At 39.4% G+C, this 280,841-nt stretch overlaps 26 protein-coding genes, 5 long non-coding RNA genes, 3 other non-coding genes and 1 pseudogene across 116 annotated transcripts; 19 read left to right on the forward strand and 16 right to left on the reverse strand.

Annotated features, from left to right (window-relative positions):
• Positions 1–24,227: 24,227 nt before the first annotated feature.
• Positions 24,228–29,036, forward strand: LOC112163930 (protein PLASTID TRANSCRIPTIONALLY ACTIVE 14). The gene is made up of 10 exons (XM_040505946.1): positions 24,228–24,395; positions 24,569–24,736; positions 25,073–25,210; positions 25,394–25,519; positions 25,663–25,791; positions 26,555–26,608; positions 27,109–27,565; positions 28,033–28,081; positions 28,352–28,438; positions 28,828–29,036. The coding sequence occupies exons 1-7, from the start codon at positions 24,228–24,230 to the stop codon at positions 27,226–27,228; spliced, it is 903 nt and encodes a 300-aa protein (XP_040361880.1). The 3' UTR covers positions 27,229–27,565; positions 28,033–28,081; positions 28,352–28,438; positions 28,828–29,036.
• A 3,255-nt stretch (positions 29,037–32,291) lies between these two features.
• Positions 32,292–35,080, forward strand: LOC121049436 (ATPase family AAA domain-containing protein FIGL1-like). Of its 4 annotated transcripts, none has more exons than XM_040506820.1 (9): positions 32,292–32,392; positions 32,944–33,146; positions 33,231–33,351; positions 33,444–33,568; positions 33,641–33,768; positions 33,844–33,936; positions 34,106–34,198; positions 34,750–34,952; positions 35,037–35,080. In XM_040506820.1, exons 2-8 carry the CDS (start codon positions 33,137–33,139, stop codon positions 34,783–34,785), a joined length of 606 nt encoding a protein of 201 aa, XP_040362754.1. In that variant the 5' UTR covers positions 32,292–32,392; positions 32,944–33,136; the 3' UTR covers positions 34,786–34,952; positions 35,037–35,080. The 4 variants fall into 4 exon arrangements, with proteins under 4 accessions (XP_040362754.1, XP_040362752.1, XP_040362755.1 ...); XM_040506818.1 differs by having other exon boundaries at positions 34,773–34,952; XM_040506821.1 differs by having other exon boundaries at positions 33,231–33,271; positions 34,773–34,952.
• A 39-nt stretch (positions 35,081–35,119) lies between these two features.
• Positions 35,120–36,885, forward strand: LOC121049439 (ATPase family AAA domain-containing protein FIGL1-like). 2 transcript variants are annotated; one of them, XM_040506829.1, is made up of 7 exons: positions 35,120–35,156; positions 35,249–35,373; positions 35,446–35,573; positions 35,649–35,741; positions 35,911–36,003; positions 36,555–36,757; positions 36,842–36,885. In XM_040506829.1, the coding sequence occupies exons 1-6, from the start codon at positions 35,143–35,145 to the stop codon at positions 36,588–36,590; spliced, it is 489 nt and encodes a 162-aa protein (XP_040362763.1). In that variant the 5' UTR covers positions 35,120–35,142; the 3' UTR covers positions 36,591–36,757; positions 36,842–36,885. The 2 variants fall into 2 exon arrangements, with proteins under 2 accessions (XP_040362763.1, XP_040362762.1); XM_040506828.1 differs by having other exon boundaries at positions 36,578–36,757.
• Positions 36,886–36,924: 39 nt separating this feature from the next.
• LOC121049438 (ATPase family AAA domain-containing protein FIGL1-like) lies at positions 36,925–38,923 on the forward strand. Of its 3 annotated transcripts, none has more exons than XM_040506826.1 (8): positions 36,925–36,961; positions 37,054–37,178; positions 37,251–37,378; positions 37,454–37,546; positions 37,716–37,808; positions 38,382–38,561; positions 38,646–38,686; positions 38,859–38,923. In XM_040506826.1, exons 1-6 carry the CDS (start codon positions 36,948–36,950, stop codon positions 38,421–38,423), a joined length of 495 nt encoding a protein of 164 aa, XP_040362760.1. In that variant the 5' UTR covers positions 36,925–36,947; the 3' UTR covers positions 38,424–38,561; positions 38,646–38,686; positions 38,859–38,923. The 3 variants fall into 3 exon arrangements, with proteins under 3 accessions (XP_040362760.1, XP_040362761.1, XP_040362759.1); XM_040506827.1 differs by having other exon boundaries at positions 38,359–38,561; positions 38,646–38,766; positions 38,859–38,913; XM_040506825.1 differs by having other exon boundaries at positions 38,646–38,766; positions 38,859–38,913.
• LOC121049437 (ATPase family AAA domain-containing protein FIGL1-like) lies at positions 38,920–45,633 on the forward strand. 3 transcript variants are annotated; one of them, XM_040506823.1, is made up of 10 exons: positions 38,920–38,982; positions 39,055–39,182; positions 39,258–39,350; positions 39,520–39,612; positions 40,162–40,364; positions 40,449–40,569; positions 40,662–40,786; positions 40,859–40,986; positions 41,062–41,154; positions 45,201–45,633. In XM_040506823.1, the coding sequence occupies exons 5-10, from the start codon at positions 40,355–40,357 to the stop codon at positions 45,276–45,278; spliced, it is 555 nt and encodes a 184-aa protein (XP_040362757.1). In that variant the 5' UTR covers positions 38,920–38,982; positions 39,055–39,182; positions 39,258–39,350; positions 39,520–39,612; positions 40,162–40,354; the 3' UTR covers positions 45,279–45,633. The 3 variants fall into 3 exon arrangements, with proteins under 3 accessions (XP_040362757.1, XP_040362756.1, XP_040362758.1); XM_040506822.1 differs by having other exon boundaries at positions 40,185–40,364; XM_040506824.1 differs by having other exon boundaries at positions 40,185–40,364; positions 40,449–40,489.
• Positions 42,401–44,725, reverse strand: LOC121049443. Its single transcript, XR_005800235.1, has 3 exons — positions 44,650–44,725; positions 42,666–42,789; positions 42,401–42,517 (listed from the first exon to the last, which is right to left on the reverse strand). It is a non-coding gene; the product is annotated as an uncharacterized LOC121049443 (long non-coding RNA).
• A 5,812-nt stretch (positions 45,634–51,445) lies between the features above and the next one.
• Positions 51,446–53,081, forward strand: LOC121049440 (ATPase family AAA domain-containing protein FIGL1-like). The gene is made up of 5 exons (XM_040506831.1): positions 51,446–51,618; positions 51,719–51,811; positions 51,894–51,996; positions 52,749–52,928; positions 53,013–53,081. Exons 1-4 carry the CDS (start codon positions 51,553–51,555, stop codon positions 52,874–52,876), a joined length of 390 nt encoding a protein of 129 aa, XP_040362765.1. The 5' UTR covers positions 51,446–51,552; the 3' UTR covers positions 52,877–52,928; positions 53,013–53,081.
• A 14,254-nt stretch (positions 53,082–67,335) lies between these two features.
• Positions 67,336–69,132, forward strand: LOC121049442. The gene is made up of 3 exons (XR_005800234.1): positions 67,336–67,435; positions 68,155–68,274; positions 68,768–69,132. It is a non-coding gene; the product is annotated as an uncharacterized LOC121049442 (long non-coding RNA).
• A 2,191-nt stretch (positions 69,133–71,323) lies between these two features.
• LOC112167065 lies at positions 71,324–99,625 on the reverse strand. 6 transcript variants are annotated; one of them, XM_040506815.1, is made up of 13 exons: positions 99,075–99,624; positions 98,576–98,681; positions 97,560–97,756; positions 96,509–96,591; positions 95,917–95,962; positions 95,772–95,828; positions 95,602–95,656; positions 95,423–95,523; positions 95,226–95,289; positions 94,990–95,123; positions 94,848–94,895; positions 72,012–72,037; positions 71,346–71,456 (listed from the first exon to the last, which is right to left on the reverse strand). In XM_040506815.1, exons 1-12 carry the CDS (start codon positions 99,153–99,155, stop codon positions 72,023–72,025), a joined length of 987 nt encoding a protein of 328 aa, XP_040362749.1. In that variant the 5' UTR covers positions 99,156–99,624; the 3' UTR covers positions 71,346–71,456; positions 72,012–72,022. The 6 variants fall into 6 exon arrangements, with proteins under 6 accessions (XP_040362750.1, XP_040362749.1, XP_040362751.1 ...); XM_040506816.1 differs by lacking the exons at positions 72,012–72,037; positions 94,848–94,895 and having other exon boundaries at positions 71,324–71,456; positions 99,075–99,620; XM_040506817.1 differs by lacking the exons at positions 71,346–71,456; positions 72,012–72,037; positions 94,848–94,895 and adding an exon at positions 87,936–88,502 and having other exon boundaries at positions 99,075–99,620.
• On the reverse strand, positions 72,492–73,221 carry LOC112167068 (annotated as a pseudogene).
• On the reverse strand, positions 72,535–72,626 carry LOC112168535. Its single transcript, XR_002924296.1, has one exon. It is a non-coding gene; the product is annotated as a small nucleolar RNA R24 (small nucleolar RNA).
• Positions 75,264–75,965, forward strand: LOC112167067 (histone H2B.3). Its single transcript, XM_024304030.2, has one exon. It carries the CDS (start codon positions 75,360–75,362, stop codon positions 75,798–75,800), a length of 441 nt encoding a protein of 146 aa, XP_024159798.1. The 5' UTR covers positions 75,264–75,359; the 3' UTR covers positions 75,801–75,965.
• LOC112167069 lies at positions 78,862–79,914 on the forward strand. The gene has a single exon (XM_024304031.2). It carries the CDS (start codon positions 79,062–79,064, stop codon positions 79,425–79,427), a length of 366 nt encoding a protein of 121 aa, XP_024159799.1. The 5' UTR covers positions 78,862–79,061; the 3' UTR covers positions 79,428–79,914.
• Positions 79,809–79,880, forward strand: TRNAC-GCA. Its single transcript has one exon. It is a non-coding gene; the product is annotated as a tRNA-Cys (tRNA).
• TRNAV-AAC lies at positions 81,195–81,268 on the reverse strand. The gene has a single exon. It is a non-coding gene; the product is annotated as a tRNA-Val (tRNA).
• Positions 81,362–84,394, forward strand: LOC112167066 (THO complex subunit 4A). Its single transcript, XM_024304029.2, has 5 exons — positions 81,362–81,699; positions 81,800–81,946; positions 82,478–82,546; positions 82,634–82,830; positions 83,901–84,394. The coding sequence occupies exons 1-5, from the start codon at positions 81,532–81,534 to the stop codon at positions 84,079–84,081; spliced, it is 762 nt and encodes a 253-aa protein (XP_024159797.1). The 5' UTR covers positions 81,362–81,531; the 3' UTR covers positions 84,082–84,394.
• Positions 99,626–103,238: 3,613 nt separating the features above from the next.
• On the reverse strand, positions 103,239–104,324 carry LOC121049441. Its single transcript, XR_005800233.1, has 2 exons — positions 103,940–104,324; positions 103,239–103,527 (listed from the first exon to the last, which is right to left on the reverse strand). It is a non-coding gene; the product is annotated as an uncharacterized LOC121049441 (long non-coding RNA).
• An 826-nt stretch (positions 104,325–105,150) lies between these two features.
• On the forward strand, positions 105,151–116,152 carry LOC112165748. 12 transcript variants are annotated; one of them, XR_005799669.1, is made up of 11 exons: positions 105,151–105,165; positions 106,042–106,191; positions 106,472–106,537; positions 106,687–106,815; positions 107,818–107,980; positions 108,100–108,224; positions 109,030–109,146; positions 109,289–109,377; positions 109,467–109,554; positions 110,551–110,678; positions 115,571–116,152. It is a non-coding gene; the product is annotated as an uncharacterized LOC112165748 (long non-coding RNA). The 12 variants fall into 12 exon arrangements; XR_005799672.1 differs by lacking the exon at positions 105,151–105,165 and having other exon boundaries at positions 105,324–106,191; positions 107,818–107,862; positions 107,937–107,980; XR_005799664.1 differs by lacking the exon at positions 105,151–105,165 and adding an exon at positions 106,270–106,315 and having other exon boundaries at positions 105,327–106,191.
• On the reverse strand, positions 111,981–115,754 carry LOC112165747 (ACT domain-containing protein ACR9). The gene is made up of 6 exons (XM_024302387.2): positions 115,568–115,754; positions 114,751–114,969; positions 114,541–114,646; positions 113,741–114,092; positions 112,513–112,797; positions 111,981–112,295 (listed from the first exon to the last, which is right to left on the reverse strand). The coding sequence occupies exons 1-6, from the start codon at positions 115,719–115,721 to the stop codon at positions 112,149–112,151; spliced, it is 1,263 nt and encodes a 420-aa protein (XP_024158155.1). The 5' UTR covers positions 115,722–115,754; the 3' UTR covers positions 111,981–112,148.
• A 957-nt stretch (positions 116,153–117,109) lies between the features above and the next one.
• On the reverse strand, positions 117,110–117,696 carry LOC112165253 (histone H4). Its single transcript, XM_024301724.2, has one exon. The coding sequence runs from the start codon at positions 117,595–117,597 to the stop codon at positions 117,286–117,288; it is 312 nt and encodes a 103-aa protein (XP_024157492.1). The 5' UTR covers positions 117,598–117,696; the 3' UTR covers positions 117,110–117,285.
• A 2,693-nt stretch (positions 117,697–120,389) lies between these two features.
• LOC112163931 lies at positions 120,390–122,918 on the forward strand. The gene has a single exon (XM_024300190.1). The coding sequence runs from the start codon at positions 120,390–120,392 to the stop codon at positions 122,916–122,918; it is 2,529 nt and encodes an 842-aa protein (XP_024155958.1).
• A 6,584-nt stretch (positions 122,919–129,502) lies between these two features.
• LOC112165254 (histone H4) lies at positions 129,503–130,010 on the reverse strand. Its single transcript, XM_024301725.2, has one exon. The coding sequence runs from the start codon at positions 129,927–129,929 to the stop codon at positions 129,618–129,620; it is 312 nt and encodes a 103-aa protein (XP_024157493.1). The 5' UTR covers positions 129,930–130,010; the 3' UTR covers positions 129,503–129,617.
• Positions 130,011–131,108: 1,098 nt separating this feature from the next.
• Positions 131,109–155,686, reverse strand: LOC112165249. Of its 33 annotated transcripts, none has more exons than XR_005799815.1 (21): positions 155,202–155,235; positions 154,212–154,311; positions 153,649–154,010; positions 152,726–152,889; positions 152,307–152,407; positions 151,960–152,037; positions 151,789–151,857; positions 151,574–151,652; positions 151,367–151,466; positions 151,172–151,275; positions 150,387–150,640; positions 149,836–149,958; positions 149,044–149,243; positions 148,804–148,901; positions 148,553–148,657; positions 147,071–147,361; positions 146,655–146,812; positions 146,270–146,480; positions 145,952–146,020; positions 145,794–145,839; positions 145,657–145,688 (listed from the first exon to the last, which is right to left on the reverse strand). XR_005799815.1 is itself a non-coding variant. In XM_024301715.2 (3 exons), the coding sequence occupies exons 1-3, from the start codon at positions 155,464–155,466 to the stop codon at positions 131,146–131,148; spliced, it is 438 nt and encodes a 145-aa protein (XP_024157483.1). In that variant the 5' UTR covers positions 155,467–155,686; the 3' UTR covers positions 131,109–131,145. The 33 variants fall into 33 exon arrangements, 1 of the variants encoding a protein (XP_024157483.1); XR_005799810.1 differs by having other exon boundaries at positions 147,071–148,001; XR_005799812.1 differs by adding an exon at positions 147,879–147,934 and having other exon boundaries at positions 148,553–148,901.
• On the forward strand, positions 131,820–142,160 carry LOC112165251. Of its 19 annotated transcripts, none has more exons than XR_002922740.2 (15): positions 131,821–132,523; positions 133,361–133,494; positions 133,686–133,769; positions 134,007–134,072; positions 134,394–134,461; positions 134,757–134,802; positions 135,794–135,891; positions 135,985–136,069; positions 136,140–139,539; positions 139,645–140,098; positions 140,317–140,412; positions 140,938–141,017; positions 141,436–141,640; positions 141,736–141,813; positions 141,896–142,160. XR_002922740.2 is itself a non-coding variant. In XM_040506380.1 (7 exons), exons 1-5 carry the CDS (start codon positions 132,436–132,438, stop codon positions 134,424–134,426), a joined length of 405 nt encoding a protein of 134 aa, XP_040362314.1. In that variant the 5' UTR covers positions 131,831–132,435; the 3' UTR covers positions 134,427–134,461; positions 134,757–134,802; positions 135,794–136,957. The 19 variants fall into 19 exon arrangements, 1 of the variants encoding a protein (XP_040362314.1); XR_005799839.1 differs by having other exon boundaries at positions 135,994–136,069; XR_005799835.1 differs by having other exon boundaries at positions 135,794–136,770; positions 136,804–139,539.
• Positions 155,687–155,892: 206 nt separating the features above from the next.
• LOC112165252 (histone H4) lies at positions 155,893–156,422 on the reverse strand. Its single transcript, XM_024301723.2, has one exon. The coding sequence runs from the start codon at positions 156,336–156,338 to the stop codon at positions 156,027–156,029; it is 312 nt and encodes a 103-aa protein (XP_024157491.1). The 5' UTR covers positions 156,339–156,422; the 3' UTR covers positions 155,893–156,026.
• Positions 156,423–164,343: 7,921 nt separating this feature from the next.
• Positions 164,344–164,859, forward strand: LOC112202120. The gene is made up of 3 exons (XR_002937124.2): positions 164,344–164,394; positions 164,493–164,593; positions 164,718–164,859. It is a non-coding gene; the product is annotated as an uncharacterized LOC112202120 (long non-coding RNA).
• A 6,890-nt stretch (positions 164,860–171,749) lies between these two features.
• LOC112201898 lies at positions 171,750–173,486 on the forward strand. Its single transcript, XM_024342822.2, has 3 exons — positions 171,750–171,932; positions 172,023–172,065; positions 173,232–173,486. Exons 1-3 carry the CDS (start codon positions 171,812–171,814, stop codon positions 173,233–173,235), a joined length of 168 nt encoding a protein of 55 aa, XP_024198590.1. The 5' UTR covers positions 171,750–171,811; the 3' UTR covers positions 173,236–173,486.
• A 393-nt stretch (positions 173,487–173,879) lies between these two features.
• LOC112165421 (UDP-glucuronic acid decarboxylase 5) lies at positions 173,880–179,222 on the reverse strand. Of its 8 annotated transcripts, XM_024301912.2 has the most exons (14): positions 179,069–179,188; positions 178,936–178,997; positions 178,247–178,366; positions 177,435–177,521; positions 177,094–177,181; positions 176,877–176,968; positions 176,402–176,466; positions 176,242–176,330; positions 175,681–175,758; positions 175,461–175,554; positions 175,013–175,079; positions 174,867–174,930; positions 174,720–174,760; positions 173,880–174,395 (listed from the first exon to the last, which is right to left on the reverse strand). In XM_024301912.2, the coding sequence occupies exons 3-14, from the start codon at positions 178,334–178,336 to the stop codon at positions 174,210–174,212; spliced, it is 1,041 nt and encodes a 346-aa protein (XP_024157680.1). In that variant the 5' UTR covers positions 178,337–178,366; positions 178,936–178,997; positions 179,069–179,188; the 3' UTR covers positions 173,880–174,209. The 8 variants fall into 8 exon arrangements, with proteins under 8 accessions (XP_024157680.1, XP_024157679.1, XP_024157678.1 ...); XM_024301911.2 differs by lacking the exon at positions 178,936–178,997 and having other exon boundaries at positions 179,069–179,222; XM_024301910.2 differs by having other exon boundaries at positions 178,936–179,069.
• Positions 179,223–189,775: 10,553 nt separating this feature from the next.
• Positions 189,776–193,161, reverse strand: LOC112167248. The gene is made up of 3 exons (XM_024304251.2): positions 192,331–193,161; positions 191,957–192,124; positions 189,776–191,612 (listed from the first exon to the last, which is right to left on the reverse strand). The coding sequence occupies exons 1-3, from the start codon at positions 192,877–192,879 to the stop codon at positions 189,897–189,899; spliced, it is 2,433 nt and encodes an 810-aa protein (XP_024160019.1). The 5' UTR covers positions 192,880–193,161; the 3' UTR covers positions 189,776–189,896.
• Positions 193,162–198,386: 5,225 nt separating this feature from the next.
• LOC112168072 lies at positions 198,387–202,395 on the reverse strand. The gene is made up of 7 exons (XM_024305193.2): positions 202,173–202,395; positions 201,677–202,081; positions 201,352–201,506; positions 200,918–201,013; positions 199,861–200,117; positions 199,196–199,416; positions 198,387–198,981 (listed from the first exon to the last, which is right to left on the reverse strand). Exons 2-7 carry the CDS (start codon positions 202,001–202,003, stop codon positions 198,607–198,609), a joined length of 1,431 nt encoding a protein of 476 aa, XP_024160961.1. The 5' UTR covers positions 202,004–202,081; positions 202,173–202,395; the 3' UTR covers positions 198,387–198,606.
• Positions 202,396–220,376: 17,981 nt separating this feature from the next.
• Positions 220,377–221,428, forward strand: LOC121049030. Its single transcript, XM_040505439.1, has 3 exons — positions 220,377–220,644; positions 220,727–220,855; positions 221,141–221,428. Exons 1-3 carry the CDS (start codon positions 220,403–220,405, stop codon positions 221,358–221,360), a joined length of 591 nt encoding a protein of 196 aa, XP_040361373.1. The 5' UTR covers positions 220,377–220,402; the 3' UTR covers positions 221,361–221,428.
• Positions 221,429–224,505: 3,077 nt separating this feature from the next.
• LOC112202352 (uncharacterized protein YraH) lies at positions 224,506–225,293 on the forward strand. Its single transcript, XM_024343339.2, has 3 exons — positions 224,506–224,701; positions 224,778–224,940; positions 225,028–225,293. Exons 1-3 carry the CDS (start codon positions 224,577–224,579, stop codon positions 225,163–225,165), a joined length of 426 nt encoding a protein of 141 aa, XP_024199107.1. The 5' UTR covers positions 224,506–224,576; the 3' UTR covers positions 225,166–225,293.
• A 4,852-nt stretch (positions 225,294–230,145) lies between these two features.
• Positions 230,146–231,189, forward strand: LOC112163932. The gene has a single exon (XM_024300191.1). The coding sequence runs from the start codon at positions 230,146–230,148 to the stop codon at positions 231,187–231,189; it is 1,044 nt and encodes a 347-aa protein (XP_024155959.1).
• Positions 231,190–239,992: 8,803 nt separating this feature from the next.
• Positions 239,993–248,395, reverse strand: LOC112167142 (TMV resistance protein N). Its single transcript, XM_040505526.1, has 8 exons — positions 246,556–248,395; positions 246,366–246,432; positions 244,916–245,980; positions 243,729–244,827; positions 243,359–243,634; positions 242,165–243,256; positions 241,353–242,087; positions 239,993–240,495 (listed from the first exon to the last, which is right to left on the reverse strand). The coding sequence occupies exons 3-7, from the start codon at positions 245,449–245,451 to the stop codon at positions 241,398–241,400; spliced, it is 3,693 nt and encodes a 1,230-aa protein (XP_040361460.1). The 5' UTR covers positions 245,452–245,980; positions 246,366–246,432; positions 246,556–248,395; the 3' UTR covers positions 239,993–240,495; positions 241,353–241,397.
• A 222-nt stretch (positions 248,396–248,617) lies between these two features.
• Positions 248,618–252,482, reverse strand: LOC112167725 (ubiquitin-conjugating enzyme E2 7). Of its 2 annotated transcripts, XM_024304774.2 has the most exons (6): positions 252,317–252,482; positions 252,078–252,180; positions 251,357–251,454; positions 251,153–251,253; positions 250,170–250,247; positions 248,619–248,934 (listed from the first exon to the last, which is right to left on the reverse strand). In XM_024304774.2, exons 1-6 carry the CDS (start codon positions 252,360–252,362, stop codon positions 248,857–248,859), a joined length of 504 nt encoding a protein of 167 aa, XP_024160542.1. In that variant the 5' UTR covers positions 252,363–252,482; the 3' UTR covers positions 248,619–248,856. The 2 variants fall into 2 exon arrangements, with proteins under 2 accessions (XP_040361461.1, XP_024160542.1); XM_040505527.1 differs by lacking the exons at positions 252,078–252,180; positions 252,317–252,482 and adding an exon at positions 251,636–251,653 and having other exon boundaries at positions 248,618–248,934; positions 251,357–251,498.
• Between the last annotated feature and the right edge of the window lie 28,359 nt (positions 252,483–280,841).

Raw genomic sequence — 280,841 nt, forward strand, 5'->3', positions numbered from 1 at the left:
AATTTGTATGGGGCACAGATATAACAATAGCCTTGTGAAGTAATGTTAAATCACATCTTAGCATTTTACTATCAGTGCGCTTAAAAGTCCTACTGAATTTGGACTCATAAATCAAAAACATGTAAGCATAGTTTACTGACTAGGTATATGGAAAGCAGAGTCATCAATTCCTTTCCTTAATGCTTCATCACTTCATGATGGTGGATGTTTTCGGATATAATGTTGATAGATGGTATTGGGGATCTGCTCTAATAATCAATTTTGAAAAGTAGCATCATTTGTTAGAATTGTAACAGTTTGATATGTAACAAACCATCAATTCAATGATGTACACAAGCATGGCATGGTTCTTGTTCTTGCACTGAGCTCATGCCAATTGTTTGGTTTCTTGTATGGTGTTTTACAATTTGCCTCTTTTATGTTATTTGCCAAGCCAGAAAGTAGTGTTAAGCGGTCCATTTCCTTCCATGGCATTGGGTAGCATTCTTGAACTGTAGTGGTTGGTTTCAATGGCTGCAAAATTAGAGACACTAGGTGACTAGGATAACTGTTGCAAACTAAACCTTGTATGGTAGTGTGTTTTTCCCAGCACAAGCTTTAGTTATGTCAAATTTTCAAAATTCTTATTTATGTTACTTTAGTTGAATTCTGTGACAGACTGACAGCTTAATGACATCTATTTGTACCTGAGTTCTATAATCAGTCATCTAGTAACTAGTAACTGAATTGCTTTTTCAGGACGTAGCAGCTGCTGCTCTTTGGTCCTGTTTTCTGTGAAATACCAATGTGACTTGGCCTCTCCATACTTTAATTCCATACTTTTACAGGACATTTCTGACAGAACACCAGAAACAAACCAAAGAGAGAGATGCAGAAGAACATCGAATATGAAAGTCCATTCGCCATTTCAGAATTGTCCCAATAAAACAGGGGTTGTATTCTATATATCAATGAAAACCTTCAACATGTACAAATTTTTTTTGGAATGACCGAAAGTTATTGCATGGTGAAGTAACAATTTGCTATCGCTTAACGTTCTTCGATCATTGTTGTGGTATCTTCATTTGCAGAGCAAGTATTTACACACTGCGGTCGAGTATCAGAGTGGCTTTGAAAAGTAAAGAGAAAGTTTCCAGTGTCTAAACGAAGTGCAGAAGCTGAAGTAGTGTTAGATGATGACCCCCGGCCCATATTGGTTGATCAGACAGAGTGAAAAGCCCCAGATTCCCATGGTTCTGGGCCAAAGAGTTAAACATCAGTCCCGATAAATGATAGGCATTATATTTTCTTTTCGCTTCTTTATCAGCAGTTCAACACTGGAACCCGGGAGCTTAGCAAATCTAAACGCATCTCAGTCCTGCCCAGAAACGTATGCTGAAGTAGGAAATTTCCTGTACTGATTTATGTAGGTCAGTACATAGTACTGATCCCTAAGAATCCTAACTGATATCCATCAAAACCCAACTTGAGAACCAAGCAAAAAATTGATCAAACCCTAACTTCATATTCAAGCGACAAATAGAAAAGAAAAAATATAATAATTTATTTCCATATATAGCTGAAATACTATAAGAAAATAAATAATACCAATGCAAAGTAGGAAAGGTATAGTCAAGCAAAATCTGGAAATATATATATATATATATATATATATGCATATATACAGTAATACTTTCCATATCTAAAGTCCTACTTTTATAAAATAGGTTATAAAATTCATATTTTACGTCAAGTCACTACTGCTTTATAACCTCATTACTCTCGAGGGCGTCCTCAACACAAGTCAATAATGGCCAAGGGTTTGGGTACTCAGACTATCGTTCCTCCAACACCACCATTACCACCACAAGAAGGAAAAAACAACATCCTGGTTCCAATTTTTATTGGAGTTTGTGGCTTTGTATTCGTGATACTAGTATGCTATTTAGTGTACAGCTTTATTAGAGAAGCGCGAAAAACAGAAAAGGTCTCAAATGAAGAATCAAACGAATGAACTCGAAGCACAAACATAAAGCCAGATTCTATTGACCATGAATCCATGATGATACTCATGATAGCCATACGTTCACCACCTCTAAGAGCTTGGATAGTCTTCACTTTATGTTTTTTTTTTTTGCCCTTAATTGTCTCAATAATTAAGACTTATGCTTGGTTTCTTTTGAAGCTATATTTAGTAGTGCAAGGAAACAAATATGTGTTTGTTTTTGTTAATTTGTTTACTGCTTTCTGGAGAACTAGCTAGTTTTTAAGAGGTTTTATTTATTTATTTATTTATTTTGAACGCGAGGGGTGTCAGTCCATTATAGTAAAATAAGAAACATTACAAGATATGACTCACCCGGACTCCGGGCGACATATAAGAGTCATCAATGAGAAATCTGAAATCTAAGACAAAACCTAGACTAATCAAAAGTAATGAAACCATAGGATGTAGCTCAAGTGTTGTAGAAAACTTTTCGACACTACTAGGAAGATCTCCGATCGATGACAATCAAGAGGTCATCCGAATTTTATTCATGTTCCCATAGTACAGGTTCCCTACCATAAGACGTGCTCCTCCCCAACATTAGGGGGTACTGGTGCTGCATCCATGCCCGAGCTACTTTTTCTAGAGGACGAGAGGTGTTCCACTACTTTAAAGCTCATCTTCCTCCGAGGTTTGGGACCCTTGGAGATCAGTTTCTTGGGTTTCAACCCTGATGGTTTCTGGTTGTTCTTACGACCAGGTGGACGTCTCAGCTTTGCCTTCTTAGCCGGAGAAACCAGAATTACCCCATTGTCAAATATATATAGCTTGAGCCACAGATATTGGCCAGGTTTTCTTCGAGACGCCCTTTTTGGGGAAAAATGTTTTATTACTCTTTAAACCAAGATCGGGTTCAAAGTCTAGGGTAACAGCCTCCACTGAGGTGCAATCTCGGTTGCCTACTTACGCTTGGTATACTGCATTAGAACATTTCAGGCTGTTCTCTTCTTCCCACTAAGAGATGGGACATTTGTAGGAACTTCAAAGTTAAATATGTCCGGCGAGGTCACAAAAGCTACTGTTACCAACAAAAGCTACATTCTCCAAAACCAAATGCTACTATCCCCACCAACAAAAGCTACTCTCACCAACACTAAAAGTTACTCTCACCAACAACAAACGCTACTGTCACCAACACTAGAAAACTATTTTCACCAGTAACAAAAGCTACTTTCACAATCACTAGAATTTACTCTCATCAACCCCAAAGAAATAACCAAGTAGAACAAAAACTACTACCAAACAGAACAAAAGGTATTCCTAGAGACTAAAAAGCTATTCTTAGAGACTAACAAAGTTATGGAAATGTGAAGGATATAACCAAAATAAAAATGCTACTGCAATCGAGAAAAGAAAACATATTCAATTACACAAAAAATATGTAGAGTTCAATAATGATATAACTATGTAAAAAGTTACTCCCATAGTTGTAAAAAGCTATTTCTACAGCTGTAAAAGTCTTTACAATAGTTGTAGAAAACTGCTATTAATGTTGTAATGCTATTGTCATTTTTCAAGTGGCCACTGTTGAAGTTTCTTGTTGTCAAGCTCTATCACACTACACTAACCATAGGCATTAGTTTACCACCTTCAACACTAGACTTCATTTAACATTTCTTGGTTGGCCGGATGATCTCTTGGTCAATAGAGGCTTCAGTACTGATCAAATTCACATGATTTTTGGAATCTACTACTGCAAATGCAAAGGGGAAGAATTTTGCAAGAAGATACAACAAAATATTAATATTTGAACTGTAAACCAAAAAGAGTAGCGTGCCGCTACACAACAAAAGTGGCACTCTTTATCAACCATATAATAAAAAACAAGCAATCTAAAAATCTATTTACTGACATAGATACAGAAAGCTACTATGACACATGTACAAAACTACTGGACCAGTAATAAAAGGCTACTGACTTAGATACTTATTGCACAAAACCAGTTAATTATTCATGTTGATAGTGTAACACAAATCCCAAACAAAAAATGCCACAGATATGAAATCACAACAAAAAGAAAATTGAATTTCATTCAGAACCATGCTTTTCCAATTTGATAAGTTGTTGAAAAAATAAAAAACACTTGAAATCAATCAAATTGAAAAAAGCTACTGACATTAGATTAAAAATATACTAACATAGAGATAGAAAGCTACTATCATTGTGTTGAAAAGCCACTATAACAGTTATAGAGAGCTACTGATCATTGTGTTGAAAAGCCACTATAACAGTTATAGAGAGCTACAGATATGAAAGCAATCAAAATGAAAAAAAAAAAAAAAAACCACTAACATCAGCTTGAAAATGTACTAACATAGGGATAGAAAGCACTATCACTGTGATGAAAAGCCAGCGATACAATTGGCACAAAATCACCCAAACAGAGCTCCAGTTGGGCAAGTGACCAATGCTGCAAGTGACTCCCAACTCTAAAATACTAAAGAAAAAAAATCTCTTATCCCTATTGCTTCATATTCATAAAACCATATCTTCCAGTTATCTTAACATTGCAAAAATGTTCATCAAATTCTTAATCAGTCAAAACATGCCTAATGTGTGTAGTGAAATTTCAATTGTTAAACATAACAAACGAACATGTGGACATTGTTTAGATGGTTATGGAGGTAATAATCAAATCAAACATAAACGAGAATCAATAATTGAACTATATCACTTATACAAATCCAATAAAGAAAAGAAAACTCACATAATACCTGAGCAGCCGGATCTGGATTTTGATAAGAATGCTCTAGGTTCACAATTCTGAACTAAACTATAGTCATAGACACAAATTTCAAGCAAATACCTCTTCTGTTTCAGTCCTCTACCACACACAACTGAAAAATGAACCTAATTTTAAAAACTTTTTGTTGTTGCTCTCAAACCAAAAGCTTCCATTCAAAACTTAATCCGTTCAAAACTTTAGCGGATCACTTCATACAAAATAGGCCTAATTTTTTCCGCCTAAAAATTACGGAACGCACAAATAAGTTTATGATTTGTGATTTGTGGTGTATTAAAAAAATGGAATACATTCTATCAAAAAAAAAAAGGATACATGTGGTACCAAAAAGGTGATTTTATAATAAGTTTATGATTTGTGATTTGTGGTGTATTAAAAAATGGAATACATTCTTTCAAAAAAAAAAAAAGGATACATGTGGTACCCAAAAGGTGATTTATCTAGCAATATTTGAAATGACTAGAAGAAATTGAACCATTGCTTAAAAAAAATAAAATGAATGGAAGTAAAATAAAAAAGTCATTATAATTTTGTCGGTGTAGGTAAAATTAGACAGTATTTGATCCTTGTTATCCTAATTGAGATCAATGAACACCTAACTTAAGAATCAAGCAAAGAATTAATCAATGGAAGTCAACGAACCCTGTATATGTGATATATATACTTTCACTACTACTACTGGCGCCTAATTGTATTTTCAAAAAGTACGAAGGGTAATATACCAAACAAAATAGGAAATAGTACCAAAAGTGAAGTAGGAATGGTATAATCAAGCAAAATTTAGAAAGAAAAGATACAGAATAATACTTTCCATGTTTAGAAGTCTTGCTTCCTCTTGTAAAACAATACAACTAAGACGGTACTCAATTAGAATCCAGGAAAACTCGAAAACTCATTGATGACAATCATGACATTACTTAGATCCCTAGGATTCCTAACTGAGATCAATGAATCAAAACCTAACTTAAGAACCAAAGCGAAATTTATTCATACCCTAACTTCGTCGAGCTAGCAAAAAATTAATTTCATTGATGTGGAAAGAAATATAGAGTAATATTTTTCATATTTAACTTTCCATACAAGTCTTGTTTTCTTCAATAAAAGACGGTATCAAATTCAAAGTCTAGAATTTGTATGTACTGCTTTTTACTTTTTCATAACTCTCGAGTGCTCTCTCTCATACACACGCTGAAAATGGTCGAGGGTTTGGGTAATCAAACTATCGTTCCTCCATCACCACTACAACAACCGTCATCCTCTCTACCAGAAGAGTCAGACAAATTCTACATACTGGTGATCTTATTTGGAATAATAATCGGATTATGTTTCGTTGCAGCTGTGGTTATTTTTTGCGGAGTTGGACGAATAGCTCGACGAAGAGATAAAGTCTTTGATTCTTCAAACGGGTGAACTCAAAGCACAAATTACACAAAAGCCATTTGAAGGTGATTTTATTGACTATATATATGATGATAATTAAACATATATACATGCAGTTGATCATCTCTAACTCGATCTCTAAGTGCCTTCCGTTCGTGATTCCTGCAACAATTTGTCTTCTAATTTTTTTCGTCTCGACAATTAAGATTCATGTATATTTTCTCTTGAAGTATTCAATTGAAGTTTTTCTACCTTTTGCAATTTTAATTCGATAATCCTACGTATCATTTATTTTTTTTGAGTTCACGTGAATTCCATTGGTAGAACGGCACGTACCATTTATTTTTTTCTCTATTAATTACTTACGAATTAAAAAAAAATCCATATTAATTGTCAAAATTTGCATCAAACAACCACAATTAGAAATTATCAAAGCTTCGACACTACACACTTTTAAATAAAGGTTTGCCAAAAAAGGTTGTAGTTAATTTGTCCAATAAAAAAGAATTCCATTTTTTTTTAGGAGAAACAAGACAACTTTTACTAAACCATAATAATTAGGTACAACTAGTAACTAGAACCCCAATTAAAATGTCCACCCTACAACCTGATAAGTCGGCCCAGTGCCTTTGTGTCGAACATGTTTGAAGAGACAACCTGAAAGTTGAGGAACAAGAATAGCTACATCTTAAAACACCAACCTAGGAGACGCGCTAGCTGGTGCAGAAGAGAGTGATGACACTGCTTGAACCAACTGAAGTGAATACAATCAAAGCGAACCAGAGATAAACCTTCATCGATCTAAAGCAAGAGTAAAAGCTGCAATACCTGCATATGCGCGCCTCCATATATAAGAACTGGGGAATGGACATTGATGAAGTCGATAGCTAAGCTTAACAGAAAATCCCCACTATGATCTCGTACTACGACACCGGCACTACGGCGACTACATTAAGAGAATTAAAAGCTCCATCAAAACTAACACTACACCAACCATGAGGTTGTTTAAGTGCCACCATATTAGCTTTCTTATAGCTCTCAAACCAGGTTTGCCCAATAAGTCGTACCACTTGCAGTTGACATTAAACTCCTTGCCAGAGCTCGTCATGAATTTATGAGTTTTCATAATAACCAAATTAAGAAGAATATGAAAATATTTCACTAATAATATTTATCCCCCATTAAGAATAAGTTGGATGGAGCTGGAGCTAATTGATGTGGTAATCCTTGATGGACAGCAACTTAATTCGATACAACAATTGCATTCTTAGGCTGAATATTGTTTTTTGTTAAGGATGGTTGTGGCTACATGAATTTTTATGTGTTTTTCTCATTTTTAGGTACAATCACCAGAGTTACCGCTTCAAATCAAAACTGAATTGTACTAGCTTGAGTGAGTAGCTCTGTACTTCATGAGGAGCGATAACTCATAACTGTGGTGATTGTATTTTTCTGGCAGTGACCTAGTAACTTCGTATTGAATATATATTTATTCCTCTAGAAAAAAATGAACAAAAAGGAATTATTAATATTTTTTCATGTTCTCCTTTGGTTTATCCAAGCACTAATATTTTATGATTGCAATCCACACCACACCACCCCCCCCCCCCCCCCCCCCCCCAACCCAAAAAAAAAAAAAAGGCTCATTGACCGTAAGCATCAAAATAAGCAAAAATCATTTCACTTACTTCACCAACAGATTTTTATTCTCACTTACCCGATTTAATGTAAAATGACAACTTTGCCCTCGACCTAATTAATGAATTACATTCATGCCATCAATCTGTCTCTCTCTCATCCCGATCTGGCGATCTCTCTCTCTCTCTGATCTTCGATCTCCACCTCCGGCGTGGCAATGGCATTCACGCCTGAAGACGACACCACCAAGACGGCAACGTCACCCCCGCCGATTTTCAACGAGTAGCGACTCAGGCAGTTTCTAGCATTGTTACCTGGAGCAAAGTACCGGTGCTTGTCGGCGGCTCCAACTCGTTCATCCACGGGCTCGTAGTCGACCAGTTCGAGCCGAATTGTGATGTGGTAAAGATAACGGTCTCATCGGAGCTCAGGTACGAGTGCTGCTTTCTCTAGGTCAACATGTTGTCACCGATGTTGACAGTGTATTTGTCGCAGCGAGTGGAAGAAATGCATGACACAGGGATGTTTCTCGAGCTTGCCGAGTTCTACGAGGAAAACTTAGCGGGTCGAACTAGTTTTGGGAAAGGCAATCGGAGTGGCGGAGTTCGGTAGGTATTTTAAAGAGTACACACTGCCGGTGGCGGAGGAGGACGATGATCCGGTGCCCAGAGCATTTATGGGTGCCCAAATCAATTTTTTTTTTTTTTGGGCAGAAGGCCCAGAAGGAAAGATATATATATATATATATATATATATATATAAAGTTTTATTGGGAGGATGATAAAGGTCTATTGGGGAGCAGTAAAGGTTTATTAGGGGGCAATAAATGTTTTGAATTGATGTAATCTCCTCGTTTTTTTTCTTTAATCAAAGTTTTATTTATCTAATTTTAGGGACATTAGTTCTCATTTCAGCGACCGAAAAATTTATTGGGGGCCAATAATGCTCTATTGAGGGGCAATAAACCACTCCGGCTCCCTATAAGATCTCCAACAACTTCTTTAAGGATCTCCGACTACACATCATAACCTTTATTGACCCCCAATGAAGGTCTACTGGGGGACAATAAAGGTATTTTTTTTTTTTTTTGGGTGGGGGCAATAAACATCTCCGGTGACCTATGAGATCTCTGATGACCTCTTTGGTGACCTCCGACTGGGTTTTCAAAGAAGTTCGGTGGGCAGCGGCCGATGATCGGAATCCTGCAACCACCGACCGGAGTCCCGCGGCCAATGACTAGACTCCGGTGAAGTCTCCTATGACCTCTCTCTCTTCCTCTCTCTCTCTCTCTCTCTCTCTCTCTCTATGTAACAAAGGGCTGTCAATATTAAAAAAAAAAAAAAACTTTTTCTTTTTAGGGGAACGGAATCAGGTTCCATTAATATAATGACCTCACTTAGTCAAGCTAGAGGAATTCGAAAATTTCTGATATTACAATTCAATGCACAAGTCGGACTGCAAAAGGCAGAGCTATCAAACAAAACCAAACTAAAAAGACAAAGTAAAAAAATAAAATTGTAAACTCCTACACCTATCCAACCCTAGATCAAATCCACTGAAAGACAAGCGTTGATGCCTAAAACTTTCTTGGTGTACATCGCCACTCATCAACCAGCAAACAGCTACAACCTTGAAGATCATGGTGAGGGTGTTTATTGGAAGCAGGAAAAAAACATAGTTACCTCCCAACGGTCCATTCCAGGCCCAATCCAAGAGGGGAGAAAGTATGACAAGTTAGTCCAACAGGCCCCAGGCCCATTAACCCACTACTCCAGCCCTGTCTAAACCCAAAGGTTTCCAGGCGAGAAACCCGGAAAGCAAGCCCGACTGAAAAACGATGCCGCCTTAGAATCTCGAGCAGTCTGACGACGTCACCAACCCAGGCCATCTTGGAAGCCTTTTCCGATCGAAACACACCCATCAATCTACCCTCCACCTCCGGATCGATCGAAAACGGACTACTGGCACGGCAGCTCTCTTCACCGGTCAGCAGGCCGGCCTCGGTCCTCCACCATCTTTGAAAAAACTAGGGTGAAGCCTTGAGCCCCGACCTAAAAATCAAAAGCACAAACCCCTCCCCTTAAAATCACCACTGATCTTATTCGAAACCAAGGCCAGAGTAAAAAGCTTGGAATCAAAACCCGTCGCCGAGCAAAACCACTGCAGAGATTGAATCAAGCCCAGCAACTGCGGTGATAGGATCCCCAGACCAGGATCGACGCTGAGAAACCTCCCCACGTCGACCACGATAGACAATGCTCTAGCCACCACCACGATCGATGCAGAGAACCTTCCCCACGTCGCCGTCGTACCTTGCCGCTTCACGATCGCCGCCTTGCCTAAGGAAAAGCGCCACCGCCAATCGAAACCTAGGTTTTGAACCCGAGGTTGCTCCGAGAAGCTCGGAAAAAAAAAAAAAAAAAAAAAAAAAAACTTAATTGGGTATTAAGGAAAACCTTATTAGAGTATTTATGGGTAAGTGGGGAAAATCAGTGGGCGGTGTAAGGGGGAAAAATATCCCTAGTATTAGGGTAAATGGTCAAAATCCGTAAAGACTTTGCAATTTTCTTCTTCTTCTTCATCCACCAATGCATATGTTGAGTAATGCTAGCAACCTTCCCCATCTACCTTCCCTTTCAATCCTATGCATTTAATGTTGTGGAAATTAATTTTTATTTCTTCCCAATTTGCCCATATTTACTGCAATAACTTATTATTCTTTATTTCCTTTCTTTTCTCTAGCTGCACTCCTTTGGCTATTTTCGTTGTTTTTATTTTTATTTTTTTCCCTTTCCTTTTGGTTCAATACAAACCCAGAAATGATGATAATGAGACCCAGAAATACTAATATCATCATATCAAACTACAATTAAAGAAAAGGATTGATGAATAATATTTCAAAACCTGATTATTATCTAATTTGATCAAAACCCAAAATCCCCAAACTTCGCATTAAAATCTGCATCTAGCATTATGTTACGAGTTTTAACATCTGCCCCATTATTGCAAACTCAGTAGTAAGGACTACGGGAAACAATCAACCCTCTCAAACCTTTTGGCTGCCACTTCTCCATTAGATAACAGAGACCCTTTGTAAACCTTAGCTGTTGCTCCTTCCCAAACAGTTCATACAACAAATCACTAAAACCCAGGAATATATATATATATATATATATATATATATATATATATATATATAGAGAGAGAGAGAGAGAGAGAGAGGTAATTAATGGTGGAGGCTATAGGTTATGCTGATCGGGGAAGGGATTGAGCTAAGGGAGTGAATTAGAAGGAAGGGAAGATAGATGACGGTGGATGCAAGAGCTAATGAAAAATTTTCAGCTAATAGGTTAAGGGCGAAATACTGTTGTACCCTGTGGTATAGGTCCAATATCGATTCAGTCCCTCGACTTTCAATTTCATCAAAAACACCCCCGCAATATCATCTTCTCATCCAATAGGTCCCTCCGTCGGGATTCCGTCAATTTCAGACGTTAACTCGCAGACGTGGCTAAATACTCAGCAAAAATGGGGCCCACATAGAAGTCAAATTCCCAAAATGACCCTGGCCAACCAGATATGGAAAAATCTAACATAAACTTCCGACTTTGAGGTTGGGGAGACTCAAACCCACCCCAACACATATGAAAATGAAATCCCCAACCACCAGACTACTTGTATGGTATTGTTATGTTGCAAACAAAAATAATATATATATATATATATATATATATCTGTATAATAGTTTAAAAACACTTCATCGTCCTTCTCGTGTTTTGTTCTCTGGCTTGTGTTTGCAGGTTCTCTAAAGACTCAATCTTTTTTCACTTTTTCTCTCTCTATAATCTCTGCCATATCCAATGGCTTCCTCACCATCACCTTCTCTTCTTCTTCTTCTTCCACCAAACCCTACCAAAACCTCTCTTAATTATTGACCCATCATAATCTCTCCCTCTGTTTCTCTCTCTATCTCTCTGTAAATTCAAAATGGCGCTGCCGCATCAATCACAGAGACCAAGCCGTACCAAACCTACCAATCAGTCCCTCAAATCTCAGCACCAGACCCGTCAGAGCAACCAATGGACCACCCACCACTTCTCTCTCTCAAAGCCTCTACCTTTACCCCCGCAACAGCCGCGCACGGAGCCCGAACCCGCCGCCGCTCCCAATCCAACCTCCTTTTCCTCTCTCTGCCCTCCGCCCAAGTCAGACCTCGTCACCGCCTTCTCGGGCCGCCGCTCGACGCGGTTTGTGTCCAAAGTGCAGATTGCAAAACCGGAGCGCAGTCGCTGCACATCTTCAATGCTTTGCAGTTGTCCAATTTCTCTAGCAGCCATGATTGTTCCACACACGCTATCCTTTAACAAGAGAGAGTGAGAGACGTGGGTCTGAGGCGGAGAAGTGGGGTCCGATTACCAATCTGAGTTGGAGTCGTTTGGGAAATTGGGAGGGCGAGGTCAGAGTCGGCGTTTAGGGATTTGAGGATCGGAAGCAGAGAAGACGAGGATGATTTGGGTGGCTTGGCAGACGAGGTCGTGCCAGACTGTCGGTGGGGAGCGGTGGAGGTGGGATGAGCGGCTGTCTCAAAGCCTGAGCAGAAACGAAGAAGAAGAGAAGAAAACTCAAGCAGTTAAGGTGCTTTCAAAATTAAGCTTCCATTTGCATAAGAATATAAGCAGAAGGAAGTCTGTACTTGTGAAGGTTTCTCAGAGAATAAGAAGGCAAACACAAATGAGAGAAGGCTGAAAAAGACTTGTTTACCGCCAAATGATCAACTACCAGTAAAACCGAGCCACTGTTGCTAGCAGATAAAGTACCCCTTCCAGTTCTGAAAACTACAACAAAACAAATAGAAATGCTGATAAGAATCGGGCAACATAATGACCAACATCCACAATCACAAAAAGAAGATGTGTCTATTAATGAATCAAAATTAAATAAAAAATAAGAAAATAAAAAACATAAATGCAAGTAATAAACAATAGAAACCATAACTAAAAAACCCTTTAATCTAACAGTAAAAATATGTAATAAATTTCAAATGCACTTAATTTATCCAAAGCTGAACAATATAAGAGAACCCTCAAACCTACACAAAACTCTAACGATAATTATCTGTCTATGAATCGTGTTCCTGATGAAGTCACAAAAAGGGAATTAAATTGGACTTATTTAAACTGACCAAACTCAACAAAATCCAAAATATAAAACACATCAAACGTATACTCCGATTTCAATTCAACACAAATTTCAATTCATTCCAAACATACATTGAAAGTAGAAGATGCTAGATTTATATGATACCGAAATTGAAATTTCACCTTCGCGGTATCGACGAAGACAAAGCTGACGGGCTATCAAAGAGTCACGATCAGAGTTGCAGACTCAACATATCTCTTTCCCTTAACAAAAAACCAGCAAAATCAGTAGAGAGAATTCAATTTCAAATAGAAGACTATTACTCTAACACTGTAGACCAGTTCCAGATCTACCTGTTTCTGCATAGCAAAGAAATGAAGACGCTAACTCCAGCACAAATAATATACCCCTAAAACATCAAAACCCATATCCATTCAAAACCAACCATAACAAAAAACCCCATCTCATTGCAGAATTGAGTAAAGCAAGAAGAACATAACCTTGTTGGTGAATAGAATGAGAATTCGACGCATCGGTTGACCTTAGAAGGACATCAAGCTCGATAGGTGTATGGTAATTGATCATTACACGTGGAAGCTTGGACAAACTGATCAATACATGTACAAAGTAATGGCAGCCTGAGATTGTGGGTGAAAGGCAAGGGCAAAAACGTCCTTTCGACACCCAATAACAGGTGTGAACAGTTAGTTTGTCTTTCGTATATTTAGAATAATTTGTAATAGCTTTCTGTTCACATTATCACACCATTTCCATAATTACCATCGTAAAAATTACGCAATGAAAAGTCCGTGATTGAATTATTGGCTGGGACCTAATACCAAGTGGGTGCACCCAATAATTTCTACCACCCGTTACACCTAATCCCCAATGTCCTAGGAAATGGAATCGATATGTTATTAATATTATATTTTTATCCAACTGGAAAGAAACGTTTAATTTAATAAACGTTTATATTTTTATCCAAGTCTCAAACGTCTCTGGTATTAGAGCCAAAAGGCCAAGATGGAAGTTAGTGAGAGAGAAACCCAAACCTTAGGAGGTTGTCCACTGAGGAAATAGCAACTTGTGTTCCCGGTAGTAAGTCGCAGAGAGGCGCAGTGAAACCGTTGGTAAGCTTGGGTGCCCCGTCAGAGACCTCAACCTAAGAATTAAGTCAATCCCCCTCTAAAATTTCTCAAATCCCGATGACTTCTTAATCGAGTAGTATTTCAGATACTATGCTAAATTGTGAGGATTGGTCTTCTCATAGCTTAATTGAAATTGTAGGAAACTGGAAATCACCCAAGAAAAGCTACAATGAAATTTACAAAATAGGAACCTTTGACTTCAAAACTTTATATTCAATTAAGACTCAAGAACAAACCATTGAAGTAGGTTATGACCACCAAATTATTCAACTGTTCACTCCAAAAACTTTAGCAGAACACAAAAAGAAAGACTACAAGTATTTGCATATAGGTACAGTGCAAGTAGGAATTCAACCCTTGACCAGAAATGGTCTCAAAGCCTCAATTTTTGTTGCTCTACGTGATTATAGACACATAAACTTTGAAGACTCAATTTTAGGACTAGTTGAATCAAGTCTTTGCAATGGACCTATTCACTCTGAATGTTTTCCAAACTTTCCTGTGTCACTTAATGATCCAGGAATTTTAAAAGCTTTAACCTTAAATGTCAAAACACATGGTTATGACATGTCTCCAGGTGAACAACCCTTGGTTGTCATATACCGAATTCACTACAGAGTAATGAATACTCTGTTGAGTGCAAAAGCAAAATCAACAGATCCCAAATGTCAAACTCTTTTATTAGAAACAGACATGAGAAAGTCAAATAATGTCATACACAAAATGATAAAATGGACTGACATCGAGTTACCCTCTGAGTGGAAACTTGATGAGGCAATTCCTCCAAAACCCATAGAAAGCCACCAAGTAGATTATATTTCCCAAAATTCTGATGGAAGCGTAAACATACGTTTTGCATCAAGCAGTACAGGAAACAATCTGCTTTGCAGACAATTTTCAAGCTCAAATAGATCTACCCGATCAATCCCAATCTCACATGAAAATGAAAGAAATCTCAGAAACCTTAATTTAAGAAATTTAGATGAATCATCTACAATACCAAGACCTTTTTATACCGTAGAAGAACAAGAGACTAGACAAGATTCGCCAACTCAATCCTCAATGGCTACAGAAGAAATAAGAGATCCTCAAATCTTTACAATAGTAAAACCCTTTGAAATAGACAAAGAATACCTGAGGAAAGACTTTTATTCTGACCAAAATAGTTTCAAACGTAGAGCCTTCTTCATAATGTTTGACAAACAAGAAAGAGACCAAATTCAAGAAGAATACTATGCCTTTTTAAATTAACACAAATTAAATATTTATTTCTTTGATTGGTACTTTGACTTGTCTAAAACTGAACATGATTCTAACAAGAAAATTAATGTAACAAATAAAGTCACAAAAACTTGGACCCTAGCAGATAGAAAATAGAAGCCAAGAGACCACCCATGGAAGAAATAAAAATTCCAGTAAGAAAAGAAATAATTATTGCTTCCCCTTACAAAATGCAAAATGCTGTAGATAGACAAAAAGAATCAACAAAAGATGATATTCAAAAAATTATGGAACAAAACAATTTTACAAACCAGTATTTAGATACGGTAGGAACCCAATTGGATCGTATAGAAACCTTAGTTAGGTCTGAACCTAAACCGGACTCAAAAGGAAAAAATAAAGAAATAAATGAGCCTATACTCAAACCCTTTCAACCAGATGAAAACCTTTCTTTAAAAAATGATAGTCAATTACTTGAAGAAATTGAACAACATTTAAAAAGACTAAACTTAAGTGAACCTACTAGTTCAAATCCTTCAAACTCTTTAAGAATCAATACCCTTTCTGACCTTAGAGAAGATTCAGATAGTGACTCTGACATCAGCCAAATTGAAGAAAATTTCAAAATAGAAAAACTAAAATTTCCCCCTACTAGAAATTATTATCCAAGACCGACTCCAATAGATTTACAATTTGAAGAAGCAAAACTTGAAAAACATGCTGGATATTCTGCTGGTACTTTGTATGAGTGGAATATAGATGGCATGAGTGAATACAGAATCATACAACACATCAATGAAATGTTGATGGTTAGCAATGTTTACAAAAATACAAAAACAGATTGAGAAATCGGTAATATCCTCGTTGCAGGATTTACTGGACAATTGAAAGGATGGTGGGATAATTATCTCACACCTGATCAACGCAGTCAAATTTTAAGCAGTGTCAAAATAGAACAAACAACTGGTGCAATGATTGTTGACCAGCAAAATCTGCCGGTAACCGATGTAGTAGCAACCCTTTGTTACTCCATCATGACTCACTTCATAGGTGATCACAAAGCAATCAAAGATAGAATGGCCGAAACCCTTACAAATCCAAGATGTAAGAAACTTCAAGATTTTCGGTGGTACAAAGATGTTTTCCTCTCAAAAGTCATGTTTAGAACTGACTCAAACCAACCTGTATGGAAAGAAAAATTCATATCAGGATTACCAAATCTTTTTGCAGAAAAAATTAGACAAAAGTTAAAACAAACTTATGGCAATGAAATTCCTTATGGAGATTTAACCTATGGACAATTAATTAGTACGATTAACACCACAGGTTTAGAACTCTGTAATGATATTAGGTTAAAAGCCCAAATGAAAAAGAATCAAATCACAACAAAGAAAGAACTAGGATCTTTTTGTGAACAATTTGGATACCAATCTCTCAAATCTCCTTCTAGGAAAAAGCCCAAGCATCATAAAAAAATATTCAAAATATTACAAAAAACATAAATCAAACCCAGAAAGAAAAGTCACATCTAAACCCTTTACAAGCTCCAAACCTTGTAGAAAATACAAAAGAAATTTTGTTAGGAAAGACTCAGGTCAAAACCCAAAACTCCCTATTTGCTACAAATGTGGCAAAGCAAGACATTACAAAAAAGATTGTCGTGTCAAACAAAAGATTAATGCTTTAAATCTTGATGAAGAAACAAAAAATAAGCTTCTCAAAATTATGCTTGATTCAGAATCAGATAGCTCAGACTATGAGAAGACTATTCCTCACAGTTTAGCATAGTATCTGAAATACTACTCGATTAAGAAGTCATCGGGATTTGAGAGATTTTAGAAGGGGATTGACTTAATTCTTAGGTTGAGGTCTCTGACGGGGCACCCAAGCTTACCAACGGTTTCACTGCGCCTCTCTGCGACTTACTACCGGGAACACAAGTTGCTATTTCCTCAGTGGACAACCTCCTAAGGTTTGGTCTCTCTCTCACTAACTTCCCTCTTGGCCTTTTGGCTCTGATACCAGAGACGTATCCCAGGGTATAGGTGCTAAGCTGGATTTGGGGCTTAGGCTAAGCTAAACTGGAATTGAGGGGCTGAATTATGTTTGAAATGGCTTCACAGTGTTTGAAAGTGACTTGACAATATTTGGAGTTCTAATAAGCAAACCGTGAAAGTTCTTTTGAATAGTGTTTGATTATTAAATTGAGTTGGTAAATCTCCAGTCATAGTCGACTATGGGTACAAAGTATAAATCAAAATGATCAAATTCAAAATTGACAGGAGGAAGGACAACAGGGTATTTGGCTTCTACAAATCTTAATTGTAATTTGTTTGATCAAGTTGTTTTTGGTACCTAGCGATTTCTCTTTTAAGTTTGTTTATCTTAAACATTTAACAGGTTAGCTTTGAAAATTCTTTATAATAATTTAATAAACCTTGAATCATTGAAATTCTCCATTCAAAATTCATAGAAGAAATATAATATAAATTGTAGCAATCATATTCATAACTATTTGGTGGACAAGGAAGAAGTACAACGGGATATATTCCTTGAACAAATTTTTGTTGTAATTCTAATCTTCTGAGATAAAATTGATATTCAGCAATTTTGTTTCCTAAATGTGATAATAGAAACATGATAATGAAATAAAGATACCTTGAAATAGTTGAAACTTTGATTGATGAAAGTATTTGAATACAAGATCTTGTTGAGAGCAAGTATGCAGGTTATGATGCGCTCAAAGTAGCACGCAATTTAACCCTGTAAAATGTCATCGTTAGCATATGGTAAATAGGGATCGTTCTATCCGGGGATTGAGGGTACACTTGTAATTGTGAAACAAATAAAGAAAAGTGACACGCTCAAAGTAAGCGCGCAATTTAACCCTGTAAAATGTCATCGTTAGTATATGGTAAACAGGGATCGTTCTAACCGGGGATTGAGGGTACACCTGTAATTGTGAAACAAATAAAGAAAAGTATTATTTACAAAAATAAAATAAAGAATATAAATATATACAATTGTGTAAACAAATAAAGAATTAAAATAATACAATATTATTTACAAAAATAAAATAAAGAATATAAATATATACAAGTTAACATAAATAAAGGGGTTTTATAATTATAGAATCCAAATTAAAATTAAATGAAATAAAGAAAATGTAAAAACATATATACAAGGGTGGAACGCAAAGAATAAAGATCAAAACCACATCCATATGAATGAAATCCAATTACAATTCTTATAGTTGATTATCTAATGTCATGAGAAACAAATTGACCATGTGAAACGTTAGTAAGCAAACGATTTTCCATATTTTACTTTCCTTGAATAATTGATCTAAGTGAAAGCACCTAAATCAATCCTATTGAATATGCAATCATTGTCTAGAAAGCTAGCTAATCAAGAACACATTCAATGCATGAAGAATAAAGAAAGGATGTCAACCAAAGTGCACAACCTAGTATGAAAAAGTTCATCTATTTGACTTTTGTCCAAAGCCTTTACTACTTATGAAATAGGTTCACAAAACTATTAGGTGAATTGTTTACCTAAATCTAGCTTCAATTACATGCATATATCCCAAGTTGGCCACCAAAGAACACATACATATAAAAGTTTTCTATAATCCAAAATCAATTAAGCAATCTCACATAAGCAACATATAAATCAACAAATAGAAATCACAACTTTATTCCAAAACATATAAACGGGCTTTAAACTTTGCCCTTAACGTTATTTGTTAACTATAATTCATAGTTCTACAAATCCAAACAAAGAAAACCAAAAGAAGTTATAAGGAAAAAGATTGAATTACATGATAGGAGCATTTTAATGTTATATTTTAGTAGTTAATTCCTCATATTTTGCTTAGTTAATTCCTTAACCGAATCGTTTTTTAACTGAATTTCTATTTTTAGGTACATTGGAGTAGATGAAGAAGAAATGAGTGTTACGTCCATAATTACCTAGAAATGATGGAGAAAAATGGAAATGTACTAAAAAGTCAATTTTACACATTTTCCTACTCCGGCTAGGAGAATCGGAGCCAAGCAAGGAAGGAGCGGTCGCCTAACCAAATGAACTCAAAATGAGCTGGAACTCTGCAGATACATTCTAGACATCCTAAGAAACATTTCTTATGAAGAGTACAAGATCCAGATAGAAGTGGAAGGCCTTCAAAATATCAGTCCAATTTTCTGCATAAGCAAAACTGGAAAACTGGACCTGTAAGGAGTCCAACAGCATTTCCTGACCAACCACTATACCAAAATCTCTGAAATTTGACCACGATTATCTACACTCATAGTGAAACATTTGTTATGAAGAAGTCACGGTCAAAATATGAAGTATTGGTGGAGAATTAATTGAATGAAAAATGAGCAGAAAATGGCTCAAACCTAACAAAATCCATTAGTGTTTAAGTGCTTAAACCTAACAATTCCATTAGTGTTTAAGTGCTCAAACCTAACCCATCATGATTCGTTTAAGGCCAAACATTATGGCTTGATAGCCTATAATTAGAGGCTACAAAGAAGTAACAACACATTCCTTCATCCATCTCATCTTCTTTGTCTCTCCATCTCCTCTCCATTCTCTAGTTCTTAGTAGAAGATTGCTTGCTTTCAAGGATCTTCAAGTTCTTCATCTCAAGGGTTTATCATTCATCTTTCAAGGTGTATTATATCCTTTTTTTTGTTTTCTTTATTTGATTTTGTAAGACTATGAATTATAGTTAATAAATAAAGTTTTTGAATTCCATAATTGTGATTCTAAGTTACTTATGTGAGTTTGTTCGATTGAATTTGCTTGATAGAAAACTTTTATATGTTTATCTTATTTGGGTTGACACTTATAGGATTTGCATGTAATTGGTGCTAGATTTAGGTAAGCGATTTACCTAATAGTTTTGTGAACCTAAATCACAAGTAGTAAAAGCTTTGGACTAAGGTCGAATTCAATTGAAGAGGATTGCAAATAGGTGAACATATTCATAACTAGGTTGTGCACTTAAGTTGATAACTTTTCTCTATGCTTCTTGCATTGAACATGTTTTGATTAGCTAGCTTTCTAGACTATGATTGCATGTTTAATAGGATTGATCTATGTGCTTTCACTTAGGTTAATTAGTAAAGGAAAGTAAAATATGGGAAATCATTTGCTTCAAATGTTTCACATGATCGACTTCTTTCTCATGACTTAGATGATCAATTATAGGATTTGAATTTAGTTTAATCATATAGAATTGGTTTTGATCTTTGTTTCTTACGTTTCATTCTTGTACATGTGTTTTTATATTTTCTTTGTTTTGTTTATTTTAATTTTCGAAGCCCTAATTCTTAAACCCCCCCCCCTTTTATTTCGTTATTTGTATATATTCTTTTTGTAAATTTTTACTTTGTACTTTATTATTTTAATTCTTTATTTGTTTACACAATTGTATATATTTTTATTCTTTATTTTATTTTTGTAAATAATACTTTATTATTTTAATTCTTTATTTGTTTCACAATTACAGGTGTATCCTCAATCCCCGGTTAGAACGATCCCTACTTATTCTATACTAACGATGACATTTTACAGGGTTAAATAACGCGCTTATTTTGAGCGTGTCAATTTTTGACGCCGTTGCCGGGGATTGACACTCATTTTTAGCTGTCATTACACCGTGAAGGGAATGGATGATGAAGAGCTTGAGAAGTTGGTCTTGAATCTTGAAAGCAAGGCTTCACTATCATCGGCACAAGGTGGAACGATGGCGGCTTAGATTGCTCACGGCTTCTTCTTCTTATCTTTACTTGAAAATGCAAAACTAAGAACTAGAGAATGGAAAAGAAATGAAACTAAGAACTAGTGAATGGAGAGGAAATGGAGAGACAAAGAAGAGGAAATGGATGAAGGAATGTCACTAAGAACTAAGGAAAATGGAAAGAAAATGGAGAGACAAAGAAGATGAGATGGATGAAGGAATGTATCTAAGAACTAAGGAAAATGGAGAGGCAAAGAAGATGAGATGGATGAAGGAATGTATCTAAGAACTACGGAAAATGGAGAGGAAATGGAGAGACAAAGAAGATGAGATGGATGAAGGGCCGGAAATGCTGTTGGACTCCTTACAGGTCCAGTTTTCCAGTTTTGATTCTGCAGAAAATTGGACTGATCTTTTGAAGGCCTTCCACTTCTATATGGATCTTGCACTCTTCATAAGAAATGTTTCTTAGGATGTCTAAGAGTTTATCTTCCTTGATTTGCGTTACCAATAAAAAGGATTTATTTAAAAAAAAAAGTTAAAAAAAAAGAAGTCATTTAATACTATTTTTTCTTTTTTGAGAAAGGATGTCATTTAATACTAAAAAATATTAGTTCATGATTTGCGAAAAATGTGCCGTCACCAACGCGCCGTTCCACGTGAACCGTAGGCCCGCATTGTTCCGTTCCTCGTGAACCGTGGGCGCGCACTCAGTAAAACCTCCTTAAAAATATCTTCACCATAAAGGAATGCTAGACTCGTATGGGATAAGTAAATATATAATTTTAGCCTTTTTAACGCCCCCGTATCCCCCATAAATAAATTCTTCTAGAAAACAAAAAAAAGTACTCCCCCCCCGGGCGGTAAATAACACTTCCACGCATGAGCAAAATACCTTTAGGTTAAAGGTTCCAAAACACCCTCATGGATAAACATCCAAACGCTAGCCCTTCTTCTCTCGTCTCTGCTTATTCTCTCCGGGGGAAGCATCCTCGAACACAAATCCAAACTCAAACACCCAAATCCCTTCCTCTCTCCCCTAATTCTCTCTTAGGTGGGAGAAGTTTGTTTATCCTCAAGCCGACGTGAAGATGTTCTATCCTCACACACGATACGAACACAAACCCAAACCCAAACATGGACGAGCCCTTCCACTCTCCGCTTATTCTCATATCAAGGGAAAGATGTTCTTTCCTCAAAACATCATACAAATACAAAACCCAAGTACCAACGATCTGTTCCTCTTCCTGTCTGCTCATTCTCTTCTGTGGAAGATAGGGCAAATTTTTCTACATATCCTTCAGGGACAGATTGTGGACGATTTTCGTTCGAGAATGCTCAGGATGGTTGCCAGACGCGGAGCTTGTACTGCCATATCCGATGGTATAATCTCCAAGCCAGCAGGGCTCATGTTGTCAGGGCCTAACTGGCCCATGTTACAACAGCCTACCAGGACGGTTGTTAGACGCAGAGCCTATACTGCCCTAGCCGAGTGTATGATCTCTAAGCTAACTGGGCTCATGTCATAGCCTAACGGGCCCATAACAACACCCCACCAGGCCCATGTTTTTGCAGTTCGTTGGGCCAGTGTTCCCGAAATCTAACCCAATATCTCAAAACCAGGACTGTTGCTAGACGCGGAGCCTGTACTGCCCTAGCTGAGGGTATGATCTCCAAGCCAGCCAGGCTCATGTCAGAGCCTAACAGGTCATATTGTAACAGCCTACCAGGCCCATGTTTTTGCAGCCCTTGGGGCCAGTGTTCCCAAAATCTAACCCAATGTCTCAAAACCTAATACATTCATTTTCATCGAACCCCTATATAAGAGCTACAGTCTAAACCCTAGGAAACCTTTTCTCACTTGAGAGCATGACAGCTATGAGTATTCTGAAGAGAGCCCCCTCGGTAATCTTCTTAGCCTCGTTAAATTTTTGTTTTCTAATCTTTCTATTTTTTTCCATTCGTTTTTAAACCAACGGTTTTGTTCATTATGTCTCTAGGCATTATTGTGTCGTGAAAGTCTATTGCAGTTCTGTTTTCTGAGGACCAATGTTTCTTCGTTTTCTAGTCCTTTAGCAAGTCCGACACCCCCTCCAAGCCCTCTATCAGGCGGCGTTTTTGGTCTTTTGATCAAAGTTGATACCTTGTTTCAATTTTTCACTTTTTGGGTTTTTATTTTTCGTTCTATCAATATTTATTTTTTTTCTTCAGGTGATCTCTATTCTCCGTATCTGTCAGCGCCCGAAACTGGTATATTTTCACTAGGCCAAAAAATCAATTAGACAACACATATCAGACGACAGCAAACATTTTAACTGTCGTCTGAAATAATCAGACGACAGCAAGAATTTTTCTGTCGTCTGAATTTTTGAATCAGACAACAGTTGTTACATTGCTGTTGTGCAATTGTAATTCAGACAATGGTTATTTTTTTGATGTTGTCTGAATCAATCAATTTAGACAACAGTTATTACATTGGTATTGTCCAAGATTGATTAACACAATGGTTGAGAAAAGATGTTGTCTGATTGTTTTAATCACACAACAGTTATTACTTCTCTGTTGTGCAATTACTATTAACACAATGCCTGAAATAGATGTCATCTGATTGTTAATTCAGACAATGGTTGAAATAGATGTCGTCTGATTCTTAATTCACACAACAGTTTTTAGTTGTCTGTTGTGCCATTCTCCATCAGACAATGTACTTGAATTGATATTGTCTAAATTTTAGGATTCAATATATATATATATATATATATATATATATATATATATGCTGGCGCCCTTCTTAATTGACTTTAACACTTCGGCCAAATTTTCAATTTTTCACTTCCCACCATTCGACCAAAACCCGAGCTCGCGCTTCCCTCTCTCAAAATCACCCTTCATCTCCCCGAGCTCACCAGCCATCTATCTCTCCCACTCTCCCTGTCAGCTTTCTCTCTCTTCCACTCAACAAAACTACCTCTCTCTTCTCACAGCGCCCATCTCTCTCGCCCTTACCCGAAACCCTATCCCTCTCCTCCTCTCTCTCTCTCTCTCTCCATCTCCCCCCCCCCTGCGTCCCAATAGAACCGGAACCAAAAACCCTAGAAAACGAATTCGCAGAGATTTCTTTGTGGCTCATCTCGGAGGTGCAGCCTGGTGTTGACTCGTTGGAGGAAGGCGAAGAAGATGGTGGCTACGGTGAGCCCACTCCGGTGGTTGGAGATCGTGACGGAGGAGAGAGAGTCCTCCAGATCCACTTTCTCTCTCCTCCACGAATATGAGTTCTTGTTTCCTTTCTGTTCAGCACCCAACCTCCAGATCGTGACGGAGGCAAGGTTTGAATTGTTGAAATGGGTTTCTACCCATTTAAGTGGCTTTGTCCCTTGAATTTAAGTTTCTTCTCTTCCTCTTCAGCACCCTTCCCACTGCCTCATCTCCAATCCTCAGGTCCCTTCTCTCTCTCATCTTCATTTCTCATTTCCATTTTCTTCTTCTGTCTTATTAATTTTGATGTGTGTATGAATCAGTTGCAGGGCTTCAACTATGGAGGCTCACCAAGACCCAGATTCTCTTTCACCACTAAAGACACAGCCAAAGGCATTCGCATTCAACCCATTAAAGCCAAAGCAGCAACCACCGAGGCCTCTCCGTTTCCTCTGCTTCAGTCTCCCCGAGCTGAAGACTCTCCCTCTGAGGTAAATACCCATTTCTGATTCTCCTTTTATGCTCTGTTTGGTTGCTTAGAGACTTGAAGCAATGTAATTTGGATTTCACAGCCCTTGGGAATTCATCAAAATTTGGTTTTTCGATTAAAGGTTTCAACTTTCTTGCCTCTAGAACTGAAATGAATCAGTATCTTCATAGTGTGTAATGCTAATTAGCCAAACAGTTGCTTAGTTGTTAATGTGAATTGTGTTCATTGGAAACAAGGACAGCATGATGTTATGATTTTGGACTGAAAGGTGTTTACTTTAATGAATTTTTTTTTTCTTTCATTGCTAAAATCTTATCCATGTTCTTAATGTCTATAGTTGGAGCCAGCAGATCCTGATTTCTACAAGATAGGGTTTGTTAGAAGTATGAGAGCTTATGGAATTGAATTTAAAGAAGGCCCAGATGGGTTTGGAGTTTATGCTTCCAAGGATGTTGAACCACTTTGCCGTGCTAGGGTGAGTTGTTTCTCTGGTTTTTTTTTTGGATAATCTATTGCACTTGCTAGAGTGTGTTAACAATACAGTTGCATGAATAATGCAGCCAATGCAATTCAGTGTTTATGATGGATATCATAGTACTAGTTGTTGATTAAGTGTTAAGTTTTCGGTGTTAATGTAGCTTTATGCTCAATTTCACAGGTGATAATGGAAATACCACTAGAACTGATGTTAACTATAAGCCAAAAGCTCCCATGGATGTTTTTCCCAGATATAGTACCGGTGGGTCACCCAATATTTGATATCATCAATTCAACTGATCCAGAGGTATCGTATTATTGTATTTCTATTCGATTCTGAACCATGTCTTCATGCACTTACCAGAAAAACTGTCATTTATTCTCTATTTCTTCAAGTTTGTTTATTTATAATTACATTTTCAATTTTTATTGTCTTCCTCTTGGTGGCAGACAGGTTGGGATCTAAGGTTAGCTTGCCTTCTTTTGTATGCATTTGATTGGGAGGATAACTTTTGGCAGTTGTATAGTGATTTTTTACCCAGTGCAGATGAGTGCCCCAGTCTGCTTTTAGCTAGCGAGGTGAATGAACTAACAGTGCATAAATTTTTCATTGTAAAGAAATGAAGTGCCCTTTTTCTTTTTTCTTTTTCTCTTTTGACTAGATTCAAGATTGAATCAATACACATTACAGATGTATCTAACTGCTTTGGGTTATGCTATAAGACCAAGAGCTTTGACATTCTTTGAGGATTATATCATTAAATTTTGAGGCGCTCTTTGACAAAACTGTAGAAAATTTTCAGAAGGCCAACTTTAAAGCTTACCCTTCTTGTAAATAAGATTTGCACCTATGGCCTTGAGTTTGCCTAGTGTGGCAGGCATATCTCATAGCTATGATGTGGCTTTCTAGAATGCATCCCCATTATTGTTTAGGTCATTCCTTTTGATAGTCTTTCTTTAAATCATGTGGTGTCATATTGGATGCTACTGTCAGCTCCTCTTTTTGATGGTTGGTTGGAGGAGGAGAAGAAATTACATGCACATGCATATCTATCACTTTTTCAAAACTTCTTCATTTTCACCCTGTATCTCTCTCACCCTCTCCGTCTTCTTCTCCTTATCTTCTTCTCCTTTGTATTTGAATATTCCATTTTTTTTGAAGTTTCTGATCTTCACTTCTTCATCAGTTCTTCGGCGGTATCTATCTAATTACATTATTACCCCCATTCCCTGCAAATCAACTCCTTCATCGCTCAGATCTATCGTCTGCATTTGCATTTCCTCTCTTTTCGTTTTCAATTTTTGATTATTTTTTTGTTTGTTTGTGTGTGTGATTCAACAGAGGTTTTATGGCTTCGCCATCTACTTGGCTTCTGGATTGACTTGTACACTCCTGGTAATTTTAAGCATCCAATAGTTTTCTCTTTGTGCTTGGTTTCTTCTTAGATTGTTGTGCTTTTGTGCTTAGCTTTATCATTGAAAGCTATTTTTTGCTATTAGATTCTTGGACTTCTGTTAGCGCTTATCGAAACTCTTGTGTTGGAGGCTTGAAACCAACAATCTGTGCCCTTTGTAGGAGTTTTAACTTACTGTCTACAACTCGGCATCAGTAATTAGGATCTCTAATTAGGCAACAATTCTCACTTGTATAGTAATTAGTATCTGTGTACTTTTAGTGAGGAAGTTATTCGAGCAAAGTAGAATAGAGTATTATTCCAGTATGTGCTGTTTTAACTTGTTTCTGGATCTTGACAAATTTGAATTTCAGGGTCAGTTAAACTGCCCTGGTGATGCTAGTTTGTGTAACTATATAGAACAGATGAAAGGCTACTTGAATAGATATTGGCGGCCTTCTTTGGTACTGATATGTGGGCTTCTTTTCTTTTCTTGTGACAGTCGATGCTTGTTTTCTTCCATCCAATCAAGTTTGCAATACATTTACACTTGCGAATCTGCTTTCACTTGGCAGGTTTGTGTATATCTGCTTCTCATGAGATCTATGATGTTGTTGGCTAAAAACAGCAGTTTCACATTTTTTGTTTAGCTGGACTTTTGAAAGCAATTTTTCGAGTTTGTGTTTCTTTTCACTATCTTATTTTTGCTAATTGTGTCTGTTCATCTTCTTCATCTCTGAGCCTCCAGGTATCTCTCTCACCCTCCCCGTCTTCTCCTCCTCATCTTCTTCTCTTCTTCTTCTTCTCCTTTATATTTGAATATTCCTTTTTTTTTTTGAAGTTTCTGATCTTCACTTCTTCATCAGTTCTTCGGCGGCTCGGCCCTTGAGGCTTGATCGGTTGCTGCCTTGCTGGGTTATTCACTCCAGTCACTCCACCGAATCTAGGATGTTAAAGAGGTATTCTAAGACAACCCAATTCATCTCCAAATTGATAAAACCCAAATTGAAATTGTTAAAACTAATGAAATTGTTAATTCTGATAAATCCCAATTCTTGGGTGGGTTGGATTTGCTGAATTTGTGCGTGTAATTTTCTAGCTAGTCATTCATTTAATTCAAATACCAATTTTGACATCATTGCTTGGAATTTGGAATGATATCGAAGTCCATCGTTTGATGTGGTATAAGGAGTGTGAGGCAAATTTTCCTCACTGTAAAATCCTGTGTTACTGATTAAACTGAAGAGACCTATACCAAAACGAAAAATTTGATCGAAGAGAGGAGCTGCTAGCCTACTACATACCTATATAGATATCTAGCTTTATCTAATTTGCAGTCTAATGAATTTGTGGGTTGCTGAATTAGGCTAATACATCTGAGTGGAGATGCTTGAATATTGATTTCTTTTATTCATCCTCTGTGCAGGAATTGTGTGAATCAGAGGGCCACAAATGAAAGCTTGAAGAGAATAAAGGTAATTAAATATGTTCAAGTTTCCATCAACGTTATAGTATAGTTTGAAACCTCATAACTAACTCACTTTGGTATACAAATATGGTACTCATATATATGGAGATGATGTATTAGGGTGATTGGAACACTGTATTGTATTCTAAGCGAATCAAAAGTGAAACGAAACTGAAAAGCATTGGAGTTTCAAGTTCTTTTAAGATGTTTAATTTTTCCATGGATTCATTCCTTCAAGCAATGAAGTTATTTTTCACTGGATTCTGTACTTCTGCAGTTTGTAATTGTCTCTTTGACTGGATGGGGTGCACTTATCTTTAGTGGATACAAGTTTTTCACCGGAGGCAAAGGCAAGAAGGAAGAGGTATGTCATGTTCTCCGGATCCATGGAATTTGAACCATTAATCACTTATTTTTTGTTGGGGTTATAGGCTGTCCATTTGTTGTATATATGTTGATTCATGACTTGGTAATTACTCAAGAAGTGTGATAACTGGGGTAAGGTGAACATATATATAATCAGGAAGCTTAAAAAATTACATTTCTGGGTGGGGATTAGGGTAAATTGCATTGCTTCCTGTAATTCTTTTGCATTCTGTAAATGTGAACTGGCTGTGATTTGTGGGGGAGTTGTTTTGGTGGGATGTGGTTTTGAGAAAATGGTATGATATCTTCTGAGGCTATTAAACCTTTCTGAATAATAATAGTAGAGATTTTTTATCAAATAACTGAGGTTGATGCTTTTTGATGCAGGGCTTTCAGAGGGTAAACAAAAGGATGTACTTAAAGCTGCTGGTGCATTGTTTTCATTTGTAAGGTTTAGGCAGGGTTAATGTGCATCACATTTATGTACAAGTATAAGTTTATGGTTAGGGTTAATGTTGGGATAGAATGACTGTTGGATATAAGGATGAATGTATCAAATCTTTACATAAATGAATGTGTTTTTGGATGTGTTGTCATTTGGATTCCATATGTGCAGAATGTAGGTCTTTTGAATGTCTGTTGACCATTCCATTCCATCTAAAAACTATTGTCCCATAATTGATTATAACAAAATGCCTAACAAAAACTGTTGTATGAGTCATCTAACTATAATACTATAAGGACTAAAAGAACGAGAAAGCTATTGTCCAGCAAAACAACAAACAACATATTTTTGAAGAAACCTATAGTATCAATAATGGATACATAATGGGATTTGCAGCTACATGTTGTCTGACCCAGCCTTCAGACAACAGAATGCATATAAGCCCCTATTGTCTGACCCAGCCTTCAGACAATAGCATGCATATAAGCCCCTATTGTCTGATCCAGCCTTCAGACAACAGCATGCATATAATCCCCTATTGTCTGATCCAGCCTTCAGACAACAGCATGCATATAAGCCCCTATTGTCTAATCTAGCCTTCAGACAACAGCATGCATATAAGACCCTATTGTCTGACCAAACATTCAGACAACAGCAAGCATATAAGCCACTGTTGTTCTTTTTGGTGTTCAGACGACAGCCACGTTAGTCGCTGCTCTTGTGCAAAACAATCTCAGACGACAGTTTCGTGGTATTGTCTGATTAAGTATCAGACGGCATTGAGATAGACAACAGCAGCCCCCCTATTCAGACGACAGTGAAAAACTGTCGTCTGATTGAATTATTGGCCTAGTGTTTGTTTAATATTAATGAACAAAATGATGTTGCGTAAAAAGATGCTGCGTAATTTTGATTTTTGATTTTTAATCTCTTTGGATGGCCAAGAAGCTATATTCTCTGAACTTTATTTTTTTATTCCGCCTTGCAAAACAATGATCTAGAAAAGGCAAGGTGTTTTGAAAATGAATGTAAACAACAGTATGGAAATTTTTCTTCTGATAACAACGAAATGGGAACTACTTCAATTGGATCTGGTGCTTTTATTTATAAAATTGATTTGAATATTACTAGATGAATTTTGGGAAGTCAAATTCATTGCTCTAAATGGACAAAACTAATTTAATGCGGAAGTTGGTTTCTGCTTTTTGTTCAAAAGATTGTTGTTTTGGTTAGTATGCTGGTTGTTGTTGTGCATTTGGTTGTTAAATTTAGTGGGATTTGGTTTTCTGCTTTTTGTTCAAAATATTGTTGTTGTGCTCAATGTGCCGTTTTTTATTGGGTAATTTGTAGTTTATTATGGAAGTTGGTTTTCTGCTTTTTGTTCAAAATACTGTTGTTTCGCTTATTGTGCTTCTTTTTATTGTGTACTTTATTGTTGAATTTGTGTAGAGTGGAAACTTGATATTGTTGATTGTGTCTAGAACATTAAGTTTGCTCCCTAAACCCTAAACCCTAATAAATGTTGTGTGACATGCTTAAGGTATATCGAATGAAACATGACCTTATCGTGGGTAGCTGTTCTGTAGTCCCATTGCACAACAAGATCCTCTGTTCCAGTACCTAAGTATGTAAATGGAAAAGTAACTTAGAGAGTTGAGGAAAGACATAGTTTTGATTTTTATTCTTTGTGGATTGCCTTAATGTTCTGAACTATAAATTCATAAAGGACAATTGTTGATTTTGTCTTGAGCAATAAGTTTGCTTTTTTAAGCCCATAGTCTAATCTCGTTTGCAACTAAAAAGATGCCGTCTAATGTTGATTTTTGATTTTTAATCTCTCTGGATGGCGGAGAAGTTTTATCCTCTGAACTTTAATTTTTTTATTCTGTCTTGCCAAGCAATGTTCTAGAAGAGGTAAGGTGTTTTGAAAATGAATGTAAGCAACAGTATGGAAAATTTTCTTCTGATAGCAATGAAATGGGAACCGCTTCAATTGGATCTGGTGCTTTTATTTATAAAATTGATTTGAATTTTACTAAATGAATTTTGGGAAGTCACATTCATTGCTTCAAGTGGACAAACTAATTTAATGCGGAAGTTGGTTTCTGCTTTTTGTCAAAAGATTGTTGTTTTGGGTCAGTATGCTGGTTGTTGTTGTTGTGTATTTGGTTGTTAAATGTGGTGGGATTTGGTTTTCAACTTTTTCTTCAAAATATTGTTGTTGTGCTCAATGCGCCGTTTTTTATTGGGTAATTTGTAGTTTATTATAGAAGTTGGTTGTCTGCTTTTTGTTCAAAATACTGTTGTTTCGCTTGGTGTGCTTCTTTTTATTGTGTACTTTGTTGTTGAATTTGTGTAGAGTGGAAACCTGATATTGTTGATTGTGTCTAGAACATTAGTTATGTGACATGCTTAAGGAATATCGGATGAAACATGACCTTGTCGAGGGTAGCTGTTCTGTAGTCCCATTGCACAACAAGGTCCTCTATTCCAGTACCTAAGTAGGTAAATGTAAAAGTAACTTAGAGAGTTTAGGAAAGACATAGTTTTGATTTTTATTCTTTGTAGAACGCCGTAATGTTCTGAACTGTAAATTCATATAGGACTATTGTTGATTTTGTCTTGAGCAATAAGTTTGCTTTTTTAAGCCCATAGTCTAATCTCATTTGCAACTAAAAAGATGCCGTCAAATGTTGATTTTTGATTTTTAATCTCTCTGGATGGCCGAGAAGTTTTTTCCTCTGAACTATATTTTTTTTATTCTGTCTTGCAAACCAATGTTCTAGAAGAGGTAAGGTGTTTTGAAAATGAATGTAAGCAACAGTATGGAAATTTTTCTTTTGATAGCAATGAAATGGGAACCAATTCAATTGGATATGGTGCTTTTAATTATAAAATTGATCTGAATATTACTAAATGAATTTTGGGAAGTCAAATTCATTGCTCTAAGTGGACAAACTAATTTAATACGGAAGTCGGTTTCTACTTTTTTTTTTTCAAAATATTGTTGTTTCGGTCAGTATGCTGGTTGTTGTTGTGTATATGGTGGGATTTGGTTTTCAGCTTTTTCTTCAAAATATTGTAGTTCTGCTCAATGCGCCGTTTTTTATTGGGTAATTTGTAGTTTATTACGGAAGTTGGTTTTCTGCTTTTGTTCAAAATACTGTTGTTTTGCTTATTGTGCTTCTTTTTATTGTGTACTTTGTTGTTGACTTTGTGTAAAGTATTGTTGATTGTGTCTAGAACATTACATTTTCTCCCTAAACCCTAAGAATTGTTGTGTGACATGCTTAAGGTATATCGGATGAAACATGACCTTACCGAGGGTAGCTGTTCAGTAATGCTTAGGTGAATGCTTTTCTGGTCTTCAGTCTTCAAATGTATGATTGCCGGCTTTTCTGGTTATCTTTGTAGGGTGAGAATGCGGTGATTGCCCTTTTTGGGGTGGCGAAATGCAAGCAGCCATCTGTTATCTTCGTCGAAAATATTGACTGTATTTTATCAGCGGTATTGTTTTCTCTCTCACACTCTTTACTCTCTTTGTTTTTCACACGCTGATCGTATGTGTTGTGTAGTGTGAAAGTGAAGGTCGGGATGATAAATTTATGCGGACCAGAAATAGATTTATGAAGGAGAAACAGTTGGTTGAATGGGAGGGTGGAGAGATTCTTGTGATTGTTAATTGCTTTATTTTTTTTCTGTTTACTTTTTATTTATTAGTGGTATGAATATTACTAAATGTATTTTGGAAGGACAAACTTCGTTACTCTAATTGGACAAACTTTAATATGGAATATGGTTTTCTATTTTTGTTCAAAATGCTGTTGTTTTGCTCAATGTGCTGCTTTATATTATGTATTTTGTTGTTAAATACAAGATTGTTGTTTCCTGCTCTTAGTCTAATGTCGTTACCGAGAAGAAAGTTTCTACATAATTTTGATTTTTATTCTTTGTGGATTTGGTGCTTTTGTTTATAATATTGATTTGAATATTGCTAAATGAATTTTGCGAGGGTGGACGGATTCTTAGTGGTATGCATATTTTTTGTCACTGTTTAGGTATTGTCTTTCTTGTCGCGTAGGTTCAAGTACTAGACCGGAAGTGCTTTCCCAAGAAGTGTTAAACGTGTTTCGGAATAGGTTATATCTACCCTTGCCCTCGTTCAAAGCTAGGTGGTCCATTATCGAGGGATTTTTGGAGAGAGAAGGACTGTTTCGCCTGTCATGGTCTGACTTGCATGATATTTGCCACATGACTGCAGGTATTTTGTGGTCTGCATTTTCATGGTACATTTGAGTTTAATCTTTCATTTTCATGTCTCAATTGTTGTTTTATTTTTGGGTAGGTTACTCTGCTACGGAATTAGAGGCGGTAGTCAAGCATGCGGTATCTCTCGGTCCATTTTTTATTATCTTGATACATTTTTTTTATTTTTTATGGCAGAGTGGTGCAATGAAAGTGAGATGGTTAGTGATCTTTGTCTTAATGTTTTGAGTCATTCTTGTGCCGTTCTTTCTTGTGATGTGTCTTAATGTGTCGTTTGTTTTATTTTTTGCAGTGTTGACATCCTTCGTGATATCAAGGGGAATCATCCTGGCATGTTGAAGAATGTGGACCCATTTTTTATTCTGTTTATTTGTTACCGCATGAACAAGTATCCCGTTGCGAGATGGCATGAGATAGGTAATCTGTTCTGCCGAACTGTTTTGTTTGTGATGTGATTGCTTTGCTGCTGATGGTCTTGTGTTTTATTAGTGGATCTTCGTGGACAGAAAGATGCCGTGGGGCGTATGTCCCTGTGGCATCTTTTGCAACCAACACTCTTTTTTGTTTCTCCAAGTTGCTGGTGCCCCCAGGCAAATTTGTTGCTGTTTGGTCCGGAGGTAAGTATTGGTAGTATTCATGTATGCACATAATGCGGTTTTAGATGTGGTGTCTAACTTCCATTCCTTTATAAGGGATTCGGTAAAATGTTGTTCGCCCAAGGAATTGCGGGGGAAGCGAAAGCCACGTTTTTCCATTATAATGCTGCTTTGTCGGATACTGAAAATGTAAGTTTCTTGTTGAGATGTGATATATTTGCAAGATTGTTGATTTACCAATGCAATATCTTTGGTGAGGTGCTTTTCTGGTTTTCATTTTCTTAATGCTTAGGTGAATGCTTTTCCGGTCTTCAGTCTTCAAATGTATGATTGCCGGCTTTTCTGGTTGTCTTTGTAGGGTGAGAATGCGGTGATTGCCCTTTTTGGGGTGGCGAAATGCAAGCAGCCATCTGTTATCTTCGTCGAAAATATTGACTGTATTTTATCAGCGGTATTGTTTTCTCTCTCACACTCTTTACTCTCTTTGTTTTTCACACGCTGATCGTATGTGTTGTGTAGTGTGAAAGTGAAGGTCGGGATGATAAATTTATGCGGACCAGAAATAGATTTATGAAGGAGAAACAGTTGGTTGAATGGGAGGGTGGAGAGATTCTTGTGATTGTTAATTGCTTTATTTTTTTTCTGTTTACTTTTTATTTATTAGTGGTATGAATATTACTAAATGTATTTTGGAAGGACAAACTTCGTTACTCTAATTGGACAAACTTTAATATGGAATATGGTTTTCTATTTTTGTTCAAAATGCTGTTGTTTTGCTCAATGTGCTGCTTTATATTATGTATTTTGTTGTTAAATACAAGATTGTTGTTTCCTGCTCTTAGTCTAATGTCGTTACCGAGAAGAAAGTTTCTACATAATTTTGATTTTTATTCTTTGTGGATTTGGTGCTTTTGTTTATAATATTGATTTGAATATTGCTAAATGCATTTTGCGAGGGTGGACGGATTCTTAGTGGTATGCATATTTTTTGTCACTGTTTAGGTATTGTCTTTCTTGTCGCGTAGGTTCAAGTACTAGACCGGAAGTGCTTTCCCAAGAAGTGTTAAACGTGTTTCGGAATAGGTTATATCTACCCTTGCCCTCGTTCAAAGCTAGGTGGTCCATTATCGAGGGATTTTTGGAGAGAGAAGGACTGTTTCGCCTGTCATGGTCTGACTTGCATGATATTTGCCACATGACTGCAGGTATTTTGTGGTCTGCATTTTCATGGTACATTTGAGTTTAATCTTTCATTTTCATGTCTCAATTGTTGTTTTATTTTTGGGTAGGTTACTCTGCTACGGAATTAGAGGCGGTAGTCAAGCATGCGGTATCTCTCGGTCCATTTTTTATTATCTTGATACATTTTTTTATTTTTTATGGCAGAGTGGTGCAATGAAAGTGAGATGGTTAGTGATCTTTGTCTTAATGTTTTGAGTCATTCTTGTGCCGTTCTTTCTTGTGATGTGTCTTAATGTGTCGTTTGTTTTATTTTTTGCAGTGTTGACATCCTTCGTGATATCAAGGGGAATCATCCTGGCATGTTGAAGAATGTGGACCCATTTTTTATTCTGTTTATTTGTTACCGCATGAACAAGTATCCCGTTGCGAGATGGCATGAGATAGGTAATCTGTTCTGCCGAACTGTTTTGTTTGTGATGTGATTGCTTTGCTGCTGATGGTCTTGTGTTTTATTAGTGGATCTTCGTGGACAGAAAGATGCCGTGGGGCGTATGTCCCTGTGGCATCTTTTGCAACCAACACTCTTTTTTGTTTCTCCAAGTTGCTGGTGCCCCCAGGCAAATTTGTTGCTGTTTGGTCCGGAGGTAAGTATTGGTAGTATTCATGTATGCACATAATGCGGTTTTAGATGTGGTGTCTAACTTCCATTCCTTTATAAGGGATTCGGTAAAATGTTGTTCGCCCAAGGAATTGCGGGGGAAGCGAAAGCCACGTTTTTCCATTATAATGCTGCTTTGTCGGATACTGAAAATGTAAGTTTCTTGTTGAGATGTGATATATTTGCAAGATTGTTGATTTACCAATGCAATATCTTTGGTGAGGTGCTTTTCTGGTTTTCATTTTCTTAATGCTTAGGTGAATGCTTTTCCGGTCTTCAGTCTTCAAATGTATGATTGCCGGCTTTTCTGGTTGTCTTTGTAGGGTGAGAATGCGGTGATTGCCCTTTTTGGGGTGGCGAAATGCAAGCAGCCATCTGTTATCTTCGTCGAAAATATTGACTGTATTTTATCAGCGGTATTGTTTTCTCTCTCACACTCTTTACTCTCTTTGTTTTTCACACGCTGATCGTATGTGTTGTGTAGTGTGAAAGTGAAGGTCGGGATGATAAATTTATGCGGACCAGAAATAGATTTATGAAGGAGAAACAGTTGGTTGAATGGGAGGGTGGAGAGATTCTTGTGATTGTTAATTGCTTTATTTTTTTTCTGTTTACTTTTTATTTATTAGTGGTATGAATATTACTAAATGTATTTTGGAAGGACAAACTTCGTTACTCTAATTGGACAAACTTTAATATGGAATATGGTTTTCTATTTTTGTTCAAAATGCTGTTGTTTTGCTCAATGTGCTGCTTTATATTATGTATTTTGTTGTTAAATACAAGATTGTTGTTTCCTGCTCTTAGTCTAATGTCGTTACCGAGAAGAAAGTTTCTACATAATTTTGATTTTTATTCTTTGTGGATTTGGTGCTTTTGTTTATAATATTGATTTGAATATTGCTAAATGAATTTTGCGAGGGTGGACGGATTCTTAGTGGTATGCATATTTTTTGTCACTGTTTAGGTATTGTCTTTCTTGTCGCGTAGGTTCAAGTACTAGACCGGAAGTGCTTTCCCAAGAAGTGTTAAACGTGTTTCGGAATAGGTTATATCTACCCTTGCCCTCGTTCAAAGCTAGGTGGTCCATTATCGAGGGATTTTTGGAGAGAGAAGGACTGTTTCGCCTGTCATGGTCTGACTTGCATGATATTTGCCACATGACTGCAGGTATTTTGTGGTCTGCATTTTCATGGTACATTTGAGTTTAATCTTTCATTTTCATGTCTCAATTGTTGTTTTATTTTTGGGTAGGTTACTCTGCTACGGAATTAGAGGCGGTAGTCAAGCATGCGGTATCTCTCGGTCCATTTTTTATTATCTTGATACATTTTTTTATTTTTTATGGCAGAGTGGTGCAATGAAAGTGAGATGGTTAGTGATCTTTGTCTTAATGTTTTGAGTCATTCTTGTGCCGTTCTTTCTTGTGATGTGTCTTAATGTGTCGTTTGTTTTATTTTTTGCAGTGTTGACATCCTTCGTGATATCAAGGGGAATCATCCTGGCATGTTGAAGAATGTGGACCCATTTTTTATTCTGTTTATTTGTTACCGCATGAACAAGTATCCCGTTGCGAGATGGCATGAGATAGGTAATCTGTTCTGCCGAACTGTTTTGTTTGTGATGTGATTGCTTTGCTGCTGATGGTCTTGTGTTTTATTAGTGGATCTTCGTGGACAGAAAGATGCCGTGGGGCGTATGTCCCTGTGGCATCTTTTGCAACCAACACTCTTTTTTGTTTCTCCAAGTTGCTGGTGCCCCCAGGCAAATTTGTTGCTGTTTGGTCCGGAGGTAAGTATTGGTAGTATTCATGTATGCACATAATGCGGTTTTAGATGTGGTGTCTAACTTCCATTCCTTTATAAGGGATTCGGTAAAATGTTGTTCGCCCAAGGAATTGCGGGGGAAGCGAAAGCCACGTTTTTCCATTATAATGCTGCTTTGTCGGATACTGAAAATGTAAGTTTCTTGTTGAGATGTGATATATTTGCAAGATTGTTGATTTACCAATGCAATATCTTTGGTGAGGTGCTTTTCTGGTTTTCATTTTCTTAATGCTTAGGTGAATGCTTTTCCGGTCTTCAGTCTTCAAATGTATGATTGCCGGCTTTTCTGGTTGTCTTTGTAGGGTGAGAATGCGGTGATTGCCCTTTTTGGGGTGGCGAAATGCAAGCAGCCATCTGTTATCTTCGTCGAAAATATTGACTGTATTTTATCAGCGGTATTGTTTTCTCTCTCACACTCTTTACTCTCTTTGTTTTTCACACGCTGATCGTATGTGTTGTGTAGTGTGAAAGTGAAGGTCGGGATGATAAATTTATGCGGACCAGAAATAGATTTATGAAGGAGAAACAGTTGGTTGAATGGGAGGGTGGAGAGATTCTTGTGATTGTTAATTGCTTTATTTTTTTTCTGTTTACTTTTTATTTATTAGTGGTATGAATATTACTAAATGTATTTTGGAAGGACAAACTTCGTTACTCTAATTGGACAAACTTTAATATGGAATATGGTTTTCTATTTTGTTCAAAATGCTGTTGTTTTGCTCAATGTGCTGCTTTATATTATGTATTTTGTTGTTAAATACAAGATTGTTGTTTCCTGCTCTTAGTCTAATGTCGTTACCGAGAAGAAAGTTTCTACATAATTTTGATTTTTATTCTTTGTGGATTTGGTGCTTTTGTTTATAATATTGATTTGAATATTGCTAAATGAATTTTGCGAGGGTGGACGGATTCTTAGTGGTATGCATATTTTTTGTCACTGTTTAGGTATTGTCTTTCTTGTCGCGTAGGTTCAAGTACTAGACCGGAAGTGCTTTCCCAAGAAGTGTTAAACGTGTTTCGGAATAGGTTATATCTACCCTTGCCCTCGTTCAAAGCTAGGTGGTCCATTATCGAGGGATTTTTGGAGAGAGAAGGACTGTTTCGCCTGTCATGGTCTGACTTGCATGATATTTGCCACATGACTGCAGGTATTTTGTGGTCTGCATTTTCATGGTACATTTGAGTTTAATCTTTCATTTTCATGTCTCAATTGTTGTTTTATTTTTGGGTAGGTTACTCTGCTACGGAATTAGAGGCGGTAGTCAAGCATGCGGTATCTCTCGGTCCATTTTTTATTATCTTGATACATTTTTTTTATTTTTTATGGCAGAGTGGTGCAATGAAAGTGAGATGGTTAGTGATCTTTGTCTTAATGTTTTGAGTCATTCTTGTGCCGTTCTTTCTTGTGATGTGTCTTAATGTGTCGTTTGTTTTATTTTTTGCAGTGTTGACATCCTTCGTGATATCAAGGGGAATCATCCTGGCATGTTGAAGAATGTGGACCCATTTTTATTCTGTTTATTTGTTACCGCATGAACAAGTATCCCGTTGCGAGATGGCATGAGATAGGTAATCTGTTCTGCCGAACTGTTTTGTTTGTGATGTGATTGCTTTGCTGCTGATGGTCTTGTGTTTTATTAGTGGATCTTCGTGGACAGAAAGATGCCGTGGGGCGTATGTCCCTGTGGCATCTTTTGCAACCAACACTCTTTTTTGTTTCTCCAAGTTGCTGGTGCCCCCAGGCAAATTTGTTGCTGTTTGGTCCGGAGGTAAGTATTGGTAGTATTCATGTATGCACATAATGCGGTTTTAGATGTGGTGTCTAACTTCCATTCCTTTATAAGGGATTCGGTAAAATGTTGTTCGCCCAAGGAATTGCGGGGGAAGCGAAAGCCACGTTTTTCCATTATAATGCTGCTTTGTCGGATACTGAAAATGTAAGTTTCTTGTTGAGATGTGATATATTTGCAAGATTGTTGATTTACCAATGCAATATCTTTGGTGAGGTGCTTTTCTGGTTTTCATTTTCTTAATGCTTAGGTGAATGCTTTTCCGGTCTTCAGTCTTCAAATGTATGATTGCCGGCTTTTCTGGTTGTCTTTGTAGGGTGAGAATGCGGTGATTGCCCTTTTTGGGGTGGCGAAATGCAAGCAGCCATCTGTTATCTTCGTCGAAAATATTGACTGTATTTTATCAGCGGTATTGTTTTCTCTCTCACACTCTTTACTCTCTTTGTTTTTCACACGCTGATCGTATGTGTTGTGTAGTGTGAAAGTGAAGGTCGGGATGATAAATTTATGCGGACCAGAAATAGATTTATGAAGGAGAAACAGTTGGTTGAATGGGAGGGTGGAGAGATTCTTGTGATTGTTAATTGCTTTATTTTTTTCTGTTTACTTTTTATTTATTAGTGGTATGAATATTACTAAATGTATTTTGGAAGGACAAACTTCGTTACTCTAATTGGACAAACTTTAATATGGAATATGGTTTTCTATTTTTGTTCAAAATGCTGTTGTTTTGCTCAATGTGCTGCTTTATATTATGTATTTTGTTGTTAAATACAAGATTGTTGTTTCCTGCTCTTAGTCTAATGTCGTTACCGAGAAGAAAGTTTCTACATAATTTTGATTTTATTCTTTGTGGATTTGGTGCTTTTGTTTATAATATTGATTTGAATATTGCTAAATGAATTTTGCGAGGGTGGACGGATTCTTAGTGGTATGCATATTTTTTGTCACTGTTTAGGTATTGTCTTTCTTGTCGCGTAGGTTCAAGTACTAGACCGGAAGTGCTTTCCCAAGAAGTGTTAAACGTGTTTCGGAATAGGTTATATCTACCCTTGCCCTCGTTCAAAGCTAGGTGGTCCATTATCGAGGGATTTTTGGAGAGAGAAGGACTGTTTCGCCTGTCATGGTCTGACTTGCATGATATTTGCCACATGACTGCAGGTATTTTGTGGTCTGCATTTTCATGGTACATTTGAGTTTAATCTTTCATTTTCATGTCTCAATTGTTGTTTTATTTTTGGGTAGGTTACTCTGCTACGGAATTAGAGGCGGTAGTCAAGCATGCGGTATCTCTCGGTCCATTTTTTATTATCTTGATACATTTTTTTTATTTTTTATGGCAGAGTGGTGCAATGAAAGTGAGATGGTTAGTGATCTTTGTCTTAATGTTTTGAGTCATTCTTGTGCCGTTCTTTCTTGTGATGTGTCTTAATGTGTCGTTTGTTTTATTTTTTGCAGTGTTGACATCCTTCGTGATATCAAGGGGAATCATCCTGGCATGTTGAAGAATGTGGACCCATTTTTTATTCTGTTTATTTGTTACCGCATGAACAAGTATCCCGTTGCGAGATGGCATGAGATAGGTAATCTGTTCTGCCGAACTGTTTTGTTTGTGATGTGATTGCTTTGCTGCTGATGGTCTTGTGTTTTATTAGTGGATCTTCGTGGACAGAAAGATGTCGTGGGGCGTATGTCCCTGTGGCATCTTTTGCAACCAACACTCTTTTTTGTTTCTCCAAGTTGCTGGTGCCCCCAGGCAAATTTGTTGCTGTTTGGTCCGGAGGTAAGTATTGGTAGTATTCTTGTATGCACATAATGCAGTTTTAGCTGTGGTGTCTAATTTCCATTCCTTTATAAGGGATTTGGTATAATGTTGTTCGCCCAAGGAATTGCGGGGGAAGCGAAAGCCACGTTTTTCCATTATAATGCTGCTTTGTCGGATACTGAAAATGTAAGTTTCTTGTTGAGATGTGATATATTTGCAAGATTGTTGATTTACCAATGTGTTGACACCCAAAAATCCAGCTAACAAGCCCAATTCATGCTTTAAGCCTAATTCATATTTCGAGGCAAATTACACCCGCAAACATCACGCCACGCACGTGAACCCAAGCCACGTTCATGCACTTGGGGCTTACAAGAATGGGTGTGGTGTGGAAGGTTACAGAAAAGTATGATGTCCATCGCGAGTTTTAGGATGCTGATAATTTTGGACTTGGGACCAAAATTCAAGCTAGCAACCCAATTCTCAACATGGGCAAGGTGAAGAAGAGAGATTGCACAATTCAAGCCCAATATCTCATTAATGGGGATAAAGCCAACCAACAAGCTAAGAAACCCAAAGCCCATTGAAACAATCCTCTCACCCAAAGCCCATTGAAACCATCTTAAACTCACCACGTCCAAAATCTTGATCCCAGCAACATAACAAAATCCTAGCACGCAGCAGAAATCCTGGGATTGCAGTCCCAGCAGCAGACTGCAGCAGCAGGAATCCTGGAAAGGTAATCCCAGCAGCAGGATTTCTGGGATTATGATCACAGCTACACACCAAATACAAGGCAGCAATCTTAATGCTGCATCACACATCAACTCTCCTATAAATTAAGAGTTCTTACTATTGTGAAGAGGCATTCAGAAGTAACCCCAAAGAAACCCACATGCAAAGCAAACCCAAGTAATTCCCCAATACTTATCCCAGAAACATGTAGGCTAACATAGAAACAAAACCAAGCAGTTTCCTCCAACACCTATCCTAAAAACCCATTTCCAATCCAAAACTCATCAACCACAATCCGAATCCGAGCTTTCATGGCTGCTGCAAATCTCTCATCTTCACTACAAATCATGCTTTTCTAGCTCCCATGCCATATGCATCTTGCCAAGCCTCTTTTGAAATGATCAATTCGCTGTCGTGCATATACAAGGAGCTGCCGGGAAGAACACAACAACAAGCTTCCTAGGATTCTCAGGTCCTTCGAAGTTTGCTGGGCCTAATCTTCGCTAACTCAGAAAAAGGGGTAAAGTTTTGGGTCCTTACCCATGAATATCCACTGCCGTACAACTCCGATCAAAAGAGCCCCTACATTTTGGCAACTTCATTAGGCTGTGATTCCACCCCAGCTTTCTCAACTACAACATTCTTAATTTGCTTCAAAAAAATTGCCCATGCTCGCTTCAAACCATTCATGCTTTTGCTGCTGAGAATATGTACTACATGCAGTTGGTACTCAAGCGACCTAGACATTCTTATAAATGGTTTCTGTCATGCTATGAGTTGCACATTGACTCCACACCTCTACCATGGACTAGTTCTGTGAAAGAAAGAAAAATAAGAGTGACTTATTCAAGAAATCAAAAAGAAGAACTACTCCAAGCAAGCCCTTTATCATTGTATTCCTCGATCCTTATTTATCCTAAGAAATTCAAGCAATTCAAGTATTCAAGCTGTATATTTCTTACCCTCATTCTTGTAGTCATGCTAATATGCTTGGGGGCTGAATGTCTAATTCAGTTCATGGTAATTGTTCACAATATATCCTGTCCACTACTGGAATTCAAGCATTTTCTTCAAGCGTCTATGATCCTATATGAAGGAACATAAACAATATTGAATCAAAGCCCGACTCGACCATAGCCTTCACATATTGTTAGCCCTGTACTGCTGCCATAGATGCGGATCTATATTCTACCAACTCTAAAAAAACCAAAATCATCACTTGACACCTCATGCAGATCACTCCTACTAAGAATTTTAACCATATCTGTTGCGACCTGCAAGTGTACCATTTCAAACCCAAAATTGACATTCCAAGCATATATAGTCTTAGTCAAGCTTTTACCATCTTTATTTCAAAACTCTAGAATGTCATTCCAAACCCTAACCTTAATAGATGATATCCAACTATACATTTTCTCAAAACCAAGCTACCGATATTATGACATCTACTTTCTCGAATGAAGAAAACAGTATGTTATACTTTAAGCTCAAACCACAGTAAAAGCATATGAAGAATTCACGCTAGATACTTGGAAGAAAACTCACAATAGACGAGACATGCATGTGGTTTTCTCTAATTTATTTCCTCCTACTTTCAAATATTAAATGCATCATCATGGATTTATCAAGTTAGAACAATCTTCAAGAAGGACTAGCGATAATAGATCACTAATAAAGTACCGATGAATCTTAAGTCGGTCAATGTCAAGCAAATTCATGCAAGTCATGGAAGCAGTTAGCATAAAAAATAAAAATAAAATAAAAAATTCAAGCAAAACAAGCAAGAAGGTGACCCTCATAGTTGTTCAGTAATCACTATAGAGTTACATGAAGCCAAGCCAAGCTAATTTAAAGATGTCTTACCCATGCCTAAGATTGAATCAACATATGTACGGATTATGAAAAATGCAAATTCTTTAAAGCCAAAGCCGAGCAAGAAAGAAAGTCAATGATGCAAGCAAGCCCGGAAATATCGAACCATTGTTGCAAGGGTCTTGTTCTTTCTTTTTCCACAAAAAATTTTCAGAATCTAGTTTCTTTCCACTAAAACTCACAAACCTGTTTTCTTCACAACTCCCAAGTACAGCCAAAACAGTAAAGAAAGTTTTCTTTCATTTTACTTTCTTGTGAACCTTTGTCTTACACTAGGAAAAGAAATAGATACATCGGTATACTATATTTCTCTTTTCCAAGCAACATCTAGCTGTCAGTCTATTCAAAAATCAAAACCACATCTTTTCCTCTTTCATATCATAGTTAGACACTATTCTTTAGTGAAACATGCCCTTTCAGTAAAATTCTTGGTGTTACAAGCTTGAACCTTATTACTTGAGGGCTTTTCTTAATAAATTTTTCAAGCATATTATCTATTTCACAAAATCCTCCTATAATACCCTAAGCTCACGTGACTTTTCAACCACTTGGGAGAGGGTTGCAAACAATGACAATGAGCTTTAAGAATTCAAGTGCATATTTTGGAAGACATGCCAGCATGCTAATTATATAGACCACTGAGTCACTCATACACTTCCGGACGCTGACTCGGTTCTAAATCGCTGGAGCAGTCAGCTTCTGGTCACTGTTGAAGTAAATATTTTGGTCCAAGGAAGAAGTCTCAAATGAAAAACATAAACATACAAGCACATACAGAAAGCATATTTCAAAATCCACTAGTCTTCAACAAGCATTCCTAGATATCCAATCATAAACTCCATTGCTACAATACAAGCAAGCACTTACAAAGCGAAATCCAAGCCCTTGAGTGTTATAATTTTAGCTCTTAACACACACGCTCTTGAGACCAAGCTCTAATTTCATTTCCAATACCCCTAAACAGTCCCACTCTCAAAACCAAACTATAAACACCATACTCACAACACTATTGCACACCCAAAACCAGAAAAAAAAAAAAAAAAAAATTGTAAGAAAGAAATTCTCTCTGTTTACCTTCACGCCGCCAACATGCAAAGAGAAGGAATTTACTCAAATCAAGCACCCCTCATAGCTCCACATCTGTGTTGCTAGCAGAAATCCGATGCTAGGAATCTAAATCACAGCATAGAAACAAAAGTCCTTTTTTTTTAGTTTTTACTGCTGGTTCTAACAAAGACAAAGCAAAAGGATTTCTGCCTTAAGGCTTTAAAACCAAAGTGCATGCGCGCAATATTCTGTGTGTTTCGTTCTATCTCTTTCGCTTTCTAATAACTCTAAATCTCTTCTTTGAACTCTCTACACAATTTTGCCCAAAACAACAGTATGCTTACTTTTACTCTATTTTTACACTTCAATGCAAAATTACAAGCCTTTATACTGATTTGGTTCTTTAAGTGATAATTTCAGTGCCACTACTTTATCATTTTGCTCATCCTCTTACTATTTGATTCCAACTTGTTGCTTCATCAATATAGTTTAGTCTCATTTTTCACTCTAAAACATAATGATTGCTGGCATCCCTTAATTTACTGTAACTTATCTTGGTTTATGCATTTCATGCTCAGAAAAAAAAAAATTGCACAAGCCAACAAGCAAAGCCTCATGCCATTGTTAAAGGCGTTGTGTTCCATTCAAGTCAATAGTCATGCTTAAGAATTTTTAAAAGTGCCGTCATTACCAAACCACATATCCAAGGCTGAAGATTCTCAAATTCTCCAAGCTAACAATCATATCATTCTCATGCCAATTCGAATGACTTGATAATGACAAAGCAAGCAACCTTCTTTTGGGGGGATTAATACGAACCGAAGAAAGTTCTGCACTATACATTCTTACCTGAGGGCTGAGTTGCTGGAATTTACTGCCGGAATGAAGCTTTGTTTTCCAGTTTCCAATTATTGATGCTCCTGAAAAAGAAAACCAAAAGAAGTGTGTCATGGTCATTCAATCAACAACTCAGCCGATATAGAAACAAAGTGATTGAGATATGAAATTGAAGGTACTTCTTCAAGGTAAAGCCAAGCCAAGTTAGTTAAGACCCCATGCCAAATATTGGATCAACCTTCATAAGAATCATAAGGGTATGCAAAGAATATTCAATCATGCTGAAACCAAACAAAGAAATGGGTCATCGATAGACAAAAAAAAAGAGTTACGGAGAGCTAATCAAACACCTGAGTCATCTATTCATGCTCTTTCCTAAGAAATACTGTTCAAGCCATGCCTATGCCAAATATCAAGCTAGCTTACAGAAATATGAGCTGCTGTGAACTTTCTTTAAACCCAGAAACGTAGTCAAACACGCAAATCTTAGTAAACCTACTCTAACATCCAATCTCCTAGCCATGTTATTGCACCACCATTCTTTCAAACTTGTAGACTTCATAGCCAAAAGTTGAGCTGCTGTTAACATTCCCTTAGCTTGCTAGTAATTCAGTACTATACACGGCACCAAGATTTTCCATTAAGCCTAGAACCATGTACCAAGAGCTAGCCAATCTATTCATGCTCTTTTAGGAGAGCTCCTCTATCGAACCATTTCTCTGCCAAAAGTGAAACCAGCTTATAGAGTTATTGTGGAATAATCATGTATATAATAAGCAATGAAGCCAAGCAACATGCAAAGCAGTAGCTATCAAATTTTAAGATTTTATTGCCCACATCACAACATACGTTTTCCAACCACCAATTGAGTGCTACAACTATCTTCTTCATTGTTGAAGAACCTAAACCAATTTGAACTTATCCCATTCCTAAGCCTCCCTATTTCAAAATATCATCTCAAATCTTATGCAAAGACACTTGGGGGCTGAGTGATTAAGACCTTGCTCATGGTTACTATAGTTATTGCTGTGATTGAGGTTGTTACATGACGTTTTCTATCTCCTTCATTGCCAAAGTCAAGCTGCTATCAGCAAATGCACATCCGTATTTAGATCAAGGCATGCAATATCATCCAAAAAAAAAATTCTCATAGGAAAGTTCAAAGAATATTTGAAGAAGTCACGATGAAGGCAGGCCTCATTACTCCAAAATACCTTTAAGCCTCACTTCTATACCACAGTGATCAAGGTCCTTATAGGCCAAGCAAAGCTGGCGTTTACAAATGCAATCAAGATATTCAAAAGAAGAAGAAGAAGAAGAGCAATCAAAGACAATACATGCATATACAAATTCAGGAACCGTCACATGCTATGATTTCAATATCAAGCTTATACTTACTCTTAAGTCTTAACTCAAATTCATGCCAACTCCATGCTAATGCCAAGCTTATGCTCATGCCACCCAAACATTATGCCAAGTACATGTTCATGCCAAGCTCATGCTCAAGCCAAGCAGATTCACGACCAAGAGGAATACGCCAAGCCTTTAAACAAGTTCATGCTAGGAAAAAAAACAAAGAAATCAAAACCAAGCAAAGAAAACTTTACATGCCGAGCTACATGCATTGACATGCATTTTAATGAACTTCAAAAACATGCTATGATTTCACCACGGCTTCCTCAAATTCACAGCAGTACGTGATCTATGCTGCACAAAAAAAAAAAAAAATCATGCTCTGTTCCATGACAAGATGATAGTTTGCTTCAATCCATCCATGCTTTTGATGTCACAACACTGCTAGCTGATATAGTCAAGCAGAGAGGCAACATATTAAAAGTGATGCAAGCAGGCTTATTAGTCAAAAAAAGACTTTATTTTGTTCTCACATTTAAAAAACTCGGGTTCAATTTTACGCTCTTTTACCTTTTTATGAACTCTGTTTTACACCAGGAAAGCATATTAGTGAAAGAATGTTTTGTTTTTCTCCTCAAAACCCAAAATTTAGCTATTGAAAAAATAAAGAAATCACATTTTTCCTCTTCTTCTTAGTCTGTACTACCTCTTTCCTAACAATATGTATCTTTTTACCTGAGGACTAGGCTATGGTTCCAGCAGCTAACTTTCTCCCTTGCTGTAACACATATTAAACATATCTCTGTTCTCGATCATTACAATCACTGCTGGGACCGGTTTATTAACACCCCCACAAGCATTACAACTATCAACACTAAATTACAATCTTACTGTTGTTTAGCCACTTTTCAAGAATTTTAAGCCTATTTGAACATACCTTTTCCATGAGCCTTAGCAATCAAACCATGACTAGCATTAACGATCATACCAAATTTATCTAGTAAAACACATCCCCTCAAGCAAAATCAGCATTTCTCTCTATTTTATTATAAGCAACAGTAAGTTTAGATATCTCATCATCACCCAAATCCTTTTACTAAACATCTCTTGATTGTCTTGTGTTATTTGTTTACATCTAGTTATTCTTTCCAATTTTAGCCTAAGCTCTTGTACCCAACACACTTCGGTCTTAATTCGCTGGCTTTTCACAACTTGTTTTCTTTTTTCCCCATTCTCCAAATTAACAACCCTTGATCTACAAGGACTCTTGCACAAGCCTTAGTTACTTATCCATAATTGGTAGGACAAAAACAAGTCAAAATATACCAAAACAAAGCCATGGAAATCAAGCAACATAGTTCAAGCAAAGCTATGACATAGTATTAGCTAAGCAGATAATACCACATGCTTCAGTAATAGTTCCCATATCTTATTTTGTGAAAGCAAAATTTTCGAGCAATCTTTGTGAACTCTTAAGCAATAACTATCAAAATCATCAACTGAAGCCAAGAAAGAAGATCAATGCCAGAATGGTTTAAATACCAGAAGTATCGCTCTACTCCAACTACTACCATGCTAAGATCAAAACTGCTACTTTGTCAAAACAGACGCAAAAACAGATGCATGAGTAATGCAACATACCTCAAGAGAAGAAAGTGATTCCCTAATCTGTTACTCCAAGCAAATAACCAAAATCATAGCAAAAGGTGTATCTCATTCCAATTTTGCTCTCTTTTATTTCAATTTTGTTACACATGCATTATTTTACCTAAGAACTTGCTTCATTATATATAACTCATCTTACTTGCAGATTTATTCGTTCATGCTATTTGATACTCATGGTTTTTCAAAACACACTTTATTTCTTTTTCTTTCTCACTAGTATTACTCCTGTTGCTGTTCCCAGCAGCAAATCATCTCTCTCAATTATCAAATCATATACTTCCTTCCATTCTTTTCGTCACTCTTATTTCATTTTTTTTACACAATGATGCAGGCATCTTATCATTTAAAATCACCATTCTTAACACAAAGTTATGCTTGTTGCACTATTTCATATGCCACACTTCATTTAGTTTTACTTCTGCTAATTATTACATGATTTCCTTACTTTGTTGCACGACTTAGCGAACAATCACAATACTTTCACTCTTCAGCTATAGTAACTAAACATTGATTTCGAATCATCGAGCATCTCATTCCTTTCAAATACCTATTTGTTATTTAGCAAATGTAATTGTGCATACTACAACCACGTGATGCCTATATACATTAAACTAATACACATATATACGCACACATGTCTTTTTAATATCAACACATTAACCTATTTAAATATCCGATCTCTATGTCATTACTCATTTAACTACTCTTTCATACTTTTATCATAAGTTAAGGATCTGATGAACATGCATGAAAGTATTTTCAACACATGGCAGCAAGCTAATAAAAGGCTCAGGGCTCCAATTAAAAAGCACATCATCAGGCCAATGCAAAAAAAAAGGGAGGCCAAGCCATTGAATCACAACACGCTATTCACAAGCAATCAAGTTGAACCAGTGAACTATTACATACCAAGCAAGAAACCGAGCAAAATTAAAACCTTAAAACCAACATGGTCAATCCAAGCTAACAGGCGCAATTTACATGATGAACTAAACTATATGATACCAAGCTACATCATGTTCCATTGCAATCACAGCAGTAAAAAAAAAACTCCACGCATAATGCCAAAAAAAAAAAAATCAAAGCTACTCCACGCTGAACCAATCCATAATCACATGCCAAGCAAGAGACTAAGCTAAAATTGAAATTATTGAATCCACATAGCCCAGCCAAGCTAATAGAAGCAACTCACATGATGAACCAAATAGACTAACAGCAAACTCCATCATGTTTAATTGCAATTACAACAATAAAAAGAAAACTCCACGCATAACACAGAGAATAAATAGTCCAAGCCACTCATGCCGAATCAATCTATTATCACGCATCAAGCAAAGAACTAAACAAAAAAAATTAAGGCCATTGAGCCTGAGCTGAGAAGACGCAGTTTACATAGCCAATAATACCCTGCTGTATCAATCCCATCGCTGTCATGGCAGTAAAAAAAAAAATCGGGATGCATTGTGAATGGGAGGAAATACTTACAGGTTGGGTATCTTCCAAAACACGTGGTAGCAAATCAATGCTGATAGCAAAATTGATCACAGCAGTAGCAGGTCAGTCACAACAACGAACCAGTATGGCTAAGGCGACAAGCAATTATAGCAGCAGAATTGATAACGCTAGAGCAAAGTACGCGACATGCAACAGATTAATCACGGCAGCAAATCGGCAATGTCGCTGACCAATAGCTAATCACGTTAGCAAATTGATATTGCGTGAACCAATATACGGCTACAATATGAGCAAATGCAGAATCAAGAAGAAGAAAGGGAGAATAAAAAGACACAGATAATAGAGGATGGAGATTATCACACCGAGCAGAAGAGGATGCAGTCGGCCAAGCTTACCAAGCACAGAAGGAATCGAAAATCGGCTCTACAATGGGCTCGACACACTCGATTTGTTCTGTAAAAGAGTAAGGGAGTGGAGATGGAGTCTCTCAAGCCAATATATAATCAGGCAATAAGTCTCCGGATTTTTGATTATGCAGCCCGAGACACGGTCACACGACATACATAATCAAAGGGGGCTAATGTTGACACCCAAAAATCCAGCTAACAAGCTCAATTCATGCTTTAAGCCTAATTCATATTTCGAGGCAAATTACACCCGCAAACATCACGCCACGCACGTGGACTCAAGCCACGTTCATGCACTTGGGGCTTACAAGAATGGGTGTGGTGTGGAAGGTTACAGAAAAGTATGATGTCCATTGCGAGTTTTAGGCATGCTGATAATTTTGGACTTGGGACCAAAATTCAAGCTAGCAACCCAATTCTCAACATGGGCAAGGTGAAGAAGAGAGATAGCACAATTCAAGCCCAATATCTCATTAATGGGGATAAAGCCAACCAACAAGCTAAGAAACCCAAAGCCCATTGAAACAATCCTCTCACCCAAAGCCCATTGAAACCATCTTAAACTCACCACGTCCAAAATCTTGATCCCAGCAACATAACAAAATCCTAGCACGCAGCAAAAATCCTGAGATTGCAGTCCCAGCAGCAGACTTCAGCAGCAGGAATCCTGGAAAGGTAATCCCAGCAGCAGGATTTCTGGGATTATGATCACAGCTACACGCCAAATACAAGGCAGCAATCTTAATGCTGCATCACACATCAACTTTCTTATAAATTAAGAGTTCTTACTATTGTGAAGAGGCATTCAGAAGCAACCCCAAAGAAACCCACATGCAAAGCAAACCCAAGTAATTCCCCAATACTTATCCCAGAAACATGTAGGCTAACATAGAAACAAAACCAAGCAGTTTCCTCCAACACCTATCCTAAAAACCCATTTCCAATCCAAAACTCATCAACCACAATCCGAATCCGAGCTTTCATGGCTGCTGCAAATCTCTCATCTTCACTACCAATCATGCTTTTCTAGCTCCCACGCCATATGCATCTTGCCAAGCCTCTTTTGAAATGATCAATTCACTGTTGTGCATATACAAGGAGCTGCCGGGAAGAACACAACAATAAACTTCCTAGGATTCTCAGGTCCTTCGAAGTTTGTTGGGCCTAATCTTCGCTAACTCAGAAAAAGGGGCAAAGTTTTGGGTCCTTACCCATGAATATCCACTGCCGTACAACTCCGATCAAAAGAGCCCCTACACAATGCAATATCTATGATGAGGTGCTTTTCTGGTTTTCATTTTCTTAATGCTTATGTGAATGCTTTTCTGGTCTTCAGTCTTCAAATGTATGATTGCCGGCTTTTCTGGTTATCTTTGTAGGGTAAGAATGCGGTGATTGCCCTTTTTGGGGTGGCAAAATGCAAGCAGCCATCTGTTATCTTTGTCGAAAATATTGACTGTATTTTATCAGCGGTATTGTTTTCTCTCTCACACTCTTTACTCTCTTTACTTTGCTCTCTTTCTTTTTCACACGCTGATCGTATGTGTTGTGTAGTGTGAAAGTGAAGGTCGGGATGATAAATTTATGCGGACCAGAAATAGATTTATGAAGGAGAAACAGTTGGTTGAATGGGAGGGTGGACAGATTCTTGTGATTGGTAATTGCTTTATTTTTTTCTGTTTACTTTTTATTTATTAGTGGTATGAATATTACTAAATGTATTTTGGAAGGACAAACTTCGTTACTCTAATTGGACAAACTTTAATATGGAATATGGTTTTCTATTTTTGTTCAAAATGCTGTTGTTTTGCTCAATGTGCTGCTTTATATTATGTATTTTGTTGTTAAATACAAGATTGTTGTTTCCTGCTCTTAGTCTAATGTGGTTACCGAGAAGAAAGTTTCTACATAATTTTGATTTTTATTCTTTGTGGAAGGCCATAATGTTACATGTTCTGAACTGTAAATTCAAAAAGTGCTATTGTTGATTGTGTCTAGAGCAATAAGTTTGCTTTTTTAAGCCCATATTCTAATCTCATTTATAACTAAAAAGATGCTGCCTAATTTTTATTTTTGAGTTTTGATCTCTTTGGATGGCCAAGAAGTTATATCTTCTGAACTGTTTAATCTCTCTTTGAAATTTTTTATTCTATCCTGCAAAACAATGATCTAGAAAAGGGGAGCTGTTTTGAAAATGAATAAAATTAGCAAATATAATGAATGTAAACAACAATATGGAAATTTATCTTCTGATAGCCAACAAAATGGGAACTAATTCAATTGGATTTGGTGCTTTTGTTTATAATATTGATTTGAATATTACTAAATGAATTTTGCGAGGGTGGACGGATTCTTAGTGGTATGCATATTTTTTGTCACTGTTTATGTATTGTCTTTCTTGTCGCGTAGGTTCAAGTACTAGACCGGAATTGCTTTCCCAAGAAGTGCTAAACGTGTTTCGGAATAGGTTATATCTACCCTTGCCCTCGTTCAAAGCTAGGTGGTCCATTATCGAGGGATTTTTGGAGAGAGAATGACTGTTTCGCCTGTCATGGTCTGACTTGCATGCTATTTGCCACATGACTGCAGGTATTTTGTGGTCTGCATTTTCATGGTACATTTGAGTTTAATCTTTCATTTTCATGTCTCAATTGTTGTTTTATTTTTGGGTAGGTTACTCTGCTACGGAATTAGAGGCGGTAGTCAAGCATGCGGTATCTCTCGGTGCATTGTCGAATTTCGATTCAAAATATCCCGCTCACCATTCGTTGTCTCAGGAAGAGTTGCTTGCGATGCTGCCGCCATTGACTACACAGGTAAAAATCTTTGTTTCACGTGTTTTTGTTGTTTTTTTTTTTGTTAATATTAATTGTTTTTGCTTTCACGTATAGGATTTTCGCCGAGCTACATCTGTTTCGGCAGGTGATGTCTCGGCTTATGAGGTTTGGGATAAGAAAAACGGCTCGGGAACATGGCTGAGGAAGAGGAAGAGCCGAACAAGGCCGAGTATGAGGAGAAATGTTTAGTTTTGGCTCAGTTCGCGTATATATAGAGGGTAGTTTTGGCACAGTTGCTTATGGTACAACTGGTGTGTGTGTGGTTAGACTGTTTTTCGTGTCCATTTTGCTCATGGACATTTTGTTGTGGGTCATGTGACTTCCCCCAGAGTCTATCTAATTCAGCGTAACGGTTATTTAACATGTCAGAGAGGCTACTCAGCAGCAGTTGATTAGGTGGTGTTGTACCATGAACATGTGGAATATATTTTGTCAGGTGTTCCCTCGTATGAATATCGGAATTAACAAGTGGAACACCAATGTGTGAAAATTCGAATCTGGACCTGTGTTGTTGTACCATGAACGTGTGGAATATATTTTTTTGGTGTTCCCTCGTTATGAATTTCCAACTGGAATGGCTTTGAAAATTTGAATCTCGACCTGATCAGCAGATTTTAATTTGCTCTCGATCATGCTGTCGGTGGTGCCAGTTGTTTTAATAGCTTCTTATGCATCTGTTACCATTTCATATCCATTGGGGTGTGAACCGTTGCTGTCACGATGAAGCACATTTGATTCTTGGTTTTACCATCTTTCTCACGAATGCTCATAACAGCAGCAATATTCCTTCTTGCATCTCAAACATCCAACATTTTATCAAGCAGGTGGAGGGCATGACATTTTGACATTCCATTGCTAAGCTGCTCCTTCTTTTCAACTAGACCACCATCGTCTTGCTCCGGCAACCGAAAGCAGTCTTCCACATCAAAGGATTGAGTGGAAGGATTATTATATACTTGATCCGACGACGACAATCCATTACCACTACAGTGAGATGGGTCTATGAATGGAAGATCCGAGTCCCAATTCACTCTGAAATGAGAATGCCCAAGGCATCTCGTCTCTTTCCATTGTCATTTTTGTCCATAATTGTAGTAGCTCATGAACCAATTTTCAACACAAAGAAGGTAATGATTAAACTTGCTTTAGTTCAACTTGATTCAGTCGTGTAAATATATCAGCTTAGCTTCATCATACAATGGTTGTAATAGCAGCTGCATTGGAGATAGCATTGATTGCTGGGGTAAATGAGGAAGGCCGTTTAAAGGGCCATTATATCCTTGTCAATACATTGGCATAGCAACCCACCACCATTTGCATTTGGAGGAGATGGAACTCCCCATGAACCTAAATTCCCTCTAGGTTGACATAAGGGTAAACTACCCTGGAAATTTGAACCAGTTAGTCCAATCTGTTCAATATGGGAATTAACATTTGTCAAAGGCCCACTAGCAGGAGAAGGCAAGTTCGATGTTGACCGAGCCGAGTGGGAATAGTGAGATACGACTGAGGATGTCCGTGAGGAAGAAACTGATGGTGATAATGGTATGAGGAATAAGGAGGCGGTGGCAGAGGATAAGAGCCCAGCGGGGAAAGTAAATGGTCGGCATGATGTGGCAGAAGCATTGGCGCTCAACTGAGTGCGATTTGCTGAAAGATGCAGAAACTGGTAAGGGAAAATGTACCCATTGATGATTGTTTGGGACGGTGGTGGTGGTAGTGGTGGGTAGCTTGGTTGGGATGGAAATTGAGTGAACTCTATGAATTTGGTAGGTACCTTAAAGACGATAACAGTCTGAGCAACTGTAATCCCTGCCGTAGAGTCCAAAATTACTAGGGTCGGGTGGATGCGGCGGTGTGGATGAGTAATGTGGTGGATCCCCAGCGCTCCTCAGCCCCATGATTTGGAGCTCAACTGACCAATTGTTAGGATTCTAACCCTAACAAAGAGAAAGTAGTAGTAATATCAGAAAAACTAACAGAAATGTAAAAACTAACAGAAATGTACTCTAAAAAAAATTAAAATAAGTAAATAAAAAAAAAAACAGAAATGTAAAAACTGATTTTCATTCATTGATTTCCTCACAACTAAAAACGTACATATAAAGATTCTCGTATCGGAAAATGTGATCATTGCAACCTGATCTACCATGAAGGGGATCATTGCCTTTTACTAGGAAGCCATGCAGCACCGGTTACAACTAGAGGGATGGGTGATCCAAGAGTTGAGACCTTCCCTAGGGGTTTGTTACTAATAATTTTGTGGATGGGACTATCAGATTTCAGGGTGTGCAAACACCCATATTGTAGTATGTGTTGCACACCCATATTGCCGTATGTGTGCATATCTTTATTTCAATCCTCTGAGAGCAATAAAGGTCGCAAACCAATCATCCTGCATGAGAAAAATTTGAACTCCAAGAAGGCTAAGGAAGTACCAAATCAAACATTGGCGTTAACTGTGTTTGATGCATCAGCCAAAAATGCTACAGAGCCTGCAAGCCATGATCTAGGTATGCGCATGGAACTTGTGAATGTGAATGAGGATGTGTTTAGTCCAAATAGCAATGCCGAAATAGCTCTTGATGAGCAGACAAGTACGCTTAAGCTGGCTGCAGGAAAAGAAAAAGAAAATAGGGGTGACAAGCGTACTCAACCTCCCTCTCCTGCCAAGTCAAGTCTCCACAGAAACTCAAGATACTGCTGCCTAAACTTTTGAAACCGCTTCTGACTGAGGTGCCTGAAGAAAAAAAAAGCAAAAGCAAATTCTCTGCTAGGTCGTTGGGTATGATTGAAGCTCCAGGGAACATTCTTGTGCCACAAGAGGTGATGCAGCCAAAGTCTGGACCAAAGAAGAAAAGGGGAAGGCCTCTGGGATCCAGGATCAAAAATCCCCCAAAATCAAAGAAGATTGCGGAAGCACAAGAACTATGTTTAGGTTATCTTTCCAAACCTCGTAGCCCAACTGTTAAGGGTGTAGGGGGCACTTTGATTGGGATTGTACAGCAGTGGATATTCATGGGTAAGGACCCAAAATCTTGTCCCCTTTATCTGAGTAAGCGAAGACTAGGCCCAGCAAACTTCGAAGGACTGAGAATCCTAGGAAGCTTGCTGTTGTGTTCTTCCCGGTAGCTCCTTGTATATGCAGGCAGTGAATTGAACATTCCAAGAGAGGCTTCGCAAGATGCATGTGGCGTGGGAGCTAGCAAAGCATGAGTTTGAGAAGAAGAGATTCCAGCAATGGTATGATTTCTGGGTTTTGGTTTAAGGTTGATTGGGGGGAATTTATGACTAGAGATTCAGAGATTGGGCTTGATCTCTTACTTGATGTTTCTGGGTTGTTGTGGCTTCTGTCCTTCTAGTGGGAGAGAGGAAGCTTGGGAGAAGAAGAGTGCTAGAGAGCTTGCTAGCCCACTCCGTTCCCCTCACTTTGGTTAATAGCAGTAGCTATTTATATGCAGTTCCAACAGCTAAAGGATTTTGGTAGAAGGTCTCTACTATTGGGTAAAGAGATGGCTTGGGTTAAATGCATGTATTGAATTTTGTAATGCTTCTTGGTCTGTCAGGTCTTGTCTAAAAAAGAGTATGAAATAGGCTTGGCAGATTTTCTGCCGTGAAATCTGCTGCTGGGATTACAATCCCAAGATTGCTGGGATTATGTGCTGCTTGGATTATGTGCTGTGTTATGCAGCTGGGAACAAGAATCCTATGTTTAGCATTTACTATTTTTTTTTGTTCTAAAGGATTTGGGCTTGGGTTTTTGGGCTCTCTCTCTTCTTCACTTACCCATAGTAAGAGTTAGGCCGTTGGGCATGAATTTTGGTCACAAGTCCAAAATTATCAACGAGCCTAAAACTAATAACGGGCCTCATGCAATTCTGTTACCTTCCATACCACACCCATTCTTGTAAGCCCCAAGTGCGTTAATGTGACTTGGGTCCACGTGCGTGGCGTGATGTTCGCGGGTGTAATTTGCCTCCAAATATGAATTGGGCTTAAAGCATAAATTGGGCTTGTTAGCTGGATTTTTGGGTGTCAACAAAGGGCAAGGAAAAAATTTAGTTTAGTTTTATTTCTGAACTTGCCTAATTGCTATGTGTTACTTTTCATAGTTCTTAGGCTTGCTGAATAAGTGAGCACTGGTTGTCTAATGGGTGGTGCTAGAATACCACATCCTAAACTTGACATTGAGTTTGACAAGGGAAGGTATGTATCCCTGCCATTGTGGCTTGAGATGAATGAATTACTTATTTCAAAAAATGTACATATATAGCCAAGTTCTCGATCCACGAATTGTCCAATAAGCAAGCTGTATCACCCCAAAATCCACTAGTCCAAGTCTAGTGACCTCCCTAGTCAGCCTAAATAGTTGAGTAGTATCAACTGCTTCAACAATAACCTGAAATAGTTGTATTACCCCCTTCAGAAGATTGAACTCCTCCTTAACAGAACCTATGCTTCTATTCATAGCTCCTCCTTCTGAAAATTCATCGCCTAGTGGACTGAAAATTCATAGCGTTACCACACAACCTTCTCAATCTATATTAAGAACTCAATCTCACACAAGGTCAGTATAGCTGTCTCAGAACCACTTTAAACACATATCATATGCTAATTACCAAAAACTCCACTAAGACATTTTGTTACAAAACAAGATATCTAACCCTTGGTATGAACATTCCATCCAAAAACATCTACTTATCCAACTTCAGATGGCGGCGCTAGAGGCAGCGGCGGCGGTCACACTTTGTCCAGGAATCAACTTTTGATTCATGCTTCGTTTCGCTCGAGAGAATGGATGACCGTGTGAAGTCTTTAGTAGATGGATCATCATATCATGACTAGGATGACCTATCCTGTCGTGACAAACCCAATATGTATCTAAATCCAAGAGATCTTCTCTCATAACTTTATTAGATTTAATAGCTCGAATAGTGACATAGAGTCCACTAGAGAGACACATAAACTTCTCTAAGATGCAATCATTAGAGGTGTTGTAAAAGAACTCATTTTTCGTTCTCTACCTGCGTTTTTGCATGGAATCCATTGGCTATTCGTAGGTGTGATTTGCCCTAGGAGCTAGAGAGTTTCTGTGATGGTAATTAAGGTGTCATTTGGCAAGGGGAACTTGGGCTATTCCATGTCCTTGAATTAATACTGATGGCCCAGCCATCGTAGTCACAAAATAATATGCTCAGAATAAAAATGGAGTCATAATGAAAAGAACTCAAAATATTATTCATAAACCAACAGAGTACATCATTGTCTCTTAACCATTAGGAGAATCTAATCCAAATGCTAGCTAATGCAAAACAAAGGTAGTCGTTTGACTTCTTTTGGTAACTCCAAAATAAATATGACCAGGTGAGTAGAGAGATGTCGGTGGAGTAAAGCGCACTTAAGTACCACTTATCTCAAAACCTTCCTAAATAACATATTCATTTTGGATGAGCGTATGTGAAGAAAAACTAAACCAATGGCATTTACTATAAAGTATCTGGTAATTGCCTATTACGTCTCTTGAAAAAATAAAGACTTAAACAGAATTGACTATCTATTGATCCCAGATATCGATGTCTTCAACCCTACACTCTAAATCATTTTATTGATCTTCTTGTTCCACATAGTGAGCTTCTCTTGCTTCACAATATGCTTTGTAGACAGTGACAATATTTCCACGAGCTCTACAAATGTGTGCCTAATGACCGGACACTCCACATCGGGAACATACATCTCTGTGCTTAGACTCTATTGATTGAGGCACTTTGAAAGCGTCAATAGGTTGACTCTTAGTGTTGGTGGCGCCACCAACATGGCCAGAGGCGTTGCCTCTCTCTCTCTCTCTCTCTCTCTCTCTCTCTCTCTCTCTCTCTCTCTCTCTCTCTCTCTCTCTCTCCACGTTGACTTCTTTATTAGAGTGAGAATATGGACCAGAACATCCAGAATTGTCCATAAATTTAGGGTTTCGCTCTTGGCGCCCTCCCTCAGGGGCGCGACTATAATCAGATTCCAGAATATGCTCTGTTCCCATAGATCTCAATTTATAGTTCTTCATAAGGATGTTGTCATGCTTTTCAGCGACATTCATAGCTCCAATGAGCTCATGAAACCTTGTGATCTGTCCTGCAGTGACATCGATTCGATAGTTCTTAGCAACCATCAATGCAGGGACAAGGAAGGTAGAGAGAGTCTTCTGAATCAACATCGCATCTGTGATCTCGTTACCACATAATTCCATTAAGGATATAGTGTGAAGTACTTCTGAGTTGTAGTCAAGAACTGACTTGAAATCATAGAAGCAGAGGCTATACCATCCAACTTCTAGGCCAGGAAGCGGGGAGTGACGGACATTGCCAAATCTTTCTTCGAGTGAGACCCACAGCCATCTGGGTTCTTTTTCATTTGCATACTCGTACTGGAAGGAATCATCCATATGACGAGTTATTAGGATGATGGCTTTCGTCTTATTTGCCTCCAAGGCTATTCTATTTCCTTCCAAAGCTTGAGCTTGCTCAACAGTTAGCACGTCCTGGCTAGGCTAGAGAATCGTATCCAAGATTTTATCGGCCTTGAGATGCTGGTGAATATCACGAACCCACTTGTGATATCCAGAGCCAGTTGTTCCCAACAGAGCGAAGTCCAGTTTGTTCAGGTTACTCATCCTGAAAGAGAACAAGAAATTAGGGTTAGTTTTGGAGCGTAAAAGGCTACCACGAAAACATATAAAATTTCGAGCGTAGTCGCTTCCAAGAAATTGGATTCCAAGAGGTATTGGATTAGATCGAAACAATGATGTTTGTGGTCGATCGTTTCTTCTCAACAAACTCTAAGTTTGGAGGACTCCACAAGCTCCAAGCTTGGAGTGAGCACGAACCCCCACAGTTCGGCTTAATTAGGTCTCCCCTATGATGAAGAAAGGGGGTAGAAAAAGTGAGTTTGCAAGTCCCCGAGAATAAAGAAGAGAAAAATAATAAAAACTTCAAAAACTGGAACTTTTAGTAAAAATTACTTCGAAATAGGTCGCTGGAAAATTTGGCCGGAAAAGTCGCTAGTGGTTGCCGAAAATTCGTTGACCAAATTAACTGGGCTAGTAGGCTGGGCTGGATCGGTAGGCCGGTCCCTTTTTTTATTTTAGGCCCGCTTTCCTTTTTTTCCTTTTTCTTTACTTTTCCTTCTGGGCTTCTAGGCTACCTTTTTGTTTTTTTTCTTTTATTTTCTTCTCCTCTCTGGCGGTTTAAGAGTGCAGCTTCTATTCGTGGCCGTTCAGATCTTTCAATGCCAGTTCAGGGAAAAAAAATTCCGGTTCCCGGATTCTGGGGTTGAGATGCTACTCTGGCAGAAAATGTTTCAAGGTTTTGTATTCGGATTTAGGGTTTTAGCTTTTTGAATCAGGATTCGGCTATTTGTTTCAGGCATAGGGTTTCATGTTGATAACGTGTTTAAGTAAAAGTGAAATTGGGAGAGAATTAAGTCGTACTTTTATTGATAATATGGGTCTCTTTATATAGAGGATTACGAGACATAGAATCAGAATTAGAGATTTTAAAACCTTATTTATAACCTAAATTTTGGGTCAAAAAAAAAAAAAGGTAGCGGCCCAAGCCCTTTGGCGAGAGAACACGGCCAGGTGATGGCTGTTTGGATTTTGGAATATTTAAGGAATTGTCGGAGGGTTGGGGCGAAGAAGGAAATTTGCAAATTGAAATCCCTAGCCCTAAGGTTGTTGAATATTGGGAATCTGGATGGCGGCGCCGATGAGGCTTTGCGTGCGGCGGGGTGTGGCGACGATGGGTGGAATGAAGAGAGAAGGAGCGACTTGGAGTAGCAGGTTTTCAGAAATAATGCGGAGAAACTCTACCACTTTGGCACCACTAGTTCTGGAGAAGCAGGGCTTCCAAAAGGAAACGGCTTCTCGTGGTGGCTCGATGACAGAAGAAGAGAAGCGAAGGGTTCTTCAGGCGGTTTGGGCTTCAGATTTAAAACGGAGGAACAGGAACAACTTTGTGGAGAGGCATGAGTGGTGGATGGTGCTTAAGGTGGAAGGCAGACGCTATCGATTCCGTTTTCGTTCCTATTCTCGTGAAATGTCGGAGGCAAGCGAGGTAACTTTACCATTCATTCCCTGTGAGTCGTTCGAGGTCTCCGACGACTCTGATCACTCAAAGTGGCTACCTCTGGATGTGCCTCCATTTGATCCCCTCATCAGCGCTGGTTACCTACCTGAAATTAAGTTCAGGCATCTAGTAGCTGGCCCCTATATCCTTCTTTGGATTCGAGACGGTGGCCGAGTACTTGCCCGGTTCGACGTCACCCGGCCCGAACAAGGATGGACACAGTTAAACGTTTTAGCTGCAGAGTGTTTAATGGATGTAGCGGATAATACTGTAATGTTGCTAATCAACTTGCAACAACATGGCCATGGTGGTTTCCTAATCTTCTCCTGTAACAGGCCTGACAGGAGATGTTATAGGAGAGGATATAGAGCTTGGGAAAAGCTTGACAACAGTATAGAAGTTCTCCTCATGTCACAGGAATGTGATTCTATGAAACATATGCAACCTCTGCCCCTGCCACCATTGCCTTATGATTTTGGAAGGATAGTTGGTTGGAGTTTTCTCCATCGAGAAGGTCAAATGGTCGAACTTGCTCTCAGTGGCTCTGGAATCGACCAGTGGAATTGTCCCCCCTTGCTTTTTCTCATAACATTTGAATATGGAATATTTACCACCGAGGAGAGCGGTGCCTTGGATGTCAAGTCCAGAGTGCTTACTACTTCTACTTACATCCTAGATTGCCCTGCTTCCCATCCCCACAAGTGGCACTGGGACAAATCAGCTGCCTCAGATACGTGTGAAGTCCATTTCTAATACTACTGTTCGTTTTCTTTTCTCTGATTTGTTTCGCTGTTTATTGATTTATCTAAACATCTTGCGGTTGATTTGCGAAAATGTGATTGAAAAATAGGTCTAACACAAAATTCCTCTACTAGTCTTCATTTTAATGGTTCGGCTCCCTGCTTTCATATTCATCACTTGAATATATGAATAGATCGTGCTCTCTGTTTAGCTGCTCACAAGATATACAACATATATTTTTATGTTTTGGGAAGTAAGTAAGGATTGTGTACTTTGGTCATCCGTATTGGATGATATCATCATTTGCCAAACATCTTAAATAACACTTGAACATGTACTCCATATGCATGCATTAAAATCAGGGGTATCTTAGCTGAATATGAGTGGTATAAAATAGATTCCATTCATTTCAATGTTCATATTCATCTCCTGATTATAGAGCCCAGGTAAGATATCAAAAGTGAAAATACTGTGTTCTACATACTAACTCCTAAAACTTCCCTTGCCAGAATGAGCTGAATAATTCATGTACATTTTTCTTTTGAGATGTTAATCAGCTTCTCATGCTTTTTCCAGAACATTTTTGCGTCAACTTGTTTAGATTTATTTAGATGCTTCCTTCAATCATGAAAGTCAACGTAAAATATATATTTGGAATTACATAACTGTGTTGAAGGGGCAAAGCAAGCAAGCAAGCTCTAGAATTAATGAACTTTCTTTGTTGAATTGGGCTTGTTAACATTGCTGACCAGCTTAAATAGAAATCTAGAATCAATAACATTGTTCTGGATGTCCATATGTATGGATTGGGAGTTGCAAACTGAATAGAACTACTGCATTAAAACATGCAGAATCCCAGCTGTTGATTGCAACGGCTGATCTGTATAGAATTAATGGTTTTAGAACATACGTAGAATCTCATGTGCATTTAGTATTGTCCAATAAAAATACACCACACACACACACACACACAAGAGATTATCCAGCGTCTTAAACTGATACATGATAAACCCAGACTCTATATGTATCTGCAGCAAACAATTTACTTGACTTGTCTTTTTGTTTGTGAGACAGTTTTAGAATTTACCTTCATCTAAAACGAAAGAGTAAATTTTGGTAATTTTGTGGTTTTTATTAGGTACAAATAATGTTCAAAACCATGCTTATTCTTTCACTGGTGTTTGGAGTTTGCTTAGTGTCGTAGGCTAGTAGGCAGGTTCTTAATCAAGTAGTTGCTTGAGGTTTGAAGCTTCTTGGTGGAAGGCAGATCTTTTCTCCCTTTACTTCATTTTCTTGTCAATTGCCAGAATCAATAACTAATAGGAATTTGTGAGATAAATCAGTTTAGATGCCTTGTTTTAAAAGTTTGTAATTGAAACTTTGCTAGAAGTTGCTGGTTGGCACATAATGTACTTGCATGTGAAATTTATCCTTGTTCATTTACTAGTATGAAAATACTCAATTACAGTTTGCCTCTATAGTTTTTCTTTTTCACTTTTACTCCAATTGTTTAAATTTGTCTATTGGTTTTGATTTATTCTATTTGACACGGAGAGGCTGATTCTATCAAGGAGGCTGGTTCTGACGATATCTAGGAAGAAGCTATGTTTTGGAATTTCCAAGGTTGTTCGCAACGGCTAGCTCAGACTTGTTTCTAAGGCCGACCTTCCCTTCAGATGTTTTAGGTGTTGTTTTTCTGTAATTTTAGTGTGCTTTGTGTGCTGTAGGGGTCTCAGCATGTTGCGTCTTGGCTACGTGTCCCCTTATATTTAGTGAGGAATAAGCTTCCAGTACTTTGGGAAATGTATCCTTTAGTGATTAAAGTGTTTGGAGGAATAAGCTTCCAGTTCTTTAGGTAATGTTTATTTGAATTTTATAATAATCTGAGGCACGAACCCCGTCTCCATGTATTTCTACATGTTCCCTTATATTTAGTGAGGAATAAACTTTCAGTACTGCAATGTATCCTTTAGTGATTAAAGCGAATAAGCTTCCAGTTCTTTGGCTAATTTTTATTTGAATGTTATAATCTGAGACATGAACCCCGTCTCCATGTATTTCTATGTGATTGGAGACAGATCTCGATGTAGAAAGAAACCCTGGTGCTCGCACGTTTTGCATCATCGTGAGTGACATTCATCCAAAAACCTCATCAAATTATCAGATATCAGATGGCGGAAAACTTTGCCCTTCTATTTATCCATGCCCCTAGTTGTTTCTGCTAACAAAGTGAATTTCAACCTCAAATTAAACGTGTCCAGCCTGGAAACGAGGAGACCCATAGGAAACTTTAAAACAAAATCGAGGAAAGCTTCAGATTGATGAAATTAAGAGATCCAAGACCAAGACAGAAGACAGTAAAAACTACATGAACAAGAGCAGTAAGGCACGCTCCCAGAATTAAGAGATTAATGGTAGTGGTGCAACTCCCTGTAATAAAACAAAGAAATTATTAAATCAAGAGGAAAGGCCATTACTGCGAAGAAAATTTTAGTAAAGTCACGACTCGTTGATTCCTTATTATTATCCAAGTGACAATCCTCTTGATTGAGAATGCTAGCTCAAAAGCGTAATGCTACTATATGACCTTGTCATGGATCTTCAAAGAAGATATTTGATTGCGTGTAAGTCATCAAAACAGTAACTTACACGGTGTATGGCCAAAATCGAAAATATTGCTTCAACAGCCCCAGCTGCACCAAGGAGATGACCAACAGCTCCCTGAAAGTAAATAACAAACGAAAACGAACAAAACAGAGTGTAGACAATGTTTAATCTGGAAGTAGAAAATTCTGCTGCTACCAATTTTACATTAGGAACAGTAACTATTTCTTCGCCAGAAAGATACTTGCACAGCAGACTTTCAGTAACTACTTGAAATCTAAAGTGTAGTCTGAAGCTAGAAACTATCAGAAAATACATGTATTATGCAAAGACTCCTATGGAAAAATACTAGAAAATAAGGATGTATCCTGAGTTAAAATCACCAAGACACATAGATTTATCTGAATACATTCCTTAACCTCAATTTGGAATAATGGACTTACCGGGGGTTTCAAGAGAGCCTGATACACCAATTCGACAAATCACACCGCATTCATATTCTACTAATATTATAGGACTTCCCTTACTTTTGACTCGATGAATTGCTCATCTGCCACCCACCAACCCACAGAATATACGAAAACGATGAAACATGTATGCATAGGTTAGAGGTTTATATTTGCATGCTTAGGTTGACATTGATAGCTCATAAATTTCTCTGCTTTCAACCAACATACTTGAAAAAGCATGTCTAATTATATGATTATATCCTTTGACATGTTTAGAGTTCGTTGTAGTTAAATCAAGCATTTTGGCTCCGAAAATGCTTGGTTGGCATAAAAGTGCTTGAAGCCTCATACTGTTGCTTAATTCAGACTTCCACATTTCATTTTTCAAGATGTTTGAAAATGTTGGAATGGCCATATTCTGTGTATCCTTGAGCGACTATGATCAGTTTTCTATGGATGGCAATGGGTCCTTTTCAAACAAGATGCTGCAGACCAAAAGTTTGTTTGAAAGCATCATTGCTCATCCAACATTTGAACAGATGGACTTCCTTTTAATTCTAAACAAGTTTGATGTGTTAAGAGGAAAAGGTATAACGGGTCCCACTTACTCAGTGCGACTGGTTTGATGATATCCATCCAGTCATTAGCCGTCATTGGTCCAACAGCAATAACATTAATTAAGGGGAGTGTATTGTATATAGAATTAGTGGAATATTTTAAGAAATTTATAGAATTTAAAAGTCTAGGTGTATTCAATATAGACTTTCAGCAGTCCATAAAAGTCTTGGGGGTATTCAATTAGGATTTTTAAAGACTTTATAAGTTCCACCAAAATCTAGGGGTATTCATTTATGACTTTTAAAAATGAATAAAAATTCAGAGGTATTCAAAATTTCATTCATACTTATGGAATTAGAAAATCAAGAATAATCATGGACTTTGTAGTGTTAACTATATATACCAAATTCCAATAATTATAGCCATCGTACCAAAAATTTGTAAAAGTCTATCAAAGATTTTTTTTTTTTTTTAATTTTATCAAAGTTTTCACTTTGCGCACAAAGAGGTTGGTTATCTATCATCTCTCTTTCTTGTTTCTTCCCATCTTTTCTCTAATCTTTCATGATATCAATATTTTTTGATACCCAACATGTTCATTGTAGAATGTGACTTTTTTTTTTTTGGTTCAATTGTGATACTTGGAACCCTAATAGAAATAAAAAATTATTTATGAAACCCTAAGACCTAAATATTGTGGTCTACCCCTAAAACCTTGAATAGTGTTGCTATGAAATACTAAGTTTTGTCTTATTAATTATTCTCATCGATTTGAATTTATATCATGGTTCAAGAAAAGCTTGAACAATTGAATTTCTATTGATTGATTATAGATCAAGACATTGATCAATATTTTTATGATATATGTTAATAAGTGAAAACAAAATTGATGAGAATAATTAATCATAAACATCAAGTGATCTATATTGTATCTTTAAGTTGATTGGGAGATTAGAAATAAGAACAAACTAGCTAGACAGAGTAATAATCATTCATTTGAGTCAAGTTATACTAGAAGATGCTTGACTATTGAAGAGGCAGTGGGTTATTATCTTGCTTTGCATTTTGACACGCTCAAAATGAGTGTCAATCCCCGGCAACGGCGCCAAAAATTGACACGCTCGAAATGAGAGCGTAATTTAACCCTGTAAAATGTTATCGTTAGTATATGGTAAATAGGGATCGTTCTATCCGGGGATTGAGGGTACACCTGTAATTGTAAAACAAATAAAGAAAAGTATTATTTACAAAAATAAATAAAGAATATAAATATATGCAATTGTATAAACAAATAAAGAATTAAAATAATAAAGTATTATTTACAAACAAAAAAATAAAGAATAAAAATATATACAATTGTGTAAACAAATAAAGAATTAAAATAAAAGGAAATGATGGAAAAGGTCACATTAGAGAGTGAAATTATAAAAATGACATCTAGTTTCCCACTTGATAAAAAGGTCCATAATGAATTGTTAATAATATTAATTTAGTTCTGATGAATAATGAGGTGATGTTAAAAGAGGTTAGTTTATGATTTTTCTGATTCCCATTCTAGCCTTAAAGCCTAATGCACGTTTATAACTTTAGTGTCCCTAACGGAGATGTCGTCCAAAACCTACGCCTCTGATGTCCTCCAAGTCTCCTTAATCGAACAGTTGCCGATCACCGCCGCTCTCTCTAAGTTCTTCTTCTACATCCTCTCTCAGAGCCTCGTAGTCGATGTCGCGGACTTCGAGACTCCAAAACGGCGCAGTTTAGATTCCAGAAGCAGTGCGGTTTGGGTTTTGAAGGTAATTTGCTGTATCAGAGTAGAGATTTGGCTTATCGAATTAGAAATTGGGCGATTGTTCATAGCGACTTTGATTTTGGAATTGAGTTTTGGATGAAACGATTATAGGATTGTTTAAGTTATTTTCGTTAATTCTGGATTTGATCCAAAACCGGAATTATCAAACTCGTGATTTCGATCTAGAACTATCATGATTTCTCAAGTCTAAATTGTAGGTTTATCTATCCACGGTTTTGATTTGTGTTTAATTTTGATGGTGAATTTGATAGAAGTTTAGGAATTATGAAACAGGTTAGTTTTTCTTTTCTTCAATTGATGTGCTTTCATAGAAATTGTTGTTATTCTTTTGATTGATATAAATTCTGTTGAAATTAGACGATAGATATAGTTCCTTGATTATTTTGATTTAGTTGCTACTGGACGTTGGAAAAGAATTGATCTGAGATACAATCAAAACAATAATGGAATGTAGAAAGTAGGGAGAACTGAATTTGAGGAGAGATGCAATAGGTATTGTAATCCTTTGTTTTTCATTTTTGTTAAGCTAGTTGTGAAATGAGCCTAAGGGCCTTCTCAGGTATCAGGTATTGCAGGGGAACAAGGCAATTGTAGTCAATGAACCATTGGTTAATAGGGATCGTTTGTATGGTAGATCCTTTGGGGGACTTTGAATTTATGGTGGTCGATATTGGTGGTGTTCTTACAATTTCAAATTCACAGGCCCACGTCATGGAAGAAATGGTCATTTCAACGACCATTGGTATGGATGGAATTTCACTTGCCTCCAAAGAGGCAATTGTTAAAGAGTCATCTGTCATTATTTTTCTTGTTGATGGCCAGGTACAGTTTTTGATAAATACTTGTTGGACCAGGTGCAATTAATGTGCTTCTTGTCTCTGCAACATGCTTATACAATATTGGTTGGATGAAATTTTTCCTTAGTAAAATTGGTCTTCACACTGTAGGTATATGTGCTTTCATTCTTCAGATATGATGAGTCACATTTAAGTATAAGTTCTTTGACCCAAAGTGATTAAAAGACTACTCGAAGAATCAAAAATATCATGCAAGCTACAAAGTTGTATATACAGTTCATGAGAAACTAATAGGCTAAGTAACACCATGTCAGTTCCTAGATTTGGGTCTAAGAAGTTAGTAGTGGTTGAGTAACTAACGTGTTTAGCAAAGTAAGGAATGACTTTTTTTCTTTTGTTGTTTTGTTGTCTTGATGTTGCTTATGTAGTTGGTAAGGCATGCACAAGTGTTTTCTAATTAATCAAACAACTCATATTTACTTTTAGTAAATATACCGTTTCTTTTTATTTTTGTGTAGGGTGAGATCATAATTTTGATTGAAGAATTAGGAAAGAATTGTTGGCATAAATTTTGTGTTGATACGTCACCACGGCGATTATGGAACAAATGACAATTGCATTCCAGATGTCTTCCTTGATTTGTAATTTGTTTGCAACAACGGTAGATTTTCAAACTTGGAATGTTCTTTCACAAGGCAAGAGGTTCCAAGCTATCATTAGAGATGGGAACAGAGAAAGACTTGCAGCTCGATGCTTAAAGCAATGTGATGGTAGCTATAGAGTTATTTATGATCTTTGTGGTAGATGATACTGGGAATTAAATTCCACTTTTAAACTGATATCAAAAGTACCTTATGTTATATGATATTCTTCATTTATACTTTTTTTTCTTTACCGACCTTAATCTTATTTGTTTTATGTTTATGAAAAGTGACTTGATATAAATGGTAATTAATATTTGTGGCCGGAAAAAGATTACAATGTAAATGAGAGCTTCTTGGCTACACACCACTTTTACATTTTTGGGTTTCTATCCTAGCTTCTTGGCTACACACCACTTTTACATTTTTGACCAGTGACATAACATGTGACTTGGCAACTGATGTGATTGACAGTGACTTGATAGTGACTTTGACAGTTGCATAATCAGTTATTTACTCATGCATGTGACATGACAAGTAACTTGGCTAGTGACATAGCTAGTGACTTGTGGTTAATAATGACCATGTCACTAACCAAGTAACCTGACCATGTCATTAACCAAGTAACTGACCATGTCACTAACCGAGTAACTGTCAGTAGCCAAGTCACAAGTTAATAGCCAAGTCACTATTAATCACATGTCACTAACCAAGTAACTGACCATGTCACTAACCAAGTAACTGTTAGTAGCCAAGTGACTGTTAATCACATGTCACTAACCAAGTGACTGACCATGTCATTAACCAAGTAACTGTCAGTAGCCAAGTCACTGTTAATCAAATGTCACTAACTAAGTAACTGACTATGTCACTAACTAAGTAACTGTCAGTAGCCAAGTCACAAGTTAATAGCCAAGTCACTGTTAATCACATGTCACTAACCAAGTAACTGACCATGTCACTAACCAAGTAACTGTCAGTAGCCAAGTCACAAGTTAATAGCCAAGTCACTGTTAATCACATGTCACTAACCAAGTAACTGTCAGTAGCCAAGTCACAAGTTAATAGCCAAGTCACTGTTAATCACATGTCACTAACCAAGTAATTAACCATGTCACTAACCAACTTTCTCCTTAACATTATGTGATGTGGCTCATCTTTGTCGGTGATTTGATCTTAACTATGACTTGATCAAGGATTTACAGCGACATGGTCAGTGACTTGAGACAGTTACATGGTCAGTGACTTGAGACAGTTACATGGTCAATGACTTGAGACAGTTACATGGTCAGTGACTTGACCAGTGACTTGAGGTTAACAGTGACTTGTTCATAACTATGACATGGCCCCCAACTCCCTCCTTAACATTATGTGATGTGGCTGATCTTTGTCGGTGATTTGATCTTAACTGTGACTTGACCATTGATTTACAGCGACATGGTCAGTGACATGACCAGTGACTTGAGACAGTTACATGGTTAGTGACTTGACCAGTGACTTGAGGTTAACAGTGACTTGTTCATAACTGTGACATGGCCCACAACTTCCTCCTTAACATTATGTGATGTGGCTCATCTTTGTCGGTGATTTGATCTTAACTGTGACTTGGCCAATGATTTACAGCGATATGGTCAGTGACATGACCAGTGACTTGAGACAGTTACATGGTCAGTGACTTGACCAGTGACTTGAGGTTAACAGTGACTTGTTTATAACTGTGACATGGCCCCCAACTTCCTCCTTAACATTATGTGATGTGGCTCATCTTTGTCGGTGATTTGATCTTAACTGTGACTTGACCAAGGATTTACAGCGACATGGTCAATGACTTTGCCGTTGACTTGAGATTAACAGTAACTTGGTCAGGGATTGAAAGTGACGTGGTCAGTGACTTTGCCAATGACTTGAGGTTAACAGTGACTTAGGCAAGAATTGACAATGACATGGATAGTGACATGGCTATTGACTTGTGGTTATTAGTGACTTGGGTAGTGACTTTGTCAATGACTTGAGATTAACAATGACTTGACCAGGAATTAACAATGACATGGTCATTGACATGTTCATAATTGTGACATGGCCAATGACTTTAGGCTGGTTCGGTATGCCAAGTGGACCCACAAACCTCTTTTCTTCTTTTTCAATTTTTTTTTTGAATGAAACTAAGAATCAAGTTTATTAATCGAACAAAATACACATACCAAGCTCAGCAAAACCCATATATCATTACTGAACATCACACAAAGATCAACTAGCTAGGTAGACATCAGTAACAAATCAATTACCATACTAAGTGAAAAGAATTAACAAAGTCGTCTAACAAAAGTATTATCTCTCATACTAGATACAAGAACAACAGCAAGGGCTAGTTGGACCACAAGAAAGTTCCCATAGCAAATTCCTCTTGTGCTGGCCATTCGCCTCTTGTGGCCTAGACAACACCGCTTCCATGCCACCTCCACTCATTCTGATTTTCTTGTTGATCTAGCGCTCCTTTGCTTCTCTACTTCTCTCTGTAACTCTACAACCCACAAAACTTTCAAGCTACTCAACAGCTTGAAATCACCTGCCAAATTTATCAAATGTAGCAATTAACAATGGAATAATTTAGTTTGTTGACAAGTACACAATGTCAGGTGACATTAACAAATAGGAATAAAAGAAAAGTTTCATTACAGACAACTAGGCAAGTAAACCTACATTTAAGAGAGACAATAGCACTACTACCTCAACCAAGTCTGTTATAGAAAAGGCAATGTTGCTTATTCAAATTTTATTGACTCGTATTATTCAGGTACCTGAATTCGTCATATGTTAAGAACATGATAATTCCCATAGAAGCATTCAAGCACAATCTAAAGTCTTATTACCTAGCATACTCAAAGAATAAAAGACATTTTAAATATTTTATTTACAGAAAACAAGATATGAATCGGGAAAGAAAAGATATATAGAGGAGTTTTGTCACAACGTATTGTGATTGTGATTTTTCGTGGTCAGCAGTGAAAACTGCAAAAGGAGCTAAATTGCATCACCAGGCCAAGGAATACATCACCAAAAACAATTCCAATAATCTGATAGTTCATGTAGATAAACACTTTCTGAATCATAGTCATCTTACATTTTGATAGTTCATGCTCCTGACAACCACTTTCTGTTTTAGTCTTCACATATCCTATCACTTCATTCCTATATTATTGATACATATAAGTTACTCCACCTAGGGAGATAAAATGGTGACCTTGAGAAAAATCAAATTCCATTCTGAACAAACTCCATTGTTAAGGACAAAATGCAAACAAACTACTGTTTGACCAAAACATGCATCGAAACCAAACGACTGCCAAATTCTATCAGAATCCAACAAAAAATTGAACCTAGAGGGAGACAACTTTACATTGATAGCTAATTCATGCACAATCCTAATAACAAACTAAGCACCTCAGTTTGTTCATTCTGCAGCAATAGGACAAATAAGTAGAACTCAACCAAAATTGCTTTAGTCATTCAGCAAAAGAACCAAAAATAGTTAAATTAGCTGAACCCTATAGCAACAAGATATGATTTTTTTTTTCCAACTCCAAATTCCCTAACGCTTCCCTTAATTATATCATCCCTTGCATCATAATCATTATACCTAAATGTCTGCTCAGAAGCCAAGCGTAACAAATAAATTTCATTGAAGACCTCCCACAAAGTGAGATCTTCTTATATGTTAGCTGCTCATCACTACTAGTAAGGTGCAAAACAGTCGGAACTACCAAATGGTCAACACACTCAAGGCAACCGGAGTACCACACCAAATTTACATTAGAAAACTAAACGCATCACATACATCATTGTTATTATCATTCATTTCATTCCACAGAACAGTGAATGGAGTATTCGGTACCTGGTTGGTGACAGCCTTAGCCGTGAGATGAAAATCCTTCCTCATCACATACTTGTGAACCAAACTGGTTGGCTTGTTCTGCTTCCTGGTCTTGGTGGTGGCGAGCACCACAGACTGGTCTTTGCCTACAGCCTGAATACTCAACAGTCTTCTTGTTTGCCAAACCTGCTCACCAAACAATCCAAATCGAATCACAACAAAATCACATATTTGTAGTGTTTATTATTAGATGAATTAGAACAAATCAATCCTAGGGTTTGTTATTTTATGAGGCGGAGTAAAATTACCGGAATGCTTTTAGGAGTGGAGGTTGTAGAGGTTGTTAGGCTCCTTGTTGAAACGGACCGACGGACGCTGGCTTGGCTCCAGCCGAACTGCTTGACCAAGGAGTTGTTTTCTTGACAATCTCCCAGATCAACTGTCCTAGAACGATGGCCATTGGAACCAAGCAAAAGCTGTAGGAACCGATACAAATGGATTATTAGATAAATACAAGACTAGAATCCCTAGCTACAAAAATCACAAAGAAGGAATAACTCTCGTAAAGCTCAAGAACGAAATCGGACCTCCTGAGGATCTCCGAAGCAATTCCCGAAAATCGGCACCGCCTCTACCAGATCTCTCCATCTCTACAGGGCCGATTCGAAGCTCCTGCTCCGGTGAATAAGCCCAGAAACGACGGCGTAGGGAGACCCGGCGTACTGGACGCTATTAGAGAGAGAGAGAGAGAGAGAGAGAGAGAGAGAGAGATGAATGAGTTTGAATGGATAAGGGTTCACTGAACCCGGGCTTGGGTAAAGGGAGGAAGAGAGAGATGTCCATGGCAGTTTTTGTAATTATTGTTACTTTTAGTGGCAGGTTGTAAGGAGGTGACCTTAATTATCATAAGGACATTTGTGTGTTCTGAATTATAAAAAGACATTTCAAAATGACCTCTTTTATCATGGGTGGTTCTATTTGAACCCAGCAAATATCTAAGTGCACCCAGCACTTAAAAAATTATCCAATAGTTCCTACTTTACCCTTATATATACCCAACAATATAATACAAACCCAGCAAACGTTCACAATGCAAACCCTAATCTCTTGACGAATTCATCACATCTGAAGATACTATCAACCTGAAATCAATCTTGAAGAGGAAGAATGATTAGCAGTTAGGTTTGACCTAGAGTAAAGATGATTGCGATGAAGAGCATGATGGATCTAAAGATATACTTGTGAAAAGCCTTTAAGGTGGAGATCATGTGTCTGCAGTTCCAAATTACATTGGGAATCCATCAAGATATACACATTATACATATAATGAATTGACATGGATGAGGAAGCTAACATACAATCTTATATGGATTTCTGTAATCTTTTGGGAAAGTCAAATACTATGGAAGTAGAACCACCTAGGGATTTTTCAAAACCAGTCATATTCACACCAAACAAAGAAATCAACGGTTGCGACAATGCTAGAAATTGATAGGTAGGAGAAACCAGTAGGGATCACGATTCATGAAGACAGTGATGTGCAGTGGGCAAAGATGAACCGGAGACAGAAAGCAGTGGAAGAACAAGTTTATAGAGGATTGGCCGCCAGTTTCACACAAGAACTAGTTAAAGTTGGATGAGTGATTGTTAAAATCTCTTTTTGAAGCTGATCTTGTATTTGTTGAAAAAGCTATTTGCATGCATGTCATGTTGCTGCTCCCCACTTAAATCCCTCTATCTCATTCGTATGTAGATTGCAATGCCTTTTGATCAAGGATGCATTTGAATCTGGTGCACATGTTTGCTCCTCTGTCTCAAAATGAAACCCTCTTTACATGATGAATTACTCTGGTCAATTGCTCTCACATAATCATCCCTTAATCGCACTCAAGATTAAGTAGGCAAAATCACTATCGTAGAAATAAGATGGAAGAAAATGGTGATGACAGAAAAAGATGATCGTCGATGAAAGGATATCAAATGTAATGTTTCGAAATATAAAAAAACCAATCCTCTTTTGCCTGATCTCAATTTTGATGATGAGGAAAACGTTTGTGAGCTTGGTGTGCATTGTTGATGGGTATAACCAAACAAGGGTACAATTGTAAATATACAGGACAATTTTTTTAGTGCTGGGTGCAGTTAGATATTTGCTGGGTATATTTAGAAAGACCCTTTATCATTGGCCCAAAGAGAAATTTCTCCTTAAATTAATGCGAAAATTCCTTAAATCAAATTTGACTATTTTAAGTTTCCACAAATAAAAACAGAAAAATCAATTTTATTTCTTTTCCAAAAGTGGATCCGCTCTCTGTCCAGCTCAGCGATCCGCACCTCTTTTATTAAACGAACCTGTAGTCCCCACGTGGAATCATCAGTTCTTTGATATAAACCGTTGATCTCGCATTTTGCTCGTTGAAATCCAACGGAGCACGTCTCCGATCCGCACCTTTCAGTCTCCTCCAATAGAAAACCATCCAACGACCTATATAAAATCCTGTCCAACTTATTCATCCCCACACAAATTTCAACTCCTCATTTTCGCTTCTGTCTAAAAGTTTCAGTTTCGTTCCCAAAAAGAAACAGAGAGAATTTCCGATGGCGCCAAAGGCCGAAAAGAAGCCCGCCGAGAAGAAGCCGGCCGAGAAGGCTCCCGCCGCAGAGAAGGCCCCCGCGGAGAAGAAGCCCAAGGCCGGGAAGAAGCTCCCTAAGGAGGCCGGAGCCGCCGCCGGAGACAAGAAGAAGAAGAGAAACAAGAAGAGCGTAGAGACCTACAAGATCTACATCTTCAAGGTCCTCAAGCAGGTCCACCCTGACATCGGAATCTCCAGCAAGGCCATGGGCATCATGAACAGCTTTATCAACGACATCTTTGAGAAGCTTGCTCAGGAGTCGTCTAGGCTTGCGAGGTACAACAAGAAGCCGACGATTACTTCTCGGGAGATTCAGACTGCAGTGAGGCTTGTGCTTCCTGGTGAATTGGCCAAGCACGCCGTCTCTGAGGGGACTAAGGCGGTGACCAAGTTCACTAGCTCTTGAGGGGTTGGGCTTTAACTGTGATTTGGGGGAGAAATTAGGGTTAGGGTCAGGGGTTTCTGAAATTTTAAGTTTTACTTTATGGATTAGTTGCTTTTATCGATGTAAGTATTGGTCCTGTTCTAGTGGTTTGATGAAATGAAATTATGTTTATCTAGTTTATCCATATTTCTTCAATTCAATCCCCTGGTTGGTTTTTTGGTTTAATTTCTTGAATTTGCTGTTGAGTGTGAACTATTTGAATCTTTCTAACGTCAACTATGTATGTAACAATGGAGTTCGATTGATTTTTTAATTATGATTCATTATAGGAATCCCCTGATTTGACAATTCCCCAAATTGTCTTTTGTTGATACGAACTGCTTATCTCATATCTCAGTGTGCTTATATTTGCAATGGCATTACGGACTTTTGATTTTTGCAATTGTGTACTGATAAACGCTGCAAATCTGCACTGATTAGTCTAGTATGTCTGGGGTGTTCATTTCTGGCAAGATCTGGACGGTTTTGGAGACTTGACTTTGTAACGACTGGAGAGAAGTAGCAGTAGCATAAGTACCCTTATGCATAAAAGCATGTCATCCTTCATCCTTGTTATCTTTTAATTGGTCACATGAATGATTTTAATCATTTGCCTCTATTATATACTTTGGCCAAAGCCTGAAAAAAGATGACTTCTAAGGCAAGGGATAGCTGTGAAACGATGTGAGGAATCTGAGCAAAAAAATTAGAAGGAAACCTCACAACTTGACAATGGTTACCAGTTTTTTGTATTTCAAGCAGTGGACTAAGCAAATGTTTTTGCACTCGTCCTGGTTTTGAAAGTTGTGTTCTTTTACTTGTCAATTTGCTATGTATGTTACTTAACAGTGCACAGTATCGTAGTGGTGGATGATGTATCATGATTGACTCTGCACACAGCAACTGGAGGGGATGATAGAAATGAGTGATATCCCAAAGTTGCAACTTTTGTAGAGGTTAACTTTCTGCCTGGTAAATGTTCATGTATTTGAAACTTCTTTGTACTATATTTTGAGATTGTTGCAACAACATACAAGTATCCTTGTTTTTAACAAATAACCTGTTCCTTGGTCACTTACTGTTTCGCAGGTCATTGCTGCTGCTCATGGTGATCTACATGCATATTCAGTCCTGCAAAGGCAATTTGTACCCAGTCATATATCTGAGATACGATGATGCTTTAAATTGTGACAGGATTATGAAGTCCTGCTTCTTGTTTATAACCATTTGTTCATTTATACATATATAATAATCATGACTCTTTTAATTATGACAGGAGTGCAGGAGGAATGTTGTTTTGCACTTGATCTTAATTTATTGGAAGTACTCAGTTGGACTTGGGGAAACTTGCGTATCTTCAGAAGGTTCCAGGGCCTTTATTCGGATGGGACTATTTAGAACAATGTCAACAATGGTTCTCCAGCTTCACACGGACAAAGCTGAAGTAAATTTCAATTCTTATGATACGAGGGTTCTGCTTGTTGACTTAGAAGTTGGTACTAGAATTCATAGTGGAGTCAAATAATGTTGGGATCATATCTGCAATTGTAATAGTCAAAAGGTGGGATCGAGTTATAATTGAAAACGATGGCAGGACTTTAGATTCAGCTGTGGCTAGAAGTTTCACAGGCCACAGCAACTCTAATCTGCAGGATGGTGTTTGGGAGTGATTGAAATACTTCTGAAAGACAGCTATCGTATTTAGGCCATGGTACAATGCGCACCCTTGGGGTTCCTTCTTGTGAAGGTACACTTATCCTTGCATTCGTATTTTATTAGTTGAAAGTTGAAAGTTGAAACCTCTCTTCAACTCAGAAAAATGTAGGAAAACTTGGCATTATGAACCTTGAACTTCTGACTTGAATCTGTCAAACCCAATGGTCTATTGACTTGATTTGGCTTTTTAAAATATAACAACTGATATTTGGTTGGAGTATAAGCAGGTTTGAATTATATTAGGCAGTGGACATTTACAATGTCTTGATGCCTTTTTAGATACAGAATCACCACTGGCCACCTCCCCCTCCCTACGTCTACTAGTAACCAGCAGTTCCGTTACCTTCACCTCCTTAGTTGTGCCTATAAGTCTCAAACGAAGTAGCACTACTTCGTCTTCTGATGTTCTGTACCATTTTCTTAGCTTTCCGTCTGTTCGCAAGCAACTAGTCAGGTCTGTGAATAAAAAGTTTCTTCACAGCCTCTATTGTGTATTTTTCCATCTGTTGTAAGTAGTCCTTGTATTAGCACTCATTTTAATTTACCAGTAGCTCATGTACTCATGTTTATTTGAATTTCTGTCAAATGGGTTTGGTACTTTGGTTGGAGTTGGTTTTGTTGGCGGTGGACCTGGTGGTCCAGCTCCTTCTATTCCCTGCATTGCTGCAACTGGGAAGATGTATCATGTATGTGACCCATCATTTTCTTTATACTAGTGGTCTTGGGCTCTTCGCTAGTTTGCTTTTCCCAATTTGAGGACTTGTGTATTTGTCTCTCCTTTGTAAATTAGTTTGCCCAAGGTTTTCTATTTTTAATTTATACTGCAGTGCATCTACAGAGTCTTGAATAAACCCAAACATAGAGGTCAGGAACGCAGGACCAAACATATATAGATGGTCAAAGTTGAAATGCAAAGGATATACAATAACAGGAGTCCAGACTTTGTCCACATTTTGAACATGACCAAGGCTTGTAAATGCATCCGAAACAAAATTCGCTTCACGTCAAATGTGAGTTATAACATCAGACTCCTGCAATCAGCAAGTATATTCGGGTCTTCTTCCACTAGCATTTTAGAATAGCCTGCACCATACGGCTTAACCCGTTTCTTAATCCCGGACCTTATACAAATGAAGTACTGAACAGCCCAACTTCCTACTTTCTTAGCACCGGGCAGCAACTAGATAGGATTATCATTATCTAGCCTCATCTATCTAGTTTGATTAATTGATAATCATTATCTAAAACCTTAATTATGTCTGCCCCAAACGCGTTGTGAAACGTGTTGTGCTCCCTAAGCATATCATACGAGAAAATCGTGAGAGCCTGTAAGGCGTGAACGATGCATCTGAATAAATTGACAAGCGGCAGTTTCGTAATGAAGAATCAAATACACACTAGATGGATAGCTCAAACTCAACGCGCTTCCACCCCCTTCAGTTTCGTCCCCATAAATGTTGCAACAGCCAACCTATTGATCCATACTAACCCCTTAAACCCACAGTTTCCTCCACGATCGATCTTCACATGCCTCACCTCCCATTCTTTCACTCAATCCTCCGAGCCGTGGCGTCCAGGTGGCCGCTGGTTCTCTACGCGGCCACTTGGACGCTGCTCCTCACGATGACCGTGGCCGTGGCGGCCTTCTCTCCCGAGATGGCTTTTGTCACGGCCATATCTCCGTCATCGGCATTCTCCAAGTCCTGCGCGGGGGAGGGGTTTGTTAGGATACCGTTGGAGTACCCGAGAGAGGCAATGTGTTTTCCGGCTCACATGGTCCGGCGGTCCGGCTTGGATTTCTTCGTCCCCACGGTGTTTGCCGCTCTGGTCGTGGCGGGTTCTGCGTTGGTCGTCAGATCGTTGGCCTTGGGGGTGGGTGGTGGAGGTGGGTGATGCACAGACCAGGTTGATCATCGTCATGACTTGATGGTGTTGTAGAAACATTTCATGTAATTCATTTCACATCTCTAGCTTTATGGTTAACAAAGTGGCCATGGGTTATTTTCTTGAATTACAAACATTTGATTGTTAGAGGTTATTGAACTTTTTATGATGGATTTTAGTGAAAACTAAAGAACTATGGCGGCTTCTTCTTTAGTTACTGTTCTGTTTTGGCTATGTTGAAGGCTTCTGCTGCCTTCCTTTGACTGTAGCACTTCGGTACTCACCAGGCACCAGTTAGGTGATGATGCATCCGCGGGTTTCGGCTTTACACCGAATAATCTCTATATAATTTGGGTAAAAATAATAGTTAGACAAAATCATTAATGTAATGGGTCCATAGCTCAGTGGTAGAGCATTTGACTGCAGATCAAGAGGTCACCGGTTCGAACCCGGTTGGGCCCTTAACTGATGAGTTTTATATATTTTTTATTTTGGCTATCTGAATTTTATTAAATGCAAATAATTCTGAACAAAGATAACTAAATAGTCATATTTGCTATTATCTTCTTCTTCTTTTTTTATAGAATGAATCATGTTTTCTATTCTTTTCTGAGCTAGCATATGTTTGTCATCCTCAGCAATATAGTTTTGAGTTTGTGTCAAGTATTAATCAAGTTTGTGTTCATTTCTAAATAATGTTTGTTCCCCCGCTAATCAAATTTTTATTTAACAAAAATTGAAATATTCATAATCAATAGTCACGGCGTAGAGTCTTACATAAACTTAAATTGGATAATAGATACGAATATTCAGAATCTTATTTAAGCAAATGCTTCATGAAAATATCTAGTGAGCTTGTTTTGTGAGCGAACGTACAAACAAACTTTGTGTCTTATATCAAAAAACTCATAGACCAAGCCTATGTTCGCCTGTACACAATGATGGTACAAATTGAATGTCACTTCTTAACAAACTAATAGGAGTAACTCCTTATCTATAAGCCGCTGGAAATGCAACAGTTAAAACTTGAGATATATACCAATTTCGATAAAATCATGACCCGAACTTGGATAACCTGACACTTGAGGGCCACAGATCGACCCAAACCGCCCAAGTAGGCCAATTCTTGAGCGAAGTCGACCATAATCGCTAAGTAACATGCGAGGGTGGCAAGAAACCCTATTTCAAAGCCAATAGCCCAAAGCTCCCACAATTTTAATGATTAGATTGACCAAAACATCTTGTGTCAAATGACTAATATTTTGTTCAAATATGCCCGGACTGCTTTAATAATGTCTATCGTATATGCATCAATAATTATAATATTGCCGTGCTCGATTCAATATGCGACATTGAGATAAGACACGAAATAGAATGAGAAAGAAAGAGAAAAGGAGAGAAGAAAATGGAGTATAGTGTTGATGTTAGGTGCTAAGCCACAATGCCACCAGATGAACTTTCTTAAGCAATAAATCGTTTTCATTATATATAGGGCTGGATTTCTAAAAAGCATTTAAGGGTTTGCTACTTAAAGAGACAACACACTCTCTCTTTTTTTTGGAGTCAAAGACTCAAAAGCAAAAGGAATCTAATTCATGAAAATTGAAATCGGTTGGGCGAGGTAATTGATTTACAACAAGCACTGACTTGCACGTTGCAACACAAATTAAAAAAAAGAAAAAGAAAAAAGAAATAGCCACCTTAAGGAATTTAGACTCAAGTCACTGATGACTCAACAACCCCATTGCAGTGAAGGTATTGAAAAAAAAAAAATAATGGCTTCGCCCGGGTTCGAACCGGAGACCTTCAGTGTGTTAGACTGACGTGATAACCAACTACACCACGAAACCACTTGCTATTTGTTTTCCTTTTTAAAATAAATAAAGATCTCTTCTTTTCTTGTTAGGTTTGACAATCCCAATATAAGTAGACGCTGCTTGAAGTCTTGAACCCGGTTCTTGCCCGACTCGATTTCTCTCTCTTCCTATCGCCTTAGGTTTCTCTCATTCCATACTCTCTCTCTTCTTTTCGACCTCTCCCTCTTTCTCTTCCTCCTCTCGAAAACCCTAACCCCCTCTTTCTCTCTCCTAGGGTTTCTGCTCTATCCAAAACGATGGATCATCTAAACATGTCCCTCGACGACATCATCAAGACCTCCAAGAAACCCGGATCCGGCAACAGCCGCGGCCGCGCCCGGGCTGCCTCCGGTCCCGGACCCACCCGCCGCTTGCCCAATCGCGCCGGAAATCGTGCGACTCCCTATGGCGCCGGCGCCGCCAAGGTAAAGCAGTAGATCTCTTGCTTCCCGCTCCGATTTTGCCTTGTTCGAATTAAAACAAAAACAACAAGAATGAATATTCATGAATGATTTGGGGATTCAGGCGCCGGATTCCACGTGGCAGCACGACATGTTCTCGGATCAGGGAGCGGCCTATGCAGCTTCGGCTGGCAGAGCTTCCGCCATCGAAACTGGAACCAAGCTCTACATCTCTAATCTTGACTATGGCGTTTCCAACGAGGACATCAAGGTAATTTTCCCCTTCCAGAATTGGATCTCATGTATCTGTGGCCATGTGATTCTGCTGTTGCTTTGATTTCATGACTCCAAACACTAGGCAGAGTTAGCAACCAAATCGATTTGATTTTGATTCAGCGTAATTTTTCATTGGAAATTAGGGAGTTCTTATCATTGATTGTGTCATGAATATAAATTTAAGATTCAAACACGCATGTCAAAAATCGACATGTAATTATAGAGCATCTCCTTTCCAACTCATAATCGAAACGCCAGATTGCAGCCTTAGTTCTGTAGTATGAAGTATTTTGCTGCTTTCTTAATTCTTGATTGGTAGTGTTGTATTACTGTAGACCTGTAGTGATTTCCTTTTAGTTCTTTGTTTTTTTTTTTTTTTGAGTTTGAATTTGATTGTGAACGAAAATCTTTGATTCATTTGATTGGCGTGTATGCTTCTTAAGGCATTGAACTTTTTGGGAAACAGGTACTAGTTTAGAAGCATTACATTATTTGGATTTTCTTAAATCAGTTTAATTATGTGCAGGAGCTGTTTGTTGAGGTTGGTGACCTGAAACGTTATGGAGTGCATTATGATAGAAGTGGCAGATCAAAGGTATCTTTTGAACTTTTGCATAAATTGGTCCTGGAGAATTCTATTTGTCATGCAGTTGTTTAGAAGAAAAAACTCTTTTTTGTTTAGGGAACAGCAGATGTAGTCTTTTCACGAAGACAGGATGCTGTGGCGGCTGTTAAAAGATACAACAATGTAATGCTTGATGGGAAACCGATGAAGATAGAGATCGTAGGAACAAACATTGCAACACCTGGTGCACCTTCCGCTATGCCACCCGCTGCAAATGGCGCTTTCAGAAATTCAAATGGTGGAGCTCCCCGAGGGTATGTCTTATGTCCCACTGTTAACTTGAGGTTTTGATTTGTTGCTATGGTCTGTGTGCTCATCCATGTTTTATTTTCTTGTCTGTATAGTTCAAATATGAATTTGCTGTGGAATGTGGTAAAAAAAAAACATAATTGTATACAGCCCGGAATGATTTTATGGCATAGAGTTTGCCATAATATCTTGAGTGTGAATTAATTATAGTGAAGAATAATTGTCTAAGCGCTTACCTGACAAAGAATTTTTTCTAACTTCTAGAAAGGAACAAAGAGTAATTTTATTGATATGCGACATTAATGGGCTTAGTGAACACATAATATATATGTCCATCTAAGAACCAAGTCCAAAATCTTGATTTGGCATATGCTGAACCCCCCTAATCATTGTTCGGTGGGATGGTGGAGTGTTGTTTTTTGGGCCATGCTGCATCCTAGTGTGTGTAATTAATGGTCTTTTACATCTTCTCTTGGCCTTTAAATTATCCCAGAAGCTTAAACTTGTCAATAGGCCTGTGTGATGAAGTTCAGCCCTAGGTGTAGTGCTGAAGTTCTAGGAGATACCTGAAATCCTACCTTCTTCTCTTTGATTGTGATCGCTCCTCTTTTCTTTACCTATTGTTCTTTGCTTCTCAAAAGTTTTTAGCAACCTCAGATCCATAGTTACTCAATCTGTTGCATTGCTATATGTAATCTCCCTAGGCCACATGAGCATTAATGCACATATATTGCTGCATGTGTCCATTTTTTTGGGGGGACTTTGGTGCATGTAACAGTGTTCAATGTTATTTTTAGAAGGAAAAGTCTACGTTGATTCTCTTTTATATAAGTAGTTCGCAGCCTAATGAATAGTATTGCCTTGTAATGTTGTACATATTTACATGTGGAATGAAAGAAAATGTGGCATCATACATCTGGATTAGGTTTGCATTATTGTATTTCATGGTGTTGCCTTGAACATAGCATATGAGGCAAGAAATGTGGCTTGTTGGATAGATCATGACGTCAAACATTTGTGCTACAGATCAATTAATATAGTTACTGACTCTGTAGTTGTTGTGTATGTTGAGCAGTGGACAGGGTAGAGGTGGCGCATTTGGACGCCCTCGTGGTGGGGGTGGGGGTGGCCGTGGTCCTAGAAGGGGCCGTGGTGGACGTGGAAGAGGAGGGCGTAGTGGTGAAAAGGTTTCTGCTGAAGATCTTGATGCTGAGCTGGAGAAGTACCATGCAACTGCAGAAACAATGCAAGAGTAGACTGCAAGTAATTCTGTTTTATTTAGCCATATTACATCTTCTGTGGCCATTAGGTGCTTGGTGATTTGACAGCCCTCATCTATGTTGTGTATTTCTATCAAAGTCCTACTTTCTATTGAGAGAGAGAAACTAAGAGTAGGAAGAACTTTTAGAATCTTGCTTATGGAGTTTGGGCTCTTATTATGTTTGTTTAAACATGGGTATGAAATATGTGGGTTAATGGACAGTGGCAGTACTTTATCTGAACTCCCACTTTTGGACTCATTAGCTTCTTCAGTCCTCTTTTATACATTCATCAAGTTGGGGTATGGAATTGGGAAGCTTGTCTCTATCTCCACGCACAGACAAATCTTGCTGCAAGGTGTGAAAGGGTTGAGCCTTAAAGAAATCACACACTGCTGCGATGCGTTTGGTTCTACTGCATGTTAAGTGCCGTACTTCACATGAGGTAGATATCTCTGTTTCACCTGCCTTTGGCGTCTTGTTAATTATTCAAGTTTTGTCATATGTGTTTGGTCCAGTAGATATAGCTGGATGGGATTCCAGCTATTTTATGCTAGCCATATCTGATATACTGCCTTAGATAATGATTGGAATTCATGTATATTTGACATGGATCATGACTTCCTGTGCTTTAGTGATATTTGTTGGACTAAGTAATGATAAAATCAGGTAACATAATGTCCCTTCAGGCTTCCTTTGCCTTGAGGAGGGTGTTTCAGTTTTTCCTGATTTTTGACTTCCTGTTTGCTCTGTCTGGGTAAGAGTTGATTATGTTGCTTGATTGTGAATGTTTTTCATAAACCTGTTGCCCAGATTGAATGTTATGGGAGGTTAATTTTTCTCAACCCCTTTTCAGTGATCATTGGAGCATAATTCAGGTTCTTTGATTCCTATTCTTTTACCGTGATGTCCCCATTTGAGCGGCTTATGGATTTGAATCTTTAAAATTGACTTGCTGGTTCGAGTCTCATGAAAATCATATCAGCCGTACACGGACGGTTAGAGCAGTAGAAATATTGAATCTTTATAGTTTTGCCTTCAGCTTCATCTGAAATTATAGTGCACTAGTTGATGCATCTTCTTGGAGGAGGAGTGGTGCTGGTTACCTTATATGTTGCTAACTAACCCATAATAGCTTTTGCTACTTGGACGATTCTGCTTATTGAGTTTGTGATTAATTGCTATGGAATCGGGAGATGTTGGAATTAGTGATATTTGAGCTTTTGAATTTTAGGTTTTAGTATTTTGAAAAGGATGTCTTAAAAGATTATACTTGGTTAAAAGGATTTGTTGTAAAGTTAATGAATTCAAAAGTAGCTCACTGCATATCTTTTGAATTTATATATTTTGTCAAAGAGATTTTTATCTTGCTTTCCTTGATCATTCCCAGCAAGCTCATATAAATTTTGTTAGTAGAATTGTTCAGATAAGACGCTAGTTTAAATTAAACGCAGAGATTTCTGGCTCACAACAATTGAAGGGCCGTAAACTCACATTACGGTCAGTCATATGGAAGCTCTTAAACTCCACCGTCTGAAACCACTCCTGGGTTCATGGTACTGATACTGTTGTTCGCCACTTACATTGGAATTGATGCTCTGTGTTGGCCAGTAGATAGTACTTCTGTAAACCCTCTATGTTGTCATTCATGTGCCTCCGCATCCTGGTCAGACGTCAACGGGTGGTGGTGGTGGTGGTGGTGCTACACATTAGGACGACTGCTAGGATTCTTTTTGTGTTAATTGGGCCGCCCATAGGCCTAACTGGTGTTTTTTTTTTGTCAACTCTAACTGACTATTTTAGCCCAAACAGTTTTAATCTTTTTAAATATTTTTCTCTTATCATTCCAAAGTCGTGTTCTTTCTATTATTCCTATTGTAATTTGAAAGGAGAGCTTCTAATCAGAACCATTAAAATGAGAATTTCATGAAGATTTCTTAATTTACAGTTGTGAGATTCATTTTTTTTTATCACATTTCCGTAAATCAACCGTTGGATGTTAAGATATTCATGAATAGATCATTAATGCACATTTTGAACTAAATTGATAATTGTTAAGGCATTTAATTGTGGTAATTTATGAATATGAGAGGTTCAGGTTTGAAAGATTTGTTCGTCCATTGGTTTGATTTAGTGCAGTACCTTAACGATTAGCAACTTGAAAAAAAAAAATAAAAAATTTAGAAGTGATTTACTCATGCATAAGAGCGGCTTCTGTCCACTTGTATAAGTTTACTGGAGTCAAATCGGCATGTGAGCAACACACCAACCAGAGTGGTTAGGTGACCTTAGTTAGAAAATGTTAGCCGTCCTCTTTGTTTTTCATGAACAACCCGGATGAACCAGTTTTGCCGACCCGGAAGTTCGTGGATTAATCCAGTTCTTTCTTCTCCGTCCGCCGACGTCTAGACGTGGGACCGGCGTGGTTGACTTCGTCTTGGCAACGCGAAGCAGGGCCAAATGTTATTTGGTTCAAACGACAAAACATGACTGCAATTCGAAGCCCGAAAACTTCTCGGATTCTCCAATTTCAGCCACTTATTAGAGACGAACGGGTAGCAACAACTTTGTCTCGACACCGCTGACTTATCCATGGTGTTTGTTTGTCCAGATAACAAGCCAACAGAGATAATCAAATGAGAGAAGCTCTTCGGGGTTTTTGGCAACATTCTCTGTTTTTTGGCAACTTCGACCACTATCAACGGCGAGTAAAGTAACAAAATTCATCCCCTCTTCGTGGTCTACATGTTTATACCCTTGGTTTTCATTTAACTGTTAAGATTGAAGGAGTTGGAATTTTGAGGTTTCTGTTCTTTTCGGGTCCACTGTTCTGTGTGGTGGTTTGAGTTTTGTTAGCTTATAGCCATTTTGATCTTAACAAAAGCTTTAGAACAGAATAGTTGTTTGTTATACTTGAATTCCAAAAAGAAAACTGAGGACTTGGGAGTGGTGGTTAGCCTGAAAAATTGTTGGTACGAGAGATGTTGAACAATGACTGAAACATAAGACATTAGTTGAACATTAACGCTAACCAAACCCAAATACGGCCACCGTTGGATCACACGAAAGGCTGTGATATGTATATGGTCTTCAATTATATGACACGCCAAATTTAGCTCAAGTAAACCTTTACAAACAAAAGCAAACATACATAAACATGTAATGGTTCATTTGCAATAATGTAACAAAAAGTGCGTCTCACGACCATTTATGAGAAAGTCATCATAAAGCCCTCATTTTAATAAATCCTCATTAGAATTTGTTATTATTTAAGTAATGACACTGTTGCGTTAATAAACAATTCCATTGTGAACCACGAATGTTGTTGCTGTTGCGAAACTACTGTACCACATCTAACAACACGATCGCTGAAATAGTTTTATTTTTTTAAAATTTTTTTCTTTCTCAATTACAAATATCACGCCCGTTATTATTTATTATAGAGATCCCAAGCCTCAGAACACAAATTACAAACATCCTTATAAAGAGCACATCAGTCTCCCGTGAGGCCCTAACCAAATATCATCGCATACCAAATTAAGCCAAATGAGCTAAACAATCAGCTATATTATTTACTTCTATATAAATATGTCGAACATGGATAAACTGAAAAAGCAGACATGTAAGCTTTACAATCTTCCAAAGCCCGAGCCACTTCTGAGAAATCCTCCACACCTCTACTAAGGGCTGCAATTGAAAGTGGTAACTTTCAACTTCAGACCATCCTTGATGAATACCAGGTAAAACCCCGCTCCACAAACCTCAACCTCCATATTCAATGCGGAGTGAGCATGTACAAATGAGCACCAATACAATTCGAATCTAATTTAGGACAACAAACAGGTCCAACATATGATGAACTCAAAAGGCTGATGGCAACTACGAACAGCAAAAGCACATGTACAGTACAGATCATCCAAATTGACATTAGCCTTCCTAGCGGTTTTCAGTTTTTGACTAATACAGGAGGCTACACTTTTTGGAATTCCGAGAACTCAAAACTTTGGCTTTTTCAGCTTCTCTAAACTTGAATAGATTAATCCCAACAGAGAATACAATACCGCCTTTATGCAATCCATCACAAAATTCCAACAAGACGAGGGCCAGTACCACGGATACAACAACCGGAAGAACATGCTTATAAGATGTCGAGGGTATTGCCCGACCTGCAATCAGAAATCAAAGTTATGCTCCCAGACTTGGTAAACAAAAGTAATAAAACTTCTGAAGTTCTGCTTTTCTATTTCTTTTTAAGCATGAGTCTGGGAACAACAACGGTAAGTCCTTTCATTTGATATCTACAATCCATCTTAAGCCACAACAAAGAGGGATAGTCTCTCAAAGCATCATGTACTTGTAAGGTCACGTGTCTTTGATCTATTTAAACTTGTAGTCACCAAGTAATCTCACGATTTTACCTACAATGGTTCATGTATATGATAAGAGGGATAGTCTCTTATCATGTCACATCCAAGACAGAATAAAAAAAATTAAAGTTCAGAGGATAAAACTTCTCCGCCATCCTAAGAGATTAAAAATCAAAAATTAACATTAGACGGATCTTTTTAGTTGCAAACGAGATTAGACTATGGGCTTAAAAAAGAAAACTTATTGCTCAAGACAAAATCAACAATTGTCCTTTATGAATTTATAGTTCAGAACATTACGGCGATCCACAAAGAATAAAAATCAAAACTATGTCTTTCCTCAACTCTCCAAGTTACTTTTCCATTTACATACTTAGGTACTGGAACAGAGGACCTTGTTGTCCAATGGGACTACTGAACAGCTACCCTCGGTAAGGTCATGTTTCATCTGATATACCTTAAGCATGTCACACAATAATTCTTTGGGTTCAGGGAGCAAACGTAATGTTCTAGACACAATCAACAATATCAGGTTTCCACTCTACACAAATTCAACAACAAAGTACACAATAAAAAGAAGCACAATAAGCGAAACAACAGTATTTTGAACAAAAAGCAGAAAACCAACTTCCATAATAAACTACAAATTACCCGATAAAAAACGGCACATTGAGCACAACAACAATATTTTGAACAAAAAGCAGAAAACCAAATCCCACTAAATTTAACAACCAAATACACAACAACAACCAGCATACTGACCAAAACAACAATCTTTTGACGTTCCACAAAGAATAAAAATCAAAACTATGTCTTTCCTTAACTCTCTAAGTTACTTTTACATTTACATACTCAGGTACTGGAACAGAGGACCTTGTTGTGCAATGGGACTACAGAACGGCTACCCTCGACAAGGTCATGTTTCATCCGATATACCTTAAGCATGTCACACAACATTTCTTAAGGTTTAGGGTTTAGGGACTAAAGTTAATGTTCTAGACACAATCAACAATATTAGGTTTCCACTCTACACAAATTCGACAACAAAGTACACAATAAAAAGAAGCACACCAAGCGAAACAACAGTATTTTGAACAAAAATAGACAACCAACTTCCATAATAAACTACAAATTACCAATAAAAAACGGCGCATTGAGCAGAACAACAATATTTTGAAGAAAAAGCCGAAAACCAAATCCCACCATATTTAACAACCAAATACACAACAACAACTAGCATACTGACCCAAAACAACAATCTTTTGACAAAAAGCAGAAACCAACTTCCGCATTAAATTAGTTTGTCCACTTGGAGCAATGAATGTGACTTCCCAAAATTCATTTAGTAAAATTCAAATCAATTTTATAAATAAAAGCACCAGATCCAATTGAAGCGGTTCCCATTTCATTGCTATCAGAAGAAAATTTTCCATACTGTTGCTTACATTCATTTTCAAAACACCTTACCTCTTCTAGAACATTGCTTGGCAAGACAGAATAAAAAAATTAAAGTTCAGAGGATAAAACTTCTCCGCCATCCTAAGAGATTAAAAATCAAAAATCAACATTAGACGGCATCTTTTTAGTTGCAAACGAGATTAGACTATGGGCTTAAAAAAGAAAACTTATTGCTCAAGACAAAATCAACAATTGTCCTTTATGAATTTATAGTTCAGAACATTACGGCGATCCACAAAGAATAAAAATCAAAACTATGTCTTTCCTCAACTCTCTAAGTTACTTTTCTATTTACATACTTAGGTACTGGAACAGAGGACCTTGTTGTGCAATGGGACTACAGAACAGCTACCCACGATAAGGTCATGTTTCATCCGATATACCTTAAGCATGCCACACAACATTGATTAGGGTTTAGGGTTTAGGGAGCAAACTTAATGTTCTAGACACAATCAACAATATCAAGTTTCCACTCTACACAAATTCAACAACAAAGAACACAATAAAAAGAAGCACAATAAGTGAAACAACAGTATTTTGAACAAAAAACAGAAAACCAACTTCCATAATAAACTACAAATTACCCGATAAAAAACGGCACATTGAGCACAACAACAATATTTTGAACAAAAAGCAGAAAACCAAATCCCACTAAATTTAACAACCAAATACACAACAACAACCAGCATACTGACCAAAACAACAATCTTTTGAACAAAAATAAAGTTCAGAGAATATAGCTTCTTGGCCATCCAAAGAGATTAAAAATTAAAAATCAAAATTACACAGCATCATTTTGTTCATTAATATTAAACAAAATATACCAGTTTCGGGCGCTGACAGATATGGAGAATAAAGACCACCTGAAGAAAAAAAAATATTGATAGAACGAAAAATAAAAACCCAAAAAGTGAAAAATTGAAACAAGGTATCACCTTTGATCAAAAGACCAAAAACGCCGCCTGATAGAGGGTTTGGAGGTGGTGTCGGACTTGCTAAAGGACTCGAAAATGAAGAAACATTGGTCCTCAGAAAACAGAACTGCAATAGACTTTCACGACGCAATAATGCCTAGAGACATAATGAACAAAACCGTTGGTTTAAAAACGAATGGAAAAAAATAGAAATATTAGAAAACAAAAATTTAACGAGGCTAAGAAGATTATCGAGGGGGCTCTCTTCAGAATACTCATAGCCGTCTTGCTCTCAAGTGAGAAATGGTTTCCTAGGGTTTAGACTGTAGCTCTTATATAGGGGTTCGACGAAAATGAATGTATTAGGTTTTGAGACATTGGGTTAGATTTTGGGAACACTGGCCCCAAGGGCTGCAAAAACATGGGCCTGGTAGGCTGTTACAATATGACCCGTTAGGCTCTGACATGAGCCTGGCTGGCTTGGAGATCATACCCTCGGCTAGGGCAGTACAGGCTCCGCATCTAGCAACAGTCCTGGTTTTGAGACATTGGGTTAGATTTCGGGAACACTGCCCCAACGAACTGCAAAAACATGGGCCTGGTGGGGTGTTGTTATGTGCCTGTTAGGCTATGACATGAGCCCAGTTGGCTTAGAGATCATACACTCGGCTAGGGCAGTACAGGTTCCGCGTCTAGCAACCGTCCTGGTAGGCTATTGTAACATGGGCCAGTTAGGCCCTGACAACATGAGCCCGACTGGCTTGGAGATTATACCCTCGAATATGGCAGTACAGGCTCCACGTCTGGCAACCATCCCGAGCATTCTTGAACGAAAATCGTCCACAATCTGTCCCTGAAGGATATGTAGAAAAATTTGCCCCATCTTCCGCAGAAGAGAATGAGCAGACAGGAAGAGGAACGGATCGTTGGTACTTGGGTTTTGTGTTTGTATGATGTTTTGAGGAAAGAACATTTTTCCCTTGATATGAGAATAAGCAGAGAGTGGAAGGGCTTGTCCATGTTTAGGTTTGTGTTTGTATCGTGTGTGAGAATAGAATATCTTCACGTCGGCTTGAGGATAAAAAAACTTCTCCCATCTAAGAGAGAATTAGGGGAGAGAGGAAGGGATTTGGCTGTTTGAGTTTGGATTTGTGTTCGAGGATGCTTCCCTCGGAGAGAATAAGCAGAGACGAGAGAAGAAGGGCTAGCGTTTGGATGATGTTAGCCGTCCTCTTTGTTTTTCATGAACAACCCGGATGAACCAGTTTTGCCGACCCGGAAGTTCGTGGATTAATCCGGTTCTTTCTTCTCCATCCGTCGACATCTAGACGTGGGACCGGCGTGGTTGACTTCGTCTTGGCAACGCGAAGCCCTAAACCTGAACCTTTAACCTAAAGGTATTTTGCTCATGCATGGAAGTGTTGTTCGTCCATTGGTTTGAAAGATTTGTTCGTCCATTGGTTTGATTTAGTGTAGTACCTTAATGATTAGCAATTTGAAAAAAAAAAAAAAAAAATTTAGAAGTGATCTACTCATGCATAAGAGCGGCTTCTGTCCACTTGTATAAGTTTACTAGAGTCAAATCGGCATGTGAGCAACACACCAACCAGAGTGGTTAGGTGACCTTAGTTAGAAAATGTTAGCCGTCCTCTTTGTTTTTCATGAACAACCCGGATGAACCAGTTTTGCCGACCCGGAAGTTCGTGGATTAATCCGCTTCTTTCTTCTCCATCCGCCGACGTCTAGACGTGGGACCGGCGTGGTTGACTTCGTCTTGGCAACGCGAAGCAGGGCCCAATGTTATTTGGTTCAAACGACAAAACTTGAATGCAATTCGAAGCCCGAAAACTTCTCGGATTCTCCAATTTCAGTCACTTATTAGCGACGGATGGGTAGCAACAACTTTGTCTCGACACCGCTAACTTATCCATGGTGTTTGTTTGTCCAGATAACAAGCCAACAGAGATAATCAAATGAGAGAAGCTCTTCGGGGTTTTTGGCAACGTTCTCTGTTTTTTGGCAACTTCGACCACTATCAACGGCGAGTAAAGTAACAAAATTCATCCCCTCTTCGTGGTCTACATGTTTATACCCTTGGTTTTCATTTAACTGTTAAGATTGAAGGAGTTGGAATTTTGAGGTTTCTGTTCTTTTCGGGTTCACTGTTCTGTGTGGTGGTTTTGAGTTTTGTTAGCTTATAGCCATTTTGATCTTAACAAAAGCTTTAGAACAGAATAGTTATTTGTTATACTTGAATTCCAAAAAGAAAACTGAGGACTTGGAAGTGGTGGTTAGCCTGAAAAACTGTTGGTACGAGAGCTGTTGAACAATGACTGAAACATAAGACGTTAGTTGAACATTAACGCTAACCAAACCCAAATAAGGCCACCGTTGGATCACACGAAAGGCTGTGATATGTGTATGGTCTTCAATTATATGACACGCCAAATTTAGCTCAAGTAAACCTTTACAAACAAAAGCAAACATACATAAACATGTAATGGTTCATTTGCAATAATGTAACAAAAAGTGCGTCTCACGACCATTTATTAGAAAGTCATCATAAAGCCCTCATTTTAATAAATCCTCATTAGAATTTGTTATTATTTAAGTAATGACACTGTTGCGTTAATAAACAATTCCTTTGTGAACCACGAACGTTGCTGCTGTTGCGAAACTACTGTACCACATCAAACAAGTTGTACACGATAGATGAAAATACTATAGTTTTATTTTAAAAAAAAAAAATTTTCTCAATTACAAAAATCACGCCCGTTATTATTTATTATAGAGATCCCAAGCCTCAGAATACAAATTACAAACATCCTTATAAAGAACACATCAGTCTCCCCTGAGGCCCTAACCAAATATCATCGCATACCAAATTAAGCCAGATGAGCTAAACAATCAGCTATATTATTTACTTCTATATAAATATGTCGAACATGGATAAACTGAAAAAGCAGACATGTAAGCTTTACAATCTTCCAAAGCCCGAGCCACTTCTGAGAAATCCTCCACACCTCTACTAAGGGCTGCAATTGATAGTGGTAACTTTCAACTTCAGACCATCCCTGATGAATACCAGGTAAAACCCCGCTCCACAAACCTCAACCTCCATATTCAATGCGGAGTGAGCATGTACAAATGAGCACCAATACAAGTCGAATCTAATTTAGGACAACAAACAGGTCCAACATATGATGAACTCAAAAGGCTGATGGCAACTACGAACAGCAAAAGCACATGTACAGTACAGATCATCCAAATTGACATTAGCCTTCCTAGCGGTTTTCAGTTTTTGACTAATACAGGAGGCTACACTTTTTGGAATTCCGAGAACTCAAAACTTTGGCTTTTTCAGCTTCTCTAAACTTGAATAGATTAATCCCAACAGAGAATACAATACCGCCTTTATGCAATCCATCACGAAATTCCAACAAGACGAGGGCCAGTACCACGGATACAACAACCGGAAGAACAGGCTTATAAGATGTCGAGGGTATTGCCCGACCTGCAATCAGAAATCAAAGTTATGCTCCCAGACTTGGTAAACAAAAGTAATAGAACTTCTGAAGTTCTGCTTTTCTATTTCTTTTTAAGCATGAGTCTGGGAACAACAACGGTAAGTCCTTTCATTTGATATCTACAATCCATCTTGAGCCACAACAAAGAGGGATAGACTCTCAAAGCATCATGTACTTGTAAGGCCCTGTGTCTTTGATCTATTTAAACTTGTAGTCATGTATATGATAAGAGGGATAGTCTCTTATCATGTCACATCCAATAAGGGATAGGAGCATTTGTAACAAGATAATCTACAAAGATAGTAAACCAACAAATAAGAAAATCAACTGCCCTCTAAGATACTGTACAGAAGATTTTTATTTTTCTTCGCAGAAAAAAAAATAAAAAAGGTCAAAAAAATCAACTATACACTGTTCCCAGCCATTCTTGCTTTAACATGTACGGAAGGATCCTAACACATTAATCAAAATCATTTTTAAGCTATTTGAGATAACAAATATGTAACATATTTACAAGTCGCAAACTTCTTGAGCTTATTGCCAATCTAAAATCAAGAGATAACTGAAAAAAGTGAGAACAGAATACCAGCAAAGTTTCTAGTTTTAAAAAATAACTGTGATGGGATCAGATCTACTCACTGGAAAAAGCAAATCTAAAGCATCCCAGGCAGCATGACGAACAACTCTTGTAGGGTACATTGGACCACCAGGAGAAGTGAAGCTATACAAACAAGTCTTTAACCTTGTACTTGTGGCCATTCTCAGCTCCATGCCTATCAAATAACAAAAGTACATTGATCAGAATACTGGCAAATATAATAATATTCATATGAATCTTTGAATCATAAACGATGTAAAATGGTTAAAAATATTACCCTGGAGAACTTTAATGTGTGAAAAGTAATGGAGCAATACCGGTTCCACCTTCAATTTTTGAAGCTGACCAGTAAAGAGAACATCAACTCATTTTAAATGGAAAACTATATTTGTACGAATGCAATATGTTAACAATAGGAAATAACTTGAGGAAAAAAACATGCTCCTGAAGTCCAGAGAATTTTTCAAAATTTACCTGATCTGCAAGTTCAATAACAAAGAAGTCTGCAGGACCACCAACCAGAAAAGCATTCGGGAAAACGGGAAAGTGCCTTAAGAAGCTCTCAAGTTTGTCAACTGCATGAATCAACACATTACAGAAGAATTTGCAATTTATTGTTTCAGGGGTTGAAAATTCTTTACCAGAAAGCCTACCTGAGTTATAAAAGAATATAAACCTTGAAAGTAAAAGATACAGATCTCGCTGGACCTGAGAATTGATGAAGAATCAAGTTAATTTCCTCCTAAAAAGTATATTGGCCGTTTCTTTTCTGTCCCTAAAAATCTCAGTTAAAGTTCCATGTAAAAAGGGTAGAATTCCAGACCTGTACAGGAATTTTATTTAACCGGGTGGGTTCCAAAGCAACATCCTCAAGAAGATACTGAAACACAAGAAATACAAGAAAACAATAAATGTCTCATAAAGTTCCCGATAAAGCAAATTAATTTCATCCTGAAAAGGGCTCTCACAAGAAAGAGGGATTCAAACCGCCTTGTATTTGACTGAATGTCAATCCTGCAAATGTGCAGACAATACAATTGATAAGTTTGTTGGGTAAAAAACATTATTGCAAGGTATCCAGTGGTCAGTATAGTGGGATGGGAAAGCCACAGACAAAATGCTTAATGATGAACCAGAACAGTGGGAATTAAGCAGAGTAGCAAACAGACTATTCAAACTGTCAAGAAAATTGCAATTAAAAGATATTGTTACGACTTTACATGCCATACAAGGTTCATCAAATAAATATATCTGTCTTGCTTCTTTTAAAATTCAAGACATATCAAATTGACTTTCACATAATGATTAGTACCAAACACCAAGCAATGGGGGAACAAAATTTACAAACATATGTAAGTGCCCATATATATAGTTATATATACGCACACATCTATGATAGAAATACCAACTTCAAATAATTAAGGAAGAAAGAACATTCCTATCTTCCTTAGTACAGTACAGGCATTAAGAATTCAAGACAATCTTCGTCTAACTGCAAAGCCACCAACAACCAGTTTCATGTAATCTACCATTTATAACCAACATAAGCTAATATCGTACCAGAAAACATTTGTAGCACCTTGAACAAGAGCAGATGAGAATCGTAGAAGGACTTCAGAGTTGTCAAGTTGAACTTCAAAAAGCTGCCCAAAGAAAACTAGAGGATTGATTGCTACCATCACAATGGCATACCAAAGCAAGAGTAAAGAACCAACAATCAACTATAAGCGCTTATTGCTTTAATCATAATTCTGTTGTTCTACTGCAGTCTGCATCCCATGCATGGATAGCATTTTCCCATGAGTAAACTCTAAAGCAATATGAAATATTACCAGAGCAATATGTAAACCCAAAATTCTTTGATTGAATATCTGATAAACAGCTGTAATATTCATTTTAAATAGTAACTACCATATTAAGAATTTCAAAAACTTTCTGAAGCAAGCTCAATCGGTTTTAAATTTTTTGAAAGCCAATCAATATTTTAGTCATAAATAGAATTTTCTGCCTTCTGAAGCATCCAGTTAATTGATAGCTCCAACAACAAAGATTCTCATAAATGAACAGACAAGAAGTAAACTACTCAGTTTGAAAGTCATAAATATCATCCTGTAGAATAGTGGTCGGGAATACTCATCAGCATGGTATAACACAAAGCAGACAATTGCCTAAATGCTCTGGCAAAGTGAGTGAGCAAAAGTGCTGTCAAGAAAACTACTTAGTTTGAAAGTCATAAATATCATCCTGTAGAATAGTGGTCGGCAATACTCATCAGCATGGTATAACACAAAGCAGACAATTGCCTAAATTCTCTGGCAAAGTAAGTGCGCAAAAGTGCTGTCAAACTCTTGGGTGAGATAACTGCTCTTTTGAGCCTAGTCTAGTGCCTAGACTGAGGCAAAAGACACTTGAGCCAAGGAACTCATTGTTGACAATCAATGAGCAGGCTTCAATGCCAGGATTCTATCAATTTTCCCAAAGGATAAGCAATGAGACACTTGGACAATGTGATTCTCTCTTGAAACAACTCATTAACCAGAAACGTTTTACTGAAACCGCACTTCAATATTTGAATTAGACAAGATGAAGAAAATAGATGCAAGCTGCATACCCATTTGTGAAATAACAAGGCGAAAATGTGAGATGCAAATGACTGGCTCCAGAGTTGGACAATCAGATCAAGGATGCGTTTTCCACTCTCAGGCACCCAAACATAATAGTCAGCAAGTACATCATGAAAGCATAGCTGACCATAATTGCAATCCTCTGCAGGAGAAATTGCATCATCTTCCGGGCTGAGAATTATATCTGACGTGCAATGTCAATACCAACAATGAGATCAGTAATCATAAATGTTGCCTCTGAGATCTAACATTAGTAGTCGAATATGAAATCCTAAAAAATTGTAAGACTCTGGACGTTAGGAGATGAATGCAGCAATCAAATTTCCATAATCAACAACTAGACCACACTAATGACTGAATAGTCAATATGCCTCCAAGGCACTTATAGTCGCAAAGGGATGTAGAATTTATGCAGTTTGCCCCTTTAAGCAGTTACTTTAATGTTACTGATATTACAATAAAATCTGTGCAGTGCCGATGTGTGAGGATATATAATTTTTTTTTAGTTATCTATATAAGAATTTCTAATTAACCGTTCTTGTTATGGGCAAGTGGTGAATCAATGGCCTATGAACAGGGCCAAACAAATATTCACTACAAGGGTTGAATTATTATGGTGGTTACAAGCACCATAATTGATATTCTTAGGACCTAGGGATGGGGCAGACCCATGTGACAGCTATTCCCTAGGTGCACAGCCATGTTCTTTTAGTATCTCATAATTTATGCGGCAAACAAAATGTTCTACCAAATAATTAGTTTCCAGCCAATTTCAAATCTGATCATCCACACCAAACAATTAGTTGGAAACCCTGAGCACCTAAATTTCTCTTAAGATACTCCAAACTTTTAACAAGTCCAATCATACTCGAAACAATGTCAAATCGAGATGCAGAAAAGTTCAAATCAAACAAACTTTGGTGTAAAGTCGACACACAGTTTCTCCCAGAGTATCAATTTAGTCTTCCCAATCCATCAAAAGCAATATTAAGTGTTAGCTGACCTTTGGCCCGCTCATCAATCTCTAAGGCAATGTCAGTAAACAACTCCTGCAACAAGTTGCGGCGCAGTGAGGGAGAAGCTAGGGCCTGCAACAAATGAATCTCTCTCTACCAAGTTAGGTCAGCATTTCTGAGGCGCTTTTCTTGTGAAAGCAATCAAATAAACAATCTCTTAAATCCTGACAACTAAACGCAATCCAGTTATTTTCACAATGCCAAATCAAGCAATTCCATAACTACAACAAATTCTCCGTTTGCTTCCTTTACAGAAAAATAATTTAAAAAAAAAAAAAATTGGATTACGTATTCTAGTATCCAATATTAAAAACTGTATATTAACTTCACCAGATAACTTTCGAGATAAAAAAAAAAAAAAAAAAAAAATCTTACTATAGTTCGGTTACTCGATTCTTCCCTACATTTTCAGTAACTAAACCAAACAAAAAGAATCGAAGAGTTAAAATCTCAGTTAAAAAAGAAAAAGAAAAATAACAAACGAACCCGCTGGAGTTTCTTCTCGATTTCTTGGGTGAGAGCATCGAGATAGGCAGAGCTTCGAGGCGTGAAAGAAGCTTGCGGCATTCTGATGATTACGATACAGACCTCCTCCTCCTCCTCCTCGTCGAGATCATCAACTTAAGCGCATTAGAATCCAAAAGTCGCTGAAGCTCGATCCAAACGCGGCCTTTCGCGGCTCCGGTCTTCTTCTTCTGGTGGTGGAATGAATTATTGAAATGCGAGGAGCGAGAGAGAGAGAGTGGGGCGTTGCTTTGGTGCCTTTGGTTTGGTCTTTACCAAAACGAAAATTAGTAATAAACTAATCGGTGATTTGATAAATAAATAATTGAGATTGGTGATGTGGCGTGGAAGGGAAGCAATGAGCTGACGGGTGGAGCCTGTGAAGAAATGTGGCTTCTTCAAATGGAGGACTGCACGGTTACACTACACGTTTTCTCTCACTCCTTTTTCTATTTTCCTTTTTCTTTTGGATTGATTTGCGGATAATCTTAGGGAGATTTGGATTTAAATCAGATCCCCTCCTATGCAAAGTGTGTCTTGCGGGTGAGTTCCACGTGTCCAAAAAGGTTACCGCATGCCCGATTCTAGTTGTCGGCTCTTGCATCCAAAATAATTACTTAAATAGACACTTCTTGAAAAAAAAAATTACTTAAATAGACGAGTAAAAAGAATAAAAAATATATCTTATATAATATCTTATATAATTAAGCTAATTCTTGAGGAAATTGTTAAATTTTTGAAGTATCATATATGCCCTCACATAATATAAATACTAATAAATAAATTATTTTTATATGAGGATATGATAGTCAATAGACTATATCGTATTTGAAAAAATTGCAATACCTCCCATGAAAATAGGAGAAGCTTCTCCAAAATCAGGAACAGAAATTGCTATAACTTTTTTAATTTAAAAAAAAAAATTTAAAATAAAAATCAATTGACATGTGCAGAACACATGTTAAGGGACTAGTAGATAGAAAATGAATTCGGCGATCGATTATTTTAAGCATTTATTTTGCAACTTTTGATAAAACCTAGATACTCAAGTTAACTACTTGGTGTGATAAGATCGTTCGAGCGGCCTAGCATAGACTCTTATGTCTAGTGTTTGAATTCTAACTCCGACCAGTTTGTGGCAAGCATATTTAAAAGATTTCAGATGCGTGCATCTACGTTGGGAGATTAAGCTTGCTTACATAGTAAATGTGATGTCCCGAACCCGAATTCACCGGTTTACTAGTCATTTGGACGATAAACAACTTTTACTTTCACTTTTACTGTCGTTTCAATGCTTTTAGGGGGCCCTAAAAGTTGACTTTTTGTTCGGGTCAAAATTTGAGAAAGTTTCCTTCATGAAAGTTGTAGAGGACGTTACACCGAGCGCGTGCATATGTGGTACGTAAAAATCGGAGCTCGTATGTGGAAGTTATAAGGGAAAATGTAAAAGTTACTGTTCACAATAAGTAGTATATATTTGAAATTTTTACTGTTGGGTCAGGTAACTTTCTTTTCTCCTTCTCTCTCCTCCCGCACGCTCTCTCTTTCTCCTCTGCGCATTTTCTCTCTCTCCTCTGCAACTCCGGTTGCTTTCTCTTTCCGTCCACCAAAAAGTGTCAAATCGGTGGCTACGGACTCGTCTTGACCTCCTCTTGGCCCCTACGGTGGTGCCTCACGGCGGCTTGGCCGGAAAACGACGTATCGGGTCCTTGAAGTTTACTGTAGCAGGTGACCGTTGACCTAAATTCCGGCCACCTCTGGCGACAAAGTCAGGCTTTTTAGAAGCGTCATGAGGCGTACTTGAAGCTCCCCAAATATCTTGAAGCGATTTGCAGCGTGGAGGAAGAAAGCATAATTAGAAAATTTTATTTTACTTCGGTTTGCTTAATTGTTCGGCCACTTAGAGGTATTTTCTGACTTGGCCACAGTTATGAAAGATTCTTAGAATATTGAGTTGTTGATGCTGGTAAAATTTGGTAGCCAGATATGGTGGTTGACCGGCGGCTCGTGGGCCAGGCGCAGTTGCCTGTGGCGGCGCGTGAGGGCGCGTCCGGCCTATCCTGGTGAGTTGTTTTGGTCTATTGACTAGTATATATTGTTATGAATTTATGGATATGTGTTTGGTGGAAATTGGAGGAGGTTTGGATATTAATCAGAATTTCTGAAGTTCAATAGTTTGGTTATTGGTTTATGAGAAATTCCACTATCGGATTTCTCTCAGTTTTGCCATAGAAACCTTCAATTAATGAATTGGTACTAATGGTGAAGTTTGGGTTAAATTGGAGTAGAAATGAAAATGTTGATTTATGAGGATTTGATGGGGGAATTGTATTTAATTTCCGGATTGTTATTCGCGAATTCTAATTGTGTACAGGGCGACGTACCGAGCTATTGCTCGACGAAGGAACTGGTATGCATGGTCGCCTAAATAGTACTGTGAGTGGACATTTATTTTAAATTAATTGTGCATGCAGCATATTAGTATTTTCCGATTGAGATTTAATTTATAATTTGAATTATTGAGTTTTATGGTTTTATGAGATTTAGTTTATCGAGATTTATTTATGAATTACGAGATTAGTATTGAAATTCCTTCCCGAGGGCTTTTAGTAGATTTTTGAGATAGTCATTCATGAGTTATTGAGTTGAGGAATGATTTTCGGGAAGTGACTGATTCAGAAAATATTATGAGAATTTTGGATTTCGAATATCGGTTTTTATGAGGATTCACGAGTACGAATGTTTCATCGAATGTTTGAGCATGATTGATTTATCGAGATTTATTGAGCTTTGAGCTCCGTACTTATTAGCTTTGAAGTTAGATTGAGTTTTCTTTCCAAAAGCATTTATTGATTTACAGAGTATTTGATTTTATGCTTTCGAGGATTTATTGAGATTTTGAGGTTATTTTCAGTTTCTTGAGGAGGCTATTCAGTTTATTAAGGAGGCCAGTTTTGGCGCATGCGTATCTCACCTAGTTGGCAGTCCCTTCTAGGTAATAGCCCGGTTGGCAGTCCCTTCCAGACTACAGCCCGGTTGGCAGTCCCATCCGATGCGTCACCTGGTTGGCAGTCCCTTCCAGATGACATGAGGTTGTTAGTCGGCAGTCCCGTCTACTACCTGTGGTTAGTCGGCAGTCCCGTCTACTGCTTGTGGCTAGTTGGCAGTCCCTTCTATCCACCGCCTCCTATTCCGGTTGGCAGTCCCTTCCGATGGGTCATCTGGGTGGCAGTCCCTCCTAGATGGCATGAGATGACTATACAGCAGTCCTTTCTAGTCATCAAACGAGCCTCATAAAAAGGATGTTTTTATAAGGATTGGGGATGAGATTTTAAGAGTGTTTTCAAGATTGTTACTGCATGCGAGATTTTAGAGAATAACTTGGGAAAGCATTAAGTTTTACTTATACATTTGAAAGTACTTATTTTTCGTCCACTCACTCTAACGGATTTTAAATGTTTTCCCCTGGGCCCTTCGGTTTTAACTGCCCAGTTTGCAGGCAAGTTTAGCTTGGGGTCGAGCGTACTTGGGGTTGAGCCATAGCTGTCATAGCTTCCGCATTATAAAAGCATCGGTCATTTATCTTGCTTTCTATTCTCTTGTTCGCCTGTACATTAGATTGCTCTGATAACCTATGAGATTAATATTCTTAAATTCAGAATTGTTTATGAAATGAGAGATGTGAGATGTTGTGATATAGGGAGCAGGGTGGCTCCAGGAGAATAAGGATTGATGATTTAGAAGTGTGGATGTTTTTCTACAGGTTTTGGGTTGTCCATTTTTAGGGGAAGTTCTGTCAAATTTTTGGTAGAATTTCTTCTAAAGTGGGCCCCGCAGGGCCTCTTCAGATTTCAGGGTGAAATCCGGGGCGGGTCCTGTCAGTAAATACTAAAACGCACTTTTATGAACAGGGCCTATGAACAGGGCCAAACAAATATTCACTACAAGGGTTGAATTATTATGGTGGTTACAAGCACCATAATTGATATTCTTAGGACCTAGGGATGGGGCAGACCCATGTGACAGCTATTCCCTAGGTGCACAGCCATGTTCTTTTAGTATCTCATAATTTATGCGGCAAACAAAATGTTCTACCAAATAATTAGTTTCCAGCCAATTTCAAATCTGATCATCCACACCAAACAATTAGTTGGAAACCCTGAGCACCTAAATTTCTCTTAAGATACTCCAAACTTTTAACAAGTCCAATCATACTCGAAACAATGTCAAATCGAGATGCAGAAAAGTTCAAATCAAACAAACTTTGGTGTAAAGTCGACACACAGTTTCTCCCAGAGTATCAATTTAGTCTTCCCAATCCATCAAAAGCAATATTAAGTGTTAGCTGACCTTTGGCCCGCTCATCAATCTCTAAGGCAATGTCAGTAAACAACTCCTGCAACAAGTTGCGGCGCAGTGAGGGAGAAGCTAGGGCCTGCAACAAATGAATCTCTCTCTACCAAGTTAGGTCAGCATTTCTGAGGCGCTTTTCTTGTGAAAGCAATCAAATAAACAATCTCTTAAATCCTGACAACTAAACGCAATCCAGTTATTTTCACAATGCCAAATCAAGCAATTCCATAACTACAACAAATTCTCCGTTTGCTTCCTTTACAGAAAAATAATTTAAAAAAAAAAAAAATTGGATTACGTATTCTAGTATCCAATATTAAAAACTGTATATTAACTTCACCAGATAACTTTCGAGATAAAAAAAAAAAAAAAAAAAAATCTTACTATAGTTCGGTTACTCGATTCTTCCCAACATTTTCAGTAACTAAACCAAACAAAAAGAATCGAAGAGTTAAAATCTCAGTTAAAAAGAAAAAGAAAAATAACAAACGAACCCGCTGGAGTTTCTTCTCGATTTCTTGGGTGAGAGCATCGAGATAGGCAGAGCTTCGAGGCGTGAAAGAAGCTTGCGGCATTCTGATGATTACGATACAGACCTCCTCCTCCTCCTCCTCGTCGAGATCATCAACTTAAGCGCATTAGAATCCAAAAGTCGCTGAAGCTCGATCCAAACGCGGCCTTTCGCGGCTCCGGTCTTCTTCTTCTGGTGGTGGAATGAATTATTGAAATGCGAGGAGCGAGAGAGAGAGAGTGGGGCGTTGCTTTGGTGCCTTTGGTTTGGTCTTTACCAAAACGAAAATTAGTAATAAACTAATCGGTGATTTGATAAATAAATAATTGAGATTGGTGATGTGGCGTGGGAGGGAAGCAATGAGATGACGGGTGGAGCCTGTGAAGAAATGTGGCTTCTTCAAATGGAGGACTGCACGGTTACACTACACGTTTTCTCTCACTCCTATTTCTATTTTCCTTTTTCTTTTGTTCTTTTGGATTGATTTGCGGATAATCTTAGGGAGATTTGGATTTAAATCAGATACCCTCCTATGCAAAGTGTGTCTTGCGGGTGAGCTCCACGTGTCCAAAAAGGTTACCGCATGCCCGATTCTAGTTGTCGGCTCTTGCATCCAAAATAATTACTTAAATAGACTCTTCTTAAAAAAAAAAATTACTTAAATAGACGAGTAAAAAGAATAAAAAATATATCTTATATAATATCTTATATAATTAAGCCAATTCTTGATGAAATAGTTAAATTTTTGAAGTATCATATATACCCTCACATAATATAAATACTAATAAACAAATTATTTTTATATGAGGATATGATAGTCAATAGACTATATCGTATTTGAAAAAATTGCAATACCTCCCATGAAAATAGGAGAAGCTTCTCCAAAATCAGGAACAGAAATTGCTATAACTTTTTTAATTTAAAAAAAAAATTAAAATAAAAGCCAATTGACATGTGCAGAGCACATGTTAAGGGACTAGTAGATAGAAAATGAATTCGGCGATCGATTATTTTAAGCATTTATTTTGCAACTTTTGATAAAACCTAGATACTCAAGTTAACTACTTGGTGTGATAAGATCGTTCGAGCGGCCTAGCATAGACTCTTATGTCTAGTGTTTGAATTCTAACTCCGACCAGTTTGTGGCAAGCATATTTAAAAGATTTCAGATGCGTGCATCTACGTTGGGAGATTAAGCTTGCTTACATAGTAAATACTAAAACGCACTTTTATAAACCTTTTTCTTAGAAAGTATGCTCTAACAATATTTCTAATTTTTTATTTTTTATTTGTTTTTGTTTACATAATAAAATTAATTTATTAAAATGTATTCTATAAATTGTGTAGGACACATCAGTGTTATTTTTCCTTTTATGGCAATTAGCTTCTTTTATGAACCAAACCTCATGCAAACATGTTGTTGCTAAGAATGAGATTGTAGATAGAGTTAGAAGAACACTGATGGGATGGTGAGTAGAATTATCATCTTTCTAACCCTATCAACAATCTGATTCTTTTATGACACATCTGAGACCTGCCAAGAAATTCCCAGTATGCACAAGCACCCTCATCTGATCTTTAAGACCAGTCATCAAATCATCATCTTCCTGACCCATAGTCGTCAAGGAATCAAGGATAGTGAATATTACACGTATGACATAACCAACCCGCTGTCGATGACCTCCCTACTTTGGGTGTAAGACGAGGACTTTTCAGGAGGTCACTAACCGTTATCTGGTGCATTATTCTTCCCATGGTCGGCAGAAAGAACTCCTTTAATTGGCCAAGAGATAATTACTGGAGACTACTGACAAGATTTTCTTCAATATGAGATTATGAATGACATGAGAAGATTCTTTGACCGTGTCCTTTGCATAACAAATTAGTTTTTTTTTTTTTTTTTTGAACCTTGATTTTGTTGATTCAATTTTGAATTGTTCTCTCATTCTGATGTGAGATATGTATTGGATTTGAATTGGAAAGTTTTGATTTGGGGGTTTATACGCATATTACTTTGTTGTGTTTGCCTTGATATTTAGAACAACCAGACAAACAATTTCTGAACATCATCTTCAAATTTTACAGGTATGACAAATCTGCTCTGGCTTTTCTTCAAGAAAGGTCTGCCCATAAAGATTTACTTCGTTCTTTTCTTAAAGCCTTAGTCTTTTTCATGTTGGTCATTGCGATTTTGACTTCTATACATCAATTTGGAACAACTGCTTACCAAGAAAGGTAATCCTTCTAATTCTTGGTTTGAATTCAATTCGTTACTGGGTTTAATTAAAACTAAAGTGGAAATCTGATATTAAGGAAGAATTGTCGTTCTTGCTTCACAAAGGATTTATGCAATGGCCAGGTGAGCTAGAATCCACCATCATATATTAATTATGATGATTCTGTAAAAGTGGGGAAACTGTGCTCCTCTTTTTCTCTTTTACCAATTTGTATTTTCGGTTTATTATTTTGGTGCTTTGTCCTTTATTATTTGGTTGCCTTTATTTTCTGGGTACAGGGTTGGACGAACTTCACTTGCGGGAAGCTCAACTTCAAGTTCAGCACTTGGATGTAATGTAAATGGGTAAGAGCTTTTCTTTATTATGTAACCTTTCTGCTGACGATGGTGATTAGCCTTAAATGGTTTCCATCCTTCAATGTTCTTCTTTTTTATTCAATTGTTCATAAGTTGAATCCATTTTTTTATGTTTGTTGTTTGTTTTTAATTTGCAGATTATACATGTTGAAGGAGCCAACATCTCCACTGTTTTTCTACTCCGAGAAGCCTCTCCATCAACATCAGCCTTTCCTCTTGGCCGACATCAAAACCGCCCATCAACATCACGATCACTCAAAAGCTTGGTAAGATTTTACGTTGATAGAATTAGCATAACATCATAACCATTGATCTCATCATGAAACACTTATGATTTATCTCCACCTAAAATTCTACTCTATTTCTAACCATTGGAAACTGTCTGATTCAAATTCTTTGATTCAAGCTTTTGATTCTTTTTTTGCTGGATTCGTGGATTATTCAGTTGGTTTCGCTACATCATTAATTCATGCTTTTAGTCTGTTTCGCAACAATGAAGATTCCAGTTTTGGAAGTTTTTGTCTTCTATTGTTTTTGTTACTTCTTATATGCTTTGGTTTTTGCTTGGTTTTTTTGTTGTTATTGATTTTCAATTGATATGGATTTTTATGTTTTAGCAATTTTGTTTATCTTCCACTTTGGAATTTGGCTGATTAATTGGAAACATGTCAAGCTATGTTTCTAATGTTTAACAATTTGAAGCTCACTTTGATTCTCCTGTGATTTTATTTTATGGGTGTTGTTTGATATTTTTTTTTGTTTTCTTTGGAGTTTTGTTGTGGGTGTGGGTTTGATTCTTTGATTGATTTGGTATTGATTTTGAGCCCTTTACTGGGATTGTCTACTGTTTTGTGTTGAATCAGCTTATTTATCTTCTGGTATAAGTGTGAGGTTTGTTTTTGAATGGTGGATGGGTCTTTGATTTACTCAAGGATTAGTGTTTTAGTTGTTTGCTGTCGATATAGAGCCATAAAAGTAAATGTCTGGATCAAAGTTTTGACATTTGTTCGTAACGGTTTGTTTGTTTTGTTTAGAGTGTGCATGATGATTTGAACTGTTTGCGTGTTACTGAATTAGTCTACTCTATTTATAACTTGAGGACTGAAAATTTAGTTGACAAGATGTTGATGGTAGTGGTGAGATTAAGTGGTGGCTTATGCTTTACTAGAGCCTTGAATGTGAAAACTGTAGATAAAATTGGTTTGCTTCAATTTTTGAAGAAGTTTCTGCTGTGCCTTTTGTTAATTGAATTATGTGTACTCATGCAGAGGTTCAGAAATTTGGTGAGATCGCAAAACAACCTATGTCGGAAGGTGATAATTCCGCAAAGTCTGTTGACCGCAAATTATCATATCGATTGTTTTACCTCAATGCAATTTTTTCGTAGACTGAGTTCAACTGAATGATATCATTAATGACATATCAGACAAGGTATGTTGCTGCATTCCCTTAGTCATCGGATTTCTTGATAAATATTAATGCTTACTGTAGCATTTTTCATTTACCTGAATAAATACTTTCAATGTATTTGGTGTACGATGATATCACAGAGCTCAACTCATATATATCATATGAGCAATTGAAGAGTGAACGAGGAAGCCATGGATTGGAGAGTGATTACTATTTACTGGCATTGAACTTTTCCCTCAACGAATGAGCCTTTCCTCTGTAAAGGGTCTGATTCTCAATTTCTAATCTCTATTTATGGCGTCATTGTTATTGTTAATAATGGAATATGCAATAGTTTATATGAATAATATATGAAGCTGTAGTGCTTTTTTTTTTTTTTTTCCAGATGACTGCATTAATCTTAGTCGTATCATGACTGCATACATTCTATGATTTCGATCTTCTATATATTAGTTTCAAGAAATTTATGATAGCACCTGAAATTAGGGTAGTGCTTTTTTTCGATGTGTTTATTCGGTTTTGTTTATTATGTCTGTGTCTTGTGTCCGTTAAGTGTGTAACAATTAGAGACTGCATGTAAGTAAGCTTACATCTTACTGATCAGTATAATATATGCTTATCTTCTTATAAATTTTCATTATCTGCTGTAAGGTTTATTTGCATTTGGAGTCTCAAGTTAGGCAAAAGATAGTGTGATCAGAATACTGTGTGATGGGCATGATCAAACATTCTTATAAATTTTCATTATCTGCTGTAAGGTTTATTTGCATTTGGAGTCTCAAGTTGGGCAAAAGATAGTGTGATCAGAATACTGTGTGATGGGCATGATCAAACACTAGATATTAGGATATTAGGAGAGAATAACTATAAGCCTGAGTGATGATATTAAATTTAAAAAATAGGAGCAGGCAAGTGGAGGGAGGAAAGAGGGAAAGAATCCAACATTTTCAAATAAGAAGAGTTACTTTAACCATTTTTTATTGAACATTAAAGGAGAAGATAAGCAAATTTTATAAAAGATTTGGAGTATTTCTTCTCCTTTATGTTCAAATTTTTTTGTTTTTGCACAGGCAGAAGCAATAATCAAAAACGAATATACATCACTACTTGGAGATGAGGCAAAGGGTTGGTTGGATACCACATATCTGTCCCAATCTGGCAATTTTCGTATCTCAAGAAGAAATAAGGTGATAGTGACTTGAATATCTAGCACGCTCTATATTCTAACTGTTAACTGCTTTATTTTATCCGACCATGTAGTGATGTATAGTTACTTAAAACTAAAATTCAGTTGCTCCTAGCTAAAAATATCGACAAATAACTTTGTAGTGCAGGGAACAACATTTGTTCTGCAAGAGAGAGCTGAACTTAGGCAAAGACTATTGTCAATCATGTCCACTGGTACAAGAGTTAAAGAGGTAATATTTGTGAATCCAAATGTGTACTTTGTATGTCAAAACAACTTTTCTTGCTGATATGGTTTCTGGCTACCATATTAATACTGCAGGTAATCAAGGAGTTTATTTCCTTATATCAAAGTATAGGTGAATTGGAACTCCAAGAAGGGGAATGGGAAATGGTTTGGAGTTTGACAGGTAATAAGAGTCATGTTCAAGTGAAGATTTACATAAATGTGATTACAAAAAGGTTATTTGTTTGTACTGGATTATTTAAAATCCTAAATGAAATGAAATAAAATAAAATAAAGAATGATGAAATATGTAAAATAGGTTGGTTTATAACTGCTTATAATTGATCTCAGCCCTAAGAGTTATGAGGAAAAGTTCATGCAGGCATGATGTCCTATCTGAGTTTAAGTCTAATATGATTTGAGTAATCGGAGTATTAACTGAGAGACTAGACAAAGTAGAGAAGTAGGGAGTTTGAAAAAGTAATCGGAGTATTGACAAAGAAGTTTGGCAATGCTTATTCCTGCCTCAAAGAAAGTTAAGCTTCAAATTTTTTTTTTTTTTTTTGGGGTCAGTTTTGCTAAGGTGGAAGCTGTCGTTTTTGTCAATGCTTTTGTTAGTTCATTTACGATTGATCAATAATTCATTTATGGTGTAGAAAACATATCTTACTTTCATTGGGTATCTGGCTATAGAAAGTTACGTAGTAACTCCCAAAGCATTCTGATGTCTGAAAATTAGAAGCCTTGCCTCAGGTGGATGAAGTAATTGTATTAAATTTGTAGAACTAAGCCTCACCTTGGTTAGATTAAGCTGCTTTTTGTTCTCATCAGTTGAATGGGATATTAGGCAGTATTTGCTTTATCGTTTACTTCTCCGTTCATTTGGCTAAGCAGATAAGATACAATTGGTAGTAGATATCAGCATAACTATATGTGTCTTTCTACCTCTCTGGGTCATTGTTTCTAAATTTTTGTTTTTGTCGTTAAAGTGGTTCCCAGACAGAAGTATTGTGAATCCGTACACAAAACTGTCAAAAGAAAGACAAAAGACAATGATGGTTGTCTGACGTAGTTTCTTTCACAAACATGCCTTCTTTTCACTTAGGATGATTCTACTATTGCTTTTGCATAACCATGCCATTTTCTTTTACAAACATTGATTCTTTGTGTTCATGCTAAGGTTATGTTTCTTTCCAAACAATAAGTTCGGTTCGGTTCAGTCTTGGTCTTTGCTGTGGTTCTTCGTGTCGCTTAGATTGATAGTGAGGGAGGTTGTTGATCGGCATAGACAGTTTGGCGGCATAAAAGGTAACTTCTTTATGTAAATTTTTCGGTCACTTTTGTTGGGTACGGTCCTTCGTGTGTTTTTCATTCTTTCTTTTGTTAAAGGATCACCAAATTTCATATATACAGATCTGTATCTATGAATCCGTCGGTCAATAGTATTGGTGTGTTTTTCAATCATCAAATTAGATATTTGCTGATTCAGATCATGTTCTTCATGCCTTGGGAATCTTATTTCTTCACCATAAAATGAGATAGAATGTTCATGTAATAATTTACAGATTAGGTCAGATTTGCACATGACATATATAATCATCGATCATTTGTTTATCTATTTATTTGTTCTCTTTGTTTTTTCTGGGTAGATTAATTTTTCATCTTTGATTTCTTTTCCTTCATGATATTAATTGTTGGTTGATGGTATATGTCAAGAAGGATGATATAACTATTTGACTTCTGGTGTTTTTTTAATTTCTATGATCATCAATATGATCATGTTTGAGAACTTCAAAACTTTGAACCAAATGAAAGATTGTCCTTTAAATCTATTTTCATCCACCTTATGTTGGAAAAAAAAAATTCATAGGAACTGCGGGTAGCCCAAATGAACCAGCACCTGACACTCCCCATTGACACATTTCATATTTGTTGGAGCTATCCTCTCCTTTTGAAAATGGTTTGTAGTCATCTGTAATGTAATGTGCATGCTAGCATTGGGGTCTAGGTTTTGATCAGGTACTAGACAATAACTTTATAGGATTGTGGTGCTTTTTTGTAACAATATCTCTTTATTTGAAGCTATGATGAAATGCTTATGATATAGAGGGGCTCAATTTTATAGCGTGATCTAAGTTTTGAGAATTTGTATTTGACTTGATTCTTGGTATTAACCAGTTTACACTAGAATTTCACAAAGCTTGAATTCATGAAGTTTCATGAATTTCATTAACATTTTTCCTCATGTGTCTTTCCACCTTTCTTTACTCTTCTATAATTTATTTTGACAGCTTCTAACACATAACAATCTCTTAATGAACGTTCCTTTCACTCGCAAACAATCAACAATCAGTTCCCGCGGCAACGCGCGGGCCTAACTTCCTAGTTTATTACTAATACAGCAGTTCCCTAATAATCAAATATTCTGCATAAAAGGACTGGTGGGTAGACACCAAAGAGGACTTCACGTGTTTCACTTGGCTTCCCCTTTAGGGGCAAGAAATTGATCAAACAATTAGGTCAAAAATTCTTCAAATTAATCAACAAGGACTAGAAATTTGCTTTCCCCCTCCCCCTTTAAAAAAAAAAAAAAGCAATGCTCTGTACATATGAAACAGGAATCTGCATGCTTGCGGCCAGGACCGAAACACAATGTTCATTTCAAGAGAATTCAACATAGGTCATTCATCAGAGATTTTAAGCCTCAACCCCACCAGGAGGGTAGCTACAGAGAGCTCATAGATACATTAAGACTCGGTAGAAAGATGATAATTCTACTCACCATCCCATCAGTGTTCTTCTAACTCTATCTACAATCTGATTCTTAGCAACCATGTTTGATAATTGAAATTTGGAATTCTCCTCCAACAGAAAACTATACACCTCCCATTCACGACCTGATGCTGAGATCCTTCCAATTTCAGCCTGAAAGACAAGACCACAAGCCATTCAAACTGTTCAGTAGTCACTTCTAACTTAGCCAAATTGTGCAGTGTGACTTAGAGTTACCAATTCACTATAGAACATGTGTTTTCAGTGTTTAATCTACGAATGAGACTGGATTGCATTACATCCTATCTTATTCTACTATAATGTTCATGAATTTATGAATCACTTTTAGTATAATGATGCCTATTCATACCGAGAAAATGCAGATCCTCAGTGCTTTTAGAGCCAAAGTAACATCATAGAAAACTAGTGGTCGCCCCTTTCCAGATAGTTCAACTGGATTAGCAACCAACAATTCTGTATCAGGCCCTCGGTTTGCAATGATAACACGCAGTGGGTGAAGCATCTCCACCTTCAAACTCAAACACAATGCACTCTGCGCCTCCGGATCCTGAATCTTTTTCCCATCCTTTTGCTGAATAAAAAGGTCTAAATCCCGATACCCTTTTGTAGTTGGAGAAAATCGACCATAAGCTATCTGAACCAAAAAAAAAAAGATAAGCATTTTGCATCAGAAAATTGCAAAACCTTACTAATCTGGCAAGTGTAATGTACATCTTTAGATGAATTCATGGAAGAAAATGAAGGATAAGACCGGTCATAATGTTCCTGGCTAACAAAAATTAATTTTATGGCGTCATCAAGCATGGCCAAAGAATAATGGCATGACACACTTGTTTTTCTCCATGTGGTGTTACGACAGAACAAAATAAGAGGCATGGGGAAAGCCACTACAAAGAAATTCCAGGGATTAGTAAAGCAAACATCGAGTTCCTATTGGTCAAGCGTTGACAACAGAGATTGAACTCTATGACGTCAGAAGAAATGAGTATAGAGAGATATATAGGCGTACAAAAGGAGCTTGATATATTAACCATTATTTACGTACAAGACCCTTTGGAATGGATTGGGTTTCCAGCTTTCTGCAAATTAAACAATATCAGAGTAAATTCTATAGTTTCAAGCACCATAGTTTCTTACTTTGTTTCACTTTAGGATTTACGCATACTTTGTGTAAGGAAGACACTTTGTGTAAGGAAGACAGAGCTGCAAGGGAATATGCAAAAACAAAAGTGAAGATTTCGGTCCTAACACCAAATTATCGCGCAGAGCAACCTAATTTTCCATAAAGTAGAAGTTCCAACCAACTCACATTCTTTCCACACACACACAAATGCATATATAACCCTTCTATCACCCTTGTTGGGGTTGAGGTCGGAATTCAACCTCATTCCCATCTAGGGAAACCTGTGTCAACTAGGACCTTGGAAACCAGCTAACCATACTCATCTTATTAGGTGGCCAGCAATTTTACCATTCCAGGACAGGCATGTGCTGACCAAACTAACACAATAAAATAGCCTAGTTACTAAAATATGATCTGATGTTGTCTGGAAAAAAGATGATATAAGAATCTTTACCTTGATGTTGCTGTCTTTCAAAGTTCTCATAATGTCATACAAGAGACCCTTGTGATCAGCACAGTGGATCTGAAGTAATGTATGTGCTGGGCTCAATGAGTTGTCTATTGTTACATTAGCGTTCTTCAATTTCGTCATATCAGGACTAAGTGCTTGAGAACGGATTTCTTTATCCAACAGCTCACACCTAAATAGCTCTTCAGCTACTACAGGAGACAGAGAAGGAATGCCATGGTGGGGATCATACTCGGGACCTACCAACTGAAGTTCGCAACTGGTACACGACTCACCCAATACGGCTTGCAACTGTTTCAATGTCTTATCTTGCCGCTCCTTTGTGTGCAGAAGATCCCTGAAATGAGAATTTAGCCCATATGAATCTTTATATGCAATAGCATCAAGATTTTACATTAACTGACTTATTACACTACCAAGAATATCAAATCAAAGACAATAACTTTTGACTAGATCCCAGTTATATTCCTGGTCTCTGAGGATAATGATATTTTATCCTTCAGCAATTGGTCAGGAAAAAATTTAGTCAGTGGAGAAAAGTGGAAAGTTACAAGTTAGGAATCAATATCAGCTCAGACAGAAAGAGGAAAGCAGGTAAAATTAGAAACCATGTCCCATATTGTTACATATAGACAAGCTAAGTATCTAAGCGACTAACCTATGATGTCTAGCCAATTTGCCATCTAGAAACCATGTAAATGTGAGAAACCAAGCAAATTATCATACAGAATTTATGAAAACTTTCAGATATAAAAACAGAAAACGAATACCAAAGCAAAACTCACATGTTATCTGTTATGAAGAACAGGTCCAAGACCCTGTCATCTGGTGTTGTTGTCACTTTCACCCTTTGAATCGAAAGCTCAAGATCAGACAGAATTTCAGTGACATCTAAGACAAAGGAGTTGAGACAACATGAGACTAGAGCCACAGGGAGACAAATGAACAAAAATATTATTCGTTCCTGAAGAGGAAGTGGGAAATATTTCCCTTACCATGCAATAATCCATTACGGTCAGAGCAAAGAAACTTCAATAGATAAACTGCAGGGGGCGAGGAACATGTAGTCTGGGGGTAGAAGTGATACGGAACAGAACATGACGGGCACACGGATAGGAGCTGGTTCTCCAAATTCGACCATTTCACTGTTGTTGAGTTAGAATGAGGAACCACCCATAATACAACGTAGCACCATATCCCATCAGTTGAAAAATCTATAGCGAGAATTCATCAAAGGGAAAGAATATATATCAGGTCAGTAAAGGCATAAACCTGAACAATAGAAGATTCTCTAACTAAAGCAGACATCGGACCATTTGATTTCCAAGCTACAAAGACAATTACCTACAACACTAGAGTCACCAAATATTTCCCAAATTTTAGAAACCACCTAATCTTGCAGATGACATGGAATTTATGCATAAACGGGATTCATGATAAGATGAAATATGAATCAGCTACTAGATTAATCAACAATACGGACCTGCATACCAAAACCATTGAAAAAAAAATAAAAAAAAGGTTCCCTATCTTGCTATTTGGTTCCTGCATCAATAGTGATCAAGAAACCCAAAAAGTACTTAAAAACCCATCTCAACCCAAAAAAAAAACCCACAAAACATCTTCTTAGCTTTCTCCTTTTCCCCTCAGATCTTAGCAAATAATCATAGAATGAGCTTTCTTCTACTCTACGTTTCAAACAACTGGTGCATGATTGTTATGTGTTAGAGAAACATACAAATTTGTCAAAGATAAAAAGGGTCAAATGTGAAGCCCCAAAACTATCACAAGCAACTGAACATTTTGCTTTACCAGCTTTTCTGATGCAGAGCCCAAAATCGAGGATGATCCTGCAAATATCACATCCCAGGCCGGTCTTATCCGGACAATTAACGGTGATGACGGAAGCCTCGCCAGGACGTTTAGCTTTCTGGAATACAACGACGTCGTCGCTCGGGATTCCCATATTCCGATCAAAATGAAAGTCTGCGGTGAATTGAAAGGTGAGAGAGGAAATGATGAATGAGAGGAGAGGAGAGGAGGGTATAGGCTAAGGCGGGCACTTGATTTGACGTTGAGCGAGAGTTGGAGAGTCTGCTACCATAGGAAGATACACCTCAGCATTTTACACGTGGTGGATGGCTGCGGTAGCGGAGCTCCCCGGCCTTGGGATTCAGCTAGAAAGCTCGGCTACCATTTTCTACATGATTATTACTCGAAACTTCCTGTATATACGGCCGGTCTCTACGTAGAGACGACAAAATTATAAGGACTCTCCCCTGCTGGACTTCGACGTGTCCGTGATCTGCGACACGTTGATTTAATTTGGTTTATTTATGTGATTCTATTTTCTTCAAGATGATTTATATTACTATTCTGAAATTTGATTGGTCAAAATGCTGTGGAGCGCACTCATCTCGTAAGCCTAAAACATTTTCCCTCTATGAGCATGGTCATTCAAAGTCGGAAATAATTCATCATTTGATTGTGTTAAAAAAAAAATTGAGTATTTTATAAACGTGACATTTTACAAGAATGTGTTGTAGAAAGACAATTTTATCAAGTCGAGTCAGAAACTCATAACAACTCCACACAACTCATGTCATATCCTAGCTATACAAGAGTTCTGTCCAAGATAGTTCGTGATGGTCATTTTAGATGTCTAGAAGATGCACAAACAACTGAAAACAGTCACATACTTCGCGCTCTATTTGATTCGTTTTTCTTCCAACTCTGAAATCTGAATATATTTCAGTTTTTTTTTTTTTTTTTTTTTTTCCGATTGATCTGAATATATTTCAGTTGCTAATATGTCATTTTAATGCAAAATAGATTAAAGTACAAATTTGTATATTGTTATGATACTAATTCTCAGGTAACGTGTCTGGAAGTTGCTCCAAACTGTATTTCTCTCCCAGAAAATACTCTTGTTTGGGGAGAGAGAGAAAAAAAAGAATAATTTGGAAGCTTTTCAATTTATCTAGTAGAGATTAGGCATATTTGCCAGAAAATTAGGAATATGCTAAACGAACCCAACTGCCAACTCACATGAGAGGTTGTAATTCATCAACCGAAATTTGCAGTCAATTCAGGGATAAGGCTGTGTCCATCGCAAAACGTAAGGCCAAAAAACATTTAGGGTCTAAGCGATACCATAAGATCAACTGCTAACATTTTAATATTTTACTCAAATAATATAGTTGCTAAAAGATTCACTCGAACACCCAATAGCTAATTCAATGTTTTGCTAGCGGCCCAGTTCTAGTCAAACAATGAGAAAGAAAACCAATTGAGAATTCAGGGTTTACTCTCAGAATTTTCAAGGAACAGAAGAAAATAGCATAAACCGAAACGAAAAATAACTAGCCAAACGCAAGTTTTATACAGAAATTAAACTTCCATTACTTCAAAATACGGTTGCAAATTACATGAACAGCAAATTCAACAACCCAATACTCATTCCACCCAGATCTAAACATAAAATACCTAGAACCAGTCCTAAACTAAACCCACCAAGTAAAATCCCCAAATTAACCCCCAAACCCGTAGAGGGTCCTTCCTTGCCTCTTGAGAGCATAGACGACATCCATGGCGGTGACGGTCTTCCTCCGGGCGTGCTCGGTGTAGGTAACGGCGTCACGGATGACGTTCTCGAGGAAGATCTTGAGGACACCTCGGGTCTCTTCGTAGATGAGACCGGAGATACGCTTGACGCCGCCTCTGCGAGCCAAACGGCGAATGGCGGGCTTGGTGATGCCCTGGATGTTATCCCTCAGAACCTTCCTGTGACGCTTGGCTCCTCCTTTGCCCAAACCCTTGCCTCCCTTGCCGCGGCCTGACATTTTCACCGGAAAATTTGAAGGAGAGAAAATCTGATTTTGGTTTAGATGTTAGAGTTGGGATGATTTTGTTGTGAAGGAGAGGGAGGGAGAGTGGGCTTTTATATACGAAGGGAATTAGGGATTTGAGATTGGAATTGGGAATTTGAAACGAGGCGGAGTTAATAATGGACGTTGGATGCGGGTGCTTATCGACGGCTTAGGGGCTCGATCCGCGTCATGGGTTGTAGCGCAATCTGAACCGTTTATATTAGCGGTAATGTACGGTAGGAAGTAGAGTTTAAGGTTTGCCACGGATTGTGGTTTTTGTGGCGGCGTTTGGGAAAAACACAAGGACTCGCTTTTTGAAATTTGAAATGAGTTTGTTTCCCAAAACAATCAGAGCGTGGCACGTGCCAGCGTAGTCGAATGACAGAAGCACCCTTTTGGCTGGTAATAAATTTTAAGATTTTATGGATGAGCTCATCTTTGTTTTTTTTTTTTTTTTTTTTTTTTTGCTCTTTTGGGTACAGAGCTCATGTTGTTATTTTGTTCAAGCTAAATGAGCTCTTCATATCAAAAAGAAAAAAAAATTGTAAAAATTGTTAAAAGATTTATTTTATTAACTTTTTGTGATCAGGGTTATTTCAATAATCTTATTTTTGTTAAATTATTTAACTACTTTTGTTATAATTTAATCGTGATTTTCACTTATTCTTTTTATAAAAAGCAATTTTACTATTTTTACTTATGTCATCATTCTACAAGCAAATTGATCGCTGCATTAGCCAAATGCTTGTCGGAGGGATGCACTAGTGCGCACGTGAATGAGTTTATCCTAGTAGCAAATTTCTTTGAGGAGGCACACGTTGCCTATTTCCCTCTCATGAGCCAAAGGCTTGTCCAACCATGTAGTGATGTACTGGTACTCACAACTCCAGTCCTTCGATATGTACCAAAGTCTAGGCGAAAAGAAGGGGAATCTCCTTTTGTGGAGGCAAATGAGCAAGAACGTCCGCGAAAATTAGAGGAGAAGGACGTAGAATTGCTAAAAAAAAACATCAACTATACCGTTGACGAAGTTGAGCAACGCAACTCCCACCAAGCAGTCGCTAAAGGGGTTTGTCAAACCAATTCAAGGCAAGACAGAGCACGGGACACTTCCTAACAAAAGGACAAAGGAAGGATTCGACCCCAACGCTTACAAGCTGCTAGCAAAGGCTGGATATGACTTCGGTTCGTCAAGCAAGGAAGGTGGCCAAGTCATCCCTGGTAAAAAGGTTCATGAGCTTAATGAATCTCAAAGGAGGTTGAGAGAGCAAGGATGCACAGCTGACTCTGCTAAAGCAGGTCTTAGTTTTGTACCAGGCAAACCAATTAAAATTTCAAGGAGAAGAAAAGTTGCAAAGGCAAGCACGCAACACATTAGTGTTGAGGTAGTAGAAGAAGAGGTTCAAGAGTCTGAATCTGCCTCTCGTGTTTCGGCATTTGACCGCATTCATGCTAATTCTCAAGCTGCGATGCCTAAACAAGTTGGTGAGCTGGAACCTCGAGTCTCTGTATTTGATCGTGTCGATACTTCAACAAGCCGAGTCTCGGTTTTCAACCGCATCACCCAAACGACCACTCGAGCTTCCGTGTTCAATAGGTTGTCATCTCCCGATGAAGGAAATAAGAAATCTGAGTCAGTCCCTCGAAAGTCAGCACTTGAGAGGATACAAGCACCCAAACAGCAGCAAAGGCGAAAGAGAAAGGAGATTGACGACCAAGGAAACAACAAAGAGATCCGAAGTCTCATTCCGTCACGCATGAAGCGACGCTCTATGTTAGAGGTGAGCTCAAGCGAACAACTCAAAGTGAAGGAGCACACCATCATACTCACTGGCCAAGTCGGAACTAGTAATGTTGATGGCACTGGCGAAGATGAGATTGTACAGTCTGCCTATCATATCACGGTAGCAGAAGCATAGGCTTTTGAAGAAGATGACCATGATCATTCTGAGGATGAAGTAAATGAAGCTCCTCCAGAACTTGAAGACGGGGAGCAAGCTACTGTCGATGAGCTTAAAGAGCTCAATTTGGGAACTGAGGAAGATCCAAGACCTGTCTTCATGAGTGCTTCGCTAAGTCCCGAAGAAGAAAATAATTACTATGATCTGCTGCTTGAATATAAAGACGTCTTTGCATGGACGTACAAAGAAATGCCTGGTCTTGACCCAAAGGTAGCGGTTCATCGTCTCGCAGTTAAACCTGAGGCTCGACCGATCAAGCAAACACAACGACGCTTTCGGACAGAACTACTTCCTCAAATTGAAGCTGAAGTTGATAAGTTGATTGCTGCGGGTTTCATTAGAGAGGTTCAATATCCTAAATGGATTGCAAACATTGTTCCTGTCAAGAAGAAGAACGGACAACTTCGTGTATGTGTGGACTTCCGCGATTTAAATGACGCGTGTCCGAAAGATGACTTCCCTTTGCCTATCATTGAACTCATGGTGGATGCAACAACAGGGCATGAAGCTTTTTCCTTCATGGATGGGTCATCTGGGTACAATCAAATTAGGATGGCCTTAGAAGATGAAGAGCTTACTGCGTTCCGTACTCCCAAAGGCATTTATTGCTACAAAGTTATGCCATTCGGGTTGAAAAATGCTGGTGCGATATATCAGCGTGCTATGCAGAAAATCTTCGGAGACATGCTTCACAAGTATGTGGAATGTTATGTCGACGATTTAGTAGTCAAGTCAAAAAGGAGGACGGATCACTTCTAAGACCTAAGAAGGGTGTTTGATAGACTACGCAAGTACCAGCTCAAGATGAACCCCCTCAAATGTGGTTTTGGAGTTAGTTCAGGCAAGTTTCTTGGATTCATTGTGAAACATTGTGGCATTGAAGTGGACCAGTCAAAGATTAAGGCCATTCAAGACATGCCTGAGCCAAGAAATCTGCGCGAGTTAAAAAGTCTCCAAGGTCGGCTTGCCTTTATTAGACGGTTTATATCAAACCTCGCAGGCCGGTGTCAGCCATTTAGTCGACTTCTGAAGAAGGATGTGCCTTTTGTATGGGATGAAGCTTGCCATAACGCCTTTGAAAGCATAAAGAAGTACTTGGCAAACCCTCCAGTGTTAGGTGCACCCATCCTTGGGAAGCCACTTATCCTCTACATTGCTGCTCGAGAGCGATCACTCGGGGCACTTCTAGCTCAAGAAAATGAAGCAAAGAAGGAGAGGGCGTTGTATTACTTGAGTCGAACTCTCACAGGACCGGAACTAAACTATCCGCCGATAGAGAAAATCTGTCTCGCGCTTGTCTTCGCCATCCAAAAGTTAAGACATTACATGCAAGCTTACACAGTGCATCTAGTGGCGCGAGCTGACCCAGTCAAGTTCGTTATGTCACAACCCGTCTTGACAGGGCGAATGGCAAAATGGGCATTACTCCTCAATCAGTATGAGATCATCTACATACCGGCCAAAGCAGTTAAAGGACAAGCATTGGCTGACTTCCTAGCGGATCATCCTATTCCTGCAGATTGGGAGATTTCAGATGAGTTGCCAGATGAAGAAGTCTTTAATACAGAGGTCCTCCCTGCTTGGCAAATGTTCTTCGATGGGTCTTCACGAGCAGATGGGGCAGGAGCTGGTGTGGTCTTCATTTCTCCGCAAAGGCAGATATTGCCTTATGCCTTTACTCTTGGTGAGTTATGTTCCAATAATGTTGCTGAGTATCAAGCGCTAATTATGGGACTACAAACCGCAGCTGAAATGAAAATCTCAAATCTAGAGGTGTATGGAGACTCGAAGTTGGTAGTTGACCAATTACTAACTCTCTATGAAGTGAAGAAAGAGGATTTAGTTCCTTATTTTCAGCTCGCCACACAACTCTTAAAGGGTTTTGATGCTGTCACACTAACGCATGTGCCAAGAAAAGAAAATCAAACAGCAGACGCTTTGGCCAACTTAGCAGCAACTCTGGCATTATCAGAGGATGAAATCATACACCTTCCAATCTGCCAACGGTGGGTCGTACCAATAATCTCTAAGCTTTGGCATGAATACTCCAATGTTGTCTCTGTTTACGTGATTGATGTGGATGACTGGAGGTACTGGTTGATTGATTACCTTGAGCGAAATAAGTTGTCAGATGACCGAAAGCAACGCTCGGACATAAGACGAAGAGTATCACGCTTCTTCTACTATAAGGAGACTCTTTATCGACGATCATTCGATGGATTGCTTCTTAGATGTCTGGGGAAAGAGGAAGCTGCCAAGGCTATGGAGGAAGCTCATTCAGGAGTATGCGGAGCTCACCAGTCAGGTCTTAAGCTCCATTTTCAAGTGAAGAGGATGGGTTACTATTGGCCCACTATGGTTAAAGATTTCATGGAGTATGCACAAAGGTGTCAGGCTTGCCAGTTTCATGCAAACTTCATCCAACAACCACCAGAGCCACTGCATCCAACGATTGCTTCCTACCCCTTTGATGTGTGGGGACTTGATGATGTTGGGCCCATAACTCCAAAATCCTCCGCCAGTCACTCATACATTCTAGCGGCTACGGATTCCTTTTCAAAGTGGGCAGAGGCGGTACCGCTTAAAGAAATAAAGAAAGAAAATGTTGTAGACTTCATCAAAGGGAATATCATTCAACGATATGGTGTTCCTCGCTGCATCATCACAAACAATGTCAAGTACTTTTCCAATAGTGCCATGGAGAAACTCTGTGAAAAATATCACTTCAAGTTACACTTTTCTTCTATGTACAACGCCCTGGCAAATGGGTTGGCGGAAGCATTCAACAAGACATTGTGTAACATTTTGAAGAAAGTTGTCAGCAAAACAAAAAGGGATTGGCATGAAAGAATGGGCGAGGCGCTCTGGGCCTACAGAACGACATATCGAACTCCCACGAAAGCTACACCTTATTCCCTTATATATGGTGTTGAAGCTGTCTTACCCTTGGAGAAACAGATTCCATCTCTGAGGATTGCTTTGCAAGAAGGACTGACTAATGAAGAGAATGTCAAGTTACGCCTTCAGGAGTTGGAAGCCTTAGATGAAAAGAGACTTGACGTGCAACAGCACTTGGAATGCTATCAAGCTCGAATGTCACGAGCTTTCAACAAAGGGGTTCGACCCAGATCCTTTCAAGTTGGTGATCTAGTGCTTGCCGTGCGCAGACCTATCATCATGACACACAAGACTGGTCCTAAGTTTCAATCAAAGTGGGATGGACCTTATGTAGTCCGCGAAGTCTACACCAATGGAGCCTACAAAATTGTGGCTGAAGATGGCCTGAGGATTGGCCCCATAAATGGAAAGTTCCTGAAGAGGTACTACGCTTGAAGTAAGTAAGAAGACGCTCCTAGCCTGCACGAGCCTAAACTGCACATGGCACCACCAAAAAAAAAAAAAAATTTCACTTCATCCATAAACCCTTGAACTACGTGATGACTTGATTCCTTCATTGGAAGGATACGTAGGCAGCTTGGGAATAACAATCTCAAGTTCAGTCAAATCAAATTAAAAAAAAAAAGGGTTTGTTTACTATTCATAAAGTAAATAAATAGAATGGTACGTTATTTCTATAATAAGTTATGACTGTCAAAGTATGACTTATTACAAGTGATAAAGGAAAATGAACAAAAAAAATCATCATAAGTTACAAATGGAGAACAGCTCTTCACACCCAAGTCAAACCCTTGAAGCTATTGCGGTGGTTCTCAAAAGTATCTCGCAATGATTTTGTAGTCTCAAGCTCTGCAGTGGTCACCTCGGGGGTCTCATGGATTTGAGTCTTCTCTTTTTCTAGGTCGACAAGCTTCTTCTCCTGTAGTAGAAGTCTCTCATCTAGTAAAGTCACTGTTTGCTCCAATTTTCGCTGCTCCTCCTTTAATTTCTCTAAAGACTTGAGTGCAGATTGACGATGGTCAGAGTCAGCTTGACGAATTGAAGTGACCTTCGCAATTTCTGATTCTGTGTCAGCCAGACGTTGATTACGTGTGCCTGGAGTAGACTTGCTTGAACAAGAAAGTCGTGCCAGGTTGTATTGGTCAGCACTAGTCAACAATCCTTCAACTTTTCCCCTTACGGATGAAGGATCAATCCCATAATGGCTAAGCTCAGCTATCAGCTTGTCAAGTTCCCCCTTGCTGGAAAGAATGGTCTTTGAGGAGTGCTTCATTATCATATCTTCAATTTGTTCACAAACTGCAGTAGCAGCTTGTTGACGAATATCACGAAGTCTTTGGCTGGCATCTATAATAGCAGCTCCACCAAGAGAGGCCTCAGAAAAGGCTATGGTGTTCAGAGGCTTAGGAGGATGCACCATGGTAAGTGGACCTGTACATATATCATTAGTTAAAAAAAAGGGCTTAAAGTGCAATGAAAATACACAAGAGTTAAGAATTGTACCTGTAGGGTCAATTTGCTGTGAGTCATTCTTTGCATTAGATTTTCCTTTCGTGGGTAAAGCGTAAGCCTCAAGTTCTGCTGCAGAAGGAACACGTATAGCGTCTGAAGAGGCGTCATCGTTCCCCCAACGTGAATGACCATCAATCTCTGCACCCTGAAAAGATGGGAAAAGAACAATTCAAGTTCCAAGAAAAAAAAACACAAAAAGAAAAAAATCTCTGACGCAAGTCCAAAAAAAAGTTACCTCATTTCGTTGCAGCATCGGTTGTGAAGAAGTTGAAATGTCACCAAGAAAGTCAGTATTCAGAGTGAACTCAGCATTAGGATCACAATAAATAGGGCCAAGACTGGTGTCAGTTTTCCGATGCTTAAAGTGCACCTCACTATTATTGCTACTACTACTCCCGCTACGCCTTCTTTCTTGGATTGCTGGTCTTTTCAGCTTAAGTGGACCCTACCACACACAAATGTGGAGGAATCCAAGCGTTTAGGACGTCCGCGTTCTTCTCTCCGTGAGCCGCTAAATACGCGAAGCCTAACCGCTTTTGGTGGACCCTACCACGCACAAATGTGGAGGAATCCAAGCGTTTAGGACGTCTGCATTCTTCTCTCCGTGAGCCGCCAAATACGCGAAGCCTGACCACTTTTGGTGGACCCTACCACAAGCAAAGGTGGAGGAATCCAAGCGTTTAGGACGTTCACGTTCTTCTCCTTGACGTCGATAAACACGCAAAGCTTAACTGCTTTTGGCAGACCCTGCCACGCACAAAAGTGGAGGAATCCAAACACTTAGGTCGTCTGCGTTCTTCAATTGTCGCCAAAACCCTACAAAAAGAAGCAATATATATATTGACATACATATGAAACTTTGCGACATTAAAAGGGTGATGCCATGAAAAAAGGGGAAAAAATATATATATATATATATATATATATAATCATGCAAGAAGAAGAAAAGAATATATCATGGAATTATGTTTTGATTGGGTCAAGGCGGGTTGTGATAATAATAAAAAAAGAAACAGAAAGCCATACCTCAGTCTTTATAATTTGCGGATCCCAAAGCAAGAAATTAGCAGCAGCAAGCAGGAAATAAAGAAGGCAGGAATGGGCTCATCAATTGTCACCAAAGCGCTGAAAAAAGAAAGAAAGAAGAAATAACATTTAAAACAATTTTCAGAATGCATGTACTTACTATGCGACATAAAAAAAAAAAAAGTAACAACGCCATGGCATGCGAAGCGAACGATTAGAAGAACATATGAATAAATCATGCTTTTGTTGTGATATAAAAAAAAATCATGCTATGGGCTGCAGTGTTGCACATGCATATAATTATAATTCCATATGTACTATGTCAGAAGGTACACAAGATGTGTGAAAGAAATAATAAATAAAGGTTAAAAAGCAGCTTACCAGGTTACCTTACAGCTACCAAAAGCTTGCGCCAAATCAAGTTTCCAGGAGAACACACTAGTAGCAGCAAGTCTATCTCCAAATCCCTGAAAAAAAAAAAAAAAAAAAAAACGGCGGCATCATGAGAAAATCAAATGTGAGGCCACATGACAAGGTAGTAGGAAAAGGAAATCACGCTTTCTCTTGCAGTCAGACAAAAAAAAAAAAAAAAACCAAAGGAAGTGATGCATCATTGCGTTGAATTCGGATTAAAAAAAAAAGAGACAGAGACGTCAGCAAGACAGAGAGGGCTTGGGGCATGTGTGCAAGTGGATGATTGATTAATCATGCTTTGGCTTCTGCGATGTGAAGAAAAAAAAAATCACTCTATGGTCTGCACATGCATGTTTATATATATATATATATATATATATATATATATATATTGTCAGAGCATGAATCATCATTCATCAGAAAGCTGTACCCTTAGTCATTTGTATATAGCATGATATATATATATATATATATATATATATTGGCAGATTGAGAGCCATACCTTGGTCCCTCTATGTGGTGACGACACACGAAGCCAGAGGCAAGGAACCAAGTAGCAGAAGGCCTGTAAGTAAAAAGAGAAAAAAAAAAAAAAAGGAAGTGCACAGCCACAGTTATCTCAGTTATTCATGAAAAAATGAGTAGAGACAAAGAACCTTAATTGTTTGAATGTTTGATGATCTTCTGCCACACCAAAGACAAAAGGTAATGAAGCAAGCAAGGAGGTTGAGAGGCGGCCGAGTCTAGAGTGAGGAGACCGTCCTTTTGTATTAATAAAAGGCTAGGTTTCTCACTTCATTAACTTCCTATTTGAGACCAGAAATTTCTGCTATATATATGACACCAATATATTGTTGCTGAAATTTTGTGAATAAATATTTTATTCAAAAAAAACTGAGGATTTATTCCATAAATGTTTAACAAAAAAAAATACTTCTATATTATGGGCCTTAGCAGCTATTTGGAGTCCTTCTATATTCGCAAAATTAAATTTTGATTGCAAGAGAATCTCTACAAAAGGGAGAATCTCTACAAAATTAAATCAAGGAATTTCTACAACTGTGGAGTTCTACAAACTAGCTCCGTTAAGGCAAAGCATTGCGACAAGCTAAAATGGAAAAGCCGTCAAAGTCAAGGCGACTGAAAAAAATCAAATTCATACTTCAAATTACACCTCCAACACGTGACAACATGTTTACGACGCACCTTGAAGTGGCGGTATTTGTAGACACCAAAAATTTAATGAAAATAAAATTCATTAAATAATTCGGTCACCACTTGAAATTATGACCGAACAAATTTAGTCGGCATGTGGGTCCCGCAAATTGTCCACGTAGCTTGTGAGTCAGCAAAATCGCGCAGACTCAAAGAATGACACTTGGCGATACATGAAAGGCTCGACGGCAATAAATGAATTTGCTCTGGCTAAATCAATTGATATTAAAGCGGATCAATCAAATTAATTGATTCCGAATAAAATCAAGCATTAAATCTCGTCTGTTGATTAGATATCAATTTATTTAAATTGATAATCAAGATGAAAATCAGCCATCAAATTAATTGTCTCAATTCCTTAATAGTCGTGATTAAATCGATCAATTAAAGCTGATTGATTTGATTATGCTATTAATGAAAATGCAATTAATTACGTGTCATCAAGGCATTTCAAATCAAGAGAGACGCTGACACTATAAATACCCCTTCGCAAATTAAAAGGACTTCGGCCAAAAAATAGAGAAGAAGACACTCTCAAAATTTCTGAAGACTCCCAAGCTCGTGTGAAGAACCATCAAGCTGCCAAATAGCCGGTTCCTCACTAACCTCAAGTTAAAAGCGTTCGTCACGTGTCAACTCTCGTGACCACCGTCCAACTCAAGATCAAGCGTCAAGCCCTTGAGTGAAATTCATCATCGGAGATCGAATCAGAGGATTACCAAAGATTGTAACCCGTACTTAAATTAATAAAATTATTATTTTTTGTACACGTGTCTGCATCTTGTTTGTTTTCAGATTTCCGTGTTTACAGTCTGATCTACGTTATGGTGTCTTCCACTGTTCAACTGTGATATTCCTCGTCTTATAGTTTGGTCAAGATATTGGCGATTGGATTATACTTTAGATGGGATCTTATGATTATGGAATTTGAGACTACACTCTTTGCTTTCACCGTGATTTGCCAGGGCATAAGTGCATGACCCAGTCAAAAATTGATTAGTACACGGTCAAAAATTTTGAGGGAGCTAGTTCTAAAAGGAGTTGTTCAAAGAATGAAACAATGATTATGTTGCTTGTGCCTCGAGTTGAATGTAAAGTGGATGGTCTTGTGATCTTGCCATTCCTTTACAAACCTGTAGTTGATGTAGCAAGTTAGAAGGACCTTGGTGTTACATGTTCAGTGTTCCTACATTTTCTGTCATTCTCAGATTATAGCAACCATAGTGATATTTTTTGCTACGGCATCTTGCTTTGCAGAGCTTGTGAAGGGGGTCTCCACAACACTAGTTCTATCACTTGTATGTGATGAATATGCTACAGGACGTGTTCTTTCTATTCCTAAACAAAAGACTGCTCAAGTGCTTTTGTTTCCTGCTCCCAGAGAAGAGAATCATAAGATGTTGAATACATGTATAATTTTAACTACGCAAACTCACAAGTTGTTGACTCCTTTTGTTATGGAAGGACGGATGGTTGAAGCAGAGTACGGGATGATTAAAGCAATGCAAGAGAGCAGAATGGATCTGCTGAAGTCACATGAGCTCATTCACTGATTGTTACATGTTTAAGGCCTGAGGACATGCTTTCTATTAAGAGGGGAGGTATGTAAAGTAGATTGAGTATCCATCTTGGGCTCTACAATTATATGAATAACTGGACTAGGGTTGGGTCATCCTGTGAATATGTATTTAAGATTGGTTAGCAAATAAAGTAATATAAGACAATCTGCCTCCATTGTAACAACGATCAATGAATATAAATCTTATTTAGCTTATTTCCTTTGATTTACTTGTTTCATTTCCTATTATGGATTCTGATCCCAAGAGTTATCTACAACAAATAGGAAAATAGTACAAGCTCCTATTTGAACAAGGATTAATCTTGTTCTTGGTGGAGTCAGCCTCCAGACACTCTAACATACCATCTTCCAGGTGTACTTGGCCATTTAATTGTAGGGCTACTAGAAAAGAGGTCATATGAGGGCTTTCAACGATTTAAGGGTGTATACTAAATATATGTATGATTAAGAGTTGTTCTGCCTTTCAGTGTTGCGCCATTGTCCATTAATGGTGCCAATATTTATACATTAGTTTCTGATTCTTGGTTTCCGTGGGATTTCTTTCATCTGCAACTTTAGACTTAGATTGTCTAAGGTCTTTCACGGTTGATTCTGCAATTCCATGTAGAGCGCCCAAAGCCTACTTCATCAACTGAACTGCATTGTCCACGACAATCACAGGCATCAGCCTAAGTGAATCGCCGAAACGCCACAGAATATGCCTCCGTGGCTTTTTCAATCGGAGTTTCTTGCAAGTTTGGTGGGAAGTAGAAAACATTTTGGTACTACAGCAGCTGCGCAAATTTAGAGGTACCATTGGCACCAAATCCAAAGGATCATTCATGATCATATCACTCAGCACTGCTGAAAACATTTTATGTTGCCACACTTGAGTCTTGATCTATTTCCAGGTATTAAAATTTAAAATTTCTTTATCTCCAAAGTTCATTTAGCCACACAGGTGAAAGTGAATATAAATTTCTGCCATTACCTTTTGGCCAGACAAACATTTCAAAGATTGCACACATGCTTCAGATATTTTCAGCGTCAGAGAGACGTGACATGAAACAAGTCTAATGCCAGCCCAAATAGGCAAATACCCGCAATTTGTCAATTTAAACACCTAATTTGCAAAGCCAATGCCTATTGGTTCTAGAAATTATTGTATTGCTAGTAATCTAGTTCTAATCCAACAAAGCCATGAAAACCAACCATATGTCAGAAAACACTTCCCAATTGCTCTAAACAATCCACCACAGAGCTAAAAATGCAAACAAAAACAAAACAGCAAGAATTACTAAGAAATCAAACATGTATTACTTGATTATAAGGATGCAAATTACATTAACAGCAGAATTTTCATCACACCCAGATCTGAAACCCAAATCCTAAACAAACCCTAATCTGATTTAACCCCCAAATCCATAGAGGGTCCTTCCCTGCCTCTTCAAAGCATAGACGACATCCATGGCGGTGACGGTCTTCCTCCGAGCGTGCTCAGTGTAAGTGACGGCGTCACGGATGACGTTCTCGAGAAAGATCTTGAGAACACCTCTGGTCTCTTCGTAGATGAGACCGGAGATACGCTTGACGCCGCCTCTGCGAGCCAAACGGCGAATGGCAGGCTTGGTGATGCCCTGGATGTTATCCCTGAGAACCTTCCTGTGACGCTTGGCTCCTCCTTTGCCCAATCCCTTGCCTCCCTTACCACGGCCTGACATTTTCACCGGAAATTTTTTAGAAGAGAGAGTTCGATTTTGATGGAAGATAAGAAATTGGAGTTATTTAAGTCTGGGTATTTATAGAAAGGCCACATGGGGATTTGGGATTTTGAGGTCTTGGGGGGTAAATAATGGTCGTTGGATCTAGGTGCCTATCGACGGCTTATACAATCGATCCGCGCCATGTATTTTAATTGGTTCTGAGAGTGTGGCACGGATTGTGCTTTGTAGCTCCTTGGGAATGCGAGTCATCAGAAGTGGACATGAGCTAGCAACCAAAATAAGCACGATACATCCGGCTTTATTTTTTTTTTTTGGAGAAGGGCCAGTGTGACTGCCCTTAGGTCGTAATTAATGAAACTGTCGAATACAAGGAGGGACATTGAGCCGTAACCCCAAAATACAGTAAGCATGGAGAGAACGTCCCGAAATAATATCAGGAGTTTCCAAAAAAAATCTATGTATTCTAACAAGCACTGACTAACAAAGAGTGCTCTACTGACTACTCCATTTGCTTTGATATTGTAGTGATATAACGGAAAGATAACTCGAAACCGAAGCATCAATACAAATAGTGCAGCTTTCCTAATATGTTGCCGACCGGAATTATGACTGGCGACACTAAGTTTTATCCTACCACTAGGAGGTTGCGACCATCCGGCTTTATTTGATTCTCATAAATTGTGAACAGTGAGTTCCTCGGTAGAAAAATAATAATTTGTATCAATTCCTCAAAATGTGTCTTCTTTATAAAATGTTTCAATCAATCTTAGTACATGTTATCCAAATGTATAACTTGTCTTATTGTTCTCTGGACCCAAAAAAAGGAAAGAAAAAAAAAATAGGGAGAGAGATAAACAAAAACAATAAATTGGACGTGGAGTGAAGCTAAACTTTAAATAAACCAAGAGTCCCGTTGATAAACAAGGGTTAACAAGCTACATATCGCATGCTGTGTCTTTGCTACTGAATTGTGAGTGAATTGGGTATAGAAGACAGTACAAAATTACAAATCAGCTCTGCACGACCAAACTCGCAAACATTATGAAATAAAATACTGAGGTAATCCCTGAAAAGCATATAAAGTTATAAACGCCTGGGTACTTCTGAGGCTAGAAGTAACAAGAAGCACCAAAGATAAACATAAGCTTCTAAACTAGATTTTTGGCTCATTAAGTGATTAAGATCAAAGAAGACTCGGACGGGGTAAGAGATGCTAAGCTGTAATTCTTGCACGACCCTTTGCTATTCTTCGAGCAATTACCCTCCGTCCGCCCTTTGTTGCCTTGCTGTTCATGTGATAAATATGTTAGTCATTCATGCAAAATCTTGGCCGAGCTGAGACGTAAACATAAGGAAGACAAATTGTGCCCAAGAGATAAAAAAAATGTCCTTGTATAACCCACCAAATGACTGAATGAGAGACCATTGAAACAAAAGCTGAATAGGCAGATTAGACTACCAAAATGAAGAGTTTTAATAGGCTGATATGACTGTCAAAGAAGCATTACATTTCAATGATTTCGCAAGTGTTCTAAACAAGGCTAACTTTAAGCATCTACTATCCAGAGAATTGAAATTACAGCTGTAAATATGCTCACTAACGTTAGCATCACAGAAAAACATTGTGAGGCAATGGGTAGCACTTAAGCCAACCACATTCATCTTATTCCTTCATAACTAGCTATTAGCTAAACCTAAAGTTTGCTTGAAAAGACTGCATAACAAAAACCATATTCTAAAAGCGGAAGAGCCTGCAATGAACCAACAAAATTGTAGACCAAATGGGCCCTACTGACGTTAACATCCTCAGAAATTGCTTACTTTTTATTGACCGTGAATTGAACGTTAACTGTAATTATGTTGCCGTCAAGGTGAAACAAGCCGGGTCTAATGGTATTTTCGCTGTGAAAATATCTCCATACCCAGCTTTATTGAAGTCATCTGCCTCATTCAAATCATTTGAATATCTCTTCCCCTTACAACTGATTAAAAGCAGAGAGAGCAAACCAATCCCGGCATCAATCTGGTATTTTGGCATCTGGGATGAGGCTTACAGCTAATAACTTGTATCATTGTATGGGTTGGCATCCCAATCGTCCCGTCGGTTTGATCGATTTTGAGTCCTTGATCTTACTCTGAAGAAGAAGAAGAAGAAGAATCACCCAGATAGACACTGAGAAAGTTTTGAGTTTGCTTTGCTGCCATTTTGTGGATGCATGTCAATGTCATCTTCTTCGAAACCAAGCATCAATTCGATCTGAATTGGATCCTTCTGCTGTAAATTTAGGATCTTTGAATACCTGTTCATGAATTACATTGGATTTTTTTTTTTTTTTTGAGGCCCTTCCTTTATACCTTGATGAAATCTTTCACCGCCGTTTTGCTGTCTGTAACATTTGTTCTAATCTTCAGAGAGGTATGTTGCCTACTCGATTTATCTTGAGATGCAATGGGATATTGGGATTGCGATTGACTTGTGACTTGCCATTCACAAGCTATATATATGCTCAAGATATGTATGGGCTTTCTGTTGGCTTGTTCGCATTCTGATGATCATCTGCTATCCAATCGCCGCCTACCCAATTGGAAAAGTAATGCTCATAGCCTTGCACTAGCTAGACCTCAGTTTCTGCTTTATTAATTGATTTTGGTTATTGGACATTTAAGTCTTGCACCTAGTCACCTACACTCAAATTACTTTTTGTTCTTTTTCATTCTATCCCTCTGAAGAAGGTTCTTTTTTTGGTGTGTTTGTGTGTGTGTGTTTAATGATGAACAAATAAGGGAATGATGAACAAATAAGGGCACCCATCTTAACCATTAGATCAGATATTGACATTTGAGACGCCTTCAGCTTCATCTCTTCCTGGGCGTGTATGCCGGTCATACATATTTTATCTGACAGTTAATGTGCACTTCAGATAATGCAAAGCCTTTGTCAATGGACTCCACGTACATATACGTATGATATCCCTCCATAATGATATGCTCTGTCATACAATGCAGGGCTTTAGTTGATGGATTCCATATGTACATATATGTTATGTTTTAGGTTCTATTGATAGCTTCCACAATCCCTGTTTGTAGTGTTTTAGTCAACTGTCGGTGGTAATCTTATTTACATGTGTGGAATTACCCTCCTTTGTAATGTGAAGTGTGTTGGCCCCCAAAAATGCAGGGGAATTTTCTTAATTTGTGATATTTACTGAGTTTCAAACAGCATTTATAATTTTCTCAGTCCGACTTACTTCCTTAATGTTCTTGGTTATGCTTCTTTAATTAACATCCCCGCTTCCCAACTTTTGAAAAAATTCACTATATAGTTGATGGTCTAAACTCTATTTGGAATGTTGATGTTGGTAAATATATATTCTAGTATTACATCATGTATTTTTCTTTCTTTTCACTTACTATTGGAGTTTGTGCAGGTGGGATACCATTGCCAATATTTTCTGAATGGTGGCTGTTCAATGACAAGTTTTCAGCAATCGATTCATTTGTCCTATCATCATTTCTTGGTGCAATGTTCCAGGGAATGAATGGCTTGAGTGTTAAATATCAGGTAACATTGATCTTGGATTAAGGTTCTTATTTATGCGGTGATAATTCTGTATTTGCACTCATAATTATGTTTCTTTATCACTAAAATGAGTAAGCTATTGTACCCAAAAAAAAAATCAGAGTAAGCAGTGTATTCATCTAGGCTCTAGGGTTTCAGATCATAATACTATTGCTTTAAATTCATGATTTCAGGTTCTTGATCTTGTACTTGGACATGGAGATGATTTGTTCAGGCTAGCACAGTCGAAAGCCCTCGTCTCTATTCACGACCTTGAGGTGAGCAATTTAAATTGACAGTTTGGATGGCATGCCACCACTTGCAATTTCTCATATTTTGTTCATATTTCTAATTTCTTTTGGTGAAGAAAAATGTTTATGTAAATAGTCTACGACTAGTTGTTCGGGTTGAATGTGACTTCTGATTAGTGAGTGGCTGCTGAAAATGCCGGAACAGATATGCTGGTTCTCATGGTTTCCTATTCTTCCTTGACATACTATTTATGTCCATTGTAGGCTGGAAAGGGAGGTGAACTAACACATGACAACGATTACAGTGGAGCGCTAGATTTAACTGAAAAGGTGCCTAATGATTTCAAACAGTGTTCTATACTTGAGTGATTATAAATTCTTTATTGCATCTTCCATATCTAAATTGGGTTGTTCATGCCAGTGGTCCTTAGTATTATACTATCAACCTTTTGGTTCCTTTCATGGTCAAGTGCTTTCATGGTGCACTTTGTTTGTTTCTGATATTGCTTTGAACATATTTTAATGCTAGTTTCCAAGGTACTTTAGTTTTACTTACATGTTTCAGTTATCTTCACAGATTAAAGAGAGTTTATCTCAATGCTTAAAATTGCATGAAGTGTTCCTAATAATAAAGCATCTTTCAATTTACAGACTGCCAAGGAGGCTATGACACCTATTGAATGAAGATTGTGCTTGGATGTTGATTCAAAGTTAGACTGGTACGTCTTTCGTTGGCCTTGTTTGGTTTTAATATATGCTGGAAGTGATCTAGTTTTCTTCCTTCCACTAATAAGGACATTTCTTGATCCTTACTTTTTGCTATATCTGCTTTTTATTGAGCAGAGTATAGTAGAAAGTTAAGAAATGAGAAGGAATTGTTATGTTCATATGGTAGCAGTTTAGATGTGTCTTTCTCTTCTGCTTTATAGGGAAAAGACTTTATAAGAGTATAAATGCATGTGTCTTATTTTTAATCAGGGCTTAAGACATTAAAATAATTTTTTTCTAATGCAGGGTGCAATGGGGAAAATTCTTGCACGTGTTAGAATGTGTTGCTAAGGTCAGTTTGCTTTGAACTGGGATTTCGTTTAATATGGGAAAATATTACTTCTTGTAATTACAATTGTTGCTGCTGTGCTAGCATAGATGCAAATTTCTCAAATTCTAAGCTTGCTCCAATCTGAATTATATATGTAGACAATATCATGCTATTGTCTTAAATGCCTTTCTCATCAAATAATTTAATTGACTTCATAGGAAAGAATGTTAAAATGCAATTAGAAACTCATTTGTTCAGACGACCATACATGTTATTTAGGGGGTTAAGGTCAACAAGTCTTTTAGCTTAATACTTTTTTATCTGGTTTTGATATCATATTATATTGTACTGGAAATCAAGTTGTTAGTTCTTAATTCTTTCAATTGCTTCCAGCAATGCACTTCTGTATTTCATCATGCACTTCTGAACAGTAAGGAATGTGATTACGGAAACTGCTCTCCTATACTCTCCTTTCTCAGGAATATAGAGAAGCAAATGTTAATTAGTTTTTCTGTTTCACCTGAGTTCTGTACCAATTGTTGAACCAATCAAACTAATAGTAATATGGTGTGCAACAGAATTGGTATATGATAGGAAGAGAGAAGACCATTATAGTAGTGCTGATTAATTGAAATAAAAATTGCTAAGCTGTGTCCAATTTTTATGTGTGATACGTTGGTGATCTCTTATTTAGGAGGATTGTTGGGTTGGGTGTCTCTAATTTAGGCTTTATGTGCATTTCTAATTGAAGAGGTTGAGCGGCTCTAGTCTAGCTTACTGATTCTCTGATTTTTGAGTGGATGCCTAGAATTAATCACCTTGATGATCATTAGTACAATTTCTTTCCTGGTAGGACTGGTCATAAGTGAGATTTTGGCTTCGTCCTATCAGACTGAAGGATGCCTACAGTTCTTCTCTTTGTGTGATTAATGAAGGGGGAGATGTTAAAAATTAAATGTGGTTTCCTTTATCTGCCCATAGCTAAAAGCCTGGCATATTTGTAATCTTGCAGCTTGTAGGAAAGGGTGCTTTAGCTGAAGGAGACAAGATCACCTTAGAAACTGCAAAGCTGTTGAGAGAGAATTCTCTCGCGCAGGATGCATTTACTCCGTAAGTTCCTCATTTAATCTTTTCTTTGATGCATATCTACTTTTCACTTTGGTTGGGATTATTAGTCACTAATGATCATTTACCTGTTGTAAGGGTGGACAGATATGAGAAATTCTGCCCTTTCTAGTCTGTTTGGATGATGCAGAATATCATCCATTTCTTTAATTTAGCAAATCAGGTGAACTATTCTGTTCAAATCGTTTCTTATATGACCTACCATTATGTTTGAAGAATTCATGTCTATTTAGGTTGAAGCATTTTAGGGCAAGGAAAACAGATAATATTGTCTTTCCCGGTCTTCTTTCTGGGAACCAATCCCAGAAAGGTGCAACTTCATTAGATGTGACCCAAAGGATTTCTTTGCCATAATACCGAAAAGGTGGCCGTTGTGACACAATTTATCATTCTGAAGACCCAGTGCGGATGAAATCCAAGTCTGAACATTATAGCCTCCAAGAAACACCACTCAACCCTATCATAAGCCTTGGCCATGTCAACTTTATTAGATGTTTAATTAGATAAGTGAAGGTATCATGTTTAATTAGAGAGAGCAGCTGATATGGATGATCAAAAGATCAATTATAGTATAATTGAGCACCGTATAGGAGATCTCTTTTACCGTCTAATGTAAGTGACATCATAATGCTGAACATTTTAATATTTTATGGTAAGCACGTCTTTAATCCCATACTGGTGATACGCTGGTCTAAAAATTTGAGGAACCTGCTGAAGGCGAACTAGCTCTTGTGGCAAAATTTAAGAAGCTACACGATTACTTGACGATTTGAGGATGTAACTCGATGATTGGACTTAGACATTTTCTAGATGGTTCTAGTTGCTGTTATAAATTGCATGGTGATGACAATTGGAGTTACTGTGGTTTTTGTTGTGCATGAAAAAAGGCAGTGTTAGGTTTTTGTGACGCCATTTTTGCTTTACTTATGTGGCGGTTGCTCTAGTTTGGATGTGTAGTTTCAATGATTGTATTCATGTCACTCCCTTCAGGTTTTTACCCAGAATAAGAGACTAGATATATTTAAGCAATACGGCATTCAAGATTTTTTCATTTTTGATGAATCTTTTTTGCCTCTATATCTTCGTCTTCGACAGAAAAATTAACATCGTTAAACTGGGGAAAAACCAAAAAATAAGGAATTTCACAGAACTTGACCTGCATTCCAACAATTGTAGTCAACTTTGAAAACAAGTATACCGTGGGTGTCAAACTGATGTTTGGGTATGGGTTGTTGGATGAGCCATTTGTGAAATTAGGTCAAAATAAAAGAAAAATGCCCAAGTTGCGCTATTTGAGAGTAGGCAGAGCACTCTTAGATTTGACTAGCAAAAGCGCCCACGCTATTGCCGCGGAATTGTTGTTAACATTTTTGTATGTACGGCTCTGGATGAGTTCATACAATCAGTTGAAACAAAACAATAAGTTGAATGTAGTCACTCGTCAAGATCAAGAGACTGGCCATAATGCTAACAAAAGGCATGCAGAAAACTAATGTATGGCACAGATCTAAGGGTATATGCATACAATGATTCTATTCTTGGGAAATGTTGTTCACTGCTTGAAGAAAAAGAACAATCAAATGGTCCATAAAATTGATTTGACAAAAAGTTAACCAATGTGAAATTGAAATCAGCATTACCACTTCAGGATCAAGCATCGTCACAAACTCACAATACAGTCATTTCAAACTTGAGGTGCTTGCGTGTGTTAGATCTGCATAACTTAAGAATTGATGAGCTTAGGCAAGTTGACCCATCTTAGGTACCTTGATGAGCTTAGGCAAGTTGACTCGTATTAATAGGCATATAAGGAATTTGTGCGATCCATATAATCGAATTTAGAAATCGATAAATTTGAGATTTTCCATGTACTTATAGCGTATTATTAGGTACTATGTAAAAAAATTAACTTGATTCGCCGTTATTTCGACATCAAACAAAGCGGTCAACCATATACATACCTAAACATCCCTAATGAGAGCTGAATGACGAGGAGATAAATTTTCCGAAATTTTTACATTAGCTTATGTAGCTCATACCCACAAGGGTGTGAGAGCTGACATATCAAAAAAATAAGTTGTATATGAGTGGTTTTGCGCATATTAGTTTTATATGTATTTAGGGTTCATGGTTGACCTCATAGATCGAGACCCAAACGACAACGAAAATAGTTGAAATTTTGATCGTAACTACTTCTTCTTGTCATGATAACATCCAACAGTCGAATTTGATAAATTCTAATTCCTTCACCTTGTTGGTTATGGAAGATATACTTCTCCATATAACTAACAAATAAGTTAAAGACTATATTAGTAGGCATGTGAGGATTTTGTGCGATCCATATAATCGAACTTAGAAATAGATAAATTTGAGACTTCCGATGTACTTAAAGCGTATTAATAGATACTGTGTAAAAAAGTTAACCCGATCCGCCTTCATTTCGGCATCGAATAAAGCGGTCAACCCTTTATATGCTTATACATCCCTAAGGAGAGCTGAATCACGAGGACATAAATTTTCTAAAATTTTTATATTAGTTTATGTAGCTCATACCTATGAGTGTGTGAGAGCTGACAGATCGAAAAAATAAGTTGTGTATGAGGGGTTACCCGCATATTAGTTTTATATGTATTTAAGGTTTAAGGTTGACCACGTAGATCGAGACCCAAACGACGACGAAAATAGCTTAAATTTTGACCATAACCGTATCTTCTTATTATGATAACATCCAACGGCCAATTTTGATAAATTATATTTCCTTCACCATGTTTCTCTTGGAAGGTATAATTTTGTAACACACCTAATAAACAAATTAGACCACATTACTAGGCATATAAGAATTTTTTGCGATCTAAAACTCTGTAACTGGAAATATGTAAATTTGAGATTACCCATCTATTTATAGCATTTCAATTAGTATTGTGTAAAAAAATTAACCCGATCCGCCGTCAATTCGACATCAAACAAAGCGGTCAACTCTTTATATACTTATACTTCCCTAAGGGGAGCTATACCAGGATGAGATAAGCTTCTAGAAATTTTTACATTAGTTTATATATCACATACCCACGAGAGTGTGAGAGCTGATGGATCGAAAAAATAATTTAGTAATTTGCTGATAATTTATGTGGTATTTAACGAGAGTGTGAGAGCTGATGGATCGAAAAAATAAATTGCTCACCTAATAAACAAGTTATACTACATTACTAAACATATGAGGATTTTGCTGACACCCGAGCTATTTATTACGATTTTTCAAAGTTTCAGAATTTTAAAAATTATTTATGTATAATATTCTCAAAAATATATAAATTATTTATTAGAAAATAATTTTCAAAAGATGTGATCTGGACCGTTAATAGAAATTATATATATGAGGCTGTAAATACCAAGATTACCTTTCAAATTTTATTTGGGCGGTAAGCTCAAATTTTAGTATTTCGCCAAATTTTGCGCGAAAAATTTTGGACAATTGGTACATCTCCACCGTCTCCGTCGAACATGTCCACCTTGTAAATCTTGATCATCGATCAAGGCTGTTTTGTTGCAATTGAAGCCGAAGCCGGCGAATCAGAAGAAGCCCTTGATCTCAGACCAATTTAGACTCGATCCTTCAATGTCCAGTACTTGGCGGTATGTATTTTTCATCTCAGGCTTTTGCTTAATGAAAATCTACATTTTGTTATAAATAGTCAGAGCTGAGTTCTGATGATAGTTGACAATGCGTTTCCTTTGCAGATTACTGTCGCCTCAATATGAATTTCGATTGATTTGGAAATTGGCATCGTTTTGGTTAGCTTTTGCCTGTTGCTTTTTATGGTTGTTTTCTGCAACAAGTATTACTTTTGGTAAATTATGTTGGGATTCAGGTTTTGGTTATGTTTGATTATTATTGGGTTTTGATGCTGTTCTTGAAATCTCATGTTTGGTTGCTGGGAAATTGAAGCAGGACAAGAAGAGAGAAGAAAATGCAGTGAACCTTTTTTGGTTGTTAGTTTGAGTTTATTATGCAAGTCTATTGGTTTTACTGTTATTTCTTATGTTGCTTGAAGATTATTAGTTTGATTATTGAGTTGGTAGTGCTATAGGAATTTTAGATTGCCGTACTGATGAGTTTAGGATTTGACAGGAGAGGAATACCAGTTTGAAGAATTTGTGCAGGCGGATTCCAAACTTCGCTCCCCAGAAGCAGGTTTTCTCTTGCCTTACTTTTTGTTATTCAATTGGAAATATAGATTTTTTTGTATAATTTGGTACAAATTTGGTTATATAAAGAGATGAATGGTTATAATGATTTCTTGAACATTTTGCATTTGATTTTTAATATTTCAATGCTATCACTTATATCAAGCAATCAATGAATTCTCATATCACCGTTTTCTTGTATGTCTATATTTGAGATATTTATAGGAGGTCCAAAACATCACAGTGCACTCCCACTGGTACTGCATTGCTCAGACTTGTTTGGTTTACAATAGCAATCCTAAGCTTGATGTCAACTATTCTGTAAGTAAGCTTTAAATTTGTCAATGACAAATGATTACTGAGAAAAGTGTTGTTAATAAAGAAAGACAAATATATATATATATATATATATAATCACACTTGTCCACCTACACTTGCGCACATAATGAAGCAGAATGTGTAAGTAGATCACATTATCTGCTGGAAGAATTAACATGACCTAAAAATCTGGACTTTAAGTGGGTTATTTTATTCTATTTGATGTGCTACTGCTGGTCTTTGCATATTCTTCTTTCTCTTATTTGCTTATACACAATGGCCCTCGATTCCTGCACGCACGACAAACTTCCTCTTCTTGTGCTCAATTCGATACCGGTAAAAGTTCAAGGATTTTAGGTTTTCAATCTGATTATCAGTTTTTGTTGAACTCGAATTGAATTTGCTTCTTTTTTTTTTTTTTTGGCTGTTTTGTATAATTGGTCTTGTTCAATCTAGGTGGGTGGTTTTAAATTTATAGTTCTTTTTACTAATTTATATTTTATTTCTTTTTCCTTTTTGTGATCTAAGGCCGTGGAAAACTGAAGTTATCTCGAAGAAAGTAGTCATTGCACTTGGCAAGAGTGTAGCTGGAAGTATCAAAGAGTAAGGTTTGAGCTTCTTTTTCTTCTAATAACCTGAAATGGTTTATTTCAGTTGTGACTATGGATTTTGAGGGTCTGATTATGATAGAAGCTATTTGAAGAGTATAGGATTATAGAGGGATTTTATAGTAGGTTGGGAGAAGCCCAATGTGTTTATGAATGTCCCTATTTGACATCCAACTATATTGTTGTTCTGTTGTCAAAGCTCGCTGTTCTTTTTTTTCTTTTTCATGTTGCATACATAAATATGCTCGAAGGTGATCTACTGATCTAGAATGTGATCTTTGGGTTGTCAAAGAATGCATCTAGGTCCTAGGTTTGGCCCAGTCTAATCATTAAGAGCCGAGGACTTTAGGTGGGGGTGCACACAAACATGATAGTTTATAGGCTGTATGCTTATTCTTTTGTACATTTGGAAATGAAGTTCAGAGTATGGCATAGGAATGGAGGTGTCAACAAGTGGTGACATCTATAGCTATGAAATCCTGCTATTTGAGATGCTGATAGGCAAGAGATTGATATATGACATGTTTAAAGACGACCTGAACTTGCATAAATTTGTCAAATAAGGCTTTGGCCTCCTTATCCTATTGGATGGTGATCAGAGCTGAGTCTTCTAGCCATCCCAGGTAATCACTTCATCTTGATTTTCTATCTCCAATAAAATACTATTCGTTCACCCAATTTTTAGGAGTTGTGTGTTTAATTTGTTGTCTTTTCTCAGCCAGCTTTTGAGCAACAGCACTTGGAGCCTATTATTGAAGTGGAGCTTTTGAACGAGCACATGGACACTATTGAAGAGGTTTGACATGTAAAACAAGAAACTTTCAACTATGTCATTTTTTTCTTTTACTGATAATCTGATATTAGTGTGCTTTGTTTAGTGTACGACTGGCTTTGATTATCCAACAAGATGCTACCAGTCTACTTTGTTCTTGGGATTTTATGATCTGTACCTAAAATTATGCCTGACCGGGACGGCTAGAAGACTGGGCTCTGATCAAGATGCTACCAGTAGACTTTGTTTGTGGGATTTTGTGATTTTTACTAATTTTGAATGCTATGGAAACTTCTCTAAGTATATCATGTCTTTATTCATTTGAAATTCAGCTTCACCCAACCATTCAATTACACTGCTCAATCTCATCACCTCCTTGAGCTCCATATTATTTCCCCATGAAAAACTGCATGGCATTGTGGCTGCCAATTACACCACGCATGCACACAAAAGCTCTAGATCACTGTCTTGCCCCACATGAGCTCCTTGAAATGAACAAATACAGTTAGACAGTCACAAACAAGCCTTACACACGATGTATCACAAAACAATGAATAACTATGCCACTATGACCGTGTTTGGTATGGCTGTGCAGATACAATGAGATAATTGTGTTACAGGAAATGTGTAAAGGATGAATATACTCAACTCAATTTTAAGATGAAAGCATAAAAATGAAACAGAACAGATGGCATAGCAGTTACTGTTAATCATCCAAACCTAAACACCCAAAACTATCCAACAGAACAAATGGCCAGTAGCACTTGTTAAAAATATGCAATGACCTAAGTAATTACAAACTCGTACAAGGGTGGAGCATAATTAGACTCTGCTAATCCCATTCCAGATATACTAGTTCTGCTTCTACCAAATGAAAACTTTAAGCAGAAATCTCTTCGGTAGGGCATGGTGAATTGAATTCATCTGATACAACAGCAAACAATTATGCTTCACAGATGATACTAGCAGTCAAATATGTGAATTCCCATCAACATTCTGGGTCAGTAGGGCATCAACCAAAGATCTGAATACTAATGATTCTAACAGAAGATTTCAAATAAAACAGTCTCGTGTTTTCATGTCATGCTAGGAATGTCTTCAGTACTTGCTAGCTTTAAAATTTTCCCCGTCTAGCAGTTGAGTTGGAGGCTCTTCCTCTAATTGGACTTCATCAACGTCTTTGGGGTTCAAGAAGCTTGGTACATGGCTTTCAAGTCCCTTCTCACAAACTCCCCTTAAACCTGGTTTAACTCCACCCAAGCTGGAAGAACAAATCTGGTTGGAGTCCATGCAAACACCCATGGAATTGCCCAAAGATGTCCAATTCCAGTAGAGCTCTTCCTACAGAAAAGAAGATCCTGGTTCGAGTCCATGCAAACACCCATGGAGCACACCTTCATAGTTTAAGATTTTGGCCAATAGTGGTAAACCAAGACTTTCTCTTCCTATCACAAAAGAAGATCATGAGTTGGAAATTTTGCAATTGCAAAACCTCCCAATTAAGTTGAACGCATGCTATGAAGTGAGTTTGAGAGTATAAAACAAATTGTTGACCTTAATCCTAACAGCTTAAATTTTTGGGAATAGTAAACAACTCCATCATCATGCTAGATCAACTTGTGCTTATTTAAAGTTCATTCCCTGTAGGTAAATAATGACTGCCATAATTTCATTTAATTGTTGTAATGAAGAGACACATTAGATATATAGCAAAGAATTCTTGTCAGAAATTTATTTTTTTCTAAAAAAATTCGGGTAGAAGTAACTTATTCTGAACTTTGGAGCATAGTAATCCTAAGTCCTAACACTACTACTTCACCTCCATGCTAGATGGGACTAGCGGTCCTTTTTCCTTTGAGCTCTCTTGTTAGAAATTCCAGTTTCTTTTCTTCATCTCACTCACTGTATGTGCCCATATCCAAATATTTGGTAATTGCATCAAGTGTTTCAGCATGTCTACCAGATTCCTGCCCCAATGCAATCTTCAGTTAAAATGACCAACATTTCAATTCTGGGATAGTGAGAATGACCAACATTGCATTCTGCATGAAGAGGCAAGTTTAAAAGAACTGAGAAACCATGAGTACCATTGGTCATAGAATACACTAGTAATGGTACCCGCGCTTTGCTGCGGGGGTTGTTGCAAACAATTTACAATAAAAGACAGTTTCATGTCACTAAAATTGTTTCGAGTTTACAAAGCACTGAAGATCAGTCATATATAATGCAAGATTTGAGTTTCTCTTTCTGGCTTTTGAGATATCTCAACTGTCCTTCAATTCTGGTTTTTGTATTAACTTCCAGTTTCTCCACAGTGCTTGTTTTGCCTATGATAACACAGATATTATCAAACACATCATACACAATGAAAGACTATCAGCAAGGAAAATGTCATGATCAGGTTGAACAGCAAGAGATTGGACTTTGACTGAATTTGAGTAGGCTGCTACATCATTTGAGCGAAAGAACTGAAGTGAAAATAAAAGAAATGATATGCCAAAACTGTAAGGAATTAAGATTGGTACAATCTTTTCTTTTCTTGTAAACTTTGGTGACCAAGATGAGCAGAAAAACCAAAGAAATGAAAGAAAATGAAGCATAGACAAAATCAAAGAAGATAATTCCAGCAGTGCTGCAGCTCAAAAAACATTTGGAAAATAAAAATTGACAATCAAATTGATTCATTGAACAATGGGATGGTGATTTTTGACAAACTAATATGATTATGATGAAGTCACGTGAAAATTATGTCATTTAAATGTTGATTGAAGGAGTAGTTTGAGCAAATGGGAAATTGCAATAGTAGCAAAGTGTGTAGATACTAAATAGAAGTCAGAAACTGTGCTAAATTATGAAAATAAATAAAACTCTTGCAGGTCAATTAAATAAATTGAAAGTTTGAGCAAATGTTTGGTAGAATTTTTTTCTTGGTACAATAAAATACTGCTAAAAAAGAAGACTCACATGTTAATTTTGTTGATCACTATGAAATGATGCTATCAATGAGAAATTGAAAGTCAAATGCATTTATTGTTGTTGCAAATAATTTTTTCATTCTCCTCAATTGTAATTCATTAATAATCTGATTTTTACCTCAATTATTAACTACCATACTGGTTTAAATAGACACACCAAACCTCAGATCACTATGTAGATATCTCAAAAAAGAATTCAGTATACTCTATTAACGTAAGATATGCAACTGCATGTATGGAACTTACAGAATTGCTTAAGCAAAGGAATGTAGTTTTGTAGCTAACACAATTAATACTTTGCAATGTGGAAGTTGTCAATCAATGTGATGTGGAGATTGACCTGCTTGATAAAGAGATTATTGTTAGAAAAAGAATTTATCGCAGACTTGGTAGGGTAAACAAAGGTAGTAACTAAATTTAATCATAATTACCTCTGAGTTGTATTAGTAATGTGCTTTTAAATTCTGAAACAGACTTGTTTTGTGCACTGTAGTGAACGGCCTAAAAACAAACATATAAGTTACTCATATCACACCACCAAACAAAACACAGTAAACAGATCAATTCAATGCACAGAGACTGGTAGTAAACAAAGGAAATACCTCTGACCCAGAAGCAAAAATGTTTAGTGGGGATAATCGAAAATAATACTGAGAGTTGAAATTACCAGTTATGAGAGTCAAAATTGTTGTTGCGGTTGTCCCCCATCACAAAGATATAGCCTTCTGGAATGAGCTGCAGAATCAAGCAAAACAGGCAACACAGATCTCGTAAGTAATTGAACCTGTTATTACATGCAATCAACTGAATTAAAAAAGAAGCAAGAACAGGATCTTACAATTGGTTCCATTCATAGGTAAAAGGCTCCAATATGTAAATTTCATTTTGAATTTCACCATTGACCAACAATTTCTCATCATGTACCTATTGCACAGAACGACATGAACATTAGAAAATGTAATATAAATTCTACTTCTTTCACATGAATCCAGTTAATGCATGCAATAGCCAAGAATATCAAGATCTTACCTGAACATAAACTGCAGCCTTGGCCACAATTCTTTTTATAAATACACTGCCCGAGCACAGAATACCCAAGGAGAAAGTGTCAACACCACATATCACAAAGTTTTTTAAAACAACAAACAGCAATTCACTGTTAATATATAAAATGTTATCAACATTACCTGCAACATTGAAGATGCCTTGAAAATTACTATATCTGAAACCTCAGGCTTTCTAAAGAGATATGAAACCTGACACCAAAACAGAAGCAGAGATTTCTCAGCTAACATACCAAACATATAATCTGGTTGAGCATATAAAATCGAATTTCAAACAGTAAGCAATATCTCCACTACCAATATGCTCTATGAATCAACTACCAATAATTATTATTCACTTAAGTTCACACCAATACATACGAATTAAAAACCATTATGCAAATTCGAGATTAATGATGAACTGATATGAACATTACTGTCAGCTAAAACACGATCACTCACATCGACAGTCAGGTACACAGAAGTGGAAGGAATAGACCTGGGCTCGGCCAAGGATGACCGGAGCAGAACGCTGACAGTCACAGACTATCTTTTGGAGGAGATTTAGTGTGAAATTCTCTATTCCCACCGCTTCGCACACCTTGAACACAGACATTGATTCGAGTTTCTCTTTTTGGCTTTTGAGATATGTCAAACGTCTTTCAATAAGCTCCTGATCAAAAATATGAAAACCCTTTCAATGACATATCAAAATCAATAAAATCTCAATCTTGATCAAAATCAAAATCAAAATCAATTGTGGTCAAAATTTTGATGCTTTATTGATAAGTTTGAACCAAATACCCAAAATTGACCTAAAAATTTATATAATGAAGTTAGCTGATACCTTTAAAGATTGAAACTTTGAATGTGAAACAGAGATTCCCAAATTAGGAACAGACTGAAATCGACCAAGACATCCCTTCCTCCTCTCTAGACTTTCCCTCAGCAAATCCTCTTCTTCTGATTGGCAGAGAAAAGTCCCCTCCCTATCTGTCTCTCACTCTGTGGAAGTCCAGCAAAAGCTCTTAGAGATTGAATCCAATTACAAAATTCGAATCCAGACCCTATCCCTATCCCTAACAGTTAGGGCCTAACCCAATCAATCTCGGTCTCTCTCAAACTCACACCTAATTTTAAACTATCTATCCAACCAAAGCTATTTCCTCTCCATTTCAATTTTCTACGACCCAAAGTTGCATGCACCGAAATTGAAAACACAATCAATCGTACCCAAACCATTCGATCAAATAAGAAGATTACCTGGAGCTTAATCTCTCATATATCTCTGATTGCTCAATCGGATCCTCCGATCTAATCAAGTGAGCTCAATTTCACAAAATCGAAAGTTTGAAAGTTTCCCAAAATGAATAGTGAAGAAGGCTTTCGAACAATACTTGAGACCGGTCCAATCGACCATCGAGGTCTCAGACTCCGGTGTCTTCTATTGCGTTAAGACGGAGATACCAGCAATCGAACTTCTCGTTAAGCAGCCCGTAATTGAGCAAATAGGTTATTGAAGAAACGCATAGAAGATTATAGAATGATGGCAGCCTGTAATTTTTTTTTTTTAAAAAGGGCTAATGTAAACGATCAGATCATAAGCCATCAGTTTAGCAATTAAGGAATTAATAGCTCCACACACCAAAACACAGAACAATAATTTTGAAACAATATTAATCACTGGTTAAACTGTTCCATTTCAGTTAAGATTTGGTTAGGAAGAAAACTAATGATTCTTTTGGTTGCTGCAATTGTGAAACACATGGTTTATACTTTTTGAATTTCAACATTTCCAATAATCAGAGATGCATAAAATTGATTCAAACAAAACTGAACTACACAAAATTTAATAAAACAATAGCAGAAAAAGGTGAAAATTGAAGTGGAATGGGTAGGGAACAATCTCTACATACATTCATAATATAGAAGAATTTAGAACTGATCTTATCCTAGAATTTTACAGAATTTAACTGTTAAAAAGCAGTCCAAATATACATTTAAATTCAATTTGTAGTATGTAGTTCAATAGTGAAAACATAATGCACTATGATTACACATAGCAACTTACCCAAATTCTAATTCACTCAAACAGCAAAGAAGCTGCTTCCTTTAAGCACAGACACACTAACCTCCAAAATCACAGTTCAAAGCATCAATACGAAGTCGAATTCCACTATAAATTTCTTTGCAACTGAAAATAAAACCATTTGCATTCAATTTTCTGTGAATTTAACTACTTTTACACAAAAGCTTGACCAAAAAACTTTTCTCTTTTGAATCCTAAGAAAGATAAAATATGCAATGATGAAAGTATTTTCCCCTGTATTCATTCCATACAGGATAACGAAAACTAAAATCTTTCAACATTAGTGAAATAACCGTATGATTGATTCTATGATTGGCTGCCCAAATCAGATTAAGAACCAGATCTCTTTCATTTGTTTTACTTTACTCTTTCTGTCTAACAGCGTTAAAAAAACCTGTTGTTCTTGCAATTATTCAAAAGCTAGAACAGAGGCTACACAAAAAAAGGAAATTTCATATATGAACTATGAACTTCGATTAACAAAACAAAGAAACAATAAAAGGTTTTGTCTTGAAAGATTATAAAAGCTGATAAATCAATTACTACAACTGAAAACATGAAAATGAAAAGTGAATTAAAGGTAATCACGTTGGGTATATGAATAAAAGATGAATAACTATGATATTCATCTTGATTTTGCTTAGTTGAAATCTTACCAAGCTTTTACTGTTCTTGATTTTGATCGTTGAGGTTGACTTTGACTAACAGTGAATCGAGATGGTGATAGCGGCTCCCCGAAGATGGAAAGAATCAACTACTTTCTTTATATATCACAATGAATGCCAACATGTAAATTGGCAAAAAATGAGTGCAAGATTGTAATTCTTAAGGTCATTCCTTCAAATACTATTTCTATTCAATTTGAACTATTGCATCTGAACTGAGAGCTATGAAGATCATGAGGTACCTGGACTTGAGATTATACAAATCTCTTCGGCATGATCTAACAAATTTGAGGAGCTGATGTTGCTAAGAATCCTCAGGTGCAGATACCCAATCTTAATTCTTGTCAGAGAAAAACATGGAAATTGTTAGCAAAATCAATATTGTGTTTAATCAATATCTCCAAGCCCAAATCCTAAATCAATCACATATGAAGATTTAAATTGATTTTGAAGATTTTTTTGCGGAAAAATCAATTAGATACCTCTTAAAATGAAGAAGATCGTCATCTCCAGAAAGCTCGAGCTTTGTCTCTCTTCGAGGAAGCTCAATAACCTCGTGCCGAGTGATCAAATGCAGGTTAGAGACGGAATATTGATTTGAGACGGAAATCAATCCCTTTGCCACAGAAATCAATATTCCTTGCCGCGTAATTAGGAATCAAACCCTCCAGTTGCTAAATATCTGCACCACTGTCAAGTTGATAAGGAGAAGCGAGAGAGCGAAAAAACCTGAACCTTCTGGAGTTCTGGCAATCTACTGTCGGCGGGGGTTTATAACGGACTGATAATTTAAGAAAAAATTAAGGGCAAAAGCGTCATTTACTTCAGGCTCGAATGAACAGTGCGTTGTGAATGAATAGTGCAGCGTGAATGAACAGTTGACGCCCTTTAGATAATAGATAATTAGGTGCTGGTAAATAAACACTTCAGGAAGGCTAACAATCAAAGAGAAAAAAAGTAACTGCTAATAGAGATTCTAGGTGGAAAGACAGCTCTAGCTCACTATTGTACAGCTAAATTAAGATTTTATTTATGAAAATTGATTCCCTCCATATTTGAAAAGGAAATAACTACAAGGGCTCATGCGATACACACTGCCTTTTTTGGAACTGATGTCAGTTGTCTTTGTAACATAGTTGAGCAAGTTCTCATTTATGCAATAAGGGATGGCAGCATATGAACATAATATAAAGTAACACAACTTCTGAGATCCTCAATTTTTCTATAATTTTTTTCTTCAAAAAGTAGTTTTAAGAGGATAATCGGATGTTCACCAGTGCAAGAGGGTTGATCAGCTCTAGCTGGAAGTTGTGTTGGAAGTGCTGCAGGTTGTTACTTTACTTGATTCCTATTATAACACTGATGATCCCAACTCTGGTGATCCTCAGATGCAGATTCTGAAGAGCGAATTTCAATTACGTTAACATTATAAATTGATTCACAAGTATATTCATCATCTATTAAAAATAAATTGAAACCTTAAGAAATCAGGAGGGGATGACCAGTGGGTACTTATGCATAGAAGAGTTGGGGTAAGAGAAGTCAAATTCCCATAGGTCCATAAAACACAAAGAATTTTGTAAACTATGACTCCAATTTTTTCACTCAATTACTTTCACAAGTTAGAATCTGCTCTATCCTGCCTGGCAGAACATAAAGTAAGAGTGTTCATCTGTCTTTCAACGTTTTTTATTCTGCATACACAGAAGTGATCTAGAGATTTAAATTGTTATATTAATAAGATCCGAGTCTCAGAACAACATAATCCCCGCCCTCAAAAAAAATATCAAGCAATAAAAAAAAAAATCAGAAACATAGGAGTAACCTGTTAAGGAAATTGTCAAAGAAAAACAATGGAAGCTATGCTTTGGTAGTCTCCACATGATACCAAGCAGCCAATATTAATGACCACTGAAAATAACTGCAATATGTCATACTGTGCTCTAGAATCTCTTGTGCCAGTTTTGACAAGCTATTACTGCACCAATTCATGGATAGTTCAAATTTCAGGCTATCCACTTCTCTAATATAGAGATCAATAGTCATCCACCTAGATAAAAGCGAGACATCTTTTGTGACCTGAAGCAATAGAAAGAGGCAAGTTGATATAATTGTGTAGAAGAGCTAGACAGTCCGACAGCATTATAAATTCTACATAAACAATAATCTTAAGTTTGTAATCTAATCATGAAATCTGGCAGCACACTGGAATCCTTAAAACTAAAACCTCCTCTCTCATACCCCAAAGAAAAGAACAGGGAAGGGATAGCACAAATGAAGGTTAAACTGATGGTCTAAAACTTTACACAACTAGGTCATGCTTATCCATCAATGTCTCCGTACAGTTAAGTAATTGATTCTAAGTACCAGGGCTTGCTTTATTCCCCTCAAAACATGATTTACTGCCCCATGAATTACCAACACGGCAACACCATTACCAATACAGTAAACTAAGTTATGTATAACACAGATCTAATATATGCCAAAGTTATGATTAGTTCATGCTTCAGGTCTTTTGTTGGCATGAAAGGACTCTCCTAGATTTAAGAGAGTGAACAATACCATTAGGAGAAGATTTACGAATAAAATATCAATAAGACCCACGAGTACCTTTGCTGTGACATTGGGATTTCCATCTCGACCACCCCCCATCTAAGAGCCAAACTTGATTGGTGTGCATTTCAATGGAAGTGGTTTTCCAGTTTCCCAGTGTGCTGATAAATAAATTAAGAAAACATTATGACAAGAAGTACAGAAAGACAGAAGGTAGTAGCTACATATAAAGAACTGGAAACAGATCAATACCAGAAACGAATTTGAAGACAAATCTTCTTTAAAGCATTGCTGACATGACATAAATAATGAGGTACAGCTTTCCAAAGGGACTGCTCCACAATGTTCAAACCTGTGGTAAACAATATATACAATTTTATTTTGTCTGTAAGTGATACACACGATTTCAAAGAGCCAAAGCATGTGAATATCAATGAATCTAATGTTGAAGTGGTTTACCTGGCCCAGCTTCATCAACTGGTGTGGGTTTATGGTGCCTAAGCTCATCTGTTTGCCATACAGAAGTTATCTCTCGCACCTATAAAAGCAAGAGTAAAATATAAAACACAAGGAAAATTAGAGAATATCCACGATATCAATGTCATTAAGATGCAATCCCCCTTGCCCCAGCAAAGTGGTTTTGGAAGAAGAGAATAAGGTTGGAAAAACAATACCAGATCTTCAATCACCATATCTCTGTCTTCACTAGTAAGATCAGGTCGGTCTCTTAAATTTAAAAGATGCTGCAAGTAACTTGATATTATTAGTCTAAACAAATTTTCAACATGTCTTTTAATCATAATGTTCAACATCCTAAAAATTGAGCAAAGTCACTAGCCACTCACAGAAAGTCTGATATGTTTGTATTGTAAGGTTCCGCGATTAATTTGTGTAGGATGTGCAGTAAGAACAATCTCGACCTCCTGCAGCAAGAACTTAAGGTTGAGAACAAGATATCTAAATGACTGAACAACAGTAGAAACACACACACACACATCTTATGTTCAACAGTGTGCTGATAGAACGAGGCAACATCAATGAAGCAACAACTTGAGCTCATTAAAACAAGATCATTTAATTGGTTGGGTTTTATCTTTTACAGAAACCTTAACAACATGAGTGATATATTTTCCCCACTATTTTCTGTCTAGGCATACAAATCAAGACAAAGGATAGGAGGAAAAGAACCAACCTGCTTGCAAACAGTATCGTAAAGCTGGTTTGGGGAAACACACGCTGCAGAAGCTGATTAAAAATATCATCACAAGATTTACATTCTTTTGTCTACAAACCCTGCACAAATCAACAACTTTCTCTAAATTCACCAAAATGCTTTAAAATTCACAGCTGAAAGAATTCCAACCAATTTTTGTTTTTTCATGTTACCTTTTCGGAAGCTAGAATGTCATAATTTTAACCGTACAACCAAAGTTAGAAGTCAATCCTTGATAGACACTACTATTTCCTGAAGCTCTGGTGCTTCATATTTCATTTCCAAACAAGTATAAACACACAGGCACATATCTGAAATTTAACCCCTTTTTTTTTTTCAAAAAAAAAAAATTAATATAAAAAAAAAAAAAAAACAGAGAGATCAAGTCGTTGAGTGACCTGTGATGAACTTCAGCAATGCCCATCAAATTGAGGTAATGGCTGAAAACAGGAGCGAGAGTGAGTGCCTCCTCTAAGCTCATCTTCGAAATTACCGACGCTAGCTTCTTCTCCAGCAGCTCCGCCGTGTCCTCCATCCCTGCCAGCCTTATACTACAAGCACTCTGAACACAAAAATGCCCCATTTCAATTTTCCTCATCGGCAACCAAACAAGGTATCGGAAAACAAGATGAAATCAAAAGCAAACGAGAAGGTGCAAAAGCGTGAAAGAAGAAGAAGAAGAGGGAATAGGAACCTATTCTCTTATGCAGAACACTCATTATTGTAAAGCTAAAATGACAACACGAACACCATCTGAACCAACACAATGTGTTGACTGACTGGTAAAATGTGCCCAGAATTTCACTGACAGGGAACTTGATTGAAATGCAGGCTCCTAGAACAGTGTTACATTTGGCTTCTCATTGTAGTCTAATTGGCTTATGCTCCTGAAAAATCTGTGTTCAATGATCAGTTCCTGAAAACTCGATTTGTAGGTGTGTTGGATTTCCTGAAAAGCCTCTTTGTTATTGCTAGATTATAGCATTCAGGGGAAAGTCTAATGGTATGGTGCAAACAAAACAATGGCTGTAATTGGACGTGTTGAAAGGCAAACTATGTAGCATGGGGGATGAATAATAATAATAATATTAAGCCTTGCTTTATGCATCTGAATAAAGGTTAACTAGTCTATATATGCAACTAGAATAAATCCCCGGCATGGAATTCGATAGGGAAACCAGAAAAACCAAATATAATCAATCACCCACAAGCTATGCCGTTTTCTGCAGAATTGAATTCGAAAAGCGAAATATAGAGATGAATGTAAGTCATTGCAATACTTAAAAACGAAAAACAATCGGGTAAAGCTGAGAAAAGAAACCTGCATCCATTTGCCGGTGTGAGGAAGATGATTTGATTAGGGATTTCACCACACTCGACGCCATTCCTGATTCCACCCGAGACCAAAATTGATATCGTTTGCAGATTTCAGTTTTCTTGAAAGGGAATTTTGATGTTTTGAGGACGACGAAGACTACTATTTAGTCTTGGAACCTTATGTCCTCCTCGATGCAGCTGCCAATCTCCCCCTCCCCTAAAACCCCCTCTGGTAACTTGATAGTTTACAGTTTCATCTTCCCTGTCCTATGCGAGTTGACGCGGTCAAATGTAACGGAAAAGCTGACGGCATCTGTTGGTCTACAAATGCGTTGGTTCATTGCAGCCTACTCCTCTAAAAGCTGTCTAAAATCCAACTTTAGATACATTATACAACATGAGAAAAAACTAACTCCAGAAGGAATATTAAGTTTTCTTATATATATATATATATATATATATATATATATATATATATATATATATATATATATATATATATATATCTCATGGAGTGTTTGTGTCTCTGTGTGTGTGTGAGAGACAGAGAGAGAGAGAGAGATATACCGAGCAAAAAATCCATGGTTCCTCTTACGCCTGATGGTACTAGGCTGGAATGTCCGCTTCAGAAATAATATCATTGGCTCATTTGATGAAGACTCATCTCCTGAGGTATAAATTGTATACCGGGTAAGTGGAAACCAAAGAGAAACACAAACTGGGTCCAAATTACTTTTGTGCAATCCCTTATATCTGGTTGGCATGCAGCATACTTGTCTGGCATTGCCTACAAACTAGCAGAGTTCGACTCCCAGCTTACAGTGCCGATCATAACTCTAACAGGGGAAGAAATTAAACAAGTACACAATGCTGATAAAAATGCTATCTAACTTGATACACAAATCCATTTGAACTACACAACTTGACAAAGATATGCAAGTGATGTGAAACTTTTAACGTACTTTAAGAAGTATCTCATTCTCCAAAGCAACTTCACATACAATGTATATCACAATTCACAAAAGAAACTAAACCTGGATATATCAATGTGCCATGCAAGATACATTAAGCCTGAACAACAAATTCCATAAGATGATTAGAAAGCCAAGCTCATGAGACAAAGTATTTCGGTTCAACTTCCCATCAAAACTTATCACACAGAGGTATGAGAAGGTGCCGATGAAGGACATGCTTAGAAGTTAGAAGCTAAACCTTGTTCAACTCATTAGCGACGTTACTATTGAAATGCTACCTTCTGCTTCAAAATCTATGAATTCAGTCAACCAAAATTCTTCAATCCCATTCAACAAAAAAGACTTCTGCGTTCCAAAATTTCTCAACCAAAAAAAAAAAAAACAAATCAAAGTAAACAGCACACTCGCTCTAAATAAAGCTGTCTACTTTGTGCAGTCCTTATAACCCATAACTTAGCAAAATGACTGCTTTTGAATTCTTTCCCAGATTTTCAAATAAACTAAACAGGTCCATTAATTTCTTTACCAAATATAAATAAAAAAGGCATAAATCGATAATGACAGACACAGAGAGAGGGAATACCTTCAGGTAAGATGAGCGGGAGACAAGGGAGGCCGCAAGGGTGCACGAAGCTGTCATTGAAGACGCTTGAAATCGATTCGGTGTCTTTTTGGGGGAAACGGAGGGAGGTGTCCAAGTAGGAGAGAGACGGGAATAGCTTGGGAGTGATTTCGAGGGCGTGGGATACAATCTGGTGATTCGAATTCGGGTTCGGGTGGAGCAATGGTTTTGATAGGAACCGGTTCATCAGAGAAGCTCCGGTTCGAATTAGAGTTTTTGAAGCCATTTTTTTCAAGAAGACGGAGCTGCCACACTGTGAGAGACACAAGAGAGTGCGCGCTGTAGGTGGGGACTTCAAAACTAAAAACAATGCAGCTTGCACGACGTCGTTTAAGGTAACTGGGGTTGTCAAAACCCCCTCAGAGGACCATATAGAACCCCCAAAGGCAATCTATGGGCCTACTTGGGCTGCATTTTCGCAACTGAGTACTAGTGCTTTGGGTGCGGCACCATACACCTAAACTCCGAAGGAGATCATTCATGGTTATATCATATAGTGCAGAAAACATTTTTTTCTTTCAATAATCATAGTTCTAGAATTTGTTGTAATCTCAAGTAACAAAACCATATAGTCAGAATTCAATTTCACCACAATTAAACAGAATTACAAACCTACAGAAAAAGATGCAAGGCATAACAAAACGGTATGCCATATTGGGAAATCAAAGTTCTATTACTTCTAAATACGTCCAAATTACATGAACAGCAAACTTAACCACAGAGTATTCGTTACACCCAGATCTAAATCCAAATTTTGGAACCAACCCTACACTAATACCCAACCATTTAACCCCCAAATCCATAAAGGGTCCTTCCTTGCCTCTTGAGAGCATAGACGACATCCATGGCGGTGACGGTCTTCCTCCGGGCGTGCTCGGTGTAGGTGACGGCGTCACGGATGACGTTCTCGAGGAAGATCTTGAGGACACCTCGGGTCTCTTCGTAGATGAGACCGGAGATACGCTTGACGCCGCCTCTGCGAGCCAAACGGCGAATGGCGGGCTTGGTGATGCCCTGGATGTTATCCCTCAGAACCTTCCTGTGACGCTTGGCTCCTCCTTTGCCCAACCCCTTGCCTCCCTTGCCGCGGCCTGACATTTTCACCGGAAAATTTAAAGGAGAGAAACTCTGTTTTTGATGGAAGATGAGAGAATTGAGATGGTTTGATGTGAAGGAGAGGGAGGGAGAGTGGGTTTTTATAGAGAAAGGAATTAGGGATCTGGAATGTGGAGGTCTTTGTTGGTTGATACTGATCGTTGGATATGGGTGCTTATCGACGGTTTATAGAGTCGATCCGCGCCATGTCTTTTTATTGGTTGAGAGGTATTGTTTTGGCCTGTTGGGTGTGGGCACGGATTGTGCTTTTTAGCTTTCCTTTACGCTGTTTCGAAGGCGAGCCAAAGGAAAAAGGCCAAAAGGAAACGATTTTTTATTATTTTTGTTCAAATTTGAGTTGGGGGAAAGTGGGCGCGCACAACACGTGCGCGATCAGAATTACTGAAACACCCCTGTATTAGTGTATTTCCAATTTATAGAGCAACATACATTTAATTGATTAAATTGAAAACCTCAAAAGAGGAAAAAATATATATAAAATAATAATAATACTAAATTGAAAAGCTTAAGCCTTAAGCAGCAGAACGAGGTTAGTCATTATAACAACTAACAAGGATAAAAACTCCAATTGGTACTTGAATAATTCATTATTGTGAAAGCTATTTTTTGTACTTATCAATTTTTTTACCCCAAATATTACGCCGTTACTGAATATTGTATTTTTGTTAGCTTTCTAGTTAGAGTAGCTTATTAAATATGTTTTGGGTTTGAAGTGTCTATGATCAATTTGCAACAAATGTTCTATATCTTAGGTTTATGATCAATATGTATATGATTAGTATCTATCATATGCGTAGACTTTATCACTTTGAGTATGTGTGTTTGCCATGTCATGATATAATGTTTAGAGATTGATAACTTTTGAATGTTTAAGTATGAAAGCACACTAGGTGTGCATGTAGTGGTTGTGAATTATAATCACTTAGAGATAAGCTTGGTTGGTTTGCATGATTTCTTCATTTCCAAATGTTATGCACTTAGGGTAATGCACTAGATACCTAACTGGATTGAAATGCATGACTTAAGTAGTTAAGTACTACACCCGTGAGGGGTTGCTTGATATCACAAAATGAGCATGTCTTTTATCATACCTGAGTGGAATGCAATGAGATAAATTGGTTGATTAATTTAGCATTATTTATATTGAAATGCATCAATTAATCAACACTTGCAAGGGATGTTAATAGTAGCCAATCCCAATCCTAACTTTCATTTACTAATTCACTAGTTTAGTTTAAAGTAATTTGGTTTACATTTGACTATTTAGTTGTTTTGAGTTCAAAACTATCTTCAAAAACAAAAATCAAATCACTACTCCATCTTTCACATACTTACCATGAGTCTAGGTTTCCTTGTGAATTTAGGTTTGTGATTATACATTTTCATATTCTAGCTCTCCTTAGGTTCATACCCTAGCTAGTGAAGGAATTCAATCCTCATAGGCTTGACAACCTTTCTTAAATATCTATACTATTACTTGAACCTCTTATACTTGAGGGTGGCTATTTAGCTAACAGCAGACCGGCTTGAGTTGAGGAGAAGGTGGTGGTTGGGTTGAGATTGTGTGTCCAAAAATTGAAGAACCAAATGATATGAGAGTGTGGGTTGAGATTTGAAGATGAGGACGATAGGGGATGGTTGGGAGAGGTTGGGGGTTTTGGGGACAAGTGGTAAACAAAAAATAAAAAAGAGAGAAAAATAATAATAATTAAAAAATATAGAGAGAGAGAGAGAGAAAAACTAAATTTTTTTTTTAAAACGTGAGGGTATAATAGATATTTTGGTGCCGAAAGAATGCCACATCAGCAATTTAACGGAGCTTTTGGATGGAGAGTAACGAAATGGACCTATTGGTTCATAATAATTTGAGAGATGAAAGAGTAAACATATCAAATTAAAAGGCGAGGGACTGAAGTGTTTTTTTCAATAAAAGTTTAGGGAGTAGATTGGGTTTAGTCCAGTAGTTAATATTGATGGAGTTGTTCTAAGTATCTTAGGTAGCAAATTGGCCATTGAAAAATTTGATCTATACTATTCTAGTTATGTGTTTTAGTAATCATTTTTCAAACTAGTTTTTTTTTTTTTTTCTTTTTTACAAAAGGTATTGTGCAATTTAGCAAGGAGTGCAATAATGATATGCCCTTAGGGGTCTTCAGAAAAAATGATTACTTAGCGTACACCTATCTACTATACCCCTCCCACAAGTATACTACAAAATGATACCCTTGACCCAAAACACCAAAATGAACAAAACTATTCCATTTACCCCAGCAACAGAATTTATTCTCACTTACCCTGTTTAAAATAAAATGACAGTTTTGCCCTCTCCTTAATTAATTAATTACAACAGAGCCTCTCTCCTCTTTTCCAGATCTGCAGCACCCCTCTCTCTCTCATCCTCCATTATCGGATCTGCACCACCTCTCTCTCTCTCTCTCTCTCTCTGGTGAAGTACTGGGACCGCGACGGCCGAGGCGGGCATAATTCTGATGCTCACTTTAATCCATCGCATGGCAAAGGTGGTAGAGAAGGTTTTAGCGACGGAGAAAGTTCTGGTGTCGTGGCTCCGGTGCCGACTCAAGGCTTTCAAGTCGTCGACCTCTGATCAATTCTAGTTGTCCAGTTTTTGCTTCAATGACACACCGCCTGGCTTGGGCTTTCGCTGCCATTAGGCCTCATCAAAAAGCCCGCGGATCAAGTAGGCTGATGGAGGCCCGCCGGCCCGCAGGGCTTTTGGCCTGGCCCGGCCCGTCAAAAAACCCGCAAAAGCCCGCCTTGGTGGGCCGATGGAGGCCCGCAAAAAAGCCCACAAAAACCCGGCCCGGCCCATAGGCTCGGCCAGCCAAAAGCCCGCTAGGCCCAGCCCGTAAAAGCCCGCTAGGCTCGGCCCGTAAAAGCCCGTAAAATATTATATATATATATGTGTGTGTGTGTGTGTGTGTGTTTATATATATATGTATGTATGTATGTGTGTGTGTGTGTGTGTGTGTTTATAAATATATATATATAGACACATATAGATATATATTTGTGTGTGTGTTTATATAGATATATATATATATATATATATATATATATATATCAATATATCATATATGTGTGTGTGTGTTTATATATATATAGAGATATATATATATATATCAATATATCATATATGTGTGTGTGTGTTTATATATATATACATATATATATAGAGATATATATATATATATATGTGTGTGTGTGTGTGTTTATATATATATATATACATACATATATATATATATATATATATATATATATACAGATCCTATCCAGAGCGGAGCTCCGCTTTGAAAATTAACGTGTGAAGTTCGAGTTTTGGGTCACTTTTCTGTCGCATATCCACATCTCGACCGTTCAGTTTTTAGGTACTAGTGTATAGATCGTCTCTGCAAATTTTCAGCCAAAATGATGATCGTTAAGGCATTGATAACTGCCTTAAAGCTAGTACGGTTCAGGTTGACAGATTCAGTCCGTCCATTGGTTTAAGCGAGTTAGATACCTTAACGATCATCAATTTGGTTGAAAATTTGCAGAGATGATCTATACACTAGTACCTAAAAACTGAACGGTCGAGATGTGAATATGCGACCGAAAAGTGACTCAAAACTCGAACTTCACACGTTAATTCCAAAGCGGAGCTCCGCTCTGGATCGGATCTGTATATATATATATATTAATATATATGTGTGTGTCTATAAAGGGAGATATATATATATATATATATGTGTGTGTGTGTGTGTGTGTGTGTGGAATTTCTTATACTATTATACTTCTATATAAAATATGTGCATATATATATATATATATTCTACATATCGGTTGACCAATCCGATCGGATTCGAAAATATGGTGAAATTGGCTAAATTTTTTACCACACTCATAATTTATTGTAATAAACTCATCCAACGGTCGGTTTTTCCATTTTCTTTGAATTGATAGGGGTTGCTCTTTGGAGTGTATGATATATAAATATAGGTTTATAAGAGTAACTATGTTTGACCTAGTTGATCGAATTCGAAACGAGAACCAAATTCGCTGAATTTTCTACAACCACCATAAAACATTACAATCTCTCCATCGAGCGGTTGGTTTCTCCGAATTCATTTTCTACTTCATGGTTGCTTTAGAATGAACCTAAACAATTTAAATGCAATGTATAAGTCATACAACTATAGGAATAAAATTTGTATAGACCAATGTGTTTGTAATTAAAATTAATTTTTTTTATCTTATATCCACGCACATCCATTGATGGAATATATACAAACGTGATGTGAAAAAATAAGCATGTTTCGCAGTTGTCACGGCATCGGTCAACCAATAAAACATATAAGTGACTACGGTTGACCAATCCGATCGGATTCGAAAATATGGTGAAATTGGTTAAATTTTTTACCACACTCATAATTTATTGTAATAAACTCATCCAACGGTCGGTTTTTCCATTTTCTTTGAATTGATAGGGGTTGCTCTTTGGAGTGTATGATATATAAATGTAGATTTACATGAGTAACTACGTTTGATCTAGTTGATCGAATTCGAAACGATAACCAAATTGGCTGGATTTTCTACAATCACCATAAAACATTACAATCTCTCCATCGAGCGGTTGATTTCTCCGAATTCATTTTCTACTTCATGGTTGCCTTAGAATGAACCTAAACAATTTAAATGCAATGTATAAGTCATACAACTTTAGGAATAAAATTGGTATAGACCAATGTGTTTGTAATTAAATTTTTTTTTTTTTTTATCTTATGTCCACGCACATCCATTGATGGAATATATACAAACGTGATGTGAAAAAATAAGCACGTTTCGCGGTTGTCACGGCATCGGTCAACCAATAAAACATATAAGTGACTACGGTTGAACAATCCGATCGGATTCGAAAATATGGTGAAATTGGCTAAATTTTTTACCACACTCATAATTTATTGTAATAAACTCATCCAATGGTCGGTTTTTCCATTTTCTTTGAATTGATAGGGGTTGCTCTTTGGAGTGTATGATATGTAAATATAGGTTTATAAGTAACTACGTTTGACCTAGTTGATCGAATTCAAAACGTGAACCAAATTGGCTGGATTTTCTACAACCACCATAAAACATTACAATCTCTCCATCAAGTGGTTGGTTTCTCCGAATTCATTTTCCACTTCATGGTTGCTTTAGAATAAACTTAAACAATTTAAATGCAATGTATAAGTCATAAAACTTTAGGAATAAAATTGGTATAGTCCAATGTGTTTGTAATTAAAATTAATTTTTTTTTATCTTATGTCCACGCACATCCATCGATGGAATATATACAAACGTGATGTGAAAAAATAAGCACGTTTCGCGGTTGCCACGCCATCGGTCAACCAATAAAACATATAAGTGACTACGGTTGACCAATCCGATCGGATTCAAAAATATGGTGAAATTGGCTAAATTTTTTACCACATTCATAATTTATTATAATAAACTCATCCAACGGCCGGTTTCTCATTTTCTTTGAATTGCTACATGTACCTCTTTGGAGTGTATGATGTATAAATATAGATTTATAAAAAATTAGTGTCTTTAAAAATTTATTTATCAACAAATTAGTATCTATATATAAATATAGATTTTTTTTGGTACAATATAGTTATATAGATTGTTATCTTTGGTTGTATTTGATCATCATCCATTGAATTTCCAAAGCTTGATTAAAAAAAAAAAAAAACTTGTGTCTTTAAATATTTATTTATAAATAAAGCCCGCAAGGCTAAGCCCGGCCCGGCCCGAAAAAGCCCGCAAGGCCTGCTTTATATGGACTGGCTTGGATCCTTTGATTTTTAATAAAGCCCGGCCCGGCCCGGCCAGCAATTATTTAAAAATATAGCAAGGCCCGGCCCAAGCCCGCTATGAATGGGCCAGGCCGGGCCGTCGACGACCCCTAGCTGCCACTGCAGAGCAGGCAATCGACAACTGGACTCTTGCCGGACATTTATAGGTGGGCCCTTAAAACGTCTAACCGGGTTAAGGAGCCGCCCCAAGTTGACTCGCCAGCGAGAAAGGGCCAGGTCTTCACGTCTCACAGTCGGAGAAGATGTGTGGGTGCCCAAATCAATTTTTTTTTCTTTTTTTCTTTTTTAAGTAATGGGACAGAAGGAAAGAAAAAACAAATTTGAATGTATATTGGGGGGCAATAGACATCTATTGGAGGGCAATAGACATTTTGAATTTATATAATCTCTTCGTTTTTTTTCTTTAATCAAAGTTTTATTTGTCTAATTTTAGGAAGATTAGTTTTCATTCCGGCGATCGAAAATTCTATTGGGGGCAATACTAGGGCTGACAATTTTGGCCGAAGCAACCAAATGGGCCGAAATTCGAAACCGGCCCGAACCGATTTGGGCCGAAAATTTGGCTTGCCGACTTTCGGTTCGGCTGAGCCGTACCGTTTGGCTCCATTCGGCTCGGCTACTGTATGGCATACGGTATACCACATCCTCGAATATAATGTATACATACCGAAAAATATACATATATGTATGAAATTGTGTAAGAGGCAGGGTTCTAACCCACATCCTCTTCCACAGAGACTCGGCTCACAACCACTAGAGCACAAGCTACTCTCGATATATTATACTACAAATGTTATATTTATTTCTCACTTAGTTCTTACTGTCAAAATTAAAACAAATACCGACAAACCCTAATACCCTATCACTTACTCACTCTACCCCAGCCTCATTTCTCACTTCTTCAGTTCTTCGTTTTGCTCAACCTAAACCCGCCTCTATCCCCAAAATCATCGATCCCAGATTTCGGCCCCTAAAATCATCAAAACCATGGACAAATCTCTTGCAATAGGTCATATCCCAAATCCCCAACCTTATTTCTCCACAATTTCGACAGATTCACCTTTGTAGTTTGAAAATCCTCAAACCATCGAAACCCTAATTCTGGAAAAGTGTTGTTTCCTTCACCGAAAGGTAATCTCTACACCTATTCTATGTTGTTGTTCAATTTTTTTTGTCGATTACTAAATTTTGATCAAAAGAAACTCCAAGGTCAAGAAGTTCAAGCTCACCGTCCTCTAGTTCTACAAGGTCGATGACTCCGGCAAAGTGCAGAAGCTGAGGAAAGAGTGAAAGAGAAGGCAGAGGGAGAGCATTTTTCTAGATTAAACCCTGAATTTTTAGGTATGTTAAGTTGGGTCCTCATTCCTTAATCCCATAAGATGATTTTGGCCTTCTTCTTGATTTTTAATTTAGTTTTCTTTACCTGAAAAGGTACTTTTGGAGCTAAAAAGTACTATTGCAGGTGAGAATCACTTATTCTCCTTCAATTGAGTTCATATTTTGTTTCTTGTTTAGCTTTAGGTTAGCTATAACTCGAAGAAACTGGTATATGATTTGTGGTGGCGTTGAGGACTATATAGTTTGAGACAAACTTGTATGTATTTGATAGCTTGTGAACCCCCAAAGACTGAGGCTTTTGTCTATTTTTTTGGTGGCTAATTCAACTCTTACCAAGAATTGTGACTTCCAATTGCAGAAACTTCACAGAGGGCCAGGAATAGAGAAGGAACAACTTGATGATGTTGTTCTTCGCCAATTAACAGAAAGGTTATTGACTTTTTTTTACCCCCTTTTATATTTTTGTTCATTAATAGATTTTTGTTGTGGAAATTGTGGTTTCTAACATTACTTAATTTCTTTGCTAGGCAAGGACAAAGCTGGTTGAAGCTTACGTTTAGGAGCATACGTTGGAGCTTTTATTTAAAAGGTAATAGACTAATAGTACTTGAGCTGCATGTGAATGATGAATGCTATGGGTAGATGAATGCTATGTGAATGATGAATACTATGAACTGCTTGATGTATGGTGGAATGATTAATGGTAATGATTAATGAGTACTAGGTGGAGTGTTTGGTCTGCTCAAATGATTGGTTGAGGGCTACAACACCTAACTTCTACAAGGAACCAACTGTGGCTGAGTTAGAGTAGTATCGCGAGCTAGAAGCAATGGAGAGAGGTATAATTCTGCAAATATTTGATTGAATTTACTCGTTTATGCGATTTCTGCAATTTTCTTGAACTTACTCACTATCAATTTTCTGTTTTAATTTGTAGAAACTGTTGGACTTAGATTGGATGAACCAAGCTCTTCTACGACCACTGCTGCAACATAAAGAAGATGCACAGTTCAGTTTTCTGCCGGTGCAAAGGTTTTGGTATGCAATCAGTCTTGTCACTTATCTCTTCAATTTATTTTCATCATGTTTTCTTTAAGTTCATCAATTCTGGGCTGTTGCATTCTGTTTTAGTCTCTAATATTGACAAACTGAAACTATGCAGCAGCATCCCCATAATGGAGAAGATGAGGTGATGGCTGATCGAAACATTAAAGCAACCTAACTTGTGTTTTTTTTCTTCAGTTTTATGTGTAATGGGACTGCGTATTTTTCAGTTAATTGTTGGTCATGTAATTTCTTTATAATTGCTGTGTTATTCTTTTTTTTTTTTTTTGGACTTTTGGATGAGTTGCAATTTTGTACTTTGTTGTGGACTTGTGCAATGTGCCGTATGATGTACTTTTACACTTTTAGGTTCTATAACTTGTAGTTGTAGCTGAATGATTAATGTGTGGATGATATGATGTAGTGGGCTGCAGCAGCAGTAAATATGGAAACCATAAATAGGCTAAAACTGAAAAACTGGAAAACTGATTCCTCAAAAAGTATTAAAAATTAGGCTGCTAAAAGTAAAAAGCTGGAAAATTGAAATGGGCCTTCTAAAACCCAAAAAATTTAGACAGCCCAATAGTTCGGTGGAAGCCCATTACCGAATCAAACCAACCGAATAATCGGCATACCGAGAATTCAATTTGGGCCTTGCTCGGCCCGGTTTCGGTTACAATTTGGGCTTACCGACCCACTTCGGTTCGGTAGTGGTTCATTTGTGGTATGTTTTGGGCCGAATCCAGCCCTAGGCAATACATGGCTGATAGACGTCTATTGCCCCCCAATAGACATCTATCAGGGGGCAATAGACATCTATTGAGAGGCAATACACGGCTGATAGTCTTCTATTGGGGGGAAATACATGGCTGATAGTCGTCTATTGGGGGGCAATAGACTATCGGGCAATAGACGTCTATTGGTGGGCAATAAAGGTCTATTGGGGGGCAATAAATGTCTATTGGGGGCAAAAAAACATTTCTGGTGAGATTTTAAGATTTTTAGCAAATTCCGACTGGTGACTGGAATCCGGAGAATGTTGGCCGAATTCCGGCGACCGAACTCCGGCGAAGTCTCCTATGGTTTCTCTCTCTTCCATTCTCTCTCTCTCTCTCTCTCTCTCTCTCTCTCTCTAAGTTTCAAAGGGGTGAGGGTAAAATGGTATTAAAAAAAAAATTAAAAAACAAAAAAAAAAATCTTAATGGGGTATTAGGGTAGACCTCTTTAGAGTGTTTTGGGTAAGAGAGAATTAAAAAAACTTAATGGGGTAAGTGGGAAAAAAATCTCTAAAAATGGGGTAAATGGACAAAAACCCTAATTTAAAATAGGACAAAATACTGTTTACTCCCTATACTTATAGGGAGTATACGTTTCAGTCCCTCGCCTTTCAATTTCACCTAAAAAGTCTCTAAACTCTCCAATTTCACCCAATTGGTCCTTGCCGTCAATTTTCCGTCTAAATCTCCGTTAAACTTGTGACGTGGCAATGCTTACACCCTGAAATGTCTATTATACCTTCACTTATTATTTTCTTTTATATTTATTTATTTCTCTCTCTCTCTTTCTCTCTTTTTTTTCTTTTTACCTATTCTTCTTCCAGCTCTCTCTCCCCCTCTGTTTATCTCCCTCGTCTTCTTCCAAAAACAACCAGCTCTCTCTCCATTTTGTCAGTTAACCAATACACCAATTCTCACACATTAATAAATACATATAAGCCCACCAATGTAAACTAAATTGTACAACAAATAGGGATCGAAAACGAACAAAATGTTCCAATTCAGGTGCAAATTTATGCTATTTTAGTTCAGCAGCTGCTCATTAGAAAACCTCATGTGCTGATCAGCCGACGTACCCTGATGAACACAATTCAAAAGAACCACCACCTAATCATATACTAAATCAATTGACGTACCCAGATGAACACAATTCAAAAGAAACACCACCTAATCAGATACCAAATCAATCGAAATTACGAATTTTGGAGAAGATTTGAGTAACAACAGATATTCAATCCAATCAAAAACAAGGAATCAAAAGCAATTCAGAATCATCAAACAAACTAACCCTAAAAAACCCGCCAGACATGATTTAGGATTTGCGATGAAGGCCGAGATTGATTTTGGCAATCAATAAGAAGAAGAAAGTTTGAGACGATTGAGAGAACAGTAAGGCGTGTGGTTTGAGTTTCAGGGCATTGGCTGTAGTTATTGGGTTACTGTGAAGCTTTGAAAAGACTTAAAAGAGGGGTCGAATATGAAATTGTGGCTCAAATCCAGACCTGATTAGTATGAGTATCAGGTACATTGATGCTCCTTGAACATGGCGCTGTTCACCTCCCGGAGCCCCGAATTTGGGTCGGATACAAGCATTTCCGACTGATCTGCTCCGCGAAAACGGTTCTCCTTCTTTCGCTCCTTCTTCTTCTCCTTCTCTTTCTCACTACTCTCACTCTTCTTCTTGAACATGTCCCTCCACCGCTTCGATGCGGCCAGCACCGGAGTTGTAGTTGACACCAGGGCCTCTGGTTCTGGGTCCGGAGCAGAAATCTCTTCCGATTTGGGTCGCAGGTTCGGGTAGGGCAGCTTCTTGTGGGTGAGGACGAGGCGGAGAGGGAGAATGACACAGTCGACGAATAGCTTATCGGCAGAGGTGAGATCAGGTTGTGGGCAAGATGGGTTTTGGAGCCTCCAGAAGTCGAATTCTGGGGAGCTGGAGTCGGTGTTGGTTAATGGAGGGTGATCATGTTGAAGAAAGATAATATGACCTCTCCTCTCCTCTGCTCTCTCTACCCTTTTTGTTTTTTTGAGTTTTGAATCTTTCTCTTCTTTATTGAAGGTCTGGAGATGGAGAGAGAGCTGGTTGTTTTTGGAAGAAGACGAGGGAGATAAACAGAGGGGGAGAGAGAGCTGGAAGAAGAATAGGTAAAAAGAAAAAAGAGAGAGAGAGAGAGAGAGCGAAATAAATAAATATAAAAGAAAATAATAAGTGAGGGTATAATAGACATTTCAGGATGTAAGCATTGCCACGTCAGCAGTTTAACGGAGATTTAGATGGAAAATTGACGGCAAGGACCAATTGGGTGAAATTGGAGAGTTTAGGGACTTTTTAGGTGAAATTGAAAGGCGAGGGACTGAAACGTCTACTCCCTATAAGTATAGGGAGTAAACAGTATTTTGTCCTTTAAAATACTTAAGCCTAAAAACAGGAAAATTTAGTACTCAGAAGACGAGATAGTTTTAACAACAGATTTACAAATTTTCTTATTGATCTTCCCCACTCATTCAGAAGTAGAAGCAAATGACATGTCCTCAATTGTGGTAATCTCAATCCCAACTGAAAGAGGAACCTCCTTTCCAACTAGTTTGGCTAAAGCTGAATAATTAAACAAAAGAATTTAATTTAATTTCTATGCCACTTATACATTTAGGAGTGCAAAATTAGACAATACGGTTAAGGAATACAACTTTATCTTTTCTAAAAAGTTTAATAATTTTTCCTTTCAAAATTTTTTAATCATTTTACATTCTACCTAAAGAAGTTACACAGTAGTATTATTGAATAATAAAACTCCGTCTTTTCGTAAAAGTTCAATAATTTTATATTCTATCTAAAACATATACCAAATGTGTGACATGTTTGGTGAAGAATTTAAATATACAATTATTAGATGGTTTTAACTAATTATAAGTGTGGCGATACCATCAACGCTATCTCTCGACCGTCCCTGGTAACACTTAACCTTTTGTCAAAATAAATTATCTATGAGATTGTTTATTTATGTGTTCTATCATTTACTTTTTCTCTAATATTCTTTTAGTTATCTCCAGTATCTCACTAATACATGTACGGGTATATATCTATTATCAATTTTTTTTTCATTAGAACTACAATGATATGATTTAAAAAGGAAGAGCGGATATAATTTATGTGATATATGTGCACACAAAACTCACTCAAGACGGAGCGTTCAAAAGCACAAGGAGAATGAGGGTTGTAGTTATTTGACCACATGTCTTTTTTCAACCCAAACGAGTAAAATTTATGCAGTGCTCAAAATCCTCAAATGTGATACACATGCAAAAGATCTATATAAAAAAAAGAAAAAAAGAATCTAGTTTAAATAGTAACATTCCTTTAAATTTCACAATACTACTTTGAAGAATATTCTGACTTATCAACTTACGGGATTAGAACGCGCTCCACGCGCCCCTCAAAAACACTAGGTTTTCGTGTGCTTCTCTTTGCTCGTTCGGAGGCTCACCGTGCCAAGGCAGGCTTCTGGCCTCGTCAGAGGATGGTGAGTGCAGCCGGACCAGTTGACTGTTGCTGAGTTGATGGTGTATCGTAGAAGTGGGGACGGGCAACTTGGGTGGCTGTGATGGGATCGATTTGTGCTTCTGTTTCGATCACGATCTCTGAGGGTTGCGATTTGGGATGTTCAACCCAGATCTGGTACGATTTGGTTGCTAGGGTGGTGTGATGGCGAGCGAGACCTTGACTCGATGGTGATTTGCCAACGTAGGTGGCATGATAGAGGTGGCGGCAGCTGCGACGTCGTTATGCAGGGGGCGGCGGGACCTTCTGGCATAGGCGTATTACAAGGAAGATGGATGGCTGTTGGATTTAGGGGTGGGTATATCGATCTCGATCGGTCCCTCCCGGATCTTTGGTGAACGCAAGTGAGGTGCAGCGATGGGGTGATACTGGCAGTCAGTGATCGGTGTCAATGAAGCACAGGAAATCTGGGCAGTAGATTGGGCGTTGTCCTACTGCTTGTTGGGCTGGGTTGTGTTGTTGAGCCCTTGTTGATGGGCTGCTGTTACTAGTGATTTAGGGCTTGATTTTATTTTAATGTTTTTGTTTTTGTTTTTGTTAGTAATAAGACACTATAGGATGTGGCAGAGACAATCTTCTCTTCGACCTTCTAGTGGGGCGTTCCTATCTGGTTTTGGGTCAGCAAAAAAGTCTGGCTGTGCCATAGACGAGCATTATTGGCCTTCTAGTGGGTCGGTCTTGTCTGGTTTTGGGTTTAAGGCGATGGTGATTTGGAGCAGTTGTGAATTGATGGTGTTGACAATAGGGTGGTGATGGTGTTGGGTTTACTTTAGTCTTAAGTCTGAATGTCCGGCAATCCTTTTGGTCGGGTTTAGGGCACAATGAGTGTAGGCTTGGTCAATCAAAAGCTGGTCCGGTGGACTCTGGGTGGCAAGTTAGTTTGACACAAGTGAGTTGTCTAGTTTTAGGATTCGTATTGGCTGGACGAGAGGTGAGATGTCATTGCAATATAGTTGTAGTGCAAGTTTGGAGTCGGGGTTTTTGGTCCCTTAAGTCAGTCATTATAGAGTTTCAGTGTGAAGTTTAGTGGCCATTTTTGTGTATGAGATGTTGCCTAAAACTCGTTGTAAGCAGTTCATTATTAATAAAATTCTTCTTGATAAAAAAAGAAAGAAGAATATGGTTTTATCATATCTCCTCAACACCACCTGAAATGTTGGAAGAGAAAAATGCACCAACAGTGTCTAGATGCTTTGAGGATTGTCAAAATGATACCTGAACTTTAAAATTTATCAATGTGGTACCTGGACTTATATTTTCTTGTCAACGTAGTACTTATGTCAACTTTCTGTCACAGTACCGTTAAATTTACCAAGTGTTAGTGTGAGGTACATAAGGTACAAAATGAAGGTAAAAAGACTGATTTGCCCTATTACTGACATTTTATTACTATTTTTTTTTGGTAAAAATATTTAAAATTTTTTTTAATAAAAATGATCAATTTACCTTTAATTTTTTTTACCCCTCCACCTCTCGTCTTCTTCCTTTCCCCTCAATCAACCACTCTCTAAAAAAAAAATGACTTCGCTCGCCGATTCGTCCCGCAACAACCATTCAGTACTCCTCGATTTCAGGCACATGGCGTCGAAGCAGTTGATCTTGACGAAAGGATAGGTGGCGCACTCCATCGCCGATTTCAGATCTTCAACAAGCGAGGCTTCGAGAAGATTCTGTCCTTCATTTTGGAGGACGAAATTGAAATTGAAATTGAGATTTGGATTTGGATTGGGTTCTCTGTAAACTTCGACGGTACTCAAAGTGGGACTTGAGATCGAGGAAGGAAGAAGACGAAGAGGTTGTCTATATCATTACTTGCTGGTGTTTTTGTTGCAGTTAATAACTTGATATTAATGGATTTTGAGTTTGAGTTCGAGTTTTGGTGGAGGTGTGGGTGTGGGTGGTGACGGAAAATGAAATTCAGGGTTTCTGTAAGGTCTTCTTGGTTCTTCTTGTTCATTACCCATTTCACAACATGTTTGCATTGATGTTGTTGAGGCGATTTCAAAGGAGGAATGAAATTTTGTGTTAATTCGATCTGATATATCTGTGATTGTTTTGCAATCCAAGTCTTTGTGCTTTCTCTGTTGGACTTGGAGGTGTTAAAGAGGCCATCGACCTCGCGGCCGAAGTTGATAAGGTAGTGGGTCTCCTCCTGGATCCAATGCACAGCTTGCTTCTTTGGGGCGCGGACCTCATGGTCCTCGCCGTAGCTGCTTGTGTTGCCACCTGTCGCGGCGGTGGCGGCAGCTAACTCCATGGTGATGTCGCGGTCAGGGGAGGAAGAGGCGTGGGCAGTAGACCTGTTCGTGCATTTTTTCTTTATGTTAATTATAAAATTCATTTTTAAGAATTAATTATGAAATTCATTTAAATTAATTATTTTATTCATAAAAAAGCAATTTGAGGGCATATCAATCATTTACTTTTCTTTTTCGGCCTCACATGTGACACACGTGTCAACTTGATGGTACTGTGACAGAAAGTTGACATAGGTACTACGTTGATAAGAAAATATAAGTCCAGGTATCACATCGATAAGTTTGAAAGCTCAAGTATCATTTTAAAAGTTTTTAAAGTATCTAGACACTGTTCGTACATTTTTCCCATATTGGAATAGTTAAACTATCAGATCTTTTAGACCATCCCCATGTTTGGACAAAATCAGTTTTCCGGAAAAATTTTAAAATGCATAACTGAAGATCATATCCAATGGGCCTTTATGGGCTGCATCATCAAGCGGGCTTAACTACACACGAGCATGAAAGAGCCCAACCCAAAGGTTTCAAGTGGCTACAAATAGCAAATGAGCCACACAACCCACCCACAAACGCAAACACAGAACAGTCTGCGAGAGAGAAGAGCAAAGAGAAAGCAGAAATGAGGAAGTTCGATCCATGGCCGATTTTCTTCAAGCGAGAATGGAACCGGAACTGGCCTTTCCTGGCTGGGTTCGCCATAACCGGAGCCCTCATCACCAAGTTCTCTCTCGGCCTCACTGGTAACCTCTCTCTCTCTCTTCGATCTCTTCTTTTTTCGAATCTCCAAACCAAAACCCTAATTTTTTTTTTTTTGCTTGATTTGTTTACAGAGGAAGATGCCAAGAACTCACCCTTCGTTCAGAGGCACAAGAGGTACCTTTTCATTCTTATCTCAGAATTCAAATATACACTTGTTGTTATTCGATTGCAATATAATGATTCTCTGGTATAGGCAATACGGTAATGCACCTTATTTGAATTGGGCTCTTTGACTCAATGATTAATTGTTTGAGAGGGTGTAGAGTCTAGATCCTGCTGCGTACAATTTTTGTTTGTCGTTGCCAAATGAGACTAGGCATTTGAGAAGTCCAGTTAATTTTGGCGATTAACTTGACTTGGCCAAAATTCGGTTGTTACAAGTTTAACAATTCGGTTGCTGCCAAAATGGCCAATTTTAATGCCTGGAAGTGAATTCTGCCTTCTGAAAACTTCTTGTTCTACATATATTGTTTCAAGTAAGACCCAATGGTTAAGTCTGGATGTACGTGGGGTTTGCTGCTACAGGATGGAGTTGAGATTTTGAATCACAACCTGCCCCTAAATGGGTTGTCTTTAACCTTAGATCTCGACCGGTCATTTACATCATCTCTTTTAAGTTCTTGATGCATGTATTGTTCTTTGGTCTTCGGTTAAACCAATACTTTCTCCATTTCCACTATGAAAACCAATTCTACTACCACATACATCTGCCCTCTCGGTTCTCTATCAGAGGGGCATTCGGTGGTTACAAAAGTTCGTACCATTCCGAGTGTTAATCCTGAGATGTCTTTCTTCGTTTTCACAGTATAGAGATGGTATTGGGTAAAGAGGTTTTGGAAATTATACTGTGATGGTGTATATAGGAACATTTACTTTCCCTACTTGCAGTTAAGAAGGTATGAGTTTTAAAAATATTAATGTGATTACCTACATGAAAATATATGTTTCCCACTTGCATGTAAGGATATATGTTAAGAGGACACTTTTTTATAACGTCACTGCCAATGCTCAAATATTTTGCAATTATGTAATGTCAGTGATTCAATGTTTCAACTTCTCATAGCCTACTTCAACTTTTACATGCAAGTGATGCAATATAGATATATCCAAGTTCTTAGGATGTTAAGTTTTGATTAGTGCTATTTTCCTTTGCTTTTTGTAATTTGGCCATATATTTTGAATAAAGTTTGTGTATTCACCAATAACAAGTCATAGCATTACTAGAGTCTCTCTGAATCAGTAAGTGCAATTCGTTCCTTAATTCTTTCTTTGTTTTGTAGGTGATTTCTGGATGCCGTTGTGACTACCTTTCTTCTCGTGTTGTGAAGGGGAAGATAATAACAAAGAGTGATGTTCAGGATTCTCTGTTTTTGAATTTTCTGTCTTGTTTATGATGGCTTGAATAACATGAGAAGGAATACTTCTATCCATTGGTTTTGAACTTTGTGTATTTGAGCAGACCAATCTTTCAAAGTGAAACTACAAATTGTGCTATGTTCATGTTATTATAGCTGATCTCATTATGCGTTCTTTCATGATTTCCTGCTGAAGCCAGTTTCATGCATCTTCATTCTTCTGATATAAATAATTGCTAAATCAGTTTAGGAGATCTGAAGAATTTTGTAGTGAGTGGAAAGGCGCAGGTTTTACAGTCTCGAGTGGATGAAATTTTGAGTTATATCCATGCTCCGCCATTTAATTGAATGGCGGGTTAAAGATTGTGCTCCAGAATGATTTTGCTTACTTCCAAATACTTCCAAAAAAATGCATCGATTAAGGCGCTTTTTACTCCTCTGTTCTCAGCTTTTTATGCGTCTTTTCTGAGAACAGTTCAAATCAGATTGAAGAGCTTCAGGAAAAGAGATAAACCAGTTAAAACATCTTGCACATAGAATTGTAGGCTTTGTGAAGACCAATAGGAATAAGTATTGAACGGACAAGAAAGTATAATTTCATTTTTTATTATTGCAACAACAAAATTGGGGGTTCCTAGTAGCAGACTCGATTGAGAACAACTTTCAAAATTCAAACTAAAAACAGTGCTGAATCCCACATTTTGAAGCATGAAACAAAAGAAAAAAAGAAGATTACAAGACACTAATTCTTATTTTCTGTTACGGCACAATGAAAGAAAACACACACATAAGCACTATTTGGTGATCGGGAGCTGTTGGAGACGAGCATACTCCAGCAGTCTAATAGTCAAACATCCATTCCACGGTCAAAACCCAATCATCTGTATTTCCAGTAAAAGACAATCAGTTCTTTTTGGCTGCCCCGAGCCTCAGACGGAAATCCTCCTCCATTAGAGGCAGACCTTCCCTCAACTTTATTTTTGGCTCCCATCCCAGCAATTCTTTTGCCTTTGTGATGTCGGGTTTCCTTTGTCTTGGATCATCAGGAGTGTTCTCCACCCTCTTAATCTCTACTTGCGGGTTGATGAGCTGCAAAGTCATATGCAAAATAATTGATTCCAAATCCCTCCCTCAGAAACCACATTAGATAGTTTTCCTTTTTGCATCTGAACCACATTAACTTTCATTGGTGGTATATTCATTTCAACTAAGCACTAATACCTGAAGAATTTTCTAAACTTACTTACCATGATCACATATCTAAAATCTAGCTAATATAGACAAATTACTCAGCAGCTCAATGATTCTTTAAGAACTAAAGAACAGCTTACATTATTTTTGTATTCAGTAAGCATGTTACTTAAGAACTATCTTATAACAGCCTATGAAGGGAAGAGAAACAATAAAACTTACCTCCTTCACTGTCTCTGCGAGTTCAAGCATCGTAAATTCACCTAGTATACAAAAGCGACTAGGTCAGTAACCATATGAATACAACTATAGTACTAATAATTTATCTAGAACAAATGCACATCCCATATCATATTTTCTTAAGTTTACCTGGGTTTCCAATGTTTATGGGTCCAGTGTGCTCTCCTTCCATGAGACGGATGAGGCCATCAACCTAAGACATTTCAAACAAGTAATTATATTCCCAATACATTGTGATACATGGCAGAATGTAAAGTCAATTATGTTTCACATACCATGTCAGAGACGTAACAGAAACTGCGAGTTTGAGTTCCAGGGTTTTGGACCGTCAATGGTTCATCTCTACAATGTTGAAACAAAAAGTAGGAATTAATGGAAAATAAGAGGGATTAAGCTTATCCAGTAATCCACTGATGGAAATCTCATTTCTATGCACAAAATAACAACTAGACAAACATTAGGTGTAGCTAAATCCTCAACATCAAACACATCGACACCATGTCTGACTATGAGGCCAGTGGTCCAGGTATGGGAAGTCATTTTCAAGATACAAGGTAAATAATGAGGTAAAATTTGGTGTTGCCAAAAGCTTGATCATCACTTAGCTTGAAATGATGCCACAGAACATGCTGGTTTGCATCTTTTTAACAGAAATAGGTTGAACCAGTAAGTCTTTGTTTTCTTTTTGCATCATTAGAACCACGAAACATCCTAAGGACTCACCGAAGTGCTTGTGCTATAAAGTTGCTCACTACACGCCCATCATCAATATTCATGCGAGGGCCATATGTGTTGAAGATTCTGGCAATGCGTATTTCTGTCAAAGAGAAAGTCAATTAATCCATCAAGCAATAAAGAGAAAAACATTTACCGACTTCACCATTGAAAAAAAAAACACCAAAAGTAAGTCGGAGGAAATAGGAAAAGAGAAATGAGATTATACCTATCCCATGTTGCCGATGATAGTCAAACATCAAGGTCTCAGCAACTCGCTTGCCCTCATCATAGCAGCTCCTCACTCCTGTTGTCATAAGATGCATTGTTCTCATTGAGATCAGGTTCTCATGGACTTGAATGATTCTTAAACTAGGAAAGCATTTAAAAAATAAAAATAAAATTCTGCCTTCAAATGTTTTACAAAATCATGTTATAAGTCAGCAGATTGGGTATCTCAGTCTCCATAACCATATGCCCAATATGGTAGCAAAATGCTGAAGGTTGGGCTGTAACAACACACTATAGGGCCCTAAAGATCACATTTTCCTATACTTTCAAATGTAAAGCTCATGAACAGCTTGGAATTTCCAGAATCTCCCCCAAGGAAGTCCGCCTCAAATGAGTTGAGAAAATTTAGAGTTATTCACAGAGAATGAAAAAAGTGTAACGGTCATTGTGCTTCTTGCCATATGTATCTCCCCATTAATTATATATTGTACACAACATAATCTTCTTGGATCTGTCAGAATACAGCAAAGTTGAGGAATAACTTGAGATGAGCACTTACCAATTGGGTTAACATTACCCCAATAGCTTTCAGGTTGTGGGTGCACAAGGGGGTCTCCATATACCTCTGAAGTTGATGTCAGTAAAATCCTGCCCAGAAGTATATACTTAACAATTTGGTGGTATTCAACTATAATACAAATGCAAAATTAATTACCCACCTCGCTCCAACTCGCTTGGCAAGTCCAAGCATGTTTAGAGTGCCAATCACATTTGTTTTTATTGTCTGTTGGAAATCATAAGTGCAAATGTTAGATGTCTAGAGATTTACCATAAACTTTCAAATAGTTTTATGTTGGAGGTAAAGAAAGAACTTACATGATTGCACAGGAAAAAGAGAAAAAGGAAAGTAACAATGACATATTTATACATGAAAGCCATATAATAGATTGTGAAATGATCTAACAGCTTTTGCAGGGATAAGGATGGCAAATTTCCAATCACATGACTGACAAAAGCCATGGTTAATTGAATATTACAGCTGATTAAAGGAAAAATGTATCTTACTCATGAAAACGTCAAACTGTAATTGGTATAGGCAATATGAGTCACGTTTGACAGGAAGATGATACATGGCAGGTCTATTTTAAAAGTAAGATCTTGATGTTTAATGATCTAAATCATCTATGTACATACCTTTACAGGATTATATTTGTAGAAAATTGGAGAAGCTGGGCATGCAAGATGGTATATCCGATCAACCTCAACCAACAATGTTTCAGTGACATCTATAACAAGGAAAATAAGCATTCAACATCATGGTTCCAATCAAAGACATGCTTTTGCAAAGACTCTTGACAAGTAAACTAAAACTACTTGAAAGAACATGATGAATAAACCAAAGTGTATGTACCATGACGAATAAGCTCAAATCTGGGATGACCAATCCATTTTTTAAGATTGTCCTTGGAGCCAGTGAAGTAGTTATCAACAACAATAACCTGAGTAGAAATTGGAGACAATGTTATATCATGACTTCAGAAAATTATCCCATGCATGCTTCATACCAAGTGTCAGTTTATTTTTGATTGTTAGAGGGTCTAGCCATTTTAATTTATCTATGTACTTAATGTTATAAGAAGTTTCCCTACTATATATATACATTTGCAAAAAGGTCTTCAACACTATCAGCTGAAAACTAATACTAAGCATTCTAGAAAAAAACAATAAAGAAAAAAAAAACCAAATGCTGACCTCATTCTTTTCATTTTCCATTAATCTGTCAACCAGGTGAGAACCAATGAATCCAGCTCCTCCAGTAACCAAGATTCTCATATTGGACTGTCATCAACAATGAAAGTACACAAAATAGAGCATTAGAATCAACCTATGATAAACAAGACCATACCATTGTAATGATGATACTTATCAGCCATCTAATATTAAACAAAGCTACTTATTGAAATACATGGTAGCATGACTGATACAAAACTCTAACGAATACATCTCTGCTCAAGCAAACAAAGGTAGCAGAGCATTTCACCAAAACTTCAAATGAGCTAGATCTTGCAAGTTGCAATAAGGATGAGCAATATTTCTTTGTGATCTACATACTTACAGACATGAGGACACAAGCAGAGGTTTGACTGTGGGCAATGGGGGTAAAACAGAGAATTGCAAGGAAAGATATCAATACCTAACCTCTACAAACCCATCTGGATGATGTTCTAAAATATGCAACACCTACTCAAAGAATTCTCAGGAGACATCAAAGTTAACAGACTACCAAGCTTTTTGGGGGGCAGCTGAATTTTGAAGATCTAATAGCTCGAACAAATTGTACGGGCAATGCAATTTATAGTAGCAAAGGCAGAAAAAACAAAATCTTGCAATTGCCACAGTTCTAATAATTAAGTTTGCGTTTGCAGTGAGTAAATGCTGACAGAGAAATGCAACAACTTAATAGTGCAAATTCACAGCCACACAATGATATCTACAAATCAAGCTTGTAAAAAGTAATTCATAATAACCCAAAGGATAGATGAGTGATTGAATAGGAAAAGAACCTGAAAAAATTTGGAAAAACGCAGAGGGGATGGCAAAGGAGGCGGCTTTGTTGTAGTCTGGTGATCCCCATTGGAAGAATTGGTTGCCATTTTCTTAGATCCCCTCTAAAATCCAAATACCTATAACAATTCACCCAACAATCAAACTGGTAAACAACATAAATACACTACTGGAACTGTAATCTCAAATTGACAGGTGCCTTAAAATCACACAGAGACTGAAAGATACTTTTTTTTTTTTTTGAAATGAAAACTTTGTAAATTTCAACTCCCAAGCTTTAGAAAAAGATTGGAGCTTGAAGTAGACCCGTAACTGCAAATTAGCCTCAGATGAAGATGACCCAAAACCCTGAACACCCTTTGGATCCACAAAGTCTAGTGATCAGAACCCATATTTATAGTCCCAAAAGAATTCCCAAAAACCGAAACTTCTACCAAACATTGAATTTTAATATAGAAAGCTAAATGAATTAAATAAAGAAAATCAAGAGAGACTTCAAATTCACGGAAAGCTCAGCCTTTATGATAGCTCCTCGATAACAATAATTAAATTTGAAATCACCACCAAACTATATTCCCTTATATATCAATTATATTTGTTATTTTCTCAAGCAAAGAAAACTGAATTTGATAATCAAGCTGTAAATATTTACTTTCTACCAGAAAAAGGTAGTAATTGTATTAATTACCTTCTGAAACTACAGAATCTGTGGGATTAATTGGGTTTCTGGGATTAACTAGTTTAGGAGGCCTAGTAAAGAGGGTGATTGGATAAGCGATTTGAAATTGAAATTAGTAAGTGGAGTGATTACAGAGAGGTACCTAGGGTTCTGATAAGTACTAAATCCCAAGACAGATGCTTTGGTATCTAGAATCAACCATTCCACTTCTGTTCAACTGGTGGTGGTCTCTTCCTGACTGGTTACCGTAGGTTGTCCCTTGCGTTGTTCTGAGGGCTGGAATAGGATGCTCTTTGCATGAGTTTGTCTTTATAGGCTTACGCATCTGCGCTACTGCCACGTTTACAGTACAAGTACACGGGTGGGGTGAAACTTATGTTTTTTATATATTTATTTTGTGGTAGAAAAGAGAGTTTTGGACTTTGGAAGCGGAAATTTAATAATTTACGTCATTGTGTGATAAAATAACCAATCTGTTGTTGACATGCAAAAGAAGATTTTCTTACTTTGCACAGTACGTTGGTTATCAAAGATCAACGTAAACAAGAAATTCTATATACCATTTCAAACCATTTGATCTAATGGAGTGTTCACCAAAAAATAATGACAATTCCTGAATCACTTTCAACAGCTCAAACATAGTGTTTCTTTGGCCCAATGCACTAAATCTAGGGTTCATCCTCGCAGAGAAAGTGAGAGACGATGGAAAACAATTTGGTTGGTGAGAGGAAATGGGTTGGGTTGGTATTGGCGAGGGATACAGCAAAGTAGGAAGGATATGCGCTTAGCTTCTAATTCATTAACCAAAGAAATATAATTAAATCAATAATGTTACGATTGACCGGTTTAGTGACATTAATAACTGGATTTTTTAGAAACTAAACTAGAAATTGATACAAATTTTTAAATCTACTTATTGCGATATTTTCAACCAAACTAAAAAGTCAATCATAATCATTATCATTGCCAATATTTCCTTAATTCCGTTGGCTCAATCGAAATTGCCACAAATTAATCGGATTATAATATGTGTCAGTCTTTGTGCAAACAATTTTGCATGCATAGAGATACATTATTTTTGTATTGGGAATCTTTGTACCCGGCAACGGCCTCCTGCCTCTCAATGGGAAGGCGCTCCTCCAGATAATCTGCCCTCGCCTTCCATGACTTGGCAGATTCTGCAGCTTCCCTCTCGGAGTCCCGGGTACTCCCTAGCTCATCCTTTCCCTTGGCAAGTTCACCCTCAAGATCCGCGATCTTCTTCTTGGCTGCCTCCAGCTTGGGTACTCTCTACCTTCTTCTTCAAGGAGTCCCGCTCTTTCTCCAGTTTTGCTTTCTCCCCATGAAGATACTTCACTTGCCCGGAGAGGTTGCTAACTTCTTCGTTCAAGTGAGTATCTTCCTCACTAGCATCGATCGCGTACACGTTGAATAGTGCCTGTAATACCCCGTTAGTACGTACCAATAGTACAGGCAAAGTTCATCAAACAATAAGAAATTTCAGTACCCGCATCATTGATTCCCGGGCGATACGACGATTTGCCTGGGGAGAGTTGTCCTTCGCTCGTACCTGGTCGAGGTCGATGTCTTTCAGGTCGGCCAGCATCGAACGCACGAATTTCTCGTCAGCAACCCCGTACTCGCTCAACAGCTGCTTGATAGGCTTCTTGGGGACTACTGGTATGCCCGGGGACAGAAGTGCAAGCGATGGCGATGGTTCTGATCCCGGATGACTCTTTTTCAGCCTTTTCAGCCCCGCCCCTTTGACATCCCGGCCAGTGTAAGTGACCACCTTATTATCCCCGCTCCGATGGCGGTGCCTCTGGAACCTTCTCTTCTCACCAGGAAGCAAGACGTCCTCGCTTCCAGCTGACCCGGCAGAACGGGAGAAAAAGGAGCCAGATACCGGCGCCTTATCTCGTCCAGTATCGACAACAGTAACCATCTCCCCTACACCAGGCTGCTCAGCCAGGGTAATGGAAGCTTCAGGATTAGGGTTCCCGTACTCTTCATCACCAATCTCTAGAAGAACTTCGTCAACAGAGCGACCCGTAGCTTTCGACGCCAAGTCAACGTCAATGTGAAGGACGTCTTCTCCTTGGCTCATCAGCATTTCCATCAATTGATTGTCATCCATCCTGTCGTATTCCTTACCTTTCCGGGGTTTCCTCTTCGGCGCTTTCACTGCAAGTAATCTGAAATGTCAGTCATCAAATACAAAATATACACATATAGGTAGTAACTGAAAAATCAGCCTCACCGAGGAGTCTCCCTAGGCCTAGCCTATCTAGTATGGAGTATTGGATGAACCTATAGGAGCTCCTTTCTTCTTCACTCCACACAGCGTATACCCAGGCTATGCGTTTTCTCTCAACCTCGGACAAGGAGTAAGACTGGTCCCCGATGACCTGAAACGTACACGTTAGGTACCATTTCTTATTCCTAATCTGCCAATGTCCTCCGGCAAGAAACATTTTACTCCTCCACCTCTTGCTCTGAGAGGTGGGCAAATCGGTAACTAGGGGTTTGAAGTCCCGGGCGGCGAACGTTACGGTACCTTGATAAGATTGCTTCCTCGAGTATAAGACTCGGTACACGGCTCGAAATTCGTTTATGGTAGGCCACCCTTGCTGGCACAAGTCCCACATGGCCATCATACTCAAAACTTGCCGCCAGACATTCGAAGTCAACTGCCCCGGTGACAGGTTCAGCATCCATAGGAGATACTGTAGGCACCGGGGCAGCGGTAACGATAGCCCTTGGTGGAGCTGGTTCTCGTGCAACGCCACCCATCCCGGAAGAGGATTCGCTGCCAACTCCCCATCCCTGAGAGGCCTAAGTTCTACCTCGTCCGGTATTCCCCACTTCAGCCTCATCGCAATGATCTCCTTCATTGTCATACTTCTTCCGGGATCGTCGCACACGGTCCCGTCTGCTAGGACGTACCTAGGTTTAGGTATAACCTCGAGAATAGCTACAGTAACCAGCTGCATCTCCCCGGCAGCGTCCTCGCTTTCATCTCCATCAATATCCTCGCTACTCTCTGAGAAAACCCCAGTCGAGGATCCGGTATTCTCTGCTAACTCCACATGGGTACTACTACGAGCCAGGTACCGGTCAATATCTGCTTCCGCTTGTCTCGCGGAAGATTGATATAACGATCCCGCATCCCCAGCCTTGGTTTTTGATTTCATCCTAGAGCTATGTCAACCCGGGCCTCAAATTCGCTATCTGGAATCAGAAACGCAAGGGTTAGCCTGAGTCTAGATCTATGACTTAGGTGAAGCGCGGATCACTCCCCACTTCAAACAAAACCCAGAAATCTAAAACAACAACAAAGAAAAACCTAGGAAAACCTAGTTTTTCTCCAGAAACTACCTATGGGCAACCCACACTAATATTATTCCTGTTCTTTTTTACACACGCAAACAACGCACAAAAAAGCAAACGCACAACAAAAAGCATCCATGGCAGAAACAGAAACGACATAACAAACAAAATCATACAAACAAGGCGAGAGAGATCTAACCTTTTCTCCAACAGGCGATCGATCGATCACACTCCGCAAGTATGCACACTACTTCTCCCTTAGCTCTTCTTCCTTTTCCTCGTTGCAAATCTTCAGAGTTTTCTGAGAGAGTTTTCGCAAAAGTGAAGGGAAACAATCAGTTTCCCTCTTAAATTCAATCTCCAAGCATCATAGCTGTTGAAGACGAAAGGCCTTCAACCATAGGATCACTACACGTGTCCCACACATCTTCCCACACCTCGAAACCGTCAGTTGATGGGATGGACAATTACTGCACAGCCCACTCTACCCCACGTGGCTAACATGCACCACCAACCCTTCCAGGTATCAAAGGCCTAAGTCCTCATTCTACCCTTCTGGGTAGCAGAGGGCCAAGTCCTCATTCTACCCCATCGGGTACCAGAGGCCCAAGTCCTCATTCCACCCCATCGGGTACCAGAGGCTTAAGTTCTCATTCTACCCCATCAGGTATCAGAGGCCCAAGTCCTCATTCTAACCCATCGGGTACCAGAGGCCCAAGTCCTCATTCTACCCCATCAGGTACCAGAGGCTCAAGTTCTCATTCTACCCCATCAGGTATTAGAGGCCCAAGTCCTCATTCTAACCCATCGGGTACCAGAGGCCCAAGTCCTCATTCTACCCCATCGGGTACTAGAGGCTCAAGTCCTCATTCTACCCTATTGGGTATCAGAGGTCCAAGTCATCATTCTACCCTTCCGGGTATCAGAGGCCCAAGTCCTCATTCTACCATTCCTGGTATCAGAGGCCCGCGTCCTCATTCTACCATTCTGGGTATCAGAGGCCCAAGTCCTCATTCTACCCTTCTGGGTATCAGAGTCCCAAGTCCTCATTCTACCCTTCTGGGTATCAGAGTCCCAAGTCCTCATTCTACCCCATCAGGTACCAGAGGCTCAAGTTCTCATTCTACCCCATCAGGTATTAGAGGCCCAAGTCCTCATTCTACCCCATCGGGTACCAGAGGCTCAAGTCCTCATTCTACCCTTCCGGGTATCAGAGGCCCAAGTCCTCATTCTACCCCATCGGGTACCAGAAGCCCAAGTCCTCATTCTACCCTTCTGGGTATTAGAGGCCTAAGTCCTCATTCTACCCCATTGGGTACCAGAGGCTCAAGTCCTCATTCTACCCTTCCGGGTATCAGAGGGCCAAGTCCTCATTCTACCTTTCCGGGTATCAGAGGCCCAAGTCCTCATTCTACCCCATTGGGTACTAAAGGCTCAAGTAGGGCTGTCAATGGGTCGTGTCGGGTTAAGGTATTTGTCGTGTCGCAAAATATAAACCCAAACCCAACCCATTTAATAATTGTGTCAAAAATTTAAACCCAAACTCAACCCAACCCATTTATTAAACGGGTTACCGGTTTCCAACCCATTTAACCCATTTAATAAATAGGTCGTGTCTTGTTAGACAAAATGATACATTTAAGCGTTAACAATGAGACCCATTTAAATAAAAAAATGCATAAATTAATTAAATTCACTAAAAACTCTACAAGACGAAGAATATAAATAATTATATATAATTCATAAATAATTAAATCCAATAATTAAAAAGCGAAATATTTCAAATTGTTTAATCTTATGATAAAATACTCTGAACGTCCAAAATTTCAAGAAGAAACATAGCACAATTGGGTTATACGGGTTCACTTCGTATTGGCGGGTTGACCCGTGGCAGACCCATTTATTAAATGGGTCATGGCGGGTTGACCCACCGCCGACCCGCTTTTTAATCGTGCGGGTTCAACCGGCTTTATTTCGTGAGGGTTTCGAGTCGTGTTATCGGGCCGTGTCGGAATTGACAGCCCTAGGCTCAAGTCCACATTCTACCCCATCGGGTACCAGAGGCTCAAGCCCCCAGGAAACCCCACTTGGTACCGGAGGCTCAAGACCTCCAACGGTACCTAGAGGTTTTCTTTAACCTTTATGGGTTAAATTGGGAGCACTGTAGATTAGCTACTTACAGCGTAACCCGCTCAAGACATCTCTTGCACGGGAACTTGGGGGACTCCCTACAGGCACACCAGTGCCAAACCTTGTGACTAAAATATTAAGTCCCCACCCAAGAAACATCTTGAACGGGAACTTGGGGGACTTGTACATATTAGGGAGTCTTCACTAGGTTTGGCACTATCGGCTAGGGCCCATCAGGACTCCCAGGTACTATGCCAGGGGCCGGGTTCACGACCCACCATGGCGGGGCTAATATGGGATGTCACCCCAGCCACCCAGGGCCCGGGGCATGGTTAGCACAGCCCATCTGATTACACAACAGAGGGCTGATGAGGCATCAGGAGAACAGCCTACGTCCCACATCGAAGATAGGGGAAACTCTTTTCCCATGCTAGAGTATTAAAACATCAGTACAACCACTTTTTACTGGTAACAACTCCTTTATCCACTATTTATTTGATCTATATATATATATTAGTTTCTCACTCAGGCATCAGAGAGGTGTAAACCGTCCAGTACTGTTTACCCCTCTAACGCTGTGTTCTTGGTTCAGGATTTAGGAGTTGGATCGGTACCCCAGACGGTATAACATTCTGTGTGAGGTACCTGGAGAAATCCACTAGAAACATCTGTGAAAAACTATCACAGAAGAACAATTGATTGAGAAAACCCTCAATACCTTCCCTGTTAATGCTATGAGGTCCTCTGATTTATTCCAGACTCATGTAAATGCAAGACAGATCACAAATTTCCATAAGCTAATTGGAGCTATGGCATGTGTTGAAAGGCACAGCCATGAACTTTGTGAATGGAAAATATGGTAGGCCTCAAGATGGCTACCATGAGCACCATTCAATGGCTAGAAGATGTCGCCATGGATGATATGATCAACATGCTCATGAAGGTCCTCGCCAAAGTTGGCAAATACATGACCAAAGGAGTGATGACGTTGAGGGTTGGGGGTTGGACACCATGGCGCCACTTTTGACCATGGTAACACTATTCCAATGCCAATGGTCCTAGGGACCATTTATATTGTGCCAATACGCCTCAATCAAGAGAGCATCCTCTACATTATGTTTTATGGAGTGCTTGATCAATGGTGATCAAGATATCGAGTTTAAAAAAACTTTAAATCTGGCGATGAAGACAAAATGCAGTAGATTTTTATTTCGAATAGTCTTTTATTTTTCCAAGAATTATGTAATGGCAATTATGCCTTAATTAATAAATGACAATTTTGTCTTAACTCTTTCTCAAGTGGCGCATCCAATGAAGTATGATGTCTAGGAAAGTGATTGAGATTAGTGGTACTTAAGAGAGCCTCGCTCCACCGACATCTCTCTCTACTTTCCTGGTCATATTTGATTGGAGTTACCAAACGGATTGAGTAACTACGATTTGTCTAAGTTTGATTTTATTTTGGATTAGACTTTGGTTAAGAAACTTTGATGTAATCATTGGCTATTAATAAAGTGTCAATTCTTTTACTTAATGTCTTGGACATACCTTAATTAATTCAAACTTTATTTGAAAGATATAAAAGCCAATGGTTTTCATGTGGAAACACATTGTGAGAATGAACAAGAGTTCCTTTGCATCACCTCTAATGACTACGGACATAAACAAGTATTAGAGAAACTTATGTGTCACTCTAGTGGGTTGTATGCAACCACTATTCGAGTCATTGAATCCAACCATGTCATGAGAGATGACTTATAGGATTCTGACACATATATACTTTGACATGACCGTTTGGGTCACCTAGGTCATGACATGATGATCCGTGATACTAAAGACTTCACACGGACATCTCTTCTTCAGAACGAAGAGAAGTGAGAATCAAAAGTCGATTCAAAGAGAGCATTGCAACGCAGCTGCGCCTTAGGAGCCACCGCCATGCACCACCGGCCGGGCAACGCCGGTGCTGTGATCCCCTTGCGGCAAAATCATGGCTTTGAAGCCATGTATGGAGACTTGGCTCCTCTGTCTACTTCTCAAAGTAAATTGTGACATTGTGTCTCAACCAAAACTTTCATTGGTTGATTATAAGGCCAATCTTTCGTTCTGTAAAGCCTGTTTTTTATTTATTTTTAGGATCAAGACCATCCTATGTAAAGGACACTAAAGAAATAATTCCATTCTTACATAGAATCCAAGGTGATTTTGTGGATCGATTCAACCAACTTGCGGACTGCTTAGATGTTTTATGGTGTTGGTTAATGTGCGGATAAGCTGGTCACGTGTCGCGTTATCATCCACTTGTAATGCTGCTTATGATGAACTCCTAGCCCAGAACAAATGGCTACGGGCTCACTACCCAGACCATCCCATTCAGTCAATTTGACTTGATAATGCTAGAAAGTTTACCCAGACATATTTTCGATGACTATTGCATATCATTGGGTATTGATATCAAGTATCATATTCCCATGAACACACCCAATTGGTCTCACGGAAAAGCCACCATTAAAAGACTACAATGGTAGCCAGGACTTTGGTAATGCGCACCAATATTTTCACTTGGGTTATGCAATATCGCATGTAGCTATGCTAATTCGTCTATGACTCATAGCAGCCAATCAACATTTATTTGCGTTACAGCTAGTGACTGGGTTCGAGTCTAATATCTCGTACTTAAGCATATTTGAGTGTGCGGTTTATGTGCCAATTGCGCCGCCACAACACATCAACATGAGTCATTGCAACGAATGCATATATATATATATATATATATATATTTGTGTTGGACATAAGTCTCCAACCATAAGTCCGCTATGTAAAACCCTTGACATGCGATCTCTTTTTCACTGGATTTGCTAATTGTCACTTTGATGAGACAATCTTCCCGATTAGGGGGAGATTAGAACGTCAATTTTCAACAGGAACGACAAGAATTATCGTGGTCTGTCCCTACTATGTCTCATCTTGATCCCCTAAAAGTGACGAGATCAGATATACCTGCTGCAAACATGTCTGCAAGGATTGATTTCCCCACAAGAGGACATGGTGCCACCCAGAGGAGATGGGTACGGCACCACTACCATGGATGGTAGTATGGTGACGCCATAAAGGTGGCATAATGGCGTCATAGGCCATGGGTTCCGCTAGAGAGCGTAGGAGACCCATAGGTTCGATGGATTTTCGACCTAAGAAGAGAGTGAGTTTGGCACAACTTGATCCATTGATCATTGATACTCAAAATCCGTCTCATGAGAATATTCTGGATTGTGGTTATGTCCAAGAGACATCGTTGGGGGACGCCTCAATGTTAGAACCAATTCCTGAGAATATAGAGATCTCTACGAATTACACTAGTGTACATGAAGACGTGGAATTAATGAGACCAATGACATCGAACCTTACTCCGTTGAAGAATGCCAACGTAGAGAAAATTGGCCTAAATGGAAAGATGCGATCTAGGTTGAATTGGATTCACTAACGAAGAGGAAGGATTTCGGGCCTGAGATGCCAACACCTCCTAACATAAAACCTGTTGACATTAATAGGTCTTTGTTAGATAGCGTGATGAGAAAAAGAGATGATAATCTCGCCTTATGGCGCAAGGCTTCTCACAAAACGCCCTGGAATCGACTACGAGAAGACATATTCTCTCGTAATGGATGTCATTGCACTCCATTACCTTGTCAGTTTGGTAGTTTCCGAATAACTGAACATGCAGCTTACGAATGTGGTCACTACGTATCTTTATGGGGATCTAGATACAAAATATAATGAAGGTTCTTGTGAACTTCATTTACCCAAGTCAAGTGGCTCTAGACCATGGAGCGCGTTTGCAACGAGGTTGAAACGCTCACTAAAGTGACTACTTGATTGGGAAGGGATATGATGAACTATGCCCACACGTTTCCATGACAAGTTCCGGATTTGCAATTGTCGCGGTTTATGTTGGAACCCATGAGAATTAAGGGAAACCGCTGAACACCTGAAATCCGAGTTTGAGAGGAAAGACCTTGGGAAAACACGCTTTTGTCTAGATTCAGAACTTGTATACCATGTTAATAAATGCTTAGGCATTTTTATAAAGTCAAAGATGCACTCCCATGGTCGTCCGTAGTCTTGGCCCTAAGAGGGATCCGTTTCGTCCCAGGCATGATGAGGAAAACGTGTTAATAGCAAAAGTGCTTACCTGAGTACAATATGTATTGTACTTATCACAATACAAGACCGGACACCTTAATTGTTACGAACTTGTTGGCTAGATATAGCCCCGCGCTAACGCATTGTCATTGGACTGGTATAAAGACAAAATTTCGTTACTTAAAATGTACGATAGATATGGGCTTGTTCTATCCCTACAGAGAGAAAAATGACGGAAGAATGAGAACAGATCTCATTAGCCCAAGAGGCGCCGTCCAAGACGCCATGACCGGCAAAGCTGCCACCGCCAAGGGTGGCCGGCGTCATCCTCCTCCCTTACACCAAGACGATGGTGATGTTTGCTGATGCAGGGTATCTCTCTGACCCTTACAAAGGTCGCTCCCAAATGGGTTGTGTCTTTACCATGGGAAGCACCGCGATATCTTGGAGGTCTACAATGTTGCTACTTCCTCGAATCATGCAGAGACTATTGCTCTACATGAAGCTATGTGTAAATGCATATGGCTAAGGTTCGTAATTAGACATATTCAAGGAACTTGTGGTTTGAAGTCTACCACATATGAACCTACATGCATTTATGAGGATACTGCAGCTTGTATTGAGCAAATGAACTTAGGTTTCATCAAGGGCGACAACACCAAGCATATATCACCTAAGATTTTTTACAATCAGCAACAGCAATCACTTCTAAAGATTGAAGTGAATCAAATTCGATCAGAGGATAATGTAGCGGACTTATTCACTAAGTCGTTACCTAAATCCCCATTCGAGAAACATGTGAAGAGCCTCGGATTGAGAAAATTATCCGAACTCCCATGATTGTAGCTATCAGGGAGAGATGTCGACATCAGGGGGAGGAATGATGTCTACATGATCGATCTCAAAGAGTAAAGGACGTGTTGTGCTCTTTTTGTCCTTCGACCAGGGTTATTTTTGTCCCACATGGTTTTTGTTGCCTGACAAGGTTTTTAACGAGACAACGATCAAAACGTCATCACCAAGTTTGAGCGGCACAAGAAGGAGTGTTGAAGGATATCAACATTGAGTGTGCCTCTTCAAACTAGGGTTTAGTTTTAGAGTTGTAATAGGAGAGAAGGTCCTAGATTTCCTAATTATATTCGGATTCTATTTCCTTGTATGACAATATTATGTACTTTGTAAATCCTTATATAAAGGGCTCCTATTATCAATAATAGAACACACACAATTCTCCCATCTATTCTCTCTGCAATTCCATTTTCACTACAACAATTATTGCATTCATTCCGATAATTTCCTCAATTGAAATCGCCACGAACTAATTATGTGTTAGTTCTCTGTGCAAGCAATTTTGCATGCATATTGATACATTATGGTTGTAAAGCATGCATCTTACAAGAGATTTCATACAAATTAACGTGGCTCGAAGGATTCTCCCATTGAACTAGTTCTTTGATTCCCTCTTCTATCTCTCTTGTTGCTCTTATCAAACCACTTATGCAGAACCCTAAAGCACTCAAACATAAAACGGTTTGGCCCTTGAGCTCCTTACTTTGCTGACGATGAATTTTATCAACAACTTCCTTCGAGTGTAGGAGATAAGAACTTACAATCTTATCCATCTCTTCATCCTCTAAACCACAAACCCTAAAAGCATTTAGAATTTGCTGTTTTCCCAACTCCAGATTACAAGATTTGGCACTTTCTTGATCATCAAGCCTTTCTTTCTGAAGAACTGTTACCGACTCGATCAGGGTGATCTCCTTGAAGCAACTTATCAAAGAGCCAACCATCTTCTTGAAAAGTTCAAGATCACATTCCATTGTATGCATGAGGCCTTTCCAAGAGCCCTCAAGTAATTGTGAATTCTGTTCAAGAACTCCAATTGCATGACCACTGAAAACTAGGAGTTCCATCATTTTGGAGATAGAACCGATGAGTTTTCCATAACAATCACTGTGAAAAGGAAAGAACCAGAAATTAGGCTCCACATCGGCTTCTGCAATGAGCCTCCCTAATTCTTCAACATGAATTTTCAGACACTTCTGGTTGTCTTCCAATTGCGCTCTTCCAGATTGAAGACTCACCGAGTCAATACAATCATGCAATGCCCCAAGAGTCCTAGATAGTTGAACTTTTGCAAGAGTGCAAGCTCTTGTGGGTTGCAACAATAGCTCGACAATAATCGATGACGATAACCCTATGAATGTTTCTGTGATTCTTGCTATGGCAAATTCACTTGGAGCCCCAAAGTTTGTTCTGCCCAAAATTAGTACAGCTCCAATTACTGCAGAAATACCGCCAGCTTGGCCATACATTTTGCTTCTCTGAAGAAAACTGGTGAAAATAAACCAAGGAATTAGAGATAAGAGTCTAATGGGTAAGACCCTTTGGAACAGAAAACAACCAAATACTCCATATACAGTGCCCAAAACAGTCCCTTGTGCTTTAACATTTGCAACTTTAAATGTTGCTTCTCTAGCAGCAGCGAAACTGATAGCCACTGGGAGCCCTGACCAATAGCCATTTTCTTTGCTGAATATCAAGCCAAAGAACACAGCTAGACCCAATGAAATTGAGCATTTGAAAGCTGCCATAACCCTTTTGCTACTTACCTTCATGGAGAGGTTACTCCATATCACACTTTGTTTACTTGAAGTAACTGCTTCTTGTTTTTGGTGAATTACCAATTTGTCCTGTGCAGTAGTACCAGAACTTGTGGCTGATAAATTTCCAAGGAGGAGACTTGTACAAAACAAAAAGAAAAATGGGGGTAAATCCTGGTGGGTTTGTGGGATGGTTTGAAGTGTTTGGAGGCACCTAATATCAATTTCTGGTTTTGATTCAGGAACAGTTATTGCATCTTCACAAAGAATGCTTCTATTTAAGCTCAGTTGCTCCTCTATTAGTTTAAGTAGACCACTTTTGAGCTCTCCATCCACTACCCCAACTGGGAATGAAGGAGTACTTCTCAATGCCATTTCCATTCCTTTTAAGGGAATCTCCAAACCTTGCAATCTATCTCCTGGATTGACATTGCTGTCTCTCAAAAATTGTAGTGGAAGTCTCTCCCATTGCATGCTTTCCTGTACACAAGTAAACCATATTTTTGGATCAGCGCTTCTGAAATGAGAGATTGGTTTACGAAAATATTGTCTTGAGTGCGGCTACATATAAATTGTGTACCATATCGATCACACTAATTAAGGTGAGATCTGTTTATATAGATATCCTGTTGTCTATATTAGTGATATGATACACAATGTGGTACGAGCAGGAAGGATAAATTACAGTTTACTCCCTTGTACTTCTATATACTCCAACTGTACTGAAGTGAGTATACAGATTATAAATAGCACATATATGGTATCGTGGATATCTGAAGATTTGTTCTGTAAATAGTGCACATATACGAAATTAAATTACTCACCTGGTGGCGTTTGATGGTTTGGAAAAGCTTGGTTGCTGTGGAAGCCAAGGACTTTGTTTGAGAAATTGAAGCAAGTGCTGATGCGTTATCTTCTGCACAAAAAGCCTTCACAAAGAGCTTGAGCCTCTCCGAAGCATTCTCCACAAGCAGCTTTGAGTTCTGTTTGACCTGAAAAAGTAAAGTACTAATAATTAATGAATTTTCTTGCATTTCACTAGCTAAAAAGTCAATTTGGTTCGCTCCATGTAGGTTTAAGCTTTCTAGATTACAGTCGAAACATGCAACACTTTCTAACATTTCTTTCAGCCTAATATGACAATGGGCCAACACATATTCACAGCATATAGAGATTATTACAAGCTAGCTAGTAGTACCTCTCGACAAGCCAAGCGTGGGAATGGAACTAACAAAGCCAGAACACAAGCCAAGACCCCAACGGCCGTACTCGCTGCCACGTGCACAGGGTGCATGATGGCGTCCGTACTCCCACCCTTTATGAAAGCAATCACGTACACAAGCACAATCTGTCCCAAGGCTATGCGCTTGGACACCAAATGAGTGGCCTCTCCGGGCAGAACCGCCACAAATGCCGCCAGACCAACGGCCAGAGCCGTTGTGCTGCTTGAAAGGCGGGCTGGTCCAATCAGCCAGAGGCTCAAGATAGCCGGCCCGACGCTCTGAATAGTGGCGTAGAGGGCGAGCCAGAATCCACGGATCGTGTCACCTAGAGTTGCATCAGGAGCAATGAGAATAACAGTCACGTAGGAGAATGCCGGCAAGGCTACTTGGTGTCGTAGAGAGGGAGGGCCGTAGAGGGTGGTGATGGCTACTATGGTGCAAGCTAGAGCGGTTCGGAAGGCCGAAGCTAGGCATGTGAGCCACAAGGCTCGGGCACGGTTAGTTTGGTCTTGAGAGGTTGCCATTGCTTCTGAAGGAATAGTCCTTAGGGATGGTGGCCTTAAAGGAATAAGAGTACTTATCTCAGGGTCTGAAGGAGGGAGTTTATATAAGAGAAGAGGAAAGGCAATTGCGGATTCGGTACTACGGAAGGCTATAATGGAGCCTACTATGTGTAGTGAATGGATGATGCACAGATTGCTAGCTAGCTAGTGACGATGATAGTAGTGATTTGTGATGAAGACTTCATTTGTATAAAGAATCAAGGCACACATCACTACCAAGTATAGTGTATTTAGCAATCAGCACCATTACGTACCAGTTTGACACTGCATTTGGATTGTTAGGTTGGACTGTTGGAGTAAGAAGAAAGCATGTAACGAAAGTTATTCACTTTTGATATGTAGCTAGGTTTGTCAAGGAATTTATAGCTGGGCTTATCAACTAGGCTTTCGTTCAGCAACTAGCTCAGCTTAGAGGAACACTTGACTGCTTTTGGAAGAAAAGCCTAACCTTGGAACAACTTGGTGAATCAAGGGGGTTAAATACTGTTTAGTCCCTGTAATTTGCCTCTCTCATCGTTTCAGTCACTGACATTCTAATTTAATCTAAAAACTCTCTGATCTCACAATTTCCCTCTAATAGGTCAATTCCGCGTCAAATTAGGAGTTTGCATTGGGTGAAATGTCCAATATACCCCTATGTTATTCTTTTTCCTTTTTAATTTCTTTTTTTCCTATTTAATTTCTTTTTTTTTCTTTTTTCTTTTTCCTTTTTAATTTCTTTTTTTCTTTTTATTTTTCATTTTTCTTTTTTCCTTTTATTTTCTTTTTTTCCTTTTTTCTTTTTCCTTTTTAATGACCATCATATTCTGGTGCATCAGTAGCGCCACGTCAGCGAACCAATCCAGATCGACCCGAAACCCCAATTATTGTTCTCCATGCCGGCGGCCATTTTTCTTTTCCATCACTATTCTTCTTCACTTCTGGTTTTGGTCAACTTGGCCATCAAAAACCACCATTTCAACCAGACCCAAAATCCAAATCACCATTTTGAGCAAGACCCAAAAACCTCAGAGTCTGAAAAAATAGTAGTTTTCAGTGAAAAGTTTCCAAATTGAGGCCTGATGTGGAGAGCGAAAGTGGGAGAGAGAGAAGTAGGTTGTGAAAACAAGAGGGGAGTGGTTGAGCGGCGAATTTCCGAGCTGATTGGGATCTGCTTATGTTTGAGAGATGGCGTCAGCGACGATGGAGACGAGGGCGGATCCGCTAAGAGACAATGGAGGGAGATGACTTCAGAGAAGGTGAAGAAGTGATCGATAAGCTCCTAGCCTCTTGCTTTTGCTCGATGTCCATCTACACACCGCCAAGCTAGGTCTTTGCTGGGTTTGGTTTCAATTTGGGGAGAGAAACAGATGGGTTGTGGAGTTTGATCAGAATGCGATTGGTGGGTTGAGGAAGGAGAAAGTAGGCAGAACGAAAAAGAAAAAAAAAGGAAAAAAGAAATTAAAAAGGAACAAAAAAAAAAGAAGAAAAAGCAAAAAATAAATTAAAAAGGAAAAAGGAAAAAGAAAAAGAAAAAAAAGAAATTAAAAAGGAAAAAGAAATAATAGAGGGGTATATTGGACATTTCACCCAAGACCAACTTCTCATTTGACGCGGAAGAGACCTATTGGAGGGAAATTGTGAGGTCAGAGAGTTTTTAGATTAAATTAGAATGCCAGGGACTGAAACGATGAGAGAGGCAAAGTACATGGACTAAACAGTATTTAACCCTTGAATTTTTATGATATATTAAAAAAATTTGGGAAATTTTAGAAGTCTAAGGGTATTCAGGATTATTAAAAAAATCTGTAAAAGTCTAGGCGTACTCAATTTTGATTTTTAAAAGCATATTTCAAATCCATGAAATTTTGGAGATTCAATAATGACTTTTATTGACTTTTAGTGAGTGACAAAAGTTTATCAAATTCTATCGGAGTCCATATTTATATTTATCTTTTATCTTAACAAATCCATGTTCATCTTTTAAAATCTATGGAAATCTTAAGATTTTATAAATCTACTACTTTAATTCTATAGAATTTTGGAAATCCATGAATTCCTTTTAAATCTATTACTTAAAAAAATATATAAATCTAAATACAATACACCCCCTTAATCACAACCCGATTAAGAGCTAGTTTGAGATTGCTGTGACTTTTAAAAAAGAACTGCTACTGTTGTGTTGTGAGAATAATCAGTTGTGAGTTAAAATAGTTTCATGTTTGGTAAATAATACTTTAAAAGTGCTATCAGTACATAAAACAACTTCAGAGCGTGTTTTAATTGAAAGCAGTTTCTAAAAGTAACTTTTTGGTTGCTTCTAAAATCTACTGCCATGTAGTGACCTATAATTTTTAATTAAAACTGTTTTTTATGTATTTACCAAACACAATATAATCTAATTTTTTTTTTTTTTTTGAAAAGAATAATCTAAAATTTTAGACATAAGTCGATTTTTTCAAAAGTAAAGCAATTCTAAACGGGGCTGCAGTATCTGGAAGGATTGCAGCTTCTTGCCACTTTAACTAATGAAGTATGCCGGAATTGATAATCAACTATCACATAATGTGATAGTTGATTATCAATTATGTGGTCAACAGAGTGCTTTCCGGAGAGGTGTATGATAACACCATTTCTCTTTATGATACTTGATCTACTAAACTTTTGCTTTTGAGATAACCTAATGACCTGTAAACTGCTGAGGTCAAACTTTTCCTTTTGGTCTTTAATTCAACAAAGGCGCGCGGGATAGCTGCGCGCAGCCTGCAAGAACTCATCAGTCTAATTTTCAGTCAAATTCAGGTGGATAATACATACAAAAGTATGTGTATGAGCATTTGGACTTGAAATTTTGATACACTGGTCCAAGAGCATTGCATGTGATATCTACTCTTGCTAGTAGGATAGAGATATAAACACCATTTAGTATTGATAAAAATTGTCGCTGCTCATCCAAATGTCTAACCAGAGCCAGGTAATTTGCTTCTCAGCTCGAGGAAACTTGCAGCACAAGGATACTTCGGCACAAGGATAATAATAATCGAGCAGATGGAAAATCATAAAATTTAGGAACTCCATCAAATCTTTTAGATGTACAAAGTCTCCTAGCTTGGGCACAAGGTCATCACTCAAGTTTCACCGCAACAATCAGATTCTTCCCACCTCACATCCAAGCACTACGATAACCATTATTATACATCACATTCACACTACCATAATCACAAAAGCAAAATCCAGTGATCGATTACTAAATGCATGAGCTGCTAATCCAAGTCGTGCAAAAATCCAAAGCGACAATCCAGTGAAACAGGAGACTTTATTGACAATTTGAAGGACAAAGCATTCTACTAGCTAGATCGTAAAGCCATAAACAGTGGCGAGTAAAGGCTAAAATAGTGTAAACAAAGTGGGGTTTCCATAGATTTCCACTCAACACTTCAGTCCTTAATGTACCAAACTTGCTCCTTCACAATAGGCAAAGGTCAAATCTGGGATGGGGAGGAGCTATAAATCATCTAGTGCTCTTATCAAATATAATAGTGCCACCATCTGTTGGTTCAAAAGCAAAATTGCAGCTTCCTATATATGCCCGACCTAATTTTGTAAGCATATGCCTTTATCACCTTATGTATAAATCGTACATTAGGAGCACATTTAAAAGAACCTACAAAACCACTCTGTTAGCTGACATCAAAAGAAGATTAAAATAGAAGAAAGCTTTCATGGAAAATGGCAGCCCTAGCCGCACGAGTTGGGAACATATGCAAGACAAAGTGTATATATTTGTCTAATAGACTAATAGTGCCCTAATTGTGCCACTGGGTCTGAGCATACATATATATATATATATATATATATATATATATATATATCTGTCCTCGGCCCATGTACTTTATTATTTGAAGGCTATAATCGCTCCCTGGTGTACTGGGGATAGATAATATACTCATATATTGCCTTATAATGGAAAACTGATACAATTTAGACCACAAAAGAGAACCTAATACAAACAATATATTTATAGATGCAATATTACTATGAAGAAGTTATCTGAGAAAGTCTACCATGACTTTCAGTTGCTTCCCAAAGGACTATTAACATTGATATCTTTCACTGTCAATTTCCTAAAGCAATAATGTAATAGAGAGCATACTTTCATTGCAAATTTATAAAGAGAAATAAGATAACCACTCCAAAGAAAAACTAGCCTTAACCTAATAAGAATATACTCAACTGCCTCTTTAACCATTAGAACAGTCGGGTTATGTGGATAATAAGTTCTGCATAAAGATGTAGATACATCTCTATCCCAACACCAAAAAGGAAGAAAATAGTGCTATCTGTGGAAATTTGATGACATTAACCTAACAATGAACATCAGCCATCCTATCTATTCAGAATTGGAAGGGACACATTTCATAGTATGCTGTATAAAGTAAAAAAAATCAAATTATCAAAGCATGGAAAATGGAAAAGGAAAAGGAGTGATCTCTTATTTTAATGTCACTAACTATAAGATCTTCATTCATTATTCCCAGAGACGTGAAAATTGGTGCTAATACAATCAGCTTAACAATATTCAACACAACTTTGCAGGTTGCAAGTTCGCAATTATCTAATTCCGTCACATGAGGTTGCAACTCATGCCACCCTACTTTCTCCATTATCACGTAATTTCCACCCTCAAATACTTTTAGGCCAACTGCCAATAGTTCTACTATAGCTGCTAACGTATAAGTTCTCTCCCTGTAACAGGTAAAAATCACTTTTCATAGAGTCTGAGCCTTCTATGAGGAAATATAAACAGTAAAGTTTAATTCCATTCAACAACATTTGTAAAGATATACCTATACTAACTTCTATTATTGGAATGTACACACCCACAGGCACTAGAGCTTCTGAAGATACAACCATTATCTTCCTTACCAATAAGGGCCACATCAAATAAAGAACATTATAACATTACTTGGGAGAGCATACTTTATAGCTTTGAGCTTCCCAAATAATAAAATCACACTAGTGTTTCCGTTTAGACGTAACTAAATTCCCCATGTCCATATCAATAACAACTTGAAAATCTCAAAGAGCGACACTATCTCATTCAACACCAGGAATAGGAATTAGGAAGTACAAATGGGAAACAGAATTATGTTCCACTAAAGGAGGAGAGGAACAAACAGGATGTCCCAAGGAACTTCTACTCTTCTATGTGAGGTAATGATACTGGGGATGCAAATTAGGTCACATTTTTTGGTCATAGGTCGCACATTAGTATCTGTATCTATACATCCACCTGCAAGTAAAATTCATGGTATTTCCTCGACAATAGAAATGCAGACTTCCGGCGAAGAAATCAAAAGAACGGATTTATGCTTACCAATGCGATAGCAGACAAATTTTTATTGACAAACAAGTATTGAATACAATTCTAACAATGACACACCAAAATGGAGAAGTATAGGTCAACTGTTAAACATAAAAGTATTTGGTTAGAAGCAAAAAAATGAAAACTTGATGCTTTATTCAATCATTTCATAAATCAAGCTAATAATACAACTTATGCCACCAAATATACTAACTAATATATGACAAGACATCCCGTCCACGGGAAACTTATAAGATACATGGATAGGCTATTTTTTGAAGAAGACACTTCAAGAAATCAGCTAGAGAGGGGAAAAAGAGTTTTCCGGCTCCTGTGATCTTACCTCATGAAGAAGAAAAGGGACTGCTTCCAGGGTCATATAATCCAGCAATAAAAGCTACTAAAATCCAAAACATAAGGATGCTCACTATGGCAGTTCTCAGCAGCTGATCACAGTAATGGTTCGGTTCAACCTCGGTCTCACAAGTTGGACTGGGAGAGCATAAACTCCCATCCTCGCGCGCACACACTTTCAGCTCTCTCTTCATAATATCATTTGTGCGAGGCTGCTGCATATCTTTCGTGTTAATTTCTGAACATATTCTGCACATGCATTTGCCACCAAGACATGAAGGGAGTGTCTCTAGGCACTCAGAGAGAATCTTCCAGTACATCTTCCCTTCAATTCTCAACTTTTCTCTGGTGTAAGGTTTCAAAACCTGACGAAGAAACACAGGTACTTGTTAGTTTATATATATATATATATATATATATATATAATTTAGATTTAAGGAAGTTCCAAATATTCAACTACAGCAAAAGTTCTAAATACAGATATAACTATGAAAGCATAACCAGGCCTTCATACAAAGAAAAACAGCACCTTGAACACGTAAATTCAAACACAGATGGGAATCAAAGTAAGTATCTTACTTGGATGAAAGTTTGGGCAATAACACGAAGCATTGGAGGAAGCCGTACAACAAACAGACAGCCAAGACGGTTGGGAAAGTGATCTTGCAATAGCGAAGAACAGGTTCTCAATACTTGCATGGGAATTTTCAATGGAGTTAGACCTTCACAATCTACTACAACTGTAATTTGAGAATTGTTGGCATCAAGTAAATGAAAGACTCCATGATCAACTTGAGAAACTGCAATCACATCATTGATAGCTTTTAGAATATATCTTGTAAGAGTGAAGCAATGAGTAAAATAAATATAAATGAACTTATGACCAGAAGCATATATTCTTTGAGACTGCGAAGGAAGGAAATCACATAAAGGATTCAACTGAACCATATCAATATTAAAATAATTGGGTTTTGTTAATTAATTTTAAGATGCTTTGTATTTACAAAAATAAGCTTTACAGTAAGTACTTGAATTTACAGGCACTTCCTTAACATTAATCGCAAGGCTTACAGGCCCTTACTTAACGTTAACCTCAGTTGATTATGCACATCAGTGATCTTACACTGACCTTGCAGAAAGAGGGGAATAAGAGCGAATCTGAATAGATTACACTGATAAGAAAGGATGCTATCAGAAATTCAGAACCCAAAAAAAAATTTATTTGAGGGACCAAAGAAACATACTGATTGCTTGAGCAAAGCAAGGTTTATCGTGAGATGGCAAGCTGATGCAAGCTAGTCCAAGCCGTACTATAAGGCAAGGTCGGTGTTTCACATCAAATCCATGCCAGAAAACCATATTTGACCATCTCTCAAGCTCCTGTACTGAAAGAATTCCATACGTCTCTCTCCACCTGATCGTCTTCTTTATTGCAGACAGAAAGCTTGAGAAGTCTCTGTTAGCAGCTGTGTAGAACCTGCGAAGTTCCTCCTCATCAATTCTGCATAAACATTAGCACGTCATGGTCCGCTGCAACAAGAAGCAGATAAGTTTATATGTAGGCGTAGAAAACATTAGGTGAACCCTCAGAACAGTACAGCAAGGTAAGCATTTGAGAAAAATAATAGGAAAGAACATGCAGAAAGATTATAATTTTCTTCAGTAACAACTCATAAATGAAGAAAATGACAATAATACTTCGTTGCATTGAAAGCAACTAATTTTTTATTATTTTTTTTATAAAAACACCTTTAATTTTTGATAAGTTTAGACAATAGAAAGTGGAGATAGATATAAAACATAATGCGTCTCTGCTTCAAAACAGGTTCTGAAGTAAATTTTAAGTTATGTTATGTTATTTATTATTATTATTATTTTTGCTCCTGATAGGCAGTGTAAGGCATGCAATATGATAATTCTGGTGGAAATAATTCTTCTACTAGAGAAAGAAAAAAGAATAATAAAAATAAATAAACAAAATTAAACACATTGAGAATTCCTTACAAACATAGAAATTGATAACCGTATTTTTTTCCCTTCCATTTTTCATTCTGTAATTTGTAACTTAGATCAACCTCAACCACATCCCAATCAGGAATCTAGCTCCAAAGACATAAAAGGATATACAGAACAATATTGTAGATTAAGTGTTGGTCATACAGAAGTAGAATAAAATTCCAGAGACTTATTATGAGAGGGGAAAAAAAAAGACGATAATTTCAAGAATATATCATAGTTATTTGCACTAGGAAATGAAATGCTTTATGCAGAATTTGAGTTTTTGGCACATGGGGATGACACCTTTCTGGCAAGCTAAGGCCTTGTCTTTCGAGCTCGTTATGAAGTTGTATCAACCATCTTTCAGATGCTACATTTTGAGGCACTTCTTCAGAAACACTGCATATTACAGAAAGGCTGTGAACTTATGGTTTTTAAGATAACTCGTAAGAAAAACAAGCCCATGGAAGAAGACTGATAGATGGAGTAAAATTAGTGACTTCAAACGAGCAATAAGGTAAGCAACTGTCATTGCACTACGGATTTTTAAATAACTATTCATATAGCGTATACAATTGCGATTCCACAAATACAACTCACCAAAGTAAGCAGATGCTATTGAATCAACATGTCGTAAGGTAAAGATGACTTCGTAGTACAAGTATTCATCTTATAACATTGTCAATAAAAAAGAATGCATCAAGTGCCAAAATTAGAAGCCTCATTTCTCTGATTACCTTGTATCCAAAGCAGACTCTGCAGAGAATACTTCTGGCTGTACTTCTGGACGCACATCAGAATTGTTGACATCATCTGAAGCTCTAGGACCGAATTCTAATTCATCAGTAAAAGCCGTTGCAATGGAGAGGGCTAGTAATGGCTTCGATACCGTCTGGAAGAATGCAACTATATTGGCCATCAAATGTCCCACATAATGATACAGGTAAATACAAAATTGGGAAATGGAACAATCTCAATATCATGAACTTATGTCAGTTCTGTAAGACCACATATATATTCAGTTTAGCTGTTGGTAAAGCCGAACAGTCTGTACAAACAAACCTGCAAGTTGTCGACCAGAGCCTTGAAGGGAGCGAATCTCCGAAGCCACTTAAACGGTGGATAACACAGAAATTGCAAAGCCTGGAAGCCGCGCCACAGCCAGGGGCACTTGGCCCTGAAGAGCCTCCGCGCTGCCTCCAATGCAGCCACTTTGAGCAGAAACACTGCTGCCTGGCTGACCACACCATTATTACCAATTCCAAGTGCTCCCAAGCTTTGCAAAGAGGCCTTAGAGCGCGAAGCAACTAAGTAATTCGGAGACTGCTTTTTCCCAGACATAACAAGCTTGGCCTCTTTAGGGATCCCATACGAAGACGAGTCTCCCATTGAGATTAGTAAACCACAAGATTAATGATCTTGCGAATTCGAGTATAATCAAAACATGATTCGTACAGATAAAACCACCTGCAATTAGTAATTGATTCAGATCAGTTCAGTAGCAATTGAATTGTTGAAGCTAATCTCATAGAATTAAGAATCGAGCGACAACTCTCACCTGAAACCCGGAGTGATCGGCAGAGTGGAATGATCTGTTCGGAGATTCCAATCTCGGAGAGAAGGAAGTGAAGCTAGGGTTTGAAGTCAGTGGAGCTCTGCAAATTTGTAGGAGGGTTTGGAATTGATATTAACGGTGATAATTTGGCGTGGGTATAAAAGAATGGGAGTGGCATCACATCGGTGACAGACGGAAGACGAAAGGCGAATCAATGAGGGAGGGGGCAGGTAGAGTCAGTCCCACACGTGAGCTGAAAGACACGTGTGCGGTGGGTTTAAAACTGTGGGGGAGATTTGGCGGTCAAAATTGGTGATCCGCGGACTTCACGGCCCTTCTTTCTCTCGGGGAACGAAATTATTATAGTGTAAATATAAGTGTGACTGTAATTGTAGCGACCGTGCTAAATGCCTGCAGTGACAGTGCTAAATGCCTGCAGTGACAGTAGTGACTGTTTGAACCCAAAATGAGCATTTTGGCCTGACAAGGAGTGTCTTGTAGAAAACCTATTTGCTAAATGACAGTAAATCTTGATTAAGTCGCTCTAAATCACGGAAAAGTATCTCCACCATTGGATGGACAATCGAAGAGTCAAACTAAGTGTCAGTAAATCTTGATTAAGTTGCCATAAATCTCAGAAAAGAAAGGATTATTGACGCGTGGGGGACCCGAACGGCTTTCGAGGAGGTAACTGTTCTATTTTCAATATTATCTTCTCACAACCGTTTTCAATAGTAAGTTAATGCGAAGTCCTAGTTAGTGATTTTTCGTATTATACGCGAATAAAACACGTATTTACGTTTTATTCAAATATACTTTTGTACTTCGTATTTTTGAAAGGGACTCCTTAAATTTCCTGTACTTTTGAAACCGAAAGTATTATACAAGTACTATACATGATTTTTACGTTCTTTTCCGTATTTTACACATATTATTGAACAAAAATGAATATAAATTAATATTTCTAATTAAAATATTTAATTATTTAATTAATTAAAAATATTTTGCCTAAATTTTCAAACAATTATTTGATAAAATGTCCGAATAATACACGTATGTATTTTTCGCGTACTATACACGTCCCCTTTTTTATTAACTATGTGCGAAGTTAAGACTCATTAAGAAGATAAAACCAAGAGTTTTGGGTTGGGGCAGCAAGTGAATCCAAAAGATAAATATTAGTTAAGAAATAAAGATGTCGTTGGTACTACGAGAAGAATACATATGTGTGTGTGTGTGTATTTTGGACTACAATTGGGCCTAAGGAAATCACTACTATAAGTCATAAGAGGCCTAAAGTGGCTGGCTCGCAAAATCAAGCTTCACACAAAGCACCTCAACTTGGAGGTTTGCAGTAAGGGCCCCGTTTTCAATCAATAAGGCCCGTTCTTCAGCTTGGGCCAAGCGGCGAGTCAATTCTTCGGAGGCAACCAAGGAAGCGTCTAGTTGGGCTTCGTCCGCGCTGAGCTCGTTGTTCACATGGGCCAAACAAGCTTGGAGATGTCGGACCTGGGCTTCTAAGTCTAACTTCTGGAGCCTAATCTCCCCCATGTGAGTGGCCCGATCATTCAAGGTGCCGCGAAGAGTCTCAATCTGACTAGCGAGGTTATTTCGTACCACGCAGGCCTCACGAGCTCGAGCCTTTGAGGCAGATTGGCTAGTGCAGGCCACATCAAGGTCTTTCAACAACTTCTCTATAGTGTCGAGCTGAGTTGGATTGACCGCACGCTCTCGGCGAAGGAACATAATGGCTTCCCAGATCCTGGGGAGTTCTTCAGGCCCCAGCTGCTGCTGTCCCAAAAGGTTTCGAAGCTCTGGCCTCACTAGTTCAGCGGCGGTAGGAGGAGTTTCCTCAAGGATTCGAGCTAGCTTTTCAAGCCTAGTGGGAGGAGGAGGCGGAGGATTCACAGCACGGTCATAAGTCACCAATGCTAGAGGGTCAATTGGTTCCTCAATTCTTCCATCTTCAGCATAATTTCCCTCAACGACCCCCTAAGCTTGGTTCGACATCTCAGCCGATAGAGACTCTGGAAATTCAATGTGAGGTTCATCAGTAGAGTGTTGGAGACGATCAGCTCCGAGAGCAGAACCTTCAGCCTCAATGCTCGCCTCGTCTACTTCTGAAATCAAGAGACCACCACCACTGCTCGCCTCATTCCCCAAACCTGGGATGTACATCCCGCCGGCCAGATCTTCAGCGTCAAGGACCACCTCCTCGGTACGAATAGAATCTTGGTCAGGTTCAGAAATGTCAGAGAGCGGGTTTGGATCTAAAAGGAAATGGAAAGCATTGGCCAACAGTGGCTTACCTATCGGGTCGATATCTGGTACATGGTCAGCCAGAGGAAGAGACCTCACTTCATTCACCTCTTGGACCTCTAGTGTCGCGAGAATCTCTATCATCATTAGTTCCTCATAAGCGGCAGAAGCCTCAGAGTGGCTTTCCACGCTTTCATGCTCCGGGGAGTCGTCATCAGAAATCGTTATTAGAATGGTAGGACCTTGCGGATGCTCTGTAGATGTGGGAGAGGGAAGAGGCACCACGGGGCTAGTTGGTGCTTGAACTAGCGAGATAGTTGGCTCTTCTACAGCGGCTAAGGATCCAGCCCCACTCAGGTGAGAGGGATCAGTGGTCCTCTAACGGACCTGTCAAAAGATACATAGTGAAGATCCTGCCCAGATTCTAAAATTTAAATAGGATAAGACGGGGCTGGAGTTTACCAATCTCATTCCCAGAGGTTCGTCATCTTCAAAACTCTCTTCGACGAATTGAGATCGATCGCGTTTGCAAGCGAAGACAGCAGTGGCCTGTACAAGAAAAGAATCACAACTCAAAAAGGGGGGAAGCACCAAATATACAAGTTTGGGATCCTTCTTAACCAAATTACCTCAGTGGGATCTTCATCATGAGAAGACTCTCCCTCAGGAGTCTCCTCTACTATTGCCTTTTGTTTCCCAGCCTGAATACAGGTTGTCCTGCTCTGGGTAGTTCGCTGAAAAACACACTCAGGAATAAGAGCGGGAAAATCAAGACAAGGAAAATGAATGGTGAAGAAAGACGAAAACTTACTGTTGCCCCAGGCTCGTGGATTTGTATCCCTGGATGTGATGAGCGAGAAGGTAGAACAGGTCGCGAGAGTTGTGCTGTAGGGTTGGAAAAGCACTTAAGAATCTCGCGGTCCTTTGGACTAGGACTACTCATGCCACAAAAGATCAGGGCGAAGAGTTCGTCATGTGGCAGGTCCCAACAATTCACAGACACTTCTTTCTACCAGTCAGCATAATCATCGTCGACATCGTTGAGGGGGTACATCGCTTTGACCCAATGGGGAATCACTATCAAAGTAAACTGACTCTGAAAGGAGGTAGACCCAGGCGGGGCTAGTCTCCGCCGAGAGGTATAGTAATTGGCAGAATCAACCAGAGGCTAGGGTACCAATTGGGCCAACCCAAATTGGCGAGTAAAGTGGTTAGGAGCATAAAGCTCATAGCTCACGTGGTCGGTGGCAAGACGAATATCCAAGCAGGAGATGGCGCGATGAAAGGCTAGGAGGGCTTTTTCTCTATGATCCAGTCCACTGGGCAGAAAGCCATCATCAAGGGGAGGAGGGAATCGCCTAGAAAGGACTATTTTTGGATCTGGCATCTCTTCTAGCAAGTACAAGTAAATTAAACACTCGGAGTAGGGTGGAGCTCAGAACCTTACGTTGCGGCAAAGCCAATTCCCCAAAAGGGAATCGACTGGAGGATCCTTTGGAATATCACCGCGACGAAAGCGAGGGAAATAAATTTGCAGCCAAAAGGCGAGGATCCAGAAAGGGCCACTAATGTCTGTATCGAAAGGGCGCATTATGGCTTTATAAAGGGAGCGATATAACGCACCCAATACGGGTTGCCCAAGGCCAACGCAAATACCATTGTAGAGACCAGTGGCCAAAGAATTCCAGGTCCCAGTAGGTTTGTTGGAAGAAGTGCAAAAGATAAATTTGCAAAGCCAGAATTCCAAGAATGTGATACCTCCTATGTGGTCGTGCTGGGTGCAGTAATAGTCACGCCAGAATGGGTAGGATTTGTTGTGATGCCCCCGACCAGCCATATCCATTCCAAGATTCTAAAAAACGCTAGGCGCTAGTCGGGCGGTGACCCGGGGACTAGCGCCTAGAGGCCTAGGCGGGGACTAGGCGGTTTTTATTTTTAAAAATTTTAAATTATTTTTATGACCTATAATAATATAAATAAAAATATTTAAAGTCTAAAAATTAATTATAAATATAAAAATAGTCAAAATATAGAATAAATTAGGGTTTAGGGCCGCCTAGTCCCTGTTTAGTCCCCGCCTAGTCCCGCCTAGCACCGCCTAGCCCGCCTAATAGCCCAGCGCCTAAGGGCAACGCCTAGGCCAAAATCCGATCGGTTTCTTACTGCCTAGCGCCTAGGCGGCCGCCTAGACCGATTTTTAGAACATTGATCTATTCTCAAAGGAAATTGAATGCCATCAAACTGACCATGCACATAGGGGTCAAAGTCAATGGGCAACCCCGTGATGCTAAGAACATCTAGCAGAGTTATGCTCATCTGCCCAAACCGGAAATCAAATGTATTGCTGGAGGTGTTCCAGAAGCAAAGAACGGCGGTTAGCGGAGCAGGGCTGGTATTATGGGAAAGACAAAAGCATAGATCAATGGTTTGGGTGATACTCACCGCATCCTAACTGGCCAAATCTCTCACTCGGACCTTCTGATATCAAACATTTTCCTCGGAAGCGATGCTAGGCCAGAAAACCACTCTCCTCCTTGGTCCCCAACTGCTAAAATCATCGGGCACCTGCTGAAGAGCCGCTATGGGACTGCGGATGGGAAGCCCATAATAGGCCGAAACATCATCTGGCAAACGATCACAAGGTGTGGGACCTAGGCTCACTTGATTATCACCTCCACCAAAGCCCATCAGTCGACTTCTCTCCTCTCCGGTCTGACTTCTACATCGAACACCCATGTTAGTCCGCCAGGTGAATGCGGCTTTCTCAGTGATTTCATCTGCCTGATCGATAACGAATGGTTTCTTGGGTGTCATTTCTGGGTTTCTTCGGAAATGGAAGACGAAGTTTGGAGGAAAGAGAGAGACTTGAAATAGTTTGCTTCTGGGTTTCTCCTGAAAAGCAAGATAGAAGAAAAGCATCCAAGAGAATCTGGCCAAGAGAGATGCGGTCTTGCTACTGGATGCTACCACGGTCATGATAGTGATCAAAAGTATGCTCAAAATGGTCAACTCAATTATCATGCATGTGGCTTTCATGGCTCTGGATGTTGTCATGCATATCATTAATTAAGCCGTGGCCAACTTAATTATCAATAAGTTTTGGCCTTGGAAAGCCAATCTATGGCTTTATTGGTAAATTCAACTTCAAATTCTTCACCAGTGTTTTGGGGCCATGCGGTGGCTTTGATATATGTGGAGAAAACATCTACAACCCACGCTGCATGAACGGCCAGAATAAATATTCTAGTGGCCAATTTGTCATTCGCGACTGTAAATTTGAGTATCATCAATACAAGTTAACTCTTGTTTACAGTTATCTAGTTCCAAATTTCTTGCCAAAAAAAATTTGTCTATGATGGTACTAAACAATCCATAGAGGCGTCTCAATATGATGCCTGGAAAGAGTATAGAGGTAAACAAATATTTGATATGCCTATCTTTAAAGAAGAGATCAATTCACCACTCTTTGGTGACTCTAAATATGATCTCGATGGGAGCCAATCTATGATGAATATGATGATCATTATTATTTGGTTATCGGTTCCAAAAATCATATGAAGGAGTTCAAGTTCTTTGAAGCTCTTGATATGGAGAATTCAGACTAGCAAGTGGTTGAATGCAAAAGCCAATTCGTGGCTAATTCTACAAAGACCATGTTCTATGACATGGTAGTCGGCGACAAAGCCAATCTATGTTCATCCTCATCTCCAAAGTTGCAATTGAAGATCACACTTCGCCAACCAACAAGGATACTTGGGGGGCAAGGTTACTCCTCCTATGAGCCAAATTTCTTCCAAGTCTTTGACGCAAAGTATCCGTGTTCTTTTCCTGCAAGCTCTCACAAGAGGGGTTTTCATGCTATAAATTTTGATACATCAGAGCTTGGAGTGAAGCATAGATGGCCTCCCCCGTGATCTTGTAGAGGTTTTTCATAATTAGATTGTTCAAAAGTACCAGAGCAAACCGTCATCTACTGAGAGGAAGCTGAACATCAAGATGAGAAGAAAATAGCTGAAGTGTCAACCTCGAGAAAATCTCTCCTTACTTGGATCTGCTTCAAGGAAATTTCTCCTTATTCGGATATGCTTCGAGGAGATTTCTCCTCAAAGAAATATTGGAGAAATATTTTAAAGGTCTTGGGTCCTCATTAAACCTAGCTCAAGGAGAAATTCTAGCGAAGATCAAGAAGAAAGCCAGCAAAGTCTTCGCGAGGAATATTTGTTTGCGAGCAACAAAGAGATAACATTCTCACCAAGCTCAAGGAGAAAGCCAGCGAAGCCTTCGCGAGGAACATTTCATAAGAACATTTTCATCAAGCTCAAAGGGATTTCTCCTCACTCGGATCTTCCTTGAGAAAATTTCTCCTCACTCGGATTTCCCTTAATCCAATAGTCAGAAAATGTTTGAGAAGAAAATTTGTTCGCAAGGAACACTTCTCCACTATACCTTGATTTGTGGCGCAGGTATTTTTAGAGATTAATTTATTAGCTGGGCCAGTGAATGGCTCTAGTTGATAATTAATTAATTATTATTCCATCTTGAGAATTGCATCTGAGGCGACGGTGAAGAGGCCTTGATCAAACTTGATCTAGCCAGCGAAGCGGCTCCAACACCTACATTTGAGAAAATCAACAAAGAGCCAGCAAACAAGGCAGATACTTGGTCTATACACATGGCGAAGCTACCACCAAGGAAGAGAAGGATCCTCATTCATGATCAAAAGCAGTCTCCTTCGCATGGGGGACACGCTTAAGTTTTGATCTCCTACAACTTGCCCAAGTTTCGCCAATTCATTGCATACCAGACATCAGATACATGGGGGGCAATAAAGTTGACAAAGAAAGCGTCAGTTCATGACAAAGGTGCAGAGCTAAACAAGTTTGATGATTTTTGAGGAAATGCACCACCTTCCAAGTTCTTTTTCTACATGCCATTCTTTAAATCTATCTCACTATTCGCCAAGGCAATTCAGATTGTGGCATTCACGCCTTATGGCCTATTTAGAGGCCTATATGGAATTAGTCAAGTAATTTCAGTCAAAATACAAGTGGCTTTGGAGCAACGACATTATAAGAGCAGTGCTGATTGAAGACCTCTTCAGTCAAGATGAAGACCTTTGACTTCGAGGTCTGGGGGGTAATGTTTGAACCCAAAATGAGCATTTTGGCCTGACAAGGCGTGTCTTGGAGAAAACCTATTTGCTAACAATAATCAAGGCTGCCCATTCAATTAAGGAATATGACATGCACGTGGGGAAACATTCAACTACATTTCATGGTGCCCAACAGGGAATATATATAATATATCATGCTTTTGCATGGTAGGCCTATTAAAGAAGGAACAATGTAGATCACTAAGAGCAATCATCAATGTTCCCCACACATGTAGTAATCATGATCACAACGAAGGTGGATCAAGGAATCAAGGAGCATACAGTCAGTCAATCACCTTTTGCAGTAAAACAGGGAATATGTCATCATGATTCCATTAGTGTGCCGAATCATTAGTGCGTCACTATAATGCGGATTGATCGCGAAGATATATTTAAGAAGCATATTCAGCGGTTCGCATCCAATAAGCACTCAACTTTGCCTATATTCTAGCAATATCCAAGCCATCAGATAATTGTTAATTATCTACCCATCATGATTTGTTTAAAGCCAACCATTGTGGCTTGGCGAATATGAACAAAGTAGCCTATATATGGAGGCTACGATGAAGTAACAAAGAAAGCCAATTCATTAATTAATCTATACGATTATCCAAGTCTCCCCGGAGCAACCAACTCTCTCTCTTACCGGTGACCACACTCCAGTCCCAGTCTCCTCGGGAGCCAACTGTAGTATCGCGACCACAATGGTTACGGAACCAGCCAAGCAAAGGTAACGCCCTCGCAAACTAGTGATGCTAAAGGCGCGCTTTAGCAAGTTCTCCCTACTTCCCGGTGATTTTCGCTCTGCTCGATCTATGACGTCAAGTATCGATTGTGCGATATTGAAGAAGCTAAGCGAAAGTCCTCACCACGAGGCACAAAGACCCCTGCAACGAGGTTGGTGCTCTCCTCATCTACAATCACTTGAAAGAAGTTCAGGTCAAGGGACATCCCCGACTACCGCACCAAACGGTGCTGGCACGCCCGCGCACAGAAAAGAGACTGTTGACCAGCTGCAACAAAACTAGAGCCAAACAGTGATAGTGCTAAATCTAAGAGTGCATGTTGTGGTGGTAAAGCCACTTCTGACTCTTACTTCATGCTTAAGTTATTGATTAGTAAAAAATGGTGGCTTACTTCATGCTTAAGTTCTTGATTAGTCAAAAATGGTGGCTTACTTTCTAACATATGATAGTTGTATAGATTGTGTTTACAACTCATCTATAGCTAAATTTCTTAAGAAATTAGTTGTAACCTCCTCTATCTAGTATAAATAGAGGACATATGTTATAGAGTTGTTATCCCATGTTGGTGAGTGAAAATAGAGAGAAAGAGAGAGAGGAGTTTAGAGAGAAAATAGAGATTTCTTCTAAAACTCAATTGTCTTTCCTTTGTTAGAGTGTTTTTCTTCCTATTATAAGAGAGTCATGAGTATTGTCAATTGTGCTCTCCTTATTGCAGAAGAGAATTGTTGTATCCTTTTGCTATATTAAAACCTTCTACAATTTGCCTATCATCTTGTGCTTCACTTATTTTTATAGTTTCTACTTCAGTTGTAATTGAGTGCCCCATACCACAAAATCCTAATTGTGGTATCAGAGCACCAGGTTTATAGCCAATTTTTGTGCTATAATCAGATCCAATTAGTGGAAAGGAGACATCTTCAACAATGACGACGAAGTACGAAATAGAAAAGTTCAATAGGAACAATTTTTCATTGTGGAAAATGAGAATAAAAGCAGTTTGAGAAAAGATAACTGCTTGGCAGAAATTGGAGATAGGCCTGAGGAGATCACTGATGATTGCAAGTGGAACGAGATGGATGGAAATGCTATTGCTAATCTGCACCTAGCACTAGCCAATGAAGTATTTTCAAGTATGGCGGAGAAGAAGATGGCAAAAGAGATATGGGATACACTCACAAAATTGTACGAGGCCAAATCACTACACAACAAAATCTTCTTGAAGAGATAGCTTTACACCCTTCAAATGATGGAGTTGACTACGATGACCGACTACATCAACACTCTCAACACCTTGTTCTCACAGCTCACAACAATGAGGTAAAACATAGACACTCGTGAACGTGTTGAAATTTTGCTTCAAAGTTTACCTGATTCGTATGATTAACTCATCATCAACTTAACCAACAATTTAGAATACTAGTCTTCGATAATATTGACATATTATAGCTGCGGTTCTTGAAGAAGAAAGTCGGCGCAAGAGCAAATAAGATAGAGCTCTAGCCCCCAAACATTTAGCATTGAGTGTTTATGATAAGGAGATGTTAGCAGTTGAACACTAGCGACCTTCTTTGTTGGGACATCCATTCAGGATAATTATAGATCACCAGACTATTCAGTACTTTTTGAACCTACGGAATACTACCCATGCACAACAAAAGTGGCCATTAAAGTTACTCGTGTATGATTATAGCATTGTTTTCAAATCTGGTAATACTAATGTTGTCCCTGATGCTCTATCAAGACATGGTGAGTTAAACTGTCTTATGGGAATTTCTAGTCCTATGTTTACATTCATGAGTGAAATATCTAATTTGTGCAAAAATCACTCTGAGACTTACAAGTTGATGGAAGGCATTGAGCAGGGAACTATCACTTCTAAGAATTTTACTGTGGTTAATGGTCAGTTACTTTATAAGAAGAGAGTTTTTGTCCCTAATGCTTATGGTTGGAGGTTGAAAATTATCAAAGAGTTTCACTGTGGTAAGAGTGGGGGACACTCAGGTTGGTTAAGAACCTACAAAAGGGTTTCTAGAAGTTTTCTATGGCCTGGAATCAAAAGGCAAGTTAAAATTTTTGTTTCTGAATGTTTAATCTGTCAGCAACTATGAGACAATTTCACCTCCCGAATTGCTGCAACCTAACCCTATTCCCACTGACTTTTGGACTTCATTGATGGCCTTCCTCACTGTGCAGGTAAAATTTCCATTATGGTAGTTATTGATAGGCTTACTAAATATGCACACTTTATTGCTCTCAAGCACCCTTATACTGCTAGAAGTGTGGTCGAATTATTTGTTCAAGAGGTTTTTAGACTTCGTGGAATGCCTGACAATATTATTAGTGATAGGGACCCCATATTTCTGAGTGCATTTTGGAAAAATTTCTTGGAGTTACAAGGTTCTAAGTTATGTATGAGCACTGCATACCATCCCCAAACAGATGGTCAAACTGAATGTTTAAATAGGGTTCTGGAACAGTATTTAAGGTGAGTGATTTTGGAGGTACAAGGTCAGTGGACAGAAATGTTGCTTTGGCTTGAGTGGTGGTACAATACCACCTACCACTCAGCTATTAAGATGTCTCCTTATCAAGCTCTTTATGGGATCCCTCCTCTCCAAGTAAGAACATATGTTCCAGGTAGTACTGCTGTTCATCAAGTGGATCTGCTATTGAGAAATAGGGATGAATTGTTGTCCAACCTCAAGTTTCACATGGAACAAGCCCAAGCAAGGATGAAGGTATACTATGACTAACATCACACTGAGAGGGAGTTTGATATTGGTGATTGGGTGTTCCTGAAGTTGCAACCCTACAAGCAAAAGTCGGTGCAAGTCAGAAAATCCCACAAACTTGCTCCAAAATACTTTGGCACTTTTCAGGTGATTAAAAAAAATTGGCAAAGTCGCATACAAATTGCTGCTACCTGCGATTGCAAAGGTGCATCCAGTATTTCATGTGTCACTTTTAAAGAAGAAACTGGGAAGTTCAGTAGTTCCGTCTCCAACTTTACCTCCTAGCTTTGATACCGACAAGAGTAACTGAGTTCCAGCAAAGATACTACAGAGGAGTTTATTCAAGAAGAGTAACAATCCTGAGGTAAGGTGGTTAGTTCAATGGGAAAATGGTTCTGAAGATGATGCTACATGGGAGAGTGCAGATGAATTTCAACTATATTTTCTTGATTTTCAAGGGTAGCTTTTGATGGTTTCTGTCAAGGGAGGTGGAATGTTGGGGCTCTGACCCAATAATTCAACTTACTTTTTACTGTTTTCATTTGTTATCTAGCAGTAAGTTCTCAGGTAAAATTGTCATGAGTCACCAGTGATTTGATCCTTATTTGAAATTGGACAGCTCTTTCCCTTCAAGTTTCTATGCTATATGTACTGGTAGGGCTGGCCTCGAGTCGGTGTTGCCATTTCCAGTAAAGGAACTGAAACTGAAACCGATTACTGCATCTTGGTTCGGGTTTGACAATTTTCAATTTTAGAACTGAGATGAAACCGAACCGATCATGCTCGGGTCTGTTCCTTGGTTTCTCAGGTTAGTTTCCTCATTTCCAGAACACTAGAAGAGTAGAACTGTAGAAGCATACCAGAATTGAGCTGGTTTTTGACCTGCTTTCTGTATCTGGTGCAGTATGCTAAATCAGCACACTACCCTTCATGCTTTCCTAACAACACAAACTCACAAACTAACCAAATAACACTAACAATCCACAAAATATTCACAATGTTACCAATGAAACTAACTAAAAACTGAAAATGAAAACTACATTATGCATTACTGCATTCAACATAACATTTCAACTTTTCAACACTCAAAACTAAAAAGTAAAAACTGAAAATGAAAACTGTATTATGCATTATTGCATTTAACACAACATCTCAATACTAAAAACTGAAATTGAAAACTGCATTATGCATTACTGCATTCAACACAACATTTCAACACTAAAACATGTCAAACTGTCAAAGCATGAAAGCAACACTTACTACCAGCAATTCAGACCAACTGATAGTGAAACACTGAAATAGAATAACAATATCTAAGCAATCCAATTTGGTCAAATATGGCAATCTTCCAGAACCACAACACCACAATTCAACCAAGAGTCAATTTAAATTATAAAACCTAGAAAAAATAAAACAACTCCATCAGCAATGGCTGCAAATCTGCAATGCAGCAATGAATGAACTGCATTAAATAAGCAAATCCATCCCCAATGCTCAACTCCATCATCAAATCAGCAAATCTGTATTAAAAAAGAAAAGAAAAGCAAAGCAATTCATCAACACTTGAATTCCAGGAAAACAAAGCAAAGCAATTCATGAACACTTGAATTCTATCAAAACAAAGCAAAGCTTTGAAAACTGATCAGACCTTTTCAGCAACTCATTTTTTCTGTTTTCTCTGTTTTTTCTTCTTAGATGTAGAAACTGTAGCAGTAGAAGCCTCTGAACTTTTGGTAGTACGGGGACTTGGTGCAGAAATAGATGCAGGAGCAGCTTTCTTCTTGGCCTTCTCAGCTCTCTCTTTGTCCTCTTTTTCATGTTCTACACAAATCAAAAACACAACACAAAACTCAGATGATATGATTTAAGGAACAAAACACAAAAATACAACACAAAGTCACAAACCAAAAATAGAATGTTGAAAACACATACCGGCTTCAATGTTTTCATAGGACTCCATTTCCTCTTTAGTAGGAATGTACTCCAACCCCATAATAGCATCAGACTTCAACCAATTTTGAAGACATATAAGCTTTTCAACAGTTTTGGGATTTAAGGAGCTTCTGTATGGATCTATCACTCTTTTTCCGGTGCTGAAACTCGACTCACTTGGAACTGTGGACACTTGTATGGCTAATACATCTCTGGCCAATGCTTGCAAGTTGGGATATTTACCTCCATTCAGCTTCCACCAATCCAAAATCTTCCAATCATGTTGTTGAATTGGTTTTTCTATAGGGTCCAGTAAATACCTATCCACCTCATGTCCCACAACAACTTCATTATTTTGTTCTAGCTGTCGGTTCCATTCTTCTTGCATAACTGCCCTCTTCCCACTAAGTGACCTTGTTCTGCTTCTAGACTTACTAGTTGTTGTATCACTATTTGGTACACCTTTAGACTTGTTCTGCCCACTGCTTGCACCATTTTGCTGACCATACAAGTCACATAGATCGACAACAAGCTGCTTCACTTCATCACATTTCTTCTTGATCTCCCAACTACTCAAATTCAACATTGTTTCACTCACATGAGCAATGTTTCTCAATTTATACCTAGGATCTAAGACTAAGGCAACTAGGAAAAGCTGATTCAATTCATCCAACGAACCAAAATACTTCGAATACTTTGCCTTCATCTTAACTGCCATGTTGTACAACACTTTATCTGCTTGGGTTGATTCGGGTCTTATACCACCAGAACTGAGTTCTTCAAGCTCTGCTTCGATGCCAACAATATCATGAAATGGGCAGTAGGTGTAAGTGAAGCACTAACATTAAGTGTCACATCATAAATACCTTCAAAAACTTCACAAAGATTGCTGCATTGTCCCAATCTATATCATTTGGTGGCCCAACCCTTTTAACAGCAGCCTTCTTTGATCTCTCAGCTTCATCATCTTCCTCAAATTCCTCCTCTTCATCAAAGTAGCTTTTGTACTTTGAATCCTCCTCATCAGCCAACCTAACAAAACCTTTTTTCAAATCCAAAGCTGTATCCAACATAAGAAAGGTGGAATTCCACCTTGTCGGAACATCTCATATGTAACTCTTATTGCATTCAACTTTCTCCTTCTCTACACAACTTTTGAATTCATCTAACCTTGCACCAGAACTTCTAATATATCTCACAGCATTCCTTATGCTACATACTGACTTCTCCATCATATTCAGTCCAGATTTCACGATAAGGTTTACGATGTGAGCCAAACATCTCACATGCATAAACTTGCCTCCACAGATTGGTTTTATCTCCCAATTGCACATTTTTTTCCTAAGATAATCAATGGCATGCTTATTGGCAGAGGCATTGTCAACAGAAATGGTTAAAACCTTATCTATTGACCAATCAATCAGACAACTTTCTAAGATTTTTCCTATGGTTACAACTGTGTGGTTTGGAACAACACAAAAAGCAAGCACTCTTTTGTGCATCTGCCATCCCCGATCAATAAAATGAGCGGTAACTACCATTTAGTTTATATTTTGACAAGAAGTCCATGTATCAGTTGTCAAACAAACACAGTGAGAATTCAATTCCCTCCTCAATTCCTCCTTCTTGGCATCATACATGGCCATAAATTTTTTAACAATCACTTTCCTACATGGGACTTTAAACAAAGGCACAACAACACTGCAAAAATAATTAAACCCAGGTTTCTCGATGAAAGTAAAAGGAAGCTCATCCACAACTATCATATGAGTTGCAGCTTCCGCACAATTCTCTTGTGACCAATTCATACTAACTAAACTACCTTGACTACCTCTTCTTCCATCACTAGTCAAAACCTGTTGTCCCGATTCAACATTAACTCTACCAGGGTATCCTTTACAAACAATCTCAATGTGTTTCCTAAGAGATGATGTGCCATTTTCATATGAATTGCAAGCCAAATGAGTCGGACAATACTTACATTGAGCTCTTTTTGTATGGCCAACCACCTTCTCAACTCCATCGACAGTTTCGATTAAAGGATGATCTTCCTTCGTGAAGTGATCCCAAACCTCAGACCTCTGCTTCCCTTTCTTCTTCTCTCCCCTTCTCTCTTCGCAGCAGTGCTCCGAGCAGAAGGAGCTTTCTTTGATTTTGGGACAGCTACTGGCTCAAATGGTCCTTCTCCAAATGGTTCCAAATTGTTGCTTGCAACAACAAGCTCATTGCAAGCAGATGGTTTGGATTGGGATGAACAGGTTGCAGACGTTTCGGAAGAGCAACCTGCAGCTTTGGGCATGATTGGAGATTCTGAAATTGAAGAGCTAACTGCAGCTTCAGGATGAAATTGAAGGAAGAACTGAATCAGTTGAACAGGTTTGATCAAAGGTTTTAGTCGAGCCTGAGAGGTTTTGCTGGAGGCGATGAGAGGTTTTGGTCGAGGCTTTGAGGTTTGATCGAAGGTTTGATAGAAGGGTTCTAATTTGGGGCTAGAAAAAACCTAATAACCTATCATCACGTGTATAATACAACATATAATCGGTTCCTCGGGTTTTTTGTGTTTCCAAAACTGAGAACCGAAACCGAACTGAATGAAGGGAACTCGGTTTGGTCCTGCTATGAAACCGAAAACTACAACCTAAGAACCGCACCGAACCAGACGGTTCGGTTCAGTTTTCCCGGTTCCTGGTTTAAAAATCCCAGCCCTATGTACTGGCTTGAGGCTTTTTAAGAATTATCAATGAATATAACAAGTTGCTTTTCATTTCTCTGCAATTACTCTTTTTCTTCTTATTATCCTACATCCTTTGGGTCCAGACCCATATTAGGGAATAGGGCTCTTTCATAATATCATTCAATTTTTCTTGCACAACATGTAATTCAATCTTTTGCTTTTCAAATTTAGTCGGTGCCACTGAAGAAGTTGTTCACCTGTGCATTTAATTTTCTGGCCCAACTGCTACGTACAAAGCATGACCTGTGAGAGGTTGTGACTAGTTTCTTTGGATGATTGTTGCACATTGATCATTGTGATGCCGCATCTTCTCAAAACGAAATCGTTTTGATGCAATTCTACTTTCGCTTCTTTCCACCCTCATCTCCACAAGAAAAGGATAATGGTCTCATTGAGTAGGGTGCAGAGTAAAAACCCTACTATATGGGAACCTGTTCCGCCATGGAAGAGATTGGAAACCTCTGTCAAGTCTCTCTTTTGTATGCTTGTGTGACAGGTAAACTGATAGCCTACATAGCCCATATCAAGCAGTCCGCATTATTCATGTTTTCCTTGAACCTTCTCATCGGAGCAGAATCCCTAGGCTCCCCTCCCGACTTATCTGGACTGCACATAATCTCATTGAAATCTCCGGCCATAAGCCATGGTAGGTTACAGCTCTTGGCAGCTAGGGTTTCAATTATCTCCCAAGTTTACTCTTTTTCAGTTCTCGTAGCCACTCCATATATACCTATGAACCTCCATAAAGTTGCTGAACCTGGCTCTCCCACTTCAACATCGATGTGATTAGGAGAATATGTTCGGAGATTGACATATGTACATATCAGAGCTCCAAAGCAGCGCAATACCCTGCTGTCCTTCTTGATGAGGGAAACAGATGCTACCCTTTAAACCAAGGCTCACCGTAATGGAGTCAATTAGCCTTGTCTGCGCTAGAGTTGCAGCCAAGAAAATCAGACTTGGACGCTTTGCTTGAACCAAATCAACGAGATCGTGCTGCGTCTCATGGTTTACGATGCCTCTGTAATTCCAGATGAGTATGTTGCCCTACAGGCTACAGCATGGTTTCAGGGATAGGTCGCGTAGCACGGTGTCTGGCGCGCTTATGGCCGCTCGCGTACAAAGACTCTCAACGTTGATTAGGTGTTTTTTTTTTTACTGTTCTGAGACGTTTATTGAATTTCACTCCCCTAGATATTTAGACATCCTCAAATTTCCAACTATTCCCTTATTCATTTTTCTCCTCACCTCACCATCTTCCCACCTCCCTCTTCGCCATATTTTGACGCTAGCTCACACTCAGTCACTAACATTTTATAAATGGACATTTCGATTTGACCCATAAATGAACAAGACTTGGTGAGAGCAAATTGTTAAACAGCAACAAGCGTGGCCCGTGGCCCACCATTGTACCGATACTGTCCCAACTTAACCACCCGATAGGTGTTGGGTTTTAATCACAAAAAGCCTCGGTATAATTGGGTGAGATCTACCCATTTATAAATTATATTTTATTTATCTCTTTTCCAATGTGGGATCTTTCCTCTCCAACACGCCCCCTCACGTGCAACCTAGCTCTAGGTATGCACGTGGAATTAATTGACAAACCCGATTCCACATTGGAAATCGGGAGAGAGACCCGCTCTGATACCATGTTAAACAGCGACAAGCGTGGCCCGTGACCCACCATTGTACCGATACTGTCCCAACTTAACCACCCGATAGGTGTTGGGTTTTACTCACAAAAGGCCTCAGTATAATTGGGTGAGATCCACCCACTTATAAATTATATTTTATTTATCTCTTTTCCAATGTGGGATCTTTCCTCTCCAACACAAATGAACTAGCTAGAGCTAGCTTCTCGCTAGGCCTTGATACTTCATCCATCTGTACAATCCATGTCCAAGGCTCCGACGTTCTTAACAATTAGGGCTTGTAAACCAAGATGTTCTGCTTTGATTGCAAATATATTTTATTGAGTTTGAAAAATGCAGAATATTTCTTCTTTTCTTTTCTGCAAGACACATGAAGGCTAAGCAAATATGTTTTCAAAGTTTCAAAAGTTGAAACAGAAGCCTACAACTCAGGCTTATAAACTAATGTCATGAAAATTGGTATTACAGATTGATCGAAACACTGAGTTCACTTTCTATTTTTCAATTGTTATTAGTGACTATTTCTAAGGTGAAAGTAGCTAATGGAGAGTAAATATGTGTGATTTGGCCTAACTTCAACAAATTTGAGGTCTGATCCGCTCAAAAAAGAAATTGTTTCCTTTTGAGCTGAACCATATATTTTTTGGTCCAAAGTACAAGCATAAATATTCTTGCCGGCCGGGTCTTCGTATGAATTTGTGGTCCTTGTGGACTAGTTCTATCAACTGTGCTTGAATTTGGATGAAATTTCTTAGGAAATTGGCCAAGTCACAAAATTATTATTGACTCAGTTAGTGTCTGACTTTCCTGCTTGCTCAAGACGTTAAAGTCTAATGAGTAATGACGCTTCTATGTGGATAAATGACGTAAGAATTAATAGAATAGACATAGTCTTTTTGACAAATTAGAATAGACCTATCTGAAAATGAAGGAAAACATAATATAAACAGGCTACACCTATGTGCCTTTTGCAATGCAAGAAAGACTTGGAACTTCGGAAGAGTATCAACCCTCTTTCTTCTGATGAAGTTTAACATGCTTTTAAATTTTTTGGGACTCCTAAGGAAATCCCACAAACTTTTCTTCAGAAATGGGAAGGCTGTGTCCTCCATGACCCTTCTCATAATACTCGTTAGGTCTTTCCTCTTGGTGATTAATTTCTACACCCTCAAACCAATAATCACTGGTTTTGCAATCAAGGCACGCTTCCTGGCAACTACGAGTCCCAGAGGCGCTGAATTCGCAGATCTTGTAACTGCTGCCAAGTACGAGTTCGGATATTATTTCTTGGACTAGAATGGATTTTCATTTTGGGGTTGTCTTTTACCTCATTGTTTTTTGCAACAGTCTCAGTCTTAGCATCAGCAGTATCATACTGTGGAAAAGACTTGTCCATCAAGGAACTTCTACCAAAGGCACTGAAGTCATTGAAAAGACCATTTGTACATGGTTTTACATAACACTGCTTGATCTAGGTTATTTTTGATTTCTCTTTGCCTCTGTTGTTCCTTTAGTGCTGATTTTCAATCTTCAGCTCACCATCTCTGCTTTTGCTATAGTCGCATGCATTCTAGCTCTAGTTGTTTAGACTTATCTAGCTGTAGTGTGGAACTTGGCACTTGTTGTTTCGGTACTAGAAGAAAAATGTGGCATGGAGGCACTGGGAAAAGCTGGACAGCTTATTAAGGGATCAAAGCTACGAGGATTTTTTCTGAATGTTGTTATAGCCACCTCCTTGTGGTTGTTATTTGTTTTGTACAGGATTGTCGCTAAAGCTATACCAGTAAAAGCAGTGATAATTCCATTGCTCCTCTTAAATTGTATCAGCTGCCTCATAGCTATGGTTTCGCGAATGGCATACACAGTCCTGTACTATGAGTCCAAGGCGACTCATGGTGAAGAGCTTGAACGTACTGCAAGGAAGCTTGGACATGCTAAGGTTACCTCTGATACCCCTCTTATCAATGCAGATGCAATTTGATGAAGAATGTCACTCTTTCGTAATCGAGTGTATATTTTTGCTTGTGTTGTTAGTTTGTAACCACACATATGCGCTTCTTAGTATGTAGTCTTTGCTTGTGTTCATAAGGTAACCTTGCTTATAAATGAAGGTGTTAATAGGTTTTACGATACTGAAAGCCAAAAACTATGGTGTAGGATTGACCTCTTGATTATGCACCACATCTGTTATTACACCTCAAGCAGTTCTCCATACAATGGAGATAGAAATAAATCACCTTGGCCGTTTGATACTAATAATTGGCGAGTTAAGAAAAAGTTGAAGGGTTTTTGTACATTTACCTCATTTCTAGAGATTTTTTTCCCACTTACCCCATTAAGTTTTTTTAATTTTTTAATTTCCTCTTACCCAAAACACTCTAAAGAAGTTTTCCCTAATACCCCATTAATATTTTTTTGTTTTTTAATACCATTTCACCTTCACCCCTTTGTTACTTAGAGAGAGAAAGAGAAAATGGAAGAGAGGGAAACCATAGGAGATTTCGCCGGAGTCCAGTCACGGGCCACCGCCCACCGGATTTTTCTGAAAACCTCGCCAGAGATCCCCAAATAGATCATCGGAGATTTCATAGGTCGTCGGAAATGTTTATTGCCCCAATAGAGGGGCCATAAACATCTATTGCCCTCAAATAGACGTTTATTGCCCTCCAATAGAACTTTCGTTAGTCAGAATGAGAACTAATTTTTCTAAAATTAGACAAATGAAATTTTAATTAAAGAAAAAAAACGAAGAGATTATATCAATTTAAAAACGTCTATTGCCCCCCAATAGACGTCTATTAGGGGGCAATAGACATTTAAAACTTTTTTTTCTTTCCTTCTGTCCTGTTACTTAAAAAAAAAAAATCTAGAAATTGATCTGGCCACCCAGAGAAAAGCTCTGGGCACCCAATCAGAGTTCAAGGAGTTCAACCGTGAGACGTGAACGATGACGCCGTCGATCTTCTCACCACCACCTGTAAATTCCAATCGTCTCCAATCTCGGCATCCATCTCCAATCTCAACACGCCTAAACACAGAAACTCCAAGCAGCCGGTCGCGGAAATGACTTCATTGAGCTGGAAGGGCCTTCTTCATCAAATCTCCAGCAAGAGAAGCTACTACAGCTCTCAGACTCCCTCACATCGGCGCTGAATCTATTGTAGCTCTCGGACTCATTCACATAAGTTTCCAGTAGTAGATCAGAGACAGAAGACGGCAGAGGTCCATCGTTCGGAGACAGCGGTGGGGGGAGAGAGAGATGTCACCAGATCAGAATGGGATGCGAGCGCTGGCCGAGAGCATGAGAGAGAGAGAGAGAGACATCGTCGGTCTGCAGAGAGAGAGGGAGGGGAGAATGATGAGTGGCACATGATAGTTTTTTAATTAGGTCAAGGGTAATATCGTCACTTTTATTTTAAATCGGGTTAGTGAGAATAAAAATCTCTTGTTGGGATAAGTGGGATGATTTATATTTTGATGTTTTGGGTCAAGAATCCAAAGTTGAAACCCTCTAATGCTAGAGATTTGACGACTCTCTGTCCCCTTTTCCCCGTCTTTCGACTATTATTTCCTCTCTTATTCCCAGGGGCGTAGCCAGGAATGACAGAACGGTTGGGCTAATTTTATACATACAAAAATTAGCAACAACCCGATACAGAGATCCATTCCCAATTATCAACCCATCATCAACAACCCATTACCCATCAGCAATGACAATCAATTATCAAACATTCAACAACATAACAACCCATTCCCACTACAGCAATGACAATCAATCAACCAAAAATCCAAAACATTCTCAACTCCCAATTATCAACAACAACCCATCAGCAATGATAATCAATCAACAAAAATCCAATACCTGGGATTTGGAACTCTTAAAGGCTGGAAGGGGGAAGCAAATGGGGACAGTGCCACTGCACCACAGCCCACGGGGGAGAACCGAAGAAGAGGAGAGATGAGACTCCTGAGAGTCGACCTACATCATCTGGGAACATCCCACACAATCAATCAACCAAAAATCCAAAACATTCCCAAATCCCAATTATCAACCCATTACCCATCATCAACAACCCTTCAGCAATGATAATCAATCAAAAAAAATCCAATACCTGGGATCTGGAACTCTTGAAGGCTGGAAGGGGGAAGCAAATGGGGCCAGCGCCACTGCGCCACAGCCCACGGGGGAGAACCGGAGACGGGGAGAGCTGAGAGTCGACCTACATCATCTCGGATTGAAGCCTTGAAGGAGTCGCACTGCGACTGTCGCAGAAGCGCAGTGGATCCGTGGAGGTGGGCCGTGGGCAGGTGGCTTGGTGGCGGAGGAGGTGGCTCAGGCGTGGAGTGGTGGAGGTGGCCGTGGCTCGGCGGACTGCCGGAACTAGCAAATCGAACCTGGAACTCTGGAAGGCTGGAAGGGGGAAGCAAATGGGGACAGCGCCACAACCCACGGGGGAGAAACCAGAGAAGGGGAGAGCTGAGAATCGACCTACAAGCAGAAGTATATATATATATTTTTTATTATTGAGCTATACCCATACTTGATCGATTTTGGGCCAAATTTTCCCTTGGGCTGTAGCCCAAGTAGCCCTTGTCTTGGCTACGCCCCTGCTTATTCCTATGCTGCAACTCAGTCATTTTCACAGTAACCATCATGAATTAATCGTGCACTCTGCATGCGCATGCGTTTAATGGACTAACTAACTAATATTGTTTTACCGTAGAAGTAAATCAACAGGAGGTTTGGAGTTGAATATCATGTATCCATATAAAAAAGAAATACTTGAAAGAGATCTTTCGTTTAACATTATCAACGTCTTTGTTGCTGGTATCAAGCTATACATTTTATAGAGTCAACTCTGTAAATTAAACTGTCGACAAAATTTCGTAAAACGACTTGTCGAAAAGTAACGATGTAGTAAACGACGGAAGAAAAGAGATCAAGAAAAGAGATAAACTGTCCTAGCCTCTTCAAACCACATGGCAGCACTCTGTGAGCTGACCACATGCAGAACCTCCACCTGCCACCTCCACAGTTCCTTACCACATGCCACGTACTTTCTTATTGGATTCAGTCACAAACGTCCACGATTGATCTGATCAAAATTCCAACTCCTAAATAAAAGCTCAAACATCACCTTCATCAACCTCCAAAATCGAATCGATTTCAGAATTACTGAACCGAATCCAACCAACAATGGCGTCGAATCTAAACCCAGCATTTGCCTACACGGTGGTGTACGTGAAGGACGTAGCCAAATCCGCAGCCTTCTATTCCAAAGCCTTCGGCTACGCCGTACGTCGTATAGACGAGTCTCACAGGTATATAATCACCTTCCTAAGTATTAATCCACAATCACTAGTTCTAAACACATTGATGATGATTGAATATATACAGATGGGGAGAGCTTGAAAGCGGACAGACGACGATAGCTTTCACGCCGCAAAACCAGCACGAGACGGACGACCTCACCGGAAAAGTTCAGAAGCCGAGCTCCGGGAGTGAGAGGCAGCAGGTTGAGGTTTGCTTTGCGTACCCCGACGTCGACGCGGCCTATAAAGTAATCATTAAACAACCTGTCGTCTTGTCATTGTTCCCCTAGAGTTTATGGTTTGTAGTAATTTGTGTGTAAATGCTAATGTTTCAGAGGGCGGTGGAGAACGGAGCGGTGGCGGTCAGCGCGCCGGAAGAGAAAGAGTGGGGCCAGAAAGTGGGGTATGTACGAGATCCCGATGGGATCGTGGTGAGGATGGGAAGCTACGTCAACGAACCGAAGCAGGGTTAACTTCAGTTTAATTTATACAGATCGATATACATACTCTGTGTGCTGATGATGAATAAGTGTTTTTGTGCTTCCCAGTGTAACTAATAAAGTTAGAAGAAAGAAGAATTTGAAGAACTTTCTTTCATCAAGTCTTGAATGAAGGGCTTGTTTGCAATGCTTCTGATAGATAGGCTTTAGGGATATTGTCACATAACCGTCGAGGGAAGTAGGGACCAAAAAGATCGAACTGGATCCTTTGGTTCGTTGGCCAGAAGCTGGATCCATCGGCTCGACGTCTGTTGTTGGTGTTTGGATACATTTTCAAAAAAAGGCAGGTGTTCCGACAGCAACAACCGGAATGAATTTAAATTATATACAAAATTTTCTGCGATCAGAAAAAAGAAAAGAGTGACTATAGTAGATGCCGACATGCGGTTATTAACAAGGTTTTAAAATATCTGCCATATTTCTATTATATCTCCTGATATCTTCCTTTTTCAATAGACTTATATATCTTAGGGGGTGAATATCTTATCTTTTACCATTTCTGTGAAATTTCTCCGACACCATCAAATATCTCTGATATATTAGATATTTGGGATATATTCTAGATAAAGTGAAGAAATATTTGTAAAATCTGATTAAAAAAATAAAAAATAGACTAAACTCAGTAATTCTTTAAATGCAAATCTGTGTGAAGAGAGATCTCCTCAAGGCAAATATAAGTGAGGAGAAATATCCTCAAGGTGATTCTGGATGAGAAGTAATTTTCTAAATGCAAATATGTGTGAGGAGAGATTTAGTTCTGTATAGTCAGTGACTGTAACTGTAACTCTGTATGTGGTCTGTAACTATGTACTCTGTAGTTGAATAATAGAAAGAAGCAAAGGAACCGTTTGGCATATCAGAAGTTGGAAAAGCTTGTATACTGCTACTATAACATGAAGCTGCGGCTACGAGATAGACAGGCAATGATGAATGTGGTCAATGAAAACAACTATATAGATCTACTTCATGTTGCAAGTGAGCCGCTTGATAATGGCATTGATCCACTTCATTATTGGATTATGCCTGCACACCTCAATGATGAAGCTGGAAAACCTCTTCCACAAGTTGTAGAAACTGCAACTAATACTATAATCAACATAGAGAGAGTCTTATATGAAGAAGTTGTTAAAAACCGATGAGATAATTCAGATAGTTCTGATGACGGTGGAGAGGGTGGAAGTGGAACAGGTAGTGGAGATGAAAGATATGAATATAGACAATCTTCTATGGATAGAGGATTAAACCCATTTACCGGCCTGTGAAGGTAATTTTGATCATACCACCCAAGATGAAGATCACGGAGTGAGAACAGCTGGTCATGGTGCTCAAGAGAAGACCCGATATGAGAGGAGGACTAGAGGTGCAACTGATGATCAAAGTACCCAATCTGATGTTTCTTCAATTGCCTTAAGTTTTGACTCTATCAGTTTAGGCACAGAGCGCAGTGAGATCTCAAATGAATCTCATGAAGACAACAATCAATTTGGCTATGACGCTTATGGATATAATCAATATGGAGAAATATATGATCAGTTATCCATGCCAGTTGGATTCATCCTTATTATCCCCTTATAGGGAAAACAGTCAGCAGCTCTAAAGAGATTTATAACTATCATGTTCATCACTACAATTCGTATTATATGGATCATATATTTTGATCTCATTATTGCATTTTCATAGGCCAGGGACCGACGTTTCAACCACCTAGAGTCTCTCTTTGGATATAGATGAAGTTGACATTCATATGTATATATATATTATTCTAATAAATTGAGTCTTTCAAAAACAATATATTTTCTCCTATATCCTTGATATATCCTCGTTATTTCTGATATCTCCATTTTTTAAAGTTCTGATTGATATTTAAAACCGATATTTAAAACCTTGGTTATTACCGGACTCTGATCTTATAGCATTTGAATGTTTTATATAATTTAAATTAAATCATTACAAAACTTCCCCTTAGATCTTTCTATAAGGTAGAAGGTACAAAATGAGCACTATTCATTTTTCGTTTTAATTAAGGGTCTACGATTACAATGACTTTTCATTAAGAGTAGTGCTAGAGACACCAAATATTTATACCAAATTTATATACCGAATGATGTGGCTGGTGCCAACTCATCAAAGAAATTGCTAACATAGACTTTCTCTACTAATTTTTTCTTTATCAAAAATTAAAAATCAAGAAAACCTAAAACCATTGCAAAGTTCCATATATGGCCGCCATCCTCATCGAGAGGAGATCATCTACCATCAGATGTAGATCTAGTTGGTTGGGTGAGGCTTTTTTCTCCATTTTCAATGTTTCACTCATTTCACTCACCTTATTCACCTGTCTTGCATGATATTTTTGGAGGACCTTTTTCTTCCAATAAGACTATTGGGGCCTATTAATCAACACTCCTTGGATACCCCCAGAATCTAGATGACAAAGCAACAAGGATCTTCCATCAACAAATATGGTAAGGCCAATAGCCAATAAGTCACAATTAACTGCAGACATAATACGATCCCCAATTGTTGGCACTGAATATAGCCCAATCTCTAATTGATTCTTTAATTCAAATTTTTAAAGTTCAAATGTCTCGAGGAAATCATGAAAAGAGAGGGAGTAAAAGAAGGAGAAATGAACTTAGGTAAGTTTGGATGGCTTTTAATTAATTCATTAATTCATCTGACAACAAAGGCAAAAGTTCTAGCACTTTTTCATGCTCCGGTTAGGAAGGGTGAAGCAAGAGTGGATGCAAGAACAGCGAAGCATGAGTGGATGCTCAAATGTATAAGGAAGAAGATAATTAATGGTCTAGGTTTAATTTTATCTTGTTTTTTTTTTTTTTATAATTTTTTTTTTAAGGAGAAGCATAAAATTGTATTATTTCCATATCATCACCATCTTAGAACCAAAATTGATGACAAAGCAGGTGCCACATCATTTGGTAAGGAGTTTTGGTATAATTTTTTGGAATCTCAAGCATTTTCCTTTCATTAAATGGCTTATGAAGATGAATATTATGATATGGTGCGACTATTTATTGATGATGCAAAGGCATAGCATTATGAAATCTCGCAAGGAGATCAAGAAGAATTGTAATAATGTCCATGTCTTGCATCTTTGGCTTGTCGCACCCATCATAATAGACTCCATAAGCATATCTAATGAAAAGTCACTGTAGACATCATGAACTCCTAAATTGAAAAACAGATTATTTCAAAAAAAAAAAAAAAAGGAAAACAAATAGGAGACGTCTCATTTTGCACGTTCACCCAAAAAGAAAAAAATGACCACACTCCATCTAAGACATCTAATAAGAAGTAAGTTTGTAATAAAAAAGAAAAAGGTGATTTTTTATAACTTCACTCACATTTGGACCTCTAAATGCTATAAAGTCCTTGCCTCCTTGGTGATAACTAGGCCTGTAAATGGACCGGGTTCGGATCGGATCGACCTAAATCCAAATCCGTTTACTAAAAAAACAATTCGATCCAAACCCGCTCCGTTAACCCGGCGGATCATTGATACCTCGATCCAAATCCGTATCCGTCGGATTAACAGATACCCGATCCGCTAATCCGATCCGTTTATAATTTCAAATATTTTTAAATTTTAAATAGTAATATTAAATTTATATCATAATATCTCATAAGATATTAATAAAATATTAAAATAACATGATCTACATGAAGAGTATCACCAAAAATAAAATTACATTATCAAAAATAAAATTATGAAGACTGCCTCTTAGATTTCTGCCAAAAAGTAATATTAGAGATCTTTAATATTTTATATTTTATATTTTAAAAAAATAATAATATATTAATAAAAAATAATATTTTTTTATCACTGAAATGGGTCGGATCATTAACGGATCGGATCGACCTAAATCCAAATCCGATCCGTTTATTAAACGGGTTAATGGATTCGGATCATTAACGGATCAACGGATCAAAATGTTCGATCCAAACCCGTTTAATAGCTACGGATCTGGAGCGGGTCCGAATCAAAATCCGGTCCATTTACAGGTCTAGTGATAACCGAAGCTACTAGTCCCCTCCTCATTCCGTATGAGTGCGTCAATTGGGCATCGGCTTTGCAAGGAGCCACAATAAACTCTAACTATATACATTCGACAATTTTATATCTAGCTTTCAAGATTGATCTAGCATTCAAGATTGCTCAGAAGTTTACTTGGAATATTGAATGTGCCTGTATTTATAGTTTTATATTTGTTATAAGGATTAAAATATCTGCGAAATCTTTGATGTATCCCCTCATATATCTTTTTTTTGAAGTGACCGATATATTATAGAGAAAAAATAACTTATCTTCAACCGTTTTTGCAAAATTTCTCTGATATCGTCAAATATGTTCGATATGTAAGGTATATAGGTCTATATATCCCAATAAAATAAAATATATATGTAAAATCTTACGAAATAGAAAATTAAAAAAGTTACTCAATTATTCACACAAAAACATACATTATGAAATATGGAGGTTATGTAGGGTGTAAAATTTTAAGAATGGTTTCTAGTCATATTTACAACACCATATATGAGGTATATGTTGTTAACATAATGGATATATCTTTGCTGTTTCATTCCTTATCGCATATCTGATATTTATTTAATTAAATTTATCTTATATGTTTTATCAATTAAGCATATTTAATATTCATAATACAAGTGAACCTGAAGTTTCACTACTGCTACTCGAGCCAGAAGTTTCGAGTACATATCCGTTTGAACCCGAAGTTCAAAAATACGGAATTTTAGAACCTGAAGTTCTAATCATAAGACCACGAACCTGAAGCTTCGTGTATATAATTGCGATCCAATGTTCATTTATTTTCGAACCTGAAGTTTCGATATTGATTACTTATTTGTTAAGAACCTGTAGTTCTAACACTATACATGGATCCTAACATACCTCATCTTCATTGTGGCAGGAAGATGACGAATTTGGCAAAATTGGATTTTGTCGCCCTTGACATCTCTGGCAAGAACTACCTGTCTTGGGCCCTTGATGCAGAGATTCATCTCGAAGCCCAAAACCTTGGGCCTACAATCAAGGAAGGAAACTCAGCGTCCCCGCAGAATAAAGCTAAGGCTATGATTTTTCTGCGCCACCATCTCCATCAGGGATTGAAGGACGAGTACTTAACTGTCAAAGACCCACTTGAGCTATGGACAGGTTTGGCAGATAGGTTCGTTCACCAAAAGACTGTTGTGCTCCCTAGAGCACGTTATGAATGGACGCATCTGCGCCTTCAAGATTATAGTTCTGTGATATATTATAATTCTGCCATGTTCAGGATCACCTCCCAAATGAATCTTTGTGGAGAAACTGTAACTCAGGCCATGATGCTTGAAAAAACCTTCTCCACTTTTCATGCCTCCGATATGGTCTTACAGCAGCAATACAGAGAAAGAGGATTCACCAAATATTCCGATCTCATCTCTTGTCTTCTGGTGGCTGAGCAAAACAATGAGCTCTTAATGAAGAACCATCAGTCTCGCCCCACAGGATCACAACCATTCCCTGAAGCGAATGCTACTTTTACTAGTGGTTATGGCAATAGACGTGGTGGAAGGCATGGCAAAGCCCGTAACCGTGGTCATAGACGTGGTCAGGGTCGACAAAATGGCCAAGCTCGTGGGGGCTACAACCAGCAGTTGGGCCCAAGGAACAATGCCAAGATTACTAAAGGAAATGGTCAGATGATCAAACCTCATAAAAATGAAGACAGTGTTTGTCTTAGATGTGGTGGTAAAGGCCATTGGGCTCGCACCTGTCGTGCAGAAGACCATTTGGTGGCCCTCTACAAAGCTTCCTTGAAAAAGAAACATGTGGAGACAAACTACATTGACCACTCTGACCCTTGGGATTCATCTGAGCCTATAGACATTACTCCGCTCGATGTCTCAGATTTTTTTGCGAACAATGGAAGCAATTTTGATGATATGACCAGTGGTGGAATTCTTGACGACTACTAGTTGTCAGCCTATGTTTAGGCATTTTTAAAATTTTCTTCCTACATTAGTCACCTTTTGTTTAGGCCTCTGATTTTTTTTAGTTTGGTTTGTTCCTAGCTATTTTGCAAGGCAATAAAAAGAAGTTTTTTTTCTGGATATTTTTTTGCTCTATCATGTGGTTTATGATGCATTAATTAAATTGCATAAGGGGCCTCCCTATATTTTTTTTTTCTGGAGCTCATTAATTAAATTGCATGTGGTCTATGATGCATCTATTTTTTTTGACGTCAAGGAATTATGATGGGTGTATATATATATATATATATATATATATATATATATATATATTTTCTCTCGTACCCAAATGAATGACTAAATTGTTTTTATCTATAAATGATCTATAATATCATGTTTTACTGCCTTAGTCAAACTAATTAATTAATTATTATTATTATTTCTTTTATGAAGGCATGAACATGGATTTTGGATGCTCTCAACTTATGAAGGATAGAGAAGAAATATGTCTTGCTGACAGTGCCACTACACATACGATCTTTCGCGATCAGATTTATTTCTCCACTTTAACGCCTTCTAAAGCCAATGTGACTACTATCTCAGGTCCTGCAGACCTGATTGAAGGCTCTGGAAGAGCCCACATTAGGCTACCCAATGGAACTCAATTGTCCATTCAAGAGGCTTTATATTCTTCGAGATCCAGAAGAAATCTCCTCAGTTTTAGAGATATCCGTTTAAATGGATACCACATTAAGACCACGAATGATAATCATGTGGAATATCTTTGCATTACATCCAATAAAAACTGCCAAAAGCATATATTGGAAAAATTAGTTGCCCTATCATCTGGGTTGTATTACACAACCATTCAACCAATTGAGGCATACCATGTTGTGAACCAGCAGTTTAAAAATCAACATACATTTATGCTTTGGCATGACCGTTTGGATCACCCTGGGTCCACCATAATGCGTAGGATCATTACAAATTCCAATGGACATCCATTGATGACTAAACATATTGTTTTGCCAAGCAACCCTTGCAAAGCCTGCTCACAAGGGAAATTGGTGGTTAAACCATCTTATGCAAAGATAGATATCGAATCCCCATCTCTTCTACAAAGAATTCAAGGGGACATTTGTGGACCTATTGACCCATCTTGTGGACCATTTCGATATTTTATGGTCCTGGTTGATGCCTCTACAAGATGGTCACATGTTTGCCTCTTGTCTACCCGTAATGTGGCATTTGCCAAACTACTTGCTCAGATAATTAAATTACGAGCTCAATTCCCGGACTACTCTATCAAGTCCATTCGTTTAGACAATGCTGGTGAATTTACATCTCAAACGTTTGATGATTATTGCATGTCTATGGGAATTGAAATTGAACATTCAGTTCCTCATGTTCATACACAAAATGGTTTGGCAGAAGCTCTTATTAAGAGACTTCAAATAATAGCTCGCACTTTGCTAATGAAAACAAAGATGCCAGTTTCTGCATGGGGACATGCAATTTTGCATGCAGCAGCTTTAATTCGGTTGAGGCCCATAGCCAACCATCAATATTCCCCATTACAACTTGTTTCTGGGAGCCAGCCCAATATCTCCCATCTTCGAACATTTGGTTGTGCTATTTATGTGCCTATTGCACCGCCACAACGAACAAAAATGGGCCCTCAACGTCGATTGGGAATCTACATTGGTTTTGATTCACCATCCATTATTCGGTATTTAGAACCCATGACATGTGATACCTTCACCGCACGGTTTGCAGATTGCCATTTTGATGAGACAATATTTCCGCCGTTAGGGGGAGATAAGACTGTTCCAAATGAACGTCGTGAATTAATGTGGACTGTACCCACTATATCTCATCTTGACCCTCGTACTAAAGAAAGTGAAATTGAAGTACGAAGGATTCTGCACCTTCAAAATATTGCTAACACAATGCCTGATGCATTCACTGACACAGCAAAAGTGACAAGATCACATATCCCAGCAATAAATGCACCGGCAAGAATTAATGTCCAAATTGGACAAAATAATGTGGCGGCCAATGAGCCATCTGCTGCACGCCTGAAGCGTGGCAGACCTGTAGGTTCAAAAGATTCAGTTCCTAGAAAGAGGAAAACAAAGGCACATCTGAATCCTAATGAAATTGCCCCTGAAGAGAATATTGGGCAAGACATTAATGTCCGATCCACAATTCATGATTCTGTGACTACAGAAGAGGAAAATGACATTGGTGAGACACCAGCCCATGAAGAGGCTCAGGTACCTGAAAATAAGGAAATTTCCATAAACTACGTGTACACCAATGAATTGTGGGATCGTAGAGATATGGTCATAGACAATATATTCTCATTCGCAGTAGCTACTGAAATAATAAAAGGTGATGACACTGAACCTCGCTCTGTTAATGAATGTAGACAGAGACATGACTGGCTCAAATGGAAAGATGCAATCCAAACTGAACTAAATTCTCTAGAAAAACGCAGTGTTTTCGGACCTGTTGTCCAAACACCACCCAATGTCAAACCGGTTGGATATAAATGGGTATTTGTGAGAAAGCGTAATGAGAAAAATGAGATTGCAAGATATAAGGCGCGACTTGTTGTGCAAGGTTTTTCACAAAGGCCTGGGATAGATTATGAGGAAACATATTCTCCCGTAATGGATGCTATCACATTCCGCTATCTAATAAGTTTAGTAGTTTCGGAAAAACTTGATATGCAACTTATGGATGTTGTTACTGCATACCTATACGGTGAGTTAGATACTGATATCTACATGAAAGTCCCAGAAGGACTTAGGTTGCCTGAAGCAACTACAAAACCACGCAGTATGTACTCAATCAAACTGAGACGATCCTTATATGGATTGAAGCAATCTGCACGAATGTGGTACAACCGCCTCAGTGAGTATCTACTTAAGGAAGGATATGTCAATGATCCTATATGTCCTTGCGTGTTCATTAAGAAATCAAATTCTGGTTTTGCAATAGTCGCAGTTTATGTCGATGACATGAATCTGATTGGAAGTTCTTCAGAACTTGAAAAAACTGCTGAATATTTAAAGAAAGAATTTGAAATGAAAGACCTTGGAAAAACAAGGTATTGCCTTGGGCTGCAAATTGAGCATTTGGATAGTGGGATTCTTGTCCATCAATCTGCTTATACAGAAAAAATTCTGAAGAGATTTGGTATGGAAAAGGCTCACCCACTGAGTACCCCAATGGTTGTTCGGAGTCTTGACACTATGAAAGATCCATTTCGTCCAAGACAAGATGACGAAATTATCCTTGGTCCAGAAGTACCATATCTTAGTGCTATTGGTGCCCTACTTTATTTGGCACAATGTACAAGACCAGACATTGCATTTGCAGTTAGTGTATTGGCAAGATATAGCTCTGCTCCAACATCACACCATTAGAAAGGTGTAAAAGACATTTTACGCTACCTTCGTGGTACAACAGATATGGGTTTATTCTACACAAATAAATCTATTGATAATCCCACGATTGTTGGATATGCTGATGCAGGATATCTCTCTGATCCGCATAGAGGTCGCTCTCAAACAGGATATGTTTTTACTTGTGGAGACACAGCAATTTCATGGCGATCATCTAAACAAACACTCGTGGCAACTTCCTCTAATCATTCATAAATAATTGCTTTATATGAGGCTGGCCGAGAATGTTTTTGGTTAAGATCCATGATTCGCCACATTCGAAGCACCTGTGATTTACCTTCAGTAACTGACAAACCAACAGTCATGTATGAAGACAATACTGCTTGTATTGCTCAGATTAAAGAAGGATTCATCAAAGGTGACAAGACTAAGCATATCGCGCCAAAGTTCTTTCACACTCATGAGCTTCAAAAGAATCAAGAAATTGCAGTGAAGCCAATTCGATCCGACGAAAACTTGGCTGATTTATTCACCAAATCTCTACCTAAGTGTACTTTCCAGAAGTTAGTGGAAGGGATCAGATTGAGACGACTCTCGAAGCTATCAAGCGACGCATGCAAAGATCAAGGGGAGATTGCAATCAAGGGGAGCATCAAGAAACATGCTACCTAGGACATATGCGCGTTGTGCTCTTTTTGTCCTTCGACCAGGGTTATTTTTATCCCACTGGGTTTTTGTTACCTGGCAAGGTTTTTAACGAGGCAACAATAAGCGCGTCCAATGCCATCATCAATTGGTGGACATCCAAGGGGGAGGGTTGTAAATATTATTTCTTATGTGGCTGTCCACGTTATTAGTTAGGGACCTACATGTAATATATCAATAGTTTAAACACTTATCATGTAAACCCTACCTCTATATAAGGGAGGCCTCTAAGACTGAATAACACACTTCTCTATTTTCCCCTCATCTCTCTTTATACGTTTCTTACTCTCTACAAAGTAAGTCAATACTTTTTAACATGTGCCTGTATTTATAGTTTTATATTTGTTATAAGGATTAAAATATCTGCGAAATCTTTGATGTATCCCCTCATATATCTTTTTTTTGAAGTGACCGATATATTATAGAGAAAAAATAACTTATCTTCAACCGTTTTTGCAAAATTTCTCTGATATCGTCAAATATGTTCGATATGTAAGGTATATAGATCTATATATCCCAATAAAATAAAATATATATGTAAAATCTTATGAAATAGAAAATTAAAAAAGTTACTCAATTATTCACACAGAAACATACATTATGAAATATGGAGGTTATGTAGGGTGTAAAATTTTAAGAATGGTTTCTAGTCAAGAAATGACCTAATAGAGAGGTAGCACAATCTATTTGGGAAAAATGCCTTGAGGTGAACCTCTAAAGGCGGATTTAGGTGAGGCAAAATCCCCTCAAGGCAAATCTAAGTTAGATATGATTCCCTAAAGGCGAATCTGTGTGAGGAGTAATCCTCTCAAGGCGAATGTTGGTGAGGAGTAATTCTCTCAAGGGAAATCCGGGTGATGAGTAATCTCTTCGAAGAGAATCCGGGTGAGGAAAAATCCGCTCAAGACGAAATATGGGTGAGGAAAAATCATGATGGAACAATTTAAGCAAAAGAAAACAAACATGATGGAGCCATGTTTCAAAAGTAACTCACTCATTTCTTCTTTTTCAATTATATGGGATTGGCCCTCAGTTATATGAAGGTTTCAGACGAGGAGAAGATTGTTTATGGGAGGAGAACTAGAGGTGCAACTGATGATCAAAGTACCCCATCTGATATTGCTTTAGTTGCCTTAAGTTTCGACTCTATCAATTTAGGCACAGTGCGCAATAAGATCTCAAATAAATCTCATAACGGCAACAATCAATTTGGCTATGGCGCTTATGGATACAATCAATATGGAGAAATATATGATCAGTCATTCAGTTGGATTCATCCTTATTATCCCCTTCTAGGAGAAACAGTTGGCAGCTTCAAAGAAATCTATGATTATCATGTTCATCACTACAATTCATACTATATGGATCATATGTGTTGGTCTGATTATTGTACTTTTGTAGATTAGCGTGCGACTTTTTAACCACCTAGAGTCTCTTTTTAGACTTAGAGTCTTTTTTTGGATGTAGATGAAGTTGACATTCTTATCTATTTATTGGGATTATCAATTGAAAAAAAAGAAAAAAAATTCTAAAATATTCTCGAGATTTCCAATTTTTTTTTTTTTTTTTTAAGTTTCAATGAATATATAAAAACCGATATATGAGAGAGTTGATTTTTCATCCCTGTCCGGCAGCATGTCCTCTCGCCGTCGTAGGACAGGCCTCGTCAGCCCCGTGTGGGTTTGGAGTGAGCCGGATCCCTTGATCGACATCCTTGTCCCTATCGGGCGGTCCTTCATGGTAGTTTTGCAAGTTGGTGGTGGTTGCCAGTGAGATGAGGGAGAGGAAGACCACGACTATTGGTTGGCATGGGTTCTCTTTGTAATGGCCTCATCGACAGATCAAGTCAGCGATCTGGTGGTGGCCAAGTGGTGTGGCGTCCGGCGTGGTGTGGGCGGGGGCTAATTGGAGCTATCCGATCTGGTTTGGATCTTCCGATCGCGATCCGGTTAGGCGACGAAAATGGTTTCTCCATGATGTGACAGAGATGGCTTTGCTGCAAGGCTGTGATGACAGGTTCCCTAGGTGCTTCAGAGATGTCAGTTTTGGGATGGTGTTTTGGCGAAGGCAGAGGGGAGGCGTTGTGTGGGTTCCGGCGGCAGTGGCTGTGGTGAAGTTGGGCCCGACCTGGCTAGTAGTTTGTGAGCTCCTTTGTCCTAGGATTATGGCTTGGGTTTGGGCCCCCTTGGGCCTGGCTTGGGCTAGCTATGTTTTTTCTATTTTTCATTTTATTTACTGTAGTTTTTTTATTTTGGTCGCGTCTTTTGCGTGAAATAAGGGTCTACACTTGTTGTGTAGGACTAGTAGGGCCTTGTGCCTGTGTATGAACTCAATGTGCCTTATCTGTTCTAGATTGGCAGCGAGTTATTTGCTTTGTCAAATGGTCGCTACCGCCTAGTGGCAGGATGAAGTTAAGTGTCGTCGGATTTATCATCTGGCTGCAACATAATAGCAAACGGATAATTATGCTACGTTGTAATCGGGTACATATCGAGTTATCTTTTCGTTATGTCACTGCTATGTCAAAGCAAATGGAGTAGCCAATAGAGCACTCTTTGCTAGTTGGTGCTTATTAGAATATAAGTTTTTTTTTTTGGATACCGCTAAAGAAAAGAATGCAACTTGCCAACTAAATCAATTTATTGTTCAAGGATTTAAGTATTATGTTCCCCTATACCCTAGAATCCAAGCACCTATACCCTAGAATATAAGTATTTTGTAGAGATTCCTGATATTATTTCAGGACATACTCTAGTTATTTATTGTAAACAGGGGTTTAGACTCAATGTCCCCCCTTGTATTCAACAGTTTCATTAATCAAGGTTTAAGGACAGCTGCAAAATAAAATAAAATAAAATAAAAACCGATATATTAGTGGCTACTTGTTTTTTCAATTCTAAAAGGAATAGGAATATAGGCGGGGCCAAGAAGATGTGAGATCTGAGCAAACGGGCATTATATTGTTAGGGAATCCCTATTGTTAGTGGTGAATAATGTGGACTAATGTCTGGAAAATCCGTCATCCCTAGAAGAAATAGGAAAAGTTATGAAGAGGCAGTCAAACTTCTGGTTATACTGCATATCTTCCATGTGAAGAGAGAACCTAACAATGAGAATGACCGAAGTCGTGCAATCCGTAATTTGATGAGAGAGATTCTTCGGACTTTTTCTTTTTCAGATCATTTCTTGCTGCCACAAGCTCAGCCTCTGGCCTCTTCCAATCAATGTCCAAAGCATTCACATTCTCTCTTAGTCTTTTGCTTTACTGGCCTATCCACAAACCAGCATTTGAAAGACATAGACACATCCGCAGCGTGGTGAGAATTTGAAGCTACATAAACGAACCAAAGCAGGGTTAACTTCGAGTTTTTAACGGATCAATATACACTCTACTGCTTGTATGCCGATGATGGATGGCATTTTTGTAATAGTGTTTCCCAATGTAACTAATAGAGTTAGAAGAACGAAGAATCTGAAGAACTGTCATCAAGTCTTGAATGAAGGGCTTGTTAACACATCCTCCAACACACCTGAGCAGAGTAGATGAGAAAATGCTTTGGCAGCGGATCATATTTCACAACATCTCTTGTGGGTTTCTCATGCAACGGCCAAGCTTCTGAAATCACTCTCCTATATCTTCATTCTTTCTGCAACACAGATACGAAATAGCATTAGGAATGATATTTGGTCAGCAATATTTGCCAAGCAGAACACTTCAGTGCAATGCACTAGTTGGGGTCAGCATCCACAAAATGCAACAGAAAAATTGATGGTGCAATATATTAACCAATTTATCAACTACATACAAACATAGAAATAAAAAGGGGAAAACTAGCTTCAACAAAAATGAGCACAACCACAATTAGTATATATCTCAATCATAAAAATTCCTACAAACTGAAGGTTCCCAAGCTAGGCGCCACTTAAACAAAAGGATGACACACTTCCCTTACATTCCCAACCACAATTTTCACAATAGGAAGCGAACGCGGATCACCATGAGAATGCATACTTCCAGTGACGTGGGAAAGAACCTCTCTCCACAACCCAAGAGTCTCATCCATTAGCATGGACTCCATATTTACTACTAATGACAGATGCTCACAATGAGTCTTGCTCAGTAGTGAACCTCAACTACTTACCTAGAAGAGCACTATTTATTTCCAAACCCTCTGTTGCTTTGGCTGTTGCACAACATCCCACTAATCAAGTGAACCTTCATACCCTCACTACTTCCCTACTAAGAAGACATCCCCCATAGTTTATAAGAGCTTAACAAATACAGAGAATAAGTAGGCACCCTTATTATTTCTATGTACAGAATGTTGATTTCAGGTCTCAGCTCTACAAAATTGCAAAACTCATTATCATTGGACTGAAGCATTACAACGCAAATAACCTGAATAACTGCATAGAAAACAACATAAAGATACAAATGTATGAACATTTACACGAGTGGTACTTCTGTATGAGAAATTGAGAAGATGTTCAAGACTTCATGTATGCAAGCATGTGTCTATATAGGTAATATTTTAACCTCCCATCAGAAGACTAATAATAAAATATATTATAAGAAAAAAAAAAAACAATAAGTCACAGACCCAGAAATGAAAAACAGAGAACATAATAAGTTGAATAAAGACATAATCAGTAAATAAAAAAGTTCAGAGTGAATAAGAGGAAAAACATACATTAACAGGATTTTATCCGAGGTCTACAGCAGCATTAGTTGCTTTCATAACCCTATCATGCCCCTCTACGCTGGTCATAAATTCAAACTTTGCAGGAACCAAGGCGTCTAAACTAGACTTGCACTGAAGTAAGCACACATTCTTTCAGCTCAGGGAGTTTCTTGCAAGGGTCTCCATTGGTAGTCATGGCCAGCTAGAGAAGGTAAGCATATGTCTCGAATATCTTTCCTCATGGTTAGCTCTCATCCAGCCAAACAAATATCTGCTCTGAGCTTACAGACGGATGTTCCAACCAAACAAAAAGGCTGGGCATGAGGTCACACCCTCAGCTGGCATCCAGTACTGATATCACAGATTGCAAAGCTCTGTCAAGGAGATCCTCAATTAAGTGCAGCCTTCTACGTGATTCTATTACTCTTTAAGCAGATCTTCTGACAACATAGCACAAGAAGTTGTAGACATAGGAGTGGATGTGAATCACCAAATGTGAAGCTGGAAAATGACTGGGATTCAAAGTCGACATATTAGAAAGTATGAACATTGCAAATCAAATATATTTCCATGAGAAGGTAATACTCACCGCAAGATGCAAAAAGATAGGTATGGTCAACTTGAATTAATGTGCGAGGTAGCCTATACAACAAGACTAGGCAACAAGACTAGTCCTTACAAGACCAGGCAGTTTAGTGCTATAAAGACCAACTTCCTATGTGAAAAAATTTGTACGTAATAAATGAAACTTGTCTGTATTACTTATTGACAATCGATAATAGCAACCACAACATCCAAGTTGCCAGATATGAGTAGACAGACCACAATTCGCAGATAGTCAACATTTATCATAACCATGTATAAAGTGCACATAATACAAGCATCTGCAATTGTAGACAGTAAAAGTAAGAAGCTCTCCTACCACAAGTAAGGTGTAGCCTATATATAACAAGGATTTTCTTAATTATATATTTATATCATTTGACCACAAAAAGTACATAGATAAGTAAACTAAATGTTATGTTCTAACTAGAAGATTGTATGACTATGGAACCATATATCTCCACATTCCACAGTACTCTCATATATAATATTTCAACTAGTACATGTTTCAGACTCGCACACAAATCTAGTCATCTTCATCATGAACCTTTGTTTGTAATTCCAATTTGCACCCCCTAACACAATTTCAAACTATAAAAATATATCATATTTTCGAGTTGAATATGCATGTTCATGGGTGAATCTAACAAACACAAGGCTCATAAATAGAACAAAGGTAACAGGAAAGTTAAGAAAGTACTAATTTCATGTAGTATAATAGTAGTTGTGACAGAGTGAGATGAAATTCTGAGAAGAGCATTCGTACCCTTTCAAGTCGAGGCATTGCATGATTCAATCAGGTACAAGACAGTTACTCGTGTTTCAATCTTTTGCTGAGTGATTCCATGTCAGAGATACCACTTCCACTTGGTGCTGCCTTATCAGAATGTTCAATTGTTTGCTCAACTTCAGCACATTGAACACTTGCTGACTTGTCAAGATCACAATGGAGGTCATACATAGCCTTGTCGAGATAAAAGCTGCTGTTGGATTGGTTCATTGTTTTGTTAAGATCTACCACATCTTGCTTGTCCACCACACGGACCCCACACTTCTTCAGCTTCAAACACTTGTTGTTTTCCATAGAACAAAAGGTTTTAAATGAAAACTCAATCTCATAGAATACTCCTTTCCAATAATTTCTAGGATCATAGTCTTTGAAAGATGCATAGAGTAACCAAAGGTGATCTGACATAACCTGGCCTACTTTATGATGAAAAAGCCCTTTTACAAGTAAAGAGGTTGACAAAGATCCTTCTACTTTGGAAAGACATTTAATTCCACATGCATGACTTCGTATATGATTGAGTTCAACGGCAGCTGGATTTTCTTCAGCTTCAAAGACAACACATAGAGCAAACCCCACTGACTTGTTATCACTTGGTAGAGCAGGTAGGTGCACAACAACTGAATCTCCCACAGTTTGATTACTGAACCACTCAGGAATTTCGCTTCCAGGAGTAACAATATTGAAACTGTGAACAATAAAAGGAGGGCTTCCCTGTACCATAGGACTCGCTATATCAAACAGCAGTTGAGAGAGAAAAAGAGAAAGAGACCGAGAGAAAGAGAGAGTACCTGCAGGAATCGCTTTAACATTGAAAATGGTCTATTAGTGCTGTCTTCACTGCCAACCAATTTGTAACAATTGACACATCTAAAAGAAAACCACCTCAATCTGCTCAACTTTGGTGGATCAGGCAACATTTCCAAGGAAGTACAATCGTCAATTGTTATAGTTAATTCTTCATTTGATGGAAGGTCAGGCAACCACTGAAGCTTTTTGCAGCCCTCCAAGTTTAATAAAATAAGCTGAGAGAGCCATCTGATGCTTGCAGGAAGGCTGATAAAATTGTTTCCCCCAAGATTTAATTCTTCTAAAGAGGACAAACAGCCAATATCATCTGGGATTGCTCCTTCACCAAAACTGCAGTTGCTTAAATCCAGTTTCCTCACTGAATGCAAATCATTTAAAGAAGCCACCACTAGACCCGCAGGCTCGGGACTATTTCTTTGAAATGAGCCAAAAGGGGGAAACAAATGCCATGATTTAGGTGGTGGCCCTTTACATCCACGAAAAGACAATACTTCCAGATTTTTCATCAGAACAATGGAGGATGGAAGCTCGCTTAATGCAGTTCCACTTAGATCTAACTCTTTCAAGCATTCAATCTGCCCTACACTATCAGGGAATTTGCACAGTTTTGAGCATCCAGACATATTGAGACTTCTAAGAGATTTCATGCGACAGAGGACACTTGGAAGACACAATAAACTTTTGCAATCTCTTAGATCTAGTGAAATAAGGCCAACCAAACATTCAAATGATGGAGGTAATTGCTCAATAGCTGTCCCATCCGAAGAAAGCATTGATAAATTTTTCATTGGTCCCAAAAATTCTGGAATGCTTTTCAATTTTGAGCATCCCGAAAGTAGAAAAACTTCAAGAGATTTCATTTCTATCTCACTTGGAAGACTTCTGATACTTTTACAGTTTGTGAAATTCAAAATTTTAAGCTTGTTGAGAAATGCAATAGATGAGTGAATCTCAACTACATTCGTGCAACTTTCAAGAACCAACCTTTCAAGATTCGGAATACCAGTGAAATCTGGGGTCTTGATCAAATTTTCAGAGAAACTAAGGTCAATATACTTCAAGTTACCCAAGTGCTGTATATAGAATAACAAAGGATAGAAATATTAGCTTTCCAAAAACCATACAATTCATTCAAACTAAAATATGGAATACTGCCATGTATTAAATTGAATTACCTTTTTCCCATTCCAAAGCCGATCAACTTTGCTATGACGCAAATTAAGTTCAGTAAGACCATCTGGTTGAAAAGTTGGTGGGAGAGATTTTGAAGGATACAAACTCCATTCCAGAAATCTCAAGGAATTAGACAGATATTTTGGGCCTGGAGATAGGTTCAGATTATGAATTTGGAGCAACTTTAGTCTAGACATCTTGGAGAAAGTTTCAGGATTCAAGCATGCTTGTTCAAATTCAGGCAAGCATAGGACTATTCCTTCAATTGCTTCAGTTCCCTAATAAATAAACAGAGCAAAAGTTAATTCCATAATTAAGTCTTATACAATGTCCAAAGAAATTATCATGTAATAGAGAAACTTTTGTACTTACTGTATTCTTCGAAAATACATGAAAGATGTCTTTATCAAGCCACAATCGACTACGTTGCCCAGGCTCCTCATAAGATTCTTGACGAACAATATCCCGTCCCATTTCTTGTATCAGATCATGCATCATAACATAGTCGTCAAAAATAGTTAAGAGAGATTTCTCAACCAGAATATCTATCACAATACGAGCTGGAAAGCCACAACTATCCAGTATTTCAATTACTCGCTCCTTGTAGCCACCCTTATGAAAGCATGCAACATTGAGAAAAATTCTCTTTTCCATATCATCCAGTCCATCGTAACTTATCTTGAGAGTCTCAAAGATTGTCTTATTAGGAGCTTTCTTGAGTTTATCCAATGTACTGATCCAGGCATCTCGACCTCTTTTATACAAAGAAGATCCAAGAGTTCTAAGAGCTAATGGAAGGCCTCCTGCATAATCCACGAAACATTTGGACAGTTCCAAATAATCTTCTTCTGGATGATATTTTTTGAAGGCTTTCCATGAAAAGAGCTGAAGAGCTTGATTATCATTTAAACCCTGGAGCTCGTACGGTTTCTCTATACCATGTTCGATCAGCAGACGTTCATCTCTTGTTGTGATGATAATTCTGCTCCCCGGACCAAACCAGTCTTTACTTCCGGCAAGCATTTCAAGTTGGTTCAATTGATCCACATCATCCAGAACAAGAAGAACCTTTTTATTACATAATAAATTCTTTGTCATTGCAGCTCCACCATAAGCATCACAAACTTGTGCAACTCTTTCCTCCAATACAAGGGAAATAAGTTGTTTTTGCAGATGAACTATACCGTGTGCGGCAGACTGCTGTCTGACATTAGCAAGAAAGCAGCTAACCTCATACTTATGGGAAATTCTCTCATAAACTAATCTAGCAATCGTTGTTTTACCCACCCCACCCATCCCCCATATCCCCAAAAAGCGAACATCAGTTACGCTAGTATATAAAAGCAAATCTATGTACTGTAATCTAAAATCAATTCCAAACAAGTTCTCTGTCGAATCTGACAATGTGAACGTAGGATACACTTTCTCCCCTATTACATCTACAATTTCTTTGATAAGCTCTGTTTCATACCTATATGCAAAAAATATATATAGGCATCAAGATTAACACAAAACTCAAGTATCAATTAGTCTTTCTTCGAGTAATGTAAGTCAGTTACCTATACTTAGAAGTAGTCCATCCAGCAACATTACTCACACTTGTCAAAGCCTCTCTCCACCAACGCACCTTCTTCGGGTATGCCTTGAAGTCATGTTCATGTTTAGTGAAGGCTTCGGCGAAAGGGCCAGTTTGTCTTCGAACATCAGAAGGATCAACATGATAGAAGACCGGCAAGCGTCTGGATATTCCAATCGACTGATTAATCATTTCAAGTTCATCCAAGCACCAAGTGGAAGAGGCGTAGTTTGGGGAGAGAACAATGACCGCGAACCTTGAATCTTTAATGGCTGCCGAGAGCTCTGCAGAAATGGTTGACCCCCTTTCAATTTCTGGGTCATCCCTGAAAGTTTTGATTCCTCGCCACACCAACTTTTCGTAAAGATGGTCAGTGAAGCTGGTTCGCGTGTCTTCGCCCCTAAAACTCAAAAACACATCGTACTTCCAATGAGGAGCTGAATCATGAGACCCGCTGTAGAAGGTGCTCCAATCTGAATAGAAGGATTCCCAAGCCCAGTACTCGTCGTCCTCCATCATTTTCACAAAGCACTTTGCATAAAATTTATAAACCACAAAATCGAATGAGGAAAAATGAGAATAGAACGGACACGATTATTCAAAGAGAGGCTCTGGAAATGGAGGTGGGTGTGTGAGAGAAGGAGACGAGGTCTTTGATCTTGGTGCGAGGCTGAGCCGAAGAGCTTTTGACTTTCGTTTAACAGCTCTCGTCGTTTGCTTTGTTTTGACTTTTGAGTAACCATGTGCTTCTTTGGAAGGTCGTTACTTGTTAGACCATCTCCAACGGTGGTGTCAAAATCCACCGTGGAGCTCCAACGGTAACATAAGGCCTGTGAAACCAACTCCAATAAATTTGTCAAATCCTACGTGTATTTGATATATCAACTTAATCTGTCAAATTTAACAGATCTCTCAAAACTGTCAAATGCCTCAAATAACTCATCTTCATCCGTCATCGTCTTCAAAGATTGCTTTTTTACCAAAATCAGAAAGGAATTGGTCTGTTCCCAAAAACCCAAACCGAGTGTTACCAAGTGCAAACTGAATACTGCCATAAAAAACAAGTGCAAACTGAAATGACTAAAATTTCTGTATTATAGTGTTACGGAGAAGTAAAAATTAAAATCTCTATAATTTTTCTACTCTAATTTTAACAATTTCTTTATTTTACAGATTTCTGTATTTATTACAACAATAAAATATTCTACATTTAAAATAAATCTAAAATAACGGCTAGTTAACAACATCTATTTTATAACGGCTAGTTTACAATGGCTAGTTGAAGTCAACTTTTTGAATGCTTGCTTATGGTGTTCTAGCTGATTATATAGATGAGTACGTGCATATTGGTGAAAGCACATTGATGATTCAGATACTAAATATCAAAGTAAATTGAAACTTGTAACAAGGAGTAATGGTTAACTGATACATACTTCGAATCAAAAACGGTAGAAGATCCAAACAACTCCAGCATCAAACATAGTCAAACTTCAACCTGGACTGCACAAAAGCAAGAGGAAAATGGGAACTGCTGAGTGGATCTTAAACAGTACATATATTCAAGTATATTTAAAATCACTACTCATATAGTCGATGTAAAATAATCTTATGTTGACTGTTTACATCTTTGTACAGTATTGAAGTACAGGCAAGCGAAAGGAAGAGGATTCATAAAACTCCATCAGGACCCAACCCAGAAGGCAATCATCGCCCACCATCTAAGCAATGAACAATTATCCACTTGTACCTAACATAGTAAGTTGAACTAATTAAGGATCATTACATTGGTTAGAGACAAGAGAACTTGAAAACAAAGGTAAGGCATGATGGGGATGGTAAGAGGGGACCCTTTAAAATTAAACTCTAGCAGCTATCTACCTATCTGTTTCCAATCCTACATATGTAAATACCAACAATGGTAGCTACTTATTTTCTATGAATGAACATGCACAACTAGAATTCTCCTCAGAGACCACTACGTTTGATAGTCTCCTTATCCCCAAAGTCAAAGCATGCTATGTAGGTGTAAATCAATCAAAGACAATAAACCTGCACCTCATGTAATAAAACCAGTCAACGACCACCCAACAAAACTATGTAATGATTTGCTAGTGGGAAGGAGAAAAAAGTGAGGTTACAAGTGGAGTAAGGCACCGCCTACATTCCTGCTGCACAATCGATCAGCGTAGGTGTAGTCATTAAGCAGACAGAATCCACAATCAAGAACGATTAACAAATAGATGCACAATCAAGAACCATTAAGAAAATGAAAACCCGAAAATTCGATTAAGAACAATCAAGAACCCAAAAATTTGACTAGCCTCTAATCAATCAAAACAAGCGACGTAGGAAAAGAGGAAAACAAATAGAGAATTGGAGTGAGTCAACATGAACAAAGGTGGAGGAGGTGGCTCAACTGCGCTACCGCCTTCTTTCTCGGTTGAGATTCCATTGGAGTTGAAATGTTTTAGTCGTTGTGAGAGAGTGGAGCACGTGAAAAATTAATGACTTTTGCCATTGCTATATTTTTAGCGTTTGCTGTAGATTTAGAGAATGTAATCTTCTCTCTCATCAAAATCTCTATTTTAAGGAAATGTTTAGGGAAGCTGTTGGAGTTAAAAATGACTCAATTTTCCCTAAAATAGAGAAAAAAATGAGGAAATGCAGAATATGTTAGAGTTGCTCTTATGAGAAAACTGTTGAAGTTACTCTAACAATTACTACTTATAGATCAAGTGCTTAATGCCGCACAAATATTGCTTATAGACGAAGTACTTGATAAAGCACGCTTGTAGCTTACAAGCAATTCAAAGCAAGCAATTCAAGTCATTTCCCTTCCCAAGGGTATGAGGAGTAAAAATTCGTACAGTGAAGTAGAAAATTTGTAATTAATAAACAAAAAAAAAAAGGGGAAATGTACCTAGAGAAGTCACCTTTCCCCAATTTTTCTCTCCCACAGTTATTTTTATCTTTTGCTTACCAAATACAGGTAAAAGGATTAAATTGATTTTCCCAAAAGCCCCAAATCTGTAATTTGCAACGCGATATTTTGTCAACCCAAAATTGTTGCTTCAGCGAAATGCATTTTCAGCAAAAGTGCTGCTTAAACAAAATAATAAAATAATATAAATACAATAAGGCTATGGATTTGCCCAAGCCAAACTCCCTAATTCCAGCAGACATGATGAGAATTACTTCTATCCCAAGGAGTTCAAATAGCATAATGCCAGATTCTAGTAATTAAAGCAATCCATATCTAACCAGAACAAGACTAGAGCACTATAGACATAGGGAAGTTACCGGCACCCTGTGGGAAATATAGGTGCCTCAATGCACTACTGTAAGACTATGCTACACAACATTTAACATAAACTCAAAAATTCACAGATGGTCGGTCATCACGTAATTAATGATTGTCAAGTATCATTTATGAGACAGCGGCGGTGGTATATCACTTCGAATGGGTTGGAAAAGACCATATTCAAGAACCTAGTAATGGCAAGCAGGTATTGCAGTTGCACAGGCCTTATGTGAGAGTCATGTCAGATCGATGCCAATCCCACATGAAGAGACTTGGAACCAGCTCAACACTAACCAAAAGCAAAGTCCATAGTTCAACAAACACATTTGAAAAGTTCAAATTTTAAACAAGTGCAACACACTTGGTGTTACCAGAGAAGAGAAATCTAGGCAGCAGGCAAGTACATTTTGTCACCAAATAGGCAATACTAATTCAATACAAAGCTGTTAAATGTTTTAACAATTACTAGACATTGAGAAAGAGAAAACAAAAAGAAATAAAGAAATTTAAGTGAGGAAGAAAATCAATGGCATTCTACAAGGACCCACGCTTTGTCAATTTAACACATCCTCCGACACACCTGAGCAGAGTAATTGAGAAAACGCTTGGCAGTGGATCATATTTCACAACATCTCTTGTGACTTTCTCACGCAACGGCCGACCTTCTTCTTGAAATCATCTCTCCGATCTCTCCATTCCTTCTGCAACACACATACCAACATGATGTTAGGAACAACATATCTATTAACGATATGCAACATAACCATAAGTTTAACTTAATTGTCAAACAACAATGACCACAACCAGAATCAGCACATATCCAGGAAAAGTAAAAGAAGTCCCAAATTGTTAAGTTCAACAAATTTGAACATAGCCCTTGATGGATCATCACCAAGATACCAAAATGGTAACACAAAGAAAAGTTTTGCTTATGGCACAGCATTGCAAAACACTCGTGTGGCAGTCTAAAGCTTTTTCCGTCATCCAAATGGCTAGAATCAAATAACCAGTTTACTTCTGTTATTGCAGCTTAAAAATGTGGTCATGGGTCTAGATTTACCAAAGACATTCTTCAGCCGTCCTACATTTTACCAGCATGAAGCCCTGGAATACGACACAGATATGTGCTTTTTGTCCAGTTCAGAATTTTTCGCATAAAAATATGAACAACAACATCATGTTGCCCATGAAATAATATAAAACCTAAAAGCATGCACAATACAGTCTTGGCAGAACTCTAAAACCAACATTATCACTAAATAAAAAACAGTCCAATCAATCTTTACACAAGTTCAATTTCACATGAAACCTAATGTAATCTGCAATTACCCAAAATTATTCAACAATATAATTATGTTAATCAACATTTCATATATTCACCAAAATGATATATATAACTTTGCTCAGGTGCGGATATCTGCACCTAAGAAAAAAGATACGGATTTCCAGTTTTGACCCACTTTTTGCATCTTAACCATTCAGTTTTTAGGTCCTAATGTATAGATTACCTCTGCAAAATTTCAGCCAAATTGGTGATCGTTAAGGCATCCAAAACTGCAATTTACACGAACGAACCGAATCTGCCGAACCGGAACCGTTCGTGTACATTGTTGTAAATTGCAGTTTTGGACGCCTTAACAATCACCAATTTGGCTGAAATTTTGCAGAGGTGATCTATACATTAGGACCTAAAAACTGAACGGTTAAGATGTGAAAATATGATCGAAAAGTGGGTCAAAACCTAAAATCCGTACCTAAGAAAAACTGCGGACGTCCGCAGTGGAGAAGCGCTATATATATATATATATAATACGTATATCTAGTTCTCGATATAACTCTCACCTTCACTCCAGGCGTTGATAATATTCAGGATGAAATAAAGGAAAGATTTTGAAAACAAAATGAGTAGTCATAATACATCAAAAGAACCACTTACAGCAGCTTCAACATTTGCAGGAGATTCGTCATTTGGACTGGATAGCATTGATATTATACTCAAAACTATGCTTTCAACCTGGAAAAACAAAATTTTTACATTTGTTAAAGCAGTACTCTGGTCTTTTTTGGTTAAAAAGCAAATAAGTTAATTTCTATATACAGTGTTCATTGTTTATCAGCAACAGAAGAAGTAAATTCAGAAAGGGGAAAAGAAACAAAATCAATTACCGCTTCTGTATAAAAGAACTGACTAATGCAGGAAGAGGAGATCTGCTTGAATTGACTAACTACATAAACAGGCCCGTAAGTACTAATCACTAATCATCCCTTCACGAATCCCCAAGGTTGGGCCATCAATATCTTTTATCGAACCTTAGGGTACACCTCAGAATGTTACAGCTAATAGATATCTATATGGTGAGCTTCAATGATCTTATAACTACATGGTGAACTTAAATGATCTTATAAAGCTCTGTATAAGCTATTGCCATTGGATCAGGAAGAGACAAGTAGTGTATGTGATGTCAATAATGTTCTCTGACAATATGTTATCAATTCAGTAAAATTTGAATGGTTTGATACATGTCATCTGCATGGGTCCATAATATAGTCCTATGACTTCCACTCTCATCAATTTGCAAGGACATCATTAATGGGCACTGACAGTATATCATGTTTCTGTTTTAACTGAAATCATGTTCACATTGATAAGCTTTATAAGCTAGACAGTATTGATTAAGCTATTTGATCATTTTATTTCGTATGCTGAGTTATAAGATGACACTGGTTTATTGATAACATTAACTATCTTTTATATATGATCTTGAACCATCTTTTTCTCAGCCATTTTATTTTTATACTAGTGTTTGGACAATATTAACCCAAGGAATCAAACTGTAGGTAATGAAGAATAGCCCACGATGGCAGCAGGCCTGGTAAAGCTCAGAAATTCAGAAGACAGTACTGTTAGTAAATCCATACCGTATGCACAGGTGTCCAACGCTCACTTGCAAGCTCATAACCATTTGGATCATCACCAGGTGGATGCAGAATGGAAATGCAAACACGCCCGTCAGGATAAACTTCAAATGAACAATAAACAAGATCAATATTCTAATAACAAGGGAAAAATTTTAAACAAATAACATAAAGAAGAGTCGCATGATAGAAAGAAGAGAAACCAACCATTTGGATGCCATAACTCCGAAGTAAACTTCACTGTTGGAGGGCTGTTCGGGTAATTAGAAGGAAAACTCATGATGGCGTTGAAAAATCCTCCCTCACTGCAATTAGATAATAGATAAGGACAAAAGTGATATGTAGGCACCTTGACAAACGCCACTACAAATCTCAAGTTAAGAGGAAAAAAAGAAGAAAAGAGAGAAGGTATTACCAAAACAACACCCATACAATCTAGTCAATAAAACAACAAAATAGTAGCAAAAAAGATAAAGTACAACCAACCATTGGGATAGTGAGAATGCAAGCTGAGCTCAATACATGCCCAAAATATACCGCAATTTGTCAAACATTTCCCAATCAAATTTAGCCCTCCTATTGCCAACACATATCCTAACAGCCAAATTTAGCAATAATTAACCCAAAAGTAAAGTCTAAATATGAAACTTTCCACCATTACTAACTGTTTAAACTTAAAAAGAAACAATTCACATGCCGAATCACTTCCAACACTAAATCGGCGCCCATACACCACAATCGAATTCAAAAACCTCCACTAGACAATTTCAATTAAACAAGCTTCCCAAGAAGCTCAATCAACCTCGATCCAATCCCAAAATGACAAAAAGGAATCACCGAAACACACGATCGCAGGCACAACAACAAAGCCCAATCAAGAAAAGCACGAAAAAAACTTTAACAGAAAAAAGAATCAAGAACGACGTACTATAGCGTATCGGGAGGTCCAATAATTGTGACGCTCCACTCAAAGATATTGTTCTCATCGACCAGCCCCGCCGAGAACCCATCCACAGGGTTCTTGCAAAGATCTGCAACAATCCAAAAAACGAAGAATCAGATTCAACCGAAACTGATCCTAATCAATCCAATCGGATAAACCTTTACACAATCAGAACCGATATGAATCTTCCGGAACCGGATTGAATTGAGAGCTTAGATTACTACCTTTGAGCTGTTTCTGGAGGAGAAGGCTTGCTTGAGAGGCCGCCATGGAAGAGAGAGAGAGAAAGAGCTGGCCTGAGTTGCGAAGGCGGAGAGAGAAAAGCTAGAGCGAGAAAGAAGAGAGAGACTTATAAAGCCGACACTTTGTGTGTATTTATAAACGGAAAAGAAAGTTCTGAATGTGGACTCTCCTCTGTATGGAGCTTTCACTGCGCGAATGAGTTGGGATATTGATGATCGTCTACGTGCGTCTGTATGGGAACCGGTGGTGGGACGAATGGTATTGTGCCACGTGGATCGTCCAGTGGAACAGGCGGCGTGATAATAGATTCTAGTAGGTTCTTTTTCAGGCTGCGGATTTTACCACCGCGATCATAGATATTCGGGCATCGTCGGCGGGTCCCGAATCGCTTGAGTGACTTTTCCCTCCCTCTCAAAATGGTAAGAATTTTTAAACTTCCAACTTTTTCTAGTCTCCGAATTTGAATTGGGAAAAAAAGGATTTGAATTGGAAACCGTCAATTTTATGAGACTTTGAAATTCTTGACCTTAAGAATTGGACCAATGATCAGGATCTCATTGCCTCCATACTTATAAGTTCATTCAAAAAACGTTACACATTTTTATCAAGCGTTATCATTATTCATTTATTTTATCCAACCTTACATTTCTGAACATGATAATGCATTGTTAATGGCTCCGGTTTCGTTGGAGGATTTTTTTTAGAGCTGTTCATAGCATAGGTCCTTTGAAAGCACCTAAGCTTGATGGTCTTTCTACTATTTTTTATCGTACTTTCTGTAATCAGGTCAAAGATCCTTTATTCAGATTAGTTTCTGACTTTTTTTCTTCGAATATTGATTAATCTTATTCCAAAGAAGGAAAATCCGAAAACAGTGAATCACTATCGACCAATAAATCTTTCTAATGTTGCTTACAAGGTCATTACAAAGATTGTAACAAACAGACTTCGTCCTTTACTGAATAAATGTATCTTCTAATAACAAAGGAGCCTTTGCTCAAGGTAAATCTATTCATGATAATATTCTTATCGCTCATGAATTATTTTCTATGTTCGATAAAAAAACGTGAGAAGATGGGTTCTATGGCAATCAAAATTGATTAGAAAAAGCTTATGACTTTCTTCATTGGGACTATTTGATTGCTTGTTTGCAAGCATTTGGTTTTTGTAATAAATGGATTAGCCTAATTAAAAATTGCCTAGGTATTGTCTCTTTTACTATTCTTCTTAACGGTTGTCCTTAGGGTTCTTCTAAGCCTAACAGATGGATTAGACTGGGAGATCCTCTTTCACCTTACTTATTTATTCTAGCTATGGAACCCTTCATTAGGAGTTTAAATGATCTTACTACTAGGTCTAAAACACATGTTGTTGGTATCTTGACTTCTACCCATGATTTTAAGGTTTCAAATCTTATTTTTGCAAAAGCTCCATACTCAGCAGCAAAAAATATTTTGCATACTTTAAATCTTTTTTTCGGAAGCATCAGGTCAGCAAATAAATTATCTTAAATCTACAGTTTATTTTTCAAATAATATTTCGTCCTTTGTTAAAAGAGATATTGCTTGTTGTTTAGGCATTCAACATAAATCTTCTATTGGTAGGTATCTAGGAGTTCAGAATATTGTATGCCAGAAGGATCCTCTTAATTTTAATGATCTGAAGGTTAAGATTCAGAAAAAAGTTAGCTAGTTGGAAAGCCAATACTCTTTCTCGAGGAGGTAAGTTAACCTTACTTAAATCAAATCTGTCCGGGATGTCTAATCATATTCTTTCTTGTTTTAAGAGTCCTTGTAGTCTGTCTGATAGAATTAATAAAGAATTTAGGCAGTTTTTGTGATGACTTGGCTTTTTGTTATTTAATTCTTGTTATTAATAATGGACCAGTTGTACGAATTATTGTTGTTATGCTTTGTTCTTATGTTACCTGTGATTTGGAAATATTTTCAGAAGAATAATGATTCGAAACACATAGTTTTAGGCAGCTCAAAGGTTGACGTTTTATACATGGAGTTTCTCCAAAACTTCTGTACCTACATGTGCTAGAACGAGCATAATTAGCTATAATGAGCCACGCTCATTGTACCGCCAGAGGCACCGACTCTCACCAGGGGGATGACCTGCGAAGTCACGGCCAGGCGGGCTACCGCTCGAGCCCTGGATCGCCCCCAGATCACCGCTGACGAGCCGCCACGCGCCGCGTCAAGATAGCATCAGAAGCTCCAGACGCTGGGAATCGAAGCACATCAGTCCCACATCGGAAACAAGAAGAAGATCAACCTCTTCCTTACCTATAAAAGGTTCTCTCATCTCTCCTCATTAATTACGCAATTACTACTCATTTATTGTTATGCTGCGCATATACAGTGACTGACTTAGGCATCGGAGAAGTGAAGATCGCCCAATGCGGTCTCCCTCTGACGCCCTGTTTATCGTGTTACAGCGAACAGGAATCACCTAATCCTAGGAGTAGCGGTCCGCCCACCGAACTCGCGTTAAGCAAGGAATCGGCTACCGCCGGACTTGAGCATTAACATTGGCGCCGTCTGTGGGAAGCCTTGAACAAGAGGTCATCCAGCCACAATCACCATGACTAATGACAGCGGGGGGAACGCTGAAGAGCAGGCAGATCAATCCGCCATTCCCCAACCCACCAACCTAGCGGTAGGCATCAACCGCGCGTTATTTACCACCCCAGTCAACCCCGGCGGTAAGACAAACCCAAGTCAACCCCGACGGTGAGACAAACCCAAATAGCAGCCGCCCGCCAGGCCAAGACCTCGCCTCCCTATACGAGCTGGCACTGGCGGATCTTCACAAGGCGAACAGAGAACGTGAACAAGAGAGTAAGGAAAAGGCCGAAGCCCAGAGGCAGGTGGCCACGCTTGTGTCCCGCTTCGATGAGCTAAAGAAAACGTTGGAGGCAACCGCCAACCCGGCACGAAGTGAGCAGTCACGAAGCACCAGGCATAGCCGACCCGGCACGGGAGCATTGATACCAGCACCGATTGTACACATGCAAGTCCCGCTGCACCCACCAGAGCTAGCAGGAATGGGACCACCCCTTGCACCCCAGCTAATGTTGGAACAGGAGGCGGAGTCATCACTGCACACCCACCGCTCGAGACCTAGGGCGAGAACAGAGGGAAACCCGCCATCTCCCAGGCGAGGATCGGTTCAACGAAGTGCCCGCCTGGACCCTGCCGGCGACGCAATCGCTCAAATACTGGAAAGGATGCAGCAGCTGGAACAAAGGTTAATCCGGGCGAAATCGGGCACCCCTGCACCGGCTTCAAACCCACTTTTCGATGCCAGGCCAGGACCATTTACCGCTGCAATCTTGCTGGCCGTCAGATCGGCGTATGCAAAGACCCCTAAAATGTCACATTACAGCGGTAAGACTGATCCCTTCGTCCATATGGACACCTTCAAGAAAGTCACCAACAACAAGGGATTCGATGACGCCACCCTGTGCCACTTGTTCAGTGAAACGCTGGACAATGAGGCAATGAATTGGTTCTTCGAGTGCCCGCCGGGATCCATTGACTCATTTCAGGCATTATCGCATGCTTTCCTTTCTCGGTTCATCCTACTGTCCGCCGGGCACCACAACACAAGCCAACTGTTCAACGTCAAGCAGGGTACGGAGGAGACACTGAAGGCGTTCGTCACAAGGTGGCAAGCGGCAGCATCTCAGTGCCGTGATCTCGATAAAATAATGGCTTCGGCGGCTTTTAAGCAGGGACTCCTCAAAGGGCCATTTCTCTATCACCTCAACTATAATCATCCAAATGCGGTATACGACCACCTCATGAGTGAGGCGGTCATTTATGCCCAAGCAGAATTCATCACATATGGGGAGACCCCACCGCCACCAGCGGCATTGGCAAAGTCAACACAACCCTCCTCCAGTCAGCAAGGGACCGCTAATAAAACCTCCACACCGCCAACTGACAAGAAGAGGGAGTGGCAGCAGGGTCAGTACCAAAACAAGCGGCAAAAGGATCAGCACTACAAGGGAAACCGCCCATCCCATGGGGACAACCGCAACAAACATGCGGAGTCTTCCCAACGGTATGCAGTATTTACAGTCCTCACGGCTTCACATGAAGAAATATACAATCAATGCAAGGATCAGATCCCACTGCCGCCCTCGAGAAAATACCCAAAAACAGGAAAGCCAAGGAACACCGGCAGGTGGTGCAAATACCACAAGGACAGCGGTCACAATACCAACAGCTGCAACGCCCTAAAAACGGCCATCGAGACCTTGTACCGGGACGACAAGCTTGAGCAGTTCAAAGTACCCCAACCGCCACATGTGATCGCCGATATTGAGCCCATGGGCCGCATCAACACAATCGACGGAGGTGCTCCAATCACCAGCATGTCTCACAGAGCTAGAAAGCGTTATGCTCGAGCTAATCACCCAAAGGAAGTCTGCAACATCCGCTACGAAAGATCCGCCAAACTTCCAAGGTCTGGTTGGGAACCCATTATCTTCTCAGAGGAGGAGGAACGCGGAGTACATCTGCCCCATGACTATCCTTTCTTGATTGACGCTATTCTAGGCAAAATGTCAGTGGGAAGAATTCTGGTTGACAGCGGTTCCGTTATGTTCAACGGTTGTTACAAAAACCTTAAGAGGAACAGAAAATTGCTCCAGGACCATGAACCACTGCTCAGCTTCTCCGGTGACGTCACTCAACCGCTGGGCTCTGACTATATGAGGCTCGTTATGGGCACTAGTCTATGTATGGCTGAAATACATACGGAGTTCATAGTCGTCGATTGTTTGAGTTCATACAACGCCATTATCGGTCGGCCGACGCTCAACAAACTCAAGTGCATCATCGTCGGGTACATGCTGCTCATGAAATTCCCCACACCCAGCGGCACAGGATGTGTCAAGGGAAGTCAACAATTGGCACGCGAGTGTTTTTCTACTACCATAGCACAATCAGCCCGCCGCCAAGAGATCCTAGCGGTAGGTAGTCCGCCACTGCCACCAAACATTTTTGAGGACCCCAGGGAGGATGAAAAGAAGTACGTAAGGAAGGAGCCGGTCAACCCAGAAACATCACTAAGGGTTGTCAGCATCTCGGACGAGCACCCTGAGCGGACGGTCCGCATAGGCGCTCAATTGGACCCAGAGCTGGCGGTGGAGCTCACTCAGTTCCTACGTGACAACGCTACAGTCTTTGCCTGGTCATATGCAGACATGCCAGGTATCTCCCCTGAAATCATCTCACACAAGTTGAGCATCAAACCATCCTTTTACCCTATCAAATAGAAACGCAGAGCCTTCGACGAAGAAAAGTACCGCGCTATCAGAGAGGAGGTTGCCAAGCTCTGGGGCATTGGGTTCATCCGCCAGGTCATCCATCCCCAGTGGATTTCCAACCTGGTCATGGTCAAGAAGCCTAGCGGTAAGTGGAGGATGTGCGTCGACTTCAAAAACCTTAACAAGGCATGCCCGAAAGATAGCTTCCTGTTACCCCGCATCGATCAACTCATCGACGCAACCGCTGGACACGAGCTTCTCAACATGATGGATGCTTTTTCCGGTTATAACCAGATCAAGATGCATCCCGATGACCAGGAATGCACCACCTTCACCACCGACAAAGGCCTGTACTGTTAAAATGTGATGCCTTTCGGTTTGAAGAACGCAGGGGCAACTTATCAGCGGCTGATGAACTCCATGTTCGCGGAACATCTGAGCAAGATGATCGAGGTCTACGTAGACGACATGTTGGTCAAAAGTATAAAAGCCAGCGGACATGTGGCAAATCTGAAAATCATAATAACCATCCTCTTGGCCTACAGCATGCGCCTCAACCCGGAGAAATGTTTCTTTGGCGTCACCGCCAGCAAATTTCTGGGATATATTGTCAGTGAACGGGGCATCGAGGCCAACCCTGACAAGGTACAGGCCATCCTCAACCTGAAGGACCCAGAGTGGAAGGTGCACGTCCAATGCCTCCAGGGCAAGCTAACTGCCCTGTCTCGATTCATCTCCAGACTGACCGACATGTGTGCCCCATTTTTCAAAGTCCTCAAAACAACCCACAAGAAGGTCATAGACTGGAACCTAGAGTGCCAGGCGGCGTTCCAAGGCATGAAGGAATACCTGGCGGCAGTTTCGCTCCTCTCCATTCCTGTCCAAGGAGAAACATTGTACATTTACCTAGCGGTATCTTAGTCAGCGGTTAGCTGCGCCATCGTCTGGCGGGAGGGCCAGGATGAGCTCCCAGTTTTCTATGCCGGAAGGGGCATGAATGGAGCAGAAGCACGGTATCCTCCATTGGAGCAGCTTGCTCTCGCACTCATCGTTGCCGCCAGACGCCTCCGCTAGTACTTCCAAGCCCATACAATACATGTGCTAACCAATCAACCGCTGAGACAAGTTATGCAGAACCCTGAGCATTCGGGGCGCCTCAGCAAGTGGGCCATTGAGCTCAGCGAGTTTGACATTGATTACAAACCACGAACCGACATGAAGGGCCAGGCGGTGGCAGACTTCATTGCTGAGCTCACCGAGCGTCAGCCCGAAACCAAGATCGATATACCGCTCTGAGCGGAAATTGCTACCGCCGTAGAGCCGGCACCCCAACAATCAGACTGGAACCTACACGTGGATGGTTCCGCTTCCGCCAAGGCTAGCGGTGCCGGAATTATCTTAACAGGACCAGGGGGCTTAGCGTCGAGTATGCGTTGAAATTCAACTTCAAAGCTTCTAACAACATGGCGGAATATGAGGCACTCATTGTTGGCCTACTCCTCGCCATTGATTTAGGGGCCGACAGTGTCAACATCTTCAGCGACTCTCAGTTGGTCGTTAACCAGGTCAACGACAGCTTTCAGGCCAAGGATCAGCAGTTAGCGGCGTACTTAGGGTACTCCAAAACGCTGCTCAAGAAATTCAAGTTCCACACCATCACACAAATCCCCAGGGAAAAGAACGCCAAGGCTGATTCACTGGCAAGACTGGCAACCGCCCAACCACACCAGAGCCCAACAGACACAAGGGTGGAGTCTCTGGATAGGCCAAGTATCACCAAAACCCTGGCGGAGATCTTCAGCATCGAGACCAATCCTAGTTGGAAGGACGAGATTATCCAATACAAGCGCAATGGGACATTGCCAGAGGACAAGATCAAGGCACGACAGCTCCAGCGGAGAGCAACCCGTTACAACATGCAGAGCGGCAAACTTTACCGCCAGGGATTCACTCACCCCAACCTCCGCTGTCTAACCCCAGAGGAGGGAAAGGTCGTACTGGCAACAATACATGGCGGGGAATGCGGAAATCACTCAGGGGCCAGATCCTTGGCTAATCGCACAATGCGACAAAGCTACTTTTGGCCTACGCTTGGTGATGACGCCCGGCGGATATCAAGATCCTGCCACAAATGCCAACAATTTGCTGATCTTCCACACGCTCCGGCGGGACCTCTGTCGGTTATCGTTAGCCCCTGGATTCACTCAACATGGGGCCTGGACTTGATGGGAAAATTCCAAACCGCCAAAGGTCAATTTAAATATATCATTGTTGCCATTGACTACAGCAGCAAATGGATAGAGGCAGAGCCACTGACGACAATAACTACCGCCAAGGTAATCCACTTCCTCTGGAAGAACATCTACTGCCGCTACGGTGTCCCGCACGCAATCATCACAGACAACAGCACACAATTCAACAATAAGGAACTCATCTCTTTCACCGCCAATCTGGGCACCAAGATGCGTTTTGCATCGGTCGCCCATTCCCAAACCAACGGCCAGGTCGAGGTTGCAAACAAGATAATCAAGAAACTGTTGCAGAAGCGGCTCGATGAGGCAAATGGTTTGTGGGCGGAGAAGCTCCCGGAGGTTCTATGGGCCATCAGAACAACCCCAACCTCCGCCACAGGTGAAACCCCCTTTTGTATGATGTTTGGAACTGAGGCTGTCCTGCCTATCGAGGTAACCCAACCAACCGCTAGGGTCAAAGGCTACTGCCCCGAGACCAACAGCGACGACGTTAACCTTGACAGAGATTTACTAGAGGAAAAGCGAGACGCAGCCCATTTGCGCAATCTCCAGAATAAGCGGCGGGTATCACGTTTCTACAACACCAGGGTTAAAGCCCGCAACCTCCAACTGGGGGACTGGGTAATGAAAGAAGTCATACCCCCGCCAACGAAACTCCGCCCAACTTGGGAAGGCCCATACAAAATTGTAGAGGTCGTTAGCCCAGGCACCTTCTACTTAATGGACAAGGATGGCGTCACAACGACCCACCCTTGGAATACCGAACACCTTCGGTATTACTACAAATAGTCATACCGCTATCCAAGAGCATCTTGACTTAGCTAAATTTTTGTTCAATATTTAGCTAAGGGAAGCTACCCAACGGGTACGACCCCGCTTTTGTAAACGCTGTTCAGACGGCTATCAATGAAACGAGGAATTATTCAAACCATTGTTACCAAGTCTATCACTGAGGGCAACTGGCAATGCCAGTCAGCGAACTACGTCGGCTACATTGTGCACTTGGACCAATTTTAATTCCTTTAATGTTTCATTCAGAACCAAAAGCAAGTATCAAGACCTCTAGTGGCAAACACATTATCACAAACAAAGAAATAATAGGAATTTGGGTGCCAACAAACTTCATTTATATCCGAAACTGAATTACATCATTTATGCCTCAGCGGCTACAAAAAAAACTTTCCTACTCCTATTTAGGGGTTGGCGGGGTTGGCAGGATTGGTCAGGTCAACCCCGCTACCTTCAGCAGTTCCACCGGCGGCCGACGGAGGTTGGGAGCGGCTTGTTTGGTCGGATCCCCAGGCTGTGGGACTGGGAGTCTCTATTGTGCCGTCCGCCCGGGTATGGGCTGCCAAGAACCCAGCGCGAGACACCTCAGACTGCGTAGGCGTCCGCTGGGAGTCGCCTCCTGGAAGCTCGCCACTCTCCCCGCTACCCGAGCAAACTCCAACATGGCCAGGTGCGGCAGTAGGAGCGGTACTTGTCTCCGGCGGCGCTTCCTTACTTGGCTGCACGACCGGCATCGCCGCTTTCGCCCAGTCAATGGCGCCCTTCTGCCGCAACATTTCCACATTGGCCAGGGCACCGGCCTTGGCTGCGTCGTTCAGCGCCTTCTTGTGCTCTGCCAACTGCTTGTACGATTCAACAGCAGCAGCTGCGGCACGGCCTCCCTCAGCCTCCAAGCGAGCGACTTCACCCTCTAGCCGCTTGATCTTCGCTTGTTTGGCGGCGGACTCCCGCTGAAGGATCTCAACTTTCTTCTCCTTCGCGGTCACCTGATCCCGTAGCAGGGACATATCTTGCTCCAGCTTGGCATACCGCTCATTCTGATCCAGGTGCCGCTCAATGGCAACGTTCAGCTTGCCCCTGGCATCTGCCGCATCGCAGTCGGCCTTTGTCAAACGCCGCTCGACGTCAGCCAGCTTCTCCTGGGTCTTCCCCAAGTCCCTCTGGAGACCCGCCACTTCCTCCCTCAACTCCCGCTCAACCAGGGGCTGCTTAGACGCCGCCTGGAACATCTCATGGAGCCCAACGGTGACGTGCCCAAAGGTTATGCTGAAGGGCGACTCGCTGACGGCGGTCGACCGAACAATTCCTTCCAAGCCGCCGAACCCCAGCCGCTCGCAGAGGTGATACAGGAAGTCCCGCTCACCGTCGTTGAGGAACTCGGTGTAGGCAGCAAATGAGTCCAGGCCGCTTGTACCCACCCCTTTCGCCACGTCAGCAGCGGCCTCGGGCGGAGCCTGCCTCGACTTCTTCGGCTGCTCTCGGGCCCCCGTTACCTCCACATCCTCCTCTTCCTCACCGGAGTCGGGCTGACGGCATTTTCGCTGGAGCACCCGCGTGCTCCCAGCAACGGCAGGCCTCGAACCCCCTGCCGGCGGCGCCAACCCCGCTATGGTAACACCCTCGGTGGGGCGCACCGTTTTCTTCACCACGCTGCGCCGCAGGGCCGGCGCTCTCTCTTTCTGCTGCGCTGCTTCACTCACCCCCCCGGTCCCCGCCTGAACGGCAGGCAGCCCATCACCACCAAGATGGGAGTGGTGCGACATTGGCAGCACCACAGGAACCTCTGACTGGCTCAGCGCCAGTGTCTCCGGGTCCACCGCCTTCTTTTGCGCCGCCATCCCGGAAGCATACATGGCTTCAAGAAAGTTGTCGATTTCAGCGCGGTCCATGGCTTTTGCGAAAGCGTCACGGCTAGCCTTGTTTCCCGGCGGAGTCTCTACAAAAATTAGTGCCAGGCCAGTTAGCATGGGACAACATCACCAAAGGTACGATACAGCTGAGATTACTTACCAATGGCACGCGTAAGTTGTTGAGCTACCAGCAACTCCCACTCGCTAAGGAAACGGAAGTCCAGCAAGTTGCGATTCCGCCAACAACCCCTGATGCGTGCTACCCGGCACTCTTCCTCACGAGTTAGGTTGTACCGCAACCCCGCTGCACAAACAGGTCATTATCAGTGAGTACAAAAAAAAAAAAAAAAAAAAACAGAAACCACGCCAGTCGTGTTCAGCGGAGACAACAAACAACCTCGGATGGGCTGAAATTCGGACTTAATTCTAAACGACGGCTCCCCCTCATTTGAGCCCGCCTGATACTCCCATCCCGCTGTCGCAATGCAAAACGAACCCCGCCAGTACGACATTGAGTCCCGCAGGTTTTCGATCAGCTTGGGCGCTCCTTGCCGACGGCTAAGGTTCACTTGCCCCTACAACCCTGGCGCTTCACGTACACCAGTTCGTAGAAGTGCAACACCTCCACCACGGTCGGTCCTTCGCAACCCGACAACCGCCACAACGAGTTCAGCGCCAGCAGTAACCGCCACATGTTGGGGCACACTTGCCCAAAGGCGATGCCGAACTAACACAACAGAATCTGAAGATTGGGCACCAGCGGGAGGGTCACTCCCTCGCGGAATATAGCCTCGTGCACCGCGGCATGGCCCGCTGGCAGAATCGAAGCTTTTTCCTCTACCATCGACTGACGCAGCTTCACCGCGCCGGGCAACCGGAACACCCGCTTCAGCCGGTTGACCACAACCGCTGTCATCCTACCTCCCGCCTCGTCAATGGGGGTGCTGTCCTCGAACACCCACGCGGACTCGGTATCCTCCCCCGCTTCACCTCCCCTGCCAGCGGAATCGCTGGCGGCACTATTACTTTCTAGCCGCTCTTCGTGCAAAGTATGTGTAGCGGCAGCTTCCCCCGCCCTAGAACTCTCCAGACGCGACGCACGACCCATATCTACGTCCCACAGAATGGTCTGTAGCGGCTCGACCTCTAGCGATTCTGGTAGTGAGGTTCCTGCACAGGCAGACGGACGCAACTAGTCAATAAAATTTCTATCCGCCGCGCTGAACGACACTTCAGATCCGGAGTCCTCACTGCTCGAGATCTCTATGACGTCGGCCATCCCAAAACCCTAAAACCCAAATCAGTTAGCTCACACAGGATCTAACCTATCCCTATATCAGTTGGTGCCCAAGAACATCAATAAACACTCAACCCAGAAAATGCCAAAACAAGAACAAACCCACTCAAACCCAGATTCAACCATCTAGAAAAGCCCAAACAACCCCAATTGTCAATCACAACCACCCTTCCCCAAACCCACTCACACCCTCACAGTACGTTGACAAAGAACATATCACAGAAAAACCCATAAATTCAACGAGGCAGACACCCAATCAAACAGGAAAAAGGGCAGATTACCAACCTTGACAGTGGAGCCTCTGATAGCAGTGTGTACACTAATCCTCGAAGCCGGAGATCGTCGGTTCTTCCAAGCACGAAAACTCGCCGATATCGCCTCACCTTTCTTCTTCGATCTCAGACACAGAACACTTGAAGACGATGAGGGGCACAGTTCGAAGTTTAGAGCAGTGCCAAATATGCTAACTTCCCCCCTTTTTTATGTCAACATCAAACAATCCCACGCCGTCTGTTTAAAAAATGACGTCAACTGCCAGCCGTACGCGTGTCCTACAGCTGCAGTTACTCTCCAGATTAACCGAGGCATCACCTCGGTTACGAAATCCATCATTACTCGACATTAATGGTGAGGAGACGGCTCGGCGAAGGAGGCACGCCTCCGCACGCTAACTCTTTAGGGGTTTGCCACGTGTCCACCATCATCAGGCGAAGCGTCCGGTAGAAGCCACAACTGTTGAGTGATAGGTTCCAAGTATCGAAGTCCGCTGAGCAAACCCCGCTAGCGGAACTTCTCACTTGTCATCTTCCAAGTATTGAAGTCCGCTGAGCAAAGCGAATTCACTTCCGCTTGATAATTTGCAAGGGGCAGCCTCGGCTATACATGGCACTGTCGACAGAACCGCCTCCATCTTGCAAACCTCGTGCGTTGCTGAGCGCAGTCCCGCTCAGTAACCACCGCCGAACACGTCTACCCGACGCTGTTTCCTACTACATCCAGCGGGGGGTATCCGCCAGCGGCAGATCTTGAGGCTACGCCTCATTCTGACAACGACAGCCACGCGGCGTTACAGTCAGATCGTCCCTACGGGACACGGGGACTTGTCAACAGTCTACGACAACCCTGATCAGGTACACTGACCCCCACCATTTGGGTACTAAGATTGGGCTCGCTACCCAACACCTTCTACTCCGCGCAGCTTCCCCTCAACAAACAATTTGCCAACCATCCGGAGGTCCGTCTTGGCTAGGGAGTGGGGGACTCCCTGGCGGGCCTGGCAGGGGCCCACCCGAAAGGGTATAAAGCGTTTGCTCAGTAAATCCATGGTTGACAACGCACTGACGCTAATTATGCTGTTGCAAGTCTAGCGGAAGTAACGCTTCACACCGCCGATTAACTCCCCAACCAAGATTGCCCTCCTTGACTGGGAACTTGGGGGACTTGTACCTACATGTGCTAGAACGAGCATAATTAGCTATAATGAGCCACGCTCATTATACCGCCAGAGGCACCGACTCTCACCAGGGGGATGACCTGCGAAGTCACGGCCAGGCGGGCTACCGCTCGAGCCCTGGATCGCCCCTAGATCACCGCTGACGCGCCGCCACACACTGCGTCAAGATAGCATCAGAAGCTCCAGACGCTGGGAATCGAAGCATATTAGTCCCACATCGGAAACAAGAAGAAGATCAACCTCTTCCTCACCTATAAAAGGTTCTCTCCTCTCTCCTCATTAATTACGCAATTACTACTCATTTATTGTTATGCTGCGCATATACAGTGACTGACTTAGGCATCGGAGAAGTGAAGACCGCCCAACGCGGTCTCCCTCTGACGCCCTGTCTATCGTGTTACAGCGAACAGGAATCACCTAATCCTAGGAGTAGCGGTCCGCCTACCGGACCCGCGTTAAGCAAGGAATCGGCTACCGCCGGACTTGAGCATTAAAAACTTCATTCACAAAAGATGTAGAGTACGTCAATACAAGTTCGTGGACATGCAACACGCGTAAATCAGAGATTGTACGAGAAAGTTATGGTCAATGGAAGTTATTTTTCTTTTCAAAAATTTTAGAATAAATGGGGAAATTTCCGAAAATATCCAAAAATTCCAAAAACTTCCATTTTCGGCAAGTTCCAGAAATTCTGAGATTCTCTCTTCTCTCTCTATTTTCAGGTAAACCCGACCCGGACCCGGTTTTTCAACCCGGCCGGAACTCGTTTCTCCGATGACCCTAAGCCGTGAAACCAACCCAGATCGCTTCCTCTCCTCTGTCTAGTCCTTCCTACGGGTGGTCTCTAACGCTGATTCTCACCCATGGCGGTGCATCGAGGTAGCAAAATTAGGAGGCGGCGAACTTTATCATTTCTCCCTATTTCGGCGACCCATGAACGTGAAACCGATTGCGTTTAATTTGCTCCTGGCAGCGTGTTTTTTCTATCCTTGATAGTGGGGTTGATCGATTTTCAGTGTGGAGCTGTAACTCACTGTGAACAGTGGCTTTCAAATTGCAGTGGCGATCTAGGCTGATTTGACTTGAACCCCAGGTATTAAAGTTGCTCCACTTAATGTAAACTACATTTTGGACAGTTGGATCTTGCTGGTTTGGAGATTGACACGGCGATGCGTGGGGCTCACTTGCAGCTGTTTGTGAGGGTGCGTGGCGGCATGTCCTGCCATGTTTGGGGCAATTTCTTACTTCATTATCATCTACTCGTCGATACGAGCATTTTGATATATGATCTGTAACTTTTGGAGATCATTTGAGTTTGTTAGGGTTTTTTTTTTTGTAATTTTAAATTGTTCGGTTTTCAATCCGTAATGATCCGACTGTTGGATCGACTTGTAGTTTTGACATATCAATTCTAGAAGTGTTTCAGAGAGTTTGGGTGGTCTCAGATGAGGTTTTGCCTCTATTGGTGTTACTTTTGGGTTTTAGTTCAATTAAGGGATTCAAACTTTAATCACGTTGTGATTTGTGTACTGAATTGAGAACGTACTTTCCTTAGGTGCTGATAGAGTGCGTTCTGTAAGTTATCTAGTAAAGTGAAGAAGCAATAGGAATTTCGAGGTGAGTAATCTCACAATGTTCATTTACGAACGGAATTACGTTTATTGTTTTGGGAGTTATTTATTTAGCTGCAAATTATCATTGGTATTAGTGGCATTCCTGAGCGAATGACTACGTGTCTATATATATATATATTAACGTGAAATATATATTTTCTTGTGAGTGTGATGTGTGGTGAAAGCAATATGCATGATTGTGTTCGTATTATTATTTTGAATGCGACTTTTCGGGAAACAATATTGCGGAAAAATATATTTTCTATTGTTTGAAAAGTGTCGAGATTAGTGTGACACTTTTGAGTCACGTGTGACTTATTCTTATGTATTGATTTTTGTACCAAGAATCATAGATAGCGATCAAGGAAAGGGAAATCTTCTATTAGATTTATCATTTATGTAATATTTTTAGGTCGTGTGTAACTTATTCAGATGTTGGTTTGAAGACCAGATGGGTCTGAAAATTAACCAGATGTCATAGATGGTGACCAAGGCATGAAATCGGGAACCAAGCCTTTGGGCGGGCGATTGGTTACTATTAGTTAGAGCTCTAGTCTATCTGTCATTATAGCTTATGGGGGTAACAGTAGAGGTTGCTCGAGACTTATAAGTACGTAGTTTAAAAGAGAGCTACGCAAGTATTCTTTCTTTTATAGTTCATGAGAGACTTGAATTTCATATTGATTTGTTGAGTTTTCAAATAATATGTTTTTGCCACAATGATGACTTGTGTTGTTCCTTATGAGAAAATGACTTGGAGTTTGAAAGGAATCATGGGCGAGCTGTTTTCCTTAGATTGATTGATGTTTTCTTGTGGTTGGTGTAAGTTTTGTTTGATTGTTGTATTTGAGTTTACTCATACAAGCTTTCAAAAGTTTACGGGTTTGTTGTGTGGCAACCCGGTGTATTATTCGATGGTGTAGGGGTTAATCTTGTAGGTCAGGGTAATTTTGACTGAAGCTGAGATAGCATGTTAACAGCTGTACGGGTATGAAGCAAATTTTGTTGGATTTGCCATTGTTATGACTTCCGCTATATAGTAAGCTCTGAGGAGCATTTATATTTTATTTTGTCGTGGCAACTTAATTCGTAAACTTGTATAATATATGACTCTGCAGAGCGAGTATATATTGACATTGTGGGTTCAAGGCATCAGTATATAGTCGGTCTAAATGAAAAAAGTTTTTCAGGTATTTTGTATTGATGACTGAAATATCACGTCTGTGTAATTGTGACAATTATCTGGATTTTTATTGATGTTTAAAAATCGAGGAATGACAGTTTTTCTGGGGCAAGTCACATGGTAACATAGATTAGAATCAAGTGTGTTTGCCCCAATCCAAAGGTGGTAAGGTGGTTTAGGGGTCAGATTACTTGTACATTTCAATAAGGCTGCTTTAGCTAAATTGGGTTCAAAAATTCTAACTCAGCCTCATAATTGATGCGTACAGCCATACAGTTAGTTACTAGAAAGTACTTAAAGCACCATCATTTGTTTACAGTATAGAAAAAAGCCTCAAATTTATTGGCTTGAAAAAGTATTCTTGATCGATGCTAGAGATTTACTGTCGCAGGGCATTCGATGAATTGTCGGGGATGGTCAAAATATATTATTTTGGTCTTTTAACTGGGTCTTTCCTTTTCCACTTTTTTTTAATGCTGCCAGAAGATCAACGATCTCATTTAGTTTGGAATCTTACAGTCACACTTTATCAATAATCATACTTGGGACATCCATGCTCTTCATAATATTTTGCCTCAGGATATTGTAACAGATTATAGCAATCCCTATTGCAATTCATCCTACACTAGATACTTTTGTTTGGGGACCTTCGTCTTCCGTGAAATTTTCCATCAAATCTACTTCTTGGATTCATACTCAAGCTACACCGAGTCATTCCAGATCTTCGCTTTTATTAAAGATGTGGAAGCTAAACATTGCCCCTAAGGTAAAAAATTTTGCTTGGCATTTACTTTTTGTAAAAAATATGGGACGGAATTCCTGTAAAATTAAAATTAAATAATATGGAAATATATTGGGAAATAAGAATAAAAATATACATAAGGAAATGAAATAAAGTAAGAAAATAATATAATATATAGGTTTTTATATAAGAAAACTTATCGAGTCGAGGCGTGCAAGCGCACTGTCTTAAGAGAAGACATCCCCTACTGCCCAAGGTGGAATGACGAACTTCCCCCAAGATACAACAACTCTTCAAGCTCCGTCGTGCAAGCGCACTGTCTTGAATCAGACGACACCTCTCAGACGACACATTACAGTTTTCTGCCGTCTGATTGATTTTTTTTTTTTAACGTAGTTTTTGTAAAACCTGTCGTCTGATATGAAATTATGAATCAATTCAGACAACGTTTCAGGACAGAACTGTTGTATGACCCTAAAAAAATTGAGCGGCAACTTTCCCACCATGTCAGTGGTGCCAAATCCCATCTCAAAGTCCAAAATTTTGCCCAACAGGTGCTAATCACACAACGAGAATCAATAAAATTGTGGTCTGATTAATACGTTTGACAAAAAGGAGGGAGATTTCCCACCACGATGTTTCCTCCAGCTCCCCAAAGAGGGAAGCCAAATTAATAGGAGACATCCCAAATTTAGATGGCTGCATTCATACCACATTCTTAGACAAATATGTTGTCTGAGTCCTTGTCTAAATTGATAGGGCCTCATCACAAACCCGATTGAAACCGTATACACTTAAGCAAAAAAAAAGAGGGAAAAAAAGAACTAAAGTAACTAGACTGACACAAATACCGAAACCTTCTCTTTCTCTCGATAGACCCGAAACCGGCCAAAGCCCTTTCTCGACTCGATCGCCTCACTCTCAACAGACGACCCAAAACCAAAACCCTAGCTAGCTCACTCTCTCGCCATGTTAATGTCTAAAAGTCTAGCGGTAGCCGGACCTTAGTTTAACGCTGATCCGATGGGCGGATCGATACTTGTATCGTTAATGTGGCTCCCGTTACCTGTCAAATGAAATACAATGGGCGTCAGAGGGAGACCGCGCTGGGCGGTCTTCAACTCTCCGATGCCTAAGTTAATCAATGTATTTGTGTTGACAAAGTAACAGCAAGTAAATATTGAATGCGTAATCAATGAGGAGAGAGGATAAGACCTTTTATAGGTGAGGAAGAGGATGATCTTCTCCTTGTTTTTCGATGTGGGACTGATGTGCTTCAGTTCCCAGTTTCAGTAGCTTCTGATGCTACCTTGACACGGCGCGTGGCGGCGCGTCGGCGGTGCTTTGGGGTTGATCCGGGGCTCAGGCGGTAACCTGAATAGCTGTCTTTACACCAGTCACTCATGTGGTGGGCGTTGGTACCCCTGGCGGTACCATGAGTGTGGCTCATTATAGCTAATTATGCTTGCAACTACACATGTATGTACAAGTCCCCCAAATCCCCAGTCAAGGAGGGCAATCTTGGTTGGGGAGTTGATCGGCGGTTTGAAGCGTTTCTCCCGCTAGACTTTGCAGAAGCATAATTAGCGTCAGTGCGTTGTCAACCATGGATTTACTGAGCAAACGCTTTGTGCCCTTTCGGGTGGGCCCCTGCTAGGCCCCCCAGGGAGTCCCCCACTCCCCGGCTAAGATGGACCTCCGGATGGTCGCTGTTATTGCTTGTTGAGGGGGAGCTGCACGGAGCAGCGCTGCATGGAGCAGAGGGTGTTGGGTTGCGAGCCCAATCTTAGCACCCAGGTGACGGGGGTCAACGTACCTGATCAGGGCTGTCGTAGACTGTTGACTAGTCCCCGTGTCCCGTAGGGACATTCTGACCGTAACTCTGCGTGGCGGCGTTGTCAGAGAGGCGTGGCCTCGGGATCCGCCGCTGGCAGAAGTCCTCCCGCTAGATGTAGCAGGAAGCAGCGTCAGGTAGACGCGTTTGGTGGTATTTTATTGAGCGGTATTGCGCTGAATAAAGTACGCAGCTTGTCAGATGAGAAAGGGGGTCCGCTAGCGGTGTGCTGTGTAGCGGAGGACGTCCCATTTACCGAATGACGAGGGAAGTTCCGGTGGAGACTTCGATGGTGACAAGAGAAGTTCCGCTGGCGGGGTTTCGCTCAGTGGACTGTCACCTGAGAGATGACAAGTGAGAAAATCCGCTGGCGGGGTTTCGCTCAGCGGAGACTCCGTCACTTGGAGAATGGCAAGTGAAGGTCTGCTGGCGGGGATTCGCTCAGCGGAGACTCCGTCACTTGGATGACAAGTGAGGATCCGCTGGCGGGGTTTTGCTCAGCGGAGACTCCGTCACTTGGAGAATGACAAGTGAAGATCCGCTGGCGGAGTTTCGCTCAGCGGAGACTCCGTCACTTGGAGAATGGCAAGTGAAGGTCTGCTGGCGGGGTTTCGCTCAGCGGAGACTCCGTCACTTGGAGAATGACAAGTGAAGATCCGCTGGCGGAGTTTCGCTCAGCGGAGACTCCGTCACTTGGTTGGGGGGTTTTCTTCTCAAGTGGTGACCTCCCTTGGAAGCTAAAGAAGACGACGGTTGACACGTGGCCAACTCCTAGAGGGTTAGCGTGTGGAGGTTTGTCTGCTAAGCCTAGCCGTCTTCTCGTCATTAATGCGAGTAATGATGGATTTCGTAACCGAGGTGACGCCTCGGTTAATCCAGGGAGTTAGTGAAGACGTGGGACACGTGTACGGTTGCTACGTGATGTCGTTTTGTAGCGGACGGCTCAGGATTGTTTGATGTTGACATAAAAAGGGGGGAACTGAGGGAGTTTCGACACTTCTGGAAAATCTTCAAATCTGAGTTGCCTCCTTCGAGCCTTGTTCGTCTGCGAATTGCGAAGAAGATCCCCGGGTTTGCGTGGAGCTGTCGGATTGGAGAGGACGAAATATCTGTCAGTGAAGACGAGTTGCACGCCAAAGTTTCGACGTGAGGTTGGTATTTCGGATCCTTTTCCTGTTTCATTGAATCTGCAATGGTGGTTTCTGGGTTTTGGTATTTCTGTTAATGGTGTGATATTGCTTCTGTGGTATTCTCGGAGGGTGTAGAGAGAGATTTGAGGGAGGTTATGGTGTTTGACAGAGTTGGGGTTTTGGGTTTTGCTAGACGGTCCAATCTGGGTTGAGTGTGCGTTTGTTCTTGTTTTGGTATTTTTCTGGGTAATTGTTCTTGATACCTTTGGCTATATCTGATGTGAGAGTAGGTTAGATCTGTATTTGTGCTAACTGATGTGGGTTTTAGGGTTTGGGATGGCTAACGTCATAGAGATTTCGAGCAGTGAGGATTCCGGGTCTGACGTGTCGTTCAGCGCGGCGGATATGACTTTTATTGATTCGTTGCGTCCGTCTACCCCTGCAGGAACCTCACTGCCAGAACCGCTTGAAGTTGAGCCACTTCAGACCATCCCCTGGGAAGTAGCTATGGGTCGTGGTTCGCGTCCAGAGAGCTCTAGGGCGGGTGAGGTTGCTGCTGCCAAAGCTAGGCGCGACGAGCGCTTGGCGAGCAATAGTGCTGCTAGCGGCTCCGCTGGCGAAGGGGAAGTACCGGGCCAAAATGCCGAATCGGCGTGGTACCTCTCGGACGGCACCGCCGTCGACGAGGCAGGTGGGTGGATGGATGCCGCCGCCGTTAACCGGATGAAGCAGACTTTCCGGTTGCCGGGCTCGGTGAAGCTGCGCCCGCCGACAGCAGATGAGAAGGCCTCGATGCTCTCAGCGGGATGTGCTGCCGTTCACGAGGCGATATTCCGCCAAGGAGTAACACTCCCGCTAGTGCCGAATCTGCAAATCTTGGTGTGCGAATTTGGCCTTGCCTTTGGTCAGATTTGCCCCAATATGTGGCGGTTGATGTTGGCCATGAACTCCCTTTGGCGGTTATCCGGGTGCGAGGGTCCTACCGTGGCGGAAGTGCTTCATTTTTATGAGTTGGTGTATGTGAGGCGCCGAGGCTGCAAAGGGCAAGTGAACTTGAGCCGCCGGCAGGGAGCGCCCAAGCTGATCGAGAATCTAAGGGACTCAATGGCCTACTGGCGGGGGACCTTCTGCGTTGCTACCGACGGTTGGGAGTACCACGCCAGATCGAATGAGGAAGGGCCGACATTTAGGATTACGTCTGAGTTCCAACCTATTCGAGGTTGTGCCCGGTTTCCGTTGACGGTACATGGCGTGCCCACGTGCTTGCACCTGTATTCCTACTAACGGCGTGTTGTTTTTTTTTTTTTTGTGCAGCGGGACTTCGGTACACGCTTACGCGCGAAGAAGAGTGTCGCGTGGCGAGGATCAGGGGTTGTTGGCGGAACCGAAACTTGCTTGACTTCCGCCTGCTGACTGGTTGGGAGTTGCTGGTCGACCTGCGACTAACACGCTCCATTGGTGAGGAGTCTACCCTGTCGTATCGTACTTACTTTTTGAATTGTTTGACTGATGGGTGTCGCTCTTTTTTTTTTAGAAACTCCGCCGGGCAACAAATCCAGTCGCGACGCATTTGAGAAGGCGATGGATCGGGCGGAGATAGACAATTTTTTGGAGGCTATGTACGCCGAGGGGCTGGCGGCCCAGCAGACCGTGGTGAACCCGGAGACATTGGCGCTTAGCCAGTCCGATGTTCCGGTGGTGATGCCGATGCCCCACCAGTCTCACCTTGGTGAGGGTGGTCTGCCTACGGTGCAGGCGGGGACTCAGACCGTCGGCCCGGATCAGAGGGGAAATGCTGCGGCCGGGCCACAGAAGGAGCGGATGCCTACTCAAAGGCGGGGTCCTCAAAAGGTTGTGCAACCGGCGGAAGATGTCGCTGTGACAAGGGAGGAGCCGCCAGTGAGGGTGACGAGGGTCGTCGGTGGGAGTCAGAGGGCGCTGGAGAGAAAGCGCCGGACGGCTGAGTCTCCTGACGAGGAAGAGGGAGACGAGGTGGTGGTCAGGGCCCGTCGTCAGAAGAAGGCCCGACAGGTTCCCTCGAAGACTGCAGCGAAGGGAGAGGCGCCCGCCTCGAAGACTGCTGCGGTGGAGGGAGAGGCGCCCGCCGTCGGTGAGCTAGACTCGTTCGCCGAGTATGCGCCATTTATGACAGAAGGGGAGCGGGAGTTCCTCTTCCATCTGTGCGAGCGGCTGGGGTTCGGCGGTCTGGCGGGCATATCGCGCCCGACGGCAATTGACCAATCGCCCTTCAGCTCGGCTTTTGGTCAAATATCGGCGGGGTTACATGATATGTTCGCGGCGGCGTCGAAGCAGCCCCGGATTGAGGGAGAGCTCAGGGAAGAAATCGGAGGTCTCCAGAGGGAGTTGGCGGAGGCAAAGGAGAGACTGGCGGAGGTTGAGCGGAGTCTGGTCAAGGCGGAGTGTGATTATGCGGACGCCCGCGGCAAGCTTCATGCGGCCATCAGGCGGGACTTGGAGAGGAATGAACGCGTCTCCCAGTTGGAGCAGGAGATCGCATTGCTGCAGGAGCGGATAGCCGCAAAAGACAAGAAACTCATTACAGTGCAGCGGGAGTCTGCCGATAGGATGGCCGAGATGAAGCGGCTGGGGGGCGAGGTTACCCGCCTGAGAGCTGAAGGGAGTACCGCTGCGGCCGCCGCTGTCGAAGCGTTCAAGCAGTCGGCAGAATTTAAGAAGACACTGACCGAAGCGGCGAAGTCTGGGGCCCGGGCCAATATAGACATGTTGAAGCGGAAGGGCGCCATTGACTTTGCAAAGGCGTCACAGCCTGACGTGCCGGGGGCCGAGAGTGTCCCGCCGGAGACAGAAGTCGTGCCTGCCCCAGCTGCGGGTACTCACTCGGGCAGCGGGGAAAGTGGCCCACATCCGCCGAAAGGGTCCCAGCAGACTCCCCAGCAGACCCCGTCGGAGGTGTCACGTGCCGGATTTCTGGAGGCACACACCCGGGCGGATGGTACTATAGAGACCCCCAGTCCGACAGCTCGAGGGTCCGATCAGGCGAGCCGATCGGTCGTGCCGCCGCCTACTGAAGCCGTAGAAGACGAAGCCAACCGCTGAAGCTAGCTGAGACTTCCATAGTTTTTTTTTTTTTTTTTTTTTTTTTTTTTTTGAGTTTCAACGCTTTGAAATAATGAACTACTTTGGGTGGGGAGTCCCAGCCCTGAAATGAAATTTCAGAGTTTGACGTTTGTCATGATATGCTTGTACCGCTAGAGTTTTGACTTAGGGATTTTTCTTTTGCCAAGCAATGAAACATTAAAGGAATTAAAATTGGTCCAAGTGCACCACGTAGCGGACGTGGTCCGCTGACGATTCCTGGCGTTGCCAGTTGCCCTCAGTGCTAGACTTGGTAACAATGGTTTGAATAATTCCTCGTTTCATTGATAGCTGACTGATCAGCGTTTACAAAAGAGGGGTAGTACCCGTTGGGTAGCTTCCCTTAGCTAAATATTGAACAAAAATTTAGCTAAGTCAAGATGCTTTTGGGTAGCGGCATGACTATTTGTAATAATACCGAAGGTGTTCGGTATTCCAAGGGTGGGTCGTTGTGACGCCATCCTTGTCCATTAAGTAGAAGGTGCCTGGGCTAACGACTTCCACAATTTTGTATGGACCTTCCCAAGTTGGGCGAAGCTTTGTTGGCGGTGGAATGACTTCCTTCATTACCCAGTCCCCCAGTTGGAGGTTCCGGGCTTTGACTCTGGCGTTGTAGAAACGCGATACCCGCTGCTTGTTTTGCAGGTTGCATAAGTGGGCCTTGTGTCGCTTTTCCTCCAGGAGGTCCTTGTCCAGGTTGATGCCGTCAGTGTTGGTCTCTGGGCGGTAGCCCTCGACTCTGGCGGTAGGTTGAGAGACCTCAATAGGCAGGACAGCCTCCGTTCCGAACATCATGCAAAAAGGAGTTTCACCAGTTGCGGAAGTTGGGGTTGTTCTGATGGCCCATAGAACTTCCGGGAGTTTCTCCGCCCATTGCCCCTTTGCTTTGTCGAGTTTTTTCTTCAGCAGCTTTTTGATTATCTTGTTTGCTGCTTCGACCTGACCGTTGGTTTGGGGGTGGGCGACAGATGCAAAACTCATCTTAGTACCCAAGTTGGCGGTGAAAGAGATGAGCTCCTTGTTGTTGAACTGTGTGCCGTTGTCTGTGATTATTGTGTGTGGGACACCGTAACGGCAGTAGATGTTCTTCCAGAGAAAGTGAATTACCTTGGCGGTAGTTATTGCTGTTAGTGGTTCCGCCTCTATCCATTTGCTGTCGTAGTCGATAGCCACTATGATGTACTTGAACTGGCCCTTGGCGGTTCGAAATTTTCCCATCAGATCCAGGCCCCAAGTTGAGTGAATCCATGGAGCGATGATGACCGATAGTGGTTCCGCCGGTGCATGCGGGATATCAGCAAATTGTTGGCATTTGTGGCATGATCTCGATACCTGGCGGGCATCATCGCCGAGAGTAGGCCAAAAATAGCCTCGTCGCATTGTGCGATTGGCTAAGGATCTGGCGCCTGAGTGGTTTCCGCATTCTCCGCTATGAATTGCCGCCAGAACGACCTTTCCCTCCTCTGGGGTTAGGCAGCGGAGGTTGGGATGGGTGAATCCCTGGCGGTACAGCTTGCCGTTCTGGATGTTGTAGCGGGTGGCCCTCCGCTGGAGTTGTCGCGCCTTAACTTTGTCTTCAGGCAATGTGCCGTTGCGCTTGTACTCGATGACTTCGTCCATCCAGCTGGTATTGACCTCAATGTTGAAGATCTCCGCCAGGGTTTTTGTGATACTTGGCTTGTCAAGACATTCCACTCTTGTGTCCGCTGGACTCTGATGTGGCTGGGCGGTTGCCAGTCTTGCCAGTGAATCAGCCTTGGCGTTCTTTTCCCTGGGGATTTGTGTGATGTTATGAAATTTGAATTTCTTGAGGAGTGTCTTAACGTACCCCAAGTATGCCGCTAACTGTTGGTCTTTGGCCTGGAAGCTGTCATTGACCTGGTTAACGACCAACTGGGAATCACTGAAGATGTTGACACTGTCAGCCCCTGAATCGATGGCGAGGAGTAAGCCGGCAATGAGTGCTTCGTACTCCGCCATATTGTTGGAGGCCTTGAAGTTGAATTTTAATGCGTATTCCACATTCAGCCCCCCAGGTCCTGTGAGGATGATTCCGGCGCCGCTGGCCTTGGCGTTGGCGGAGCCGTCCACATGCAGGTTCCAATCTGATTGTAGGGGAGCTGGCTCCTTAGCGGTGACCATTTCTGTCCCGGGCTTAGCCTCCGTGCTGGGATTGGGCTGACGCTCAGTGAGCTCAGCGATGAAGTCCGCTACCGCCTGGCCCTTCATGGCGGCTCTTGGCTTGTAATCTATGTCAAATTCACTGAGCTCGATGGCCCACTTGCTGAGGCGCCCTGAATGTTCAGGGTTCTGCATCACCTGCCTCAGTGGTTGATTGGTTAGCACATGGATTGTGTGCGCTTGAAAATACTGGCGGAGGCGCCTGGCGGCAACGATGAGTGCAAGAGCTAGCTGCTCTAAGGGTGGATACCTTGTTTCTGCCCCGTTCATGCCTCTGCCGGCGTAGAAAACTGGGAGCTCGTCCTGTCCCTCCCGCCAGACAATGGCGCAACTCACCGCTGATACCGATATCGCTAGGTATATGAACAGTGTCTCTCCTTGCACAGGGATAGAGAGTAGTGGGACTGCTGCTAGGTAATCCTTCAAGCCCTGAAACGCCGTCTGACATTCTGGGTTCCAGTTGATGACTTTCTTGTGAGTCGTTTTGAGGAGTTTGAAAAATGGGGCACACCTGTCAGTGAGCCTGGAGATGAATCGAGAAAGGGCGGTTAACTTGCCTTGGAGGCACTGGACGTGTACCTTATACTCAGGGTCCGCCAGGTCGAGTATGGCCTGTACCTTGTCCGGGTTAGCCTCGATTCCTCATTCACTGACGATATAACCCAGAAATTTGCTGGCGGTGACGCCAAAGAAGCATTTTTCTGGGTTGAGGCGCATGCCATAGGCCAGGAGGATGGTAACTATGATCTTGAGGTTTGCCACATGTCCGCTGGCCTTTATACTCTTGACCAACATGTCGTCCACGTAGACTTCGATTATCTTGCCCAAGTGTTCAGCGAACATAGCATTCATCAGCCGCTGATAAGTTGCACCGGCGTTCTTCAGACCGAAAGGCATAACATTGTAACAGTACAGGCCCTTGTCGGTGGTGAAGGTGGTACACTCCTGATCGCTGGGATGCACCTTGATCTGATTGTAGCCGGAGAAAGCGTCCATCATGCTGAGGAGTTCATGCCCGGCGGTTGCGTCAACCAGCTGATCAATGCGTGGCAGAGGGAAACTGTCCTTTGGGCACGCCTTGTTGAGATTTTTGAAGTCGACACACATCCGCCACTTGCCGCTAGGTTTCCTGACCATGACCAGGTTGGAGATCCACTGGGGATAGACTACCTGGCGGATGAATCCAATGCCCTGGAGCTTGGCGACCTCCTCTCCTATGGCGCGGTACTTCTCCTCGTCAAAGGCCCTCCGCTTCTGCTTGATAGGATAGAAGGATGGCTTGATGGTTAGCTTGTGTGTGATGATTTCAGGAGAGATACCTGGCATGTCTGCATATGACCATGCGAAAACGGCGGCGTTGTCACGTAGGAATTGAGTGAGTTCTGTCGCCACCTCTGGGTCTAGCTGGGCTCCTATGCGGACTGTCCGCTCTGGGTGCTCGTCAGAGATGCTGATGACCTTCAACGATGTTTCCGGATTGACCGGTTCCTTCTTCACGTATTTCTTCTCCTCATCCCTAGGATCCTCGAAGATGTCTGGTGGCGGTGCCTGATTTCCTACCGTTAGGATTTCGTGGCGGCGGGTTGACCGCGCGATGGTGGTTGAGTAGCACTCTCGTGCCAATTGCTGACTTCCCCTGACACAGCCCGTGCCGTTGGGTGTGGGGAACTTCATGAGAAGCATGTATCCGGCGATGATGCATTTGAGCTTGTTGAGTGCCGGCCGTCCTATGATGGCGTTATACGAACTGAAACAGTCCACAATTATAAATTCAGTATGTACCTCCGCCATACATGGACTGGAGCCGATGGTTAACCGCATGTAGTCAGAACCCAGCGGCTGAGTGATATCGCCGGAGAAGCTAAGCAATGGCTCATGGTCTTGTAGTAGTTTCTTGTTCCGCTTAAGGTTGTTGTAACAACCGCTGAATATGACATTGACAGCAGATCCGCTATCCACCAAGATTCTTCCTACTGACCATCTGTCGAGAATGGCATCGATCAGGAATGGGTCGTCATGGGGTAGATGTACTCCGCGCTCCTCCTCCTCTGAGAAGGTGATGGGCTCCCAACCAGACTTTGGGAGTTTGGCGGATCTCTCGTAGCGGATGTTACAGACTTCCTTTGGGTGATTGGCGCGTGCGTAACGCTTTCTTGCCCTGTGAGACATGTTGGTGATTGGAGCCCCGCCATCGATGGTGTTGATGCGGCCCAGTGGCTCAATGTTGGCAATCACAGGTGGCGGTTGGTGCACCTTGAACTGATCCATCTTGCCGTCACGGTACAGGGTTTCAATGGCCGTTTTGAGAGCGTTGCAACTGTTGGTATTGTGACCGCTGTCCTCGTGGTATTTGTACCACATGCCGGTGTTTTTTGGCTTACCCTTTTTGGGGAATTTCGGTGAGGGTGGCGGTGGTATCTGATCCTTACACTGATTGTAAATTTCCTCGTACGAGGCTGTGAGGACGGTGAATACTGCATACCGCTGAGAGGATTCCGTCTGCTTGTTGCGATTGTCCCCATGGGATGGGCGGTTGCCCTTGTAGTGGTTGTCTTTCTGCCTCTTGCTTTGATAACTGCCCTGCTGCCACTCCCTCTTCTTGTCAGCTGGAGGTGCAGTGGGGGCTTTGCTGGCGGTCTCCTGATGGCTGGAGGAGGGTTGAGATGACTTTGTTGGTGTTGCTGGTGGCGGTGGGGTTTCTCCATATGTGATAAACTCTGCCTGGGCATGAATGACCGCCTCACTCATAAGGTGATCATACGCCGCATTTGGATGATTGTAGTTGAGGTGATAGAGGAATGGTCCCTTGAGGAGTCCCTGCTTGAAAGCCGCCGAAGCCATTGTTTTGTCGAGATCGCGGCACTGAGATGCTGCCGCCCGCCATCTTGTGACGAATGCCTTCAATGATTCGTCCCCTCCCTGCCTGACGCCAAACAACCGGCTCGTGTTGTGTTGACCGGCGGACAACAAGATGAATCGAGAGAGGAAAGCATGAGATAATGTGTGGAATGAGTCGATGGATCCTGGCGGACACTCGAAAAACCAGCTCATTGCCTCACTATCCAGCGTTTCGCTGAACAAGTGGCACAGGGTGGCGTCATCAAATCCCTTGTTGTTGGTGACCTTCTTGAACGTGTCCATGTGGACGAAGGGATCGGTCTTACCGCTATAATGTGACATTTTTGGGGTCTTTGCAAACGCTGGTCTGACGGCTTGCAAAATTGTAGCGGTGAATGGGCCTGGCCTGGACGCGAAGAGTGGGTTTGGGGCTGGCGCCGGGGTGCCTGCCTCCGCCAGGATTAGTCTCTGTTCTAACTGCTGCATCCTCTCCAAAATTTGGGTGGTTGCGTCGCCAGCGGGGCCCACTCGGGCGCTCCGCGGAACGAACCCCCGCCCGGGAATGGGTAGATTGCCCTCAGTCCTTGCTCTAGTCCTCGAGCGGTGGGTGCGCGGCGATGACTCCGCCTCCTGCTCCAACAGTTGTGGGACAGGGGGTGGTCCCATTCCTGCCAGCTCAGGTGGGTTTGGCGGTACCTGCATCTGCACGATGGGTCCCATACCAGCGGTAGGCCGGCTGTGTCTGGTGCTGTGTGACTGCTCACTTCGTGCGGGGTTGGCGTTTGCGTCCAGCGTCCGCCTTAGCTCGTCGAAACGTGTCATCAGCGTGGCCACCTGGTGTTGGGCCTCCGCCTTTTCCTTGCGTTCCTGCTCGCGCTCTCTGTTTGCTTTGTGGAGGTCCGCCAGCGCCAGCTCATACAAGGCGGTGAGGTCCTGACCTGGG

This window comes from Rosa chinensis, chromosome 5 (genome assembly GCF_002994745.2).
Source record: "Rosa chinensis cultivar Old Blush chromosome 5, RchiOBHm-V2, whole genome shotgun sequence".
In the NCBI taxonomy this organism is placed as follows: domain Eukaryota; kingdom Viridiplantae; phylum Streptophyta; class Magnoliopsida; order Rosales; family Rosaceae; genus Rosa; species Rosa chinensis.

Excerpts from the sequence above, each read along its gene's own strand:
- LOC121049440 (XM_040506831.1), top strand. The coding sequence starts at position 51,553 with ATGAATATCCACTGCCGTACAACTCCGATCAAAAGAGCCCCTACACAA. Across the intron at positions 51,619-51,718 it reads AATGCAATATCTATGATGAG|GGTAAGAATGCGGTGATTGC; the intron begins GTGCTTTTCTGG and ends TTATCTTTGTAG. Across the intron at positions 51,812-51,893 it reads TTGACTGTATTTTATCAGCG|TGTGAAAGTGAAGGTCGGGA; the intron begins GTATTGTTTTCT and ends TGTGTTGTGTAG.
- LOC121049437 (XM_040506823.1), top strand. Across the intron at positions 40,787-40,858 it reads TGCGAGATGGCATGAGATAG|TGGATCTTCGTGGACAGAAA; the intron begins GTAATCTGTTCT and ends GTGTTTTATTAG. Across the intron at positions 40,987-41,061 it reads TGTTGCTGTTTGGTCCGGAG|GGATTTGGTATAATGTTGTT; the intron begins GTAAGTATTGGT and ends TTCCTTTATAAG.
- LOC112165251 (XM_040506380.1), top strand. The coding sequence starts at position 132,436 with ATGCTCAAGATATGTATGGGCTTTCTGTTGGCTTGTTCGCATTCTGAT. Across the intron at positions 132,524-133,360 it reads CCGCCTACCCAATTGGAAAA|GTGGGATACCATTGCCAATA; the intron begins GTAATGCTCATA and ends GAGTTTGTGCAG. Across the intron at positions 133,495-133,685 it reads GCTTGAGTGTTAAATATCAG|GTTCTTGATCTTGTACTTGG; the intron begins GTAACATTGATC and ends TCATGATTTCAG.
- LOC112163930 (XM_040505946.1), top strand. The coding sequence starts at position 24,228 with ATGGTGGCTACGGTGAGCCCACTCCGGTGGTTGGAGATCGTGACGGAG. Across the intron at positions 25,792-26,554 it reads GTCTGCTTTTAGCTAGCGAG|AGGTTTTATGGCTTCGCCAT; the intron begins GTGAATGAACTA and ends GTGATTCAACAG. Across the intron at positions 26,609-27,108 it reads GATTGACTTGTACACTCCTG|TCGATGCTTGTTTTCTTCCA; the intron begins GTAATTTTAAGC and ends TTCTTGTGACAG.
- LOC112167066 (XM_024304029.2), top strand. The coding sequence starts at position 81,532 with ATGGATCATCTAAACATGTCCCTCGACGACATCATCAAGACCTCCAAG. Across the intron at positions 81,700-81,799 it reads ATGGCGCCGGCGCCGCCAAG|GCGCCGGATTCCACGTGGCA; the intron begins GTAAAGCAGTAG and ends TTGGGGATTCAG. Across the intron at positions 81,947-82,477 it reads TTTCCAACGAGGACATCAAG|GAGCTGTTTGTTGAGGTTGG; the intron begins GTAATTTTCCCC and ends AATTATGTGCAG.
- LOC112201898 (XM_024342822.2), top strand. The coding sequence starts at position 171,812 with ATGAGGAAGTTCGATCCATGGCCGATTTTCTTCAAGCGAGAATGGAAC. Across the intron at positions 171,933-172,022 it reads GTTCTCTCTCGGCCTCACTG|AGGAAGATGCCAAGAACTCA; the intron begins GTAACCTCTCTC and ends ATTTGTTTACAG.
- LOC121049438 (XM_040506826.1), top strand. Across the intron at positions 37,379-37,453 it reads TGTTGCTGTTTGGTCCGGAG|GGATTCGGTAAAATGTTGTT; the intron begins GTAAGTATTGGT and ends TTCCTTTATAAG. Across the intron at positions 37,809-38,381 it reads TTGACTGTATTTTATCAGCG|GTTCAAGTACTAGACCGGAA; the intron begins GTATTGTTTTCT and ends CTTGTCGCGTAG.
- LOC112167142 (XM_040505526.1), bottom strand. The coding sequence starts at position 245,451 with ATGATGGAGGACGACGAGTACTGGGCTTGGGAATCCTTCTATTCAGAT. Across the intron at positions 244,828-244,915 it reads TGGACTACTTCTAAGTATAG|GTATGAAACAGAGCTTATCA; the intron begins GTAACTGACTTA and ends TTTTGCATATAG. Across the intron at positions 243,635-243,728 it reads ATGTATTTTCGAAGAATACA|GGAACTGAAGCAATTGAAGG; the intron begins GTAAGTACAAAA and ends TTTATTTATTAG.
- LOC112163931 (XM_024300190.1), top strand. The coding sequence starts at position 120,390 with ATGAACCCCCTCAAATGTGGTTTTGGAGTTAGTTCAGGCAAGTTTCTT.
- LOC121049030 (XM_040505439.1), top strand. The coding sequence starts at position 220,403 with ATGAAGTTTAACATGCTTTTAAATTTTTTGGGACTCCTAAGGAAATCC. Across the intron at positions 220,645-220,726 it reads GATCTTGTAACTGCTGCCAA|TCTCAGTCTTAGCATCAGCA; the intron begins GTACGAGTTCGG and ends TTTTTGCAACAG. Across the intron at positions 220,856-221,140 it reads ATAACACTGCTTGATCTAGG|GATTGTCGCTAAAGCTATAC; the intron begins TTATTTTTGATT and ends TGTTTTGTACAG.
- LOC112163932 (XM_024300191.1), top strand. The coding sequence starts at position 230,146 with ATGACGAATTTGGCAAAATTGGATTTTGTCGCCCTTGACATCTCTGGC.
- LOC112167248 (XM_024304251.2), bottom strand. The coding sequence starts at position 192,879 with ATGGCAACCTCTCAAGACCAAACTAACCGTGCCCGAGCCTTGTGGCTC. Across the intron at positions 192,125-192,330 it reads CACGCTTGGCTTGTCGAGAG|GTCAAACAGAACTCAAAGCT; the intron begins GTACTACTAGCT and ends TTACTTTTTCAG. Across the intron at positions 191,613-191,956 it reads AAACCATCAAACGCCACCAG|GAAAGCATGCAATGGGAGAG; the intron begins GTGAGTAATTTA and ends ACTTGTGTACAG.
- LOC112165421 (XM_024301911.2), bottom strand. The coding sequence starts at position 178,336 with ATGGCAACCAATTCTTCCAATGGGGATCACCAGACTACAACAAAGCCG. Across the intron at positions 176,467-176,876 it reads ACAAATATAATCCTGTAAAG|ACAATAAAAACAAATGTGAT; the intron begins GTATGTACATAG and ends GATTTCCAACAG. Across the intron at positions 174,931-175,012 it reads TCTGTTACGTCTCTGACATG|GTTGATGGCCTCATCCGTCT; the intron begins GTATGTGAAACA and ends GAAATGTCTTAG.
- LOC112165249 (XM_024301715.2), bottom strand. The coding sequence starts at position 155,466 with ATGGCTTCAAAAACTCTAATTCGAACCGGAGCTTCTCTGATGAACCGG. Across the intron at positions 154,312-155,201 it reads CCCGCTCATCTTACCTGAAG|GAGATGAGTCTTCATCAAAT; the intron begins GTATTCCCTCTC and ends TTTATACCTCAG. Across the intron at positions 131,219-154,211 it reads AACCATGGATTTTTTGCTCG|CAAGGCAACAAAGGGCGGAC; the intron begins GTATATCTCTCT and ends TCACATGAACAG.
- LOC121049439 (XM_040506828.1), top strand. Across the intron at positions 35,374-35,445 it reads TGCGAGATGGCATGAGATAG|TGGATCTTCGTGGACAGAAA; the intron begins GTAATCTGTTCT and ends GTGTTTTATTAG. Across the intron at positions 36,004-36,577 it reads TTGACTGTATTTTATCAGCG|GTTCAAGTACTAGACCGGAA; the intron begins GTATTGTTTTCT and ends CTTGTCGCGTAG.
- LOC112165254 (XM_024301725.2), bottom strand. The coding sequence starts at position 129,929 with ATGTCAGGCCGTGGTAAGGGAGGCAAGGGATTGGGCAAAGGAGGAGCC.
- LOC112167069 (XM_024304031.2), top strand. The coding sequence starts at position 79,062 with ATGCCTCACCTCCCATTCTTTCACTCAATCCTCCGAGCCGTGGCGTCC.
- LOC121049436 (XM_040506818.1), top strand. Across the intron at positions 33,769-33,843 it reads TGTTGCTGTTTGGTCCGGAG|GGATTCGGTAAAATGTTGTT; the intron begins GTAAGTATTGGT and ends TTCCTTTATAAG. Across the intron at positions 33,937-34,105 it reads CTTTGTCGGATACTGAAAAT|GGTGAGAATGCGGTGATTGC; the intron begins GTAAGTTTCTTG and ends TTGTCTTTGTAG.
- LOC112167067 (XM_024304030.2), top strand. The coding sequence starts at position 75,360 with ATGGCGCCAAAGGCCGAAAAGAAGCCCGCCGAGAAGAAGCCGGCCGAG.
- LOC112202352 (XM_024343339.2), top strand. The coding sequence starts at position 224,577 with ATGGCGTCGAATCTAAACCCAGCATTTGCCTACACGGTGGTGTACGTG. Across the intron at positions 224,702-224,777 it reads CGTATAGACGAGTCTCACAG|ATGGGGAGAGCTTGAAAGCG; the intron begins GTATATAATCAC and ends GAATATATACAG. Across the intron at positions 224,941-225,027 it reads ACGTCGACGCGGCCTATAAA|AGGGCGGTGGAGAACGGAGC; the intron begins GTAATCATTAAA and ends CTAATGTTTCAG.
- LOC112168072 (XM_024305193.2), bottom strand. The coding sequence starts at position 202,003 with ATGGGAGACTCGTCTTCGTATGGGATCCCTAAAGAGGCCAAGCTTGTT. Across the intron at positions 201,014-201,351 it reads GAGTCTGCTTTGGATACAAG|TGTTTCTGAAGAAGTGCCTC; the intron begins GTAATCAGAGAA and ends TGTAATATGCAG. Across the intron at positions 198,982-199,195 it reads TTGCCCAAACTTTCATCCAA|GTTTTGAAACCTTACACCAG; the intron begins GTAAGATACTTA and ends TTTCTTCGTCAG.
- LOC112165747 (XM_024302387.2), bottom strand. The coding sequence starts at position 115,721 with ATGGGAATCCCGAGCGACGACGTCGTTGTATTCCAGAAAGCTAAACGT. Across the intron at positions 112,798-113,740 it reads TGAAAGACAGCAACATCAAG|ATAGCTTATGGTCGATTTTC; the intron begins GTAAAGATTCTT and ends TTTTTGGTTCAG. Across the intron at positions 112,296-112,512 it reads TGAGGATCTGCATTTTCTCG|GCTGAAATTGGAAGGATCTC; the intron begins GTATGAATAGGC and ends CTTGTCTTTCAG.
- LOC112167725 (XM_024304774.2), bottom strand. The coding sequence starts at position 252,362 with ATGGCGGCCTCTCAAGCAAGCCTTCTCCTCCAGAAACAGCTCAAAG. Across the intron at positions 252,181-252,316 it reads CCTCCAGAAACAGCTCAAAG|ATCTTTGCAAGAACCCTGTG; the intron begins GTAGTAATCTAA and ends GGATTGTTGCAG. Across the intron at positions 250,248-251,152 it reads GTTGGACACCTGTGCATACG|GTTGAAAGCATAGTTTTGAG; the intron begins GTATGGATTTAC and ends TTGTTTTTCCAG.
- LOC112165253 (XM_024301724.2), bottom strand. The coding sequence starts at position 117,597 with ATGTCAGGCCGCGGCAAGGGAGGCAAGGGTTTGGGCAAAGGAGGAGCC.
- LOC112167065 (XM_040506813.1), bottom strand. The coding sequence starts at position 99,155 with ATGCCGCAAGCTTCTTTCACGCCTCGAAGCTCTGCCTATCTCGATGCT. Across the intron at positions 95,829-95,916 it reads GGTTTGAATCCCTCTTTCTT|TATCTTCTTGAGGATGTTGC; the intron begins GTGAGAGCCCTT and ends CTTGTGTTTCAG. Across the intron at positions 95,290-95,422 it reads TTATTGAACTTGCAGATCAG|CTTCAAAAATTGAAGGTGGA; the intron begins GTAAATTTTGAA and ends TTTACTGGTCAG.
- LOC112165252 (XM_024301723.2), bottom strand. The coding sequence starts at position 156,338 with ATGTCAGGCCGCGGCAAGGGAGGCAAGGGGTTGGGCAAAGGAGGAGCC.